Source organism: Odocoileus virginianus, chromosome 24 (assembly GCF_023699985.2).
Source record: "Odocoileus virginianus isolate 20LAN1187 ecotype Illinois chromosome 24, Ovbor_1.2, whole genome shotgun sequence".
Taxonomy (NCBI): Eukaryota; Metazoa; Chordata; class Mammalia; order Artiodactyla; family Cervidae; genus Odocoileus; species Odocoileus virginianus.
The window spans coordinates 8,373,002-8,661,359 of record NC_069697.1 but is presented as its reverse complement, the minus strand read 5'-3'; the positions used below and the strand labels follow the sequence as shown (position 1 = coordinate 8,661,359).

General features: G+C 37.5%; 1 protein-coding gene and 2 pseudogenes across 8 annotated transcripts; all 3 read left to right on the top strand.

The window, feature by feature from the left end:
• Positions 1-76,719: 76,719 nt before the first annotated feature.
• On the top strand, positions 76,720-77,986 carry LOC110141974 (26S proteasome regulatory subunit 10B pseudogene; annotated as a pseudogene).
• Positions 77,987-82,556: 4,570 nt separating this feature from the next.
• Positions 82,557-247,016, top strand: PPP1R12A (protein phosphatase 1 regulatory subunit 12A). Of its 8 annotated transcripts, none has more exons than XM_070454254.1 (26): positions 82,557-83,032; positions 144,798-144,928; positions 176,030-176,148; positions 183,652-183,811; positions 188,530-188,674; positions 189,738-189,812; positions 190,857-190,945; positions 191,108-191,265; positions 197,021-197,145; positions 203,894-204,109; positions 205,361-205,455; positions 207,906-208,010; positions 208,894-209,061; positions 209,463-209,639; positions 217,954-218,044; positions 219,109-219,303; positions 219,544-219,712; positions 221,479-221,600; positions 224,158-224,223; positions 229,646-229,662; positions 230,889-231,024; positions 233,297-233,401; positions 239,355-239,402; positions 241,519-241,549; positions 242,290-242,340; positions 244,825-244,915. In XM_070454254.1, the coding sequence occupies exons 1-25, from the start codon at positions 82,796-82,798 to the stop codon at positions 242,319-242,321; spliced, it is 3,012 nt and encodes a 1,003-aa protein (XP_070310355.1). In that variant the 5' UTR covers positions 82,557-82,795; the 3' UTR covers positions 242,322-242,340; positions 244,825-244,915. The 8 variants fall into 8 exon arrangements, with proteins under 8 accessions (XP_070310355.1, XP_070310353.1, XP_070310358.1 ...); XM_070454253.1 differs by having other exon boundaries at positions 82,558-83,032; positions 221,470-221,600; XM_070454252.1 differs by lacking the exon at positions 241,519-241,549 and having other exon boundaries at positions 244,825-247,016.
• LOC139030972 (U2 spliceosomal RNA) lies at positions 92,343-92,474 on the top strand (annotated as a pseudogene).
• Positions 247,017-288,358: the final 41,342 nt, after the last annotated feature.

Here is a 288,358-nt window from a genome sequence, read left to right as displayed (position 1 = left end):
AGCTAAAGACCATCTCTCCCTAAAAAGTCACATTCCTTTGCAGAATTCTGAAAACCTCAGAACTTTAAATTTTCAAACTTCACCTCCAAGGTTGTTATAAATTATATTTGTCAAGATAAGAAGGTAAAAATACCATATTAATTGTTTTTTTAATGTATGCCTTTCCAACATTTGGGCTTTCCTGGTAGCTCAGATGCCTGCAATGCGGGAGAACTGGGTTTGATCCCTGGGTTGGGCACATCTCCTAGAGAAGGAAATGGTAACCCACTCCAGTACTCTTGCCTGGAAAATTCCATGGATGGAGGAGCCTAGTGGGCTACAGTCCATGGGGTTGCAAAGAATCAGATATGACAGAGCAACTTCGCTTTCTTTCACTTTCTTTCTTTTCCAACATTTAAATATATGATATGAGGGCCATCATTTCTACTCTTGCTCCTGGCCCAATTAATGTTATGGATAAACCAGTTATTCTTTCCCAAAGACAGGTTGTATTCCAACTCCAAGGTTACAAGCAATGGGCCCAGGTGGAGAACAAACTCCAGTCTCTCAACTCTGATTCTAACTTCCTAAAAGACAGCCTGGTTGGCTCAGCTCAGGTTGGGGAGGAGAAGACAGCTGCAACCCCTGGGTCCAATCAATTGACTACTTTCATGCCCAAAATGGGCATCTTCATAGAAATGAGATTATTATAGGAAGGAAATATCCTGTGGCAGAATGAGCAGTTCCCAGAGAAATGTGACTGAGTAAATTCCCCACCGAGTATTCAACTTCACAGATAAAATAAACACATATTTTATTCCTTTTATAAAATAAATTACATTTAAAAAACAAATAGATTCCATTTATAAGATAAATGCAAATTTTATTCCTCTTATTTCAAATGGGTAGAAAATATGGAAAATCAACATATTCCAGTCACAAAACAAATTATACCATGATTTATTACTTTTTTGTGGTTGACTTTAATAGGAACAACTAATATGAACTCGGGTGGAGAGGAAATTTATGTTCAGAGAAAGTAAAGTTCTGTTAAAGTGAGGTTCAATCCCCATTCGTATACAGTATTTTTAAAAGGTGATCTGAATGTTAACACAAGCCTGACACTTTTTTCCTTATTAGAAAATTAAGCTAAAGTGTTTTTTTAAAACATTCCATTGACTTATTCTTCCCAATCTGATTTGTTAAAAAAAAAAAAAAAAGCAACAAACCTAATAAGGTATACTATGTTTCATTAGAACATACTTGCCAAGCCTTCTAGCTATAGCAGGATTAATACAGTTCATAATTGGGAATTCTTAATAGTTCTATTTGAAAAAATATAAAAGACTGGAAACTAGTATTTGCTTTGGATACAAGAAAAGCATGTACAATAACATTGTTTCAGCAAGATTATCTCCATGTAACAGTATCAAATATGGAAGGAATGAGAAAATATACTTTCAACCTTTTATGGGAAAAAGAAAAAAAGGGAAACCTCATGGAAAGAAGAAAAAAAGACAAGCATACATTATTAGTGTTTCCATGTAAGTTTCTTCACTTCAAATAACCTAATATTACTGTTCAGACTTAAACTGAAAGGCTCATCCATTCTACCCAAGTCTGAAGCTTAACCTCCTCTACACCTTACGCAGACAAAACTTCTACTGATTTCATTCGGCTCTCATAGAAAATATGAACCATTCGGAAATTTTCAGCAATTATAAACAAAGGCATTATTTTCTCTGAGCAACAATGGGTCCATACTTCTATATAGGAAGGGCTTATGGGGAGTAATCCAGTTACAATAGGGAATAGAAATGGGGTCCTCAAACATTTTTGCTTGAGTGTACAATTAAAGAATCCTTAAATACTATGAAGCCCCACCAACATTTGAAAACCTAAATATATAACCTCTATCCCATAAGTTTAAATAGTAGAAAAAGGTGCAATTCAGACATGTTGTACATATTGAGATTTTTTAATAAAATGGTTATTGTAACAACATCATGTGAAATGCCAGGCTGGATGAAGCTCAAGCTGGAATGGAGATTGCAGGGAGAAATATCGATAACCTCAGATATGTAGATGACACCACCCTAACGGCAGAAAGCTAAGAAGACTAAAGAGCCTCTTGATGAAGGTGAAAGAGGTTGGCTTAAAACTCAACATTCAGGACTTCCCTGGTGGTCCAGGGGCTAAGGATCCACGCTCGGAATGTAGTGGGCCCGAGTTCAATCCCTGGTCAGGGAACTATATCTCATATGTCTCAACTAAGACCCAATGCAGTCAAATAAGTAATAAACAAAAATTTAAACAAAACAACTCAACATTCAAAAACTCTGGTCCCATCACTTCAAGATGGGGAAACAATGGAAACAGTGACAGACTTTATTTTCTTGGGATCCAAAATCACTGCAAATGGTGACTGCAGCCATGATTAAAAGACACTTGCTCCTTGGAACAAAAGCTGCCACAAACCTAGACAGCATATTAAAAAGCAGAGACATCAGTTTGCCAACAAAGGTCCATGTAGTCAAAGCTACGGTTTTTCCAGTGGTCATGTATGGATGTGAGAGTTGGACCATAAAGAAGGCTGAGCACCAAAGTAATTGATGCTTTCAAATTGTGGTGCTGGGGAAGACTCCTGAGAGTCCCTTGGACTGCAAGAAGATCAAACCAGTCAATCCTAAAGGAAATCAACCCTAAATATTCACTGGAAGGACTGATGCTGAATCTGAAGCTCCAGTACAGTGGCACCTGATGTGAAAAACCGACTCATTGGAAAAAACCCTAATTCTGGGAAAGATTGAAGGCAAGAGGAGAACAGGATGACAGAGAATGAGATGGTTGGATGGCATGGTCAACTCAATGGACATGAGTTTGAGCAAACTCCAGAGATTGTGAAGGACTGGGAAACCTGGAGTCCTGTAGTCCATGCAGTCACAAAGAGTCACACACAACTGAACAACAAGAAAAACAACTCTTTTAAATGTGTCAAAAAGAATGTAAATAATAATATAAGCGACTTGACACCACCATCATTCATTTTAAAAACATGTGAACTAGTTCTTCTTTAACAGTTCCTTTTGTTCCTTGAATTTTTATTTCCTTTTCACTTCCCTCATAGAATTACATGATGTAATATATTTTGTGCTTTCTGTCTTACAGTAATCATTCCATAATATTTCTTTGCAATAAAACTATGCATAAAAGTTGAAATTAAATGGTTTTTCCCCTAAAACAACAATGGCTAAAATGTTTCATTAAAAGTCTTCTGGTTAGCATTAGTATTGTTGCTGTTTAGTCATTAAGTTGTATCCAACTCTTTCACAATCCCATGGACTGTAGCCCACCAGGCTTCTCTGTCCATGGGATTTCCCAGGCAAGAATACTAGAGTGGGTTGTCATTTTCTTCTCTAGGGGATCTTTCAGACCAAGGGATCAAATTCACATCTCTTGCACTGACAGGCAGATTTGCCAACAAAGGCCCACCAGGGAAGTGGACCTTTACTGCTGATCTACCAGGGAAGCTCCTCATCATTACTATTAGTCATCAATCATTGCAAACATCATAAAGGACTGCACATTTGCAGTATGCTAGAATGCAGATGAGCAAACAGTAGACCTTTTTTAGTCAAATGGGAGGACAATTTTAAAAGGAAAGGCAGCAAAACAGAAATATAATGACTCTCACCCATGGGAAAAATTCTTAGGTAGATCAATTTTTGGAAAGAATAGCATGAAAGTTTAATACCTATAAATGGGTCCTCTTAAAGTTATATGTGTCCAAGTACCCACTGGAATATCTCCTTTTACCCCAAGGATTACTTACAAAATATTTACAAAATATTTACAAAATATTACAAAAATATTTACAAAATATTTACAAAATATGTAAATATTTTGCTTTGAAGATCTTTGAGCTACATAAGTTTATATGAGATTTCTTTTACATAAAAAGCACAGTCTTTTTACATAGGTTGCTTGTGCCAATCAATAAACCATTAAAGTTTGCAATGATGCTCTTACAGAACACTGAAGGAAATACATTTGAAAATGCATTATTTTTTAATTTGGACTTGCTGTGAGAAGCAGTTGGTACAGACTAATAAGGAACCAAAACCATCTTCTTGCCACTCCTACCATTAACAAACACCTTTACCATTGCTAGTTTGGTCTGCAGAATCAGTTGGTTCTTTCAACTCTTCCTAAATTACTCAATGCTTAGTAAACTTAGATTTCTAGCCTAGGTAGAAAGAACTCCTTTTTGGAAAGCTGCATTCCTTTCCATCTCTGCTTGCAATTGACTCAATCCAGTCTGAATCTATATTCGCCTTGAAAATTTTGTTGAAAGAATTAAAGCAGCAGACAATAGATGCCCATATCCTGACTTTTTTGTTTGTTTGCTTGTTTTACCTTCTCTTGTAGAGCTGTGGTTTCCATGAGTGTTTGGTTCACTATCCAAGTTATTGCAGATGACAGTTTTTGAAATCTTACTCAATTGTATAATAATGATAGCATTCAGACTGCAATAACTGTGTTCCAGTACCACTACTACCTGATCATTTTAGGTACCAAATTCTGTACTTTTTAAGATACAGGTTCAATGACTATAATAAAACCCAGAATAGCAGTGATTTAAACAAAATAGTTTATGTCCACATAACAATCCAAGTTTATGCAGAACTGGCTGATATGGCAGCTCCATTGTATTAGGAACATAGGGCTTATGTTATCTTGTTTTTCTCCTGTCCTAAATAGTTGCAGTCATCAAAGAAATCTCAGTATCACATTCATATCTCAGAGAGCAGGAAGAGACTAGAGATGCAGGGAAAGATTAAGGACATGACCCCAGAAGCTGTATACATTACTTAAGGTTAAACACATTGACTAGATCATATGGCCACACCTAGTGGCAAGAAGGGCTGAGAAATACAATTATTGGGTGGGGTGGCCATGTGCTCAAGCTAAACATTCGACCACATAGAAAGAGAGAGGGGACTGGATATTGGGGGACAACAAGCAGACTCTGCTATAATACTTATTGGAAAAGCTAAGCATATTACCTATGCAATGCCTGAGGAGTCATATGGACAATTCCTCTCAGTTGTAATAATAGCAGTAACTGCCTCTTGATCAGGTCATGAAAGATGATCTGCTGAGTGAGCGAAAGTCGCTCAGTCGTGTCTGACTCTTTGCGACCCAATGGACTATACAGTCCATGGAATTCTCTAGGCCAGAATACTGGAGTAGGTAACCTTTCCTTTTTCCAGGGGATCTTCTCAACCGAGGAACTGATCGGACCCAGGTCTCCAGCATTGCAGACAGATTCTTTACCAGCTGAGCCACAAGGGAAGCTAAGAGGTACCCTTCAAATAAAAATTCCACCAAAATGTGTGGGATGGCTTTATATCTCACAAAAAAAACTGCTGAGAGCAAGTAGATTGATGTTTTCTCAAAAGAAATATGACTTGCTTAAAAAGACACTAAAGAAAACACAGACTTCCTTTACATAAGGTTTTCTTTTCATTAGAATGTTACATACAGAAAGCAATTTTTCTTTCCATTCCTCCTCCTTTTTCTGTTTTTCTCCTTCCTGGATTCATATTAAAATAATCAGACATAGAGTACTTATTTATGCCAGGAACTTTCACATATATATTATCCAACTTAAGCTGTACATCAATTACATGAAATAGACATTATCCTTAATATAAAAATGAGGAAGTTGAGACTCAGAGAAGTTGACTACCTAGCTCAGGATCACACGCCTAAGTCACAGTCACACTATGGTACGGGCTTGTTAGAAACTTCCAGGAAGCCACATACCTCTGCCCCAGCCTAAAACAGGTGATATGCTATGGCGCTTTCTGTGAGAGCATCAAACACTGCAATCCAATCAGTCAGTCAGTTCAGTCGCTCAGTCATGTCCGACTCTTTGCAACCCCATGGACTGCAGCACGCCAAGCCTCCTTGTCCATCACCAGCTCCCGGAGTTTACTCAGACTCATATCCATGGAGTCGGTGATGCCATCCAGTCATCTCATCCTTTGTCATCCCCTTCTCCTCCTGCCCTCAATCCCTCCCAGCATCAGGGTCTTTTCCAATGAGTCAGTTCTTCACATCATGTGGTTAAAGTATTAGAGTTGCTACTTCAACATCAGTCCTTCCAATGAATATTCAGGACTGACTTCTTTTAGGATGGACTGGTTGGATCTCCTTGCAGTCCAAGGGACTCTCAAGAGTCTTCTCCAACACCACAGTTCAAAAGCATCAATTCTTCAGAGCTCAGCTTTCTGTATAGTCCAACTCTCACATCCATACATGACCACTGGAAAAACCATAGCCTTGCCTAGATGGACCTTTGTTGACAAAGTAATGTCTCTGCTTTTTAATATGCTGTCTAGGTTGGTCAAAACTTTCCTTCCGAGGAGTTAGTGTCTTTTAATTTCATGGCTGCAATCACCATCTGCAGTGATTTTGGAGTCCAAAAAAATAGTCTGTCACTGTTTCCCCATCTATTTGCCATGAAGTGATTGGACCAGATGCCATGATCTTAGTTTTCTGAATGTTGAGTTTTAAGCCAACTTTTTCACTCTCCTCTTTCACTTTCATCAAGAGGCTTTTTAGTTCCTCTTCACTTTCTGCCATAAGGGTGGTGTCATCTGCATATCTGAGGTTATTGATATTTCTCCTGAAAATCTTGATTCCAGCTTGTGCTTCATCCAGCCCAGCGTTTTTCATGATGTACTCTGCATATGAGTTAAATAAGCAGGGTGACAATATACAGCCTTGATGTACTCCTTTTCCTACTTGGAACCAGTCTGTTGTTCCATGTCCAGTTCTAACTGTTGCTTCCTGACCTGCATACAGGTTTCTTAAGAGGCAGGTCAGGTGGTCTGGTATTCCCATCTCTTTCAGAATTTTCCACAGTTTATTGTGATCCACACAGTCAAAGGCTTTGGCATAGTCATTAAAGCAGAAATAGATGTTTTTCTGGAACTCTCTTGCTTTTTTGATGATCCAGCGGATATTGGCAATTTGATCTCTGGTTCCTCTGCCTTTTCTAAAACCAGCTTGCATAGAAATATGCAATCCAACAGAACAGAGAAACTGATTTGAAGAGCAATTTTAGGACTTTCTTGGTGGTCCAGTGGTTAGGAACCCACCTGCCAATGCAGGGAAAATGGATTTGCTCTCTGGTCCAGAAGATTTCCACGTGCCATGGGGTAACCAAGCCTGTGCACCAGGACTCCTGAGCCCGTGCTCTTAGAGTCCGTGCTCCACACGAGACCCCGCAGCAATGAGAAGTTCATGCACCACAACCAGAGAAAATTCACGCGTAGCGAGAAGACCCAGTACAGCCAAAATTCAATAAATAAAAATAGGTTGATGTCTCTCTCTTATCGGTCCCTCCCATTTTTAATTCTCCAGAAAAGCTATTGGTTCAGACCCATTCAAATAGATTATATGTTCTCTGAGAGCACAGCCCATGCCTTATATTTCTTTTAAGTATAATATTATATGAGGAACTGCTCAAATGGATTGATAATGTAAATGTTTCTCTTTGTAGTCCCATTTTCTTGTAAACTTGTTGCTATGCCTCCATTGTAAAATGCAATAAGCGTATTTCTGTATAGCTATTTGCTTAATACCATTAATAATGTTAATTAAAAGTCAGACTTCTCAAAATTAAAAAAACAAAGAGCAATTTTAGACCACATGGCAGAGGCTGCTTGCTGTCACTCAACATGAATTCATTTCTTCTCCCTTAGTAACAGAATCTCCAGTTTAGCTGGTCAACAATTGGTCAGCATTCTTTGCACCCAATTATGACCAGCGTAAGCAAAACTTTTGTCTACCATATAGAAAATGTCTTTAGAGGAAAGAATCATAGCTTTCTTCTTTATTACTTTTGCAGGTTGGAAGGTAAATATAGTGTTGGAATCTGTCATACCTCCTTCTAAAAAATAAGATACGGTGAATTCCTAACACTCAGTCCCTGTGGATGATACTTTATTTGGAAATAAGGTATTTGCAGATGTAAACAAGTTAAAATAAGGTTGTTACAGCAAGCCTGAAGCTAACACAACTTCTAAGAGGAAACTGAACACAGACATAGAGGAACAACACCATGCAGACACCATGACAGGCACAGAAGGAAGACAGCCCAGTGATGACAGAGGCAGAGATCAGACTAATACATCTACAAGCCAAGGAAACCCAAAGAATGCCAACAGGCAGCAGAAGCGAGAAGAAGCAAAGAAGGATTCTTCACCACCTGCTGTAGAGAGAGTACAGCCATACTCCTTAATTGCAGATTTTCAGCCTCCAGAACTGTTAGACAATAAACTTCCATAATTTTAAGACACCTGGCTCGTAGCCTTTGTTACAGCAGCCCTAGGAAATGAATACTGCACTTAAACAGTCATCTTGGGTCATGAAATGGCTTGCTACAGATGTCAGATAGGCGGGAAACAAGCCTAGAGTCTTGATGATTTCGCAGAATAGGGTCTAAGCTATCTGTCTCTGGAGTTTTACATGATAGAGAAACAACTTTCAATCTTGAAGCAACTATTGTTTTTGGAGTTCTTACTACTCACAGATGAACCTAATTCTGATATGAGCTACATACCTCTCCTTTAAAAAGATATTATAAATGGCTGTGGTGCCTAATACTAGCCTGCATGGAATATTCTGCTTCTCCATCGATTTTCTCAGTGGAAACAATTGGAAGTATGATAAATTATAGATTCCAGCTTTACCAAGGAAGACAGGAAAAATAAGGCAGTATTTTACGATTGCTTGGAACTGGAGGCAAATGACTCAGGGTTGAAATCGGGTTATTCAGGTCAAATATGATAGTAGCATAGTATGGTGAATAAAAGAACAGACTGTGGCATCAAACAGTCTTGGAATCCAATTTTACCCCCTACTAGACAGCTAAGTGATTTTGAATAAGTTATTTCACATCTCTACTCCTCAGGCATCTTATCTATTAATTAGATGATAAAAAGAGGTATGTTAATGTATTGCTTAACTGAGGACAGAGAGCATGAGTGAGAAGATAATGAGCTTACAGGATTGTTACAGGGAATAAGCGAAAAATACACAGGTTTCTTAAGGGGAATATGTGAAAATGCTGTATAATACAGCATGGCCACAGGACTGGAAAAGGTCAGTTTTCATTCCAATACCAAAGAAGGGCAGTGCCAAAGAACATTCAAACAACAATACAATTGCACTCATTTCACATGCTAGCAAGTTAATGCTCGAAATCCTTCAAGATAGGCTTCAACAGTATGTGAAACAAGAACTTCCAGATGTACAAGCTGGATTTAGAAAAGGCAGAGGAACCAGAGATTAAATTGCCAACATCCGCTTGATTATCAAAAAAGCAAGACAGTTCCAGAAAAACATCTATTTCTGCTTTATAGACTATGCCAAAGCCTTTGACTGTGTGGATCACAACAAACTGTGGAAAATTCTTTAAGAGATGGGAATACCCAACCACCTTCTTGTCTCCTGAGAAATCTGTATGCAGGTTAGGAAGAAACAGTTAGAACTGGACATGGCACAATGGACTGGTTCAAAATTGGGAAATGGGTACATCAAGATTGTATACTGTCACCCTGCTTATTTAACTTATATGCAGAGTACATCATGTGAAATCATGGGCTGGATGAAGCACAAGCTGGAATCAAGATTGCTGGGAGAAATATCGATAACCTCAGATATGCAGATGACACCACACTAATGGCAGAAAGGCCCTGATGCTGGGAAAGATTGAAGGCAAGAGGAGAAGGGGGCAACGGAGGATGGGATGGTTGGATGGCATCATCGACTCAATGGACATGAGTTGGAGCAAACTCCGGGAGAAAGTGAAGGACAGGGAAACCTGGCTTGCTGCGGCCCATGCAGTCACAGAGCGTCAGACACAACCGAGTGACTGAACAACAACACATAACGTGCTTAACACAGTTCCAAACACGTATTAATTTTCTTCCCACTACAAGGTTTTTGCACAAGTAATTCTATTTCCATAGATCCTGTCTTATTGTCATCAGATTCTGGAAAAAGTATACTCTGTATGATTAATTCACATTCATGCAGTAACCTCAGCTCAGATCTCTTATCTTCAGAAATTCCTGTTTTGATCTCCCCTGCAACTAGGTCACATATAATTTGGTGATTTTTAATCATAGCTGTTACTGAAATGTAATCTAGAGTAATTATCGGGGTTATTATTTGACTGATTTCCTTCTGTCCTTCAGAGTAGCGCTACTCAAAGTACCGTCTGCCAGCCAGCGCTGATCTGCAGATTATTTATTACTTACCCTCCGGGAGAGAGAGACAGAAACTAAAATTAAGTGTTTAGAAACTTTTATAGCAATATGATGCATAACTGTGGCTTGTATTTTCCATATTTGACTTTTTGTCTTTCTAGTAATTCATTTTTATTATAATGCACAAAAGCATCAGTCCACAAATGACTTTTTAAATTTTTTTAACTGATCTTAACAGAAACTACTAATAAAATGGTAACAGTAAAATTTTCCATAGCAATCATTAATTTAAATGCAAATGGACTGGATTCTTCAATCAAAAGACATAGCGTGAAGGAATGAATAAAAAAACAAGACCCAACTACATGCTATCTATAAGAAATTCACTTTAGATTTAAGGACACACATAAGCCGAAAATGAAAAGATGGAAAAAGATATTCCATGGAAACAGTAACCAAAAGAGAACACAGATTGAAAAGGATATTCCATTTAAAAATGATAACCGAAAGAGTCACAAGAGACAAAGGATATTATATACTGATAAAAGGATTGATCCACCAGGAAGATATAAGAATTACATATGCATCCAAGGTCACAGCACCTAAACAGTACATACAAATGTCGACATAACTGAAAAAGAAATAAACATCAGTATAACAAAAGTAGAAGAGTTCAATTTCCTACCTTCAATAATGGACTTGAACATCTGAACAGAAGATCAATAAAGAAAGAGAGGGCCTGGGGCTACCCTGGTGACACAGTGGATAAGAATCATCTGACAATGCAAGGGACATGGGTTTGATCCCTGGCCCAGGAAGATCCCACATGTCATGGAGCAACTGGGCCCATGCACCATGACTCCTGGGCCTAAGCTCTGAAGCCTGCAAGCCACACAACAAAGCCCACGCGCCCAGAACCCACACTCCACAACAAGAGCAGTGACCGCGTGAGAAGACCATGCGCTGCAACAGAGAGGAGCCCCCATTCGCTGCAAACCAGAGAAAGCCCACGCACAGCAAGAGACCCAGTGCAACCAAAAACAAATACGCAACTTTTTAATAAGAAAGAGAGGGCCTGAAGCACACCACAGAGCAACCATATGCTAACAGACAGATGTAGAACATTCTACCCGCAAGAGTAGAATGTACGTTCTCCTCAAGCACACACAGATCTTTCCCTTGGATAGCTCATATGTTAGGTCAAAAAACAAGCCTTAACAAACTTAAGATTGAAATCACACCACAAAATATTTCAAATAAACAACCTACCTTTACATGTCAAGGAACTGGAAAAAGGAGGAACAAGCTAACTAGCAGAAGGAAGGATACAACAAAGGCAAGAGTGAAAATAAATGAAACAGAAAATAAAGAAACAATAGCAAGTATATTTAAAATGGATAACCAACAAGGACCTACTGTATAGTACAGGGAACTCTGCTCAATGTTACATGGCAGTCTGGATGGGAGGGGAGTTTAGGGAAGAATAGATACATCTATTTGTATGGCTGAGTCATTTTGCTGTATATCTGAAACTATCACATTGTTAAGTAGCTATGCACCAACATAAAATAAAAAGCTTTTAAAAAAAAGAAAACCAACAGGAAAAAATGAGTGAAGCTAAGAGTTGTCTTTTTTTTTTTTTAAGAGTTGTCTTTTTGAAAAAAATAAAGTTAACAGCATTTGGCCAGTCTAAGAAAAAAAAAGAAGCTCTAAATATTAAAATTAGAAATGAAAGAACAGGGACTTCCCTGTGGTCTAGTGGTTGAGAATCCGCCATCCAATGTAGGGGGCACAGAACGCACTGCCGCTACCCAGCTGCACGCTCTAGAGTCCGTATTTCGCAACTAGAGAAGCCTCCGTGTGCCACAACAAAGATTCAGCCAATTTTTTTTAATTTTTTTAAGATATAAAAGAAGAGACACTGCAGCTGATGCCACAGAAACAAAGGATCATAAGAGACTGTGATGCACAATTGTATGCCAACAAATTGGGTAACCTAGAAGAAATGGGTAAATTCCTAAAAACATACTATAAATAAATCATGAAGGAATAAAAGGTATGAATAAACCTCTAACCAATAAAGAGGTTGAATCAATAATCCAAAAACTTCTCAAAAAAGAAAAGTTCAGGACCAGATGGCTTCACTAATGAATTCTACCAAACATTTAAAGACAATTAACATCGATCCTCCTCTTTCAAAAAGCTGAAAAGGAAGGAACACTTCCAAACTCATTTTAAGAGGCCAGCATTATTCTGATATGTAAGCCAGACAAAAACTTCCCAAGAAAACTCCATGCCAATAGCCCTGATGTATACAGGTGCAAAAATCCACAGCAAACTTCTAACAGACCAAATTCAACAGCATGGTAAAATGATTATAAAGCATGACAAAGTGAGATTTATTCCTGGGATACAAGGATGTTTCAATATACAAAAACCAATTGATGTGATACACAACATTAATAGAATAAAGAATGAAAATCATATGATCATCTCAAGAGATGCAGAAAAAGCATCTGAAAAAAATCCAACAACTTTTATGATAAAAACTCTTAATAAACTAGGTATAGAAAACAATGTACCTCATCATTATAAAGAATACATATGACAAGCCACACCAACATACTCAATGATGAAAAGCTGAAACCTTATCCTCTAAGATCACAAACAAGATAAGGATGTCTACTCTCACCCTTTTACTTAACACAGTATCAGAAGCCTTAGCCAGAGAAATCAGGCAAGAAATGGAAATGAAAGCCATTCTAATTAGAAAAGAAATAAATGTGTTCATGTTTGCAGAAAATATGATCTTATGATGTATGTGCATGTGTTTATTCTAAGTCACTTCAGTCATGTCCAACTCTTTGTAACCCTATGGACTATAGCCTGCCAGGCTCCTCTGTCCATGGGATTCTCCAGTCAAGAATACTGCAGTGGGTTGCTATACCCTCCTCCAGGGGATCTTCGTGACCCAAGGACCAAACCCATGTCTCCTGCATCTCCTGCATTTGCAGGCAGGTTCTTTACTACTAGCACCACATGGGAAGACAAATCTCATGTACAGAAAACCCTAAAAATTCCATTTTTTAAAAAGTTATTAGAAGGGGACATATGTATACTTATGGTTGATTCATGTTATAGGTCAGAAACCAACATAATATTGTAAAGCAATTATTTATTGCTCCAATTAAAAGTCAATTTTAAAAAAGTTTAGAAGAAAAAAGCTATTAGAACTAATAAAATCAGTAAAGTTGCAAGTTACAAAACCAGCATACAAAAATCAGTCACATTTCTATAGACTAACAATGAACTATCTGAAAAGGAATATAAGAAAACAATCCTATTTATAATAGCAAGAAATAGAATAACCTTAACTAAAGAGGTGAAACACCTGTATACTGAAAACTATCAATACAAATCACTGATGAAACAAATTAATAAGATACAGACACATGGAAGATATTCTGTGTTCACTGACTGGAAGAATTAATATTGTTAAAATGCCCATACTACCCAAAATAATCTATAGATTCAATGCACTATCAATATACCAGAGGCATTTTTTACAGAAATAGAAAAAGTAATCCTAAAATTTATATGAAACCACAAAAGACAGTGAATAGGCAAATCAATATTGAGAAAGAAGAACAAAGCTGCAGAATCACAGTTCCTAATTTCAAAATATAGTACAAAACTAGAACAATCAAAATAATATGGCACAATATCATTTTAATTCAAACATAAAATCAAAACAGAATGGAAAGCCCAGAAATATATCTATGAATTTGTGGTCAGTTAATATTTGACAAGGAATACACAATGGGAAAAAGACAGTGTAGGGAAACTGGATATCCACATTCAAAAGAATGAAACTGGATCCTTACTTTACATACACAAATATCAACTCAAAATGGATTAAAGATTTAAAAATAATACCCAAAACTGTAAAACACCTAGAAAAAAACATAGAGGGGGAAAGCCTCACGACATTGGCCTTCGAAATGATTTCATAGATATGACACCAAAAGCACAAGCAACAAAAGCAAAAATAAACAAGTGATACTACATCAAACGAAGAAGTTTCTACACAGTAAAGGCAATAATTTCTTTGCCTTCCCTGATATGATAGCTCAGGTGGTAAAGAGTTCACCTGCAGTGCAGGAGACCCCAGTTCGATTCCTGGGTCGGGAAGCTCCCCTGGAGAAGCAATAGGCCACCCGCTCCAGTGTTCTTGGGCTTCCCCTGTGGCTCAGCTGGTAAAGACTCCGCCTGCAGTGCAGGAGACCTGGGTTCCATCCCTGGGTTCGGAAGATCCCCTGGAGAAGGGAAAGGCTACATTCCAGAATTCTGGCCTGGAGAATTCCATGGACTGTACAGTCCATGAGGTTGCAAAGAGTTGGACACAACTGAGCGACTTTCACTTCACTTCACTTTCACTTCACAAAGGCAATAATGAACAGGCAACCTATGGAATGGGAGAAAATATTAGCAAATCACATATCTGAAAAGTGATTATTCTTTAAAATAACATGAGGAACTCCTACAACTCAATAGTTTAAAAAAAAAACTAATAACCCAATTTCCAAACACACTAAAGGGCTTCCCTGGTGGCTGAGTGGTCAAGAATGCACCTGCCAACGCAGGAGACTCAGGTCAGATCCCTGATGCAGGAAGATGCCACACGCCGCAGAGCAAGTAGGCCATGTGCCACAACTACTGAGCCTGCGCCCACGCCCGGGGGCCCTAAGCCCCTGCTCCACGAGAGAGGCCGCCTCAGTGAGGAGCCCTCACACCGCAGCTAGAGAGAGGCTCCTGCTCTCCACAACTGGAGAAAGGCCCCCGCTCTCCAAACTAGAACAAAACCCACATACAGCAGAAATAAACCACATTTTTAAAAAATGAACTGAAGACTTGAATAAACATTTCTCTAAAGAAGACATACAAAAGGCCAATGGTATATGAAAAAATGTTCAACATCACTAATCATCAGAGAAATTCAAATCAAAACCATAATGAGATATCACCTCACACTTGTCAAGTTGGCTATCATCAAAAACACACACACGCAAAGATAAGAAGTATTGGTGAGAATACAGAGAAACTGGAACCCTTGTATGTTGTTGGTGGGAATGCAAGATGGTGCCTCTGCTATGGAAAACAATATGGATTTTTTCCTAAAAATTAAAAATAGAGCTACCAATAACCCAGCAGTTCCACTTGTGGGTATTAATTCAAAAGAATTTAAATTGGGACCTCTGAAAGATACTAGTGCTTTTACATTTATTACAGCAATATTCAAAATAGCCAAAATGTGGAAATAACATAAATATCAACCAACAGAAGAATGGATAAAGAAAACGTGGTATATATGAACAATAGAGTATTCTTTGACATTAGAAAAAGGAAATTCTGCAATATGCAATAGCATAAGTGAACCTTGAAGACATTATACTAAGAAAAATAAGCCTAGCACAGAAAGGTAAATATTGAATATTTCCACTAATATAAGGTATCTAAAATAATCAGATTCATAGAATCAAAGAGTGGAATGATGGTTGCCAGGGGCTAGAGAGAGGGGGAAATGAGAAATTACTAATCAATTTCAGTCAAGGAAGATAAACAAGCTCTAGAGATCTGCTGCTCAACACTGCACCTGCAGTCAACAATAATACACAGTGAGAAACTGGTTAAAAGGGTAAATCTTATGTTAAGTGATCCTCTTACTACAAAACAAAATATGATCTATAGTAAAACTGGTCTTTGATAATAGATAGTTCAAGAGGCACTGTTCTGGCCAGGGATCAGCAAACTTTTCCTGTAAAGAGCGAAACAGTAAACGTGGGTTTTTCAGGCCTATCAGTCTCTGTTACAATTGCACAGCTTTGGAGTTATAGCATGAAAGCAGCCATAGACAATACATAAGCAGCGTGACTATGTTTCTAAACTTTTATATTCCAAAAAAGAAGATGGGCCAGATTTGATCCACAGGCTGTAGTCTGCCCACCCCTGTTACAGCCATGAACTTCCAGGGAACAGATGTCTCATTTGTTTTACTCTCCTTTTTCTCTTCAGTGTCTAAAACATCCCTTACATAATACATACTCAATAATGATAGTCTACTTTATGAAGCAGGTGCAAGCCTTGCTTGAACTGACATAGATGTCATATGTCCAGGGCTATCCATGCCATGGATGACAATGGTAAGAATGTTAGGTGACTTTGGTTAACCACGGATAAACAGATAAAACCTTCAGATACTCCAGGGATCAAATATAGTCTGGGAAGCAAAGGCAATCACCAGTTGCTTGAGAAAAGAAAGAAACAGGGTATTGGCACTTGGTAGGGTTTTAAGGAAGCTGTGAAAGTTTGGGAAGAGTGGTGCATGTGAGCCAGTCATGTCTGACTCTCTGTGACCCTATGGACTGTAGCCCACCAGGTTCCACTGTCCATGGCATTTTTCAGGCAAGAATACTGGGGTGTGTTGCCATTTCCTACTCCAGGACAAACCTTTCCAACCAAGGGATCAAACCTGCATCTGCTGCACTGGCAGGCAGATTCTTTACCACTGAGCCACCTGGGAAACTAAAAGTGGCGTGTGATGGATATATCACTTAGCTGAGACTGGAGAGCATGAGCGAGAGGTGCCAATGACCAAGAGGGCAGCAATGTCCTCTAATGAGGCTCTCAACTTAGTGTTCCAGGTAGACTGCCTAGAAGGAAGACTATTGAATCATCTCCTTGTCCTTTTCCTCTTTTTTTTTTTTTGCAAAAAAATTTTTTTTTCCATTTATTTTTATTAGTTGGAGGCTAATTACTTTACATCATTGAAGTGGTTTTTGTCATACATTGAAATGAATTAGCCATGGATTTACATGTATTCCCCATCCCGGTCCCCCCCCCCCCCACCTCCCTCTCCACCCGATCCCTCTGGGTCTTCCCAGTGCACCAGGCCCGAGCACTTGTCTCATGCACCCAGCCTGGGCTGGTGATCTGTTTCACCCTAGATAATATACATGTTTCAATGCTGTTCTCTTGAAACATCCCACCCTCGCCTTCTCCCAGAGTCCACAAGCCGGTTCTATACATCTGAGTCTCTTTTTCTGTTTTGCATATAGGGTTATCGTTATCATCTTTCTAAATTCCATATATATGTGTTAGTATACTGTAATGTTCTTTATCTTTCTGGCTTACTTCGCTCTGTATAATGGGCTCCAGTTTCATCCATCTCATTAGAACTGATTCAAATGAATTCTTTTTAATGGCTGAGTAATATTCCATGGTGTATATGTACCACAGCTTCCTCATCCATTCGTCTGCTGATGGGCATCTAGGTTGCTTCCATGTCCTGGCTATTATAAACAGTGCTGCGATGAACATTGGGGTGCACATGTCTCTTTCAGATCTGGTTTCCTTGGTGTGTATGCCCAGAAGTGGGATTGCTGGGTCATATGGCAGTAGATGCAGAAAAAGCCTTTGACAAAATTCAACATCCATTTATGATTAAAACTCTCCAGAAAGCAGGAATAGAAGGAACATACCTCAACATAATAAAAGCTACATATGACAAACCCACAGCAAGCATCACCCTCAATGGTGAAAAATTGAAAGCATTTCCCCTGAAATCAGGAACAAGACAAGGGTGCCCACTCTCACCACTCCTATTCAACATAGTTTTGGAAGTTTTGGCCACAGCAATCAGGGCAGAAAAAGAAGTAAAAGGAATCCAGATAGGAAAAGAAGAAGTGAAACTCTCTCTCTTTGCAGATGACATGATCCTCTACATAGAAAACCCTAAAGACTCTACCAGAAAATTACTAGAGCTAATCAACGAATACAGTAAAGTTGCAGGATATAAAATTAACACACAGAAATCTCTTGCATTCCTATACACTAACAATGAGAAAACAGAAAGAGAAATTAAGGAATCGATACCATTCACCATTGCAACAAAAAGAATAAAATACTTAGGAGTATATCTACCTAAAGAAACAAAAGACCTATACGTAGAAAACTATAAAACACTGATGAAAGAAATCAAAGAGGACACAAACAGATGGAGAAATATACCGTGTTCATGGACTGGAAGAATCAATATTGTCAAAATGGCTATACTACCCAAAGTAATCTATAGATTCAATGCAATCCCTATCAAACTACCAACAGTATTTTTCACAGAACTAGAACAAATAATTTCACAATTTGTATGGAAATACAAAAAACCTCGAATAGCCAAAGTAATCCTGAGAAAGAAGAATGGAACTGGAGGAATCAATCTGCCTGACTTCAGACTCTACTACAAAGCCACAGTCATCAAGACAGTATGGTACTGGCACAAAGACAGAAATATAGATCAATGGAACAGAATAGAAAGCCCAGAGATAAGTCCACGAACCTATGGTCACCTTATCTTCGACAAAGGAGGCAAGGATATACAATGGAAAAAAGATAACCTCTTTAACAAGTGGTGCTGGGAAAACTGGTCAACCACCTGTAAAAGAATGAAACTAGAACACTTTCTAACACCATACACAAAAATAAACTCAAAATGGATTAAAGATCTAAATGTAAGACCAGAAATTATCAAACTCCTAGAGGAGAACATAGGCAAAACACTCTCCGACATAAATCACAGCAGGATCCTCTATGACCCACATCCCAGAGTTTCAGAAATAAAAGCAAAAATAAACAAATGGGACCTAATGAAACTTAAAAGCTTTTGCACAACAAAGGAAACTATAAGCAAGGTGAAAAGACAGCCCTCAGATTGGGAGAAAATAATAGCAAACGAAGCAACAGACAAAGGATTAATCTCAAAAATATACAAGCAACTCCTCCAGCTCAACTCCAGAAAAATAAATGACCCAATCAAAAAGTGGGCCAAAGAACTCAACAGACATTTCTCCAAGGAAGACATACAGATGGCTAACAAACACATGAAAAGATGCTCAACATCACTCATTATCAGAGAAATGCAAATCAAAACCACAATGAGGTACCATTACACGCCAGTCAGGATGGCTGCTATCCAAAAGTCTACAAGCAATAAATGCTGGAGAGGGTGTGGAGAAAAGGGAACCCTCTTACACTGTTGGTGGGAATGCAAATTAGTACAGCCACTATGGAAAACAGTGTGGAGATTTCTTAAAAAGCTGGAAATAGAACTGCCATATGACCCAGCAATCCCACTTCTGGGCATACACACCAAGGAAACCAGATCTGAAAGAGACACATGCACCCCAATGTTCATCGCAGCACTGTTTATAATAGCCAGGACATGGAAGCAACCTAGATGCCCATCAGCAGACGAATGGATGAGGAAGCTGTGGTACATATACACCATGGAATATTACTCAGCCATCAAAAAGAATTCATTTGAATCAGTTCTAATGAGATGGATGAAACTGGAGCCCATTATACAGAGTGAAGTAAGCCAGAAAGATAAAGACCATTACAGTATACTAACACATATATATGGACTTTAGAAAGATGGTAACGATAACCCTATATGCAAAACAGAAAAAGAGACTCAGATGTATGGAACAGACTTGTGGACTCTGGGAGAAGGCGAGGGTGGGATGTTTCAGGAGAACAGCATTGAAACATGTATATTATCTAGGGTGAAACGGATAACCAGCTCAGGTTGGGTACATGAGACAAGTGCTCGGGCCTGGTGCACTGGGAAGACCCAGAGGGATCGGGTGGAGAGGGAGGTGGGAGGGGGGACTGGGATGGGGAGTACATGTAAATCCATGGCTAATTCATATCAATGTATAACAAAAACTACTGTAATGATGTAAAGTAATTAGTCTCCAACTAATAAAAATTAAAAAAAAAAAAAAAAAAAAGAATGAAACTAGAAGACTTTCTAACACCATACACAAAAATAAACTCAAAATGGATTAAAGATCTAAATGTAAGACCAGAAATTATCAAACTCCTAGAGGAGAACATAGGCAAAACACTCTCCGACATAAATCACAGCAGGATCTTCTATGACCCACATCCCAGAATTTTAGAAATAAAAGCAAAAATAAACAAATGGGACCTAATGAAACTTAAAAGCTTTTGCACAACAAAGGAAACTATAAGCAAGGTGAAAAGACAGCCCTCAGATTGGGAGAAAATAATAGCAAACGAAGCAACAGACAAAGGATTAATCTCAAAAATATACAAGCAACTCCTGCAGCTCAACTCCAGAAAAATAAATGACCCAATCAAAAAGTGGGCCAAAGAACTCAACAGACATTTCTCCAAGGAAGACATACAGATGGCTAACAAACACATGAAAAGATGCTCAATATCACTCATTATCAGAGAAATGCAAATCAAAACCACAATGAGGTACCATTATACGCCAGTCAGGATGGCTGCTATCCAAAAGTCTACAAGCAATAAATGCTGGAGAGGGTGTGGAGAAAAGGGAACCCTCTTACACTGTTGGTGGGAATGCAAATTAGTACAGCCACTATGGAAAACAGTGTGGAGACTTCTTAAAAAGCTGGAAATAGAACTGCCATATGACCCAGCAATCCCACTTTTCCTCTTTAAAAACCTCTGATGATACCACAAGAGTCTGAGGGAGGAGATAAACACTGCTTCAAGACAGCTCTAAGCACCTTGTGTAGACACCACAAGCAAGGCTTACCAACCCAAGGTGAAAAAATATAAGGACAAGAAGTTATCATTAAAATTAAACAGCAGCATCTGTGCCCAAGGAGCATGTGAAGATCACATCTGGGGCAAGAGAACAATACTGGAAAGGGAATAACAATGCAAGTAAATGGTATTATCCTGTTATTAATATAATCCTCAGAAGTATAGATCATGGCTGCATTCAGCAGAGGAACTGATTGCTTCCAAATGTCCCATCTCCAAGCGTTGTGTCAGTCGCTCAGTCATGTCCACTCTGTGACCTCATGAACTATAGCCTGTTAGGCTCCCCTGTCCCTGGAATTCTCCGGGCCAGAACACTGGAGTGGGTTGCCATTCCCTTCTCCAGGAGATCTGCCCAATCCAGGGATCGAACCCGGGTCTCCTGCATTGCAGGCAGATTCTTTACCATCTGAACCACCAGGGAAGCCCCTAAATTGCTAACGATCAGGTCCAAAATCCTCTAACTGACATCAAACATCCTCTATCATTTGGTTCCAATCTGCCTTTCTCATCACTTCATGCCAGAAACCCCTTCCCCAGTATATACTGTTCCTAGAGCCACACCAGACCATTTACGCTTTCCCTCAACATGCCTCTTGCTTGACACCTTTGCCTGACACCTTTGCTCTAACTATTCTCTTCCCTGCAAAGCCTTTCTCTTCCTCTTCATCCAACAAACTCTTAGCTTCCTTGGAGAACTAGACCGTGAAACCTTCATGGCTCACTTAACCAGACAGTTTGTTGTTCTTTGCACTGCTCTGCCATTACATTCTACCTCAATTATTTGTCTGCACATCTGCCTATGTACTGAGACAAGGAGCTCCTTGAAAACTAGTTTTAATATATTCTGTTGCTTAAGCAGAACTGGCAAAAGTCAAACAGTCCATGATCTGCATTTCAAACAATTATAGCTGTATTTTGTCCTGCAATCTCTCTTACTACATTGATTTTCTTTGCTGCATTCATCCCTTCCCAGCTGAATCTTCCCTTTTGCTCTTCTCAGACCCAGACACAGGAGAAAAATCTGTCTATGCAAGGTTGACAAGCTTATCTGTAAGAACAGCCAAATAAATATTTCAATTGTATTTTAAAATTATTGAATGTCCAAGCCTACAAAGACATTTTAGAGGACTTTTCAATCTCATGGGCATTTTCAGGGAGGAGTATCTAATATATTCATCTAATATGCTTTTATTAGTTAATTTATATATAACTTATCAACATAATGTACTCTCAGTCATTACACCCCAAATTTAACACATTTCCTTAAGAAGCATAACAATCTATTTTTTTCTCTTATTAACAGGGTATTGTTTTTGCCAACTGTAACTTGACACATAACAATATTAATTAAACTGAATCTGCTGTTTCTTCAGAATAAAATTTCCAAATGAACCAACGGAGTGCAAGATCTTAGTACCATCCATCAGGGGACTACAGTGGAATGCAATGTTTTCTCTCCTTCCTTCCATCTTTCCTTGCTCCCTCCCTCCCTCTTCTCTCCCTCCCTCCTGTTTTTTTCTTTTCCTTTCTTTCCTTCTTACTTTGCTGTGTCATGAAGCTATTTAATATCAAAACATTTTACTTTTATCTTGGTAAAAAAATGTATATTTTAAGGCTATCTGCGGTTACATGGAACACACTCAAAAGCTGTAGCACCAAAATGAAACAGTCTGGATTTTGCAGTTAATAAACATCCTTTTGACATTTTATTTCATAATAAGTCTTGAAAAGTAGATTCTTTCCAAATTTTTCTCATTTAAAACAGTTATCAAGGTACAAGTTTTTGTGACCCCTCAAAAAAAATGACAACTGTGACAAGCAAATTTTCAAATAGGCATGCTTGTTCAACAACTATTTCCTGAGCATAATACTGTACTGGACATAAAGAAAGGAAAAAAAAAGTTCCATGTATCTTGAGAATCTACCAGATGTAGTCCCATTAACAGCAGAGTAATGAAGGAGACGCTCGGCTCTGATAAGACACTCATACGTGGGAGGGGGACAGGCATTTGGAACTGACTCTGCCTCAGATGTTGGGAGGAGACCCAGGGAGAGAACACCACTCTGGGTCTGCAACACTGCAACAAACAATAGGGGTAGTAGCCTAGGAAAGAGTCCCTCAGGCGGCCTTTACAGGGAAACAGGAGCACTTCTCACCATGAGGGGCCAAATGCTGGAGGGCAGTCCTCCCCGAGTTCACAGAAAGGCTAGTAAGTCATGTCAGCAGCACCTGTGAGGTCAGACAGTTAGTGTATTCACAATCTGCATTTCTAGCAAGAATAAGGCAGAGCATCAGATTTTCAGGGGCAAGTTACATACAGTGGCACAGGCCCCACATATCAAGGGGGTGGCCCATTAACAGAACTCAGGCACAAAGTCAGAAACCAGTTTAAGAGGAAAAGCATGATGATGTATCACAGGACAGTTCAGATTACTGTTCCTCCTCAGTACTGGTCCTGGAGTTCAGGATGAGGCTGAATATATTTTGGGGTTCAAGTGCAATCAGCAGTGGGGAGGAAAGCACTTCAGAATCCAACAAACAGGCTGAGACTTGGTCCCTGATGTTATGACTTTCACTGTAGGAACTGATAGAGGGACAAGGGAAATGGTCTCCAAGAAAAAATGTGAGTTACTGTCCATGGAGGAAGAGTTCACGGATATCAAGTTGGCAAAAACAAAAACTGTCCTCTGCTGTGAGGTTTAACACAGTGTTGCTATCTAATGAATAAAGAGCAGGAAAATGATACAGTTATTCATGTGACTTTAAGTATTGAACAGAATTAAAGCTTTCAGTTTGTGGAAAGTTCTAAGTGCACTTTGGACTGACGATTGAGTCTCCTGTTGAATACACTAATGAACTTTGCTCTCTCTTGGTTTCTCTCTCTCTCTCTCCCTTCCCCTCTTCCACTCAAGCTACTGAAATCTGAAGTCCTAAAGCTATTAGCTTAGCATACATAGAGAATGTGCTTCAAGAACTTGTAGCCATTCTTTCCAGTACTGCAGGGTCAATAGAGCTAATTAGTGACATCAAGAAATTCTAGAAAGATAAATAGATAAATGCTATTTGAGATCAAACTCATGGCCACTGTCAATCTAGTTCAGGAATAGAGAATGGGTTGATTCTATGACAGCAACCACCAAAGCCTAGGAACTGATACCAAAATCATCCTCAGCTTCTTTTCACAGCAGATATGGATTTTCATCATGAGCCAATTGCATTTTTTAAAAAATAATGCCTTTACTAACTGTGACTTTAGACCCATAAGTGGGTTTGTAAACTCATTTCAGTGGATTGGAACTAGATTTTTAAGTAAGCAGAAAAGAAAATATAGCTGAAGCACAGAGAAAGCAAGAGAAAAAAGAAAACATATGCTTCAGTTGTGTGTGTGCATGTGTGTGTGGATCATCGAAAAAGCAAGAGAGTTCCAGAAAAACATCTATTTCTGCTTTATTGACTATGCCAAAGCCTTTGACTGTGTGGATCACAATAAACTGTGGAAAATTCTGAAAGAGATGGGAATACCAGACCACCTGACCTGCCTCTTGAGAAACCTGTATGCAGGTCAGGAAGCAATAGTTAGAACTGGACATGAAACAACAGACTGGTTCCAAATAGAAAAAGGAGTATGGCAAGGCTGTAAATTCTCACCCTGCTTATTTAACTTATATGCAGAGTACATCATGAGAAACGCTGGGCTGGAAGAAGCACAAGCTGGAATCAAGACTGCCAGGAGAAATATCAATCACCTCAGATATGCAGATGACACCACCCTTATAGCAGAAAGTGAAGAGGAATTAAAAAGCTCTTGATGAAGGTGAAAGAGGAGAGTGAAAAAGTTGGCTTAAAGCTCCACATTCAGAAAACTAAGATCATGGCATCCGGTCCCATCACTTCACGGCAAATAGATGGGGGAACAGTGGAAACAGTGGCTGACTTTATTTTGGGGGCTCCCAAATCACTGCAGATGGTGATCGCAGCCATAAAATTAAAAGACACTTACTCCTCAGAAGGAAAGTTATGACCAACCTAGGTAGCATATTAAAAAGCAGAGACATTACTTTGCCAACAAAGGTCTGTCTAGTCAAGGGTATGGTTTTTCCAGTGATCATGTATGGATGTGAGAGTTGGACTATAAAGAAAGCTGAGCACTGAAGAATTGATGCTTTTGAATTGTGGTATTGGAGAAGACTCTTGGGAGTCCTGTGGACTGCAAGGAGATCCAACCAGTCCATCCTAAAGGAGATCAGTCCTGGGTGTTCATTGGAAGCACTGATGTTGAAGCTGAAACTCCAATACTTTGGCCACCTGATGCAAAGAGCTGACTCATTTGAAAAGATCCTGATGCTGGGAAAGATTGAGGGCAGGAGGAGAAGGGGACAACAGAGGATAAGATGGTTGGATGGCATCACCGACTCAATGGACATGGGTTTGGGTGGACTCCGGAAGTTGACGATGGACAGCTAAGCCTGGCGTGCTATGGTTCATGAGGTCGCAAAGAGTCAGACACGACTGAGCAACTGAACTGAACTGATGTGTGTGTGCTGGGTCCCTACACAAAATACATTTTTTTCTATGGATTACATTTTAAAAATATAGACATAGCTAAACAGGGATATAAGTATATATAGCTATGTAAAAATATAGCTGACAAAGTCACCCAAAATACCACCACCAATCCCATGGAAGGCATTCTCCACCATAATATTCATGAGTATCTACAAAAATACAACTATAATAAAAAATTACTAACTTTGACAAGGTCAGGGATAACTAAAAGTTAAAATTTAAAACAAAGAACAACTTACTTAGTTTTGAAGACAAACTTCAAACTTAAGCTGAACTTCTCCAAACTTAATTTTCTCATGTTAAAAAAAACAAAATTGGAGATGATTTAAAGATTCTATTCTATTCTTCTGTTCTGCCAATCCCAAATCTGAGTACTGTCATTCACTTTCCTACAGTAGTAACATTAAACATTTTTCATACAAAATAAATATGACAACTTTCTTACTTTAAGGAAGTTTCTTTTTCCCTAAAGAATGAATTTTCATTCAACAAAGAAAATGTGGAAGAGAGAAAATCACTTTGAGGCCTAACATTTAAAACAAAGAGTGAAAATTTTTCTAAGCAGCATAAACTATGCAATTCTTTCAGAGAGATTTACTTTAAACTGTAAGATAAGAAGTTTACAGATTACATTATATGGGGTCTTCTCTTTTGACTTATACCTTTGAGTTATGCAAGCTATACAAATGTTTCCTCATAAAATAGAAAGCCAATCAGTATAACACTGCAGTGTCAGCCTGTGTGTTGGCAGAAATGCCCGTTGATATTTTGGAGTGGGGGTGAACACTGGAATTCCTTTTAAACACAGTATCAGCTGCATAATTCTCCTCTGATCTCACACCCACTTGCACCGATCTTCCTTTTTCTCTGCCCAGGCACAGAGTGGAAAGAGATCAGAACACAACTCTTACACTCCCATTCTGCTCAACTCCAGTTCAAAGACAGAAATGAAATCCACGCAGGGTGTGGTTACATTTGTGGGATGTGCATTTGGCCAGAGTCTGAGCATTGTTATCTCATCTGTTTTATCCACTCCCTGCGCTCTCAGAGTCCTACCTCTGATTCATTCCTTCTCAACCCTCTGAACCTTGAACAGAAAGAACTGCATTTTAGGACCAGAGCAGAGTGACAAGTATCATCTAAACCCCAAGTTCTTGCCATGGGCCATAACGTGCTCCATCATCAGGCGTCTGTCTGTCCCTGTGGCCTCCGCTTCTGCAAACCTCTCCTTCCTGCACTGCCCTTCTTGTGAGCCTCAGACCCTTCCAGCATCCTCCGGACACACATGCTGTTCCCTCTGCCTACAAGGTTTGTCCCTTAGCTTTCTGCATGGCCTAATTCAGATCTCTACTCTACCTCTGAATCTAGAGCTTTCCGGGGCCCATCACTCTGGATCCCATATACCTTGCTCTATTTTTCCTCACAGAACTTAAGTGCTTAGTTTGATAGCTTCTCCTACAAAAATGGGCTTCAGGGTCAGATGCACTTAATTCAGAACCCTGTCTCTGCCTTTGCTCTGATCTTAGACAAATTACATAACCATATAACTTTGAATCCACTTCCTTACTGGTAAAAAGAAATCATTGTATTGTTAAAATGGAATTACATGTTAAAGTTCTGAACTCAATGCCTTATTAATTTAGAACTCAAGTTTCATAAGAGCAAACACTTTGTACGTTTAAGGCTGCACTTTATCACCCAGAACACTACCAAGAAGTAGTTTAATGACCATTCCACTTAGAAGGAAGGAAAAAGAAGAGGGAGGGAAGGAGAGGGGGAAATACAGATGAAGGAAGGAGAAAGAAGGATTATGTAATCAATTTAAATTATGACTATTGTTATTCACTTTCTTTTACCAAAGTGGCTCTAAAATATTTCTCTGAAAGAAGACATGCATGGTAAATGAATACAAACCTAACTTTTCCTAATGGACAAGATGTCCTCATCTTTCTTCTCACCATCTGATTCCTACAGGCTATTCAATCCTTATTTCCAATGGACATATGAAAATAAACAAATAAAGTAAAACATGAGAAATAACATACTGAAGCTCAAATAGCAGTGGTATAGGTTAGACAGGCAATAGTTGAGACCCAGAGTCTAGAGAGACCTGCTAAAATGAGATGGTCCACATAGCTGATAACCCACAGCTATAAAGGTCTGCAGACAAGAGAATGAATTCTTTGCAAGTTTAGTGTTAGAGACTCTGAGGCAGGCCAGCAAGCAAAGCTCAGAATCATGGGTATCTGTCTACAGGTAATGGGAAGAAGTCCAGACAGGCATGAAATCAGCATCACGGAAATCGAACACTGGTCCTGCAGCTAAACGTGAGTTCCATGAGGTCAGGGACTTTCTCTTCCATATCCACAACACCTAACCAATTCTTGGGTATTGGGCATCCTCAGTGATTATTTATAGAGTGAATAAATTATGAATCAAATAAGATTATTTTTCAATTGAAGGCAACTGCTCTAACTTCTGAAACAAACAAACAAAAATAATATAACTAAGCAAGCCAGGTTTAGATTTGACTACAGAAGCAGGGCCCAAATATTAACATCAGATTGTAGTCTCTTCATTTTTTCCTTTGAATGACTTCATTCTTAGACTATCAACACTTCCTAGAGCTACATGTTTTGTAGACATGCAGCAGGAAAATTCACACATATGAATGGGGTGGGCAGGGGATACAGAAAGCTAAGGGACAAACTTTGTAGTCAGCGGCGGTGGCGATTTAGTCGCTAAGTCATGTCTGACTCTTGGGATCCCTTGGATTGCAGCCTGTCAGGCTCCTCTGTCCATGGGATTCTCCAGGCAAGATTACTGGAGTGGGTTGCCATTTCTTTCTTCAGGGGATCTTCCCGACCCAGGAATCGAACTTGGCAGATGATTTACCAACTGAGCCATGTGGCAGGAGCATGCTGGAACGGTCTGAGGCTCACAAGGAGGGTGGAGCATGTTACATTGCCTCTACCTGGGACATATGCTGTTTTTGAGCCATTCACTGGAGCACACAAGTTAAGAAAATGCAAAGCACTGATTGTCTGAAGCCTCTTAGAGGATAGCATACAGTGTTCACAGTAACTACCTGTGCTGACAAAAGAGATTAGAAGGTAGGATTCACCAAAGGGAAATCTGGTTATAGTTATTTCTGAGAAAAAGTGTGAATGAATCTGGGCTCCATAAACAATAAATGTAACATTGAGGCAGTGGGACCAGATGTGAGGGTGCCGCCCTGAATCAGGGCAGTTCTGCAGCAGGGACTCAAGAGAGAGGTCTAGAATAGGTTCCAGTATCTGGGAGCATTGACTGGAGTAAGGTAATGCTGGAGGTCTTGGAGTGTGACTTAGGTTACTCACAGAAGTATGACTCAGTCAGGAGCCAACTTGATTAAGAACCATTACTAAAACTAATGGGAAAGGCAAGACTGCAGGTATAGTTAAAGTGGGATTTGACGTTAAGCTCTCAAATGCTTCCTTTGAATATGGTTGGCTTTGGTGAAGTTGAAAAGATGGTAGCATTCACTGATAAATTAAAGTATGTGGGGTATTTCCATGCCAGTATTCTTGTATGGGGGCTTCCCTGGTAGCTCTGCTGGTAGAGTCCACCTGCAATGCAGGAGACCCCGGTGCAATTACTGGGTTGGGAAGTTCCCCTGGAGAAGGGATAGGCTACCCACGCCCGTATTCTTAGGCTTCCCTGGTAGCTCAGATGGTAAAGAATCTGCCTGCAATGCAGGAGACCCAGGTTTGATCCCTGGGTTGGGAAGATCTCCTGGAGGAGGGCATGGCAACCCACTCCAGTATTCTTGCCTGGAGAATCCCCATGAACAGAAGAGCCTGGCGGGCTACAGACATGGGGTTGCAAACAGCTGGACATGACTAAGCACAGCACATCTTTCTGAATTAGTGAACAAAGTTCTATTTTACTGGAATCTTCTGATTAGGCTACATGATTTAAATCAGAGATTTGCAGATGCAGAGGCCTGAGGTTCAGTACATGCAGATTATACATGTGACAATGAAAAAAAAAAAAAACATTCCAAACTTGGGCTGTCTCCCTTAATTATAATTATAGATAGCCTACTTTACACTGTCATTCTGAAGAAGACCCAGAATATCTTTCCATCAATTTGAAAACTCTATTATAATAGTGTGTTACATTCATTGTTTAATCAATGAAAAGCTCTGGGTAAACAGTGACACAACATTCTTACCATGAGTAGACAATGAACTTTCTTCTGAATTTATGGATTAATAGACTTGGTTAGATGTAATAATTTTGGCTCACCTACTTAAATGGTGCTTTGATTATGTAAGATAATAAAAATTTTAATCATGTTTCTAGGTTACCACATATGTTTATCTTTGTTTGGATTATGATATATGACCTGCTTTAACTATTCAGTCAAGAGACATTATGTTTATAAGTATATGTTTACAGTAAAAATTGCTTAGATGAATCTATAATAGGCTCTGATTCTAATACCAAGAATTTTTATTTAATGTACCTTCTTCCTACTCTTTGCAAAAACCTTAATTTAGGGGGAAAAAGTTCTCATTTTAAAAGGGTAAAATTACCTATTGATTTTTTACATTTTTATAACATAACCAAATGGTCACATTAAAATGGTTACATTTTAAAATGTAACCAAAACCTCTTTTTAAGGACTATTTTTGTCTTTCTTTTTTTTTTTAATGTATCATTTTAGAGAATATTTATCTTGTAATTCCAATGTATAATTCAGAAATAATATTGATGAATCTGCTCAAGACATAGCCTCAGTGCTGTATGATGAAAAGACTATAGGTAATGGATATTTTACAGAAACAAGTGATCTAAAGTTTAACCAAAAGCTCAAGGGTAAAAAAGAGGCACAAGTTAGGGATAATGTTATGTTCAGAAGCATACTGGTATATTTTAGAACTGACCAAATTTACAAAGTGAACTGTCAAATCATTCCAAAAGGTTTAGTTTCATTCTTTGAAAATAATACATTAAGCTATCTAATGATTTTTGTATTTTTCTGTATGTATGCATTATACTTTAATTTAAAAAGCTTACTTAATAATTTCACATCCTTTAACACATATAATTTGTTTTTGCAAGTTTGAGCAAGTCCCCTTGGACTGCAAGGAGACCAAACCAGTCAAGCCTAAAGGAAATCAGTCCTGAATATTCATTGGAAGGACTGATGATGAAGCTGAAACTCTAATACATTGGTCACCTGATGCAAAGAACTGACTCATTGGAAAAGACCCTGATGCTGGGAAAGATTGAAGGCAGGAGGAGAAGGGCACAACAGAGGATGAGATGGTTGGATGGCATCACCGACTCAATGGACATGAGTTTGAGCAAGCTCCAGGAGTTGGTGATGGAGAGGGAAGCCTGGCGTGCTGTAGTCCATGGGGTCGCAAAGAGTCGGACACGACTGAGAACTGAATTGAACTGAACACACATGATAGGCACCTTGATATGATGAATTCTAAACTATCAACACAAAAAAATAAAACTGTTATTTTATCTTTTTCTCAACACGCAGCTCTTAATTCATGGCAAGGACTGCCTGTTTCTACTAATGATTTATAATGTGCTAGCTTGTATTAAAAGTTAAATAAAGATAATAACTGTAAAGTCAAGATTTCTGTCACTTTCAAATGGCCTGATCTAATAAGTTCTGGAAACTCTAGTCATTCAATGCTTACATATGCTTACCGGACACCAGCACTGATATACTAGACTGAAGATTATTACAGCTTTATCTGTAGAGATATGGACCCTGGCCTTTCAGATTTTCAACTGCATAGTGACTTCCACCAAAGCATATATGTTACACAGTGCCTCTGTGTGTGTGTGTGTATGTGTGCATGTAATCAGAAAGAGAGAGACAGAAGGCAGTTTTTCCCCCCAGTGAGTCAGTGGTGTTGGGTCAGTAAAATTAACATTACTATCTCACCCACTGAGTGGAAACAAGTTCACACGCCCATGGGTATGTATGTGTGTGTTGATACCTGGTGAAGCCTTCGTCCAAATATACAAATTATATTAGTTTTCCTAAAAAATATTTACCAAATATTAAATAGTTGTGAGTCTTTTCCTTATTTATACAATAATACATGATCATCTACAGCTGGCATTCAATGTTTTATGCAGCAGAGAAAGATGAGAATGCCACTATTTAGGATGAAGGGTCATAAACTGGTGGTTCACAGGGAAAATCTATCCAGTAGATAGATTTGTTTAACAAACACTATTATTTTTAAAACTCCCAGTATTAAGTAATTTGGAGGTTTTGTAAAAAATCTACATTAGAAGTTTTTCTCAACAAACAAAAGCTCTGGAAATACTGGACACTCACTATTACATGGCTTGAGCTAAGTGCTGCCTGACGCTTCAGTTCGAGATGGTCTCCGTGCTATCCAAAGCCTGCTTCATCCATGTAACCCTGCCTGGCTTCTGGAAACATATGAGGTTGCAGTCTTTGGTTTCCAGGGAGAGTCTAATTTATTTCGGTAAATTGCTTAATCCAAAATTTATCTTCTCTATTTCCTTCCCACTATGGGATCCTCCAGCCAAGAATACGGGAATGGGTTGTCATGCCCTCCTCTAGGGGATCTTCCTTACCCAGGGATCAAACCCATGTCTCCCGTGTCTCCTGTATTAAAGGCAGATTCTTTACCCACTGAGCCACCTGGGAAGCCCGTAGTGGAGGATATTGATACCTTAACTAAAGTATTCTGTTTATTAGGTTTCAAAATGATCCTCTGCAAGTGTCTTACAACACTGTAAACAGAAACAAAACAAAATACTTTTCATTGGCTATTTTTCAACCAGTCAAGTATTTCTATTTAATCATATATAAATAAAAATAGGGTTATCATATTTTTAAAATATATTTTATAAGTTCAGATGTCCATATAATTATTTACCACTTTACTAGAAAAACATTGCTTATTTTCATATATAAAGTGTAGCGTATTTCCATGAAGGTAGCCCAAGATCAAAGCACCCAGCCATCAGCTCGTGGAAGTATCTAGGTGTATTCACATATTCTGCCTTTTATATTATTAAACATGATTTTAAAAAAATAAAAGCAATCTTTTGGATTTTTTCTTCAAGCGTGTAAGAGAAGTTCTCAGTATTGAATGATGATGGGAAAACATAAAGAAAATATTTTTGCTACTGACATCCAGTATTATTATTATTTCCACTATAAAATTTTATTTGTTTAAATGCCAGATGCAGGGGAAAACCAATCATATGAACATTTCACACACTGTCCATATTTATGGTAACTTTAAACTCAGAAACTTTATAAAACAGTCTACTGAAAGGCAAATGTAGTATTCAAGTTTTACCTTAAGGCATTTTCCTAAGGCTGAGTTAGAAACAAGTTCTGCTATGGAAACATTGATGCATCCTTAGCTAGTGTTGGTGGATGTAGCCTGCTATATTTAAAAATTAGGCAATTTTTGTCTCCTTATAAGGATGCAGGAGATTAACATCTAAATTTTTAAAAATAGCTTCAAGATCTATTTAATGTGCATAGAAAGAGAGCTACATGTTTACATGCTGATACAAATATTTTAATAAAGTAATTTCAGCAAATGAGACATTATAGAAGTTAACATATAAATTATAATAGCATTAAGTAAAACATTACCAACTTACCTTGAGACGTTATTATGATATTTCTCCATACAGGTAAATTTGCGTGAAAAGAAAAGAAAAAAACTCTGTACCAATTAAAGCTTTGGGAAAGAGTTTGAGAAATTTACCATTTATTGTCTACTACCTCTTACAAAGACGGTTCTACCACAAACGTTGAGTAGCCTTCAGCTGTTCATCCAGGAACAGTAATATACAATCCTCCCAATGCCCCATGCCACCTGTACTTGATGACTTAAATTGTGAGTAGGATGTTGATTGTGGCAAAAACAAGAATAATTTAGCAGGCTCTGTAGGGAACTGAACCTGTGACAGAACTCTAACCAGCTGAGTCCACAGGCTAAGGCTAGATAAAACTGCTTATCCAGATGGTATATAATTTAAATTTTCCCTTCAAATCAGATCATCCCAGTCCTACCATCTCTTCCACCATTCCACAAGATTTTTACTAGTAATTTTTTCTCAGTATAAAATAGAACAGGATCTTCTTTTTATACTCAGTCTGAAAACTCTGTCTTCAATCACATCAGAAGCTGTCTGCCCTTTGCTACAAATATATATGCCAGTTCTGTCTCTTCACCTTTGGTTAACACGGTTCACCCACTCATACCCACAGAGCCAAACGTGGCAACACCCAGAAGCTGGAAAGACAGGTAATAATAAATGTCTGTTAGAGCCTTTTGCATAAACTCTGTCCTCTCTATGTTCCACATTACCACCCTCTGAACAAAGATTGTTATACTATTTTTTGTGGATCATAGTACTCAGAAGGTATCTAAACAGATTTGCTGACTTAATAAAAGAAAATAGGGAATTTCATGGCTTAGAGTGGTTCCTAAATTTTAGTATGCCTAAGAAGTCACCTGGCCGGGGGGGTGGGGGGGGTGAGGGGGGGGAGGGGTTGCCAAAACACAGATTCTTAGGCTCGATCCTAAGAATTTCTGACTCAGGAAGTCTGGGCTGGGCCCCCAGATTTGTCATTTTACCCAGTCCCCAGGTGAGGCTCATGCTGCAAGTCTAAATATGACACAGTGAGAACTACTACCTTAGATCATGAGGATGTATTACTGCTAGACTCTATGCTGCTCCATCCCGGTACACATTAACCCCTTTCCTACTATGAGCCTAGTTCTTGTTCTCGCTATGAAAGAAATGCTACCTAGGATTTAACACACACGTGGCAAGAACATAAAATAAATTGATTTCTCCAAATCAGACAAGAAAATGTGTTATTTTACAGTAGTGATGATGTGTGCTAATCAGTGAATGGTGGTGGTGGGGGAGTGGGGGATGGCACAGTTTGAAAAGAGGGGAAACTGGAGGGTGTTTCTGGGAATAAACAGCCAGGGTGGAGTTGACAGTGGCAAAAATAGGGCAATTCTGCTCAGAAGCTATGCTGCCTGGCAGCTTTAAAAGAGGGAGCCTGAATTTTCTCCTCACCCAAAAACAGATGTAGCTGCTCTGCCATCTCCCCAATTCTCTGTCCACTGAACCAAGGAGGGTCCTTAGCCTAAGCTCTCTCCATTCTGTGGGGAAGGAAGGAATCATGTTCTTCTTTGCTATTTCATCTAAGCTTTAATATAATTTAATAAAAGTTGATTTTCAGTGCCATTCACTGAACCCAAAATGCCATAGTGTAACAGCATCAACGAAAAATGACCCAGTTAGAGGTCTAAAGAACATTTGAAAAATCGTGTTAGGGATTAATCTGTTTTCATTGCAAAGAAGGCAAATGCACATTCAATGAGAACTTAATGTAGCAAGCAGCAAAAAGGGCTCAGTGGAAGTGAGCAATCAAAATGCCCGTATTTAGACAGAAACAATTCCTTCTTTTATTTAGAAAAAGGTCTCCAATTCTAGGTAGAACTCAATGTTTCTCAAATTTTAATTGCTTTCTCATGTAAGAAATTGGAATTGTTCTTATGTATAACATTTTAAAAAATTCTTTTATATTGGATAAAATGCCTAGACCAGCAGCTTCAGCAAGTTATGCATATAAAGGAAAAGGGTTTTCATAAAATCTGAGGGAAACAATCCCTGCTTAATCTGTCTTGAAGACTAGAAGGTCTTTCAGGCTTCTCTGATCAAACCCTTTGGTAGCTACACATAAAAAAATGGCCTTTTCGCAATTTGACCTGCCTTCTGGTGTCATTAAATTTGTTCTTTCTTAATCCTCCTTTCTCCTGTAAAATGGATATCATATCTAAAAACGTAATACAGATCAAACATTTTTGACACAAACGCTTCATGATACTCAACACTACAACCCTGTGACCACACCTGGAACCATGTGACTCAGCTTATCTGTCAGTGACACCAGGTTCGACAGCTGGGTTAATAGGTGACAGCTATGTTAGCAGGTTAGCAGGTGATCAGGAGTCTCCACTGCAAGCATAAGGTTTTCACCCTGTGCAAATAATTCACTGGAAATAAGTTCTTATTCTCTGTGTCATTATGTTAGCAATTTGATACACAGTCAAGGTTTATTTGTTTCTGTTTCCAATTTTAGAATTTTTCTTTTTAAATTAATTGTGTGTTTCTAGAGTTGGTGATGGACAGGGAGGCCTGGCATGCTGCGATTCATGGGGTTGCAAAGAGCCAGACACAACTGAGCGACTGAAATGAACTGAACTGAATATATAAAATATTTATATGATTTAAAAAATAAGTTAAATTGAAAAGCATATTTAGATTTCTAAGTCTCATCTCTCCTTTTCCCCTTCATTCCATTTCAAAATCACACCATGAAAAACAACTATCATACTTCTTTGTTCATATTACTTGTATTTCATTTTGCAAAAATAAACAAAATATATGTACGTTGATTTTTTTCCCTTAACACAGACCTCTTTCTCATTCTCTTTTTAAAGCTGTATAATAATTAAAATGGTGATATCACCACTAGTTTACTAACCAACTAGTCACCAGTGCTGATTCCTAGAAAGATAATTTCTAGGTCAAAAGACAAATACAAATATAATTTTCCTGAGTAAGATTCTGTATTTTTTTAAGTTTTCCAGAAAACTCTAAGAATCAGTCAGGAACCAATAACCTACATGTCAATAGCTGTTTCAATCAAAGCAACAAGTTTTAACTTGAGCCACAACTCTGAGCTGAGCATTATGGGAGAACACAAAAAGTATTCTCTTGCCTTCAATGAGTTTTTAAAAAGTAGCTGTCCTGCTCTAATCCCCTCAGGGAGACAAAATTAATATGCAAGGGGAGCATTTAGATCATACCTCTCTCACTGGTATCTCTCATTGCCAGAATTTTCACAATAGAAATTGGATACAGAGTACTTGATAGTTTTTACATTTGACTTCACTCAGTGCTAAGAGTTGTATTATTCTGTTCTCTGTTGCAGAGATTTTTAACTTGGACATGACCTATTAGTGGGCTATGAAATCAATTCAGTATGTAGTAAACAATATGAAATAGAAAAGAACAGAAAGTATCAGAATGTATGAAAGGTATTAAGAATGAACATTGTTTCTTGCAAACATTTTATACGTAAGCACACATGTTTGTAAGAGTACATGTGATGTAAAATTAATATTTTTAAGGTGAACTGTAATTTTTAAAAATAGAAAAAAAAATAGAGAAACACAACTCAACAGAAAAGGAATACCTGCTTTCTCTGAATACAAGCTGCTCAATTTTCATGTTTCATATTGATCATCACACACTGCCACAACCTAGTCTTAAGGTCTAAAAATATGGGACTGGTGTTACATAATAGGATTTGTTCAGTGATTTTCAATTTTCATAAAACAATTTACTCTTTTTAGCTTATAAAAATAAAATATATCTAAAGAAATGACAAACTGTTGACAAAATTTGCTCAGAAGCTAATTCTAGTTTGATCAGTTGAGTGCTTTAAACTAGTTTTTAACACTCAAAAAATAGGAAACGTCACTTAAATTTTGGATTTCCAGCTTCTCAAGGAAAAAACAGACGATGTGGGAAGTCCGAGCCATCCAGAAAGTGCGTGAGAGAGGTTACCTGCTTCCCAGGTCCCTGGTCTCCCTGTTACATCCCAACTCTGAGGCTGTCACCTGCATTCACTATCTCACTCTTGGTCTGCCACCTTCATTATATTCCCTACATAATCTGACAGACACTTCAGTTTTCTACTCTGGACTTGCCTCAACTATAAAATGGAAATAACAACTGCTCTCACCCCATACAGTTGTGAGAAATAAATATTTTAATTCATCAAAGGACTTAGAAACTGCCTCATAGATGCTATCCAGTATTACTGGAATCAGGTTGTAGAGCATAGTGAAATCCCAAAACTGATAATTTAGGCAAAAAGTTCTTAGACTATAACTGTGATGTGAAGAAATTCTCAAGTTAGGGTAAACTGTTAGGCTCAATGCTACATAAATAAATTACTGAGAGGTTCTTTTCTAGATATAGACCAAAAATCATGGACAAAACCACCTGGAGTTCTCAGGTAGCACATTATTAATATCTGCTACTATATATTTTCAAAGTGATGTTTCTACTTGCTCATCATTTTTTACACCATTTATCCACCCAACTATTCCCTAACAGTCACATTTGCTCAAATCTTCGTTTGCTCAAAGGTCATGTTACTGCTTTCTCTTCTTCACACACTATCTCTGGGCCACCTGCCCCTATAGGACTGAAATATCTTCACTTGAGCTCTGAAAACCTTCAGAAAACAATTTATTCATCTCTACATTATCCAGCCCCAAAGTCTCCATCTGGGGATAGGAGATATCTACACACGATGCTTAAATTGAACTGAATTTACAGGGTAGGTGACCTAACCAATTGAAAAATTCCTTCTAGCTGCAGCTTCCACAGCACAGAATTTCTCATAATCTTTGTGTTCTTATATGAAATTAAATCACTATTCTATGGTGGCTAATTTTCCAGATTTACCAAGTAAAAATACAGAATGTCCAGTTTGATTCGATTGTCAAATAGAGAATGAAATAGAGACATACTAATGCCAAAGCATTCACTTACTCTTATTTGAAATTCAAATTTAATGAAGTCTCCTGTGTTTTATCTGGTAACCCTAACATGAAAGGCACTTTACCTTTGCTTACCCTTAACATTTACTAACATGCCATTTATGCATGTTCACTATTGTTTCAAGTATCTATCACAGGAAGTTTCAATAAATGCCTTTTATAGTGATAATCACTGGGCTTTCCTCTTGGATTCAGGTACTATCTAAACAAAACCAAATATGCTATAAAATGGAGATAATAAATACCTGAGTAATTTTTTTGTACTTATGGAAGATGTATATGCAAAGTTAGTCATTATTTCTATCTCAGCATTTCTAATAAAGCTTGTTGGTCGGCTGTGAGGTTTCTTGTTCTCAGAACATGTTCTGTAACTTTTTAATATGAGTTTTCATTCCCTAATGATATGGAGAAATAACTGTACTCTAAAACACACTGGGGGACTGAATGGGAAACAGGGCATCAAAGCTCTAGCTATATGAGAGTTTTGCAAGAATAAGGCCTGGCAAGAGACAGTGGTAAACATTCTCATCATCTGATATGGGAACATAATTCCAATTCTTTCACATGATTTGGCTCCTGGCTACTCTGTAAACAAGTGTAATGTACATGATCATGGATTCTCAGGCTTTTAGAAAAGAGATAAACTTATAGCTGTATCTGCAGAATCCATTTAATTAGACATTTTAAAATATTTTCTGAAAAAACAAACAAAAGTTAATGCACGCTCTATAAAACACAAGATACCACTTCACCCTACCATGACTTACATTCTTAGTATGCTGAATGTGAGTCACTAAAAGCCATTCAGATCATTTGGACCACAGCAAATTCAGTCATTCAAAACTCAGTATTCCAGTTACAAGTTAGGCTTCCATCAAGTCACACAAACAGTGAATCCCATGGTGGTCCAGGGGTTAGAACTTCGAGCTTTCACCGTCATGGGCTCTGATTCAATCCCCGGTCAGGGAACTAAGATCCTGATAAGACATGTGGGGTGGCAAGAAAGAAAATTGTGGAACAATTTTTTTTCAAGTTACACATACAGAGTTTGTTTACATTATGGAGTGGACATCTCTACTTTTATCAGTCCAATATTTTGTGTATCTTCTAGGAACAATACCCTGACTTTCCCTGGGAAGCCACCCTTCCTGTACTGTCGGTACACGTACCCCCCAGTCACAGCTCTCAGTTCCAAAGAAGGACAAATGCCATAGAACTGATCCATCAGTGTACACCATCCTCCTGTCCATCATGAACTATTTAGAGGTGAGCACGGAACCCAAGCTAGGCCAATGCGATTCAAGTGTCCACTAAGTTTTAAGTCCAATGGATGAAAACAGATGCCCCCAAGGAAAAACATTATAAAATTTCAGAAAACTAGGAAAAAGGTTCTGGGAGGAAATATCTGGTCAGAAACAAAGGATCAAGAAATAGAATGACTTTGGACTTCTCCACAGCTAACGTGGACACTCAGCAGTAAAGAATTTGCCTGCCAATGAAGGAGACACAGGTTTGATCTCTGAGTCGGGAAGATCCCCTGGAGGAGGAAATAGCAACCCACTCTAGTATTCTTGGCTAGGAAATCTCATGGACAGAGGAGCCTGGAGGGCTACAGTCCATGGGGTTGCACAGAGTCAGACATGATTTAGTGAATAAACAACAACAAAAGCTAACCTAGACTCTACAAGATGTTGGGGAAACACCTTCAAAATTCTTTTAAAAAATTATTTTCAAATGAAGAATGCTATAGCACACCAAACTAGTTGAGAGGGCAGAGTACAGATATTTTAAGCAGGCAAGATATGGAAACTTCACCCTTTGTGCACTCTTTCTCAAGGAGCTATCAGAAGATGTGATCCTCCAAAACAAGGAAGATTTAGATGAAAATTTAGTAATTATTTCTATCTCGGCATCTCTAATAAAGATTGTTGGTCGGCTGCAAGGTTTATTGTTCTCAGAACATGTTCTGTAACTTGTTAATATGAGTTTTCATTCCCTAATGATATGGAAAAATAATTATACTCTAAGACAATTTCTTGGGAATAAACCAAGAAACAGAAAGCCACAGCACATTAAGAACAGATTCAAGATTCCAGTGAAGAAAAGCCCTAGAATGATAGTTGTCTCCCTGGTAGAGCTAACAAGTCCAGATTAGGGCAAGTCAGAAGACTCCAGGAGAGATTACGTCAGGAGCACAGAAATGAAAAGGACACTTAATCCATCAGAAGGTATCAAGAAGCTGAAAATTACAGAATATTTCAGTTATCTAAAAGTACTGAGTTATTTGGATAACTGTTAGAGAACTTAACTTGAATTCATGAAAAGAACATTCTAGCTTGAATGACACAATGCCAATATTTAATAAAAGTGGCAATTTCATATACTTCAGCTTAGTAGAAAGCAAAGGGATCAAAAAGTCAAAAAGTATCTTCAGAGGAAAAGGCTGTGCAGAAGGGAAACGTAATACTAGCTATTTTAACAAACCTCAGTTATGACTAACATTTTCATAGTCATAATAATATAAACAACGAATAGGGGCTTAATTAGAATAAAAGTATAAGGATATTGCTAGACTCAGTATGCAGAAGGAAGTCCTGTGTGTATTTAAGTATGAAGAAGATAAAAAAAGAAATTAAATCTTCATCTTTTAAAGTGACCAGTAAATAAATAAAGCCTAAATCTGAAAAATCGGGAAGCAGCTATACAAGCTTATTATTATATAAAGTTTGATATCCAAGGAATAAGATGGAAGAATTAAAAGTAATAGACAGCAGGCTGGCAATTTCAAAGATTCAAGTAAGAGATAAAGAATAAGGATCCTAAGACAGGCTGAGAAAGTGGTGGGAAAGAGGGAATGAGAGAAATTAACAGGACTGTATAAATAGCTATTGGTGATTAATTAGAACCCCACATTTCTGGCTGGATCCATTAAACAGATGATGCAGTTACTCACTGAGTCAGGAAATAGGAGGAAGAGTAAGCACTGGCGTAAGGGGAGACAGTATTGGATATGTTACATTTGAGGAACATGGAGGACAAACAGATGGGAATATCATAAAAGCAATGAAAATATGAGTCTAGTAACTCAAGAGTCCATCACAGAACAGAGTAGCAGATATGACTCCATGCACTGTGACTGGCTTGGGCACAGAGGGAAACCTACCTTACTAACATATGAATCCCCAGCATCTAGCACAAATGTGCCTAACATATTTATTCATGCATTCACTCAACAACAACAACAAAGTGTCATTTGAAACACCAAGGCTGGGAAAAATGGAAATGAGAGTAGGAAGCTGAGGGAGTTTATGTGAGAGAAATCATTAATATTTACTCTGTGAACAAGGAAGGCCGGTGGTTTTTTGGAAGGGAAGAGGGCAAGGAGCAAAAGAAGATGAAACACAAGAAAAGGGCTGAATTACATAAAAGATTTTGAATGCTGGAATAATCAGCAAAAGGAATGGAAGAAGCTGCCGGATAAAGTCTAAAGTCAACATGTCAAGAAGCACTGTGGGAGAAGCTGAAACTGGATGCCTTATTGTAGTGGGAACCGTCCCCAAAGTTACTTTTCTCTAGCACTGCTCTCCCTTTCACCCAGGAAGAATTATGCCTCCATGTTCTGCCTTCTTTTAGGAATGTGCTCCTATAGCATTTATCAATATTTTATTATTATAATTGTCTGGTCTATCTACCAGGTGGCGCTAGTGGTAAAGAATCTGCCTACCAATGTAGGTCGATGCAGGAGCTGAGTTGGATCCCTGGATGGGGAAGATCCCCTGAAGGAAGTAATGGCAACCCACTCCAGTATTCTTGCCTGAGAAATTCCATGGACAGAGAAGCCTGGCGGGTTACAGTCCACAGGGCCGCGAAGAGTTGGACAAGACTGAGCAAACACACGATCTACCCTTACCCATCACTGTGTATTCCCAGCACCTGACAGATGCCTGCCAGGTAGCAGGCCCACAATCAACGAGTGTTCAATCGAATACCTAAATCGAGTGATTAACTCTCCTACATATTGTAAGCTGAAAAGCAAGCGCATTAAAAATGCTTGCTTTCACGGGAGTATAAAAATGTGGTCTGGGGGGAACCACTGAGGTTTGACACACAACAATTTATGAGACCGATGTAATTCCCAAGGGCTAATCTTCGTTTGGCCTCTCCAAGGAGCCCAGCAAACACGAGGAGCACCCGTGCAGGCGCAGCCCTTCCCCCACCGCTTGGCCAAGGACTTCGACAAGGGTGAGGGGTCTGCCCGCGGGGAGCTCAGGTCGCAGACCTCTACCGTGCCGGGCGGTACGAGTGAGGCGTGGCCGAGGCCCGAAGGATGCGCTTGGGGCCCGCAATGAGGGCGTCTCCCCTCACACGCCCCCGGGGGCGCACACTACCTGGAGGAGCTGAGGACGGCCGGGCCGACGGCCGGCAGGGGGCCCCGGCAGCAGCGCGGAGCGGCGACGTGCGTGCTGACGCCGCTCGGCCCGTCCGGAGCGTCGCTGCGGCCTCCACGCCGCCCGCGGGCCACCAGCCCCGCCCGTGCGGCACGTCTCCCGGCGGACTTCCGGCCTTTACCACAGGGGCTCGGTGGCGACGCCGGGGCCCCGCACCGCAAGCTGGGCCACCTTTTAGCGGAGCCCCAGGGGGCGGGAGCTTCCATGTTCGTCGCGAGGGCCCGTCAGCAAGGCTCCGACTTCGTCGCCGGCCTGAGCACCTCATGCCCGCTGCCGGGCCTCCCCTTTTCTAGCACCTTCGGACTGTGCCCGCCCACCCCTTGGACCACACGGGGCGCCTAAGCCGGGTCGCGGGGGACACGCGCAAGCACAAGGGCCCGAGGGAAGGCTTTCCAGCCCGCACAGTTTCCAAGCCGGGTTGTAGGTGACCTCCCCCAGCCCCCCTGCCCCAGCAGTTGGGGGCACAGCATCCGTGTCCAGCCTGAGAGCCACACGCCTGCAAGCCTGGCGGTCTCCTCATGACCCCACAGGAGACTCTCCAGGCCCGAGATGCTCCACCTGCCAGGTGTCTGGAGCCCCCTGCGCGCATTCACTCAGTATGAACACTCGACAGCATTTCTTTCCATATCTATTTCAAGACTTCGGAGCAACCCAAGGGCCCTCGCACCAGGGTTTATTTTGCTAGTGGATGTGGCCGAGGAAATGAAACACCGAACATTTTTTTTTCCCCCCAGAGGGAAACTTAAATATCACCCCCCCCCCCCCAACCTCCCTGTCAACCCCGCATTTTAAAATAAACGCATTAGGAGGTTTATTTGGGTTTTTTTAAGGGATAAACTTAAAAAAGCAAATACTCTTGTATTATGGGTTGCTTTGAACATGTTTATGGAAAAATGAGATTAAAAGCAAAGGTTTCTGGACCAAAGTTGCTCTGTTGTCGCTTTTTGTTGTATGTAGCTCTATACTTCCTCATGAGATAATCATCAGATTCTGTCACACTGTCCGTTTCTTGTGCAATGTCAACGTTAACTGGGCGAATGAGTTTCAAAAATAAAAATAGGTTTACAGCAGAATTGAAGTGCTGTAATCATTCAAAATGTTGGTGCCACTTCTCATGACCCATCTAAAAATATTTAAAGCTCTTATATGGATGGTCAGCTCCTCTGTCAAAATTTTCGAGTCTTCTGTTAATTCATAAGAGTATACTAAACATCTTAGGTGTTTATAAACATAATAGGAGATAGGGTCTAAAGAAACAGATTGATCCAAATCTGATAACATTTTTTTTTAAGTTTTGTAAATAAAATTCAAATTAAGTTTTTGATGAGATTATCTGATAAGAAGAAGGGAAAAGAACACTTGAAAATAATAACAAAGCAAGGGCACCAAATTGTCCAAGTAAAGAAGAAGGATCGATTCAATTTAAAGTCACTGATCAGGGACTTCCCTGGTGACCTAGTGATTAAGACCACATGCTTCCCCTTAAGGGAGGGCGAAGGTTCAATCCCTAGTCCAGGAATTAAGATTACGTTTGCCTCCGCCACCACCACCCGCGGCGGGGGGGGGGGGGGGGGTGCAGCGGGAAGGTACGGCCCTCTCTGATTCCCTTCCAGAGCTATCATTGTATTAAGCTGGGACTGTTTAGCAGGTCAGAGACTTAAACAGCTAGATTGCCTTCAATCTCACACTTACTTTTGTTACATGTGACCAGAATAAATGTGGGTGTAAGTGTTAGATAGTACTTTGGCCTAGGGCCATTTAAATCTAACTAGATTAGGAAAGTGGTTGCTCCCCTATAATAATAGGTCAGAATATCATATTCCTCTGCATTGAGGTTAGGAGTCACAGTGCTGACTCTGTTTACCTTGCCTTGGTTTCTTTTACCTATTTCTGCCACAAGAACTTTCTGGAGGGTGTTCAGTAGGATTTGGGTAATGGTATCCTGGCCAAACTACCTTAAAATTAACAAAATTTTTAAAAATAATAATTTCTAAATATTGGAATGCATTTTCCTAGGCATTGGTTTGGCTATGTAATGTCACTGAAATTCTTTCCTTATAGGTTTGTTTCCTCTGTAGTTTCAATTCAGTTCAGTTCAGTCGCTCAGCCGTGTCTGACTCTTTGTGACCCCATGAACCATAGCACGCCAGGCCTCCCTGTCCATCGCAAACTCCTGGAGTTCACCCAAACCCATGTCCATCGAGTTGGTGATGCCATCCAACCATCTCATCCTCTGTTGGCCCCTTCTGCTCCCACCTACAATCTTTCCCAGCATCAGGGTCTTTTCCAATGAGTAAGCTCTCCACATCAGGTGGCCAAAATACTGGAGTCTCAGCCTCAACATCAATCCTTCCAATTAACACCCAGGACTGATTGCCTTTAGGATGGACTGGTTGGATCTTCTTGCAGTCCAAGGGACTCTCAAGAGTCTTCTCCAACACCATAGTTCAGAAGCATCAATTCCTCTGTAGTTTAATAAACTACTAGTTTCTTTCAGAAAAAAAGACTGTTTCCAGCCTACTTTGTACTCCTAGGATATAACCCAGAATGAGGCACGTGGCAAGCAATCAGATATTTGTTGAGAGGGACTGTTTGTCCAGCACCACTTGGGTAATTAGAATTCCTTTCCTTCTTGCCGAATTAGGGACAAAGCTGCACTGACCTCCTCCTATTTTCAGGTGCTGACTATCATGGAGATTTTCCTGATCCACTTTGTTGGGATTTCCCAGCCATAAGAGCTCTAGTTGATGTAAAAACTGTATCAAATGTCTTTTGTAAAACCTTGAGGTAGGGATCATGAGGCTATGCAAGGAATACCAAACTTGAAATATTCTCATCTTGGCTCTATTACTTACCCATTGACTATGAGAAAGCTACTTAATCTCTCAGAGGCCTTAATTTCCTCCTGTCTGTTGAGAGGTTTATATTAAATTATCTCCAAACTACTTCTTGACATTAACATCCACATTAAATTAATCTTTGTATTCCTAAAACAATGCTGGATTCATAATATGAGCTTAATATTTATTCCTTAAATTACATAGAAGTTCCCCAGGGTTTCTAGTACATTGCTTAATATTACTTTCAATGTTAAGGTTTTGCAGTTTTTGTTTTGTTTTTTGGCGTGCAGCGTGTGGGATCTTAGTGCCTGACCAAGGATGGAACTGGCACCCGTGCCATGGAAGGATGGAGTGTCAATCACTGCACTGCCATGGAAGTCCCTCAATGTTGTTTTAAATTAACTAAAATCTCAGAGAAAAGATTATTTTCCCCACATTTTTCTTTACCCAGCTTATATAAAAAACACAGTGAAAAAAATCATAGTAAGTGAACCTGTACTTTAAAAAATCTGAGTTGACATATTTTGCCTTTAGTGAGGAAGGGATTCTCTTACAGCAGGGGTCGCCAGCCCCCAGGATCTAATGCCTGATGACCTGAGGTGGGACTGATGTAATAATAGAAATAGCGTGCACAAGAAATGTAATGTACCTGACAATTCATGCAGCTCAATACCAGAAAAACAAACAATCCAATCAAAAAATGGGTGGAAGACCTAAACAGACATATCTCCAAAGAAGATATACAGATGACCAATAAACAAATAAACAGATGCTCAACATCACTCATTATTAGAGAAATGAAAATAAAAACTATAATAAGGTATCACTTCACACCGATGAGAATGGCTGTCATCAAAATATCTACAAAAAATAAATGCTGGAGAGGATGTGGAGAAAAGGGAACCCTCTTGCACTGTTGGTGGGTATATAAATTGATACACCAACCATGGAGAACAATACAGACGTTCCTTAAAAAATTAGGAATGAAACTACCACATGATCCAGCAATCCCACTACTGGTCATATACCATGAGAAAACCATAATTTTAAAAGACACATGTACCTCAATGTTCACTGCAGCAGTATTTACAATAGCTATGACATGGAAGCAACCTAGATGTCCATCATCAGATGAATGGATAAAGTTTTGGTACATATACATGATGGAATATTACTCAGCCATAAAAAGGAATGCCACCCTGCTTATTTAACTTCTATGCAGAGTAAATGAGAAATGCTGAGCTGGAGGAAGAACAAGCTGGAATCAAGATTGCCGGAAGAAATATCAATAAACTCAGATATGCAGATGACACCACCCTTATGGCAGAAAGTGAAGAAGAACTAAAGAGCCTCTTGATGAAAGTGAAAGAGGAGAGTGAAAAAGTTGGCTTAAAGCTCAACATTCAGAAAACTAAGATCATGGCATCTGGTCCCATCACTTCATGGCAAATAGATGGGAAAACAGTGGAAACAGTGGCTGACTTTATTTTTCTGGGCTGAAAAATCACTGCAGATGGCGACTGCAGCCATGAAATTAAAAGACGCTTACTCCTTGGAAGGAAAGTTATGACCAACCTAGACAGCATATTAAAAAGCAGAGACATTACTCTGCCAACTAAAGTCCATCTAGTCAACGCTATGGTTTTTCCAGTAGTCATGTATGGATGTGAGAGTTGGACTACAAAGAAAGCTGAGCACTGAAGAATTGATGCTTTTGAACTGTGGTGTTGGAGAAGACTCTTGAGAGTCCCTTGGACTGCAAGGAGATCCAACCAGTCCATCCTAAAGGAGATCAGTCCTGGGTGTTCATTGGAAGGACTGATGTTGAAGCTCAAACTCCAATACTCTGGCCATCTGATGAGAAGAGCTGATTCATTGGAAAAGACCCTGATGCTGGGAAAGATTGAGGTCAGGAGGAGAAGGGGACGGCAGAGGATGAGATGGTTGGATGGCATCAGCAATTCGATGGACATGAGTTTGTGTGGACTCCGGGAGTTGGTGATGGACAGGGAGACCTGGCGTGCTGAGGTTCACGGGGTCGCAAAGAGCTGGACACAACTGAGCAACTGAACTGAAAAAGGAATGCATGTGAGTCAGTTCTAGTGAGGTGGAAGAACCTAGAGCCTGTTATACAGAATGAAGTAAGTCAGAAAGAGAAAAGCAAATATCATATATTAATGCATGGGGTTCAGGGGTGGTGCTATTGTTAAAGACCAGCCTGCCAATGCAGGAGACATGAGATGCAGGTTCCATTCCCAGATCTTCCCATTGAGAAGATCCTCTGGAGGATGGCCTGGCAACCGACTCCAGTATTCTTGTATGGAGAATCCCATTGGATAGAGGAGTCTGGTAGGCTACACTCCATAAGGTCACAAAGAGTCAGACAGGACAGAAGTGACTTAGCATGCATATTTATATAAATGTTGAGTCTAGAAAAATGGTACTGATGAACCTATTTGCAGGGCAGGAATAGAGACACAGACAGAGAGAATAGACTCACAGACAAAGCGGGGGAAGGGGGGACAATGAACAGAGTAGCATTGAAACACACACACTACCACATGTAAAACACATAGCTAATGGGAAGTTGCAGTATAACACAGGGAGATCAACGAGGTTCTCTGTGACAACCTAGAGGGATGGGATGGGGTGGGAAGTGGAGGGGAAGTTCAAGAGCAGTGGACTTATGTGCACTTATGACTGATTCATGTTGTTGTATGGCAGAAACCAACACAATATTGCAAAGCAATTATCCTCCAATTAAAAATAAATTTAAAAAATAAATGTAACACACTTGAATTATCCCCAAACCATCCCCTACCCCAGTTCTTGGAAAAACTGCCTTCCATGAAACCGGTCCCTGGTGCCAAAAATGTTGGGAACCGCTGCCTTAGACAACGAAATTTCACTGGGGGGAAATCTTTTAAATTACCTGTGCAGGTATTGCAAGAAGTTTCAATAGCACATAAAAATTTATCAACAATCTATAAGTGAAAAAGTGCTAATTTTGCATCTATAACAAAATGTATTCCCCAAAGGACTCACTGAAAACCCTTCTTATAGTTTAATTATTAAATAAATTTTAAAGTAATGTAACTATCTTTGTTGTTGTTTTTCAGTCACTAAGTTGTGTTTAATTCTTTGTGACCCTATGACTTGCAGCACACCAGGCTTCTCTGTCCATCACTATCTCTCTGAGTTTGCTCAAACTCATGTCCATTGAGTCAGTGATATCATCCAAGCATCTCATCCTCATGTTGCTCCCTTCCCCTCTTGCCCTCAATTTTTCCCAGCATCCGAGTCTTTTCCAATGAGTCAGCTCTTCACATCAGGGGGCCAAAGTATTGGAGCTTCAGCTTCAGGATCAGTCCTTCCAATGAATATTCAGGGTTGATTTCCTTTAGGATTGAATGGTTTGATCTCCTTGCTGTCCAAGGGACTTTCAAGAGTCTTCTCCAACACCACAGTTTGAAAGCATCAATTCTTCAGTGTTCAGGATTGGAGAGTTATGTCCAGCTCTCACATCCTTACATGACTACTGAAAAAACCGTAGCTTTCTATTATACGATCTTTGTCAGCAAAGTGATGTCTCTGTTTTTTAAAACATTGTCTAGGTTTGACATAGCTCTTCTTCCAAGGAGCAAGCATCTTTTTAATTTCATGACTGTAGTCACTGTCCACAATGATTTTGGAGCCCAAGAAAATGAAATCTAACACTGTTTCCACATTTTCCCCGTCTATTTGCCATGAAGTGATAGGACCAGATGCCATGATCTTAGTCTTTCACATGTTTAGTTTTAAACCAGCTTTTTCACTCTCCTCTTGCACCTTCATCAAGAGGTTCTTTAGTCCTCTTCACTTTCTGCCATTAGAGTGCTATCACCTGCATATATCAAGTTGTTGATATTTCTCCTAGCAATCTTAATTTCAGTTTGTGATTCATCTAGGCTGGCATTTCACATGATGTACTCTGCATAGAAGTTACATAAGCAGGGTGACAACATACAGCCTTGACGTACTCCTTTCTCAGTTTTTACCAGTCCGTTCCATGTCCGGTTCTAACTGTTGCTTCTTGTCCTGCAAACATACAGGTTTGTTAGGAGGCAGGTAAGGTGGTCTAATATCCTCATCTCTTTAGGAATATTCCACAGTTTGTTGTGGTGCACACCATCAAAGTCTTTAGCATAGTCAATGAAGCAGGAGATATTTTTCTGGATTTCTCTTGCTTTTTCTATGATACAATGGATGTTGGCAATTTAATCTCTGGTTCCTCTGCCTTTTCTAAATCCAGCTTATACATCTGGAAGTTCTCAGTTCACATACTGCTGAAGTCTAACTTAAGGATTTTGGGCAAAATCTTGCTGGAATGTGAAATGAATGCAATTGTACGGTAATTTGAACATTCTTTGGCATTGCTTTTCTTTGGGAGTGGAATGAAAACTGACCTTTTCCAATCCAGCGGCCACTGCTGAGTTTTCCAAATTTGCTTTACTGATTTATTCATTTTTATTGGCGTATAATTGCTTTACAATGTTGTGGTGGTTTCTACTGTACAGCAAAGTGAATTAGCTCTATGTGCACATATATCCCCTCTCTTTTGGATTTCCTTCCCATTTAAGTCACCACACAGCCCTGAGCAGAGTTCCCGTGCTATACAGTATGTTCTCATTAGTTATCTATCTTATACATAGTGCAAACACTTTTTAAAAAATCTGTAATTCATGCTTTTTTTCACTAATTCAGGTTTTTTTTCTAACAATAAAATCAGTGTGATTCTACATATTTGTATTACACAAAGTTATGCAGAATTCTACATGAATATGAAATTAAGTAGTCATTGTTAATATTTTGAGGTTAAACACTCCTCTCAACAGCATTCATGAGTATCTGCTGGATGTAAAGCATCATGATTATGAAGAAAAAGAACTGAGATTTTTTTTTTAGTAATTATCATATGACAGGCACCTTTCATTATCACATCTAACCCTCTCAACAACACTCAGATTATTATCATCTTCATATTTTTAATGTTTAATGAAGTTGTTATATGCCCCCAGAGAAAAGAGTGAAATTCAGTCTTAAGGTTGTCAAATATCAAAGCCCATATATTCCTAAACATTATGCTCTATCAGCTTAGTTAGATTAACTGTCTTACATAACATTTTCAAGAGGACTTCCAGGTGGGACTAGTGGTAGAGAACCCACCAACAATTCAGGAAACGTTAGGACACCTGGATTCGATCTCTGGGTCAGGAAAATCCCCTGGAGGAGGATATGGCAACCCACTCCAGGTATTCTTACCTAGAGAGTGCCATGGACAGAGGAGCCTGGCAAGCTACAGTCCATAAGGTTGCAAACAGTCAAACATAACTGAAGCAACTTAGCATGCATGCATGGAAGTATTAATACTATTCAAGAATTCATGAATTTGTCTAACCATAAGTTCATTGAAAAACTTTCTCTAGAATTCAGCTAACTAGGTAGTCCCTTAAGGGTAAAATGTCAATATTTGCCCAAGATCTTTGAGTTACCAAAGAAAGGCTTTAATTTCTAATATGAATTTACCACTTCTTCTGATACAAGATAACCAAACTATGAAGATAAAGAATCATTCTGTCACTGGTAGAGATATTACTAACGCTTAGCACAGCTGCTACCACAAAATCAACTTTGGTTTGGTATTTCACCTTGGCAGATATTGATATCACCACTTTGATAGTTAACAGTTGATTGAGTTTATCCAAAACTTTAGACCACAAAGATTATCAGAAGTTTCTTTACTAAGTAACAGTTTCAAAATACTTGTCAGTGGAGCTACTTAAAAGTACTTTGGAAATATACTTGTATATCCTCACTATGGCTAAAAGAGTAACAGTTCCAAATTAGCTAAACAATAGTTGTGTCCCCGTAGGCAGTAATATAGTATGATGATGAATAAATAGGTGTTCACTGATATGCTTGGAGCTCAAACTCCTGTTATGCAACCCATTTCCAGGAATTTTCTTTAAGAAAGATGAATGAAATATGCTCAACTGTGCATTTTTATGACTGAAAATTTATAAGACATGAAAATCATTAAAAGAAGGTTGACGAAATAAACTACACAGAATGATAGTCATGTATGGTAGACCTATATTTGTTGATGTGGGAACATACCCATGATATATCACTATGAAAAGATAGGTACTAGATTTATGTATAAAGCGACTTTGGGGGGTTATGTTTTAAAAAATAAATCTGCGTATGTATGCATGAGTATATTAAAAGAAAACAATCTGGAAGATATGCTGTATCTCAAATTGTTAATAGCTCTCTGAATAATGGAATTATGTGACATTATTTTCTTCTTTAGATTTAAATTTTTTTCTTGATAACTTTGCAATGAGAATAAATTAGCTTTATAATCAGAATGCAAAAACTTTTCAAAATAACTCTGATAAGCATTTGTGGGGAGTTTAATATATTATCCCTGAGAAATTATTTCAGTGTACATATATGTAAGATATTTGGAAATAAAAAAACTACCGTATTATGTTTGACACAATACTGTTGCAAACGACAGTATCAGCCAGTAGAGTGGTCTAAGCATTTGTTGCATGTGCATGCTCACTCATGTGTCTGACTGTTTGCAACCACAAGGACCGTAGCCTGCCAGGCTCTTGCATCCATGGAATTTATCAGGCAAGAATACTAGAGTAGGTTGCCATTCCCTTCTCCAGGGGACCTTCCCAACTCAGGGATCCAACCCATGTCTCCTGCATCTCCTGCTTGGCAGGCAGAGTTTTTACCACTGAGCCACCTGGGAAATATCTGTTAAACATGCATGATTGTGAGGGACATCATGCTTCACAACACAGGAGTCTAGAAGAGACTCAGTTTACCTTGGAGGATCTTAGAACTAGCTGAACAATGAAAACACGCTGATATGATCCATTCTTGCTGTTAACTAGCAAGGACTATATTAACTATTAAGAAAAATTTGCTAACTTAAGTTCAAAGGAAGAAGGAAGTTTGTCTTTTAACTGCTTGTTGAAACAATTTCATGCTTGTACCCAAGATGAGTCTGATACAGATCTCCAATGCTTTTTGTATCATTTAAAATTTTTAATTTTAAGGTTATTAGTACTTGGGATCTGTTGGTCTCTGCTGTACCAAAAGTTAAATTTATTAATTTTTGAATTTTTATCCTGCAATGGAAAAAACGAACAGACTGTAATATATTAACTTTTTACTAAAAGTCATCTAAAAGTGTGATATTCCTCATATCTAAATTTCCTTAATGTCCAAAGTTTACACTTTAAAGGGCATACTTTTTAATATTTTACTAAAATATTCACAAAGTATGTTCCTGCAGTCTTAAATATCTAAATAAAATTACTTTCACCATAATTTATTATAATGCATATCCATTATTAGACAGAGATTTGCTCCAGACTACTGAAGAATATAGGACTATCTGTTCTTTTGTTGACTAGATCCACACTCTTAAGTTCTCTCAGCTCTTGAGTCTGCTTTCTGTGGTCATTTTTAATCTGTGTACTATTTAGCTCTAGACATGTGCCACATGCCACCTATCACTTGGTACCAAGAATCTGACTTTAACAGCACCCCCTCCTCTAGCTCCCCCCCCACACACACACACACTAATTTACTGCAGGCTAGGAAAGAGAACTTGGATAAGAAAATGTAGGCACTCTCATATGTAAAGTACATGGACTCCTGGGACTTTGAGATATTAACATGAGTTACTCTGAGACCTTTGTTATCTTCCAGATTCTCAATACTACCAAAGATTGCTCAGGTTTTCATAACCTCCAAGTTTCTGAGACATTTTGTATTTTAGAAAACTTTAAATGGGATCCATTACATTGATTTTAGAATCTTCATAATATTTTAAGTTTGAAGGCAGGTAGAGAAGAGAAGGGTAAAGAAAATACATAGAATGAATGATGAGAGGTGATGCAAAAAAAAAAAAAAAAGAAAGATATACAGAAGGAAAGAGAGAAGGCAGCAGAGAGAAAAAAGAAGGGAAGAAAGAGGGAATGGCAAGAGGAGCAGGGAAAAATCTCTCTGCTATGTGGGCATCTCAGCAGGGCTGTGTGAGTGTCCTTGTGGCATAACAGCTTCTCTCAGAGTGAGTGATCCTGGAGGATCACAGAGGAAACACTCTGGGATATCCTCAATATGCTATTGATCACACAGGTCAGTCCTTTGGGTGGTGGGAGTAAACTACACAGAAATATGAACCCAGGCAGTGAGAACTGCTGAGGCCATTTTGGTGTCTGGCTCTCTACCCCACTTAGTTAAACAGTTTGACACTGTTAACTGAACTTTAAACTTCTGAAAAGCAAGTGATTGAATATAAGATGGCTTTTAAGAATAAACTTTTTCTTTCAAAGTTTTAAAGAGGAGAGTAACTAAGCTATATTGAAGGTTATCTTAGTAATATTCACTACCTTAAGAGGAATATTACCATCCGAATATGACTTTATCAGTATTTTTTCTTTTTTGGCTGTAACTTTGACAGTCTCAGAACTTAACTTGTTTCTTTCTTTCCAATTTTTTTTTTCACCAATAGTAAATCTCACTCTTTTTCATGTACAGTTCTATAATTTTTGACAAATGTATACTAAAGAAAGGCAATGCCAAAGAATGCTCAAACTGCCACACAATTGCACTCATCTCACACGCTAGTAAAGTAATGCACAAAATTCTCCAAGCCAGCCTTCAGCAATACATGAACTGTGAACTTCCAGATGTTCAAGCTGGTTTTAGAAAAGGCAGAGGAACCAGAGATCAAATTGCCAACATCTACTGGATCATCAAAAAAGCAAGGGAGTTCCAGAAAAACATCTATTTCTACTTTATTGACTATGCCAAAGCCTTTGACTGTGTGTATCACAATAAACTGTGGAAAATTCTGAAAGAGATGGGCATACCAGACCACCTGACCTGCCTCTTGAGAAACCTGTATGCAGGTCAGGAAGCAACAGTTAGAACTGGACATGGAACAACAGACTGGTTCCAAATAGGGAAAGTAGTACGTCAAGGCTGTATATTGTCACCCTGCTTATTTAACTTATATGCACAGTACATCATGAGAAATGCTGGGCTGAAAGAAGCACAAGCTGGAATCAAGATTTCCAGGAGAAATATCAATAAACTCAAATATGTAGATGACATCATCCTTATGGCAGAAAGTGAAGAAGAACTAAAGAGTCTCTTGATGAAAGTGAAAGAGGAGAGTGAAAAAGTTGGCTTAAAGCTTAACAATCAGAAAACTAAGATCATGGCATCTGGTCCCATCACTTCATGGCAAATAGATGGGGAAACAGTGGAAACAGCGGCTGACTTTATTTTTGGGGGGCTCCTGAATCACTGTAGATGGTGACTGCAGCCATGAAATTAAAAGATGCTTACTCCTTGGAAGGAAAGTTATGACCAACCTAGACAGCATATTAAAAAGCAGAGACATTACTCTGCCAACAAAGGTCCATCTAGTCAAGGCTATGGTTTTTCTAGGAGTCATGTATGGATGTGAGAGTTGGACTATAAAGAAAGCTGAGAGCCGAAGAATTGACGCTTTTGAACTGTGGTGTTGGAGAAGACTCTTGAGAGTCCCTTGGACTGCAAGGAGATCCAACCAGTCCATCCTAAAGGAGATCAGTCCTGGGTGTTCATTGGAAGGACTGATGTTGAAGCTCAAACTCCAATACTTTGGCCACCTGATGGGAGAACTGACTCATTGGAGACGACCCTGATGCTGGGAGAGATTGAAGGCAGGAGGAGAAGGGGACGACAGAGGATGAGATGGTTGGATGGCATCACCAACTCAATGGACATGGGTTTGAGTGGACCCTGGGAGTCGGTGACGGACAGGGAGGCCTGGCATGCTACGGTTCATGGGGTTGCAAAGAGTCGGACACGACTGAGCAACTGAACTGAGCTGAACTGATACTATTGTGTAACCACCAACATAATCCAAATAGAGAACAACTTCATCAATTCAAGGTAGTAATACTCCCTTTTTCTCTTTTCTTCCTTTACCTAGGAAAGAAGAAATGTTTGTCTTCAGAATTAAGTCAATAACATACCAGAAATCTTTACAATAGAGAAAACTATACTTTAATCTCTGGAAATGAGTTAAACAGGGTTGTACTATGATAGAATTCGTAGAGACACAGCCAAAGAGAGTGCCACAGTGAAAACACTGAGTGGTTATACATGTACAACGCCAATGCTAGAGGAACCAGTTTTCAATCTTGCATTTCATGTCTCAACTAATCTGATGGTGTACCTGTATTTCTTACACCTGAAGTATTAGAACATTGCAATGACTTTTATGCAAATAAGAAGAGGAATGGTTATTCCTTATTAATTACCTTTATTATCCATTCCAGGGTTTCTTTTTAACCTATGATAAAGTAAAGAGAAAATCAGCTACCTTCCCATATAGAAAAATCTTAGCAGATTTTCTACTTTGATTTAATTAAAAATAGATATTCTCATTCATAATTTCATGTATTTATCTTACATATCTATCTACCTATGTATGTGTGTGTATATACATATCTGGCAACTATAACCCTCACCCCTCTCAGTATATATTTCATATTTTCTTTTACAACCATTAAGTGTGAATGGAACACATATGAGCTTCTTTATCCTTAGCTACTCAGATAACGCTGTGTGTGTATTAGTTGCTTAGTAGTGTCAAACTCTTTGAAACCCTATGGATGACAGGCTGCTAGGCTCCTCTGTCCATGGAATTCTCCAGGCAAGAATACTGGAGTGCGTAGCCATTCACTTCTCCAGAGGATCTTCCCGACCTAGGGACTGAACCCAGGTCTCTCATATTGCAGGCAGATTCTCTACCATCTGAGCTGCCAGGGAAGCCCAATCATGTAGTAAGTATTAAATTGGTATGAAGAACATGTTATACAATTATACCTATAAAAGTTAAAAATAAGATATAAGAAGATTGAATTTACAAGGATGAATGTGAAATAGAATTAAATTAAAATGAAATAAAATAATTCAAAAAATGAGAGAAGTTACTTATAACTTACATATAATATATAATATACATATATATAGTATATGTGTATGTATGTATGAAAGTTTATGAATCAGAGGTTAAACATATGTATAAGGAGTGTAGTAACACTGGAGATTTACGTATAAGTCATATCATTTGGGAAATCTAGAAATATTGAAAATTCAAAAGACACAAGCAGAAAAATAAGTCACTATGTTGATAACAACAAACCAAAATGAACAGGAAAAAAAAATGGAAAAATAGAGACTAGGATAATGTGGAGTATACTAAAAGAAAATGGAAAGCTGATAGAGTTGGAGAAATTGTCAGGCTAAGAAATCCAGTGTCTATCATATAGCTGTCAAGGCAAAGCATCTAACAAAAACTTTGTATCTCTCAGTCTCTTTACATTGTTCTGACCTAGTTCCACATTTAAAAAAAATATTTATTCATTTGACTGCACCAGGTCTTAGTTGTGGCACACAGGATCTTCAATCTTTGATGCAGCATGTGAACCTTCAGTTGCAGCATGCAGGATCTAGTTCCTGGGTCAAGGATCGAACCCAGGCCCCCTGCATAGGAACCTCGGAGTCTTAGCCAGTAGACCAGCAGGTAAGTCCCACATTCTTAACTAAGTAAACAAACACAGAGACAAATAAACTGATGAGCTTAATTGAACATGGCTCATATTTCAAGAAACTTTAATTGTTCACTCACTTCATGTTCAATTTTCTTTCCTAGACTATTACTCAGAGATGGTGTGTAATTTACTGTGTGTAATTTACTAGGGATGTGTGAAAATACATCTAGTGAACTGATCACTCTTAAAAGCAAATCTATTTAATAATGCAAGAGACCTTATCTTTTCCTAGGAAGCGTGATAAAAAACTTTTAAGCAAAATTAGACTATCATTCATTACCTATTCAGAAAATCTCCTACACTCTTCCATGTTTTACACCTCCCCTACAATGGTTAAGTTTATTTCTGGTCCCTCCTTTCCATTGTACTGTCTCAGCCCTGGAGGAGGCTGTCTCCAATGTCAACCCAGTCCTGAAAAGCCCTTGCCTCCTCTGACCTACCCAGGTGTTTCAGAGGGTAAACAGTGTCTGGGCAAGGTAAGGAATCTGTTACCCACCTCTGCTCTAGAATGTATAGATTCATTTCTTTACAGCTCCCTTTCCTACGCTCCAGAATCTAACCTCTATTTTTCTTCCAGAATGATCTTTCTGACCCAATATCTGATGATACTACCCCCTGCTAACATTTCTTCAGTGGCTCCCCAGCATCTGAAGCAAAAGTAGCAGCTGCCAATGGCCACAGGGTCGAGGCAGGTCACATAAGTGACATCTGAATAAAGCAGATCAATAGGGACTGTTGGAAGGACTGATGGCAGCGCCTGTCAAATTCAAGGAAATGAGGCCAGAATTCCCAAATCTTCAGAACAGGCTAGAAGTCCAGGTTCATCCGTGAAACGTCTCAATTTTAAAATGTTGACAACTAATTCCACTTTTTAAAAACACAGTAGGAGCCATCCCTTGTATGGTCTGTGGGCAATCAATCTGCCAACTCCGACCTGAAAGGATAAAATCCAAACTCCTTAGCATGGCGTTTATGACTCTTCATGATCTATTTCCTTCCTACCTTTACAACTCTACCAATTCTTCCTGCCAAAAAAGCATCTAAGCTTCATGGTTGTGAATTACTTTCACTTCCAGGAGAAGTGTAGTTTTACTTGCCTTCGTGCTTCTTATGTTTCTGTTCTTATGGAGTCTACTCCCCAACTCACTGCATCTCCCCCTCGAATACTTCATTCAATTCCTCCATGATCAACTGCCACAGTGAAGTGTCATCTCCTTCTAGAAGCCCCCCCATGCTATCCCTCCCTTCCCTTACCACCTAGGGTAGATGTCCTTACAGTAGGTTCCCAAAGCATGACGTAGATCCAGGTCTATGTGGGAAACTGTTAGATTCCATTTTATAGTTGTTAGGCCCAGGTATTTCATGTCAGTAAGCAATTGTATGGGCTTCCTTGGCGGCTCAGTGGTAAAGAATCCACCTGCCAGTACAGGAGATGCAGGTTCCATCCCTGGATTGCCCCTGGAGAAGGAACTGGCAACTCACTCCAGAATTCTTGCCTGGGAAATTTCATGGACAGAGGACCGTGTGGGACTACAGTCCAGGGCATGACCTAGTGACTAAAGAGTTGGGTATGACTTGGCAACTAAAACAACAATAAGCAATTGTATAAACAGGTGTAGAACTTAGATGCAGTATCTGACCTTGAGGTGGGGATCTGAGGAAAGAACTTAGTCAGATGAAACAAAAGAAGGCTACGGATGAAATCCTGTGAAATTAAACATAGGCAGAGAAAAGGTAGTGTATGAGAGGAGTCTTAAAAGTAGTCAGAGAATTAAGAAGAAAGATGAGGGGAAATTTTCAAGAAGGAACAAGTATTAATCATGATCAAATACTGCAAAATGTTCACTGGACTTAGCAATGACATCAGTGGTCATTCTGAGAGATCAGCTTTTAAGGAATGGTGATTGTGAAATCAAAAAAAGTGAATTAACCAATGAAAAGAAAATGAGAAAGTTGAAACCATAAATAAATATTACTCTATCAAGTTTTTTTTTTTTTTTTTTTTTGCGGATGGAAGAAGATGCACTAGAATTGTAAGTGGGAGACTTTGGGATGAAGAGTTACTGATTGGTTTATTTTTAGTACTTCTCAACAGGGGAGAGAGATAGTGGCATTTTGAGAAGTGTAATTTATTGTTGAGTGAAAAATTCCCTCACATTGCAAGTTATTTAGCACCCCTGCCACCTCCCACCCCACAAAATCACAATGCTCCCCAGATATTTTGAAAACCAAAACTACCCTCATTGCATTTCCAGATACCTCTCGGACAGTGATGCTGGCCCCATTAGGGAAGCCCAGCACAGTCTCCCCACAAAAGGCTCTTTTTTTTCTCAACATTTTTTTTTTCTCAACATTTTAGTATGGGAAATTTCAAACAGAAAAGTTTAAAGAATAGTAAAATAAACACTTAAACACCCACTAGCTAGATTCAAAAATGGTTAACATCTTGCTAAATTTGCTTCATCTACTTATGTGTTTATTTTTTATTTTGTCAAACCATTTGAAAGGAAGTTGTCAACATCATGACATTTTATACATGCATTTCCTTAAATTAAGGACAGATTTTGTAATCACATTATTCCCACACATCTTAGAACACAACCAACAAAAAAATTAATATCAATCTAAAACCCAATCCATATTCAAATTTTCCCAACAATCAATTTCAACTTTTCCAAATTAGAAACTAGTCAAATTTTACATGTTTAATTTGGTTGTTATATTTTTCAGTCTCTTTTAATCTAAGCATTTTCACTTTTTAAATTTTTTACAACATTGATTTTTTTTTTTTTTTTATGATACCAAGCCAATTTTCCCATAGGCTATTCCACATTTGGGTTTTTCTGATTAAATTCTTATGGTTAATTTAATATGTTCTTATTGCCTCCCCTTTTTTTAATAAAATGATATCTGATTTAAAAGGCCTGATTAGACCCAAGCTATTCATTTTTGGCAAAGATATATCACGGATAATAGAAGGGCTGATTGTGAAGACTGTTCTATTATTTATGCTGCTATGTTTAATCACAGAATTGAGTTATTGATTGTTGTTGATTTAAGGGGATATATGTTTTACATTGTTGTAACTTTAGCACTAATACTAGGTTTGGCAAATGGCAAGTGATCATAAATATTTTCTGGATGAACAACTGAATAAATGAATGTTGTAAACTGATTTCTTTATAAATTGATTATAAGCGACAGCTAACAAACAAGAGGCAATAGAGTTCTGATACACAAATTCTAGAATAGCTAGTTATAGATCTAATTGAGGAAATAAATTATTGAGTATTCTTCATAGTTCTAAATCTTATTTCATAATAAGAATATAATATTCTACTCATTATTATTATCATCATGCCAGTGTTCAGAAACACATATTCTGATATCATTTGCTCATGAGAAGTGAATGTTTGAAATATTGAACTATGTCCTATGGGGAAAAGATATCACTTGGTGGAACAAAAGTCCTGGAGAAGTAAAATATTATTAACAAGTTTGGAATTCTTCTCTGATGACCTTCACACAATAGCAATAATGTTATTATTAGGCAGAGTTCTTTGTTTCAGCACAGAAACTGACTCTAGTTTTATGCAAAAAAAAAAATCAATTTGTTAGGATATGGGATAGTTCACAAAACTGAAAAAAAAAAAAAAAAGCTAAGAAAGCAAATAGTACAGGAACTGATGTAGGTGATGACAAGAATACTAGACAGTCGCTTTGGGTCATAATCATCTGGACACATCAGCTTTGTCTGCTAAGTGCAAGGAGAGCTAATCTGATTGGTTTCGATGGAGTTAAATCATTTTTCTATTGGTTACCTAGAATCTGAGCACTTTTTAACTGGGGACAATTCCCATTTTGTGAGTCTTGTTGAGAGAAAGGGCCATGCCACCCGCTAGAGAAGCTACATAGGGCTAGACGTTCTCTCTTCCAGTTTTTCAGCAGTTAGGTTTTGGGCACCTGAGCTAGATTTAACTGACTGAGCATTCAAACCAAGGACTTTGAATTTGGAGAAAATGTTGGGAAGTTTGTCTTCAGTAATGGTGGTAGGAGGATCAGCAGACCTCATCTGTGGAGGGCTAGATGGTAAATAGTTTAGACATTGCGTCTACATGTAATCTCTTTCCCATATTTGTCTTTGTTGGCTTAAAACCCTCAAAGATGTAAAGGTCCTTCTTAGGTTGCTGGCAGCCAGAGCTGCAGTCATTTATTTGCAGGCTTGATTGAGGCCAGGGGATCTGCTTACAAGGAGGCGCATTTATTTGGCTGGAGGCTTCAGTTCCTCACCAAGTGGACCTCTCCAAAATGCTGCCCGAGTGTATTTACACATGATAGCCCAAGTCCCACAGGATGAGTGATCCTAGAGAGTAATTAAGCAACCAAGATGAAACTACAGCGTCTTCTATTACCTAATCTTAAGAGTGACAGATCATTACTTGTGCTGAATGCTATTGGTCAGTCAGAGCAACCCAGGGATGTGAGAACACCGTAGAAGGTGTGAATACCACAAGGAGAGGATCATTGGGGCCCCCCCTGGAGGTTGTTTACCACAACTGTCATAACAATTACTATCTGGTGGTGGCACCAGCAAGGTCATTCTGTGAGTTTTCCTATAATGTGATCTTGACTACATTTGTTATTATTGCCTGGCTTACATTTGTTTTTCCTCATTTTAAGGGTTCATTCTTCAGCCTTCTTACTAATTCTGGAACCATTCAATATCCTTTCCATAAATGTCCTTTCTGCTTATGGAATTGTAGTGGGCAAAATTCTAAAATGCCCCCAAGGGTCTTGTCTCTGGTATAAACCATTAATCATGTGTAATCCCCTCATCTTGAGTATTGAGAGGAACTGTGAATACAGTGGATGTCACTCTTATGATTGTTATATGAAAAAGGTGAAGGAATTTTGCAGGTATAATTAATGACCCAAATCAGTTAATTTTGAGTTAATCAAAAGCAGATTATCCTTTTGGTGGGAATGTAAAATAGTACAGATGCTATGGAGAACAATATGGTGGTTGCTCAAAAATTTCAAAATAGAATTACCTTATCATCTAGTAATTCCACTTCTGACTATATACCCAAAGAATTTAAAACAGGTGCATGTGTACATCTATAATTTCAGCAATATTATTCACAATAGCCAAAAGGCAGAAGCAGCCCAAGTGTCCACAGATGAAAAAACAAAATGTATGAAATATCATTCGGCCCTAAAAAAAAGGGCTGGACACATGCTACAATGTGGATAAACCATGAGGATACTCAAGTGAAATAAGTCAGTCACAAAAAGACAAATACTGCATGATTCCTCTCAGATGAGATACTTAGAGTAGTAAAATGCATAAAGATGGAAAGTAGAAAAATTGTTTCCTGGGGCTTGGGGGTGGGGTGGATAGAGTTATTGTGTAAGGGGCACAGACTTTCAGTTTTAACTGTGGGTGAATGGTGGTGGTGGCTGCACTGCAGTGAGGATGTACTTAATGCTGCAATCCGTATACTTGGAAAATGGTTCAAATGGTAAATTTTACAGTATGTATATTTTAACACAAAGCATTCTAAAAAGAGTTTTGTTTATTTATTCATTTAGGCGGCCCTGGGTCTTCGTTGTTTCGCGGGGGCTTTACTCTTCCTGCCACGCACGGGCTTCTCATGGCTGTGGCTTCTCCTGATGTGGCGCACGGGCTCTGGCGCGTGGCACATGGAAACTTCCCAGACCAGATATTGAACCCATGTGCCCTGCATTAGCAGGTGCATTCCTATCCACTGTGCCACCAGGGAAGTCCACAAAACATTTTTTAATTTAAAATTTTAAAAACATGAAAAATATTTTTTTTAAATAAAGGAGATGGCCCTGAATGGGCTTGAGTTAATATGGAAAACTCTCTTTCAGAGAGGGACTGGGCCCTTCCTAGAGGGAGATTCTCCTGGTGGTGGCCTGGACACCATGTTGTGAGCTGTTTATGAAGGGGCCACACGGCAAGGACCTGAGGGTAGCCTTAGTTGCTGAGATCAGTTTCTGGCTGTCAGCAAGCAAGAAAATGAGGACCTCCCTTCTACAACAAAAGGAACTGAATGCTGCCAGTGAGTAGCAAGCTTGGAAGAGGACCCCAGGCCTCAGCAGAGGGTACAAATAGCAACGACTTGATTTCAGCCTCAAAAATCCCCGAAAAAAATGTTCCCACTCCTGACCCACAGAAACTATGATTTTAAAATCTGTGTTGTATTAAGCCACTGAATTTGTTGTAACTTGTTGCACAGCAATAAAAATCTAATACAAATAGGAAGTATCTTGTTTGTAATCAAGAGTTCTGACTGGTTCACATGTCTACTCTTGGACAAGGAAACAACAGATAATTCCAAGACTGTCCCATGAAATAAACAATTTCTTCTCTCTTCCAAGAAAACCTATGCATCACTATTAATAGAAGAGGAAAGGCATACCAGATAGGTAAAATTAAAAAACAGCTGTTCACTATACTAAGTGTGGTAACTTAGTATAACTTTAACTTAGAAGTTGCCTAGTTATCTATATATTCTTTTGTATCTAGTTTCTCCCAATTTTAGTAATAATTTTTAACCACAAGTCTCCATCACCTTAATAGTGGTATTCCAAGTCTTCATTCATTTTTTTAAATTTAAGTTATGATGGTAGAGTAGAAATAAATTTTCTCTGTAAATGCTGGGGAACTGTGAGGTCATTTAGTCTAGCCAAACACTTTCGACTAAAGCATAATTGAGGACAGCCCAGTAGGATATGCCTAATGCTCCAAGATGCAATCAGAATGGACAAATGAGCGGAGGAAGAAAATAGCAGGACACACAGTCCTCATTATCCCATTAGCTTCCCTTTACAACTCCAGCTGCCATTCAAACTAACCTTTCAAACAGAAAGAAAAGGCTATGCCCAGTCTGGCCTAGATATATGACGGCTTTGGTGGCTTCACTGCCCTGATGACTTTCAGGTATTTGAGAATTTTCTTTTAAAATGCAACAGATAGGTCACATTTTAAGCCTTATTAGCTAAGATCTTAATTCTCAGTTTATGCCAACAATTGATTACATCTCTAATAGCAAGAATGAGTCATAGGATAAATGCCTGGGGAGGAGAGAAAAGTTCCAAAGAGAAGCCTCCTTCACATTTTATCTCTGAATAACTGTGTGACCCTTTAAAAAATCTGTAATCATCCACATCATTTTAATGATAAATACGCCCCTCCTTCTTTGCATATAAGACTTGCTGTGACGAAACTGTTTCTCCAGTTTGTATCCTGCTATGACGTTAAGGATGCTTTTCGCTCTGATACTATGTAACTGTCCCTTTTTGCCTTTGTGCATACAAAACTCCCACTCCGTCGCTCCCTGCCCCTCCCCTTGACACGCACGTCTGTGTTTGTGCCTGACCAATTCCTACTCCTCCTTCCGGTGAGTTCAGGTATCACTGCCTTCTCGGATTTCCCTGACAGGCTGTGTCTGTTTGCTCCTCCCCTTCCTCCCCACCCCCAATCCAAAGTGCACTCTTCTGTGCTTCAGTAGTGCACACCACTTTATCTGTACCCCTTCCTTTGCCTTGTAAGGAGATATGCTCAAGCGGTGCTTTTAACAGGAATGGGCCTTTGTAAATTCCAAGTAGCAGCTCTTATCATTGTATTAAAATTACCTATTTCAGTATCAGTTTCCTCTACTAAAGGGTAAACTCCTTAACCTAAAGGGCAATGTCTTATTCACCTTAACTTAGTTCTTGGATTATAGTAGATGATGAAGGAATGTTCAGTGAAGTGGAAGATGGTAAGAAACTATTATTTATAGAGCCCTGTGTCAGGCAAGATTTCTAAAATAGTCCCTCAGAGATATTCCTGCTTTTATCCCTGGAACCTGTAGATTGGATATTATGACTAAATTCTATTATATGGTCAGTTAATCTTAAAACGAGAGATTATCTCAGAAACTCTTAAAAACAGACACCTCTCTCAGGCTGAGGACAGAGGGAAAGTCAGAGAGAGGAAGTGAATATGAGGAGGAGCTAACACACTGCAGTCGGCCCTGAAGATGGAGGGCGCTGTGTGAGAAACGGAAGCGGCCACTGGGAGCTGAGAGGCATTCCCGGTCCACCGCGAGCAAAGACGGGGGTCGTCAGTCCTGCAACCCCAACAGGACTGAGTTCCCAAGAGCCTCCAGCCAAGAGCCCAGCCCAGCTGATGCCTGGCTTTTGGTCTCCTGAGCATAGAACCCAGCTGAGCCCACCTGGACTTCTGACTTACACCTAGGGGTTGTTACGTTTGTGGTAATTTCTTATGGCACCAATAGAAAATGAACTATATGTCAGCTACATGCAAGACTCTCTATATATGTATCTGGAAAGAATCTCACTTAAAGACTCATTTTGCCTAAATTTCTATAAATAACGTAACTTCATCTCCTGGCCAGTAAGGAATTCTGTATCAGTCCTTCCCGGGGGTCCTTAACCTCCACAGGGTGTGTGCCAAATTTCTGAGATTATACTAAAAGTGCTACAGCCATGTTTACACACTAGTTCATGCGGGAACATCTATCTTAGCCTGAATGATCCCTTCAGGTGGCTCCTGACATTTAAGCTCCAGCTAGGGCAAGATGTACTGTTAAACTTAAGGGCCTCTCACTTGAATCAGTTCAGTTCAGTTGCTCCGTCGTGTCCGACTCTTTGCGACCCCATGGACTGCAGCACGCCAGGCCTCCCTGTCCGTCACCAGCTCCCGGAGTTTACTCAAACTCATGCTCATCGAGTCGGTGATGCCATCCAGCCATCTCATCCTCTGTGATTCCCTTCTCCTCCTGCCCCCAATCCCTCCCAGCATCAGGGTCTTTTCCAATGAGTCAACTCTTCCCATGAGGTGGCCAAAGTATTGGAGTTTCAGCTTCAGCATCAATCCTTCCAATGAACACCCAGGACTGATCTCCTTCAGGATGGACTGGTTGGATCTCCTTGCAGTCCAAGGGACTCTCAAGAGTCTTCTCCAACACCACAGTTCAAAAGCATCAATTTTATGGCGCTTAGCTTTCTTCATAGTCCAACTCTCACATCCATACATGACCACTGGAAAAACCATAGCTTTGACTAGATGGACCTTTGTTGGCAAAGTAATGTCTCTGCTTCTTAATGTGCTATCTAGTTTGGTCATAACTTTCCTTCCAAGGAGTAAGCGTCTTTTAATTTCATGGCTGCAATCACCAACTGCAGTGATTTTGGAGCCCCAAAAAATAAAGTCTGACACTGTATCCACTGTTTCCCCATCTATTTCTCACTTAAATAGGTCCCTTCTAAGGCGGAGGTTCATGACATTGTACAGGAGACAGGGATCAAGACCATCCCCAAGGAAAAGAAATGCAAAAACGCAAAATGGCTGTCTGAGGAGGCCTTACAAACAGCTGTGAAAAGAAGGGAAGTGAAAAGCAAAGGCCAAAAGGAAAGATACACCCATTTGAATGCAGAGTTCCAAAGAATAGCAAGGAGAGATAAGAAAGCCTTCCTCAGCAATCAATGCAAAGAAATAGAAGAAAACCATAGATTGGGAAAGACTAGAGATCTCTTCAAGTAAACCAAGGGAACATTTCATTCTAAAATGGGCTCAATAAAGAACAAAAATGGTAGGGACCTAACAGAAGCAGAAGATAATAAGAGGTGGCAAGAATACACAGAAGAATTACACAAAAAAGATCTTCATGACCCAGATAATCACGATGGTGTGATTACTCATCTAGAGCCAGACATCCTGGAATGTGAAGTCAAGTGGACCTTAGGAAACATCACTACAAACAAAGTTAGTGAAGGTGATGGAATTCCAGTTGAGCTATTTCAAATCCTGAAAGATGATGCTGTGAAAGTGCTGCACTCAGTATGCCAGCAAATTTGGAAAACTCAGCAGTGGCCACAGGACTGGAAATGGTCAGTTTTCTTTCCAATCCCAAAGGAAGGCAATGCCAAAGAATGCTCAAACTACTGCACAATGGCACTCATCTCACATGCTAGTAAACTGATGCTTAAAATCCTCCAAACAAGGCTTCAGCAATACGTGAACCATGAACTTCCAGATGTTCAAGCTGGATTTAGAAATGGCAGGGGAACCAGAGATCAAACTGACAACATCCGCTGGATCATCGAAAAAGCAAGAGAGTTCAAGAAAAACATCCATTTCTGCTTTACTGACCATGCCAAAAGCTTTGACTGTGTTCAGTTCAGTTCAATTCCTCAGTCTTGTCTGACTGTTTGAGACCCCATGAACCACAGCACACCAGGCCTCCCTGTCCATCACAAACTCCCGGAGTATACCCAAACCCATGTCCATCGAGTCGGTGATGCCATTCAACCATATTATCCTCTGTCATTCCCTTCTCCTCCTGCCCTCAATCTTTCCCAGCATCAGGGTCTTTTCAAATGAGTCGGCACTAAACTGTGGAAAATTCTGAAAGAGAGGGGAATACCAGACCACCTGATCTGCCTCTTGAGAAACCTGTATGCAGGTCAGAAGCAACAGTTAGAACTGGACATGGAACAAGAGACTGTTTCCAAATAAGAAAAGGAGTACGTCAAGGCTGTATATTGTCACCCTGCTTATTTAGCTTATGTGCAGAGTACATCATGAGAAACGCTGGGGTGGAGGAAGCACAAGCTGGAATCAAGATTGGCAGGAGAAATATCAATAACCTCAAATATGCAGATGACACCCTTATGTCAGAGAGTGAAGAAGGCCTAAAGAGCCTCTTGATGAAAATGAAAGAGGAGTTTGCTTAAAGCTCAACATTCAGAAAACTAAGATCATGGCATTTGGTCCCCTCACTTCATGGCAAATAGATGGGGAAACAGTGGAAACAGTGGCTGACTTTATTTTTTGGGGCTCCCAAATCACTGCAGATGATGACTGCAGCCATGAAATTAAAAGAAGCTTCTCCTTGGAAGGAAAATTATGACCAACCTAGACCGCATATTAAAAAGCAGAGACATTACTTTGTCAACGAAGGTCTGTCTAGTCAAGGCTATGGTTTTTCCCGTGGTCATGTATGGATGTGAGTTGGACTATAAAGAAAGCTGAGAGCCGAAGAATTGATGCTTTTGAACTGTGGTGTTGGAGAAGACTCTTGAGAGTCCCTTGGACTGCAAGGAGATCCAACCAGTCCATCCTAAAGGAGATCAGTCCTGGGTGTTCATTGGAAGGACTGATGTTGAAGCTCAAACTCCAATACTTTGGCCACCTGATGCGAAGAGCTGACTCATTTGAAAAGACCCTGATGCTGGGAAAGATTGAGGTCAGGAGGAGAAGGGGACGGCAGAGGATAAGATGGTTGAATGGCATCACTGACTCAATGGACATGTGCTTAGGTGGACTCTGGGAGTTGGTGACAGACAGGGAGGCCTGGCATGCTGCGGTTCATGGGGTCGCAAAGAGTCGATCCAACTGAGCGACTGAACTGAACTGAAGGCCCTGCACCTAATTTAAATGTTTGCAATTTTATAACCTTTTTCTTAAAGAGGAATCCCCAAGTTGCATAAATGTTGGGCACCACAAAACTGGACACCTTTTCAGGTTAGAACTTCCCTTGTTAACTAATTAAAGCTAATTTTTCTTCCCTACCTCACATCCCCCTAACTGCCAGTAACTTCAGACAATTTTTATTTTCTCTCGTTTTAATTTTTTAGTTCAAATACTTAGCAGTAGCTAAATTGATTTATTCACCTGAAATGTGTTCATTTTCCCCCTCCCTACTAGAATGCAAGTTAATCGAAGGCAGGCATATTGTTTTATTCCTTCCTATATGCATAGAATGTATAATGATGACAAATAATAAGTGTCAATATATATTAACTGATCAGCCTCTGGTCTATTAAACTGCATTTTGGCTGTCTTCATTTAGGCTGCTATAAGAAAAGAACAGCAAGGAGAGTTAGGAAAGGCTTCCTAGTGAACAATGAATGCAAAGAAATAGAGAAAAACAATAGAATTGGAAAGAGTAGAGATCTCGTAAAGAAAATTAGAGATACCAAGGGAAAATTTCATGCAAAGATGGGCTCAGTAAAGGACAGAAACGGTATGGACCTATCAGAAGCAGAAGATAGTAAGAAGTGGCAAGAATACACAGAAGAACTATACAAAAAAGATCTTCATGACCCAGATAACCATGATGGTGTGATCACTCACCTCGAGCCAAACATCCTGGAGTGAAGTTAAGTGGACCTTAGGAAGCATCACTACAAGCAAAGCTAGTGGAGGTGATGGAATTCCAGTTGAGCTATTTCAAATCCTAAAAGATGATGCTGTGAAAATGCTGCATTCAACATGCCAGCAAATTTGGAAAACTCAGGAGTGGCCACAGGACTGGAACACTTCAGTTTTCATCCCAATCCCAAAGAAAGGCAATGCCAAAGAATGCTCAAACTACCGCACAATTGTACTCATCTCACATGCTAGCAAAGTAATGCTCAGAATTTCCCAAGCTAGGCTTCAAGAGTACATGAACCAAGAACTTCTAGATGTTCAAGCTGGCTTTAGAAATGGCAGAAGAACTAGAGATCAAATTGCCAACATCCATTGGATCACAGAAAAAGCAAGAGAGTTCCAGAAAAACATCTACTTCTGCTTTGTTGACTATGCCAAAGCCTTTGACTGCGTGGATCACAATAAACTGTGGAAAATTCTGAAAGAGATGGGAATACCAGACCACCTGATCTGCCTCTGGGGAAATCTGTATGCAGGTCAGGAAGCAACAGTTAGAACTGGACATGGAACAACAGACTGGTTCCAAATAGGGAAAGGAGTACGTCAAGGCTGTATACTGTCACCCTGATTATTTGACTTATATGCAGAGTACATCATGAGAAATGCTGGGCTGGAAGAAGCTGGGCTGGAATCAAGACTGCTGGGAGAAATATCAATAACCTCAGATATGCAGATGACACCACACTCAGAGGATGAGATGGTTGGATGGTATCACCGACTCAATGGAGGTGAGTTTGAGCAAGCTCTGGGAGTTGGTGATGGACAGAGACTTATGGAGTGCTGCAGTCCATGTGGTGACAAGAGTCAGACACGACTGAATGACTGAAAAACAACAACAACAACATGACCTAAAGAACTTGGGATTTCATCCCTTGCATTCCTATATGCTAACAATGAGAAAACAGAAAGAGAAATTAAGGAAACAATACCATTCACCATTGCAAAAAATAAAATAAAATACTTAGGAGTATATCTACCTAAAGAAACGAAAGAACTATATACAGAAAACTATAAAACACTGATGAAAGAAATCAAAGAAGACACAAATAGATGGAGAAATATACCGTGTTCTTGGATTAGAAGACTCAATATTGTGAAAATGGCTATACTACCCAAAGCAATCTATAGATTCAATGCAATCCCTATCAAGCTATCAAAGGTATTCATCACAGAACTACAACAAATAATTTCACAATTTGTATGGAAATACAAAAAACCTCGAATAGCCAAAGCAATCTTGAGAAACAAGAATGGAACTGGAAGAATCAACCTGCCTGACTTCAGGCTCTACTACAAAGCCACAGTCACCAAGACAGTATGGTACTGGCACAAAGACAAAAATATAGATCAATGGAACAGAATAGAAAGCCCAGAGATAAATCCACGTATCTATGGACACCTTATCTTCTACAAAGGAGGCAAGGAGATACAATGGAAAAAAGACAACCTCTTTAACATGTGGTGCTGGGAAAACTGGTCAACCACTTGTAAAAGAATGAAACTAGAGCACTTTCTAACACCATACACAAAAATAAACTCAAAATGGATTAAAGATCTAAATGTAAGACCAGAAGCTATAAAACTCCTAGAGGAGAACATAGGCAAAACACTCTCTGACATAAATCACAGCAGGATCCTCTATGACCCACCTCACAGAATATTGGAAATAAAAGCAAACATAAACAAATGGGACCTAATTAAACTTAAAAGCTTGCACAACAAAGGAAGCTATAAGCAAGGTGAAAAGACAGCCATCAGATTGGGAGAAAATAATAGCAAACGAAGCAACAGACAAAGGATTAATCCCAAAAATATACAAGCAGCTCCTGCAGCTCAATTCCAGAAAAATAAATGACCCCAAAAAATGGGCCAAAGAACTAAACAGACATTTCTCCAAAGAAGACATACAGATGGCTAACAAACACATGAAAAGATGCTCAACATCACTCATTATCAGAGAAACGCAAATCAAAACCTCAATGAGGTACCATTACACGCCAGTCAGGATGGCTGCTATCCAAAAGTCTACAAGCAATAAATGCTGGAGAGGGTGTGGAGAAAAGGGAACCCTCTTACACTGTTGGTGGGAATGCAAACTAGTACAGCCACTATGGAGAACAGTGTGGAGATTTCTTAAAAAACTGGAAATAGAACTGCCATATGACCCAGCAATCCCACTCCTGGGCATACACACTGAGGAAACCAGATCTGAAAGAGATACGTGCACCCCAATGTTCATTGCAGCACTGTTTATAATTGCCAGGACATGGAAGCAACCTAGATGTCCATCAGCAGACGAATGGATAAGGAAGCTGTGGTACATATACACCATGGAATATTACTCAGCCATTAAAAAGAATTCATTTGAATCAGTTCTAATGAGATGGATAAAACTGAAGCCTATTATACAGAGTGAAGTAAGCCAGAAAGATAAAGACCAATACTGTATACTAATGCATATATATAGAATTTTAAAAGATGGTAAAAAAAAATGGTAACGATAACCCAATATGCAAAACAGAAAAAGAGACACAGATGTACAGAACAGACTTTGGGACTCTGTGGGAGAAGGCGAGGGTGGGATGTTCTGAGAGAATAGCATTGAAACGAGTATACTATCAAGGGTGAAAAAGATCATCAACCCAGGTTGGATGCATGAGACAAGTGCTTAGGGCTGGTGCACTGGGAAGACCCAGAGGGATGGGATGGGGAGGGAGGCGGGAAGGGGGATCGGGATGGGGAACACATGTAAATCCATGGCTGATTCATGTCAATGTATGGCAAAAACCACTACAATATAGTAAAGTAATTAGCCTCCAACTAATAAAAATAAATGCAAAATAAAAAAGAAATTGGGATTTCACAATATGAATTTTGAGGGGACATAAACATTCAGACCACAGCACAGAACAAGCCAAGCACACCTACGTTTGAGTAGTGGGAGTTCCAGGCTTAGGTTGACTGCAGCGTTCAGCCATTCACTCTGAAATCTTGTCACATTCTAGGGACACTTTCAGGGATCAGGGAGCATATCCCATTGCTCTAGAAGCTCGCTGACTTCTTTCCCATCCTTTTAGCTTAGGCATCATAGTTTATTCTCAATGAAATCTTTGTTTTTCACAGAAGCACCCAAAAGTGGTTTGGGAGAATCCCTTTGCTTGATTCCCCTTTCTCCACCTAAATAGAAATAAATTACATAATATTAGGAAATAATATTTTTTAGAAGTCAGAATAAAAGTAAATTTATAAATGTTCCTACTTGTATTGATCTATAATACTATGCAAATATAGCTTTAACAAATTCTTAGCCACCTAGTACACTACTTTAAACCAGATTCTTAATCCAGATTACTGGCCCTAAATGTTATTCAATAGACATTTGGGGTGGTCACTTCAAGCTAGGAAGGAAGGTGTTTTGAAAGCAACTTCTGCTTTCTTCCTTGCCACAAACATCCCGTGAGGCAAGGAAGTAGAGTTGCTATCAGCTTAAATGTAGGGATGGAAAAGAGGCAAATACAAGAAAACAAAATCTCAATTTTTTTCTAATATATATTATTCATTTAATCTTAAAATAACCACATGAAGCTGGTATCATTCCCACCTGACAAAATTGAGCAGTCTTTTTTTTTTCACTTATTTTTATTAGTTGGAGGCTAATTACAATATTGTAGTGGTTTTTGTCATACATTGACATGAATCAGCCATGGATTTACATGTATTCCCCATCCTCATCCCCCCTCCTACCTCCCTCTCTACCCAATTCCTCTGGGTCTTCCCAGCGCACCAGGCCCAAGCACTTGTCTCATGCATCCAACCTGGGCTGGTGATCTGTTTCACTATAGATAATATAAATGTTTCGATGCTGTTCTCTCGAAACATCCCACCCTCGCCTTCTCCCACTAAGCAGAGTCTTTACCGGTGATGTTATCTGTGATCTGTACATGTTTCTTCTTACTAATATTTTACTCTGTCCTTTTTTTTTTTTACATTCTGGGATCTGGAGGAATTTAGAAGATTTCCCCAAGATTTCAGTTGAAGGACATTTGAATAAATCCTTCAACTAAATGTTATTGTTCTAAGATGGAGCTCACACATGTAAACATTCTTCCCAGATGTTGGAGCAATCTACATTATCACATTTTTTTGTTATTTTGTTAATAGTAAACTTGACTGTGAGCATAATATATTATATGGACTCTTTATTTTATTTATATATTGGCCATGATTTGAAGCATGTGGTATCTTAGTTCCCTGATCAGGGATCAAACCTATGCCCTCTGTGCTGGAGGCAAGGAGTCTTTTTTTTTTTTTTTCCCATTTATTTTTATTAGTTGGAGGCTAATTACATCATTGCAGTGGTTTTTGTCATACATTGAAATGAATTAGCCATGGATTTACATGTATTCCCCATCCCGGTCCCCCCTCCCACCTCCCTCTCCACCCGATCCCTCTGGGTCTTCCCAGTGCACCAGGCCCAAGCACTTGTCTCATGCACCCAACCTGGGCTGGTGATCTGTTTCACCCTAGATAATATACATGTTTCGATGCTGTTTTCTTGAAACATCCCACCCTCGCCTTCTCCCAGAGTCCACAAGCCGGTTCTATACATCTGAGTCTCTTTTTCTGTTTTGCATATAGGGTTATCGTTACCATCTTTCTAAATTCCATATATATGTGTTAGTATACTGTAATGTTCTTTATCTTTCTGGCTTACTTCGCTCTGTATAATGGGCTCCAGTTTCATCCATCTCATTAGAACTGATTCAAATGAATTCTTTTTAATGGCTGAGTAATATTCCATGGTGTATATGTACCACAGCTTCCTCATCCATTCATCTGCTGATGGGCATCTAGGTTGCTTCCATGTCCTGGCTATTATAAACAGTGCTGCGATGAACATTGGGGTGCACGTATCTCTTTCAGATCTGGTTTCCTCAGTGTGTATGCCCAGAAGTGGGATTGTTGGGTCATATGGCAGTTCTATTTCCAGCTTTTTAAGAAATCTCCACACTGTTCTCCATAGTGGCTGTACTAGTTTGCATTCCCACCAACAGTGTAAGAGGGTTCCCTTTTCTCCACACCCTCTCCAGCATTTATTGCTTGCAGACTTTTGGATAGCAGCCATCCTGACTGGCGTGTAATGGTACCTCATTGTGGTTTTGATTTGCATTTCTCTGATAATGAGTGATGTTGAGCATCTTTTCATGTGTTTGTTAGCCATCTGTATGTCTTCCTTGGAGAAATGTCTGTTGAGTTCTTTGGCCCATTTTTTGATTGGGTCATTTATTTTTCTGGAGTTGAGCTGCAGGAGTTGCTTGTATATTTTTGGGATTAATCCTTTGTCTGTTGCTTCGTTTGCTATTATTTTCTCCCAATCTGATGGCTGTCTTTTCACCTTGCTTATAGTTTCCTTTGTTGTGCAAAAGCTTTTAAGTTTCATTAGGTCCCATTTGTTTATTTTTGCTTTTGTTTCTAAAATTCTGGGATGTGGGTCATAGAGGATCCTGCTGTGATATATGTCAGAGAGTGTTTTGCCTATGTTCTCCTCTAGGAGTTTTATAGCTTCTGGTCTTACATTTAGATCTTTAATCCATTTTGAGTTTATTTTTGTGTATGGTGTTAGAAAGTCTTCTAGTTTCATTCTTTTACAGGTGGTTGAACAGTTTTCCCAGCACCACTTGTTAAAGAAGTTGTCTTTTTTGAGGCAACGAGTCTTAACCACTACACTGTCAGGGAAGTTCCATGGACTCTTTAGATAATGGTACAGAGAGAGTTGTAGAGAGAGAAAACAGGAAAAAAAAAATTTAAGGTTTGCATGAGTGTGACTATTTAAATTTTATGATTTAATTAAAATCTCTTCAAGTTGATAATCAACAAGTAAATTCCAGAAAAACATCTACTTCTGCTTTATTGACTGTGCCAAAACCTTTGATTGTGTGGATCACAACAAACTGTGGAAAATTTTTAAAGAGATGGGAATACCAGACCACCTGAACCGCCTCTGGAGAAATCTGTATGTAGGTCAGGAAACAACAGGTAGAACTGGACATGGAACAACATACTGCTTCCAAATAGGAAAAGGAGTACATCAAGGCTGTATATTGTCACCCTGCTTATTTAGCTTATATGCAGAGTATATCATGAGAAACGCTGGGCTGGATGAAGCACAATCTGGAATCAAGATTGGCAGGAGAATTATCAATAACCTCAGATATTCAGATGACATCACACTGCAGAAAAAGTGAAGAACTAAAGAGCCTTTTGATGAAAGTGAACGAGGAGAGTGAAAAAGTTGGCTTAAAACTCAACATTCAGAACTAAGATCATGGCATCTGGTCCCATCACTTCATGGCAAACAGATGGGGAAACAGTGGAAACAGTGACAGACTTTATTTTTGGGGGCTCCAAAATCACTCCAGATGCTGACTGCAGCCATGAAATTAAAAGATGCTTGCTCCTTGGAAGGAAAGTTATGACCAACCTAGACCACATATTAAAAAGCAGAGACATTACTTTGCCAACAAAGGTCCATCTAGTCAAAGCTATGGTTTTTCCAGGAGTCATGTATGCATGTGACAGTTGGAGTAAAACAAAAGCTGAGCACTGAAGAATTGATGCTTTTGAACTGTGGTGTTGGAGAAGACTCTTGAGAGTCCCTTGGACTGCAAGGAGATCCAACCAGTCCATCCTAAAGGAGATCAGTCCTGATTATTCATTGGAAGGACTGATGAAGCTGAAACTCTAATACTTTGGCCACCTCATGTGAAGAACTGACTCACTGGAAAAGACCCTGATGCTGGGGAGGATTGAAGGCAGGAGGAGAAGGGGACGACAGAGGATGAGATGGTTGGGTGGCATCACTGACTCAATGGACATGAGTTTGCATAAACTCCGGGAATTGCTGACGGACAGGGCGGCCTGGCATGCTGCAGTCCATGGGGTTGCAAAGAGTGAGACATGACTGAGTGACTGAACTGAATTAAGGGGATATTGGTAGTGTACTTAAGTCTTGAAAAAGATAAGTACAGATCCTCTACTGAAACTATCCTCCATGTAATAACTAAAGACTCCAATATTATTAATGATCTGCAGCAACAAAGGAAAACATTCAGCAATTAATAAATACAGTGTAATTTGAACTTATATTTTAATGTCTAATTTGCTTTAAAAGAACTGAAGAGTATCTTCACAATCCAATCTACTTAAAGGCCATTAATAAATGAAAATATTTGCATTTCTTCAATTTCTTCTTCTGCTTAGATAAATTAAGCTCATTAAGCTATTAAGCTAATTTGAAGTGACTAGCTTTGTGTTGTTTTTTAAATAAAAAGTTTTGCCTTGATGGCCATTCCCAGCATCCCCTATGAGCGACGGCTTCTCTTCATGGCGCACCCTAGAGATAAGGCGCTTCAGGACTACCGCAAGAAACTGCTGGAGCACAAAGAGATTGACGGCTGTCTCAAGGAGTTAAGGGAACAATTAAAAGAACTTACCAAGCAGTCTGAAAAATCTGAAAATTATCTGAAGGCTCTACAAAGTGTTGGGCAGATTGTGGGTGAAGTACTTAAGCAGTTAACTGAAGAAAAGCTACAAATGGACCAAGATATGTTGTGGGTTGTCGTCGACAGCTTGACAAAAGTAAGCTGAAGCCAGGAACAAGAATTGCTTTGGATATGACTACACTAACTATCATGAGATATTTGCCAAGAGAAGTGGATCCATTGGTTTACAACATGTCTCATGAGGACCCTGGGAATGTCTCTTATTCTGAGATTGGAGGGCTCTCAGAACAGATTCAGGAATTAAGAGAGGTAACAGAATTACCTCTTACAAACCCAGAATTATTCCAGCATGTAGGAATAATTCCTCCAAAAGGCTGTTTGTTATATGGACCACCAGGTACAGGAGAAACACTCTTGGCACGAGCTGTGGCTAGCCAGCTGGATTGCAATTTCTTAAAGGTTGTATCTAATTCTATAGTAGACAAGTACATTAGTGAAAGTGCTCATTTGATCAGAGAAATGTTTAACTATTCCAGGGACCATCAGCCATGCATCATTTTTATGGATGAAATAGATGCTATTGGTGGTCGTCGGTTTTCTGAGGGTACTTCAGCTGATAGAGAGATTCAGAGGACTTTAATGGAGCTACTGAAACAAATGGATGGATTTGATACTCTGGAAAGAGTTAAAATGATCATGGCTACCAACAGACCAGATACAATGGATCCTGCTTTGCTTCGTCCGGGCAGATTAGATAGAAAAATACATATTGATTTACCAAACGAACAAGCAAGGTTAGATATATTGAAAATCCATGCAGGTCCCATTACAAAGCATGGTGAAATAGATTATGAAGTAATTGTGAAGCTTTCAGATGGCTTTAATGGAGCAGACCTAAGAAATGTTTGCACTGAAGCAGGTATGTTTGCAATTCTTGCTGATCATGATTCTGTAGTACAGGAAGACTTCATGAAAGCAGTCAGGAAAGTGGCTGATTCTAAGAAGCTAGAGTATAAATTGGACTACAAACCTGTGTAATTTACTGTAAGGTTTTTGATGGCTGCATGACATCTACTGGCTTAATTTTAAAAAAGTTAAGGAAAATAATGTATGTATTGGCAATGATCTCATTAATAGCATATGAATAAAAATGTGTATGAATAAAAAAAAGGTTTGCCTTTTCTTAAAAACAAAAATAAACAAATGGGGCGTAATTAAACGTAAAACCTTTTGCACAGCAAAGGAAACTATAAACAAGGTGAAAAGAAAACCCTCAGAATGGGAGAAAATAATTGCAAACAATGCAACTGACAAAGGATTAATCTCCAAAATACACAAGCAGCTCATGCAACTTAATATCGGAAATATAAACAATGCAATAAAAAATGAGTGGAAGACCTAAAGACATATTTCTCCAAAGAAGACATATAGAAGGCCAATAAACACATGAAAAGATGCTCAATGTCACTCATTATTAGAGAAATGCAAGTCAAAACTGCAATGACCTATTACCTCATACCAACCAGAATGGTTATCATGAAAAAAGTCTATAAACACAAACTGACACCATGGAGAACAGTATGGAGATTCCTTTATAAACTAGGAATAAAACTACCATATACCCTGAGAAAACCATAATTAAAAAAGATACATACATCCCAATGTTTATGGCAGCACCGCTTACCATAGCCAAGACAAGGAAGCAATCTAGATGTCCACTGACAGATGAATGGGTAAAGAAGTTGTAGTACATATATACAGTGGAATATTACTCAGCCATAAAAAGGAACAAATGTGAATCAGCTAAACTGAGGTGGGTGAACCTAGAGCTTGTTATACATAGTGAAGTCAGAAATAGAAAAACAAACATTATATATTAATGCATATATACGGAATCTAGATAAAAGGTACTGATGAGCCTATTAAACGTAGAGAATGGACTTCTGGACACAGTGGGCAAAGGAGAGGATGGGATGAATTTAGAAAGTAGCACTGACATATATACACTATCATGTGTAATATAGCTCATAGGAAGCTGTTATATAACACAGAGAGCCCAGCTTGGTGCTCAGTGATGATCTAGAGGGATGGAATGGGAGGTGGGGTAGGAAGGAGACTCCAGAGGGAGGATATGTGTGTGTGTGTGTGTATATATATATATATATATATATAATAGTTGTGACTGATTCAAAAATCCAATACAACACTGTAAAGCAATTATCCTCCGATTAAAAATAAAAAAATTTTTAAAGTTTTCTTTTTTCTGGAGTTAGTGGTGGATCTTCAGTCAATTTAGTCGCTCGGTCATGTCCGACTCTTTACAACCCATGAACAGCAGCATGCCAGGCCTCCCTGTCCATCACCAACTCCTGGAGTTTCCTCAAACTCATGTCCATTGAGTTGGTGATGCCATTCAACCATCTCATTATCTGTCATCCCCTTCTCCTCCTGCCTTCGATGTTTCCCAGCATCAGGGTCTTTTCAAATGAGTCAGTTCTCATCAGGTGGCCAGAGTATTGGAGTTTCAGCTTCAGCATCAAAATCCTTCCAATGGACATTCAGGACCAATTTCCTTTAGGATGAACTGGTTGGATCTCCTTGCAGTCCAAGGGACTCTCAAGAGTCTTCTCCAACACAACAGTTCAAAAGCATCAATTCTTTGGCTCTCAGCTTCTTTATAGTCCAACTCTCACATCCATACATGACTACTGGAAAACCATAGCTTTGATTGGACGGACCTTTGTTGGCAAACTAATGTCTCTGCTTTTTAATATGCTGTCTAGGTTGGTCATAGCTTTTATTCCAAGGAGCAAGCTACTCTATCATTAATTCAAAACATTAAAAAAAAAAAAAACTACCTAAAAAGGCAAACAGGTGACAGCTTGACAGCACTTCCAATGAGATTAATACAGAATTTCGTGACCCTTAAGAGCTGGAGAAGGAAAGCTAACTTCAGTGAATTTTTCATGTATTAATGGCCCAGGTGGGTTTTTATTTTGTTTTGTTTTTGACCGATAGCCTTTGGGAACTGATACTTAACTATTCAGTTTATTAATAAACTAGTTTCACATATTAATTTTACATTTTGAAGTTAAGCACCTGAATCAGAAATATCATACTTCCCACCAAACTCTTGCCCATATCAAAACTTGAGATACCAATCTATATTCCAGGGTACTTTTAAGAGCTACCAAATAGACCATAACATTCTTAGGAAATAGTAAAGATAAGCTGTCAATTTTTCTAGGTAGATAGAACATCTGACAAGGCAATCCTCGAATTCTTTTCTTTTATTCTAAGAACTGTATTCTGGAGTTTTTTAAGTGGATAGGAATTTCCTATTTTAGTGCTAGTCAAAGGTCTGATATTATCATTGGTGTATTTTAGGTCTGTTACACTCACTTTCTGTTTCTACAATACTTTTGGAATAAATAGTATTATCCTTGCTTGGGTTCTATTAGTATTGCCTAGTAATTGCTGTTCAGAAAATTTGGTCTTGTAGGCAGGTGGTTTCCTAATCGCCGTTTACTCATTTTTATTTCTGAAAATGATAACCTGTAAGGTAGTCTTCTTCCCTGGTAGCTCAGATGGTAAAGAATCTGCCCGCTATGCAGGAGACCCAGGTTTGATCCCTGGGTGGGGAAGAGCCCCTGGAGTAGGAAATGGCAACCCACTCCAGTATTCTTGCCTGGAGAATCCCATGGACAGAGGAGCCTGGCAGGCTACAGTCCATGGGATTGCAGAGTCGGGCACCACTGAGCAACTAATACACACAATAATACAATACAAGGTAGTCTTCTAGGGTCTTCCCTGGTGGCACAGTGGTAACAAATCTGCCTGCCAATACAGGCGATGCCTGTTCTATCCCTGGGAGAAGATCCTCTGGAGAAGGAAATGGCAAACCACTCTGGTATTTTTGGCTGAAAATCCCATGGACAGAGGAGCCTGGCAGGCTACAGTCCTTGGGGTCCCAAGAGTCGGACACCACAACTAAACAACAACAACAACAGCAACAGTCTACTGGAGAATAAATAGTCTACTCTGTAGACTACTACAACTACTACTGGATAAAAAGTAGTCCACTGTAGTCTACTGTAGAATAAGAGAAGTTTAATTGTTCATTTAAAAGTGGTGGTTCAGACCCTGAAGAATCCTCCTGCAATGCAGGAGACACAAGTTTCATCCTGTGAGATGAGGAGATCCTGGGAGAGAGGATCCAATGGAGAAGGAAATGCTACCCAGGACAGCGGAACCTGGTGGACTACAGTCATGGGGGGCAAACAGCGGGACACCATTGAGCAACTAAGTGCGCGCGTGCACACACAACACACACAGTTGTTCACAGTTGTATCTCCAGCATCTAGAACAATGCCTAATCCAGTAGAGGTACATAATATTTCCTGATGGACTCCTAATCCCGCTACTGAGGAAAATTTGGTAAGTCAATTAGTTCTTCAAGGACTCAGTCTAGATGTTCCCTCAACTTCCATTCAATGAAAAGCTTCTGTGACTTGTCTTATTTTGCTCTAAATGCTCTAGAAAATAATAAAAACACTGTATTGTTTAGAAAAGTATCGGTGATTACAAATATATGGCTCAAAAGACACTAGTATTTGTTACAAACCATGTGTGTGGGGGGAGGGTGTCATACAGGACAAAGTTTAAAAGCCTTTTTTATGATTGTGACAAACTATAAAGTATTTTGAACACGTGACCTCAAAAGGTGGTTTAAGTATGTTGTTATCGCCATTATATCGCCAGTGCCTAGAACAACGACTGGCTCATAGTAAGTATTCAATAAATACTGGTTAAATCAACTGCGTAATATTAATATTCCTTTTGAACTCTAGAAGCAGTTGGGTCTTTATCCATCCTTAGAAAGCAATGGAGCAGGAACCAGAAATCCCTTCAAAGGTCAGGACCAGTAACAAGGCTGCGCTAAACTCAAAGATAGGGGTATATAAGATTAATGAATTGAAGTGAAAGAGGACCCAAAATACGCGTCAGAGAATAAAGCAAATAAAAAAACCCTACCCCCCCAACACACATACATACACCCCAAAGCAAGAAAAAACAAGCATACGAAGAAAGACGTTTCTTTAGGTGGAGGCTGGCAGAAAGCCATTGCAATTACTGCAGGTCAACCCTTGTCACCAGGCGGTCACCTTGGGCTGAGATCTGGTATCTGGTGTAACTACTACCAAAGACCTCGACACACAGACTCTGCTTTTAAAAGTTCCTGTGAGTTCCTAAGGGAAATCACTAGCGCTTAACTCTCGACCTATCTATCTAGCCTCCATTCCATTCAAACAACGCAACCAATAGGAAAATCCTCCGCCCTGAGGAAACGACTCGGCCTAGCCAAGACAGCCCAGGAAGCAGGCCCGTCCCGCAGGGCCGCACTCCGGCCCGGCGGTTGGCCTCTGGAACCCCAGGAGCTCTCAGCGGGGAAGGACAACCTTCCTTCCCTGTCTCCGCCCTTCCAGGTCGGTCCCAGCCCCAGCCGCCCGGGCGGCCCGGACCACACCCGCTTCCCTCCGGTGGCCTGGCCGCCCCCGCTGCAGTTCGCGGGAGCGCTCTTCCTGGGGCGGGCACAGGCCCAGAGCGCATGCGCACTGGCCGAAGGGCGCCTCCCTGCCCGGATCTCGCGAAGTTACGTTAGATTGGCCGCCGGTGACGGGTGGCCGGGCCGGGGGCGGGAGGGCTTCTGAGGTAGGAAGGGAGGTCCGTTCGGCCGGGCGCGCCGCCCCAGTGCTCTGTGGGATACTGGAAGTCTCGAGCGTCTCCTCCTGGTTCCCAGCCCTCCTCTGGCCGCACTCATAGAAACAGTCACACACCCCGTGCCTCCCCTCTCTTCCCTCTCCGCCTCCCCCTTCCCCCCCTCGCGATAAGAAGACCCGGCGGCAGGAGAGGGGATGAAGATGGCGGACGCGAAGCAGAAGCGGAACGAGCAGCTGAAGCGCTGGATCGGCTCCGAGACGGACCTCGAGCCTCCTGTGGTGAAGCGCCAGAAGACCAAGGTGAAGTTCGATGATGGCGCCGTCTTCCTGGCTGCTTGCTCCAGCGGCGACACGGACGAGGTTCTCAAGCTGCTGCACCGCGGCGCCGACATCAATTACGCCAATGTGGACGGACTCACTGCCCTGCACCAGGTCTGTGCGCCCCGCCGCCGCTCTCCCGACCCTGCGAGTCCTCGTCGGCCTCCCGCTCGGGCCTCTCCTCCGCTCTTGGTCTCCAGAGGCTGGGGGCGGCGGGAGACTCCCTGCCGCGGGGTGAGGGGGCGGCTTCCCGCGAAGGAGGGAGGGAGCTGGTGGAGGGAGGGCTCTAGGCTTGAGGCCCCCTTCAGACCGGTTGGTGGTGGAGTGAGGGAACGGGCGATTTCCGGGGCCGAGGGGAAACGGGCCTGTGGTCAGATTGGGGCCCCAGGGCCATTTGTGGACGTGGGTCTGGGATTTGGGGTCGAGATGGGGAGCGGTGTAGTGGGGTTGTGCCTGGGTCCCCGACGTCGGTGATCGTCCAGGGGAACGGAGGATGCTGAAGGAAACGGCGAACAAGAGGCCCTGGGGACACTTGGGTAGAAGGACGTCTTTGGCTTGTTAGGTGGGCTTTGGATTTGTTGTAGTTTTTAGGACTTGATTACAAATGGTGATGATAATAATAGTAATCGAGCGCCCTAAGCCGAGTGCCCCGATCGGACGGTTTCCTGTTTTCTCCTTTATTACTCTTGGTCACCGGGGAGGGGGAAACGGTGTAATTAGCTGATCTGCACCGGCTGAAAGGGAGAGTATGAAAGTGGGTAGTGTAAGGAAGCGTTCTAAATGGGTTTGTCCACCGCGGGACCGGGACGTACGGAAGAGTCTTAACTCCTAGTCGAGTTTGCCGCAGTGTCAGAGATCCTTTGGCCCCAGTTCCTGGAGTGTGCGTTGGGGTTAGAAAGAGAAGAATAAATACGAGGCAGTCTTTTCAAAGCTGGTTTCCAAGCTCTGGTTTTTCTTTGGAAGTGGGGGTGGGAAAAAAGAAAGCTGGTCACGAAGTTTTCTCAAAATGGATGCTTTGTGCATGTTAAAGTTTTATAGTAGTCTGATTGGGATCTCTCAATGTTAGCCAAATAAGGAGAAACTATTGGCAATCCAGAGATAATGTTGCTTTGCCTTTAACAGGCCAAAAGCAACACAACCACGTAGAGTTCTGCATAAAAAGCAATTTTTCAGTGAGGGTAATAGGTGTCAAAACATAAACTCTTCACATTTTCTTAGTGGGCAACTTGGAATGACTGGAAAACAACTTTACAGCTATAGCTTCCCCTTACAATGAAAAAGACTTGTAAACTAAGTCAAAGTTGCCTTGCTAATAGGTGAAAAGATCCTAGTTTTATTTCGATGAATACTGTAACAAAAACTTGTTTGGGAGGGTGAAACTTAGGCTTGATATTTCATGCATATTACTTTGCTGCCTTTATAAAAGAGGTGTGTGGTGGCATTTTTCCTTTTTACTGCTTCCTGTTTAGTGAATGCTGACCGTTTTAAGTTTTATTTAATTGAATTCTCATATCAAACTTGGCTTATAGCCTTTGTTTACAAGTTGCCTGGATGAACTATAATGACTGACAAATTGCAGGACAAATCTGGAATTTAGCATGTGGCACCCAGTAAAAATATAGCATGGTCTTTAGCTCTCTATCTGTTCCATTAATTTAGCGTCTAATGTAAAACAAACTTTTTGTTTGACTGGTTTATTTTAAGCTATAGCATAACTCTAGATTCTAAAAACATGATGTTGAAAGAAACTTTTGGTATTAGAAATGATAATTATGTAAGATAAGTCTTTTCAAATTTCTTTCAAGTGTAATTTACATGGTTTAGTATGGAATTAATTCAGAAAGACAGATTAATAATAGTATGTTTTATTAAAATTGCTCTATAGAAATGTAAAATTACGACAGATGTTGAAGAACCCAGTTATATTGCCTTGGAGGAAGGGGAAAAATTTTAATACTATGTTACTATTGATTTTATGTAGAGAAAATATATCCAGCAGGATTCTTAAGAGTTTTTTTATTTTCTCCTCTAAATTTGGACATGTTGCAAGAATTATCGTACTTATCAGTATCTTCCTGATTAACTGAATTCAGTGGTTAGTTTGGCATTATATAGGTGTTGTCTTTATTAGATATTTTGTTTTAGCTGACAAAGGCTTAAGCAGAAGTTTCCAAGTTTACGCTATTTGCATAATATCTTTTTGTAATGTATGTATTTGCACATTCCTTAACTCAGTGAAGCCAAAGTCTTAAAATATCAAGCATTAAAATTTTCATTATGTTTTCTCCACCCTCATTTTTTTGATTAACTCTTGTACTTTTTTTGCCTTTCTGACAGAACAAGGAGTTCGCTTTGGACAAATTCAGAACAACAGATAGTGAAAGGTGATAAATAAAACTCTTTAAAAAAATAATCACAGGAAAATGTTAACCTTTAAAATCTCTTGAATATTGATTGCTTTAAATACTTAAATTGCAAAACCTAAAATTGACCCATTGATTTGTTAAATAACCCTTGAATAATTTTTTTTTTTAATTTAACCTCTTGAAAGTGCATAGAACAGCCAGAATGGTTGTTTAATAGATTGATTATTGGTTAGTCTTTTGGACTGTTCATTTACATTTTTGATTTTGATCAATTGTGTTAAATTTCACTGCCAGGAGAAAAGTTTTAGGAACTTTACAGCCCACAAATAAACTTCTTAATTTAATATTTTACTTCCATCTTAATGTGAATACCATATATTCAAAAATTTCTTTAATTGGTTGAATGTTCTTTCTCATTAGAAGTTACAAAAGATAATCAGTTTTCATCTTTTTAGGGAGTATAAAAATAGGTCATTTATTATAGCAGAAAAGACAGAGTTTTCTACAAATTTCCTACATTGGTCTCTGGAATAGCTCCCCTTTCCCTAACCCCTCCAGTAGCTAGAAAACAGTATTGAAGTTATGATATAAACTTCTGATATTCTAGAACTGAGGTCTACAGTAGATTTTCATTTTTACTAGCGGGCAGTACTAGGCTTTGATTTAAGACCTAACTGGTAGAGTTTTATACTATATGATCTGTATCTATATTTCAGTATGCTTTATAAAGGTTTTAGGAGAGTAATAATAGTTTTCTGTAGAATGCTTTATTGCTGAATCTTATTGATACTGTTGTGTATAAAATATAACACTGAGATTTCTTCTAACAGTTTGAGTTTAGCCTTTTGGTTTCTGCTTCCTCTGTATCTGTGACTTCCAAGTCAGTTTCCAGTTTAGACACTGCTTGCACAGCTCCAGTACTTCATTTCCATTTTTCGACTGATGACACAGTGTTAAAAGTAAAATATTATTTAATATATTGTGATTTTATATTTTAAAATAACATCTTCAAGTAGAGATATAGTCAATAGAGGTCTACCCCCTTTGCCATAAAATGGTAACTATTTATTTACATCAGTATCAGGAATTTCTTTATATTCAACCTGAAATGAAATTTTTTCTTTCTTTACCAAGCCTATTTTCATTGATGCATCTGTTGATAATCATGTCATTAATCTCTAGATTAAGCTTTAAACATTTTAATTATTATCTACTTATCCCCTTGCCTACATATATCCAATCAGTATTCATAACTGCCTTTTCATCAATTCTTGCCAGTCTTACTATCAATCTAGGTCATACCTTTATTACCTTTATACCTAGAATACAGTAACAGCCTCATTGCTTTCCCTGCCTCTTTTCCGTGGTCGATCCAGTCCAGCATTCATGCTGCTATCACGTTCATCTTTTAACAGTACCATTTCGATTGTGTCTCTCCTCTCCATAAATTCAGATTTAAAGTGTTTCACTATTTACTTATACCTGATGTATCTCCACTGTGTAACATCTTTTACTTTTTTTACTTCTGTATCTACAGTCTTGCCTTTTCCACCACTATACTCCCTCACTCTTTGCCAGTCAAAATCCTAGTCATTCTTCAAGGTGCAACCGAGTTGCCATCCAGAAATGCTCTTTCTGTCCTTTGAGTTTGTATGATACTGTTTCACTGGACAGACTCTCCTTTGGGATACTCATTTTACCTTATGTTTTGCTTTTTTGCTGCTATTAAAATGTTTCTTACTGAGTAGTGTGTGTTTTAAATTTTGTCTTCCCTGTGGGCAACTGTAAGGACCCAATCTTTCACATTTTTATATTTCCACATCCTGGCACATAGTAGGTGCTCACTAAAGAATGATTAATTTTCTCTTTTACCTCATGCCATAGATAGGAAGTTTTATAGTTAGTTGTGTGTCATAAAATCATTCAAACATTCACACCCAGATACTTAAGAGTATAATTCTAGCACATGGTTGAATTTGTCAGTCTTCTCAACAGATATTTTTAATATCTTGAGATTTAAAACTTTATAAAATATTAACCTTTTTCCTATTGAGATTTAAAACTTTATAAAATATTAACCTTTTTCCTATTAAAAAAGTACCCTAAACCAATTTACCTGTTGATTAAGAGATAGAAAAATACTCACTTTAGTTATTAATTAATTTGCTACCTTTTTTATAAAGACCTGAACTAGGTCCTATGGCAGAATACTACAGAATAGAATTAAATCCATGTTCTGTGCTATTATAATTTTAAAATATTTTACTTTTAAGTACAGACAGACTTGGAGATAAGTTTAATATTGCATCCCTTTGCTCTTAAAAATATGAATTTTATCTACTTTTAGAAGAGCCATTTGAAGCTTCTTTGAGAAATATGTGACCTCCCCTCTTGAAATCAATAAAAGAAATACTTTTGTGTGGTGTTTTCTGAAATGCTTAATCGTCTCAGCCAGGCCATTTTCACTGAATCATAATCTGAAATGTAACTCTCTTTTAAATAGTATTCTAATGGGGCTACTTAAAGGGTTTTCCAACCAAAAGGAAAAGAGACTGGAAGTAGCGGATAGAGTCTCTTGTTAGAGAATAGTATAATTGTAATATATGAGAAATCTCTTTAAAACTGAATGTAGAGTTTATAATTGTTTACTTACTATTTTTTGGTGAGGGATAGTAAGATCTTGGAAGAATCTGTTGGATCCCTTATAATCAATATTAAAATCTGTGTTTAAAAAAGTACAGTATACTTTTTCTACATAACTTAAGTTGCTTATTGCTCTTCAGACCTTTTATTGAAAACATCCTAACCATAAAAAATAAAACCTAAACAAAACTAACCCTGAACTGGCCCCTCACTTCCTGCAAATAAATGGAAAACCCTAGCCATATATGGGGTATGCTGGTAGATCACCAGTGCCCACAGTGCTGCTGTTACAGTGCCTTCTCTGCAGCTGATGATGCCTTTGCACTTCCTGGCAACAGTTTTGTGGTCTGACTTTGCAGTGTGTCATAACCAAGACCATCTTTCATGTGCTTTCAGCTACAGTGTGATTGCAAGCTGTGACTGAGCATTTTCTAGTGTAGCTAGGTAGAAACATTAGATGGAATAGAGGAAAAAAGTTTTTTTGATGATCTGTTTCTTACCACATCTTACAGTGCTGTTCACATAGGAGATGTACTTTAAAAACTGTTTAGTTAGGTAATTTAAAAAAACAGAAACCCTTAGAAACCCTTGGAGGGAGGTAAGATATAGAAACATTGTTTTGTTACTTCTATAACATGTTACTTCTTGACATTTCCCAGAGTCGCTATTTTCTTTACCTTTCTGCCTGCCGAAAGTTGTAGTTTTCACTCCACTTTTCTTTTGAAAGTTTGGAGGGATGGGGGCATGGGGGTGCTCCATAATCATGTTGGTAAATGCAGTATTGGCATATATCTTCTTGAAAAGTTTAAGATCTCCATCAGTCATTTTGAGTTTCTTCTAAGTTGCAGTTGACTGTGTAGTGTTACATTATCTCAGTGTTGCATTGAGAAGGGGGATTGGCTAGTGAACATTTGCTGAGGATTTGTTGCTTGTGAAATACTGTGATAGTTTTATAACCAGTATCTCACTTAATTCTCACAAGTCCTTCTCTTGTTCAAGGTTACCAAGTTAATAAATGGCAGAGCTTGGTTCTGACACAGGTATATAAGAGCCCAGACTTCTTTAACACTGTGCTGTGACTGCTTAGTGGCTAGGTCGTGTCCGACTCTGCAGCCCCAGGGGCAGTAGCCCGCCACTCTTCTCTGTCCATGGGGTTTCCCAGACACTAGTACTCGGGCGGTCACCCTTTCTTTCTCCAGGGGATCTTCCCAGCCCAGGGAGAGAACCCTGGTCTCCTGCTTGGCAAGTAGGTTCTTTATCATTGAACCATCAGGGAAGTGTTAACACTATGCTACATGGCCTTTAAGTCTGAAGAAGAAAGTATTCTTAAATCTTTCAGTCATTATGGTTGGTGATTAGTAGTTGGAAGTTTTTCAGTGGTAATTAGCAGAGAATCAAATGAAACATGTATACATAGAATTTTTCTTCATCTGGTTTTATTTTAGCTAGTCAAAACTTTAAGAGCTTTCTGTGGTAATTGAAGTGCAGTAATACTATATCTAAATTAATCTCAAAATCTATCCTAAATTTTAGGAACTGCCAAGATTGTTTTTCACTGACCATTATGTGCATAATACTTGATAAGTGCTTTGGGAAGGTACAAAGGAAGTTGCAACAGCAACAGAACTCTTTTTAAAGAACAGAGTTTACTTAGTCTTTAAACATCTCAATTTTTCTTTATCCTAATAGCAATTTATACTAATGCTCTAGGCATTTTTATATACTCATTTATAGTAAATGTTTCATACCTACACATACAACTTTTTCAATGAAAAGATATAAATTATAGGTAAACTCTTTATCAGTGATAATTAAAGAAGGAAAGCAAGCACCGGCTTGTCACCACCATTTAGCTTAATCTTCTGAAATTTTCTGTACAGTGATTACTGATATTTAAACTTAGGACTTAAGACTTTATATGAAATGCTAGTAAAACCTGAATTAACTTCTGAATTAGTAAAACTTTGAAATATTTATCATGTTTGATTTTAATCAGAAGCCTTTAGTTAGTAGAAATATCCAAGTCATAAGAATATTCTGTTCCTTAAATGATTTTGCAAAATTTAGCAAAATTACATTTCAGATCTTTCTTTGGAAAAGGCAATAGAATTTTCTTTTTTCTTGTTGATAATGAGTGAGAGCACCATTTGAAACATGATTTACTTGTTGCCTGTCAAGTCATTGGTTCCCAGAATTTTACATTTCATGACCAGTAAAATGGTTTTTGTTTTTTATTTTTATGACTGACAGAGGAGAACCTAATATTTCTGTTGTTGTGTTAGGGCATTAAAAACAAACAGCTTTGTCACCTACCGTCATCATTTCATAAGAGAAATACTTTAACAAAATAAGGATTAGTATCCGAATGAAGGACAGTAGGGACTCATATCAATCTGTAAGATTATTGCTATACTGAGAACAGATGTACTTGATACTCCTTCATGAAGTACGAGTAATTGAAGGTGAGCAGATTTCAAAACTATTCCTGACGTTCTCCATTTGGTAGATATGGGAGAGAGTACAGGTGGTAGCATGCAGTGTCACAGGATGCAAGTGCCTTGTTCCTGATCACCCAATAAGGAGCAAAAAAAAATTTATCTGAAGAGATTCAGGAGATGGGTGAAAGCTTTCTGTAGGAACCACTGGTTTCATATTTATATTTGCATAAGTCTCTGCATGTGTAATCGTTCTGTGGAATGTATTTCCCAGCTTATTTATATTAAGGCACAGCTCAAAGCATTGACCACTGGGGTGCACAGTAATTCTTTTCCCTTACTGTTTAAACTCTAAGTCTGGCACTTGCACACTACCTGCTATTGTTAGTGTATCTTATCTCCAGACAGAGTAGTGAATTCCTTCAATTGGGAACTTTGATTCATTTTTCTGTAAATCCCCTTCGGTTTCTGCATTTTATTGTAGCGGGTGCACAGTAAATGTTGATTTTTTTTAAAAAGTGAACACAGTAGACTCATCTTGTGAAGACCAGAGTTCGTAGAGAACAAAATGATGACAGTTGGTGTGAGTAAATATAACAGCTAGCAAACATTAAAAATATTCTAATGAAAAAGTGTGTGAAAGTCACTCAGTCATGTCCGACTCTGTGACCCCATGAACTGAAGACTATACAGTCCATGGAATTCTCCAGGCCAGAATACTGGAGTGGTTAGTTGGTTAGTTAGTTAGTTAGTTAAGTCGCTCAGTTGTGTCCGACTCTTTGTGACCCCGTGGACTGTGGCCCTCCAAGCTCCTCCATCCATGGGATTCTCCAGGCAAGAATACTGGAGTGGGTTGCCATTTCCTTCTCCAGGGGATCTTCCTGACCCAGGGATTGAAACCCGAATCCTGCATTGCAGGCAGATGCTTTAACCTCTGAGTCACCAGGAAAGCCCACTGGGGTGGTAGCCTTTCCCTTCTCCAGGGGATCTTCCCAACTCAGGGATTGAACCCAGGTCTCCCGCATTGCGGGCAGATTCTTTACCAACTGAGCCACACGAGAAACTCAAGAATCTTGGAGTGGGTAGCTTATCCCTTTTCCAGTGGATCTTCCTGACCCAGGAATTGAACCAGGGTCTCCTGCATTGCAGGTGGAATCTTTATACTGATGATTTACTTTATAATTACAGTATAAAGGTAACCATTATAACAATTAGAATTTAGCAGGATCTTAGATTTTTTCTTGCAACAGATGTGTTTCTGATTACCAATAAGTAGAATTTTGAGCAGTTTATGTAACATACTTTAAAAAATGAATTTCTTTAAACAACTCATTGAGTGTTGGTTTAGAAATGGAACCCCTAGCATACTGTCATTAGAAACTAATTCATATTTTCTAATGATTTTATTCACATTTTCCCCCTAAACAACACTTTTCACTTTGGATCCCTGTATGTCAGTATTTTTCTTACCCTTATTAGTATTTTGGTTGTTTATCTTTTCATTGTTGTTCTGGCTAACCATAAAAAGACAAAGTTGAGCTCCGTGTTACTGCCCTAAGTTTGCTTGCTTGACTTGAATGCTCTTTCATGGGTGGAGACATTCCACATTGTCATGTGTTATATAGGCATTTTTCAAATTACATTCAGTAGAAACCATGGAAGGAAATGAAGGCATTCCTCAGCTGTCACCTTTTGGGTAATCTATTTAAATGTATTATGTTCATTGAGGGAGATATTCCACAGGGAGAGAGTTTCACTGACTCAAGCGTTATTTTGACTTGATTATTAACTCATGTGAGCTGAAAATACATGTTTAACATGTTTCCTAACAAAAGAAAATGATAAGGTTGTAGAAAGTTTATATCATTTTCTTGAATACTTGAATAGTGCAAAGGAGAAATTTTGTGAATTGACACCTTTTTAGAAGTTAACCATATGGGAAAGTATAGTTTCCTGGAATAACTGTTAAATACACATATCATCGCTTCTCGGCCTTTTGGCTAAGATCAAATGTAGTATCTGTTCTTATCAGTTTAAATACACACATCAGTTACCTTTACTTTGTAGTGAACAAACTGAAGTGTATACATTTTATTAGCCTTCAAAATCATTTTAAATGGTTCTAAACTTAATTTAGTATTTCTCCTTTTTGCTTGGAATATTTCTGGAACTTTTCTATTGGAGCTTCAGCTCCAGAAGCTTCTTTTGAATATCCTGTGTGGTGTTTACTTTTTGGGGGAGAGTTTGTGAATTTTGAAAATGATAGACATTGGAGACATATCTGGTGAATAAAGTAGATCTGGGTAATCATGGTTAATAAATATTGTCAGTAATTGAATGGTGTTTTCTAAAAGGGTTATTCTTAATTGGAACATGGTCATTAAGAGTCCATCTTTGATTTTAGTCAATTCCTAATTGCATTGTTTGGACTTTAGTATGCTTCAGAATTTCTTTATGATTAACTTTGTGTACTCTTTGTTTCTGTTCTAAATTTTGCATGAAGTCAGTAGCTTATTGACCATGGTCTTTTTTTTTTTAATGAATGTGTTTTCCACAAAAGATTTTGATGCTGCTGTTGCTAAATCATGCCTCTGTATTTCATTATTGATTTTCTCAAAGGTATGTTCATTTGTACTGTTTTTCTTAAAAAATTAGAACAGATGAAATGTTCAACAGTTTATATCCTTTCTAATTGTGTGAAATGATCTGCATACAAATTTTGCCTCATATTCAAGTTTTTTCCCTTTCAGAATGTCTATTGCTATTTAACTCTTTCAGCCATCTTTTTTTTCTATAAACACTGAAATGTCTTTAAATTTCTGATTTTCTCCATGTGGTTGAGAAAAGCATTCTCATGAAAATGTCTCAAGTAATAAGCTTTCACTGCCTTCTACTCTTCTTTTTGTCTTCACCATCTTTTTTGTTCTTAAACATTGCTTACTTTCAAGTTTGTTGTTTTATATGTATTTTATCTGAAACAAAAATTGAAGAATAATAATTATTTAAGTAAAGATTCGTAGAAGAATATAAAAAGAGAACAATGTTATTCAAATTCTCAGGCATGGAGCTTAGCTAGCCCCCACTGAAAAGTGAACCCCCTTTATCCATCTCTATCCAATATGTACTTTTATAAAAATGAGGTTATAATTTATTTTCTGGTTTATAACCTGCTTCTAAATATGAATTTTTAGAAATAATTCTGTGGTAATGACTATTAGGTCCACTGTGTGAATACATGTGCACATTCCTTAAGTTTATTTTCCTAGTTGTCTGATGATGAATAGTATACTTTCAATTTCTCATGATAATGGTAGATATTATACTATGTATATCTTACTCATGAAATTATATTGTTCAGATTGTTTCTTAGAGGTTTTACTTGCAATTTTATATGTTTTGCCCAAGATAGCATGCTATTCTAATGCTTGTTTATTCAGAAGATATTTTTAGTAAAATCTCTAGTATATGCAGGCTTCCTCGGTGGCACAGTGGTAAAGAATCTACCTGCCAATGCAGCAGATGCAGATTTACTCCCTGAGTCCGGAAGATCCCTCAGAGTAGGAGATGGCAACCCCCTGTAGTATTCTTGTTTGGGAAATCCCGTGGAAGAGGAGCCTGGCTACCCACAGTCCTTGGGGTGGTAGAGCATTGACTATGACTTAGCGACTGAGCACTGACCCACTCACTAGTACATTTAACACAGGAGACTCACCCTGGGCATACTCTGCTGACACACATGCTTTCATAATGGGATGATGTCGTCTTCCTTCTCCGAGGTACCTATAGGGAAATCTATTTTATTACTCTGTGTGTTAACAAAGTTTGTAAGTTGTTTGAAATATTACACGGTATTTGTATTTACTGATAAATGATGCTGTTATTCATGTAGTGATTAACTCAGTCATAAATATATAAATCATTATTTATCATATGCCTAGCATAAGATCCCTGTCTGCATGTAGTGTATAATCAAGAGGAGGTGCCAGAAAATGTAGAATAGAGATCTAGGGTGAAATGAATTTTTTTACTGGGAGGACTTAACCTAGAATATCAGGAAAGACATCCCTGAGAAAGCTATGTTTAAGTTACAAGGAACTTAACAGGTGACTTGAATCTTTCTTGACCCGTTTCCAGCCTTGTTTTCTGAATGCTCCTATTTGGTTTCTTTTTCTGGTCTCTTTCTTTCCTCTTAAATTTTATGTGCTTTTTTATTTATTTTTGGCTGTGCTGGGTCTTCATGGTGCCGGTGGGCTTTCTCTAGTTGCAGGGGCGACTGTTCGTTGAGGTGCATGGGCCTCTTATTGTGGTGACTCCTCTTGTGGAGCACAGGCTCTAGACATGCTGGCTTCAGTAATTGTGGTAGCTCATGGGCTTACTTGCCCTGCAACATGTGGAGTTTTTGACCAAGAATTGAACCCGTCTCCCCTCCACTGGCAGACGGCTTCTTAACCATTGGACCACCAGTGGACCACGTTTTTTCCTTCTTGAAGAAAAATGTTCCAAAGTTCTTTTGCATTGTTTTGTTATTTAGTCACTAAGTCGTGTCCAACTCTTTGAGACCCCATGGACTGTAGCCCTCCAGGTTCCTCTGTTCATGGGATTTTCCAGGCAAGAATACTGGAGTGGGTTGCCATTTCCTTCTCCAAGGGATCTTCCTGACTCAGGGATTGAATCCCCATCTCCTGCATTGGCAGGCAGATTCTTTTACCATTGAACTACCTGGGAAACCCCAAAGTTCTCTGTGTGTCTCTATTTTTTCTTTTCCATATCATTCATTCTTATAGTTTCAGCTGTTCTGTTTATGTGCTCTGTTTTCCTTTTTATATAATATACATCTTATTTTTTACATCATCTGTCTTCCATTTACTAAACTAAATCTCAGGGTCTTGTGTTTTCTCCTTCCACTTTCAACATACAGTCAATATCTCTCATTATGCACACCTGAAAAAAAAAACTTATAAACTCATCCTATCTTTTAATATATTTAGTTAACATAATTAAAGGCCTATTCTGTGTCTCACACTATTAAGAACTGGGAGGATATACTTTAAACAAAAGAGATATCAACACTACCCTCACAGAGTTTAGCATAAAGTGAAATTGCTTAGCCATCAGGAACATGCAAATCAAAACCATGATGAGATACCACTTCACACCTAATAGAATGACTATAATAAAGACAATAGATAATAACAAGTATGACTGGAGTATGGAGAAATTACATTTCTCCTACACTGCTGGTGGTAATGTAAAATGGTGCAACCATTTTCGACTACTTGCAGAACTAGACTGTTCTAACAACAGAATAGTTGCCATATAACCTAGCAACAGAATAGTTGCCATATAACCTAGCAGTTCTCCTAAGTATATCATCAAAAGAATTGAAAACAAAATGTGTATGTTAATGTTTATGGCAGTGTTAACATAATAGTCAAAAAGTGGAACCAACACAAAATGTCTATCAGCTGATAAACAGATAAATAAAATGTGGTTGTTTTGTTATTGAAATCAGTGGAATGTTATTTGTCAATAAAAAGAAACTAAGTACTGAGACTTGCTACAACACAGACTTGCTATAACATAAAGACATTAAACAATGTAAAAGGCACCAGTCACAGAAGACCACATATCGTAGGTTTCCATTATATGAAATGTTGAGTATAGGTGAATACATAGAGACAGATGGTAGATTAGTGTTTGCCGAAGGCTGAAGGTATTGAGGGGAAATGGGGAAATATATGTCCTTTTCCCATATATCTGCTAATAGATATAGCATTTCTTTTTAGGGTGATAAAGATGTTCTAAAATTAGTTGTGATGGTTGCATAACTCTGAATATACCAAAACCTTTTAATTACACACTTGGAATCAGTTCAGTTCAGTTGCTCAGTGGTGTCCAACTCTTTGTGACCCCATGGACTGCAGCATGCCAGGCTTCCCTGTCCTTCAGTATCTCCCAGAGTTGGCTCGAACTCATGTCTGTTGAGTCGATGATGCCATCCAACCATCTCATCCTCTGTTGCCCCCTTCTACCCCTACCTTCAGTCTTTCCCAGCATCATTTCCAATAGTTCAGCTCTTCCCATCAGGTTGTCCAAAGTATTAGAGTTTCACCATCAGTCCTTCCAGTGACTGTTTAGGATTGATTTCCTTTAGGATTGACTGGTTTGATCACCTTACTGTCCAGAGGATTCTCAAGAGTCTTCTCCAACACTACAGTTCAAAAGCATCAATTCTTTGGTTCTCAGCCTTCTTTATGGTTCAGCTCTCACATCTGTACCTGACTACTGGAAAAACCACAGCTTCGACTATATGGACCTTTGTTGGCAAATTAATGTCTCTGCTTTTTAGTATGCTGTCTAGGTTTGTCGTAGCTTTTCTTACAAGGAGCAAGCATCTTTTAATTTCATGGGTGCAGTCACCGTCTGCAATGATTTTGGAGCCCAAGAAGATAAAGTCTGTCATTGACAATATAATTTCCCAATTTTGAACTAGCCCATTGTTCTATGTCCGGATCTAACTGTTGCTTTTTGACCTGAATATTGATTTCTCGCGAGGCAGGTAAGTGAAGTGAAAGTGAAAGTCACTCAGTCGTTTCCTACTCTTTGTGACCCCATGGGCTATACAGTCCATGGAATTCTCTCGGCCAGAACACTGGAGTGGTTAGCCTTTCCCTTCTCCTCCAGGGGATCTTCCCAACCCAAGGATCAAACCCAGGTCTCCCGTATAGCAGGCAGATTCTTTACCAGCTGAGCCACAAAGGAGGCAGGTAAGGTGGTCTGGTATTCCCATCTCTTTAGGAATTTTCCATAGTTTGTTGTGATCCACAGAGTCAAAGGCTTTAACATAGTCAATGAAGCAGAAGTAGATGTTTTTCTGGAATTCTCTTGCTTTTTCTGTGATCCATTGGATGTTAGCAATGATCTCTGGTTCCACTGCCTTTTCTAAATCCAACTTGAATATCTGGAAGTTCTCGGTTCATGCATTGTTGAAGCCTAGCTTGAAGGGTTTTGAGTATTACCTTGCTAGCATGTAAAATGAGCACAATTGTGTGGTAGTTTGAACATTCTTTGGCATTGCCCTTCTTTGGGATTGGAATGAAGACTGACCTTTTCCAGTCCTGTGGCCACGGCTGAGTTTTCCAAATTTGCTGGCATATTGAGTGGAGCACTTTAGCAGCAGCATCTTTTAGGATTTGAAATAGCTCAGCTGGAATTCCATCACCTCCACTCACTTTGTTCTTACATTTGAAATGAGTTGTTATATAATGTGTAAATAAATTTACAGTAAGCTGTTGTATTTTTTATGTATTTATCACTATTCACCACTAAAAATTGAGGCTGTAATTCTCTTCTACCAGTTCCCCAGCCCCAGTCTAGGCTTAGTATTCCTTATGATTACCTAGAAAATGGCCAGTTATTGTCCCTGCCCTAACACAGCTTGCAGTGCATTAGATATATGGATCCATAAAAGGGTATTATGGGACTTCCCTAGTGCTTCAAACGGTAAAGTATCAGCCTACAGTGCAGTGACCCGGTTTCAGTCCTTGGGTTGGGAAGATCCCCTGAAGAAGGGAATGGCAACCCACCCCAGTATTCTTGCCTGGAGAATTCCATGGACAGAGGAACCTGACAGGCTATACTCCGTGGGGTCACAAAGAGTCAGACACGACTGAGCAACTAATGCTTTCACTTTTCATACAAGGAAATTACATACTTAATGAAATTATACATTTATGTCAGTTGTGTGATGATATATAATGGTTGTAGTACTTAGTGGTATGGAAGTTGATGAAGACACATGTCACCTTGATTTGGGGAAAGGGAAAACTTCTTGAAGAAAGTTATTTTTTTTAGCTGTTGAGTGGTGAGTAAAAGTTAGCCACAGTTGTAAGAAAGAAGAGAGTCCAGCAAACTGTTTCAGAGAGAGGGACTAGTGTGTGCAAAGACCTGGAGGTATGTAGAGGTGTTGAAGCATTTTATCAGGTTAAATTAGAAAATCAGATTTTCTCTTTAAGAAGGATCATTTCGGCTGCAGCATGGAGAATGCAGCTGAAAAGAGGACAAGACTTGAGGCAGGGAAACTAGTTCAGAAACGTAAGTAGTCTAAGAGAGTTGAACTAGCTTAGTGGCATTCTAGTTGGAAAATAGTAGATGGACTCAGGACATACTCAAAAAATAGAATTGGTAGGAGTTGAAAGTGGTTTGACATGAGGGAATAGAAGCAAAGATGTGTGTGCACTTGGTTTCCAGTTTGGACAGCTAGGTGAATGGAGTGCTTTTCACAGAGTGTTTTCATTCAGTTAATGCTTGCTTTGTGCTTGCTCTGTAGGTCAGAAGCAGAGTACATTTGAGTGCTATTTGGGGCAGACAGGCAGTAAGCAAGAAATTAAAGTCAAGTGTGAAATATATGCTAAAGGATCTGTAGGATATTGAGAGGTGGCTTACTTACAAATAATACATAAAAATCGTTAAGAGGGTTTTTTGGTCTTTGTTTCCTTAGATGTGTCTATTTTCTTAGGTGTATTTGGTTAGCAAATAGAAGTGAATTTACAAAGCCACAGGGAAACCACAGGATAAGGATTCATGGTTAGATTTTTTTTTAGGCTTTTGGTGAACTATCCAGAAACACATGTAGAAGTGTGTGTGTGTGTGTGTGTGTGTGTTTTGTGTGCCTTTCCCTTCAGAAGAATTAAGAACTTTAAGGTCAAATTTATTTTTATGCTATTGTAGGAGAAGGTGGAGTGTGTATTTTTAGGCATATGGGGAGAGCTAGAGCACAGAACTGTTGGAAAGCAATAAAGGAGTGGTAGTAGTAACAATCCAGAAGTCTTTTATTGCCTTAAATAATGCACTGTGAAAATAAGGTCATAGGTTAAAATGAAAGATGAGAGTACTTTTTTCTCAAAGCATGTTTGTTTTTGCTAAAATTGCACAGTTAAAAAATCATTCAACACCTTCTGGGAATTCCCTGGCAATCTAGTGGTTTGGACTGCAGACTTCATTGCAGGGATCATGGATTCGATTCCTGGTTGGGGAACTAAGTAGCTGCAAACCTTGCAGAGCGGCCAGAAAAGAAAAAAATGCCTCTCAACTTCTTTCACTTTTTAGATTTGCAAAGTTGTGTTTTCTGGAAAAATAAAAGTAAAATACTGTTTTTAGGCAAGAAACTTTTACACTGATATATTTTTTCTTTTTTGCTGAAAATATTTGTAGAGTCCCTTTGAGTATTTGTGACTTTTTTTTGCATATTTTGCCTTTTTTGTTTTTTTTTAAGTTACACAGTTAATGAGAAAAGTAGCAGTTCTACAAAACGATTGTGTGGTTTATTTTGACCTTGAGCAGGCATCATTGGATTTGTTTTAGCTTAAATGAAATAGGAAATGGTTATTATATACTAAACCTCAACTCAAAATTATCATGGCATTTCCCCTCCCCCCCCCACAGCTTTTTTTCCCTGGCCGTAACAGGAGGCAGTTGGGACCTTAGTTCCCTGACCAAGTAGACCCTGCCCCCTGCAGTGGGAGCATGGAATCTTAACCACTAGACCGTCAGGGGAGTCCCTTTTCTGCCCTTTTTAACTTACCCTTGACATTTAAAGCCAGTCTTACTTAGTGATGGAGGAAGATTATGTACATGTTTGTTTTATGTGTGAGATTGATGATATGTAAATTGTTCCCTTTTAAATACACATAAGTGACAAAAAGTTGCAAGACAGTATGTATAATTCCATTTGGGGGAAAACATTTGCATAGAAAGTAAATCTGAGGATATTACCCCTATTCTTAATGGTTATCTCTGAGAGGGAATTATAGATATTTCAGATTATGCCATCTTTGAGTTGTTTACAACAAGCAGAAAAAAGTAATGAAGATGAATCTGGACTGGAGAAAAATGCCTAAATGGCCACTTACACTAATGTATTCAGGATTAAATATAGAGACATTGACATAATGAATATTAGTGTTTTAGTCTTTAGCCACTCAAGGAAGCTGGTATTGGTGGTTAAGTCTGTATTATATGAGTCTTTTTTCTGAACCTTTTATTTCATAAGGAAAGACTGATTATCATTAGGTTGGTCACCTTGGGAGAGTTTTACAAGTAAGAAAATGAATTAGGCGTTTAGTTGGATGTATTTTGAAGCTTTTGGCAAATAGACTACTGAGAAAATAATAAGCATAATTTCCAAAAAAGCAGATAGTTGGAGTTTTTGGTTTGTTTTAAAATATTTATTTGGCTGTGTTGGGTCTTAGTTGCAGCACAAGGGATCTTTAATTGCAGTGCACAGACTCTGTAGTTGTGGCGCTTGTGTTCAGAGGCTATGGCACAACCATAGTTGCTCCATGGCAAATGGGACCTTAGTTCGCCAACAAGAGATTGAAACCTAAGTCCCCTGCTTTGCAAGGTGGATCCTTAACTACTGGACCACCAGGGAGGTCCCATGGCAGATAGTCTTGAAGAATCAAGAGATTTTAAAAGCTGGAAAAGCAATTTTTACATGGTGAGCTCTTTTACCTTGTTTTATATGAATATGAAAACCACTTAATGATGAATATCTTTTAAGAATGAATTGCAAAAATGGCTACAAATCTCTAAGAATCAGGAATGTTGAAGCCTAGAGTTACGTGAATTTTATGAAAACATTTTTGAAGACAGTGAAAAGAGGGCTGTTAGAAGTTGTGAAATGGATCAAGACTAGGAAGAAGGAAATAACTGGTGGTACAGCATTTAATTTACCTGTGCATTTCTTAAAAATGTTCTACTACTCTGACTGGCAGAATTCTAATATCCATTATTAAGTGAGTAGTTTTAGAAGCGGTTATGTTGATCACTAGATGCCAGTTTGAGTTTTCTGAAAACAAGTTTTGTGTTGACCTATCTTCATTTCCTTTTTTTGGCAAGGTTAGCAAGTTCAAATGAGGGAAGTTTTGCAAATGTAGCTTGATTTTGCAGTACAGCACTTGGAGAGGCTCTTGTTAGATCTTTGTGGTCAACGTGACAGAAATCTGACATGAATATTAGCAGGCTTATATGGATGAACCGCTGGATGAACCACTGTATACTCATCACTACTCATCAACCTATTGATGAATCACTCAGTGTCAACCCAGAGGGAAGACTACAGTAGTGGTCCTTATGTTCTTGACCCTATCTCATTCAACATTGTAGTATTGGGTTGGCCAAAAAGTTTGAGTTTTTCTATAAGATGGTATGGAAACACTCAAATGAACTTTTCAGCTAACCCCAAATAGATAAAACTGTAGAAGCTGAGAGAGAACTCCAAACAGTGTGAAATAGTAGGTTTTAAAAAATAAAATGAAAAGATAATGGGTATTAATTGACATTTCTGCATTAAAATATTGATAACTAAGGTTGGTAGAGACCATCTTTGACAAACATGAGAAAAAAGTTGCTTGAAAGTTTAAAAGCAAACCTAGTGTCTGACCAGCGTATAATCATTTTAAAATGTACTAATTCAGTGTAAAGCTAAATTAGTATTTAGTACAGATTTTTTAAAAAATCTGTTTCTTTACATTGTGAAATCACATCTGTAGAACTGTGTCTAGTCCTACAGTTTTTATTTGTAGGCTGTTTCAGCAGATCCTACCAATGACAGCTTTTTTTCCATTGCTCACCAGTTGAATGGCTTTGTATAACAAAATTATTTCTATGGGAAAAAAAAAAACTGTATTTCAATCCTTTTGCTAAAATTGTTAACAAATGTATACATAGTTATAGACACACACTTGTAATTCTTCATATACCCTAAGACACCCCCCCCCCCAAAATCATCAGCTCAACTATTTTCTTTTGAGTCCCTTGAAAACACAAAGGGAGCAGTTTTCAAAACCACAAATCAATACTTAGCCTTGGTATTAGGAGAGCCACTAGTAGGAAAATGGTATAAGAACCTCTTGTACATACTAATTAGAATTCTTTGTTTTAAGTAGTTCATTGTAAGATTATAGAGATATCTTATAGAATTTGGGCTTCTGGAATGAATTAGAGCCAAGAAGTATATGCAACCCGGGAAGTCTTCTGTGTTTCTTATCATTGTTTCTAACAAATGTTTATTCTTTTTTACAGCAAGCTAGGTTTCTTGTTTTCTCAGTTCAGAAGGAAAAACAAAGGCTACCAACAGTTTCAGAGTTTATGTCTGGTCTGGGTATCTGGAGAGATTGATCACCTTCTGAGTTCTAATTCTGGGTTCCCAGGGAAAGGAATCAATTGATCCACCTTTTAGGTTACTCATGTATCATCCGAGAGCAGCAGCAGTAGCTGGTGGGGCTGATTCTTTCTGAACAAACAGACTTACTCTGTCATTCTGACTAATGTCTTATAAGAATATGAGGGAGACAAAGCTAGAATTGAGTTCATAAAGAAGCAAATATCGATTATTTAAATATAGTCTATAAAAATGAAAAGGCATAAAAAATTTTAAATCTTAGACCTGCAGTTCTTTTTTTTTTAGACCTGCAGTTCTTAAACCTTTCTGTTTCAAAGCCCTTTTATGCTCTTAAAATTTAAACAGACTACACCACACAGGCTACATAAAACTGGGGAAATCTCAATTAGATGGATTACATCGATGTCCGTGTTATGGATATATTACTGTATATAGCTTTCACAGAACTTTATCATTAAGGAAAACTGGGCCAAGTAATATCTATTTCTTAAAACTACCTGTAATAATCTATAATACTAATTTGTTGGTTACTATTATTTTTTACCTACTATTATTTTAATGGAAAAAAATAGGGGGAAGAACCCAAAGACCTTTTTGTTTATGTTGACTGTCTTCCAATATTTACTGAGTTAGAAAGTAAAACTCAAAGATCTTTAAAATGTTAATTTGTTTTAAAATAACTCATATATAACTGCAAATATACTGGGTTGTCCAGAAATTTTGTGAATAACATGTTATGGAAAATAAGCATTTTGCGAGTCAAAAAATTTAATGAAGAATGGCATTAGTTTACATTTTGCAATTTTTAATGTCTTGCTTAATAGAAGATAAATGGATTCTTACAACTATTTCTGCATGTAGTATGTTGTGATTTCACATATATAGCTTCTGGAAAATTCCACCATTGCATTTGTGAGAGAATGAGAATGTTAACCTTGCCAGACTTCCTGTAAGGGTTTCATAGAGCCTGTGAGCTAAATAAATGAAAAGATATACCAGGTTTATGGTTTGGAAGGTTGACTGTTATAAAGAAGTTAATTCTAAACCAATCACAGATTCAACACAAGCTGAACCAAAATCCCGGTTGTGTGCGTATATGAGAGAAAGAGAAATGACAGTCTGCTGATCAATGAAAAAGGCCAAATATAGCCTGGTTAATCTTTAAAACAGAAAGGTGCAGGGGAAGGGACGGATTGGGAATTTGGAATTGACATGTACGTGCTGCTATATTTAAAATAGATAATCAACAAGGACCTACTCAATAGCACAGGGAACTTTCAATACTCTAATAACCTAAATGGGAGAAGAATTTTTAAAAAATAGATACATGTATTATATATAACTGAATCATTTGCTGTATACCTGAAACTAACACAACACTGTTAATCAACTTTACTCCAATATAAAATAAAAATTAAAAAAGAACGAAAAAGGGGAAAAGAGTTATTTCCTCTGATGGAAAATAAATGGAACTCACTCAGCCTACCCATATGGAAAAATGGCTGACATCCTATACCTTACATCATACACAAAGATAAATTTGAAATAGATTGTAGATCTAAATATGAAATATGTAATAATAGATTATTGAAGAAGGTAACACAATAAGATGTCTTTATAAACCTGAGGTAGGGAAAATATGTTTAAACTGGACACAAAAATCATTAACCATAAAAGAAAAGACTGATTAATTGGAGTACATTACAGTGAAGAATCTCTGTCCCTCCGAAGATGACATTAAGAGAAGTAAGCTTCAGAATAGGAAGAGCTGACATAGAGCTTATATTCAAGGACGTGTATGTATGTGTGTATATATATGTGCTTAGTCGCTCAGCTGTGTCCGACTCTTTGTGACCCCGTGCACTGTAGCCCGCCAGGCTCCTCTGTCCATGGGGTTCTCCAGGAAGAATACTTGAGTGGGTTGCCCTCCCTCCTCCAGGGGATCTTCCAACTCAGGGATCAAACCCAGGTCTCCCACATTGCAGGCAGATTCTTTACCATCTGAGCACCAGGGAAGCCTGGTGTATATATGTATTAAACTACAAATCAGTAAGAAAAAATACACAAGCACATCACAAAAGAAAATATTCAAATGGTGATAAACGTACAAAAAATTATTCAATATTGTTCATCAGAGAAAGTAAATTGTTATATTTTCAATATATATATGAAAGTATATGTTAAAGTATATTCAGTATTGTTCATCATAGTAAGGTATTAGTGTATATCCACCAGAATGGCTAAATTTTAAGAGTGATAATATTAAATACTGGAAAGGATGTAGAGAAACCAGAATTCTTATATATTGCTGGTATAAGAAGTATATGAGATTTTAAATGAATTCAAATGTTTTGAGAAGTTATTAGACATATAAAATACCAGTGGAAGTATTTACTGTGGGTTAATATACTTTCTGGGCTTCTGAGGTGGTGCAGTGGTAAAGAATCCGCCTGCCAATAGCAGGTTTGATCCCTGGGTTGAAAAGATACCCTGGAATAGGATATGGCAACTCACTCCAGTATTCTTACCTGAGAAATCCCATGGACAGAGCCTGGCGGGCTAGTCCATGTCATCACAAAGAGTTGGAGGTGACTTAACGACTGAACACAGTATACTTTTTAAAGCTAAAATTTCACAAGAGACTGCTAAAGCTGCTTACTAAACTAATTCATTCCTAAAATTGGTAGAATATACGTTTATAGAGGGTAGAGATTCTCTTATCCTGATTAGCTGGTGATTGAACTATCAATATTTCATGAATTTAATAATGTTTGTTGAATGCCTTGTATGTGCCAAGCTTGGTACTAGGAGCTAAGGAATACAGACAAATCTTTGCTCTCATTAATCAGATAATCAGTGTTGAGTATTTTGAAGGAAAAGCATAGAATACTGTGTATATCCAGTATATTTCAATTAAAACTAAGTAATAAAGGGGATAAAAGGATCTGAGAGTTTAGGTGGGGTCTCTGAAAGTGATGGTTGAACTGGGAGCTGAAGGATTAATTGGTGTAACTTGGTAGAGTTGGTGAGGGGAGGAGAGGTAGAATCTTAGTGGTAAAATGTTGAGGAGTAGGACGAAGAAAACGACATATAAAGGCCCTTCATAGGAAGGAGGGAGGGAGCGTGGCCCAATGGAAGAATGGAAGAGTCCAGTGGAAGTATGTCCAGAGCGCATTAATGAGGAGAAGAGTGGTGCCACAAGATGTATAGAGAGGTGGGCAGAGGTCAGATCTAGTAGGACCCAGTGAGTGAAAGTCGCTCAGTCATGTGCAGGCTCTGTGACCCGTGGACTGTAGGCCACCAGGCTCTTCTGTCCATGGGATTTTCCAGGCAAAAATATTGGAATGGGTTGGCATTTCCTTCTCCAGGGGATTTTCCCGACCCAGGGATCAAATCCGAATCTCCTGCATAGCAGGCAAACTTTTTACCATTTGCGCCACCAGGGAAGCCCACACATTTCATACTGAGAGCTCTCGAAATGCACTGGAGGCTTAATTGTCTTAATGTAATCAGATATGCATGGGGGAAGAAAGAGGAAGTTCTACCAGGAGAACAATTCCAGAGGCTGTTGCAATAGTTCAGACAAGAGATCTTTCCTCAGGTGGCTCTTCAGCTGAACACTGGCATTTGTACGTGTTTAAAGGCGTACTAAGTGGGGGAGGGCATGACAGCTCTACGGCTTGTGTGTTTGAGACGCTTCATAAACAAGGACAAGCTAGAAGTTTTCGCTGTCTTTAAAATGTGCTGAAGGAGGCGAGTGAGGAAGGAGCTAAGCCCAAGTGATGGAGATGCAGTCAGGGTTTTGGGTCTGAAGGAGGTTCAGTTTTCGGAAATGGATAATAGTCTGTGAAGAAGGTTGCAAGAATGGGTGGTGGCAAGCCTAAAAGTATATACTTGGTGTATAAAATGGTAAAGTTTTGCAACACTGAAGTTAATAAATTAAAGTCTATTGGAGAATTAATTCGATAATTATGAAAAATAGCAGCTTGGAAGCCATTTCAGTAGTTCAGCTCAAAGTTTAAACTATTCTTTCTAGTCTCCCTTTAATTTTATTTGCTACTGTAGGTTTCCTATTTACTGAGAAAGACTTGGGTTTTGAATCAGTATTTTATAATTCTTATCTTCAGAATTTTGTGGTAAAGTTACAAAATGATTTTTATTAGACATCATAAGAAGTTAGGAATTGATACATTTTTTTCTGCTTTCCCTTTTCAAGTCAGTAACACTAACTTTCTTAGCTATAGCTACATTCTCTGTTTTAATAGAGTTGCATAAACTTAATACTAAATTGAGAAATACTTAAATAATTTGAACTGATAGTATTCATCTTTTACAATGACTAGCCCATGAACTGAAGGTTTGTGGGTTTTTTTTATTCATATTGTTCTATTAATGCATTAACTTTTTTCCCCCCTTAGGAGTGAAATTCATAGTGAACAGCATGAAGTATTTATGTTAATTGTGTGTAGTTCTTACAAAGATGAGGAAAATGTTTTTAAGGACGCAGTAATTAGTGGAGATGATGTTTTGAGATACACGTTGAAGATTCGTCTAGTTGTTACCGTAGTGGCCTCTCACAGCTCTTTCTCAGTTGGTCTTACTGGCTCTTTCACATGGACCCTTTCCTCTCTCCAGAAGCTCCTCTCTCCTCTCTTTAGTCCCACCCAAATGATAAATACGATTTGTTGTCAATTTACAAAATGGCTCCACCCCTTTTTATTTGAAAGCAGTATGGCATTAAGTAGAAACTATAGTTAGGGCATAGAATTTTTAGTTTGTAACAGGTTCTTATAAAAAGCATGAAAATTCATAGCTTTCCATCTTTACAAGGACCTGTCTCTGGGAATAATAGTAAACCCAAATAATTATGTTTACCTGTGACTTGCCTAGTAGCTCAGAGAGTAAAGCATCCACCTGCAATGCAGGAGATCCTGGATAAGGAAATGGCAACCCACTCTAGTGTTCTTGCCTGGAGAATTCTGTGGAAGAGGATCTTGGTGGGCTACAGTCCATGGGGTTGCAAAGAGTTGGATACGACTGAGCAACTAACACACACAGGTAATAGACACTGTTTATAGGCACATGTATTGTCTCAAAATAGTCATATGAAGTAAATATGTTTATTCTTATTTTTGTATTATACCATATGTTTATTCTTATTTTTGTATTATACCAGTGAAGAAAATGAGATACACTTGTGACTGCAAGGTCACAACAAAGCTTATACATTGCACAGCTGGGATTTGAACCTGGATGGTGGTGGTGGTGGTTTCAGTCGCTAAGTGAAAGTGAAGTCGCTCAGTCGTTTCCGACTCTTTGCGACCCCGTGGACTGTAGCCTACCAGGCTCCTCAGTCCATGGGATTATCCAGGCAAGAATACTGCAGTAGGTTGCCATTTCCTTCTCCAACTCTTTGTGACCCCATGAACTGCAGCACTCAAGGCTTCCCTGTCCTTCACTTATCTTCCAGAGTTTGTTCAAACTCATGTCCATTGAGTTGATGATGCCATTCAACCATCTCATCCTCTGTCACCCCGTTTGCCTCCAACCCTCAGTCTTTTCAAGCAGCATCAAGGTATTTTCCAGTGAGTCAGCTCTTCGCATCAGGTGGCCAAAGTATTGGAGCTTCAGCATCAGTCCTTCCAGTGAATATTCAGGGTTGATTTCGTTTACGATTGATTTGATCTCCTTGCTATCCAAAGGACTCTTGAAGAGTCTTCTCCAGCACCACAACTCAAAAGCATCAGTTCTTCAGCAGTCAGACTTTTTTATGATCCACTTCTCACATCTGTACATGATTGTTGGAAAAACCATAGGGTAATTTGACTCAACATTGTTCAAAGTGTTATAGTGCCTCTGGGCTACTTGAATGATTAGATTCTACCTCTTTTGGTATCCTAAAGAATACCTGGGGCTAATTATAGGTCAGTAGATGGGCTAGAGCCTGTCTGGTAGATCAGTTATCTCCTAAAGCTGTACCAATGGGATATTCCCAGAAGCTTCCTGTATATAGACAGGGAACACTAAGGTTTGCTTTTGCAGCTTATATGCATTACTGTCCTAGAGCTTGCTCTTTAGGTACTGTTAGACAAGAAATGTAGAACCCTGACTAATAGGGGTGTGGTTAGTTTTTGAATAATCAGTCTTTGGCTCTAAATACCTGAAATATGTTAACTCCTATAACGACTAAAGTATATTACAAAGCTAACAGGTCAGTCCTGGATATTCATTGGAAGGACTTATGCTGAAGCTGAACCTCCAATACTTTGGCCACCTGATGTGAAGAACTGACTCATTTGAAAAGACCCTGATGCTGGGAAAGATTGAAGGTGGGACGAGAAGGGGATGACAGGATGAGATGGCTGGATGGCATCACCGACAATGGGTATGGGTTTGGGTGGACTCCAGGAATTGGTGATGGACAGGGAGGCCTGGCGTGCTGCAGTCCGTGGGGTCGCAAAGAGTCGGACATGACTGAGCGACTGAACTGACTGAACAGGTCAGTAGTCTTATATTAGTATTTTACAATTCCATTATGTTCTTTTAGATGTTCTCTTGTCAGAACACATCATGTATAAAGCCTTATTAAATGCATTTGTGTCATTTTCAGTTTACATGTATGGGATCATATACCTGCTTTTCTGCTAGCTTCTGCTCTTAAGTCATTTTTTCCATTACTAAAAGCTTGTTTGTTTTCATTGGATAATCTGATTCCAAGTTTAGAACTTCTGAGTTTTATAGGACTGTGGATGACAGAAAGATAAAAAACGAAAAGACTACAAGTAAAGCAGTTACTAGTTTCAGTAGAAAATTCAAATCCATCTGTTTTTTTCTATTATTAACTGTTCTCTGCCTATTTTGGAATAAAAGTAAAACTAGCACCTAGTTTATGTATGGTGGTTATCACTGATACTTACAGTACCACAAGGATTGTACTCTCTGAAGATTTGAAATAATTAAATGCAATGCTTTGGATCATCATCCTGTTTTAAATAGAAGTAAATTTTAGGAATGATTCCACTTTTTACTCTGCAAGACTCTATAAGATTTAACATTGTTTAAAGAAATCTTTATATAGGGAAAATGAATTATGAGTTAGTATCCTGACTAAACATTTCCAGTCCCAGAGACCCATGTATATAAAGATGTCTTCTATTCTTTTGGAAGTTTATGGTACTAAGCAGTCTGATTGCTCCTTAGGTTAATGGTGGAGATCATTCCATTTAAAATGCTAAGAATCCCCATCCCTAATCTGGAAAATCCCACATTCCCCAGGGCAAATAAGCCTGTGCACCACAACTATTGAGCCTGTGCTCTGGAGCCTGCAAGCCTCAACTACGGAAGCCTATGAGCCCCAGAGCCTGTGCTCCGCAACAAGAGAAGCCCCAGCAGTGAGAAGCCCATGCACCACAGCTGGAAAGTAACCCTCACTCTCTGCAACTAGAGAGAGCCTGCTCACAGCAACAGAGACCCAGTGCAGCCAAAATACATAAACAACAACAGAGTATTAATTTAAAAACCTAAAATTCTAGAATAATACAGAGAAGAAAATACATTGAATTAGATAGAGATTTCCTAGCTACAGTACCAAAAGCACAATCCATAAAAGAACAAATTGATAAATTGAACCTCATGATAATTGAAAACCTTTGTTTTTCAAAAGTCACTGTTAAGAGAGTTAAAAGACAAGCCACAAACCAGGGGAAATTCTTTTTTTTTTTTTTTAATTTTTATTAGTTGGAGGCTAATTACTTTACATCATTACAGTAGTTTCTGTTATACATTGATATGAATTAGCCATGGATTTACATGTATTCCCCATCCCAGTCCCCCCTCCCACCTCCCTCTCCACCCGATCCCTCTGGGTCTTCCCAGTGCACCAGGCCCGAGCACTTGTCTCATGTACCCAACCTGAGCTGGTGATCTGTTTCACCCTAGATAATATACATGTTTCAATGCTGTTCTCCTGAATCATCCCACCCTCGCCTTCTCCCAGAGTCCACAAGTCTGTTCCATACATCTGAGTCTCTTTTTCTGTTTTGCATATAGGGTTATCGTTACCATCTTACTAAAGTCCATATATATGTGTTAGTATACTGTAATGGTCTTTATCTTTCTGGCTTACTTCGCTCTGTATAATGGGCTCCAGTTTCATCCATCTCATTAGAACTGATTCAAATGAATTCTTTTTAATGGCTGAGTAATATTCCATGGTGTATATGTACCACAGCTTCCTCATCCATTCGTCTGCTGATGGGCATCTGGGTTGCTTCCATGACCTGGCTATTATAAACAGTGCTGCGATGAACATTGGGGTGCATATGGCTCTTTCAGATCTGGTTTCCTTGGTGTGTATGCCCAGAAGTGGGATTGCTGGGTCATATGGCAGTTCTATTTCCAGCTTTTTAAGAAATCTCCACACTGTTTTCCATAGTGGCTGTACTAATTTGCATTCCCACCAACAGTGTAAGAGGGTTCCCTTTTCTCCACACCCTCTCCAGCATTTATTGCTTGTAGACTTTTGGATAGCAGCCATCCTGACTGGCGTGTAATGGTACCTCATTGTGGTTTTGATTTGCATTTCTCTGATAATGAGTGATGTTGAGCATCTTTTCATGTGTTTTTTAGCCATCTGTATGTCTTCCTTGGAGAAATGTCTGTTGAGTTCTTTGGCCCATTTTTTGATTGGGTCATTTATTTTTCTGGAGTTGAGCTGGAGGAGTTGCTTGTATATTTTTGAGATTAATCCTTTGTCTGTTGCTTCATTTGCTATTATTTTCTCCAGGGGAAATTCTTTACAAAGCATATATCTGATAAAAGCCTTGTTTCCAGAATATTTTTTTTAACTCTCAAACCTCAAAAATGTGAAACAACCAAATTTTTTTAAGTGGGCAAAAGATTTAAACAGACTTTATAGCATATATATATATATATACACACACACACACACACACACACATATATATATGAATACCTAAGAAGTATAAAAGATGCTCAATATCATTATTCATTAAGAAAATACAAATTAAAACCTCAATGAAACAGCACTACACACTTTAATGGCTTAAATTCAAAAGACGGACTATACCAAGTATTGGTGAAGATATAGAGGAACTAGACCTCTCAGACATTGCTGATGGGAATGAGAAATGGTAAAATTGCTTTGGAAAGCAGTTTGGTACCTTCTTAAAAAATTAAGGAGCTTCCTTACATCTACCTTTTGATCCAGCTGTTCTCCCCCTAGATAATTATTCAAGGAAAAAGAACTATATCCCTACAAAGACTTGTTAAAGAGTGTTCATAGCAGTTTTATTTGTGAAAGCCAAGACTGGGAATAATCCAAATATCCGTGCATGCATACTTCATCGTGTCTGACTCTTTGTGACCTTATGGACTATAGCCCGCCAGGCTTCTCTGTCCGTGAGATTTTCCCAGGAAGCATACTGGTGTGGGTTGCCATTTCCTTCTCCAGGGGATGTTCCCTACTCAGGGATTGAACCTACGTATCTTTTTTTTTTTTTTCATTTATTTTTATTAGTTGGAGGCTAATTACTTTACAATATTGTAGTGGTTTTTGTCATACATTGACATGAATCAGCCATGGACTTACATGTATTCTCCATCCCTATCCCCCCTCCCACCTCCCTCTCCATCCGATTCCTCTGGGTCTTCCCAGCACATATCTTGCGTCTCCTGCATTGCAGGTGGATTCTTTACCCCTGAGTCACCAGTGAAGCCCCATCCAAATGTCCATCAACAGGTAAATGGATACAACAGTTATGGTGTATTTATGCAACGGAATATACTTATCAGTAAAAAGGAGTGAACTATTAATATATATATAACATGTTGTCGTTCAGTTGCTAAGTCATGTTGACTCTTTGTGATGCCATGAACTGCAGCACAGCAGGCTTCCCTGTCCTCCACTATCTCCTGGAGTTTGCTAAAACTCATGTCCATTGAGTCAGTGATACCATCCAAGCATATCATTCCCTGTCACCCACTTTTGCCCTCAGTCTTTCCTGGTATCAGGGTCTTTTCCAGTGAGTCGGCTCTTCTATAAGGTGGCCAAAGTATTGGATCTTCAGCATCAGTCCTTCCAATGAATATTCAGGGTTGATTTCCATTATGATTGACTGGTTTGATCACCTTGCTGTCCAGGGAACTCTCAAGAGTCCTCTCCAGCACCACAGTTCGAAAGCATCAATTCTTTGGCTCTCAGCCTTCTTTATAGTCCAACTCTCACATCCATGACTACTGGAAAAACCATAGCTTTGACTTTATGGACCTTTGTTGGCAAAGTGATGTCTCTCCTTTTTAATACACTGTCCAGGTTTGTCATAGCTATTCTTAATTTCATGGCTGCAATCATGAATGACTCTCATAATAATCATGCCATTTAGGAACCCAGACTTTAAAAATTTTTTAATTATAGAAGCATACTGTGTTGTGGAATCTAAAAAGAAATGATACAAGTGAACTTACAAAACAGAAACAGACTCACAGACCTTGAGAACAAGCCTACCATTGTGAGGAGCAAGGTGTGGGGGCGATGATGGGGAAAGGGATAGTTAGAGAGCTTGGAATGGACATGTACACAGTGCTATATTTTAAATGGTGAACCCACTACTGTATAGCACATGGAACTCTGCTCAATGTTATGTGGCAGCTTCAATGGGAGGGGAGTTTGGGGCAGAATGAATACATGTATGTGTATGGCTGAGTCATTTTGCTGTTTATCTGAAACTTACAACATCATTTGTTAACCGGCTATATCCCAATACAAAGGTAAAAGTTTTAAAAGATAAATGCTATGAACTCTTATAGATCACTGTACCATAGAATATAGCAGTCTTCCAGTTGTTAAAAAAAAACAGATTTAGGATGTTTATAATTCTAAATTTTCATTATTCGTAGTTCACTCACTCATTCATTTGTTCATTCAGCCAGCAAGTATTTATTGTGTGCTTGCTTTGGCACTCATATTTTGATAAGCATCTTAAGGTATAAGAACTTTTTCACTCAAAGTGGAATGATTTCTTAAGCATAGATTTTCGGAACTGAATCTTCTGGATCAAGATGAAGGGATATTTTTTAAATTATTTACTGTAAGCCTAACCAAATTGCTCCCTAAGGGTTGCACCAGTCTGACTGCCCGCTTGAAATGGAAGTCTGTTTTACTCTAGCTTCACTTGCACTGTACACATTACCAGCCCCTTTCAGTTGAGTGTAGTGGTACAGATAGTTTTTAGCATCTAAATATATTACAGATAAATTTGTATAAATGTAAAAAATGTTTAGTGAAATCCTTTTCATAATTATTTTAGTGGTTTTTCAGTAGAAAATGCCTGATTCAAAAATCATCATTAAAAATACACAGGAGTTAGGAATGAAGCCAAAACTTAAACAGATGTTCAAACAAAATATGTTTAATTGGAAACATAGTTATAATACCAAGTAACAAATTGCTAGTTAAATCTATCACTGCAAGTAGAGGGAAGGTATTGATAGCTGTGAAGAACACTGCTACTGTCTTAGGGTTAAGTCTTTCCCGTGCCATTTTTCAGCTGTTCTTACATAGTCTCTCTGAGGTTGTTTCCCCTTTTGTAAATGTGGATAATGTAAGCTTGGAAAATGATTTCCCAGGAAGGCAAGGAAGATTTGGAATATACAGGTACTGTGATGCCTCCCCTTCAGGTAACAGGAAGATGAAAAGAAGAAAAACATTCTAGGAGTAGGATATTTGAGCAGTTTTTCTTTATGTACCTCCAGCACTCAACTGTTGTTACCATTAGTGGATAATATTAAGCTCTCGTGGTATGGTATTTAGATTAGTGGGCTTTTCAGTTTTACTTTTTATACAGATATTTACAAAGAAATTGGGAAGATGACCTGTAAACTTGTTTGATGGCTTTTAAGTATAGCAAGCAGGAATATAATAGCTATAGTAAAACACAAATAAGTGAAGAAAAGTTATTTTGATAACGTGGCAGCTGGAAGAAAGATTAACCAAGCCATCTGTGAATTGAATTACAGCATAACATGTTAAAGTGGATTTTCAGATATGAATTTTTCTATTTTAAGTTTGGGAAATGTTTTTGTACTTATATTAAAGCTTGTGTGGTCTTGGTAGTCACTTCTAGCGAAGTAAAGATGCTCCCATGTGTCTTGAAGAATTAAATAATAGCTCTTTTCTCACCTTGCTTTCTGGTTTACATCTCTACTACAGACTTTTATTTGTCCCTTGTAAGTACCTAGGGCTATTTGCTTTTCAAAAAGCTAAATATGAAGCCAGTGAAGTCTTCTTTAGACCAGTAAAGCTGAAGAAGCTGAAGTTGAATGGTTCTCTGAAGACCTACAAGATCTTCTAGAACTAATGCCCCCAAAAAATGTCATTTTCATCATAGGGGACTGGAATACAAAAGTAGGAAGTCAAGAGATACTTGGAGTAACAGATAAATTTGGCCTTGGAGTACAAAATGAAGCAGGACAAAGGCTAACAGAGTTTAGACAAGAGAACGAATTGGTCATAGAAAACACCCTCTTCAAACAACACAAGAGAAGATTCTACACACGGAGAACACCTGATGATCAATACCAAAATCAGATTGATTATATTCTTTGCAGCCAAAGATGCAGAAGCTCTATACAGTCAGCCAAAACAAGACCCGGAGCTGACTGTGGCTCAGATCATGAACTCCTTATTGCCAAATTCAGACTTAAACTGAAGAAAGTAGGGAAAACCACTAGACCATTCGGGTTTGACCTAAATCAAATCCGTTAGAATTATACAGTGGAAATGACAAATAGATTCAAGGGATTAGATCTGGTAGATAGAGTGCCTGAAGAACTATGGATGGAGGTTTGTGACATTGTACAGAAGGCAGTCAGTGATCCAGACCATCCAAAAGAAAAAGAAAGGCAAAATGGCTGTCTGAGGAGGCCTTACAAAGAGCTGTGAAGAGAAGAGAAAAGGAAAGATATACCCATGTGAATGCAGAGTTTCAAAGAATAGCAAGGAGAGATAAGAAAACCTTCCTCAGTGATCAATGCAAAGAAACAGAGGAAAACAATAGAATGGGAAAGACTAGAGATCTCTTCAAGAAAATTAGAGATACCAAGGGAACATTTCATGCAAAGATGGGCACAATAAAGGACAGAAATGGTATGGACCTAACAGAAGCTGAAGATACTAAGAAGAGGTGGCAAGAATACACAGAAGAACTGTACAAAAAAGATCTTCATGACCCAGATAATCACGATGGTGTGATCACTCACCTAGAGCCAGACATCCTGGCATGCGAAGTCAAGGGGACCTTAGGAAGCATCATTATGAGCAAAACTAGTGGAGGTGATGGAATTCCAGTTGAGCTATTTTAAATCCTAAAAGATGATGCTGTTAAAGTCTTGCACTCAATATGCCAGCAAATTTGGAAAACTCAGCAGTGGCCACAGGACTGGAAAAGGTCAGTTTTCATTCCAATCCCAAAGAAAGGCAATGCCAAAGAATGTTCAAACAACCACAAAATTGCACTCATCTCACACGCTAGCAAAGTAATGCTCAAAATTCTCCAAGCTAGACTTCAGCATTACGTGAACTGAGAATTTTCAGATGTTCAAGCTGGATTTAGAAAAGGCAGAGGAACCAGAGATCAAATTGCTAACATCCATTGGATCATCGAAAAAGCAAGAGAGAATTCCAGAAAAACATCTTCGGCTTTATTGATTACTCCAAAGCCTTTTCTGTGTAGATCACAACAAACTGGAAAATTCTGAAAGAGATGGGAATACCAGACCACCTTATCTGCCTCTTGAGAAATCTGTATGCAGGTCAAGAAGCAGCAGTTAGAACTGGACATGGAACAACAGACTGGTTCCACATTGGGAAAGGAGTATGTCAAGGCTGTATATTGTCACCCTGCTTATTTAACTTCTATGCAGAGTACATCATGCAAACTACCAGGCTGGAGGAAGCACAAGCTGGAATCAAGATTGCCGAGAAAAATATCAATAACCTCAAATATGCAGATGACACCGCCCTTATGGCAGAAAGTGAAGAAGAACTAAAGAGTATCTTGATGAAAGTGAGAGAGAAGAGTGAAAAATTCAGCATTCAAAAAATGAAGATCATGGCATCTGGTCCGTTCACTTCATGGCAGATAGATGGGGAAACATCCATTTCTGATTTATTGACTATTTCTACTTTATTGACTATGCCAAAGCCTTTGATTGTGTGGATCACAATAAACTGTGGAAAATTCTTAAAGAGATGGGAATACGAGACCACCTGACCTGCCTCTTGAGAAACCTGTATGCAGGTCAGGAAGCAACAATTAGAACTGGACATGGAAGAACAGGCTGGTTCCAAATCAGGAAAGGAGTATGTCAAGCCTGTATATTGTCACCCTGCTTATTTAACTTCTATGCAGAGTACATCATGAGAAACGCTGGGCTGGATGAAGCACAAGCTGGAATCAAGATTGCCAGGAGAAATATCAGTAACCTCAGATATGTAGATGACACCAACCTTATGGCAGAAAGTGAAAAAGGACTAAAGAGCCTCTTGATGAAAGTAGAAGAGGAGAGTGAAAAAGTTGGCTTAAAGCTCAGCATACAGAAAACTATGATCATGGCATCTGGTCCCATCACTTCATGGCAAATAGATGGGGAAACAGTGGCTGACTTTATTTTTTTGGCCTCCCAAATCACTGCAGATGGTGACTGCAGCCATGAAATTAAAAGATGCTTACTCCTTGGAAGGAAAGTTATGACCAACCTAGACAGCATGTTAAAAAGCAGACACATTACTTTGCCAGTAAAAGTCCATCTAGTCAAGGCTATGGTTTTTCCAGTGGTCATGTATGGATGTGAGAGTTGGACTCTAAAGAAAGCTGAGCACCAAAGAATTGATGCTTTTGAACTATTGTGTTGGAGAAGATCTTGCGAGTCCTTGGACTGCAAGGAGATCCAACCAGTCCATCCTAAAGGAGATCAGTCCTGGGTGTTCATTGGAAGGACTGATGCTGAAGCTGAAACTCCAATACTTTGGCCACCTGATGTGAAGAACTGACTCATTTGAAAAGACCCTGATGCTGGGAACGATTGGGGGCAGGAGGAGGAGGGGACGACAGAGGATGAGATGGTTGGATGGCATCACCTACTCAATGGACATTAGTTTGGTTAAGCTCCGAGAATTGGTGATGGACAGGGAGGCCTGGCGTGCTGTGGTCCATGGGGTCACAAAGAGTCGGACAGGACTGAACTTACTGACTAACTGACTCTTAGGGTGTAATTATTCATTCATTTGTTTGTTTATCTACCAGTGAAGCCCAAACATTTATCTTAGTGCCTAGTGAGTTCCTAGTAAATAATTATTGCATGATTTAATTTTAAAACTCAGTAGCTCCTCTTTGGATTTCAATCCAGTTTTTACTTTGCTTCTTTTTCTCTTTTTCACTTTCTTTTTGGCAAATTCATATAGTAAATAAATGTTATTACTATCTGGTAATATTTACCTTTGAGAGTGCTGTACAAATTGTTCAATGCTTTTTTTTTGGCAACAACTCCACAAAGTGAGCAGCGAGTTAAAACAAACTTTCTTTTTTGCCTCTGCAAGAAAAATGAAAACATATTGTCACATGAAAACTCATATGCAGATTTTATAGTGACTTTATTTATAATCATTAAGAACTGGGAACAAATCAAATGCCCTTCAATTGTCATATCAGAATCCAAATGTCTTTTAGTTGTTCTTCAATAACTGTAGGACCCCCTCCTGAAGAGGATCAGTTGCTCTAAAGAAAGGTGAGACTTATAAGAATGATTACTAGTGAATTTTTCCTTCAGAGATGACCTCTAGTTTTCTGGTTTATGTGATTAGGTATCTCAGGCAGTCACTTTTGCCAAGAAGCTTATCCTAACTTGTTCCTCATCGAGAGCCGTCTTGTGTGTCATCCTTGAACTCTTGCATATTTCTGTCACAATTTTGTAATTGTTTATTTACTTGAGTGCCTCTTCCACTGAAATATAAGTTCCTTAATTTTGTCTTTATAGCCTGAGCACCTAGCATATTACATACTGATTACTAGAGATTCAGGCAGTGTTTAATGGTATGAAGAATTCTCTTCACAATGACTCATTTCAAAGACTTCATCTTAGGACTTTGAATAGAAGTGGACATTTTGAAATTGCTCTCTTTGATTTATTTGGTGCATAGAGGTACAGGTTAAGTAGTTAAGATTTTTAGTCCTATACGGTGTCATTGATTGTCAGCTTGAGTTGGTACATCTGAGGAGGCTATTCAGAAGCCACCTTCTTTCTCTGAAGTTCAGAGTGTATGCTTCTCTAACTTGTATACTTAAGTTAAAGAGAATTACCATTCCAGATTGTGTGAAGATATACTTTGAAAAATATTTTAAAATCCTAGGCAGAAGCTATTTATAAAAGGGTATATTCATAGGTATTAGGATTTAAATTTGTTAAAGCTGTGACTGTAAGAAGCTTTGTTATTTTAAGCTCCTTGCCATTAATTTACAGGCAGATTTGTAGAAAGATGTATATGTATGTACTCAGCAAATATTTGTGTGCTTATTATCAGGTAGGCACTATTCTAGACCCTAAGATACATCAGTGAAAAAAGCAGAATAAGATTTCCTTACTTGTGAAGTTTACTTGGAGCTTATGTTCTGTTCTGTAAGTTTTTATATGTGTGTGTCTAGCTATCACACTGTTGTAGGAAAAAACAGCATACGAATGGTTTCAGAGTTGTTAACATTTTAGTGCAGGATTGTGATAAAATTGGAGGAAAGTTACCAATCTTTGATTGTCTGTAGCCTCAATTTCATTTACGTGTCTTCTGGATTTTTTTTCTTATTACTTATTCAGAATGGGAAGGACAAATAAATTTTAATAATAAACTAAATTAAACTGATATTTATTGTCCTAGTATATGCAAAGCACTCTGCTGTAAACATTGTAAGGGGAAGGAAGCTAAAACAACTTATAACTTCATGAAATGTGTATAGTCAAGGGGCAAGTCAAGTGTACATAATGACTAATGCACAGGACAGAGAAGAAAGGTACAAACGGTTATTTTCAAAAAAAGGGAATGTATGCTAATGAAAAAGAAAAATTCAAATCATCAGACGTTGGTGAGAGTGAAGAGCAGTAGAAACTCTCGTTATGGGTAGTACAGCAGCTTTGGGAAAATGTTCATCAGTTTCTTAAAGCTTAGGCCTGCCCAGAAATTCTGTTCCTAGTGTTTGCCCAAGAGAATTGAGAACATGTGTTCTGAAAAGACTTGTACCAGAATGTTCATAGCAACTTTATTCTTACCAGTTGCAAACTGGAAACAGCCTCGGCGCTCATCAGTAGAGGAATGGACAAATGACGATACGCCCAAACCGGGGAGCAGTCCCTCAGCAGAGAAAGGACAAGCTGCCAGTGCCCCCGTTCCATGGATGAGGGAGAAACCGTTTCACTTAGAAGGCTTTCACATAAGAGGATATACTCTCGGATTCTACTTACATGAAACTTTAAAATAGCTACATCTTACTTGTGGTGGTGGGAAAAAATACAGTAGTGGTTGCTTTTGTGGAGGGGGATGGGAGTTAACTAGAAAGGGACGTGAAGGAACTGTAGTCATGGCAGGTTCTAAATACTGATAGAGGTTTGGGTTACACAGATTTATGCGTTAGTTAAAACAGTAAATGTACATTTAAATTCCGTGCATTTCACAGTATGTAAATTTTGCATTGAAAGAAAACTAAACAAATATTAAACAAATGCTAAAGTATTTTGTTGTTGCTTAGTTGCTAAGTCATGTCCGACTTTTTGTGACCCCATGAACTGCAACATGCCAGGCTTCCCTGTCCTTCACTTTCTCTTGAACTTTGCTTAAAACTCATATCCATTGGGTCGGTGATGCCATCCAACCATCTTACCCTCTGTCGCCCGCTTCTCCTACCCTCAATTTTTCCCAGTATCGGGGTCTTTTCCAGTGAGTCGACTTTTCCCATCAGGTGGCCAAGTATTGGAGCTTCACCATCAGTCCTTCGATTGAATATTCAGAATTGATTTCCTTGAGAATTGACTGGCTTAATATCCTTGCTGTCCAAGGAACTTGCAGGAGTCTTCTCCAGCACCACAGTTCGAAAGCATCAATTCTTTGGCGCTCAGTCTTCTTTATGGTTCACCTCTCACATCTCTACATAACTGAGATATTTTAGGGAGGTAATTTACTGATTATACTAATTGCTACAGTTTTACTTTTTCGGTGCTTTTTAAAGTAACTAGGTTAATGGATGGATAAAAGGTAGTTAGCTATATGCCAAGCTAGTAGTAACATGTTAACAATATAATCTGTCTAATGTATACTTAGGTAATCACAGTAAGAGTCTTTCAACTTTGCTATATATTTGAACATTTTTATAATAAAATGTAAAGGGAAAGAGTGGAATATTATATATGTGGAAAGTAGAATAAAGAAATATTTTGTGTTTTATGTGGTTTTTAGGATGTAGAGGAATGGAAAGAAGCTGTGTTGGGGAGTGGGCACAGTCTAGGCAGATATGCAGATAGCATTACCACTCAGTGGACATGAGTTTGAGCAAACTCTGGGAGATAGTGAAGGACAGGGAAGCTTGGCGTTCTGCAGTCCATGGGGTTGCAAAGAGTCGGACATGACTTAGCAACTGAATAACAACTTACAGAAGGAGGGAGCAGCATTAGAAGAAATGCCAGGATGAGAATTGAACTAGTGAGTGGTTCAGTTTGGCTGATGCATAGGGTAAAATTTTGAGATACAAATATATTTGTGTAGTAAGTTATTAGGAATTAGTTTAGGAATGTTGGGACGTTTCTGCTTCTAAACCGAAGAGAAGGAAGAAGGGGAATGTGTAGATGAAAGAACTTTTAATGTGGAAAAGAGTGAGATCGTAGAAAATTGCCATTAACCATTTCATTTTGCTTCATAGTGTAAAAGTATAGCTCTTGGATGGCATTGCGGAGCAGTAAAATTTAATATCAGAGATCTTAAGGAGACTGGAGGAGATTTGAAATGGTAGATACAATGATAGGAATTTAGGAAAAAGAGAAGTATGTTATAGTGAACCAAATTAATATGGTTTCATAATTTTCCTAGCATTGCTTGACAGCATCTTTGTAAGATGGAAATGTATGCTGTTACTCAGCCCTAGAGATTGGCAGGAAATTCTGGGGTGGTGAGTGAATAATTGAAATGGAGCAGGCAAGTACAGCCTGTGAATGGTGAACTGGGAAGAACTGGAAGGGATCAGTAATCAGGAATTCATAGTGAGGACCGAAAAAGAAGAGATTCTGTCAGAAGAGAGGAAGGCTGTACAGTGGGGTACTGTATTTTTCTCTGGGAGTTTCAGAATTCTAAGATCTTAGAGGTGACACATTTTGAATATGGTGGCATCATCTTCCATCTAATCACATAAGCCAGAAATTTAGGAGACATTCTTTAGATACTTTTTCTCTTACTGTATCAGTAAGAATGTCTAAATTGTGAAGATAATCTAAACAATATGACCATGGGTAGCTAGGAACACAGGTAGATAGAATGACTATTTTATAAGTGAATACTGCTTCTTAGTTTCAGTTGAAGATATTTGCATTTGTGTTGCTGTTGTGCCAAATATAACAGATTTAACTGTGAGCAACAAATGAGGAAAGACCAAGATGAATTTAGTGAAAATGTCATGTTTGCAATTGGATGGGGAATTGTAATTTCCTGGTCATCACAAATCCCTTTTACAAACTGAAGAAAAAAGTAGCGAGAAAATTTATAAATTTATTTAGATTTATTTATATAGTGAGGCATGTATTAAGGCCTAGGTCTATGCTAGCAGCTATTTAAATGACATAAAAGTAATTTTAGTCAATTTTAGGCAAGATTGTGGGATTTTTTTTCCTTTTAGAGGGATACCTTTGTATTATTCATATTTGATAAATAATGTAGTACAGAATCAGTTAAGTCTCCTTAGCCTGGTTTGCAAGTTCAGCCACAGTCTCCCTCTCTTATCTCTACTTAATTCTCCCTAATCACTATCATTCCTTCTTGCTCTTTATAATCGTTTAGCAGTACCAAATGCTCTTTATCTGATATTCTGCTCCCTGACTTTTAAGAAAATAGTTTTACCCATCACTCTTTCTTTAAAGACATGTACTCATGGCTCTCTGACTCCTCCCTAGGCTGTTCCTATCTTCAGAACTCCTACACAGTAAGGTACTTGTGTTACTTACACGATTTCCTCTTTGGCTTCCAGTTAAAACTCTATTTATATCTCATTTGAATCTGTATCAATCATGATTTATCTTTATGTGCCCAGCATACTGTACCTAGTAAATGATAGATGCTCACTAGTTGCTGAAAAAGATCTGAACTGTGTAGTGGTGCTGGTAAAGGGTATTAAAGTCTAGAAGCTGTTTTTGGTCTTCCTAAAGATATTTTCTGGAAAAGGAAGTGTGTTATTATGATAAGACAGAACTTGGGGGGTGTACCTTATTTATATACTCTGTTATTTATATTATTTCTATAACCTGTTCTCTTATTAACATTAAATAGCTATCAGAAAAGATTTCATTTGTTATCAGACATGGCTAGTCCACTGAGCTTTACATACTGTTGCATGAAATGAACTTCTGTTTTCCCTTTTTTCTTGAATTCTTGAAAATTAAATCACACAGTAAGTTATCAGGATGTCTTATTATTCTGAACACGTGAGCATGCAGATGTAAGTAAAATATAGATAATGTAAAAGTAAACTATGATCTTAGGATCTGTGCTCATTTTCTTAGGGTCATCACTGGTTTTTTCAGGAGCTCTGGCATGATCAGCGCTAGCTGTATCCCATGTTTGTTCTTTTTAATCACCCCACATGCAAAGGGCTTCCCTGGTGGCTCAGTGGTAAAGAATCTGCCTACAATGCAGGAGACGCAGGTTCAATCTGGGTAGGGAAGAGCCCCTGCAGAAGGGAATGGCAATCCACTCCAGTATTCTTGCGTGGGAAATCCCATGGACAGAGGAGCCTGATGGGCTGCAGCCCGTGAGGTCAGAAAAAGAGTCGGACACGACTTGGCAACCAAACAGCAAACAGCAGTGCAAAGAAAACTTGGCCAGTAACATATATTAGCTTCTCTTTTTTCAGCAGATGTCAGTTTTGATATTACTTGAATAGCCTCCTATGTAATTTATCTAATCATTTTTCTCTTATTGGAAACTTTATGACTTAAATAATAGCTGGAATATAAGCGTGCTTCATGGAAGTGAAACAGATGCCGCAGAATCTACATGCTTAAGCACAAGTACTTTGTTTGCTTAGAAGTGCTCGCACAGTTTCTCCATACTCTTATTTTAGGCTCAGGTTTCTTTCTTTTTTTTTTTTTTAATGTTTGGCAAATTAAGAGCTACAAATTAAGATGAAGACAGGATACTATCAGGTAGTTTCAGGAGGTGACAGATGGAAGCAAAATAGAAAGTAGAAAGCCTAAAAGCAAATGACTCTCAGAAAGCACGTTAGGTATCATTTTAGCTGTATATACTATTGACTGGCTAAAAGGACAGTGTTATATAACATCAAGAATTTAATAGTGGACACCATAATGAGTTAATAGAGAAAAATGAAATTTCATTTTTTGGTACATTTTTTAAATAACAGACTTTAGGAGGATTTCCATCAAAAGTTGTTTGCTTTTTAAGGGATTTTCTGTGATTTATATGTACTTTTTATATATTTTAACTTTGTGGATTTGACCATAATGATTTACAGGAACACTTTTGGGATTATCTGTAAGAATATATTTAAATGAAACTAGAAGAAAAAAATAAGAACCCTCTCAACGATAGTTTAGTACCTGTGTTTCATGTATTTAAAGGTTTTGACTGGATTTGACCGTTGCCTAGGCATTTCTGTCCATGGGAATCCCAAAGCCTTATATGGTCAAGACTTAGCTTTTAGACTTTCAGTGAAATGCAAGGCACCACTCCAAAAAAGAAAAAAAAAAAACCTAGCTGGCCTTCACTTTGTCTTCAGTGCTCTCTTCTTGGCTGCCTTTATTACCACAGTAGCTAAATTACTAAGAACCTTATGTGCATTGGGACTCTGTCTTACACAAAAAAGGAATTCCTTTTGTGGCAGTAGTTTTAGGCTAGAATGCTAATGTTATTTTTAACAAAACATTACATGATATTGGTTATATAATTTGATTTTTCTAAAAGGAAAGTTAAAAGTAGTTTTGGTTTATTTTCTCTTAACTATAGAGGAGGGAAGGAGATCTTATCTGCATATGGAGCAGTTAAGAAGTGCAGGTCTCACTAAAGACGGGTATTAGCTAAGTGAAGTGAAGTGATTAATTACTTGGAGTCTTTCCTGCCTTGGAATCCCTGCTGACTGAGAAGGGCAGGCGGGTGAGAAAGGTGTAGCCAGTCAGAAGCAGCAGCGACAACGGCAGAGGGCTGCTGAGACAGAAACAGGCCTCTTGCCCTGGTGTGATCCTGGCTCGTCATCTTTCTGGCTTGAAGAATGTCACTTTTCTGAGTGATCTGTATCACTCATTTGTACATTTAGCTGCAAAATAGTGTAATACTTTGGATTAATAGATACTAAAATTTTTAGTTACATTTGTCATGTAGGAAAAAAAGGAAAGTATTATTCCCCCTAACATAAGAAGATTGCAACATGTTTTGTAACTTATCTACTGAGGTAAGTCAGATATGACATGGAAAAACTGATTTTTGATATAGTCACCAGTTTTTGTTTTTGTTTTTTTAATATAGTCATCTGTGGGCTTCCCTGCTGTCTCAGTGGTCAAGAATCTGCCTGCAATGCAGGAGACCTAGGTTTGATCCCTGGGTCAGGAAGATCCACTGCAGAAGGGGATGGCCATCCACTCTCATATTCTTTCCTGGGAAACCCCATGGACAGAGGAGCCTGGCAGGCTACAGTCTGTGGGGTCACAAAGAATTGGACACGACTGAGTGACTTAACACTTTTCCTAAAGAATGAGCAGTGTATTTTTGAGTACTATCACTGAAGCTAGATCATACTCAGTTTCCTCCATTCAACATTTGATAATGCCTAAGTAGTCTAGATACTATCCTATGAATACAAAATAGGGTCCTTGCTTTTAAGAGCTCCTAATAGTGAAAGCAGTAAGAGAGGAGAATGAACGCGGAGGAGAATGGGTAGATAATTATAACACGATGTTTTAAGCATATTAGGACTGGTGTGTTCACAGTACTACAGAAAATGGAAGAGAATAATTTAACTCTATCTGCATGAACGTAGGCTGGAAAAGTCAGAAATAAAAGATTAAAGTAGCTAAAAGAAGACTAAATTGAGGAGAGATCTATAAGGGTTTCCCTGGTAGTTCCGCTGGTAAAGAATCCGTCTGCAGTGTAGGAGACTTCTGGTTCTATTCCTAGGGTTGGGAAGATCCCCTGCAAGGGGATAGGCTACCCACTCTAGTATTCATGGGCTTTCCTGCTGGCTCAGGCAGTAAAGAATCTCTTTGCAATGCAGGAGACCTGGGTTCATCCCTGGATTGGAAAGATCCCCTGGAGGAGGGCATGGCAACCCCCTCCACTATTCTTGCCTAGAGAATCCACATGGACAGAAGAGCCTGATGGGCTACAGTCCACGGGGTCTCAGAGTCGGACACGACTGAGCAGCTAAGCACAGCACAGCACACTATGAGACCTAGCAGTGCCTCAGCCATTACTCCTGGGTTCCTTTTGTCTTCTGCACGAGAAGCCCCAAGCTGCCATAGTTAAGATCTGAAAGAATTGGATTTTTATCAGGTTACTTTTCTTGGTAACTGGCCTCAACCCGTTCTTCCTGTGAGCCTGCTTTTTTGTGATGGAGCATGAGAGTGTGCTTTGTTAGGGTTTTTTAGCACTGTGTTTTGTTTTATCTAAAGATCCTTTAGCAGAATTTCATAGCTTCTGTCTTTTTGATGGAGATGCCTGTGTGTGTCAAAGTCTTTTAGATAGCTGGAAAACCTTCAAAAGGTGAAAATCTCATTAGTAATGTGTTGTTAGCCAACTCAATTATTGATTGTCTAGTTTAGATAAATAACAACAACCAAAAACCTTCCAGAAATTTCTTGATTCCATGCAGTTATTGGTGCACAAAATCTGCATATAAAATTTTTCCCTTAAAGGTGAAAAGTAGTGTAAAATTGTGAATTTATTCATTATGGACTGTTAGAGACTTGGATTTCACAGTGCAGTGGTACACTTGTTTATTATGTTACAGATACATTGTATATGTGGTTCCCAGACTAGATGGGCTGCCTTAACTTGAACATAAAAATAGATTTTAGTGATAAAAATAGATATCAGTAGGAAAAAAGAGATTTGCTGACAAGTTCTGCTGTAAAGAAATCTGTTTAATCCATTGTTTCCTAAATTTAACTATTTTTAAGAACACTTTTACTATAGACCATTTATTAACCATTTCATGTTAGTAGTTTCATGGAAATAGTTTGGAAAATATTACAGTAAATTTTTGTGATGAATTGCTTTCAAAAAGGCTGCATAGTGACAGTTGTTTCAGAAGGCAAATTGAAAATTTAGGTGCTTTTATTTCTGCCTTTTTACTTTCTCTTTTGACTACTACATGTAAAGGAATGTCAAAACTCTAATCTGTAAATGTAAAATACTAACATTTTTGCAACAGTTTTGGGAAAGTGATCAAATGAATTAATTATGCAATGGAAAATTCAGTTCCCTGATAGCTCAGTTGGTAAAGAATTTGCCTGCAATGCAGGAGACCCTGGTTTGATTCCTGGGTTGGGAAGATCTGCTGGAGAAGGGATCAGTTACCCACCCCAGTATTCTTGGGCTTCCCTTGTGGCTCAGCTGGTAAAGAATCTGCCTGCAGTGTGGGAGACCTGGGTTCGATCCCTGGGTTGGGAAGATCCCCCGGAGAAGGGAAAGGCTACTCAGTCCAGTATTATGGCCTGGAGAATTCCATGGACTGTAGAGTCCATGGGGTCACAAAGGGTCAGACATTACTGAGTGACTTTCACTTTTACTCAGTTGTGTCCGACTCTTTGTGATCCCATGGACTGCAGCACACCAGGTTTCCCTGTCCATCACCAACTCCCAGAGCTTACTCAAACTCATTTCAATCAAGGCGGTGATGCCATCCAACCATCTCATCCTCTGTCTTCCCTTTCTACTCCTGCCTTCAATGTTTCCCAGCATCAGGGTCTTTTCCAATGAGTCAGTTCTTTGCATCAGGTGGCCACAGTATTGGAGCTTCGGCATCTGTCCTTCTTTGAATATTCACAACTGATTTTTTTTAGGGTTGACTGATTTAATAATCTTGCAGTCCAAGGAACTCTCAAGAGTCTTCTCCACCACCACAGTTCAAAAGCATCAATTTTTCGGTGTTCAGCCTTCTTTATAGTCCAGCTCTCACATCCATACATGACTACTGGAAAAACTATAGCTTTGATTAGACAGACCTTTGTTGGCAAAGTAATGTCTCTGCTTTTTAATATGCTGTCAAGGTTGGTTACAGCTTTTCTTTCAAGGAGTAAGCGCCTTTTAATTTCATGGCTGCAGTCGCCATCTGCAGTGATTTTTGGAGCCCCCCAAAATAAAGTTGGTTACTGTTTCCACTGTTTCTCCATCTATTTGCCATGAAGTGATGGGACCAGATGCCATGATCATAGTTTTCTGAATGTTGAGTTTTAAGCCAACGTTTTCACTCTCCTCTTTCACTTTCATCAAGAGGCTCTTTAGTTCTTCTTCACTTTCTGCCATAAGGGTGGTGTCATCTACATATCTGAGGTTATTGATATACTCCTGGCTATTTTGCTTCCAGCTTGTGCTTCATCCAGCCCAGCGTTTCACATGATGTACTCTGCATGTAAGTTAAATAAACAGGGTGACAATATACAGCCTTGTACTCCTTTCCCGATTTGGAACCAGTCTTTTATTCCATGTCCAGTTCTAACTGTTGCTTTTTTTTTTTTCCCTATCTATTTCTTTTTTTTTTTTTGATCATTTTTTTTTCCCATTTATTTTTATTAGTTGGAGGCTAATTACTTTACAACATTGCAGTGGTTTTTGTCATACATTGAAATGAATTAGCCATGGATTTACATGTATTCCCCATCCCGGTCCCCCCTCCCACCTCCCTCTCCACCCCATCCCTCTGGGTCTTCAGTGCACCAGGCCCGAGCATTTGTCTCATGTATCCAACCTGGGCTGGTGATCTGTTTCACCCTAGCTATACATGTTTCAATGCTGTTCTCTTGAAACATCCCACCCTCGCCTTCTCCCACAGAGTCCACAAGTCTGTTCTATACATCTGAGTCTCTTTTTCTTTTTTTGCATATAGGGTTATCGTTACCATCTTTCTAAATTCCATATATATGTGTTAGTATACTGTAATGGTCTTTATCCTTCTGGCTTACTTCGCTCTGTATAATGGGCTCCAGTTTCACCCATCTCATTAGAACTGATTCAAATGAATTCTTTTTAATGGCTGAGTAATATTCCATGGTGTATATGTACCACAGCTTCCTCATCCATTCATCTGCTGATGGGCATCTAGGTTGCTTCCATGTCCTGGCTATTATAAACAGTGCTGCGATGAACATTGGGGTGCACGTGTCTCTTTCGGATCTGGTTTCCTCAGTGTGTATGCCTAGAAGTGGTATTGCTGGGTCATATGGCAGATCTAATTCCAGCTTTTTAAGGAATCTCCACACTGTTTTCCATAGCGGCTGTACTAATTTGCATTCCCACCAACAGTGTAAGAGGGTTCCCTTTTCTCCACACCCTCTCCAGCATTTATTGCTTGTAGACTTTTGGATAGCAGCCATCCTGACTGGCGTGTAATGGTACCTCATTGTGGTTTTGATTTGCATTTCTCTGATAATGAGTGATGTTGAGCATCTTTTCATGTGTTTTTTTTGCCATCCGTATGTCTTCCTTGGAGAAATGTCTGTTTAGTTCTTTGGCCCATTTTTTGATTGGGTCATTTATTTTTCTGGAGTTGAGCTGCAGGAGCTGCTTGTATATTTTTGAGATTAATCCTTTGTCTGTTGCTTCGTTTGCTATTATTTTCTCCCAATCTGAGGGCTGTCTTTTCACCTTGCTTATAGTTTCCTTTGTTGTGCAAAAGCTTTTAAGTTTCATTAGGTCCCATTTGTTTATTTTTGCTTTTGTTTCTAAAAGTCTGGGATGTGGGTCATAGAGGATCCTGCTGTGATTTATGTCGGAGAGTGTTTTGCCTATGTTCTCCTCTAGGAGTTTTATTAACTGTTGCTTCTTGACTGGCATACAGATTTCTCAAGAGGCAGGTTAGGTGGTCTGATATTCCCATCTCTTTCAGAATTTTCCAAAGTTTATTGTAATCCACACAATCAAAGGCTTTGGCATAGTCAGTAAAGCAGAAGTAGATGTTTTTCTGGAACTCTCTTGCTTTTTCAGTGATCCAGCAGATGTTGGCAATTTGATCTCTGGTTCCTCTGCCTTTTCTAAATCCAGCTTGAACATCTGGAAGTTTGTGGTTCACATACTGTTGAAACCTGTCTTGGAGGATTTTGAGCATTTTGCTAGCAGGTGAGATGAGTGCATTTGTGGAGTAGTTTGAGTATTCTTTGGCAATGCCTTTCTTTGGGATTGGAATGAAAACTGACCTTTTTCAGTCCTGTAGCTACTGCCAAGTTTTCCAAATATGCTGGCATATTGAGTGCAGCACTGTTAAAGCAACATCTTTTAGGATTTGAAATAGCTCAACTGGAATTCCATCACCTGCACTAGCTTTGTTCATAGTGATGCTTCCTAAGGCCCACTTGACTTCATATTCCAGGATGTCTGGCTGTAGGTGAGTGATCACACCATCGCGGTTATCTGGGTCATGAAGATCTTTCTTGTATAGTTCTTCTGTGTATTCTTGCTACCTCTTCTTAATATCTTTGGCTTCTGTTAGGTCCATACCATTTCTGTCCTTTATTGTGCCCATCTTTGCATGAAATGTTCCCTTGGTATCTCTAGTTTTCTTGAAGAGATCGCTAGTCTTTCCCATTCTGTTGGTTTTTCTATTTCTTTGCATTGATCACTGCTTTCTTCTCTCTCCTTGCTATTCTTTGGAACTCTGCATTCAAATGGGAGTATTTTTCTTTTTCTCCTTTGCCTTTCGCTTCTCTTCTTTTCTCAGCTATTTGTAAGGCCTGCTCAGACAACCATTTTGCCTTTTTGCATTTCTTTTTCTGGGGGATGGTCTTGATCACTGCCTCTTGTACAATGTCACGAACCTCCATCCATAGTTCTTCAGGCACTCTTATCAGATCTAGTCCCTTGAATCTATATGTCACTTCCACTGTATAATCTTAAGGGATTTGATTTAGGTCATACCTGAATGGTCTGGCGGTTTTCTCTACTTTCTCCAATTTAAGTCTGAATTTGGCAATAAGGAGTTCATGGTCTGAGCTACAGTCAGCTCCCGGTCTTGTTTTTGCTGACCGTATAGAGTTTCTCCATCTCTGGCTGCAAAGAATATAATCAGTCTGATATTGGTATTGGCCATCTGGTGATCTCCTTGTGTAGAGTCTTCTCTTGTGTTGTTGGAAGAGGGTGTTTGCTTTGACCAGTTCGTTTTCTTGTCTAAACTCTGTTAGCCTTTGTCCTGCTTCATTTTGTACTCCAAGACCCAATTTGCCTGTTACTCGGGTATCTTGACTTCCTACTCTTACATTCCAGTTGCCTAAAATGAAAAGGACATCTTTTTTGGGTGTTAGTTCTCAAAGGTCTTTAGGTCTTCATAGAACCATTCAACTTCAGCTTCAACTGTTCTATAGAAAATTACAAATATTATTTTCCTTCAATTGAAAGGAATGTGTAAAAGCTGATTTTTTTTCCTTCTTGCTATTCATATGCCCTCCTTCATCAAAAATAAATATTGAAGGGCTATCAGGCATGAGAGTACTGGTACATTATCAGGTGATTGTTACTTTTTGAAATTGTAATTTCAAATTGTTTTGCATAGTCAAGAAATAGAGGGTGGTCCAGTGTGATTAGAGCTTTGATTTTGTGGAAATAAAGTGATAGGCCTAAATTTAAATAATAGTTTAAAGAGCAAGCTTATCACATTTAAGAGTTGAAATATAGGAGACTAGACAGAGATTAAGTAGAGAATGGAATATGCTGTTTGGATACACACAAACTGAAGCAATGAAAATGGATAAAAATGCCTTCTACGTTCATAAAAAGTCCAGCAATGTAACTGTTGCTTATCACTGCATCACAGATTACCTCTAAAGTTGAAATTCCAAACATTAGCAAATTTTCTACAGTTAAAGAATTTGGATGTATTTTGACTCCACACTGTTGGCTGGGATCGTGTCATCTGAAGGCTTCAATTAGGGTGGAGTGGAAGAGGGACCCACTTCAAAGCCAATTATTGGCAGATCTTGCTTCTTTGCCATATGGGCCTCTTAGTAAGAGTGCTTCTTGACACTGCAATTAAATTTTCCCAATTTTTAAGCAGTTTGGCAGAGGGCAAGAGAGAGTTCATGCCAAGATGGAAGCTGCAATCTTTTAATAACCTAACTTAAAAGTGACATCCTATTACTTCTACCACATTCCTTTTGTTAGAAGCAAGTCACTCAGTCCAGTCCACACTCAGGGGGAGAAGTTTACACATGGGTGTGATTTACGGGTGTGATTTACCGTGAGGCAGGAATCATTACCATCTTGGAGCTCTTTCGTTTCTGAAAAGGGTATAAAAATATGATTCCACGGCTTAGACTTGTCTTTCCCCTGCTTTTTTCCACCCATTTATGTCATGGCATAACAACTAATTTGCCTCTTTCCGAATTTCTCCCCTTTTCCTTAGTTTGATTTTTTTTTTAATATATAAAATTTTTTTTTAATTTGACATTAATTCTTGAGGTTTTAGAAAAGGTATACTGAGATAATCCATGTCTACTAGAATGAGTAGAATTTTAGATTAGAGAGGTTATCGTTTTGTAATTTTTACCTTATATATATGTTTGTTTCTGATTAGATTGAATTTATTACAGGAAGAGGTTAGCTCCTTTTTAACTTTGGGCTTGGAAATGTGCTGTATGCCCCCCTCCCCCCAAAAAAGTAATAATGGATGTTGATTATCCGTAAGTAATTATCATTCATTTAGGGAGATTTATTTTAGAATCTCTATGCAAATCCTGTGACATACTTTTAATTAAAAGGACATATTACATATTACATATACTGTTTTAATTAAAAAGTATAAAATTCAGTTTTGCTTTAATTTTTGTCAAAAGAAAAAACCTGATTACTGAAGTAATGGTTAAATTTTAGATAAATTTTCTTTGTAATTACAAAGTATTTGGCTCTCAATAATACATTGCAGTAGGATTTTTTTGAACCATGTTCGAGTTTTAGAAAGATTGTACTTACCATTTGGAAAGGTTAGGAATTCAGCACTCATCCATTTTTGCTCTTCTTTCCCCAGTCTTGTTTTGTTAGTTCTATTAATATTTCTACCTGGTTAGAATTTATAATAGTTGCGTTATTTTTTATTCACTTTTAAGAGTTTTGACCATTCTGTCTTGATTTCTGAATTTATTTTAATTGGCTGGATTTATTGTTAAATAGGGTTTATTATCTTTTTGATCTCGTGTGTTTTTTTTTTTTTTTTTCAATGTGTTGGTAAGTAGCATCAAAATATGGGGCATTTCCTTTATTTTATCAAGTTGCGTTTTCTTTCACACTGCTGTCTCTACCTGGATTTTTGCATACTTGCATACCTGTGTAGTTTTTTTTTTAAGTTTTTATTTTTTCTTCCCTTTCATTTGGTATCCCCTTTCTTAAATACTCATAGCTCTGCAGGTTTGATATAGTCTTTTCTTATTACATTTTACATATGCTGTTTGGTGCCTTGTTTATTTCTCTAGCTTCAGTTACCATGGATATCTGTGGTTCTTAATATAGTGTGTTTTTACAGATAGATGGGGAACCAGTTTAAAGTGGAAATTCCTGAGCACCATTCTCAGAGATTCTGATTTCTCCTCTCTTTCTCCTAAATCTAGGTTCAGTACTCTAGTTAAAGTCCATAGCATTTATCCTACCTATTGTTATTGTTTGTTTAGTTATCTTTCTTGCCTGCTGGACTTTATAAGCTCAATGAATGCAGAAATCTGGTTTATATCCTTCCCCAGTGTATTCCTAGCTGCTGGAATGGTGGTGTCTGGCTGTCGTGGGCTCTTACAATAAATATTTATTAAATTAATGAAGATTTCATGCTATTTATTGGCCATATATTTTACTGAGCACTGAAGAAAGTCATCAGTGAACAATTAGATAGCTAACTATGTGAATTCTTTGTTTTGTTTGGAAAACCATAAGAATTTTACAGCCTTACCGTAGAGTTTTTGGAAATTAGTGCAATAACTTTGACTTCTGATGATTAATATTTGACATATAGAGGTATACTGCAGGGAAATTGCAGATTCAGTTCCAGGCCGCTGCAGCAAAATGATAGCAAGTCACATGAATTCTTGGGTTTTGTAGTGCATATCATGGTTGTGTTTACATTATAGTGTAGTCTGTTAACTGTGAAATAGCATCATGTCTTTAAAAATTGTATATACATTAATTAAAAAATAAATTTATTCCTCAGCAATGCTGTCATGAGCCTTCAGTGAGTCATAGTATTTTTGCAATATTAACATCAAAGATAACTGATTATAGACTATCGTAACAAATAGTAATGGGAAATTTTTAAATATTGGGAGAACTACTGAAACGTGACGCAGAGACACAGGGTGAGAAAAACAGCACTAGCAGACTTGCTTGACACAGGGTTGCCATAGGCTTTCAGTTTGTTAAAAAAAATGTAGTATCTGCAATGTTAAAAAAAAAAAAAAATTAGTGTCTTTGAAGCACAATAAAATGAAGTATGTCTGTATTCTTCCAGAGTCTGAAATATCAATTGCAAGAGTTGAATCATATTATACATACTCCTTTGTAACCTATTGTTGTTGTTAATTTAATTGAGTAAAATAGTATGTAAGAGCTTTTATTACTTCCCCTGAAACTATTTTCTTACTGGTATATATCCATTGATTAAACACCTTTAGGTCAGTGTGTGATCATGTCTGATAAAGGTATTCAACAAAGAAAACAGATACTTGTAGCTGTGTTTTATCTCCAGAACTCAGACAGTAATGAAATCTGGCAAAAGATTTTCTATAAAAAGTTTTCTCCAACTCATCTCTACTCACATGCTGACTTTTCCTTTATTAATGCTGTCCTGCTTTTAAATTGCTTACTGTTTTCCTTTATCTGCTTATCTTACTTTCCTAAATATATTATAGACATCCTGAGAACAGTACTCCATGATCGTTTGTTTTAGTCCGTTAAGAAAAATTCATTAAGTAGCACTGTTAAGTATTGTGGGGTGTATAAGACAATTTCTGTTTGAAAGGATAATAATCCAGTTGTGAGAACACATGGAAAGTAATAAAGGCAGCATGTCTCATATAGTACTCATATAGTACAGATTTATGTACATGTACACACAGTAGGTCACAGACACCTGCTCATTAAGGAGAGATGAGCATTTTATTTTGATTCATTCTACATGTATTACATACTTGCTATATGACAGGCAGTATGCATAAAGGAATCGAAAAGAATATACTCTCTAGTGCTGGTCTTTGTAGCCATCAAAATGAATGGCTCAATGCTTTATGTGTAGTAGGCAGTCAGTGAAAGTCATGTGTCAAAGAATAATCCCATAGTTTAACATTTTTATATTCTTTCTTCCCATGTGGCACTAGTGGTGAAGAACTCACCTGCCTATGCAGGAGACATAAGAGACGCGGGTTCACTCCCTGTGTTGGGAAAATCCCCTGGAGAAGGAAATGGCAACCCACTCCAGTATTCTTGCCTGAAGAATCCCATGAACAGAGGAGTGTGGTGGGTTACAGTCCATAGGGTCCACAAAGAGTCTGGACATGACTCAAGTGATTTAGCACAGCACAGACAAGGATTCTAAACTCTAGAAGTAATTTTCTTCCCTTATGAAGTCCTCTAATGAAAGTCTTTGGCATCTAAAGATCTAAGTTTAACTTACTACTTTGTAGATCTTTATCAATAAAGGAAATAACACCTATGAAATAAGAGTACATACAGGGTGTGTTTAAATCTTTGAATAATTATCGTTCCAACTTTTGGCATTCTCATTCAGATACTTAGTGTAATACTTGTTGGGTGAAGTATGAATGAATGTTTAAGCAGTGCTTAGATTATAGTTAGCCCTCCTCTGCATCCAAAGATTCAACCAACCAGGGTTGAAAATAGTTCACAGAAAAATTACAGAAAGTTCCAAAAAATTGAAAGTTGAAATTGCTGCAAACTTTCACCTATTTATGTAGCATTTGCATTGTATTTACAGCCATTTACATTGTATTAGGTATTTTAAGTAGCCTAGAGATGATTTAAAGTATACAGGCGGATGTGCGCAGGTTATAATCAAATACTACCTTGATTTTATATAAGGGACTTGAGCATCTGCAGATTTTGGTACCTGCAGGGGGTCCTGGAACCAATCTCCCACAAATACCAGTGGGTGACTATACTTTTGCCCTCGAAACTTTTTTGTCTTGGGGGAGGAGAGGTCTCACAAAAAATTGTGCATTTTTGTTATAGTCCCTTTGCCTTGTCCAGTTCATTGAATCCACAAATATAAATTGAATCTTCTTGTCAGGCATTGTGTCTCCTGTGGCTATTGTATATACATAAGTCTGAATTTTTCTTAATTCAAATGAAAAATTTCCCATGGTTTACCCATTGTGTCTAATCTGTTTTGAATTTATTCTTTCATTTTATAATGAATGTTATTTATGATAAGACTACTTGGAGAAGGCAGTGGCATCCCACTCCATCCAGTACTCTTGCCTGGGAAATCCAATGAACGGAGGAGCTACAGTCCATGGGGTTGCGAAGAGTCAGACACGACTGAGCGACTTCACTTTGACTTTTCACTTTCATGCACGGGAGAAGGAAATGGCAATCCACTTCAGTGTTCTTGTCTGGACAATCCCAGGGACGGGAGCCTGGTGGGCTGCCATCTATGGGCCTGCACAGAGTCGGACACGACTGACGTGACTTAGCATCAGCAGGCCTTTACTTTTACACCTATGTCCTACCTGCTTATATAATAAGAAAGGCAAAAGAAAAGTCATTTAAATAAAATGCAGTGCTGAACTTATTTTCATAATTAAATATAATAATTGAACTACCCCAGTGTTCATTGCAGCAGTAGTTACAGTAGCCAGGACATGGAAGCAACTTAGATGTCCATTGATGGATGGATAAAGAGGATGTGGTACATATATACAATGGAAAATTACTCAGCCGTGAAGAGGAATGACTTTGAGTCAGTTGTAGTGAGGCAGATGAACCTAGAGCCTGTTACACAGAGTGAAGTGAGAAAGAGGAAAACAAGTATTATTTATTAATGCATAAATAATGTTTATTAATGCATGATGCATGAGTGCATTATGGAGTCTAGAAAAATGGTACTGATGCCCCTAGTAGAGAATGGACGGGGGAAGGAGGGAGGGGTGGACGAGTGGAGGAAACGGCGTTGGTGTGTGTGCTGCTGTGTGTGAGCGGTCAGCGGGGAGGTTTCCGAGTCGCGTCCGCAGCCAAGCCTGGCGCTCCGCGGTGCCCTTGAGGAGTGGGGTGGTGAGGGCAGGGGCTCGGGAGGAGGGGTATGTATAGCTATGACCGCTTGGTGTTGCATGGCAGAAACCAGCACAACAGTGTAAAGCAGTTTTCTACCAACTAAAAAAAAGTAAAGAATTAATCTCATTAGTTAAAAAATATGTAATAGGTGATCTCCTAAGATTGTATATGCTCATTTACTTGTCAGTCTCAATGCAAGACCAAGGTATTTATTTTTTATTGTTAAGGGAGTACTGCTTGGAGCTCTTCATTGTTTTTCTTGTATAAACTAGATCTGTAATTCCTCCTTTGATATGTCCAAATTCAGTTTCCTTTAAAATAGAACAAAAGATTGTTTGGATGTCTCCAGTTTACTTCCTCTTTATGAACACTCTCTGATTTCTATATCACCCTGAATGCTTAGGCCTTGGACTATTTCATGGTATATTTACAAATTTCTGTTACCACCAGTTGAACAGAACTAAGTTTTCCTTACTAAGAGCCATAAAGAGTTATTTCAAGGAAGTGGAAACTGTTTTAGAGGACTTCTGTATTCGGGTTAGTTTGTCTTTTGCCTATCAGTAATTATGTCACTAATGATTAGATGCAAACTATATTCACTTCATCTAATTATTATAATTATATATTTTTACCCAAGTTGTTGTAATTACATTTATACAACCAAATCATTTCCTTTATTTTACCCTCCTGCACTGTATGTAATTTGTTGGAAGGAGGTTTGAAATCCCTAAAATTTTCTTAGTGCATCTTTTAAAATTTAATTATCTTCATAGAAATCATTTTTGGATAGGACTTTTACCAAAAGTGGTACTACAAAGAATATTTGACAAGTGTCTATCATTTAACTTTGTTTTATAATTTATAAGGGATGAAATAGTAAGTTTTGGATTAGAATATAAAAAGAGAAAAATTTAAATGGTGATGATTTAGCTTTCCGATTATATTTTGATATAAACATAACGGCACCTACTATTTGAAAAGTACGGCTCTAAGCAATTTATGAATTAATTCATATACCTCTCATAGTAAACTTTTGAAGTAGGTACTATTATTGTCCTCATTTTCCAGAGGAATTTGTGGCATACAGGATGTTTTATACATATAATTGACTCAACAACAACCAGCCTACTGGCAGAACTGGATTAATCCCAGACAGTCTGGCTCTAGAGTCTGTACATTGAGCAAAACCACCTTCATGTAAAGGAATATAACATGTTAGAATTTATTTCAAATGCCTTTAATTTTGTAATTGTGATTTTACTTAATTGAATTACAGTTGCTAAATGCATTTGTTTTTATCTCTTCTAGAAATTAAATGCAATGATTTTCAACTCCTATGCCTAACCTATAATCTGTCTTTAAGGCATGGATTCTGTCTTCTTAGAGCCAATTTTGTGCAGCTGTTTATAATTCAATCCTTTGTTATTAGGTGTTTCAACTTTTTCCTAAAAATGAGTGGGAAACAAAGTTGTCCTTGTGCTAACTTGCTGAGAAAAATAAGTAGGCCCTCTTTTCAATAAAAACAGATGTTTTATGTACTTGAACTAGTTTCTTGAAATAGTTGATAGCTCAAGTTGATAAAGCTGCCTGTAACCTGGAATTAAATGACAAAAGTGTCTTCATACAATCATCTGTTACTGGTAATAGCTTGGGATATGTTGAAAAACTTCAGATAAATCATGTCAGATAAGATTTTAGAAGTACAGTTGAGTCACTCTCTTTCTTTCCATGTATGACTTAATATACTGACCATATTTAGTCAACTGTTTAAAGTCAGCAAGCCCTGTATCTCTTAATGTGCTGCATGTGTTAGCTTTTGATTTTCTTAGCAACAATATTTTTATGGGCATGCCTGCCAGTTTCTTGTGTATGCTTTGTAAATGTTCAGGAGAACACTGAACAATTTACACCACAAACTTGAGATTCATTTATAATATATGTCTTACTGACAGTGTTTTAGCTTTTAATTTATATTTAAACATTTCAAAAACAGGTAAAGAAAGGCACAAGCGGAGTTAATATTAACAGCTTTAGGTATTTTTGTTGATGTTTCTTACATTATACTGACCTTAAAACAAACATGTAAAATAAAAATCAGCAACATTTCATTTATTTAGAAATAACTTTTTATATTTTTTCAAAGAACTAGGGTAGTCACCTTCTTAAAATGGAGAAACTTTAAAAATTAGTCATTTGTTCTTAGACTCTTCTATCTTCAGTGTCAAAGAATTACTCATAAGATGGCAAATAAGACCCTGTTCTGGATCCTGCCTTTATCTTCCCCATATGTGACTTTGTATCTTCATAAATCAAAAAATCTTTGTTACTGGTTAATATGTTAAACTCATGTGTAGATCCTCCTTCGAGAAATATTCCATGATGACAGCCATTCTTCCTTTTCTTAGCTTTCATAACAAATATACAGCCATATGTTTATTATATCCCTTTTGATATTATTATTTACTTGTGTATTTGAACACCATACTACATGGTGAGCTTCTTGAGAATGCTCTTTGACTGAATAAAATAACACAAATATCTTTGTCTTCCAGGAAGAATATAGTGATTATAATTTAATCTTAACCTTTCTCTTAACTATTTTCATAGAAATCACTTCTCTACATTCTCTCCCTGAATGATTTCAAGTTCCATTATTTTAATTATTACCTTAATGCAGGTAATTCCCAAATTATATTTTCATCCCACATTTGTTTTTAAGCTCTAGATTTGCATATCCAGTTGGCCCCTGGAAATGCATGATTAGAAATTCAGCATATCCAAAGCTAAAAATCATCTTTCTTCCTCCAACTTGTTTTTCATACCTGTGGTGTTTATTTTCATGAGTGCCCTCCTCCTGTTGCTCACCCTTCATGTCCAATCTTTAATTAAGCCTTGTATGTTTACTCCTAAACTTCTCTTGTAATATATATTTATTCTGAATAACTGTTGCTCAGGTCAGGCTCTTCCCGCTTCACACTGTTTCCAGTCATCTTCCTGAAATACTAATCTGATCATGTTAACCCTCTGCTTATAAACTCTGAGTAGCTTTTTCAAACATCATCTTCCTGAAACTCTGCAGTGTTTTCTCCTACTTGCCCCTACTACTGAATTGAGCCACTATTACTGATATAAATGTTGCGGGTTTTCTTGATGAGTAGAGTAGAAAGTAGATCAAAAGCTACCTCTAGTGTCAAATCCTGTCATCTTTGCCTTATGTTCAGATCTTTTACCTGCAGTATGTTCAGCCCTTTTAGCACCTAGCCCTACTCTGTCCTGTAGTGTGCAGAGACCACATACCGTGCGCATGACTTGCTCTTCGCTTGTTCCATGCATTTCTAAAAACCATAGTGCATCTGCTCAGTGACATTCCAGTTGAATTGAACAACTCCTATGCAGTCTTCAGAATCTTGCTCAAATGTATATTCTTATGAGACCTATATGGACCATCTTAATCACACGATCTCTTTATGTTCCCAAGGATATTTTAGTACTTCCCACCCACTGCTATTATGCCCTTATGTAATCATTGTTGTTTATGAACTAGCATTCTATACTAATGTGATTTTTTTCTATTCTTTTGGCATTGGCATATGTACTTTTTAGCATATATAATGTGAAGAGTAGCCAGAGGAATTAAGGATAGTTAAAAAAAAAAATGTGAGAATTTGGGCGGCAGGGAAAACTCATAATATTTAAGGGTTACCAGTTAAAAGAGATTCTCTTTGATACTTGGAACCTCAGGAGGCAGGAGTTTTTTTATATTATTTACTTATTTTTTAAATTTGTTAATTTTTTAATTGAAGGATAATTGCTTTACAGAATTTTGTTGTTTTCTGTCAGACATCAACTTGATAGCATGTACAATTTAGGAAAAGATAAATGTTTTATACTGAAGATAATGCACAGTAAGTTTTTAATACATGCTGGTTCTTTTTTGATTTTCTTAACTTTTAAAATCAAAGTAAAATTTATGTATAATAAAGTATGTAGCATATAATTCAGTGAATTTTCACATTTGTACATGCCTTTATAAAAATCAGAAAGCTGGGGAACATTTTCAGTCTTCCCAAAAGCTCCCTCATGCTCCTCCCATTATTTCCCCGCAGAGTTAACTGTGATTCTGAGCTTTATAACTGGAGATTAGTTTTGCCTGGAAATTCACAGTCTGTATCCTTTGTGTCTGCCCTTTTTCACTCAGTCATATGTCTGAGAGGATTATATATGTTGTTGAAGGTAGCATTAGTTTGTTCTTTTTGTTTGTTCTTTTTGCATTGATCTATAGGATTCTGTTACATGAATAGAATCTCCCCATATACACATACATCCCACCCCATTTATTTAACAATACTATAACTTGAGTAGATACTGTCAAATGGTTTTCTAAAGGGGTTATACGAATTTTACACTTTTACCAGCAGTTTGGTATTTCTCCATATTACAACACAATAGATTTAATATTTTTCATTTAAGAACCAAGGCTTAGATTTTCTTTTTATGTAAGCATTGCCTATTATACGCATTTTGAAAATAAATAAAAATTTAAAGAATAAAAATTATTCATAGTCTCACAACCAGTGATAAGGACTATTTTATTATATATTCTTCTAATCCTTTGTGTACTGTTTAAAGTAAAATTATAATCAGGCAAACTATTTTACATCTTTTTAAAGAAACTTTTATGTTGTGAGCATTTCTCATACCTCTTACTATAATGTCTTATTTGAAATTTTCTCCATTTAAAAAAAAATCATATTTGTATTAAATGCATTTATCAGGTAGGGTTTTATATTTTTATAGCAGTGATAAACATCAGAAGACTGTTTTGGTGCCTATAGGAATTGAGAGGTTGAAAGAGAGAATAGAATTTAGTATCTTTTCCCAAGGAAAATTAATGATTAAACTTATAAATAGGTCTAATATTATTTAAGTCACTGTGAGTCGTTAGCTATCTCAAATAACATTTTATAAACTACTTCCTAATGCAGTAAAATTTGGATGTTTCTTCTCTTGTTATCAGACAGCTGCAGTCCTCACATTTCTCCTACCCTTTAACCACTGCTCCTTGAAAAACACAGTTCTTTTCCCAAGCAGTGTATGCTCAAAGTTTATGTGAATGTTGCTTATATACTCATTTACCATTTGCTATATGTACTATTTGGGCACTTTCGGATCTTGCCAACTTGTTCCAAACGGAAGAATCATGAATATATAAGAATGTAAATATGTCAGGGAATTTTAAAGATATATAACCCACCGACTTCTTTCCTCCACCTGAAAGACAAAGCCCTAAAAGATTAAATTACTTGTTCCCAGCTACAGTATTTGTGGCAGAGCTAGAACTGGAGCCCACATCCAACACCTGTCAGAATTTTCCCGCTTCAGGTGTGAAGTACTTTGTACTTAGTGCTTTTCTTGACACTAACTTTGTCTTTTTCCCCCAAGGAAGAAGTACTAAAAGTATTTTTCTTTATGTCTGTGATAGGTAAAGGAAAATTGTTTTACTTACACAGCAAGCACTTATTAAGTGTCTGTGGTATGTTGTGGTTAGTTGCTCAGTGGTGTCTGACTCCGTGTAACCCCATGCACTGTAGCCCACCAGGCTGCTCTGTCCATGGGGATTCTCCAGGACCAGAATACTGGAGTGGATTACCATGCCCTCCTCCTGGGGATCTTCCCAACCCAGGAATTGAACCTAGGTCTCCTGGATTGCAGGTGGATTCTTTACTAGCTAAGCTACCAGGGAAGCCCTGTTTAGTGCCTAGAACGTATGATATCCTGTTTCAGAAACTGCAAATAGATGAGAAATAGTTGATAAAATAGGAACATCTGTCAACATGGTGTTAAGCGTGGAAGGAGCTTATTTTTGGGAATCTGAACATCTGTGATAGAATTTCAGCTCTATCATTTCCCATCTCTGTGGCTTATTCAGCCTACTTAATTAATCTCTTTGAATCTTAGCTTTCTTGTTCATTTATTCATTTATGGAGCCCTTACCACATGCAAAGAATAATATAAAGTGCTGGGGATACAGCATTATGAAGGACTTCAAAAGAAACTTGTTTCTGTGTATATATTACTATTTACAATTTGTTGTTGTTTAGTCACTGAGTCATGTCTGACTCTTTTGTGACCCCATGGACTGTAGCCCACCAGGCCCCTCTGTCCGTGGAATTCTCCAGGCAAGAATACTGGAGTGGGTTGCCTTTCTTTCTCTAGGGGCTCTTCCCGACCCAGGGATTGAACCCATGTCTGCTACATTGACAGGCAGATTCTTTACTGCTGAGCCACCAGGGAAGGTTAAAATGGAGGACTTTATGTATTTATTGATTCATTTTAAATGAGTTAAAGCAGTGCTTTACCTCTGTTAAGTAAATGACATTTTTAAAGTAACTAATTCGTTTACTCCTGAAAACTTCAATTTATCATTAGTAATAAATATTGTTAGTTGTTTTGACAGACTTACTTTGCTCATTTTCAAGAAAGTTTCTGCCACAGCCCAAGCTAGACTAACTATAATTTGTCATTTAAGTAAAAATCATATTCCATTGTAGCCTGTATGGGAAAAAAATCTAAAAATGAGTGGCTGTATGTAGAACAGTGGCTGCATGTAAAGCAGTGGCTGTATGTGGAACAGCGGCCGTGTGAATAACTTTGCTGTACACCTGAAATGAATACAACCTTGTAAATATACTCCAATAAAATTATTTTAGAAAATGATATTCCATGGAAAAAGTGACTAGATCAGCTTGCAAATTACACAGGTATTTTTCTTCAGGGCAGTCATTATACTTGGAAGAAATCTTGATGCATGCTTCGTGTCTTGTTTCATAAAATATTTAAAAGATGTATATTTGAGTCAAAATTTAATATGATTTATAGTTTTTACTGCATTGTCAAGGAGATTCATAAGTAAAAATGGCTTGGGGGAAAAAATAAACCTGTGAATGTATAGTTGTGAATACAATGACAATAGAGTGCTATATAGAGTGCTATATTTTCTTTTTTCTTCCACTACCTTGGTTTGTGCTTCGACACAAGCATGTTTACAACCAGCGCTTTTTCACCATCAAGTGCACGTGTCAACAGAGTATAAAGGGGAAATGCCATCTTAATATTATTATGAAAATAGTTTTGATCTTGTCAGCTCTCTGAAAGGATCCCTCTTCCCTCATCAGATGACGTTTTGGGAACCACTGCTGTAGAGTATATTATTGGTCCTTAATTATAACGCTTTGACTGTTTCCGTGTGGGCATGTACTTGTTTTTGTCATGGGATTGGCATAAGGAGTCTGGTCCCATACAGTATTGTTATGTGTGTCTGAGCAAGTACTGTTAAAATTTAGCTAGTGCCATTTACCTGCTTGACAGCAATACAGTCAAGATAGCAGCAGACTGCCTTTTAGAACGTATTTGTTATAAAAGCTCCAGAATAGGAATTTTATTCTGTTGATGTGTTATTGGGAGTATTGATTCAAGGTTTTTCTGATCCTGCTTTCTGTTTTGTTTTTAGGCTTGCATTGATGACAATGTTGATATGGTGAAGTTTCTGGTAGAAAATGGAGCAAATATTAACCAACCTGATAATGAAGGCTGGATACCTCTGCATGCAGCTGCTTCCTGTGGATATCTTGATATTGCAGAGTAAGCTAGTGCTGTGTTTATTTTTATCCAAATACTATTGTAGAGACTTGAGATTTTATAGAAATTATTATAGATAAATGAGAAAACTGTTATATTACTTTAATTGATAAAAATTATTCTTCCTAGGAAAGAGAATAAGTGGATTGTGGGAATCCAGATATTGTCTCTCGGTGTGAGGTCATCTTCTTGTCATCTTCTTGTCTCCCTCCTGTCTTTGACTTTAATACTTTGAACTAATATGAGTAATTCTCTTGAGTACATGTAGAGTGTTGTCAGATGACTTGGTTAATATTAGGTTGGTGCAAAAGTAATTGCAGGTTTGCATTATTGAATTTTGCTCTTTAATATTGGAATACATTTCTAAATAAATGTGGTCATGTTATACATTTTAATGCTTATTTCTTGCTATTTGTTTTTTTGCTAGTGACTTATTACTTGCTGTTTATTTTATATTTATTTTAGACTAGGGAAATTATGTTAGACAAAAAGCAAATTTGAGCAATTTCTCTTACTCAAGTTCCAAATACGTCGTAGAACAGCAGAGACAACTCACAGCATCAGCAGCACATTTGGCCCAGGAATTGCTAACCAATGTACAATGCAGCAGTGGCTCAAGAACTTTTCAAAGGAGATGATAGCCTTGAAGACAGAGCTCAGTGGCTAGTTGTTGGAAGTTGACGACAGCCAATTTGAGAGCAGTCACCAAAGCTGATCCTCTTACAACTACACAAAAAGTTGCCGAAGAACTCAGCATCAACCATTCTACAGTAATTTGGCATTTGAAGCAAATTCAGTTCAGCTCAGTCGTGTCTGACTGTTTGTGACCCTACGGACTGTAGCACGCCAGGCTTCTCTGTCCATCACCAACTCCTGGAGCTTGCTCAAACTCATGTCCGTCGAGTCAATGATGCCATCCAACCATGTCATCCTCTGCCATCTCCTTCTCCTCCTGCCTTCAATTTTCCCCAGCATCAGGGTCTTTTCCAATGAGTCAGTTCTTCACATCAGGTGGCCAAAGTATTAGAACTTCAGCTGAAAGCAAATTGGAAAGGCAAAAAAGCTCAGTAAGTGGGTACCTCATGAGCTGACTGCATATCAAAAAAATCATCGTAATCCCCTACCATTGCAACAAAAAAGAATAAAATACTTAGGAATAAACCTACCTAAGGAGACAAAAGAGCTGTGTACAGAAAACTTTAAGACACTGGTGAAAGAAATCAAAGACAGTATAAACAGATAGAGAGATATTCCATGCTCCTGTGTTGGAAGAATCAATATTGTGAAAATCATTATACTATCAAATTCTATCTGCAGATTCATTGTTATCCCTATCAAATTACCAATGGCATTTTTCACAGAACTAGAACAAAAAAATCTCACAATTTGTATGGAAACACGGAAGATCCCAAATAGCCAAAGCAATCTTGAGAAAGAAGAATGGAGCTGGAGGAATCAACCTTTCTGATTCTAGACTGTACTACACAGCTACAGTCATCAAGACACTATGGTGCTGGCACAAAAACAGAAATACAGACCAGTGGAACAAGCTAGAAAGCCCAGAGATAAACCCACACCACTATGGGTACCTTATCTTTTGGCAAAAGAGGCGAGAATATACAATGGGGCAAAGATAAACTCTTCAGTAAGTGGTACTGGGAAAACTGGACAGCTACATGTAAAAGAATGCCATACACAAAGATAAACTCAAGATGGAACAAAGACCTAAATGTAAGACCAGAAACTGTAAAACTCTTAGAGGAAAACTTAGAACACTCTATGACATAAATCACAGCAAGATCTATGACCCACTTCAAGAGTAATGGAAATAAAAACAAAAATAAATAAGTATAACCTAATTAAATCTGAAAGCTTTTGTACAACAAAGGAAACTACAAAGAAGGTGAAAAGACAACCCCCAAGAATGGCAGAAAATAATGGCAAATGAAAAAAACTGACAAAGGATTAATTTCCAAAATATACAAGCAGCTCATACAATTCAATACCAGAAAAAACAAACAATCAGTCAAAAAGTGGACAAAAGATTTAAACAGACATTTCTCCAAAGAAGTGATGCAGATGGCTAATAAACATGTGAAAAGTTGCTCGACATTGCTTATTATTCAGTTCAGTTGCTCAGTCGTGTCCAACTCTTTGCGACCCCATGAATCGCAGCACGCCAGGCCTCCCTGTCCATCACAAACTCCCACAGTTCACTCAAACTCATGTCCATCGAGTTGGTCATCCAGCCATCTCATCCTCTGTCGTCCCCTTCTCCTGCCCCCAACCCCTCCCAGCATCAGGGTCTTTTCCAGTGAGTCAACTCTTCTCATTAGGTGGCCAAAGTACTGGAGTTTCAGCTTCAGTATCAGTCCTTCCAATGAACACCCAGGACTGATCTCCTTTAGGATGGACTGGTTGGATCTCCTTGCAGTCCAAGGTACTCTCAAGAGTCTTCTCCAGCACCACAGTTCAAAAGCATCAAGTTTTCAGCACTCAGCTTTCCTCACAGTCCCAACTCTCACATTCATACATGACCACTGGAAAAACCATAGCCTTGACTAGACGAACCTTTGTTGGCATCGCTCACTATTAGAGAAATGCAAATCAAAACTACAGTGACATACCACCTCATATCAGTCAGAATGGCCATCATCAAAAAAATCTACAAACTGTAAATGCTGGAGAGGGTATGGAGAAAAGGGAATACTCTTGCACTGTTGGTGGGAATGTAAATTGATACAGCCACTGTGGAGATCAGTATGGAGATTCCTTAAATAAAAGGAATAAAATTACCATATGTCATAACAATCCCAGTGTTGTTGTTCAGTCGCTCAGTCATGTCTGAATCTCTGGAACTCCATGGACTGCAGCACGCCAGGCTTCCCTGTCCCTCAATCATCTCCTGGAGTTTGCTCAAGGTCATGTTCATTGAATTGGTGCTGCCATCCAACCATCTCATCCTCCGTCACCCTCTTCTCCTTCTGCCTTCAGTCTTTCCTGGCATCAGGGTCTTTCCCAGTAAGTTGGCTCTTTGCATCAGCTCAACAAAGTATTGGGGCTTCAGCTTCCACTTCAGTCCTTCCAGTGAATATTCAGGGTTGATTTCCTTTAGGAATGACTGGTTTGATCTCCTTGCTGTACAAGGGACCCTCAAGAGTCTGTGGATACATATATACAATGGAATATTATGCAGCCACAAAAAGGAACACATCTGAGTCCATGCTGATGAGGTGGATGAAGCTAGAGCCTATTACGCAGGGTGAGGTAAGTCAGAAAGAGAAAAGCAAATATTGTTTATTAACCCATCTATCTGGAATCTAGAAAGATGGTATTAATAAACTTATTTGCCGGGCAGCAGTGGAGGTGAAGACATAGAGAACAGACTTATGGACATGGGGTAGGGAGGAGGTAAAAAAGAGCGGGATGAATGGAGAGACTAGTATGGAAACACTGACACATGTAAAATAGGTAGCCAGTGGGGAATCTGCTGTATGACTCAGGAAACTCCAGCCAGGACTCTGTGCTGCCTGTGGGCTGGGATGGGCTAGGAGGTGAGAGTGAGCTTCAAGAGGGAGGAAACATTTGTGTACCTATGGCTGATTCAGGTTGATGTATGGCAGAAACCAATACAGTGTTGTAATTACCCTTCAGTTAAAAATAAATAATGTTTTTAAAAGTCGTTATTTTGAAGTGTTGTCTTCTCTCACTCAATAACAATGAACCATTTCTCAATCAGATTGTGCTGTATGATGAAAAGTGGATTTTATACAACAACCAGCTCAGTGGTTGTACTGAGAAGAAGCTACAAAGCATTTCCCAAAGTCAAACTTGCACCCAAAAAAGGTCACGGTCACTGTTCGGTGGTCTGCTGCCCCTCTAATCCACTACAGCTTTCTGAATCCTGGCAAAACCATTACATCTGAGAAATATGCTCAGCAAATTGATGAGATGCACTGAAAACTGCAGTGCCTGCAGCCAGCACTAATCAATAAAATGGGCACAATTCTTCTCCAGGACAACACCCGACCACACTTTTCACACCAGTGCTTCAGAAGTTGAAGGAATTGGGCTATGAAGTTTGCCTCATCTGCCATATTCACCTGACCTCTTGCCACTTCTTCAAGCATCTTCACAACTTTTTGCAGGGAAAATGCTTCCACAACCAGCAGGAAGCAAAAAGTGCTTTCCAAGAGTTTGTCGAATTGCAAAGCATGCAATTTTATGCTAAAGGAATAAATTTGTTTCTCATTGGCAAAAAATATGTTGATTGTAGTGGTTCCTATTTTGATTAATAAAGATGTGTTTGAGTCTAGGTATAATGATTTAAAATTCAAAGTCCAAAACCACAATTATTTTTCACTAATCTTAATATTTAACAATCTAGTCTATTCCTGTGTAATCATTAATTGTTAGGGGAAATTAACAATAGTTCTGAATTATGTTGCTTTGCTAAAAAGAGAATATGATACATAGTTCTCCAGTTATTCAGTGTATTTATGCTTATTTTTTATTATTTTCTAAAAATATCAAAAATAGTCACTGTATTCTTCTGTTCAGTTCAGTCGCTCAGTTATGTCCAACTCTTTGCAACCTCTTAGATTGCAGCACACCAGGCCTCCTTGTCCATCACCAACTCCTGGAACTTGCTCAAACTCATGTCCTTCAAGTTGGTGATGCCATCCAACCATGTCATCCTCTGTCGTCCCCTTTTCCTGCCTTTAATCTTTCCCAGCATCAGACTCATTTCCAGTGAGTCATTTCTTCACATCAGATGGCCAGAGTATTAGAGTTTCAGCTTCAGCATCAGTCCTTCCAGTGAATATCCTAAAAGTTGATTTCCTTTAGGATTGACTAGTTTGATCTCCTTGCAATCCAAGGGACTCTCAAGAGTCTTCTCCAACACCACGGTTCAAAAGCATCAATTCTTTGGCATTCAGCTTTCTTCATAGTCCTACTCTCACATCCATACGTGACTCCTAGAAAAACCATAGCTTTGACTAGATGGATGTTTGTCAGCAAAGTAATGTCTCTGCTTTCTAATATGGTGTCTAGATTGGTCATAGCTTTTCTTCCAAGGAGCAGGCATCTTTTACTTTTAGTTTATTCTTAACTGCCTCTAACGGGGAAGTACTTTCTGAGCGAATTTGATTCTTCAAACATTTAACAAGGAAGTATAGATATTCTGACAAAGTAAATTTGTCATTAAGTTATCTTATTTTTTCTTGTTACTATGTATTCAGCACCATAAACATTTTTTATTGTCTTATCTGCTCACATCAAAGCTTATCAACTAATAAGTATTGAATATGATAGTACTACTCTGAGAGTCCAACTCTCACATCCATACATGACTACTGGAGAAACCATTGCCTTGACTAGACTGACCTTTGTTGGCAAAGTAATGTGTCTGCTTTTTCCAGTATGGACTATAAAGAAAGCTGAGCACCGACGAAGTGACGCTTTTGAACTGTGGTATTGGAGAAGACTCTTGAGAGTCCCTTGAACTGCAAGGAGATCCAACCAGTCCATGCTAAAGGAAATCAGTCCTGAATGTTCATTGGAAGCACTGATGTTGAAGCTGAAACTCCAATACTTTGGCCACCTGTTGCCAAAAGCTGACTCATTTGAAAAGACCCTGATGCTGGGAAAGATTAAAGGCGAGAGGAGAAGGGACTGAAAGAGGATGAGATGGTTGGATGGCATCACTGACTCGATGGACACGAGTTTGAGTAAACTCCAGGAGTTGGTGATGGACAGGGAGGCCTGGAGTTCTGTAGTCCATGGGGTCTCAAGGAGTTAGACACGACTGAGCGACTGAACTGACTGACTCTGGGAGTCTCTTAGTAATTCTACATATTTTTCTTTCTTTGTTCATTTCATGCACGTGTATACCCCACCCCATCCTTCCACCCTCCATTCCCTCAGCCATGTGTTTTGGAGATACATTATAGCGGTTAAAGGGGAAGGTAGTGTTTGGTGAAATGAAAAGTGCTTTAGGAATTAGAAGAGCTGAGCTATTTGAGTTTTATTACTGACTCTAATACTGACTGCACTACATCTTTTGACAATTTGTTTCCTCTTTCTGGGCTTTGATTTCTTCCTGTGTAAAATGAAGGAGTCTCCCTGCCATTGTAAAACAATAGTGGTTATTCATAATTTTAATCATGATTTTCAACTTCTTTACTCCTTTCTATTCTTTTCATGCTCAAGAAAGGGCTTGGATTTCATCTTGATGAAGAAAAATAGCTAATGTGTATTTATCTTCAGCTGTCCTTAAATATTTGGTATGTAGGCTCTGGAGTCAACTAAAGTGAATTATGAAGGCTTCCTCAACCACACTCTAAGGGTATGACCTTGAGCAAGTTGCTTAGTGTTTATAAACTTCCATCTTCTCTATAGTAAGGGATTAGTATTTTCTAGGTTTGTTGTGAGGGTTAACTGATGTAACCCACCAAGCAGAGTTCCTGGCACATGGTTCCTGAATACTCCATATGTATTAATTTTTGACCATTATCTTGTTTATCTTTTCTGGGAAAATGAGAATTCAACTTCTTTCTTCATATGTTCAATCCTTGTGTTTCATTTTTTAATTCATGTTTCTGAGTTTGAACAGACAATAATTTTTCTGAATAATTTCCACTTGTTCAGTTCAGTTCAGTCACTCAGTCGTGTCCGACTCTTTGCGACCCTATGAATCGCAGCACACCAGGCCTCCCTGTCCATCACAAACTCCCAGAGTTGACTCAAACTCATGCCCATCAAGTCAGTGATGCCATCCAGCCAAATCATCCTCTGTCGTCCCCTTCTCCTCTTGCTCCCAATCCCTCCCAGCATCAGGGTCTTTTCCAACGAGTCAACTCTTTGCATGAGGTGGCCAAAGTATTGGAGTTTCAGCTTCAGCATCAGTCCTTCCATGAACACCCAGGACTGATCTCCTTCAGGATGGACTGGTTGGATCTCCTTGCAGTCCAAGGGACTCTCAAGAGTCTTCTCCAACACCACAGTTCAAAAGCATCAATTTTTCGGGGCTCAGCTTTCTTCACAGTCCAGCTCTCACATCCATACATGACCACTGGAAAAACCATAGCCTTGACTAGATGGACCTTTGTTGGCAAAGTAATGTCTCTGCTTTTTAATATGCTATGTAGGTTGGTCATAACTTTCCTTCCAAGGAGTAAGCGTCTTTTAATTTCATGGCTGCAGTCACCATCTGCAGTGATTTGGGAGCCCAAAAATATAAACTCTGACACTGTTTCTACTGTCTCCCCATCTATTTCCCATGAGGTGATGGGACCAGATGCCATGTTCTTAGTTTTCTGAATGTTGAGCTTTAAGCCAACTTGTTCACTCTCCTCTTTGACTTTCATCAAGAAGATTTTTAGTTCTTCTTCACTTTCTGCTATAAGGGTGGTGTCATCTGCACATCTGAGGTTATTGAAATTTCTCCCGGCAATCTTGATTCCAGCTTGTGCTTCTTCCAGCCCAGCTTTTCACATGATGTACTCTGCATATAAGTTAAATAAGCAGGATGACAATATACAGTCTTGACGTACTCCTTTTCCTATTTGGAACCAGTCTGTTGTTCCACGTCCAGTTCTAACTCTTGCTTCCTGACCTGCATACAGGTTTCTCAAGGGGCAGATGAGGTGGTCTGGTATTCCCATCTCTTTCAGAATTTTCCACAGGTTATTGTGATCCACACAGTCAGAGGCTTTGGTGTAGTCACTAAAGCAGAAATAGATGTTTTTCTGGAACTCTCTTGCTTTTTCGATGATCCAGCGGATATTGGCAATTTGACCTCTGGTTCCTCTGCCTTTTCTAAAACCAACTTGAACATCTGAAAGTTCTCGATTCACTTATTGCTGAAGCCTGGCTTGGAGAATTTTGAGCATTACTTTACTAGCGTGTGAGATGAGTGCAATTGTGCGGTAGTTTGAGCATTCTTTGGGATTGCCTTTCTTAGGGATTGGGATGAAAACTGACCTTTTCCAGTCCTGTGGCCACTGCTGAGTTTTCCAAATTTGCTGGCATATTGATTACAGCACTTTCACAGTATCATCTTTCAGGATTTGAAATAGCTCAACTGGAATTCCATCACCTCCACTAGCTTTGTTCATAGTGATGCTTTCTAAGGCCCACTTGACTTCATATTCCAGGGTGTCTGGCTCTAGGTGAGTGATCACGCCATTGTGATTATCTGGGTCGTGAAGATCTTTTTTGTACAGTTCTTCTGTGTATTCTTGCCACCTTTTCTTAATATCTTCTGCCTCTGTTAGGCCCATACCATTTCTGTCCTTTACTGAGCCCATTTTTGCATGAAATGTTCCCTTGGTGTCTCTAATTTTCTTGAAGAGATCTCTAGTCTTTCCCATTCTGTTGTTTTCCTCTATTTCTTTGCATTGATCGCTGAGGAAGGCTTTCTTACCTCTCCTGGCTATTCTTTGGAACTCTGCATTCAAATGGGAATATCTTTCCTTTTCTCCTTTGCTTTTCGCTTCCTCTTGTATACTTGGCTGATATCCCATTGTGTCAGTTGGGATGATTTTAGATCCAGGTAATCCTCAGACACGACTGAGTGACTGCACAATAATAAATCATATCAAACTTAAACTGACCTAAAGAGAAAGGGCAGTAGTTGTACATTATTATACATTAGAGATGGTAGAACAAAGAATGTGAGGTCACAGTTTAGTTTCTAAACAATTAAGAATTTCACATCTGGTCTCTAGCCTGGCAGGAACCTAGTGAGTAGATGAGTGATAGCTCTTCATATTCTGACTCTTCAGTTAGCTCACCTTTTCACCAGAGTATTACTTTCAGCTTCTCCCTGCTTTGAGTGAGGTGGAAATCTTAGGGGAAATGAAAAACAGATAGTATAATAATGCCTCTTCTCCAGAGTGGATTAGAGGAAGAATTAATGTAGTGAATTTGGGGAATATAATGTTAATGGCCAGCTTATGCCTTGTTTTACTATATACTCATGGGTCATGATTTGAAATGTATGCATTAACATCATTCTTTCTTGAGGGGTACTGAATTGGCTGAGTATTCTTGCCACCTCTTCTTAGTATCTTCTGCTTCTGTTAGGTTCATACCATTTCTGTCCTTCATTGAGCCCATCTTTGCATGAAATATTCCCTTGATATCTCTGATTTTCTTCAAGAGATCTCTAGTCTTTCTCATTCTGTTGTTTGCCTCTATTTCTTTGCACTGATCACTAAGGAAGGCTTTCTTAATCTATTCCTGGAATGTGAAGTCAAGTGTGCCTTAGGAAGCATCACTATGAACAAACCTAGTGGAGGTGATCGAGTTCTAGTTGAGCTATTTCAAATCCTAAAAGATGATGCTGTGAAAGTCTTGCACTCATTATGCCAGCAAATTTTGAAAATTCTACAGTGGCCACAGGACTGGAAAAGGTCAATTTTCATTCCAATCCCAAAGAAAGGCAATACCAAAGAGTGCTCAGACTACCACACAATTGCAGTCATCTCACACGCTAGTAAACTAATGCTCAAAATTCTCCAAGCCAAGCTTTAGCAATACATGAACTGTGAACTTCCAGATGTTCAAGCTGGTTTTAGAAAGGCAGAGGAGCCAGAGATCAAATTGCCAACACTCACTGGATCATTGAAAAGCAAGAGAGTTCCAGAAAAACATCTGTTTCTGCTTCATTGACTATGCCAAAGCCTTTGACTGTGTGGATCACAACAAACTGGAAAGTTCTGAAAGAGATGGGAATACCAGACCACCTGACCTGCCTCTTGAGAAACCATACATGCAGGTCAGGAATCAACAATTAGAACTGGACATGGAGCAACAGAGTGGTTCCAAATAGGAAAAGGAGTATGTCAAGGCTGTATATTGTCACCCTGCTTATTTAACTTATATGCAGAGTACATCATGAGAAATGCTGGGCCGGATGAAGCACAAGCTGGAATCAAGATTGCTGGGAGAAATATCTATAACCTCAGATGACAGATGCAGATGACACCACCTTTATGGCATAAAATGAAGAAGGACTAAAGAGCCTCTTGGTGAAAATAAAACAGGACAGTGAAAACATTGGCTTAAACTCAGCTTTCAGAAAACTAAGATCATGGCATTTGGTCCCATTACTTCATGGGAAATAGATGAGGAAACAGTGGAAACAGTGACAGACTTTTATTGGGGGGGGGGGCCTCCAAAATCACTGCAGATGGTTACTGCAGCCATGAAATTAAAAGATGCTTACTCCTTGGCAGAAAAGCTGTAACCAGCCTTGACAGTATATTAAAAAGCAGAGACATTACTTTGCCAACAAAGGTCTGTCTAGTCAAAGCTGTGGTTTTTCCAGTAGTCATGTATGGATGCGAGAATTGAACTATAAAGAAGGCTGAGCACCGAAGAATTGATGCTTTTGAACTGTGGTGTTTGAACTGTTGGTGTTGAGAGTCCTTTGAATTGCACGGAGAGCCAATCAGTCCATCCTAAAGGAAATCAGTCCTGAGTATTCATTGGAAGGACTGATGCTGTGAAGCTGAAGCTCCAATACTTTGGTCACCTGATGAGAAGAACTGATTCATTTGAAAAGACCCTGATGCTGGGAAAGATTGAAGGTGGGAAGAGATCGGGACAAAAAATGATGAGGTGGTTGGATGGCATCACTGACTCAATGGACATGAGTTTGAGTAAACTCTGGAAGCAAGTCATGGACAGGGAGGCCTGGAGTGCTGCAGTCCATGATGTCGCAAGAGTCGGACACAACTGATCGACTGAACGGAACTGAAATGAATTGGCAGTGTTATGCTCTGAATCATGTTCCCACAAGATTCATATGTTGACGGCCTAATCTCAGAACATAGGAATGTTACTGTATATATGGAGTCTTTTAAGAGATGATGAGGCCTTTATCATCTCTTAACCCGAGGCCCTTAGGGTGGTTCTTAATCCAATCTTACTGCATCTTTTTGAGATTAAATTTGGACACAAAAAATGACATCAAGGGCTTGCACACAGAAGAGCAAGCAAAGAAGATACCACTGCTAGAAGGTGGCCATCTGTAAGCTTAGGAGAGATACCTCAATAGAAGCCAAACCTGCCCACACCTTGATCTTGACCTTCTCACCTCTAGAACTATGAGAAAATGAATTTCTATTGTTTGATCCAGTTTGTCTATGGTATTTTGTTATGGTTATACTAGCAATCTAATCGTAGAAGGCAATGGCACCCCACTCCAGTTCTCTTGCCTGTATAATCCCATGGACAGAGGAGCCTGGTGGACTGCAGTCCATGGGGTCGCTGGGAGTCAGACCCAACTGAGTGACTTCACTTTCACTTTTCACTTTCACACATTGGAGAATGAAATGGCAACCCACTCTAGTGTTCTTACCTGGAGAATCCCAGGGATGGGGGAGCCTGGTGGGCTGCCATCTATGGGGTCACACAGAGTCGGACACGACTGAAGCGACTTAGCAGCAGCAGAAGCAGCAGCAGTCTCTTATAAGCAGTATAAAATTCTCACTGTTGCATCAAGGTGTTCTTCCCAAAAAGTTATAGTTCGATGTCGTTAGACTGTAGAGTAAAAACAAAATTATATATAATGACTTTTGTACATAGTTGAACAATTATGGAGTCCGAGAAAATGTATTCAATTTAGTGTTCCAGTCTAAGATGATCAGTTAATTATAACTAGCCAATAACTATAACTGGATTATACATTTAAGTTATTGTGTACAAAGCATTGAAAATCAAATCCTGTAACTTGGCTTTCAATAACCACAAAATAGTAATGAATGAAAGAATAGATGAAAGAATAATTATATGAAAACGTAGTTCTTTTTTATAGCTGAAACGTTTTTGTAAAGGAAACTTGGATTCATGTCTACTATTTGGTTACCCCTAATACAAGTTTTATATGAAATCAGGATATATTCTTTATTCTTTCCCTTTATACTACTGGTTTTTAAAATAGTCAGTTGGTTTACTTACCTTCAGAAAGAAGTAGTTGATTTTGTGTGTGTATGTGTGTGTGTGCTTTAAGTAACTTGAGGAGTGCGTGCATTTAAGCATACTTGATGTATTTCAGTGTATTGCAGTTATTATCCTTATTGATTAGCAAATTGTTCCATCTTTGGTCAACAAGAGTCTCTGCATGTTGGTTTCTAAGACCTTGAGATATGACCCAGTAAAGTGATTTTTAACAGCTTCGTTGCTCTTTAGTAGTATAAAAATGTTCCAGACACATCTTTTATATTTCTGGAATTGCCATTTCTCTGAGGAAACCTGTCCCTTTTATACTGGATTGGTCATTCTTTCAAATTCAGCACCCACAGGGTATCTTTCCTTAAACTCTTCTGTCTTTTATCTGTATTTTCTTTCTCCCTTCATTGCTAGGAACTATAGAATTAAAATAATACATAAATACTAATTTGCTTCATTATATATTGCACATACATTAGACTGCTTGCAACTGTACCACCACCAATAATAAGTACTGAAAGCAGCTTGACGTTTGGGATTTGTTTTTGGTTTTGTTTTCTGACAGGAGTGAGGGGGGTGACATATCTTTTTGTCCTTATGGTATCCCAGTTGGAGTATACCATCGAATTACTGTGTGTGTTGCAGTCCCTTGGAATAGTACTTTTCTGTGTGGCTATGATACTAACTATATATACCATTATGTTAAGTTTCTTTTTTAGAGTTTGTTTTTTGTTTAATTTCGTTTGACAATTTACATAAAACACCAGGTTCTTTTTTTTTTTTTTTTAAGTCATCTGTATTTGTTACAACTTTTTAAAGCAGAATGTGACTTGAGCACTACATTTCCATTCACAAAACTTGCTCCAAGTTACTTTTCCAGCGGCTTTACAACATGCCTGAGCAGGCTTATAAGTTTGCTACTCTAAACAATATTTTTCTTTGGAAAACAAGCCCTATGTATGGACAGCGACTCCAATCAAGTTGGTTCAGCTTAACACACTAACTTCTAGAGGCCTGGCACATGCAGTCATAACTACAGGGGATGGAAGTTTTAAAAAGTATATCCCAGAAGATGAAAACTTGCTTTAACAAGTGTTTCTTTTAAACATCACGGTATATACTTCAGAACACTTCAGTGACAGAAAATTTTGGTCTACTAAAGAATCCGCTTGATAGCTAATTTACATAAAACACCAGGTTCTAATGGCAGTTACCACTCTATTTCCTATAGGTAACATTTTTAAATTTTATATTTTATCCCAGTTTATGTTTTATTTATTTATTTTTTTCCAGTTTGTGTTTTAATGTGAGCATTATTCCACCTTTGTAGATAAATGAAAAATTATTACACACTATTTCTCCACTTTGCTCTTTTCACTTAACAGTCTCTCCTGGAGACTGCTATATAGTGGGATATAGAGATATTTCTCATTGCTCTCTTTAGATTTAGTATTCATACTCCATTGTACAGTGTCATTGTGGTTAATTCAGCTTGTCCTTCTTGATTGACTGATGAATGTTATTTATTTGAATGACTATAACCTTTTCCTTGGCATTGTCTTTATTTTTCTTCTTGCAAATTTTAAGAATTTTTGTTTATGTGAAAAACATTTCATAGTTGAATAATAAAACTTAAATGATTTGTTTTATTAACATCTTGGTTATTAATATGATTATAATCTTTTAAATTTCATCACTGCATTTTTTAGACTTCCACCACAGATATTTAAGGAATGCTTTTATCTCAAGCAGCTCTAGTGTTTGCATTGAAATTTTTCAGTAATAGAGAAAATTAGCCCTGTGTTAGGTTAGTATTATGTTGTTTCATAGTATATAGAATGAAATGTTGATTAATTAGTGCATTTAATATATTTTCCTTCATGTTTGAAGTAGCTTTGAAGACATTGCTGTTGAAGATTTCATATCATCATAAAATACTGATGATGACATTCAGTGACATTTTCATGGTCTTATTTACAGCATGGAAAAAGTTTCATTAGTTTTGTCATTTGATCATTAAAGAATCAACTATTTAAGGATATAACTTTTTAATATATTGTAGTGGCTTATTTATATCATGTCTTTTCTTCTTCACTATAACCTTTATCATAAATATCCAACAGAATCCTCAAAACTTCTCTTGGCTTATCTTTCAAGATATATTCAGTATCTAACTACTTCATCACCTCTTTCCTTTCTCCCTGATCCTGGACACTGTTCTTCACTGGAATTATTGCAGTTGGAATCATTCTAGCCATCACCATCTTCTTTCCCCCATCTATTTTCTGTACAGTAGCTAAAATGATCCTTGTAAGATATTATAAATGAAATAGCATCCCATTTTATTCAAAGCCCTTCACCCTCTAGTGGGTTTATAATGCTTTCAAAAAATAGGGTTCTGGTGGCCTGCGAGGCTATGGGTGGCCCCTAGTTACATCCATGATGTCATTTTCTCTACTCTTCAGGCTCTCTTGTAGCCAAGCTAGTCTTCTTGCTGAGCCTTTAAACAAACTAGGCATCTTGCTTCATAGTCTGCACCTGCTGATTCCTCTGTCTGGAATTCAATAATGTTATTTTTGGTGAAAGAATCAGAAATTCTTACCAATTTAAGAACTATATGAACTACATCACCACACCTATGAAAAACATTATAATATTCCTGAGTTCAAGGTCAGGAATGGGACAAATCTTTTTAACTGCTAAGTAATTGCTGTTAACTTTAGACAAATTACCAACTTTTCTGAACCTGTTTCCTTATCTATAAAGTGGAAATGTAGCACTTATCCCTACTTTATAACATTATTGTGAAGATTAGATGAGATCATATTTATAAAACACTTGGCACAATGAATAGCTCATATTTAATATCAGTACAGTTAGCTAAATTAATTGTTATTACTTGTATTACTATTTTTGGTTACTACTTTAAGTGAAAAATAGCTAAACTCTTGGTTCTCCTGGATTATTTAATAAAACTATAATCTGATTATTTGCTCTTAGGGCAGACCTAGCTGAAACAGGGGAAGAAACAGGGGAGAGGGAAGTAGTCATTTGTCATATTTACTTTGATATATGGTTATTTGAACTCCAAGAAGAGTTGGCAAATCCATGCATTTCGGTTTACACATTTCTTATAAGAATGATACATTGCTAGTGTAAACAGACCATGTATTTTGATTAAAAGTCTCAGAAGGTGAAATTGAATCTAAGATCCTTTGAAAACACTAAAATTTTATTTGTAGGATATTTATATCTTGCTATAATAATAATGAGTATATTTGCCCTAAACTAATATTTTCATATATGCTTCCCTGGTGGCTTAGCAGTAAAGAATAGTGCTTGAGACACAGGGTTCAGTCCTTGGATCAGGAAGATCCCCTGGAGAAGGAAATGGCAACCCATTCCAATATTCTTGCCTGGGCTATCTCATGGACAGAGGAGCGTGGCAGGCTACAGTCCAAGGGGTCGCAAAAGAGTCATATACGACTTAGTGACTAAACACCAACAACAGTATTCTGATATATATTCTTATTGTGTTTTTTTTTTAACAACTCTATGAACATGTTCAGTTATTTCCATTTCACAATCAGAACTGGACCCTCATTCTCAAGACTCAAATTCTCATGTTCTTTCTGTTATATTATTACTGTCTCCTATAGTAGTTTAGGCATGTTGAAAGGTAAAGATGAGTGCAACTGCTCCTCATCTTCAAGCTTACAGATACAGATGAAGTCAGTACGAATACTTGATAGAAGAAATGGACCAAGAGATGTGGAAGGAACACTGAGAAAGAAGTGATCAGTTCTGTTTAGACCATTCAGAGAAAGACTCCAGGGGAGGTGACATTATTAGATTAAACAATGGGCAGGTTTTTTTTTAATGGAGTATAATTGCTTTATAGCGTTGAATTTGTTTCTGCTGTACAACACGTGAATCAGCTCTATGAATATATAATCAGATTGTGTCTGTGTATGTGCCCCCTCCCTGTGAGCCTTCCTCCTGCCCCACCACCCGCCGCACCCCCTAGGTCCTCACCGGGCACTGAGCTGGGCTCCCTGTGCACACAGCAGCTTCCCCCTGCCCAGAGAGTAGCGGAGTGTTTGCCGCTAGAACTTGAGAGCTATTTGAGAGAAGTCATATTCATAAATGGGAAATAATACATGTTTAAAGCTCTTTTAACTAACATCCACTCTATTACTAACATTTGACTTTTTTTTGTTCTGACATATTGAATGACTGCCATAAAGTTAATATTGACCATTGTAACGTAGACTACCTCTACTAAGCTCACTTACTTCTGTTTCCACTAGTTGAATTGCAGGCCTCCTAAAAAGTTAGTTGTGTGTGTTCTGGCCTGTTAATGTCTATTTCCCTTGTTAGTGATAATATAATTTAATTAGAGCACTCAAAACTGATGTAATGTGTACAAAAAAGAAAATTATTGCTAATGATTAACTTAACTATTTTGAAAAGCCTCAATAAAGGGAAACCTGAAAATATAATTGCTCTTTAATTGCATGTGGGTGCAACAACTGAAAAATTAAAAGAAAAAAATATCTAGGATTATATACTCAGATTGCACTTGTGTTGACTGCAAATGTTAGTTTCACTTTAAGACATTTTGATGTCTTAGTACATTAGGAGTATCATTTATGCAAGAATGGGATTGTGGATTTAAGTCATTGGAGACATTCTCCATTATCGTCTATGTTGAAATAAATGTCTTGCATTTATTTATTTTCACATATGTGATATGTTTTACTATTCCCTATTTTAATCATTTCTGATTAACCAAATCAGTGCTTGTCATGATTGCATTGGATAACAGGCTTCTTTGGAGCCGTGGTGTTTTCAGGAGAGGAACATTAGTGTTATATGGCGAGAGTAGCTGATAAGACAGGAAGACGGAACTGGGGCTGTAGCATGGAGGAATTTGTGTGCCTTGCTAACTTTGACCTTTAATGGTGAGACATTTTTGGGAGCATGGTGGTCCTTTCCCCGTACTTTCAGAAAACAATCCTTGACAGATTAGAGAGTGGCCAAGAGAGCCAGGGCAGTGGCAGTGAGCTTGGAAGTTGGGCAGATCTAAAAGAAATTTGGAAGATAAAATTAATAAGGTTTGGTGTGATTGACTGGATCTAGGTAGTAAGATTGGAAGAAAAATCAACAGTAGTGATAATGCTGATAATAACCTAACATTTGCTGAGCACTTTGAGTCACTGCTCAGAGTCTTTTTAACTGTATGTAATTTTGGTCATCCTTACAGTTACGTGAAAATATATTGCTACCACTACCCTACAGCCTAGATGCACAATTCTAAAACCCCAAAACTCTGAAAAATGACAAGTTGCAAGATTGGTGTAGACTCACTTGGCAGCAAACCATGACTAGACCTGATACAAGGCTACTTATAGTCTTTGTTTCTCCCCACTTAAGCGTTAATTTATCTTTGCAAAAATATCAGTATGTTTGGTTATGGAGGACTGACTCAGACTCAGTAGGAGTGAGTTTGGAAAACTCGGTAGTTTTCCAAAATATGCCAAGTTTTGAAATTCGTGCTTAGGTGAGTGAGTGGCGCATATTGTAATTCTTATTTTATGGGTGAGGAAACAATCAGAAAGAGAAATCACACACAGTAATTGGCAGAGCTAGGATTTAAACCTAGACTGTCTTGTCAAGTCTCCACTACACTGTTCTGCCTCCCCTTCTAGCCTTTGTAATTGGAAAAGGACAACATTAAACTAAAATAAGTAATTGAAGAGGAAGATTGAAAGAAGCAGAGGAAAATGTATAGTGGAATGTGGATTTAAATAGGCCTAGTTTGAGATGCCAATTGAAAAGATGCAATAAGAAGCCAGGACTTTTTGGGGTATGTTTATAATGCATATACTAAATTTCATCAAATCTGATTTCATCATTGTAACAGGGTATCATTTTAGGTACCGACTTAAAAGGTTAAAAAAAAAAATGTAACACAGCGTGTATGGTTTCTTGTTTTTAAGCACCTTGAGATGTTTGTTTTTTTTTCCCCACACAGTATCATTCTTTATGCAGTTGCAGTGTCATGGATGCAGCATTGCTAAAGAATATTTTCTTGTAATATAATAAGGAATATTTCTTGTAATTTCTTGTTGTTGCCTTTGGGATTTTCTTCTAAGCCACTGATATTAACAGCATCCTGCAGGTTTTGTTGGTGGTGCTTTCTTGACCTTACTACAAGGTATCAATAAAAAATTTCAAACACCATCCAGGAAGGTATTTTTTAAGTTAACAGTTAAGCTCAATAAATAAGGTATTAAAGGTATGAAATGAAGTGAAGTGAAGTCGCTCAGTCGTGTCCGACTCTTTGCGACCCCATGGACTGTAGCCTACCAGGCTCCTTGGTTCATGGGATTTTCCAGGCAAGAGCACTGGAGTGGGTTGCCATTTCCTTCTCCAATTAAAGGTATAGGTGCACATAAATTAGTTGAAGTGAAAACAGTAGGAATAGCTATGACTGGGTTACATAAAGACAGTTAAAGACAACCATGTTGTGTTCATTATCCATTGTATGTATGATTGTAAGGTCAATTGCTTGTAGATTTTTGCAGTATTAAAATCTGGGGGAATTTGCACCTTAGAATTGTTACACAATAAGTAGGATTTTTGCCTCTGGGAATTGGGAGATGCAATAATAAAGTAGGACAGCAGTGCATGTAATTGATTTTAATAAAGAAGTATGCATTTTTTTCTTTCATTTATTTTTATTAGTTGGAGGCTAATTATTTTACAGTATTGTAGTGGTTTTTGTCATACATTGATATGAATCAGCCATGGATTTACATGTATTCCCCATCCTGATCCCAGCTCCCACCTCCCTCTCCACCCGATCCCTTTGGGTCTTCCCAGTGCACCGGGCCCGAGCACTTGTCTCATGCATCCAGCCTGGGCTGGTGATCTGTTTCACCCTAGATAATATACATGTTTTGATGCTGTTCTCTCGAAACATCCCACCCTCATCTTCTCCCACAGAGTCCAAGTCTGTTCTGTACATCTCTGTCTCTTTCTGTTTTGCATATAGGGTATCATTACCATCTTTCTAAATTCCATATATATGTGTTAGTATGCTGTAATGTTCTTTATGTTTCTGGCTTACTTCACTCTGTATAATGGGCTCCAGTTTCATCCATCTCATTAGAACTGATTCAAATGAATTCTTTTTAATGGCTGAGTAATATTCCATGGTGTATATGTACCACAGCTTCCTTATCCATTCGTCTGCTGTTGGGCATCTAGGTTGCTTCCATGTCCTGGCAATTATAAACAGTGCTGCGATGAACATTGGGGTGCACACGTCTCTTTTCAGATCTGGTTTCCTCAGTGTGTATGCCCAGGAGTGAGTTTGCTGGGTCATATGGCAGTTCTATTTCCAGTTTTTTAAGGAATCTCCACACTGTTCTCCATAGCGGCTGTACTAGTTTGCATTCCCACTAACAGTTCCCTTTTCTCCACACCCTCTCCAGCATTTATTGCTTGTAGACTTTTGGATAGCAGCCATCCTGACTGGCGTGTAATGGTACCTCATTGTGGTTTTGATTTGCATTTCTCTGATAATGAGTGATGTTGAGCATCTTTTCATGTGTTTTTTTTTTGCCATCCGTATGTCTTCCTTGGAGAAATGTCTGTTTAGTTCTTTGGCCCATTTTTTGATTGGGTCATTTATTTTTCTGGAGTTGAGCTGCAGGAGCTGCTTGTATATTTTTGAGATTAATCCTTTGTCTGTTGCTTCATTTGCTATTATTTTCTCCCAATCTGAGGGCTGTCTTTTCACCTTGCTTATAGTTTCCTTTGTTGTGCAAAAGCTTTTAAGTTTCATTAGGTCCCATTTGTTTATTTTTGCTTTTGTTTCTAAAAGTCTGGGATGTGGGTCATAGAGGATCCTGCTGTGATTTATGTCGGAGAGTGTTTTGCCTATGTTCTCCTCTAGGAGTTTTATAGTTTCTGGTCTTACATTTAGATCTTTAATCCATTTTGAGATTATTTTTGTGTATGGTGTTAGAAAGTGTTCTAGTTTCATTCTTCTACAAGTGGTTGACCAGTTTTCCCAGCACCACTTGTTAAAGAGGTTGTCTTTTTTCCATTGTATCTCCTTGCCTCCTTTGTAGAAGATAAGGTGTCCATAGGTTCATGGATTTATCTCTGGGCTTTCTATTCTGTTCCATTGATCTATATTTCTGTCTTTGTGCCAGTACCATACTGTCTTGAGAAGTATGCATCTTTAGTAGGAGTTAGCACACAGTCAAAGAAGTATCATCACTGCTCTGGGGAGTAATTAAAAGAAATAAATACTGAAGTCAGAACCTTCTGAATTTCCTTTATTTAAAGGTACTCTGCAAAAAGAAGAGAGGAATGTAAATATTTCCACACATTTTGAATTTGTTTTTATGTCTTGTTTTGACAATCCAGGTGCCTAGACAGTTGGAAAACAGAGCCCACTTTCACAATAAATTCATTTCTGTCACATGTATTAGCCTGGTCTTTGCTATTGTATCTAGAGCATAACTATGAAACCATGATGTCAGAAATTCAGCCAGGTATTTGGCAAGGTATCAGGACCACATTAATCCATGTTATTGGACTGATAACGTGATTTACTATAAAAATAATGCTTCCACCTATGGGATTTTGACAAATTGATTTTTTTTTTTAAAGATTGAAATTGGTAATGTTACAAACATTATAATTTCCTGACAATTAAAAATGAGAATTTCTGTTTATGGGAAATTTAGAATATATATGCTTTTCCCTATTCTTCCTGCTAAGTACAACTAAAAACCTTACACATTATCTATAAGATAACAAAGACTCTGAAGAGGGGAAACAGAACAGCTTGGGATCTCAGGACTCGAGCAGTGACACAGGAGTGAGTGAGTGGCTTTTCTCTTTGCTTCAGCGTGCCACAGAGGAAGCTGACAACCCAGGAGCAGCGGTGGCCGCACACTGCCCTCAGGAAAGCCCCAACAGAGCCTCCCCCTTTTAGCCCAGTACTGGGAGAGAGACACCCTGAAGCCTTTAAAAAACAAAAAAAAACAAACCTACTCTTGACTCCACCAAATCCTGCAGAAGAAAACCCAGTTCCCACCCAGACCCTCACTAGCACAGGCCAAGTAGGGAACGTAGACTTCCAACATTACTAGGCTATCACGAGCTGCCATCGCACCCCCTATTGTCATGGTGTGAGATTAGGCGAGATACAGAGCCAGCTGAGATTTTCATCCTCGTCAGATGGTTAACTAGCCCTCCCATAATTTGCACTGGAGACCATGTGGGAAGCCTGGACTTATACCCCAACCTGGTAGTAAAAAGGAGTCCCTCCACCTCCCCACTTAGGTGAAGTCAGAAGAGGCGTAGTAGAGAGGTTATACTTCCACCATTGCCCATCAGTAAAGATGCCTAACTCTCCCCTTGTGGTATCAGTGGAAGCCACATAGGGCATCATAGTGAGACACCTGTACCTTCTCAGCCAGGAAGGTATCAGTGAAGGCTTGGTGGGGAACCAGAGGTAACAGGGAGCTGCTCCATCTCTAGCATCAGTGGAGGCTGAGTGGGGAACCCGAACTTCTACCACTACCTTGTAATAATGAGATAGCCCCTTCCCATCTTTTCTGCTAGAGCAGGGCGAAAAACATCCATCAGCAAACATAGAAGATTAAGCATGATTTGGAGTCTCATGGACAGAGGAGCCTGGTAGGCTACAGTCCATGGGGTCGCTAAGAGTCGGACACGCCTAAACGACTTCACTTTCACTTTTCACTTTCATGCATTGGAGAAGGAAATGACAACCCACTCCAGTGTTCTTGCCTGGAGAATCCCAGGGATAGGGGAGCCTGTTGGGCTGCCGTCTATGGGGTCGCACAGAGTCGGACATGACTGAAGTGACTTAGCAGCATCAGTGTTCAAAGTGTCCAGATTTTAAATGAAAATCAGTTGTCATACTAAGGAAAATCTCAAATTGAATGAAAAAGACAGTGGAGACCAGCCTTGAGGTTACAGAGATAACTAATCTTAAAATTATTTGACAAAGATAAGAGCATCTATCACAAAAATACTTCAACAAGCAATTACAAGTGTGCTTGAAACAAGTGGAAAAAAAAAAGTTGCAGCCAAAAAAAGTCTTCAAAGAAATGTACGATATGAAGAATCAAATGGAAATTTTGGAACTGAAAAAAATCTAATAACCAAAATAAATAACAGATAGGCTTAACAGCAGAATGGAGGGGATAGAAGAAAGAATTGGTGAACTGAAAAACAGAACAATAGAAATGACCAAATCTGGGCAACAGAGAGAAACTAGACTAAAATTAATGACCAGCCTCAGGGGCCAGTGGGCCTGTACCAGAGAGCTCACATTTGTGCCTCTGCAGTCCCAGAAGAGGAAGGGCATGACTGAAGAAGTGTTTAAAGAAGTAAGAAATTAAAGAAATAATAAATAATAGCTAAAAACTTACTTAAACTTGTCAAAACTATAAACCTACAGATTCAAGAAGTTTAACAAATTTGAAACAGGATAAACCTTTCAGTTCTGAAAGCTAAAGACAAAGTAAAAATTTGAAGCAATGAGAAAGAAATTACTATAAGATTGGAGCGGGGGGTGGGGATTGAACTAAAACAGACGTCTGTTCAGAAACATGGAGACCAGAAAGAGGTGGCACAACATTTGTCAAGTGCTGAAGGAAAGAACTTAATTTAAAAAAAAATTTCAAAAGTCCCAGGTCATAACTTTTGTTTGGATTCTTATTGTTACAATTATTTTCAGCTATTTTTTATTATGATAAAGAACTTTAAATATGAGATATAGCAGAGTACATTCCCACTGAAGATGCGTAAGGTTATTTATACTTATTTTATGATGTTGCTCAGAGACTTCAAAAGTAAATACCATTTATTTTTGTAGTTAATGTTCTTTCTACTTAACCACCTTTGAAAAGTTCAGGTGGCTTAATTTTCATAATTTCTGTCTCATTGGATGGTTTTGAGTAATTCATTTGAATTTTCAAGAAACAATTATTTAAGTGGTTTTCTGACTTTTGTGTTTTTTTAATTGTGATAGAAATATATTCAATTTTAATAATGTTAAGTATATTCATATTTTTTTTTTACTACAAATCTCGGTAGACTTTTTCATCTTACAGTACTAAAACTCTACCTGATAAACACTAATTTCCCCTCCTGACTCCCCTAGTTCCTTGATAACTACCTTCCTCTCTGCTATTTTTATGATTTTGACAACTTTAGACATTTCATATGAGTGGAATCATATAGCATTTGGCTTTTTGTGACTAGTTTATTTTGCTTACCATAATGACCTTGAATTCATCTATGTAACAACTTTTTTCTTAAGGCTACACTGACATTTCGATTTTTAAAAAATTTATGGATTTGAATACATGAAATGGTTTGTATTGGTTTAAACAACCTCTTGATACTAGTTTTTCTCCAGTAAATGACAGTGTACTTTATTCAGTTCTTGCTGATGAAATTTCTGTCTCTAATCACTGTGTTTTCATTAGCTTCTAATTTAAAGACAGAATTTTAAAATGAACTATTTCCCTTTCTCAAGCAGTCTCTTCTGTAGTTTGGCTTTTGACAAATCTCAGAATCCTAGATAATTAATAGAATCCATGAAATTCGTCATTCAAATTCAGTTGACACTGAATCGTTCTATTCTAACCAAGATAGAATCCTACCCATCTAATATACCACATCCAAGTTGCATACAAGTAACTTGGTTAACAGTTTTATACCTTTTATTAGATTTTTAGATTAACACATATGCAGTTAATTTTGTATAAATTCTTTGGATCATGTCTGGATTTTGAGGTTTATTAATTATTCAAAATTATTTATTGACTTAAAACTGTTAGATTATCATAAATCTCAGTAAACCTAGCAGTGTAATCCGCCGTTTTTCACTCCAATAATATATAATGATTTTAATCATTCAGTAGGTGGCATTTCCTGGGCTTCCCTGGTGGCTCAGGCAGTAAAGAATCCGCCCGTAATGTGGGAAATGTGGGTTCCATCCCTGGTTTGGGAAGATCCCCTGGAGGAGGGCATGGCAATCCACTCCAATATTCTTTCCTGGAGAATCCCCATGGACAGAGGAGCCTGGCAGGCTACAGTCCATGGGGTTGCAGAGTCAAACATGACTGAGCAAGCCAGCCCCCTCCCTCTTTTTTAAACCCTGAAATGTTAATATTCTCACTTCCACTTTGGGACTCCTATGTGAAATCTTTGTGTTTTTTTATTTTTCCCTCAAGAAATCTTAAAATAAATATAGTGTGTTTTTCCTAATCAGGAGTCCCATGAGCTGCTTATAATACCCATCCTTTTTTGTTGAGAAGGAAATCTAGCCGTCTCTTTTCAGTATCTCCAAGCATCCCACAGAGTGAATTTCTGATATTCCAGATCGCCGTTATTTTGTTTCACATTATCTTAAACATTGCTTTCTGAATGTGGTGATTTTTCATGATGTGATAAAGATAGAATTTTAACTTTATTTTTAGACATCAATTCATTTAAACTTAACACAACCCTGTAAGTTATCTATAAACTAGGTTTCAAATGTTTTAAGTTAATGAATATCACACAGCTGTCAAGAAACTGAAGTGGGAACCAAACCCAAAGTCTGCAGAATTTAAATGTTTATGCTTTTTTTTCCCTCACCAAACCAATCCTTGAATGATTTTTTTTTCAGATTATTCATGGTAATAAATTAAAATGTCATGAGGTTTATTGATTGATTGATATCTCTTTTAAAATTTACATTTACAAATAGTAGTTTGTGAATTGTATGCATACATATTTATACCTAAACTTTTGGCTCAGGGATTGCTCCAGGCCCTACTTTCTGCTAGCAGTTTTCAGAACTTTACTCTTGTTAGTTTCTCTTCGGATCCTTCCTGTTTATGTAAATTTTAGATTGACTCTTTTTTGGCTTTGACCTGGTATTTCCTTGAGACTCTGCTTCCCTCTGCTGCAAGCACTGCAGCCACTCTGAGATCTTCCTTTTGTTCTGTCTTTACATCTTGTGAATGATTTTTAATACCTAGGCAAAATATAGATGACTCAACTGTAAAGAATCCACCTGCAATGCAGGAGTCACAGGAGACACAGGTTTGATCTCCGGGTCCAGAAGATCCCCTGGAGTAAGAAATGGCAACCCATTCCAGTATTCGTGCCTGGAGAATCCCATGGACAGAGGAGCCTGGCAGGCTACAGTCCATAGGGTCACAAAGAGTCGGACACAGCTGAAGTGACTTAGCACACATACAAGCAAAATATAAGTGGTTTTATTTAAATATCTGATTGTTTGATTGAGATTTTGCCTAGTGGAATGCTTACATATTCTCCTGGAGCATAGTAGTTACTATTTCACTAATATCTTTTTTTTTTCCCTCCAGATTTATTCATTTATAGTACATAAATATTCTTCATTACTTTTCTCTTTTTATTGGAGGATAATTGCTTTACATTGTTATGATTTCTGCCATACAGCAACATGAATCAGTCATAATTTTATATATATATATATATATATATATATATGGACTTCCCCTGGTGGCTCAGACGTAAAGCCTCTGTCTGCAATGTGGGATACCCAGGTTTGATCCCTGGGTCAGGAAGATCCCCTGGAGAAGGAAATGGCAACCCACTCCAGTACACTTGCCTGAAAAATTCTGTGGGTTACAGTCCCTGGGGTAGCAAAGCGTTGGACACGACTGAGCGACTTCACTTTCACCTGTATTTACATCCCTTCCCTCTTAAGCCTCCCTCCCTCTCCCCGCAGCCCACCCCTCTAGATCATCAGGAGCACCAGGCTGCGCTCCCTGTGTTACAGAGCAGTTTCCTGCTTGATATCTGTTTTACACACGATAGTATATGTATGTTATTCATTACTTTTGTAGTACAACTTTAAAGACTGCAACAGAAAAAGTTGCTTCAATTCACATATGACTTCTGTTTGTAGACATACTGTGAACACCATAAAAATGAAACATTGCTTCATATAAGGAGAAATGCTTATAACATACTATTAAGTCTAAAAATACCAGGCTACAAAATGGCATGGTAGCCATTTTTGTGGTCTGATATACATACACAAATTGAACTTGCTGCAGAAAACTAGGATAACAAATGCCACTTCCTCCCTCCCCCGACCCCCACCGCCCGAAAAATCCTCCCTAATACAAATCTCTCCTAATTCGAGATTTCCCTGGTTGTCCAGTGGTTAAGACTCCGTGTTTCCAGTGCGGAGGGTGTGGGTTCAATCCCTGGTTGGGGATTAAAAAAAGCAAAACCCTCGTAATGTTACCTCTGTTAACTTCATGGTATATATTCTTTCCTTATTCTATCTCTTTCTGTCTGTGTGTCTTGTAAAAGTTGTATCTCCACATAGATATTCATAGCTAATTGGGAAAATCCTTCTTAAAGCAAAAGGTTGACAGACCTGACTTCATATAACCTTTAAACTTCACTCATATACAGAATACTGTCAGAAAAGATTTTTGTTTAATGTAGTGACAATGTAGTAAAAAAAATACTTGCAACACGTCTATTAGAAGTAGGGAATAACTTAGTTTTTTGTGAATCATTCATTAGTATAGCCATCCATCCATTACATACAAATTAAAAACTTCAGTTTATCGTAAATATCTTCCTCACCTTTGCTTGCATCCCGCTGATATCTAGGATCTCCTAGATATCTCTGGAATTTACCCATTTCCTCCATCAAATTCAAACTTCCAACATAATTTTTCTCAACTGCTGCAGTAGCTCATTAGCTGGTGTGCCTACTTTCTTTCTCCATTGTATTTGTTTTCCGTAGTGCACAAAGTGATCTTGAAACACATAAATGATCATTTAAGGATCTTACAAAATAAACACTAACTTTGGAGTGTACATGACAGAAACTATGTAGAGATTGATTAATTCTATTTCAGTTACTCCCAGGAAAATGAAGCAGGCCCTTGTCTAGCCATAGTCCATAGGGTTGCGGAGTCAAACACTGCTGAAGCCACTTGCATGCACACAAGCACTTGTCTAGCCGTACCCATTTCCCATCACAGGGGTTTGGTGCCTTTTGTTCCAGCACACACACTCCTTCCGTTACGGTTGCTGCTAGTACCTATGTGTTCTTCAGGGAATCCTTTCCTGACCTTACTGAATCAAAATTCTCTTAATTCACTTATAGAGGTAAAAGCCTCTGTCATAAGGCATCAAAGTTTTACATTAATTTAGGTAAATATTCTAGCTCTCTTTCTAGATTATCAAATGGCTGAGGGGAAGCCCTGCGTTTGTTTCTGTTTGCTCTTAACGTTCCTGACATGTGACAGAGTGCTCGATACGTAGCAGGCACTTGTCTCAGCTTTGACTGCTGTAGGGAAAGTGATGTGAACTGGGAAGCTGACACAGCAGGCGTTTGTTCCTCACAGCTCTGGAGACTGGAGAGTCCAAGACACACCTCTGTGTCTTGGGAGGGCTCCTTTCCTGGCTTGGAGGTGGCCACCGTCTTGCTGTGTACTCAATGCAGAGAAACGGTGAGCTCTGTTATTTTCTTCTTTCTTTCTTTATTTATTTATTTTGCTTTTTTTTTTTTTTCCATTTATTTTTATTAGTTGGAGGCTAATTACTTTACATCATTACAGTAGTTTTTGTTATACATTGAAATGAATTAGCCATGGATTTACATGTATTCCCCATCCCAGTCCCCCCTCCCACCTCCCTCTCCACCCGATCCCTCTGGGTCTTCCCAGTGCACCAGGCCTGAGCACTTGTCTCATGTACCCAACCTGGGCTGGTTATCTGTTTCACCCTAGATAATATACATGTTTCAATGCTGTTCTCTTGAAACATCCCACCCTCGCCTTCTCCCAGAGTCCACAAGTCTGTTCTATACATCTGAGTCTCTTTTTCTGTTTTGCATATAGGGTTATCGTTACCATCTTTCTAAAGTCCATATATATGTGTTAGTATACTGTAATGGTCTTTATCTTTCTGGCTTACTTCGCTCTGTATAATGGGCTCCAGTTTCATCCATCTCATTAGAACTGATTCAAATGAATTCTTTTTAATGGCTGAGTAATATTCCATGGTGTATATGTACCACAGCTTCCTCATCCATTTGTCTGCTGATGGGCATCTAGGTTGCTTCCATGTCCTGGCTATTATAAACAGTGCTGCGATGAACATTGGGGTGCACGTGTCTCTTTCAGATCTGGTTTCCTCAGTGTGTATGCCCAGAAGTGGGATTGCTGGGTCATATGGCAGTTCTATTTCCAGGTTTTTAAGAAATCTCCACACTGTTTTCCATAGTGGCTGTACTAATTTGCATTCCCACCAACAGTGTAAGAGGGTTCCCTTTTCTCCATACCCTCTCCAGCATTTATTGCTTGTAGACTTTTGGATAGCAGCCATCCTGACTGGCGTATAATGGTACCTCATTGTGGTTTTGATTTGCATTTCTCTGATAATGAGTGATGTTGAGCATCTTTTCATGTGTTTGTTAGCCATCTGTATGTCTTCCTTGGAGAAATGTCTGTTGAGTTCTTTGGCCCATTTTTTGATTGGGTCATTAACTAGAACAAATAATTTCACAATTTGTATGGAAATACAAAAAACCTCGAATAGCCAAAGTAATCCTGAGAAAGAAGAATGGAACTGGAGGAATCAATCTGCCTGACTTCAGACTCTACTACAAAGCCACAGTCATCAAGACAGTATGGTACTGGCACAAAGACAGAAATATAGATCAATGGAACAGAATAGAAAGCCCAGAGATAAATCCACGAACCTATGGTCACCTTATCTTCGACAAAGGAGGCAAGGAGATACAATGGAAAAAAGATAACCTCTTTAACAAGTGGTGCTGGGAAAACTGGTCAACCACCTGTAAAAGAATGAAACTAGAACACTTTCTAACACCATACACAAAAATAAACTCAAAATGGATTAAAGATCTCAATGTAAGACCAGAAACTGTCAAACTCCTAGAGGAAAACATAGGCAAAACACTCTCCGACATAAATCACAGCAGGATCCTCTATGACCCACATCCCAGAATTTCAGAAATAAAAGCAAAAATAAACAAATGGGACCTAATGAAACTTAAAAGCTTTTGCACAACAAAGGAAACTATAAGCAAGGTGAAAAGACAGCCCTCAGATTGGGAGAAAATAATAGCAAACGAAGCAACAGACAAAGGATTAATCTCAAAAATATACAAGCAACTCCTCCAGCTCAACTCCAGAAAAATATTTTCTTCTTTAAAAACATTCATCCCATCATGGATTCTCCACCCTCATGATCTGATCTATACCTAGATTACCTTCCCCAAATCCTGCCTCCTAATACCATCACGTTGGTAGTTTGGGGTTTCAAGATGAATTTTGGAGGAATACAAAGTCATTCAGTCTATAACATCCCATAAGTGTTTGTTGAATTAATGCAGACTTTAAAAATAAAAGTGAAAGATGTAAATGGGAAGTTCACAAAAGGAGAAAATACAAATACTAGTAAACACATCCAGATATTTTCAACCTCCTGTGTAGTCAGGAAATAAAATGATAAGGTGCTTTATTCTCATCACATTGAGAAAAATTTTAGAGACTGATAATGTCAAATCTCCATTTAAGAACACATCCATTAGCAAGATAGTATTAAAAAAAATTGATCCAGGGAGGTGGGAGGGGGGATTGGGATGGGGAATACATGTATATCCATGGCTGATTCATGTCAATGTATGACAAAAACCACTACAATATTGTAAAGTAATTAGCCTCCAATTAATAAAAAAAAAAATTTTTTTTTAAATTGATCCAATCATATTGTGAAATATTTTTCAGCTACTGGAAGGCAAGTGTTGCATTCAAGTGCATTTAAAGTAATCCTAAAGAACCTCAAAAGTAACTATATTTGTTTATATACAAACATATAAATTTATAGCAAAGGTACTAGAAAGATCCTTGCCATACTATTGATAGTGTTTATCTCTGAGAGGGAACATGACAATAAAAGAGGTATAGAGTTTTTTCTTTTTTAAAAACTCTGTGGGCTTTTTTTTCTTATTCACTGTTTTTATAATGCATATATTGTCATGTAGCCTATAAAAATAAACAAATAAGGGTAGATTGATTTAGGAATATGAGAAAAAAAAGGACCATTCTTTATGTAAAGAAAAGTAAAATCACGGATGCCAAAAGAACATGGTTTAGTCTGGAACTACAAACCGTTCTATACTGTTGGAGTCTAAAATGTGGAAAGAAGAATGAGGCTGAAAAGAAGGTAAAACCAGATCAATGAGGGCCATGTGTGTCTTCTCCTAGCATGGACAACCACTCAGAGAATCTCAAATTGAGAACTGACTCCAGTCGTGTCAAATAGATGATTCTGGAAGATGTGCAGTTGGTTTAGTGAAAGAGATTCATAACCATTTTGTATCTGGATCCCTTGATCCCTTTGGCAGGTGTGATGAAGCCTGTGAATCTGTTCTTAGTATTGTATTTCAGATGCATAAAATAAAATAGTGCAAAGTATGTGTATTCTTCAGTAACACATTAAAAAGACCTAGTAGTTTGTCTGCTAATTACCTTAATTTCAAAATAGTGATGAGCATTAACAGTATTTTAAGATATCTGTACCAGCTGAATGACTTGCTGAATTATGTCCATGAATCTCAGGTTAGGAACTTTTGCTTATGACATCAGACTGGGAATTTGAAGACCAGTTAGGGAACTAGTCAATGTGGAGATAATGAAAAATCTTAATGGAGACAGTCTGAAATAATCCTATGAAAGATTTCATAATTGTTTTAAAATATTTGTAATATTTTAAATGACATTTTTGTATTAGTATTTTGCAATATTAGTATAGTATTAGTGTTCGTTATTAGTATTGTATTAGTGTATTCCTTACAGAAAAGTTAGGAAATACGAAATTTTAAAAAGAAAGCATGCCTTAAGATAGTTTCTTAAAGCGTACATAGTGCCTGTGCTTTCCTTTGTTTTTATTGCTGCTCTTGCATAGAAGCTTACCTCATTAACTATTCGTTTAGTCTTGTTTCAATGATACCATCATTGCTTAACTCTCTTCCCTTTAATTCTACAGGTTTTTGATTGGTCAGGGAGCACATGTAGGAGCTGTCAACAGTGAAGGAGACACGCCTTTAGATATTGCTGAGGAGGAGGCAATGGAAGAGCTACTTCAGAATGAAGTTAATCGGCAAGGTAATGTAAACCACCCTAAATGGAAAATACGTGTAAAACTGTCTTGTGAAAAGTATGATACTTGACTTTTTCAATAAATAATTGTTGGCATTGAAGGACAATTATAATTTGTGTGTGAAAAAATGAGTTTACTTAATAATATGTGCAGTAAGGTTCTACTTGAATAACTGTATGATTCTTAACTCTACGCCTTTTTAATATTTTTCAAGTTGAAAGAAGTATTGTAAGTGGTAGGATCAGGCACAAAATTACCTGTCAGTAAAAGCTTTGGAGATAAGTAAAACAGACAAGTGTATGGGGTGAATAGGACCCATTTAAATAGAACAGTTAAGACGTCCTCACTGACAAGGATGTATTTAAGCTAAGATCTTATCCAGGCGATGGAGTGAATCATACAGGTCTGGGGAAAGAACACTGCGTCCAGTGGGAGCAGTGAATTCGCGTATGGTGGGGGGGTGCCTGGTGTTTTCAGAGGAGCAGCGAATGAGACCAGTGTGACTGCAGCAGACAGAACCTGGAAGAGGCTGGGAGGAGAGGAGGTTGCAGAGCATCAGTGGACCATCTCACCCCAGCCCGTGGGGGCTGTTGGGAGGACTTTAGCTTTTAATCTGAGTGAAACTGGGGGTCAGTGGAGAGACAGATAGGGGAATGACATGATCTGACTTGTAGAAAGGATCTCGGGGGCTGCTGTGTTGAGAATGGATTGTAGCAAAGCAAAGGCAGAAGTAGGAGAACGGCAAGGGGAGAAGTAGGCTGGTAGTAGACAAAGTGAGGAGAAGTTTGGGTGTTAGGTATGTTGTGAAGATACGACCAAGCAGATCATTGCATGATTAAAAGTAGGGTGTGTAAGAAGGCAGGGAAGATTCTAAGATTTTTGGTTTGAGCAACTAGACAGGTGAAGTTTTTATGAGAGATGTGAATATTGTGGGAAAAGTAAGTTTTATAGGGAAAGGTTCAGGGGTTCATTTTTCAGACATGTTAAACTTGTTTTGCCTGCTAAGATATCCAGGCAGTTGAATAGGTTAGTAGAGAGAGGTACAGCTCGAGATATGAATTTGGGAGATGTGAATTTGTAGTGATAGATGATTGCTTATGGACAGAATTTCTTTTAGGAGTGATGAGTGTTCTAAAACTGATTGTGGTAATGGTTGCACAACTCCGAAAATTTACTAAAAACCACTAAATTGTTTACTTTAAATTGTGTGAATTACATCTCAATAAATATAAAGCAATTCGTCTTCTGGGCACATAACCAAAGAATTAAAAGGAAGGTTTCAGAGACTTTTATACACCCATGTTTATAGCATTATTCATAATAACTGAAAGATGGAAGAAAACCAAATGTTCATCAATGGGTGGATGAATAAACAATATATAGTATATACTTACAATGAAATAGTGTTCAGCATTAAGAAGGAAATTCTGACATATGCTGTAGCCTGGTTGAACCTTGAGAGCATTATACTATGTGAAATAAGGCAGTCACAAAAAGACAATTACTTTCTGATTCCACTTACATGAGGTACCTCAAGTACGCAAAATCATAGAGAAGGTGGAATGATGGTTGTCAGGAGTTGGGAGGAGGTGGGAATGGGGATTTGTTGTTTAATTAGCATAGCATTTCAATTTTGCAAGATAAAAAGTGTTTCTGAAGACTGAGCAACAATGTAAATGTACTTAACATTGCTGAACTGTCTACTTAAAATGATTATTAAGATAGTAAATTTTATTATGTGTATTTTACTTCAGTTTTTAAAAAGCGTACATATATAAATTACTGTGATTTCCATTGTATTCTTATGTCTAGGCAGTGATTAAATGAGTATTATCAGAAGAGAGCTATGTTGTATAAGATATGGAGTATTGGTTTAGAGAGGGTTGAGTCTTGCTGAAGTGTGGTTCATTAAAAGCAAAGAAATAAAAGCTAAGTGAAAAGAAATTTTTATTTCTTGGGATTGGGATAATTCATAAGGACTGCCTGGTGGCTTTGGGGCTTCCCAGGTGACACAGGGTAAAGAACCCGCCTGTCAGTGCACGAGACATGAGAGACTCAGGTTCACTCTTGTGGTAGAGAATCCCCTGGAGTAGGAAATGGAGTAGGAAATAGTATTCTTGCCTGGAAAATTCCATGGACAGAAGAGCCTAGTGGGCTACCATCCATGGGGTCGCAAAGAGTTGGACATGACTGAACACACATACACTCCTGGTTGTTTAAAAAACAAATCTTGGGCACTAAAACTGAGGAAGTATTTAAATGCTTAAATAGAGTTGAAGTAACAGCTGAAGGTACCTGGAGTCCAGAAGAAACAAGGCCCATGTTATAACAGCAGTCATAAACTAGAGCTTGGAGCAATCCACAGAAGAGCTTTTTAACAGTTCTGTCCTAAGCAGGCAATTTTGGAGTAATGGGATAGTCAAGACTTAAAGAAACTGGAAGAATGTATATAAAGCATCACAACCTAGAAAGAAAGAGTCCCTTATCTGTCCATCTTGCCCTGATTAGTGCCCAGGTAGATAGCAGCTGGGAAAGGCGTGGAGATGTACTGAAAACTTTTTGTCTTTAATTTATTTCTATATAAAGGAAACTGTTAGCAAAGCTGATTTTAGTTGTAATGATTCATTTGATTTTGATTAATGTGCCAGCATATTTGTTCTGAGTGCTGGGTATTTAAAAAAAAAAACAACAGAAACAAACTTTGCTCTTGAGGATTTCACAGGGTAGTAGAAGTGACAGATACATAAACTGAGCTTTACAGTGCTGTGTGCTAAAATATAGATAGGAACAGAATGATGTGGGAGAACAGAAAAGACTATGACTAACTGCTTTCAGTAGTCAGGAAGGGTTTGAGAAAGATGACATTTGAGAGGGAGTTTGCTTGGCAAAGAGGAGGGGTGGTGGACAAAAAAGGCATGTCAGATGGGGATATCAACAAGTGCAAAGAAAAGGGATCAGAAACATAGCAAATGCAGAGAATTCACTAGAATTGGAATGGAGTAAGAAAATCAAGATGGAATTAGTATGAGATTGAGACTTGAAAAGATTAGTCTAGAGCCAGATGGTGGACATCTATTTTATAGGCATTAGACAGATGCAACAAAGATCCCCAAGCAGGAAATTAACCTGATTGGATTTAGTGTTTAGTAATAAAACTGATGGTAATCTGGAGGATAAATTCAAATGGGGAATACATGGTGTTATCCCTTCCCTGAGGAAGACTCTTCAATTAATCCAGAAGAAAGACCAGTAGGGCCAAAATAATTATATTTAATAGGGAAAAGAGCAAAGAGCCAGGGTTGTTTTCAGAAAATGTTAAGGTAAAATTAAAACAGCTTGGTGAGTAATTGAATATGGAGTTGAAGGAAGAATTGAGGCCACCTAATTTGCCTCCAGTTTAAGAAGTGATTTTTGGGTGAATTCACATGGAAAAATGTGGAACAAAGCAGGAAAAGATTGAGAAAGTGCATGAGTTTGTTTTGATATGTATTGAACTTGTGGTTGCTAGAGCACATCTAAATGGCAGTGTTCATCTAAATGACATGTTGGAATCTAGGAGGTGTCAGGATGGAAAACGTAAATCTGGAAAAATAATGAGAAATTCTGGGAAATAATATATAATATGACCCTGAAACTGAAAGTGAAGCACTGATACTAAAAATAAAAGCTAACTCTTTTTAAAATAATCTAAATACTAGTTATTTGCCAGGCGTTGAGCAGAAGACTTTACGTACATTATTTCATTTCACCCTTTTAGCAATTCTGCAAGGTTAATGGTGCTGTCACTGCGTTCTACAGATGAGAAAAGGAGGCTCAGCGATTTGCCCACGGTCAAACAGGGAGGGAGTGGTGCTGTATGTGGTTCCGTCCCAGCCAGCTCAACGGATACCTTGAGCCCTACACTCTTCCTCAGAGTACCATACTGCATTCTATTAGGGATGTCTCCTAGAAATATTTCCTAATGTTCATTTATTCATGGGAATACATGATTTATATAACATAGCTTTATTCCATAGAAAAAAAGATAGGCGCTTCTCTCTCATCTATCAGTAGAGTTGAACAATTATAAAAGGAGCCTCCTAAATATATCATTAGTAATGACAAAATTTCTCAAATTATTTATCCTGGTATGAAAGATACTATTTAATATTTTAAAATTCTTTGATCATTCTTTTGGCTCTTGTTTCTTATTCTAATATACTTGATTATCAACAACTAGTCATGCTTAAGTAAATTTCCTTTGAAAGTAGTAATAATTGAATAGATGAAAGTATTTCTGATTTATGTTTTAAAGTAATTTTCTTTATTTAGCTTGGAATACAAGTCAATTTTTGCATCTCTTATCTAACCAAATTCCAATTCAGTTTTATGTTTTCTTACCTAAGAAAATTGACTAACATTTTCTTATAAGTCAACATTTACTATTTTTTAATAGTAGTGACAGATGGTAAATAGTTTAGTCACTTTATTATATCATACCCCATTTAGTTCAGTATACATTGTTTTCATTGTTTAAAAGTTTTGCAATTATAGGTAATTGCAAATTTAGGTAAACTAAAGACCGGTAGGTAAATTAAAGACCAGTAAAACGCTTTATAGGGTCTTTTTCCTCTTAGTCCACAAGGCAATAAAAGAGAAGCGGAATCATAGACTTTTAGAACTGATTGTGATAATTAACACCTTAGTGCTTATTCCTCTTCTAAATACTTCACATTTGTTAATTAATTTAATCTTCACAACAACATTGTGGATAGGTACTTTGTATATTCCTAACTTAAATATAAAAAAATTGAATGCTAGTGTGGATTGTGTCTTGCTCAAGATGATAGAACTAGTAAGTGGCAGATCAGGGATTGAAACCAAGCAGTGTAGATTCAGATCTGTGTTCTTAACTCATTATATTAATATTGAAAGAAGTTATGGCTGTCTGAAGGTTACTAGCCTAGTTAAAACACTGGAATTAGAAAACAAGTATTGTTCTCTCTATATACATATTCTATTTATATATGTATATATATATATATATATATATACACTCTATATATATTATATTGTCTGATGAGGTTTAAAAAAATGTAATTGTCCATCGTTCTAATCATTGGTATTTTTAAAAAGATTTTAAAAGCAAGAAAATTGTTGTTGTTAGGTTTTTTGGTAACTGAATTTACTTAAACATAAGAAATTTCCCTTCACATATACTTAAATTTTAGACTTGAGTTGTTTTTATATATAATTTATATAAAGGCACAATTTGGTGGCAGCAGAGGGTAATTGCTTTGTAATAAGATAAAGAAAGCATGAAATTAGATAAATCCAGAAGTAAGAAGCAGATATTTTATTTATTTCAAGTCCAGAGGAAATTTAGAATAATATAAAAGACAGTAACAGTCAGGCTGTTTAAGATGGTAAAGAGAAAAGGGATAAAGATAATAAATACGTTCATGTTTTAAAATACATAGTAAAAAAATAAAGCATAAGAAAATAAATCAGTCTGAGAAAAGTCATTTTGTAGAAAGGTTATTCTTATGTATTACAGTTGCAGCCTTATAATTACTTTTATGAATAACATTAGAAGACATCTTCAATAAGTTGGGCTGTTTATCTTTTGATAGGAAATTTATAATGTATAAAATTGCTTTTTTATAGAAATGGTGATGCTTTGTAAATAAGGATAATGGGTTTTATTTGTTATATATTGTATATATAATTGTTTTATCAAGTCAGTTTGGAAAGTCTTATTGTGAGTTTCTTTCATGTGTAGTAATAAGATCTCTAGTTTTAAGATGACTTTAGCTGGTACTTCTGTAATCTTGGGGTTTTAAAAATACTTTTCTGTTTTTGCCTGCTTTTTTAAGATTGAGCTTCAGTTCAACAGTTGAGTTGTGTCTTGAATAAATAAAGCAAGCAAGATAAGGCTACATCCCAGGTGGAGGATAACGGCTTGCACAATAGCACGGCGTACTTGACCTGTGTGAAGACCCTAGATGGTTAGAACACTGGGTGGTGGTAGGGGAGGAAGACTAGAGACTAAAGGTGCCTTGAGATCAATTCATAAACGGCTTCGTACGCTACACTCGGGCTTGAGCTTTGTCTTATAGGAGCTTAGCAGTCATTGACGGGTTTTTACAGAAAAGTGGGATGATCATATTTTGATATAGAAAAACCAGTCTTGTGATCATATGGGGAATGACTCAGAAGGGACTGGGGTAAATGAATTAAGGGCCAGCTGTAGTCATCAAAGTGTGAGACATAAGACATGAATTAAAATAGTATAAGGAGCCATTAAAAGACATTCTAGGAGGTGGCAGCTCAAAATCTGCCGACTAATTGGATGAGGGCTGGAAATAAGGTAAGGGGAGGGATTAAGGATGACCTCCGGGTTTCTGGGCAAGTGTTGGAACCTGAGGCTTCCCTGGTGGCTCAGCGTAAAGAAATACCCTCCTGCCAATGCAGGCGACTCCGATTCAAAACCTGGGTCAGGAAGATCCCCGGGAGAAGGAACTGGCAACCTACTCCATTATTCTTGCCCGGAGAATCCCATGGACAGAGGAGCCTGGTAGACTGCAATCCTTGGGGTTGCAAAGGAATCGGACACGACTTAGCAACTAAACAGTATTCATTTAGTAAACATTTACTGATCCTTTTTACTTTATATCAAGTACCCATCCAGATGATTGGGATAGAAGATAAAAAGGCAGTATCTTCACCATTTTAAAAAAATCTTAAAACTTAACGATCTTCTAGAGTGTAAATGATGTGGTGTGTGCTGTTTTTTAAATAGCATTTGAAAACATAAGATAACATGAGATTACTGAAGAATTTCAGGATTAGCTTTTCTCTTTTAGTTTTTTTCTTAGAATGTTGAGCTCTTTGAAGGTTCTATTCCATTCTGAATTCCCCTCCTCTTATCACCTCAACCTAGCACAGTGCTTCAGGCTTTTAAATGAATAAACATCTGTATAACTTATTATTAAAATTATAAAACTGATACTAATGATATGAACAGTGTACTGTGTTGGTAAAAAACAATAATCTGTCTTAAGGCCTGTTAAATTTTACATGAAGACAGGACCTCCAAGTTGGTGTTCAATAAACATTTATACCTACTAGGCTAGAGTTCAGAGAACTAGTCAAAGCAGGTGGATAGAAAATTGAGACTTAAATATATATGAGTGTGCTTAAAAAAAAAAAATCTGTTCTTTAGACCAAAGGAAGATATACCTTGAGGAATGTTCAAATATTCAAAAACAAAAGGAATAAGCAGAAAAGGTTTTTTAAAAAAAGCCAAAAAAATATTGTAAGGACAAAAATTAAATAGTTAACAAAAAATGCTAATAAAATATCTACAGTATTCCCTCATTTCTTTAACCAGCATGTTCTAAGCAGCCCAGTTTTCAAAAATATAATATCACTTTTAATTTTCACTTAAAATAATTTAGATAATTTTATTTCCGAGCAAAAACATTTTCTATAGAGAAAAAAATAAAAAGTTATTTTTATCATATCAGGGGTTGATATAGAAGCAGCTCGAAAAGAAGAGGAACGAATAATGCTTAGAGATGCCAGACAGTGGTTAAATAGTGGTCATATAAATGATGTCCGGCATGCAAAATCTGGAGGTACAGCACTTCACGTTGCAGCCGCCAAGGGCTATACAGAAGTTTTAAAGTAAGTATTGCTTCTCACAGTTGTTTTTCTGCTTTGTTTTCTTTATTTCATTTTTCCTTTTTTAAGATACCTGCTAACATTATTTTGAAACAGTTTTTGAAAATTACTTAAATGTTGAATGTTATTGTTTTATTTCTGAAGTTCTTTCATTCTCCAATTTTTATTATTCTCCTGTTGTTTTTTTCCATTGCAGTTTTCTGATCAGTAAAATTTAAGTGTCAGACAACCATTACCTTCTGGTCTGGTAAATTATTAGAGTCACTTTGAGGTTCCCAGATAGGTGAGCTCTGGATACAGAAACTAAGAATAATGTTGTGTATAATACATACTATCAAATTCTGAGAGCGTGATTTGTACTGATTATTTACTTACATAAAATTTGTCTGATTTTTTTTTTCTTTTTTTCTTTTTAATATTTTCACTATGTGAGCACTGGAATTCAGAGTGCTATTAGCATAATATTAAACCATAAGCAACTTAGACTATACAGTAAGTCCCCTATATATGACCAAGTTCTGTTCCAGGAGTGCATTCATAACGCCAATTTGTAAGTCCAACAGAGTTAGCCCAGGTACCCAACTAACACAATCTAGTACTGTACTTAATAGATTTATGATACTTTCCACAAAAATAATACATAAAGATGACCAAGAAATAAAATGTGTTTAATCTTACAGTACAATACCTTGAAAAGTATAGTACTGCAGCACACTGCCTGGCATACAGGGCGGGCACTGAGTGAGCAGACAGGAAGTTGCTGACCTGCGGAGGGAGCGGTGGTAGGAGATGGTAGAGCTGAAGGAGCAGCAGCAGCAGGAGCAGAGGACAGGCTGCAGCGTCACTCGTGTGTGACGTTGACGGCCCAGGTTCTGCTTGCTGGATTCAGTTCTATCTACCCTCTTGGAAAAATGACCCAGTGTTGTCTGGGTAGTAGCTCTTTTTCTCTTCTTGTAGATCACACGGTAGCACTGGATGCCGTTCTGGACAGCTGCTGCAACCTTCCTGTCCTGTTAACATTCGGGGCCTGTGACTCAAAAGCTACCCGTGCCTCCTCAGATGAAGAAACTCCCCTTGCCATTTCCCGTGTTGTGAATCGCTTTTGTGCTTCCGTTAACTTGTTCCTCTTGTCTCTCTTCGTCCTTTCTCTGGGCCTCCAGTTCCATCTTTTCACGTCATTCCACTCTAATCACTGTCACTTTGGTTCCATTGTTATTGCTTGGTACTTCTTAGCAGTACCAGGTACATCAATGCTGGTTTTACACTTGCTTCTGGAACCCTGGGCTTGAAATGAAGGTACTGTACTGCTGTATTATATACAGTATTGTATGGTAAAGTACTCAGAAGCACAGCCACTTTTAGTGGATGCACACACATGGTAGTCTATGCCAGACACATGAACTAACTTCTATGATTGGGCATGTGAATACATGTTCACATCTTTGAAAGTTCGAAACTTAAAGATTCGTATGTAGGGGACTGACTTATTGACCAGCAAATATCCTTAGGAAAAGCTCCTTTATGTCACAATAAATTTGTGTTTTGGTTTTTTCTTATGCAATGCAAAGGTGTTGGCAACTATATAAAAAAAAGAATTCATTGCATAACTTTTGTTGTATGTATGTGAAAGCTAATAAGACTGGCCCTGAGCAAAATCTCCTGCATCCTTTATGTTACATTTGTTCCACCTGGGCCTCTAATATAAATCCATCCTCCTTATTCCCCCTCTTCAGTAAAAACAGTGAAGAAGTTTAAGTGGGTCCGTTATTCCAGATTTCCTCCTATTTCAGTCTCTACTCACTTGAGGAACTTAAGCCTTCTCCTAGAATGGTACATTTAACTCTTAATTAGTTTCCTTGTCTCATCTGTTTCTCTCTAGTACAAAACTTTTCCAAACTTTCAAGGCCCATTAGTGTGGGTCATGAAGTGAACTTAGTGAATTGCAAATAGCATTTAAAAGAAAAGAATTCAAAATATCAAAGAGTATTACATATGGTGAAGATAATTTTGTTTCTTAAAATCTTGTTTCTGTGAATGAGTACTGGATTGCCCTGTTAAATGGATTTCTAGACTGCTTCCAAGTGGTGTTTGTAATTCAGTTATCCAGGCTCTTAATGTCCTTCGTTAAGATTCTTAGCAGAAATTGTGATGAATTTTAAACTCTTCAGCCTAGCACATAAGACCATTAGTCATCTGGCCATTGGTTTCTCTTTCAAGGTAAGCTGCTACCACTGATCCTCAGGCATGCGTGAGTCCAACTATATATATCCTCTTTAAGTTCTGTCATGCTGTCTTAAAGCATACTCTTATTTCTATCTAGATACCTTCATTCACCATCTCTTCAATTTGGAATTAAATTCCTTTTGATCCTTTGACTCAGTTCAAGGCTCTTCAGTCTATGGGAAACAAAGCTCAGCCTCATTCATGATAATTGCAGATAAAGCTGCAATGAATCATCATTTTCCATCTACTGTGCTGGCAAAGATCAAAATGCCTGGCACAGTGTCGGCAAAGTTGGGAAAAGTCACTCTTATGTTATTGGTAGAACTAAAAAGGACTATTGAGCAAATTTTATCAAAGTGACAGTTATCCTTTGGTTTAGCAGCATTACCTCTGGGAATTTTTTTTACAGATATTCTTACTCTCCCTTAGGAAATAAGGTATGTGCTAGCAACATTGTTTACGGTTGGAGTAGGATAATGATTGCTTAGATTATGATACATCCTTTCACTAGAATACTCTATAATGATTAAAACACTACTTAATATATGAAAGCAGCAATAGGATGTGTTAAGTGTCAGGCCACGAATAGAACTATGCCTCATTTGTGTTTATTTTTTTAATTTAAGTTTTATCTGTTTATATATGCCTAAAATCTCTCTATAAGGATCTAATAAAAAATAGTAGTATGATTATCTATGGGGAGGGGAAGCTGGTTGGCTAAAGGTCAGCAATGGGAAAGTGACTTTCCTGTATAGTCATTTGTTCTTTTTTATTTTTGAAACTTGGGCGTATATTACTTAGGAAAGAAAATATGAAATCAAAAATAAATAGAAGAGATCCATTTCAGATCTTGCTATCTCCCCCTTTATCCCCTTCCTGCAAACACACACAGCCCCTTTAGGCTGACTTTTAGCATTTTCAGCCCTGTACTTCTAAGGCAGCTTCACCATAGAACCTGTCTGTGAGGCTTGATTGTCGTTTTACTTGACTTTTGTCCTCCATTAGAAGTTCCTTGAGTATAATAAGTACCATCTTCTATCTTTGGAGTATCCTTGCATGGCCTGGCATATAGAGAGCCTTATGTTTGGAAGCGGGGAGAGGGGAATGTTTCTTCCTTTCTCTCCACACAGACTGCCCAGTACTTAGAATACCACTCAGGATATTTAACATTATTATAGTTCATATTTCCTAATGGTGGATATATTTTTATTTTTCCCTGTTAAAATCTGATGATGTATGTGTTAGTACCCATATTTTTTTAACTTAAAGCTTCAGACTTACATCTTCTACCCTGTTTTTTAGATCAGTGGCTCTTAAATGTTGATCTGCAATCAGAAACAGTCAGTGATGTGAGGTCATATGGAGGACTTATTAAAAATACAGATTGACAGGGCCCATCTCCCAAAATACTGATTAATTCAGTGGAACTGGGGTGGAGCTGGGGAATCCTTTTTTTTTTTTTTTTTTAAACAAGTTCTTAAGATGGTTCCACTATGGAGCCATAAATAGAAACATCTTCTTTAGATATTGTTAGGAAATAGGGAAATCAGTTCTTAAACATAAATAAATGATTATATGTTAGCTATCACTACCACCTCCTGTAGGTAAAAAGAAGCCCTTCTCAAGGTCAACATCTTGGAAAGTAAGGTAAAGGTTAACCAGATTTGAGTTATGAGGTATTTAGTGTTCGCCTTTGTGTGTGGGGCTGTGCTGTGTGCAATTTATAGACCCATTCTTTGATCTCTTATGAGCTTAATTTCTAAATAAAGGTTGATGTCGATATATAGTTAGAAGGGCATACTAACATTTATGCAACTTCTTGCATTGTATTAAAATGTATTCCTGTTTTCTAGCTTTGTTGATGATTAGAATATTTGCTTTCTACTGCTACAGAAAGTAGACTCAACCCCTCAGAATATTTGTTCCGCTTTGTTTTGTTTCTAACAGATTGTCATTTTCCTGTGAAAATTTCCAGTGGTAGATCATAAAGGTTCATGAAAACTTGCACAAACCAGTTCCTTAACTGCAAAGCAACAATAACACTACAAATTTGTTTGATCCCGTATTTTGAGAACGTGTTCAGCCTGAGATGATATATCATATGGAAGCCATTTCCTACGATAAATCAGTTTAACATACAAATTGATCTAGTAGTTTTGAAAAATTATAGACTTCCCTGTGAAAATTTCAGTTAGAAACATCTTAATAAGAATCAGTGTCATACCAAACCGTAAGACACAGTCAGTAAGAGGAATAATTATGAGGAATTAATTAAAACTGAATTCATTATTATGGCAGTAACTCAAGATTCTCTATTCCAGTGTTTTCTGAGAATTACTTTCTTTTGCCCTAGTTAATTTGTTGAGGGGAAGAGAAATTTCGAACTATGAAAAGAAATATATTGCAAATTTTTGTTTAAGTGCATGGTATATAGCTGTTGATTATGTTCACTTATTTCTAGATTTTAATGATTATCTAATTCACTGTAATTTGTTTAGACTTTTAATACAGGCAGGCTATGATGTTAATATTAAAGATTATGATGGCTGGACACCTCTTCATGCTGCAGCTCATTGGGGTAAAGAAGAAGCATGTCGGATTTTAGTGGACAATCTGTGTGATATGGAGATGGTCAACAAAGTGGTAAGCCTTTTAAATGTACCTTAAATAATTTAACTTTTAAAAATACAGTTTTAGTCTTTAAAATATTATGAGACTATTTTTGGCCACCAGCTCTTTAAAATTGTCTTTTCCACTGTGAATAAAAACAGATTGACAGATGTTCACCTGTACTGATTTTTGAAACTAAGTCATACCTGTGACTAGCTGAACTTTTAAATATATTTGAAATGCATAATTTTATTACTCTAGTAAGAATTTAATTAATTTTTATGGCGGTAAAATAGAAATAAGATTTCAAAAAGGCAAACTTGGAGTTACTACATGACCCAGTAATTCTGCTTGTAGCTGTTATACCCCAAAAAATTAAAAGATGTCCATACAAAAACTTGTATACAAATGTTCATAGCAGTGTTATTCATTATATATCAGAAAAGCAAAGGCAGATGCAGAAGTCCATCAGCCAGTGAATAAATTATCAAACTGTGGTGTATCATACAATGAAATATTATTCAGCAATTAAAAAAGGAATGAAATAGATACTTGCTGCAACATGGAAGAACCTTGAAAACAGTATGTAAAATAAAGGAAGCCAATCGCAAAGGACTATATGCTGTAGGATTCCTTTGGTTTGAAGTGTCCAGAATAAGTACAGTAACAAGAATCTACAATAACAGCAAGTACGTTAGTGGTTGTCTTAGACTGGGAGAGCAAGGAGGAATGGTGAGGAGATGGCAGTGGGTATGTCATTTATTTTGAGGATGATGAAAATGTTCTAAAACTGGATGTGGTGATGGTTGTAAAACTTGTGGATATACTAAAAACCATTGGATTGCATACTTTAAATAGTTGACTTGTATGTGAACTATAGATCAATAAAGCTGTTACCAAAATAAGTAAGGATGTATATCAGTTGCTTCTTGCTCACATGGATTTTTCATTTATCTACTTCAAGTCATTTGTACCATGTTTTGTACCTACTATAAAAAAAAATTACCTAATTCTTTCTGTAGAATTATGGAGAATCACTGAGGGCATAATTTATTGACAACTTTTTATCATCATCAACCCTTTGTTTTCTATGTAGGGCCAGACAGCCTTTGATGTAGCAGATGAAGACATTTTAGGGTATCTAGAGGATCTGCAAAAGAAACAAAATCTGGTACGTTTGATGACTTATCTAAAAATTGTCTCTCTTGGTGAATTCCCATATAACTTTGATTTCAGACAGTTGAAAAGGTGTTCTTATAATATTTTGTACTGTTTGGTTTTAAGTTATTCTCAGCAAACAAATTAAATGACAGTAAATGAGAATAAAGGAGTAGTGATGGTATTTTTTTAGCCTTTTGTGTTGTTTTCCCCATTTCTCTAGCCTCCCCTTCCCAAAGGAATACTTAGATAATGTATGTGCATGTGTGCTCAGTTGCTAATTTGTGTCCAATTCTGAGACCCCATGGACTGTGTGTAGCCTGTCAGGATCCTCTGTCCATGGGGATTCTCCAGGCAAGAATACTGGAGTGGGTTGCCATGCCCTCCTCCAGGGGAACTTCCCAACCTAGGGATCGAACCCCCTTCTCCTGCATTGTAGGTGGATTTTTTTACCTACTAAGCCACCGGGGAAGCCCTGTATAATGTGTATGTTCTCAGTAATGATTTTTTGATTTCATAAGGAAGTTTGCTTAGAAGGTGGAGACTATAAAATCTCAGATTTCAAAAATAGCATACCCTAGAAAAGCAAGCAGTTACATAACTAGGAAGCAGTTGTTTAAGTATTATCAGACATCCTAAATGATTAATGGACTCTGGCTTTTTCAGTAAACTAAAGTTGGAGGGATCTTTAAAAAAAAAAAAATCCAACTTAATCCTTTGTGGAGCATTCCCCCCCCCCCCCTTTTTTTTTTGGCTGCATAGCATATCTTAGTTCCTTAACCAGGAACTGAACCTATGCCTTCTGTACAGAAGGGTAGAATCTTAGCCATGGGACCACCAGAGAAGTTTGCTTTGTGGAGATTTTTAACTGTCTAGTTCTTTTTTATTCTTTATCCAAGCCCTTTTCTTCTTAGGTAAAATTTAAATCTTTGTTCTATCTGTTTTGTTTTCATTTAGTGTTTGGGAACCTACTTTGTTGCTATTTTAAATTCTGTATTTTGCTGATTAATATTATTTTAATAGTGTTCTTAGTTTTCTTTGCATAACTTTTATAAAGCTCCATAGTGAAAAACGGGAAAAGAAATCTCCACTAATTGAATCAACAGCTAATATGGATAATAATCAGTCACAGAAGACCTTTAAAAAGTAAGTAAAATATTTAAGTAGATTTTGTTATTTTTTAAAATGAGTTAGCAAGATAACCACAGATATGATTATTAGATTTTGTGGTTCTGAGAAAAATTAATACATTTATATTATATTTTGACCTTTTTTATAATTATTTTAAGGCTTTTTTTCCTTTTACAGCAAAGAGACATTGATTATTGAGCCTGAGAAAAATGCATCACGTATTGAATCTCTGGAACAAGAAAAGGTTGATGATGAAGAAGAAGGAAAGAAAGATGAATCTAGTTGCTCTAGTGAAGAAGATGAGGAAGATGACTCAGAATCAGAAGCTGAAACAGGTAAAATGTGAAGGATAAAAGGATTTTCAGTGAAATTTTGAGAGAGTGTAAAGTAAGATGAGGTCACAATTTAATTTTGAAACCTTTCAGACTGACATGCTATTTAAGATACCTGCCAAGCCAGCAACAAGCCTGTAAATTACCTTTCAGGAGTGTTGGGATTTTAAGTGTAGTTGTGATTTTATCATTCTCTAATTACCTGGATGCTGTTGATCACCTCTGTGTTTTACTGACCTATTTTGAAGAAGATGAAGAGGTTTCTAAGACTCCTTTTGGGTGGTACAGATAGGGTTAGGTGGGTTCCCAGCAATTCAAGAATGTTCCTGCTGCTTTCTGAGACCCAAATACAGGAAGCTGGCTCCCAAATATTTCCTGAGTAATACTAAAGTTTTAGAAAGTTGGGACTGAGTCCCAAGACTTTTTCCTGTAGACGTGTGGGGAAATTTATTTTGTGTTGAGAAATTTTAAAGATACAGGAAAATATAATAAACATTCATACTCAGACTACCAAAACGAAATAGCTATTGACTTTTAACTTATTTGTTTTTAATTTTCTTTTAATAAAATTAAAACTGTTGTCTTCTTTAATCATCACCCTAGTCTACTTCTCTTTCATTTCTTTCCCAAATCACTATCATGAGTTTTTTCCTGAATCTCCTAATCCATTGTCATACTCTTATCTTGCATTCAAAAATAATATATAGTAATTATAAGGTTGTTTTGTGTTTTTATTTTGTACCCTAGAATCGTTATGCAGCTTGCTTTTTTTACTTAAAAGTTTTGTTTCTATCTGTATCTTTTCATAGGTAATCTATCCCTTCAGTTGCTGTATAATATTCATTAAATGTTGATTTCCTTTTTGATAAAAAATTAGCCTAATTCCCAATGTTTTATTGTAAACAGTCCTGGAGCAGTCATTTTATAATTATCTCCCTGTATATATGTCCAAGAGGTTCTCTAACAGATATACTGAAAAGTTGGATCATTGAGTCATATTTTCATTCTTCACAGATGCTGTCAGATTGTTTTACTATAACAATTTAAATCCTCTTTATTATCAAGGTGCAATTTCTGCATTTTTTTCCTCTGGCTCACATTTTTATAAATTTTGTTCACTGAATTGCTTTTATTCTTTACCGCCTAATCACTCAAAACTTCTGAAGAGTTTGAGATTCCAGTATTGCCATCTTTGAGTTGTGTAACCTGGAATTTTGGCATTTTAATATATTTACCAGAAATAGTATTTCATTTCCATTAAGATTTTTATCAATGCAAAACTGTCATCATCATCTCAGGACTAGTTTGGTGATCAAGTGATAAACACAAAGGAACCCTAGAATCCCTTAAGCTCCCCCTATTTCCTGTGGACTCAACAACAGCAGTTTTGAATCAGACTATTTTTACTCACTCAGCAAAATATTTTCTCTAAGAAAATGTGAGAAGTTAAAGTTACTAAATAAATATGTCAAGGAACATATTGTTAATTCTCTTTCCCATTAAAAACAAGATACTGCCAACTAGGTACAGGCTAGCTTTGTTGCCAGGTGATACGTTATGAATTTCTTTATTTTCTTGAACTTACTAGTACTACAAGTAAATTATTTTTTGGAAATACACGAGTTTTTGAGGTTTATAAAATGACTAGGTTTTAGTGTCTAGGGATTTATTGATAATTTTTTATTTATTGCTGTCACATTGCTGGTCAGGTAAGTCAGCATATCTTTTGCCTTGATGACACAGTAGTATAAGTAAAATTGGAAGTAGAACAACAGGTAGTCATTGACTATTAAAATTTATTTGTATAACATGCTAATTAAAATATTTCTAATTATGAAAGCAAATTATATGAAAATCAGCATGTACAGTGTTCAAGAACATGAACTGATTCATGCATGTAATTGTGGATGTAAGTTATTTAATCTGATTTCTCTGTGAAATCAGGGTAATAATACCTGCTTTACATGGATACTATATAATAATTACTCTAATAAATATTAATTTTCATATATTGTATAAAATTAAAGTTACTCTTTTAAATATGATTAATGTACATGTTTATCTAATAATACTTCAGTTAAATTTGTTCAGTTCATTTGAAAGGTAAAATGACACCATTGAAATTTAAACTGACTCAAATACAAGTATTTGAATTACTTTTACGTAGTTAATCTCCTCTCTGAGATAGGCTTTGGCCCCTGGTCTCTAGTGAGATGTTGTTGTTGTTCAGCCTGAGTCATGTCTGACTCGTTTGACCTCGAGGAGTGCAACACAGTAGGCTCTTTTGTCCTCTAGTGAAACACATCATTACAAATCAAGCTACGTGCACATGCACACCACGACTGGCACACAGCTCTCCCAGCTCATGCAGAAGAGTTCAAGAACTGAAAGTCCAGATGTCTCAGAGGTTTTGTTACCTAATTTTTTCTTAATTGATCCCTTCTGCACAACTCACTGGGCTTCCCTGGTGACTCATGGTAAAGAATCCATCTGCCAACTCATTCCTCCACAGCTTCAGGTTCGGATGCACTTCAGATGCTCACGGATCACAAAGAGCTCTCATGAGAATGTGGTTTGACTCAAAGGAGCTTCCAGGTTGGAGGACAGGACAGGACCTATCCCAGCGTGGATTATGGTGATGCTGCAGCGTCTCATCACCAATCCCCAGGGATTCACCTGCCTCCCAGGGTGAATGCAAGTTGTCCCGATGGCAGTAGATTAATGTGTCTTACAGTGCCTTTCCATCTGCTTAGGGTCTGACTCCTGGAAAGAGCTGAGAGAGGAGCAGCTTGTTCCTTGTTCTTATATACTCCTGAAAAGCCTCCAGAGTTAAAAACTTCCACTGCCACTTAAAATTTCTCAGAGGTCCAGCTCCTTGTCTGGAGCCTGAGAATGATTTGAGGGAAAAGGACTAAGCCATGTTTCTGCTCAACTCCAGTCTGAAGTTAAAGAGGTCTGAAGAAAGAAAAAAGCATACACAATGGAATCCAACTTGGAGGATATAAAAAATGATAGGAAATTTTCTTGTACAGCTTACCTGTTCAAATTAGCATACAGTCTTCTCAGCCTTTCTAAATAGCAATTTTTTTTTTTTTTTTTTTAACAATTTGCCTGCCAAGCAGGAAACACAGGTTCGATCCCTGGGTCAGGAAGATCCCTGGAAGAAGGAAATGGCAACCCACTCCAGTATTCTTGCCAGAAGAATCCCTTGGATGTAGGAGTCTGGAGGACTATAGTCCACAGGGTCGCAGAGTCGGATGCGACTAAACAGCAACAACATACAAACTCTCAGTATTAGGCACTGCTAACTAGCAAATCTCCTGACCTTTTGGTTGAAATTTCCTTGGGAAAGAATTAGACTAGGTTATCTGGATAGTTTAGAACTAATTACCATCAAATTGTATTATGTTAGTTCCCAATTTGAAGGTTTTTTTTTTTTTAAACAGGTCAGATGTCCTTTATTCAAGGGGAAACAATCCGTGAATTGGGAAAGTACAGTGCCTCACAAGCAGTGGAGCACTGTTCCCAATAGATCTGGGGGCAAGAATGAGGTTTTTTTTTGTTTTTGTTTTTTTCCATTTATTTTTATTAGTTGGAGGCTAATTACTTTACAGTATTGTAGTGGTTTTTGCCATACACTGACATGAATCAACAATGGCTTTACACGTGTTCCCCATCCAATTTGAAGTTTAAGCGTACCAGTCACTGCTGAGTTTCTCAGCAAGCTAACTTTAAATGTTTCTCTGAAGCATTGTACTTGATAATTGTGTTCTTCCTGTTGCTAGTAGCTAGTTGTGCCAGGAAAATTTGACTCTATCTCAAGAATTAACCCATGTAAATGCTGTGTGGTTCCTTCTCTCTCACTCTTTTAATATCAACAAGGCTTTATCATACTTTATTTGGCAAGCTTGAGAAAGCAGTCATTTCCCTGTAGAGCTGCAGCTTGACCTGACAATTTCTAAACTGTTTCTTTTTTCTTTTTGCAGTGTTGTTTCCTTGGGAAACTATTTTATGTTAAATAACTATTTTGCTGGATTTTCTTTAGTTAAATATTTACAAAACCAGTTTTAAATCAGTTTCATATAAATCAGATTGAAAATAGGTACTCAACCAAAAGTTTAATTTCCTTCCAAATGATTTATAAACTTTTGAGAGGTAGTTGAGGGAATGAGGAAAGGGAAGCATAGTTTTGCTTTTAGTTTTTTTTTTTTTCCCTTTAGGACATGAAGTTTTTATTCTTCATTGAAGTTAAATGAATATAAAGGGCTTCAATAACATTGATAATGTTTACTTAAGTTGAATGATGGATACCTGGGGTTTGTTTCATTATTACTAGTAAACAACCATAAATGTTTGCATATGTGCATATACATTCTTTGATATATTTATTTCAATAATACAAAACAAATTTTTAAACTTAGAGAAAATAGAAAAAAAGGAGAACATGCAAAAAAATACGCTGAACTTTATTTCTCCTTCCAGACTATAAGCTTTATGCAGTTATTTTGTCTTTTCATTGACTGATATATCCCCAGTGCCTAGGACCAGTGCTTGAGGTATTAGGCACTTAATAAATATTCATTGAATTAATCTCTCCAGTTAAATGGATTGTTTCCCAGGAGGATGGTTTAATTAAGAGTATACATGAATTGTACTTAATTATGCTGAGTAGGCTTAGCTTCTGTTGAATGAAAAGAGATTTAACAATGAGAAAAAAAAACTTATTAGACTGAGTTTAGCTCATTCAGTTTATATGAAAAGCTATGGTAATAGTGATTTTTAAATGTGTCAGTTTGGCCTTGTCCTTTGATATAGTTTGAAACTATGCTTTCAGCCCTATTAACATAGGGAAAAAAGGTAGTATAGTAAAAATGAATATCTCATAGAACTTTAAAAGCAGTATATTTCTTCCCAAAAGTATAGAAAGATACCTGTTCTATCCCATTTGAAACTAAAGGAATACTTTAAAGCTCAGTTAAATGACTTGACCATTTGAAAAGTAAATTTTTCTAGCCCATTTATAAATTATAGTTACCTTAAAGGTTTAAGTTTATATGTGACTTGTGCTAAAGGCTAGTTTGATTTCTGTGTTCAAATAGTCTTTGAATTTTTGCTAGCATCATATTGATTTTTTCCTAATATTTCGAAAATCTTTTTCTAAGTGATCAGTTATTAGTTGGAAATTGTCTTGATACATTGTGGGAAGAGATTTAACCTAATTCAACTGATGTACCCATTTAACTTTAGACCTTTTAGGGGTGAGAAGGAAGGCTCTTTGTGACATTTAAATGTAACTGTTTGACAGGAATTTAATTACTGAAAGAACAATTTTAGATGTCCTACAGCAAAGAAGAGGTATAAGTTGTAGAAAAGCAATATAAGTTGTTTTACTCATTAGAAAATACATAGCTCTTGAATTTTTTGAAGTTGTGTTGTATTCAAGTGTTCAGGTTTTGAAAATTAATAATTTTTAAAAGATTTCCATAGTGTTAGAAGTACGAAAGTCAGCTTTTATTTGTGCTTTTTATCCTTAAAAGTCTGGTTATGTGACATGTTCTTATTTAGGTCTCATACATATTGAGACATTTCTAGAAACTCCTTGAAAAATTCTCTTGTTAAAAGGGATGATAGTGGGAAAAGACTAAATTAACAAAACCTTAAACAAAAATACAGTATTAAATACTATTTTCAATACCTCTGAAACTGAACTCATCTAGAATCATGACTCTTAATTTTTTTTTCTTTTTTCCTCCTTAAGATAAGACAAAACCCATGGCTTCTATAACTAATGCCAATACTTCTAGTACACAAGCAGCTCCTGTAGCTGTTACAACACCTACTGTGTCATCTGGTCAGCCAACACCTACATCACCTATTAAAAAGGTAAGACAAAATAGTGTTTGTTAAAAAATAAATGTATTCTGTGTAAGTACCATTTGGTTAAAGCATGAAGACAGTTCTAAGTTTAAGATTTTAGAGTAAAAATATTTTTTCTTTATTTTACTGAGATTTCTGCTGAACCTTTTACATTCTTTTTGCAAGTACTTTTTGCAGTTGATACTAGTTAATCATTAAAAAAATAAAGAGCAGAAAAATAAGATTTTTCTTATGAAAAACTACTGAGCATGGTAGTTTTTTATTTCTTTTGACTTTTGAGAAACAAGAGTTTGGTATCTTTTATTTTTTTGGTAATTTCACATGTGTATAAGTTAAGCATAAAAAAACCTGCCACAAGTCACTAAGAGAACTGGAATCTTTGATTTTCTAGTTCATTTACAGAGCACCAGGTATGTCTGAGCACACCAAAGGTCAGCTGCTGACCCCACCTCTTGTCAGTGGTTACGACTGTAGGCGAGTTGCTATCTTCCTTATGTGTTCTCCCTAAAAAAGGACAAGACAAAAACGGTAACACAGAGAGAAAATAAGCTATCCTTGTTAAGCAGTAATTGAAAGAGCTTGGCTGGTGGCTTAAGTGCTCCCAGAATGTTAGTTTCATTTCTTCCTCTTCCTTACTTTGTTCCCCATTTATTTATTATCCTTCTTACTTTCCTTTCTCCACCAAACAGTGCTTTCCAGCTAGTGTCTTGATGTTCAGGACTTCTTCTCCCTGATGTTTCAGAACCCATACTTTTTTAAACCCAAATTAAAGATTAAGGGTTTTTCTGAGGGTTGTTTTTTTTTTCCCTTTCTTTAACCTGCTGGTCCCTTTTTAAAGGCTTCTCCTACCAGCCCTTACCTGTCTTTTATGAGCAAACTCATTTCCCTCTCTATGTAACACATGCTCACATACACGTTTGTGCACGCGCACACACATATGCACTCAATGCTTTTTTTTCCTTTTCTCAGAACTGTTTTAAGAATTGACTACTTTCACTGTAACACAGTATTCCTGAGTAATATATTTAAGTACAAATGCATTATCCCTTATTACCACAGTGAAATCAACATACTTAGAAAATTTAACATTGATATAGAACATTATTTATGCTAATATACAAACCATACTCAGAATTTTCCCAGTTGTCCTCCTAGTAGCACCTTTCTAGATTTTTCAAATCTAGGTTTTTTTGACTTTTCAGATTTTTGTTTTATTTTTAAAAATTTTTTGATTTTTCAAATTAAGGGTCCATTCACAAATTACACATTGTATTCATTTATCGTGTCTTTGCCTTTGAACTTCTTGTTTTGTTGCTTATCTGACATCGTTTGGTTTGCATTGGTTTGGGGACTGATTTTAAATCCCCACAGCAGTTCTATCATATTGTCAGTTTTGCTAGTCTTTGGATTTGATACCAAGTGGCCACAATTTGAGCCTTTTAAAATCATAAGCTAGAGAAAGATCCGTACTATTATTAATAATCCTCCCCTGAAACTCTTCCAAAGGAAAGCAGTAGTGTGAATTTTTAGCGGTAGAAATAACATGAATTTCACTTGTACAGTTTGAATATCAGGAGACTCTGACTAAATCCTCTCACTCTCTACATTCTAGAACTGAGGTCTTCTTAAATGCAATTAGAAATTATCCTCAAATGGCCATAATTTTTATATGCTTTAAAATGAAATTCTCTAGAAGCAGTCTATCTGCAAAATTTTCAAGATAGTTATCATAACTGGAGTTACCATGAGCTGCTTTAACTAAAGGTTTATTTAATTATAGAATCCCATTTTACTTCTTCAGTGAATACTGAACTTTAACTCTTTTGATTTATTTTCTGTTAGAACTACAAATTTATCAAAAAGTTCCCAAAAGCTCCATTCCCTTGGCATAGCTAGCCAAGAAGTCAGCTGTTAGTCTTTTGTACTGTAGTCAAGTCATTACAGTAGGCTTCTTATCAATTATATTTTTCTCAAGCATAACCCTAGATTTATGGCAGTTTACTTCTCAGTTTATGCCAGCTACCCTCACTGAAAGCAAATACTTAATAGCTCTGTTAGATTAGTGAGCCAATTATCTCTTTGCTATAAAAGTTCTTATTTTATTCTTATTAGTTATTAATCAGAATTGATTCTAATTCTTAATTAAGTTGACCTAATGACAGTTGTTTGTCTAATTTGTATATTTGGAAACTGCATTTTATTCTCAAGTTGAAGATTACTTTAAAGATTATTTTGTCTCAGTATTTGTTCTTAATGTTTTATGGCCAAATTTTATTCAAAATAATAAAGTCTTGTACAAAAGAATGAAGTATTTTAAAATTTAATCAGTACTATATATGACTTTTAAAGCCTGTTATATTCAGTAATACTGTATTTACTTTAGCATTTTAGGTTTTTGTTTTTAACGTTTTAAGATTTTCCCTGTAACTTAGAGAGCTAACAAATTTCCTTAAATGAATTCTTAATTTATAAATGTATCATAGAAGATTTTGTAATTAAGAGTTCTGTGTTTAGGTTGCCTCTCACTCCTCAGCTTCTGTTTTTTAGACAAAGCTATCTTAAGTTCTCTAGCTTCTTCTACCAATGCATTAGCCTTACATAAATAGACACACATACACATGAACATTCATGGCAAGGAATAGATCACAACCCTGAAAGCTCTAAAACAGTATTAAATATCATTTATATTCTGTCATAACTGCTGATAACTGCAGAGAAACAGAGGTGTTCACTTTAAAAAGTTCTTCTCTTCAGTTGTTAACTTGTCAGCTACAATTGCAAAACAATTCCTGTAGCAATGAGATCAAGCCTATAATTTGTGGATATATTAACTGTAAAACCATTAGTTTGATCTTAGTAAGTTTATTTCATTATTTAACTTAATAAGTTAAATAATGTATATTTTATATTATATTAAAATTTTATCTTAACAGTTGGTTTATTGTTAGTTAATGTTTTAACTAACAATAAGTTTAACTAACACTGTTTATATATATAACTCTGTAGTCAAAGTAAATATTGTTGGAATCTCTAAAAAAGATTAGCTATTCTGTTATCTACACATACATTCCAGTACTTGTAAACTATATTTTCTTCACTAGATGATGAAAATTTAGAGTTTTCTTGATTACATGTTCTTGCTAATTGAATCTAATTATCAAACATAATAAAATCCAATAAAAGACTATGTGCTATGGGTATATGAAGTATACCAGTAAAAGTTTATAATTGTAAAACAGTGGTTTTAAAATGGAAGAAATCATTTTTGATTTGAGATAGTGGAGTTAGAACATTTATGATAGATTTTAAAGAATGTGTAGGTAGTATTTCAGCCTAACAGAGAGGAGAGTTTGTACAGTTTGTTGAAAGAGAAGAGAAACGATGTGATCCAAGTAGGGATAATATGGAGTATTTTTGCAGGAAAAATGAGTTGTCAAGTTTGATTAATTTACAGGATACATACATGAAGTGAAATGGGAAAAGTAGAGCCAAACTGTGAAATGTTTTCATTCCAATGGTAACGTTTTTGTGATTTGATAGATATAGAGAATCATAGATATTTGAACAAGGCCATAAGAGAATTATTCTTTACAGAATATTATTCTGACACCAGTGTACAGGTGTATTTGAAGGTGAGAGACTGAGTGAAAGGTTTATTAGAAAGTCATTGAAGTTTCCCAACATGATAAAGAATATAAATCAGAAAAGTGGCAGTGGTCTTATATAAAGGAGAGGAGGAGGTTTAGAAACTTGTCACTTAATTTATAATTGCAGGAAGATGACAAAGAAGAGGTCTAACATGACTTTCAAGTTGCAAATTCAGGGGATTGGGGCTTGCTCCACAGTCCAGTGGTTAATAATCCCTGCTTTCACTGCAGGGACCATGGATTTGATCCCTGATCAGGGAACTAAAATCCCACATCCTACATGCCTGCACAACGTGGCCAAAAAAAATTTTTTAGGGATTGAATAGATTATTGATGCCAGTAACAGAAATAGGGAACCAAGGATGAGTTGGTTTGGAAATAAAGGTGTTATACTTTAAACATTGTTTCAGTTTCAGGTTCCAGTTTCCTTATATATAGTCTATTCTACAGGTAAATAGAAATTCAGGACTAGGAAATTAGGAGTGAGATTGAGTTGCAGAATAGCAAGTTTGAGAATAAGCTGAATACAGTGCTTGAGGATATAAAGAAGACCCTACTCCCAACACACAGAAGAAAATATAAGGAGAAGATAGGATATATAAGAACAGACTGTTGGAGTGCTTATGTTACAGGACGATGACAAGGAAAGTTGCTACAACAAAAAGACCAAGAATGGGGATAGTCAGAAGAATAGGAAAGTCAAAATAGGAAAGTCAAAATATTGTCCTGGTTATAAAAACAAAAAGAAGAATTTCAGGGAATGAGTAAACTTGAGTTTCTCAAAGAGGTTCATTTATACACCAGAAACAGAAAGATGCCTTTAAACGGATAACCAGTTCTTAAATTGAAATTTATGTTAGATAGAGAGGAAGTATATCATTTTTAACAGTACAACAAAATCTCTAACTTGATAATACTGCCTCATTTTTCTCAACTCTAAAATGATAGTAAAGTTCTATTTCATTGGGTGGTTGCAGGACTAAAGGAGATAACCAGTATGAAGCACTTAGTTTAGGCCTGACACAAGTGAACATTTGTTAAATGTTCACTTCTGCTGTAACATTCAGCAAATACTATTTACTGTTTCATCACGGAAGAGTAAGATTTGTTTCCAGTTTGGGGAAGGTTCTAGGGGCAGAGAAGGATTAGCAAACCATAGTCTGTGGGCCAAACCTGGCCCACTACCTGCTTTTTATACAGTCTGCAAATAAGAATGCTTTTAATATTTTTAAATGGTTGGCAGAGGCAGGGGAAGATTAAAAGAAAAAGAGTATTTCGTGACACAAATTCTAACTTCACTGCCCCTAAATAAAGTTTTATTGTAACACACCCACATTCTTTCACTTGTGTGTTACCTATGGATGGGTTTGTACTGTAACAGCATAGATGAGTAGTTAAAGCCTAAAGTTTACAACCTGACCTTTCATAGAAAAAGTTTGCCAACCTGTGTTCAACCTGAGTAGCGTGACATTAAACTCTGAAATCAGTAAGGAATCATCCCTGTGCCTATCATACTGAGTAAAATATTACAGAGCTTCCTGGACTTTCTCAGCCAAGGGAGACTTGAGTGTTTTACTGATTTTTTTTTTCACAGTGCCATTTGACCCAAAGGAATACCTGTTTATTTCATTTATTAAGTAGCTACTACAAAAAGTAATGGCAGTTTGCACTGTGTCCAACAGATGTCACTGTACTTCACTTAAAATTTTAAAACATTCCATAGCACTCCTGTGATTTTGTTCTTGCATCTTGAATGCCTCAGTTCACATTTTGGGAACTGAGAAATGCCGCATGTCTTGAGTCTCTTTTTAACCCTATTGATAGGAATTAATTACTGGAAACACTAGAGGTTTTTTTGTCTAAAAAGTAGACCTCCAACACTATGGTGCTTTTAACAAGTTCCTTTAAACTTCTGTTACAGTAAACCTGGGCTATAAATGTGAAAGAAAGATTGTTTTGGGTTATTTATTTTTAAATTACACATATCCTATGCTTGTAGTAACTAGTTAGTTGCTGTGTTAACCATCTATATTTAGCTGTGGTTGAATATTTAAACTCTTTAAGTGTAGTTGATGGAGTAAACTAGTTAAAGATTATGGGTGTTTCGTTTTTAGGGCTGTTGGAAAACTGAAATGAAATAAATATTTGTACAAAAATAGTTTTTAGTTGACATGTTTAATGTTTGGTAGAAAAATCCAGTGGTAAATTTAAGACTATGATATTTAAAATATTAATGAATTAAATATATATTGATGATTACTTTTGTTGATGATGATGGATTTAAAATTTCTTAACCCAAGTACAAAGTGAATAAAAACAAAATTCAAGTGCAGTAGTTTGTTCACTCCATACTAGAATATTACCAGCTCTCTGTGCTTTTAACTGCCTTAGAAGTTTCTCAGTTAGATTTTTTTCAGATGCTCTTATGTTAAAACTGAAACTTATTCCCAGTGATTCTTAAAGATTAGATAGCTACCCAGTATTGGGGTTTTACTTTATTATAAAATTCTTTTAAAAAAGGAGAAAAGTTTGTTTTGCTCATAACTTCCTTTTATATTTTCAAACTTTCAATCTGTGTCTCTTTACCTGTTTTATTTTAATTGGCTTTAGTATGATTTCATTGCTCCTATCATGCCTGTGGTGGAATCAGTAGATCCCGCATCGTGGAGGCAGGGCTTGCGCAAAACTGGCATTGTTCTTGTGCCCAGTAAGGGTGAAAAATCTATGGTGAGGCTTTTCCATGTGCAAGGATTTATGTTAGGTTACAACATAACAAGTTTAATGTGAATATTGGTTTCAACGATGCATGGTTTTAAGTCATTATGGTGTGCTCATTTCTCTTCTCTATTTGCATCATAATTTTTCTGTGTGATACAAAGTGTGGAGTGTGTGTTCTTAAACCTAACATCTCAACAGGTAATATTTCTTTTTTCAGTTTTAGATCTTTACATTTTGACTAAGACATTAACCTGCTTAGTAAGTGTTTCTCCTGAAACTATTAACTGTAATTTTAAAGTGTTTAATCTGTAAACTTCTCCTTTCCAGTTTAAGGACTGATTGGTCTTGATAATTTTTTTTCCTTTTCCTGAAAAATTAAATAAAAACAGTTTCCAACTTCAGCTACAAAAATTTCTCCCAAAGAAGAAGAGAGAAAAGATGAGTCTCCTGCATCTTGGAGGTTAGGACTTAGAAAGACGGGCAGTTATGGTGCACTTGCAGAAATCACAGCATCTAAAGAGGCTCAGAAGGAAAAAGACACTGCAGGTGTCATGCGCTCAGCTTCAAGTCCCAGACTTTCCTCCTCTTTGGATAATAAAGAAAAGGTAATCTGTTTCACAATTTGGTTTCTGTAAGAACTATAACAATTGGTTCTCCACTGTGTATCATTATAATATCTACATATCAATTTAATTCAATTGATTTAAAGAATGACATGAAAATACAAATGTACCTACCTTCAGCCAATATCTATATGGAATATAATTATTGGGGAAATCAGATGTATTTACCCAAAACATAAATTATGAGACTGTACTCAATTATAGGAATCCTTTACTCTGTAAAGGAATTCTTTACTCAGTAAAATCTATCAAGTAACAAGCTAATTTTATTTATTAAGAAAGATTTTCAAACTTTAGGAATGCATTTGTTCTAGACTGTGATGATACTCATAGGTTGCATTTATTCAGTATCTACAATTTCTTTACCTACTTTTTCATATGATACATCACAGCTTTGTCCTAGTGAGCAATTTTAATAGCTGTATTTTGAAAGGCATTATTTAAAATTGCATTAAATACAATGCACCACAGTTCTTTCAGTGCTATTTTATGTAATTGGATTGTTTATTTTCCATTGCATTTTTAGTACTCAGATATTTTTCCATATAGCTTTCTTGCTCTATATAAGAATGTTTATTTGTATGTATTGAAATTCAGAAATGAATTATTCATAAAGTAATCTTAGGATTTTTATTTTGTATAAATTTATTGTCCTATTGTCTTCCAAGTACTTGATGGATACCATATAATGAGAATATAACAGATTCCATTACATGGCATCTACACTCTTAGATTTGGATAAATATAATTGAAATAATTTTTTGTTTTGTATAATGTTATTTTTTAAAGCATAGAATATCAAAGTAGTAAATAGCTTATATAATGTAAATAATTGAGACTTACCAATGAATCATATTTGAGAACTCTTTTCTCTGAAAGAAATAAGGATGTTTTGTCTTATAATGCTATGTTACAGTAAATAATATGTTACAGAAGTTTTAGAAATAGTCATTAAAATGTGGAGGAATTTTTCTTATGTTAAAATGATCTAATTCTAGATTAAAGGAGAAAGAAAAGAAAATTAATTTTAGCAGGCTGTCATTTAGTGCTTATAGTACTTGAGTATTGATAAACATCAGTTTTAGAGTTTAGCTAGGAATGATGGAAATATTATCAAGTAAACTGTGATGATGGTGTAATTATATGTAGTTGCATACTTTTTCCATACTTTTAGCAGCACCTGTAATCATCTCAGTGGTTTATTTTCACTCTCTGTTTCTCGCCATTGTGTAGGAGAAAGATAGTAAAGGAGCTAGGCTTGCATATGTTGCGCCTACAATACCAAGACGACTCGGCAGTACATCTGACATTGAAGAGAAAGAAAACAGGTGAGTGCATTATGATTTGCTTTATTTATTTATTTTTTTACTATGAAATCTTTACTTTCTAGCATGAGAGTTAAAATATGCGGGTTGGGTGGTTGTGATTATATGGGATATGGATTTCAGGAAGGAATGGAGGGTATCCCTAACAGTAGCAGCATCAGGTACGCAGGTCTGGGGGGGCACAGAATTGGTATGTTCATGAAATAACAGTATAAATAAAGGCTTTATGGTTGTATCAGAGGGAGAGGACGGTTGTCTGAATAGCGTATGTATGCTTCTAAATATTTGGAATGTAATACCAAAGGAGAAGGAAGGGAGAAAAAGCCATTACTTGACCACTGACAACATTTTAGTTTGTTTCTTCACTTTTCAATACATATAGAGTATGACAACTTTTTAATTGTAGTCATGTTATAGTATTCAGTTTGTGTCTTTTTCTTTCACCTGAGATCTCATAAGCAGTCTTATATGTTAGCATGTTGACTATGAGGGATCCATATTTTCTAAGGGATTCTTGCCCACACTAGTAGACAAAGTGGTCATCTAAATTAAATTCTCCCATCCAGTCCATTTTGGTTCACTGATTACTAAAATGTCAATATTCACTCCTGGAGTCTGAAGTCAAGTGGGCCTTAGGAAGCATCGCTACGAACAGACCTAGTAGAGATGATGAAATCCCAGATGAGCTGTTTCAGGTCCTAAAAGACGATGCTGTGAAAGTGCTGCACTCATTATGTCAGAAAATTTGGAAAACTCAGCAGTGGCTACAGGACTGTAAGGATCAGTTTTGATTCCAATCCCAAAGAAAGACAATGCCAAAGAATGCTCAAACTGCTGCACAATTGCACTCATCTCACACGCTAGCAAAGAAATGCTCAAAATTCTCCAAACCAGGCTTCAGCAGTACATGAATCGTGAACGTCCAGATGTTCAAGCTGGATTTAGAAAAGGCAGAGGAACCAGAGATCAAATTGCCAGCATCCGAAAAAGTAAGAGTTGCAGAGTAACAACTACTTCTGCTTTGCCAAAGCCTTTGACTGTGTGGACCACAACAAACTGTGGAAAATTCTTAAAGAGATGGGAATGCCAGAACCTCCTGACCTGCCTCTTGAGAAATCTGTATTCGGGTCAAGAAGCAACAGTTAGAACCGGGCATGAAACAACAGACTGGTTCCAAATCGGGAAAGGAGTATGACAAAGCTGTGTATTGTCACCCTGCTTATTTAACTTATGTGCATAGTACATGATGAGAAACGCTGGGCTGGAGGAAGCACAAGCTGGAAGCAGGATTGAGAAATATCAGTAACCTCAGATATGCAGATGACACCACCCTTATGGCCAAAAGTGAAGAGGAACTAAAGAGCCTCTTGTTGAAAGTGAAAGAGAGTGAAAAAGTTGGCTTAAAGCTCAGCGTTCAAAAACTAAGATCATGGCATCTGGTCCCATCACTTCATGGGAAATAGATGGGGAAACAGTGGAAACAGTGACAGACTTTATTTCTTGGGCTCCAAAATCACTGCAGATGGTGACTACAGCCATGAAATTAAAAGACGCTTGCTTCTTGGAAGAAAAGCTATGACCAACCTAGACAGCATATTAAAAAGCAGAGACATCACTCTGCCAACAAAGGTCCATACAGTCAAAGCTATGGTTTCTCCAGTAGTCATGTATGGATGTGTGAGTTGGACAATAAAAAAGGCTGCATGCTGAAAATTGATGCTTTCAAATTGTGGTGCTAGAGAAGATGCTTGAGAGTCCTTTGGACTGCACGAAGATCAAACCAGTCAATAATCCTAAAGGAAATCAGTCCTGAATGTTCATTGGAAGGACTGATGCTAAAGCGAAAGTTCCAATACTTTGGCCACCTGATGCAAAGAACTGATTCTTTAGACTAGATCCTGATGCTGGGAAAGATAGAAGGCAGGAGGAGAAGGGGATACAAAGAATGAGATGGTTGGATGACAATACTGATTCATGGACATGAGTTTGAGCAAAGGAGTTGGTGCTGGATAGGGAAGCCTGGTGTGCTGCAATCTTTGGGGTCACCAAGAGTTGGACACAACTAAGCAGCTGAACTGAACTGACGTTAGTGTGTGTTTTCAACAAACATTGTTTTTCATCAGTACATAGTATTTGTAGAGTAGATCTGCTGATATTAAAGTAACCATTCCCCCTGCCCAAACTATGGACATTGAAATTATATAATATTTTGTCATCATAAATAAAACTCCCATAGACATTTCTATTTCCCCTCACAGGTACAATTATTCCTTAGGTATAGAATCTTAGAACTGGAATCTTAGTGAATTGCTTTCATTTCTTAACAAATATTCCAAAGTGTTTTTCTAAGGGAGTTTACCAGTTTCTACTTCTGCTATGTTTATTAATGTGCAACTTCTTTAACTCTATTTTAAAATTATCTGCCAGAATCTGAAGGATTTTTTTTTTCACAGAGATTCTTCAAGTTTGCGAACAAGTAGTTCATATACAAGAAGAAAATGGGAAGATGATCTTAAAAAGAATAGCTCCATTAATGAAGGCTCAACTTATCATAAAAGGTAATAATATAATTCTTAAGTAACGTTCATGTATTCTTTTATTAAAATATGAGGCAGTTTTGTTTGGGGCTCTCAGGTTAATATTAAAAATGTGCTTTTATATATTTTTTGTTGTTTAAATAAAACTTTCATTTAAAGACACAGAGTATATATTTAACAACAGGTTGAAAGTTTGCTCCTACTTATGCCTTCCTATTATGTATTTTTAAATTAAATATTTTGAAGTATCTTTTAGATTATATTGAAAAGGAACTCTGTATATAATTACATATAAGTCAATTAAGTAATTGACTGGAGCATTTGAAATAGTAACCTGATTTATCTCATTTGGTGACTTGAAAAGTTTTTATTTGTGTTAGAACTCAGAGTAGTAGAAATGCCTTGAATTGGAATGTTGGTAATATCATATTGGAGAGGGAGTGGAAGATCTGTGCATTATTTTTTCTGCTGAGAGCAATCAAAATGACTAAAAGATCGACAGATATAATATAGGCATGGGTCACTCCTAAGGCTTTGATCCATTGCCAAAACATTTTTTTTTTTTCAAAAGTGTTAGTCTTAACTTCCCCTGAGTAAAACCAAAGTGTTTTTCCAGGCACGTCCATATGACATAGAACTGTTCCAGAAACGTAAGCTGTCAGATCATATTTAAATCTTGTTGGTGGGTGGGGGTTTAGTAAAAGGATACACTACCAAATTAGTGAAATCATTTAGACTCTAGCAAGTTGTAGGTGCAACTCTTGGTGCTGGAGCCGGTGGTGTATTTAGGAACACAGCTTTTAAGATTTTTTTTCCTAGCCTTGTGAATCTGTGTAATGTATAGGCATTGACTATAGAATACACCTACAGACACATCCTATATAGATATGACTCTTTCCTTTAGTTGCTCCTTTGGTAGAAGACAAGATGATTTGATTAGTTCTAGTGTTCCAAGCACCACATCAACACCAACAGTTACCTCTGCAGCTGGGCTTCAGAAAAGCCTGCTTTCCAGCACAAGCACTACTACAAAGATTGCACCGGGTTCTTCCTCAGCAGGCACACAGAGCAGGTGAGTCTCAGATGCGCTTTGTGTTCAGGCCTCCTGTGTGCTTCTGTTTGTGCATGCATTTTGTGTAGAAGGTTGTGGGGCTCTGGAGTTTTCATTGACCTGGTTAAAATTATTTACAACCAAAAATTGATTCCAAAAGAGGAAACTATATGTCTGGGGAAAAAAATTAAGTTCCTGACTTAAGAACTTTTCCTTGAATTAAGCTTCTTAAAATGTAAATTTCTCTCTGACAGCTCTGGGTGAACTTTTTGGTTCATGGTTGAACGATGTCTCACGTTGTGTGTTTTGTTTTTTTTTTTAAATCCATCCCTGTAGTCACATGTTTTCAGCTGCTAGAAAGTGCTTTCATTGTTTAGCTGTTTTCCTTTTCTCTTTTTGTGTTGCTGCTTATGATGCTATAGTACCTCAAATCGTTTGTGGGCTGAGGATAGTACTGAAAAGGAAAAGGACAGTGTTCCTACGGCAGTGACCATTCCTGTTGCTCCAACTGTTGTTAATGCTGCAGCCTCTACCACAACCGTGACCACAACCACTGCTGGCACTGTCTCCTCCACTTCGGAGGTCAGGGAGAGACGCAGGTGTGTACAGGTCCTAACAGCACTGCTGATATATCTTGCCCAATGATGTAAATTGTCTGTTTTGTTCTGGTTTTTAATCTTGGGAAGTTGGTGTCCATCTCTTCAGCAGGTTAATACAATGAGATAACCTATGTCAGCTCAGAACTCTGTAAATTGATATAATTAGCAATTAGCATTTAGGCTTGGAACCCACCTCTGACAGTTCTTGTTTAAAGGCACTGAGCCAGACAGTTATCTTACTTAGCCTTCTTAGTATTAATGGTTGTGAGAATTCAAAAAATTTTTGTAGTGAACATCTAAACACATATCAAGCAAATCATACTCATGGAAAATTAGATGTAACATGAAAAAGAAAAGTTTTTTATTCTTTCATTGTTTCCCCCTTCTGCCTCATTGTTAAGAAATTTGATGCTTAACAGGTTCCCTTTTGTTGTTAATATTTGAGAATTTCATTTTAAAATTCCCTTGTTGAAGAAAATTAAAAACTTAAAAAAATAAAATTCCCTTGTTGAAGAATGGCTTCTTAGGCATCTGTGTAAGTCAAATAATTTTACATATGTTTAATACATTCACTTAGTTTAAATTCTGGTATTTAAAAATAGAAGACACCTGTTAAATTTCTTAGAGTCTGTGAATTTATTTCGTGTGCTGAAACAGACTTAGAGCACTGCTCTCTTCTTCCTGTTGTAGCCAGTTGGTATGGAATCATAGATGTGGAAAGGAACTTACTATTATCTTTTATGATATCCTTTACAGAAGAAAACTGAGTCCCAGCAATATTAAGTGACTTTTCCACTTTGATATGATTAGTGTGAGAGCTAAGGCTAGGCCCAAGATTACAGGAGAATCAGTGCAGGGGTTTCTTTCTGTCCGCTATATTGCTCATTGTCCCTAGCTTTGAATTTGGTTTTACCTCTTGGGAAAGCATATTTTAGGAAACTAAATGTAACCTTTTTAAATATTTTATTCTTTCAGAATTAGCCACATAACTGATATTTTCTGTAACTAAAATACCAACCAGATTAATCTGGTTTTCTTTCTGGCACATAGTATTCATATATAGACAGTCTGATATATCTTTTGTCTCTGATGCCTAGCAGAATGCATGGCTTGCTGTAAAAGCGGTAGCATCTTTACAGTAAATTTGTGGTGATTATATGGAAAGTAACAAAATGTTAAATGTTAAAAAAATGTTTAAAAATGTTTAAAAAATGAAAATATTTTTAGATTAAAAATTTTTTCTTTTCTGTCATTGCATCTTTAGTTTCTGTCAATATATTTATATTTCATTTCTATTTTTATGGTGAAATTTAGTGATACTTCGGGGCTTCCCTGGTGGCTCAGGCGGTAAAGTATCTGCCTGCAATGCAGGAGACCTGGGTTCAATCCCTGGGTCTGGAAGATGCCCTGGAGAAGGAAATGGCAACCCACTCCAGTATTCTTGCCTGGAGAGCCCTACAAGCACTTAGCACTTTGTGATTTGAATACCAGTACAGGTCATATCACATTTTAATTATGCTTGCTTGATTTTTCTCTGAGTTTAGTAAGTTTTAGGTTTGGGAGTGTTTTTAGTGAGAGCACATAGTCACAGAAATTAGAGGATCATAGGCATTCATTCTCTTCTAGTGAAAATAAATTTAAAGGCTTTGCTTTTTTGGAAGATAGTTAAAGGGGAAAAGGCTTAAGAATTCTTGATTTTTTTACTCCTTGTCTGCCTTAATCCTAAAATAAGAGTTCTCTGTGGGTCAGAATTTCTTCTTCTGTAAAATCAGGTATTTAATTTACAATTTTTAACTTCTAGAATCCTTTCTATTTCTAGCATTCCATACTTTAAAATTTTTTTCCAGTGACAATTAAAGCCAATGACTATCTCCCAAAAATCATCAGTTGTTTCAGAACTAGTAAATTATGATTCTTAATCCCAGATTTCTTTATTATTTTATGTTGTTGAAAGTATTAAGTTTCAGCCTTTTAGAATTAATCCTGTAAGATTTTAAAGATTGAGAATTAAATATTTGGCAATATTGTTAAGACACAGCAGGTCCTAATAGTGTAAGGAAAAAAATGTCTGTTGACATTTTTCCTAGTCTATATTATAGAAAATTTGTCTTGTTTCAGTGATGTTTGCAGTAATATTAATGTTTGTGTTTTGTTTGATGTCAAATACTTGTTTGCAATTTTGGCCTTGCTGTTTGTCTTCTTTTTTTTTTTTTTTTTTTTTTTGGCCATTCATCTTGTGGGATCTTAGTTCCCTGATCAGGGATTGAACCCTCAGCCCTTAGCAGTGAAAGCTCAGAGTCCTCACCACTGGACTTCCAGGGAATTCCCCTGTTTTATCTTTTAAGTAAATTTTATTAATCATTTTAAAATGTATGTGGTTGAAAATTTTCCCCTGTATCGTATATATGGTGATTTGGGGTTGCCATTCCCTTCTCCAGTGGATCTTCCCAACAGGAATTGAGCTCCAGTCTTCTGCATTGCAGGCAGATTCGTTACTGTCTGAGCCACCTGGGAAGCCCTGAATACTCTGCGGCTTAAAAAGATGTTAATACATTTATGCCATTTTATATATCCTCACACATGCACTTTTCAATACTACATGAAGTTACCGTGTACACTATTAAGTTCCACAGTATTCTTGAGTTTTCCTGGTTTTATTGATCAGGTTTAGGTGAGAATTTTCTGTTTTTATAAAATTAATTAATTGGAGTTGATTAATTGGAGGAAGGAGGCATCAGGGAGAAGAGCAGAGAAGCTTGCTTTAAATAGATGAGTTCCCTATTGGCCTAGAGGTTAGGATTCCTGACTTTCACTACCATGGCCTGGGTTCAGTCTCTGACGGAGGAACTGAGATCCCGCAAGCCTCGGGGAATAGCAAGATAGAGAGACAGGTGGGGCATGATGAAAAATTCTTTCATTGTTCAAGTATTTCTAATTCTCCATAGCCTTTTCAAACTGCAAAATACTACCTTACTAATAACTTCATATGTGTAGTATGAATTCCCATGGTTTCGTATAAGTACTCATTTTTACCATTTTCCCTTGACTCAGCCAGCTCCCATTTGACCACTTATCTTCCCTCTGGAAGGAAAAATGCTGAGTGAGAAGCAAGGGTTGGTATTGCTTTTTAGAGATGTAACTTGGTTGACTAACCAAAATATAAATTTTATTGAAACAAACCAAAAAAAGGTGTTAGTTGCTCTGTCATGTCTGACTCTCTGCAACCCCATGATCCCTCTGTCCATGGAATTCTCCAGGCAAGAATACTGGAGTGGATAGTCATTACCTTCTCCAGGGGAGCTTCCCATTATAAATAAATATAAATGTTTCAGCCAGTAAATGTTAGGGAAAGAAATAATATACAGAATAATTGCTTTTACTGGGGGAAAAGTCCTTAATTTAGAAATAACCTTTGGCTTCTTCAGAAAATAGTGGGCAGTCTAAGACTAGGAAGTAAAATTACACATCCTATGTAGTTAGAAGGAAGAAATCTAGCATGACAGTATGATACAGTAATGTTTAAGGCAGCAATGAAATTTGGTATATTGGGCCACCTTTTTTGATGACTAGCTCTTTGGAATTAAAAACATACTAAAAACATGAATTTTCTGTCTTCTCTATGTTCTATTCTTAGAGGTCTGCTCTGTATAGACAGCTCAAGAAAGGAGAAAGGAACTAAACATTAGATGGGGACTATCAAATGTATAGGAAATATGCATTACAAATTGATAGGCTAGGTTTTTATGCTATTTTAGGACAAATGTTTTTATGAAAATTTTAACTGAACAGAGCTTACAATTTTTCAGCTAGTAATTTTTATGCTCCTAACCTGCATATGATAAATAGTTTTATTAATTTTCATAGCAGTTTGAAAGTATTGAAAAAGATTCTAGGCTTCTTGGGAGAGAGTGTGATAGTTGATAGTACTGTTTTCAGTGCGGGTAAAAGGGCATGCAAATTTCACTGTTTTAAACTAAATCTGAAAAACTTTGACCATATATAGTAGAAATCAGAATTTAGCCTTTTATGTTCATTTGACTTTTCAGAGCAGCTCATGAAATGCTGAAGTAATACAAGCACCTGTGTAGGCTGCTATAAACTTCTGTTTAACTAGATGTGGTATCACATTTAGGTTTCATCTCTTTCTCTTATTTTTTCTCCTCCTCTGGTGGAAGTACAAAAGCAATAAATTGCATAAGACCAATAGGTCCATAAATAAATTGGATGGATGAAAAAATAACCATTGAACCATGTTTTACAGGCTAATATTTCACAGAGAACTTTTATACATTTAATAGATGTCAGTCATTCAGTTCAGTTGCTCAGTTGTGTCCAACTCTGTGTGACCCAATGGACTGCAGCATGCCAGGCCTCCCTGTCCATCACCAACTCCCAGAGCTTACTCACACTCATGTCCATTGAGTCGGTGATGCCATCCAACCATCTCATCCTCTGTCGTCCCCTTCTCCTACCGCCTTCAATCTTGCCCAGCATTACAGTCTTTTCCAGTGAGTCAGTTCTTCGCATCAGGTGGCCAAAGTATTGGAGTTTCAGCTTCAGCATCAGTCCTTCCAATGAATATTCAGGACTGTTCTCCTTTAGGATGGACTGGTTCAATCTCCTTTCAGTCCAAGGAACTCTCAAGAGTCTTCTCCAACACCACAGTTCAAAAGCATCAATTTGTTGATGCTCAGTTTTCTTCATAATTCAGCTCTTACATCCATCTATGACTACTGGGAAAACCATAGCTTTGCCTAGATGGACCTTTGTTAGCAATAATGTCTCTGCTTTTTAATATGTTGTCAAGGTTGGTCATAACTTTTCTTCCAAGGTGCAAGTGTCTTTTAATTTCATGGTTGCAGTCACCTTCTGCAGTGATTTTTTTGTAAGACCCCCAAAATAAAGTCTGTCACTGTTTCCACGGTTTCCCCATCTATTTGCCACGAAGTAATAGGACCAAATGCCACGATCTTAGTTTTCTGAATGTTGAGTTTTAAGCCAATGTTTTCACTCTCCTCTCACTTTCATCAAGAGGCTCTTTAGTTCTTCTTCACTTTCTGCCATAAGGGTGCTGTCATCTGCGTATCTGAGGTTGTTGATATTACTCCCGGCAATCTTGATTCCAGCTTGTGCTTCATCCAGCCCAGCATGTCTCATGATGTACTCTGCATATAAGTTAAATAAGCATGGTGAAAATATATAGCCTTGTCATACTCCTTTCCTGATTTGGAACCAGTCTGTTGTTCCATGTCCAGTTCTAACTGTTGCTTCCTGACCTGCATACAGTTTTCTTCCGAGGCAGGTAAGGTGGTCTGGTATTCCCATCTCTTTCAGAATTTTCCACAGTTTATTGTGATCTGCACAGTCAAATGCTGTGCTAGTCAATAAAGCAGAAGTAGATGTTTTTCTGGAGCTCTCTTGCTTTTTTGATGATCCAGCGGATGTTGGCAATTTGATCTCTGGTTCCTCTACCTTTTCTAAAACCAGCTTGAACATCTGGCGGTTCACGGTTTATGTGCTGTTGAATCCTGGCTTGGAGGATTGTGAGCATTTCTTTGCTAGCGTGTGAGATGAGTGCAGTTGTGCAGCCGTTTGAGCATTCTTTGAATTGCCTTTCTGTGAGCTTGAAGTGAAAACTGACCTTTTTCAGTCCTATGGCCACTGCTAAGTTTTCCAAATTGGTTGGCATATTGAGTGCAGCACTTTCACAGCATCACCTTTCAGGATTTGAAAAAGCTCAACTAGAATTCCATCACCTCCACTAGCTTTGTTTGTAGTGATGCTTCCTAAGGCCCACTTGACTTCACATTCCAGGATATCTGGCTCTAGGTGAGTGATCACACCTTCGTGATTATCTAGGTCTTGAAGGTCTTTTTTTGCATAGTTCTGTGTATTCTTGCCACCTCTCTTAATATCTTTGGCTTCTGTTAGGTCCATGCCATTTCTGTCCTTTATTGGGCCCATCTTCGCATTAAATGTTCCTTGGTATCTTTAATTTTCTTGAAGAGATCTCTGGTCTTTCCCATTCTATTGTTTTCCTCTGTTTCTTTGCATTGATCGCTGAGGAAGGCTTTCTTATCTCCTTGCTATTCTTTGGAATTCTGCATTCAAATGGGTATATCTTTCCTTTTCTCCTTTGCTTTTCGCTTCTCTTCTTTTCACAGCTATTTGTAAGCCCTCCTCAGACAGCCATTTTGCTTTTTTGCACTTCTTTTTCTTGGGGATGGTCTTGATCCCTGTCTCCTGTACAGTGTTACTGACCTCTGTCCATAGTTCATCAGTCACTCTGTCTATCAGATCTAACCCCTTAAATCTATTTCTCACTCCACTGTATAATCATAAGGGATTCGATTTTGGTCATACCTGAATGGTCTAGTGATTTTCCCCACTTTCTTCAATTTAAGTCTGAATTTGGCAATAAGGAGTTCATGATCTGAGCCACAGTCAGTGTCGGGTCTTGTTTTGGCTGACTGTATAGAGCTTCTCCATCTTTGGCTGCAAAGGATATAATCAGTCTGATTTCGGTGTTGACCATCTGGTGATGTCCATGTGTAGAGTCTTCTCCTTGTGTTGTTGGAAGAGGGTGTTTGCTATGACCAGTGCGTTCTCTTGGCAAAACTCTATTAGCCTTTGCCCTACTTCATTCTGTACTCCAAGGCCAAATTTCCCCGTTACTCCAGGTATTTCTTGGCTTCCTACTTCTGCATTCCAGTCCCCTATAATGAAAGGACATCTTTTTTGGGTGTTAGTTCTAAAAGGTCTTGTAGGTCTTCATAGAACCGTTCAACTTCAGCTTCTGCAGTGTTACTTGTCAGGGCACAGGCTTGGATTACTGAACTCTGGGAAACAAACAGAGATCATTCTGTCATTTTTGAGATTGCATCCAAGTACTGCATTTCAGACTCTTTTGTTGACTATGACGACTACTCCCATTTCTTCTAAGGGATTCCTGCCCAGAGTAGTAAATATAATATTCATCTGAGTTAAATTCACCCTTTCCAGTCCATCTTAGTTCACTGATTCCTAAAATGTCGACGTTCACTCTTGACATCTCCTGTTTGACCACTTCCAATTTGCCTTGATTCATGGACCTAACATTCCAGGTTCCTATGCAATATTGCTCTTTACAGCATCAGATCTTGCTTCTGTCACCAGTCACATCCACAGCTGGGTGTTGTTTTTGCTTTGGCTCCATGCCTTCTTTCTTTCTGGAGTTATTTCTCCACTGATCTCCAGTAGCATATTGGGCACCTACCGAGCTGGGGAGTTCATCTTTCAGTGTCCTATCTTTTTGCCTTTTCATACTGTTCATGGGGTTCTCAAGGCAAGAATACTGAAGTGGTTTGCCATTCCCTTCTCCAGTGGACCACATTCTGTCAGACCTCTCCACCATGTCCCGTCCGTCTTGGGGGTCCCCACACGGCATGGCTTAGTTTCATTGAGTTAGACAAGCTGTGTTCTGTCTGATCAGATTGGCTAGTTGTCTGTGGTTGTGGTTTCAGTGTATCTGCCCTTCAACGCCCTCTCTCAGCACGTGCCGTCTTACTTGGGTTTCTCTTAGCTTGGACGTGGGGTGTCTCTTCACGATTGCTTCAGCATAGCGCAGCTGCTGCTCCTTGCTTTCGACATGGGGTAGCTCCTCTTGGAGACCTTGGATGAGGGTCAGGTTCTCTTGGCCATGCATCCGCCACTCCTAGGCTTAGATTTTAAATATAAAATCTAGGGAAGATAATACCAAAAGCTGTATTCTGTATCAGAAAATCAGTGACTCGAGTAATATGCTGATTTTAAAGGAGTTCATGTATAACAACACTTGAATTTTTAGAGGACTTTAAGTATGAGCAAAGTGTGATGACTGCCAAAAATATTTTTAGTAAATGCAGGATGACAGGAGTGCAGGGAGTCATGCTTCTTCACTAGTCATCTCATATCCTAAAAACTGTATTCAGTCCTAAAGATTTTACCATAAAAAGACATTGACAGTCTAGAGTTTAGCCATATAACTTCACATATTATCTAGGATGATGTTGCAGGGACTCAAGAAAGGAGCTAAGAGAAATGATACTACACGTGTGGAGAAACAAAACCATGGACAGTAAAAACTTTTAAAAATATATGTTAATATGAATAGTCCAGTTTAAAAAACCATCAAACTGCATTGTTGAATTTCAGAATGGGTCTAACCATTTTCTGATGACTCTTTCTTAAAATCCATTAAAATGCTGAACTTAAATGTTTCATTTATGTACATTCATGTATGGTTACATTCATAGGTAATGTATTTCCCACTGATGATTTTTATTTATTACTGTAGATCATACCTCACTCCTGTTAGAGATGAAGAGTCTGAATCCCAAAGAAAAGCAAGATCTAGACAAGCAAGACAGTCTAGAAGATCAACACAGGTATATTTAATGTGTGTGATATATAAAAGTTCAGAATTATGTTTCCCCTTTTCGCATTTCTGTGAAAATATTGATCTCAGTAAATAGTATGAATGAATCTTAAAATATAAAAGTTGCTTTAGTAATCCTACTGTAGCCTTTTAAATATGGCTATAGTGTTAATACTACATTTTGTCTAATTACATTTCATCTCATATTACATATAGCTATTACTGTTAAGGCATGTTTTATATGCCTTTGTATATTTCTTTGAATATTTATGTTTCTATTCCTAATATAGTGTCTGATTCAGAGTATTTGATTAGTGTTAAAAATGAATCACATATGATGACTCATAATTATTAAATAATTCTGAGTATTTGGAAGGGGTGGGAAATAAGCATTTTATGTTAGTTATTTCAAAAAGCTAATGTGCAAGTATGAGGAAAATGTCAACTACAGCTAATTATCATCTTCTTACCTCCTTGCCATTCTGATTCTGTCTCTTATATCTCTTTCTGTCTTCCCTTTCCCTCAGTTCAGGGGCTCCAAAGTCCAGATTAAACTATTAGATCCTTACCATTACTTACATTTCAAGTTACACTGTGTATTTGGTAGGATCTTAACATTTTTTTTTTAACATGTTTTTTCTGTCTGTGTACCTTTACATCTTGAAATTCAATCTATCCTTTTGGGGACTTAACCTTCAAAAATTACCGCTTTACTGAAATCTTCTCTTTGTGCATCTGCATATATAAAAACTCATAAATACATGTAACTTTAATGTATAAATAGTGTATATATTGGCTTTTCCTTCTTTCTTTGAACTTCTTACGAATATTTATATTCATACGGTCAGTTCCTGTGCTGTTTTGTTAATTTCTTTAATATAGAGACAATTTCTTGCATTATATTTTATTTCTTTACCAGTACATATTATTGTGCTTGCTCATGATGATTCTTCATAGAATGAATATGACTTGCTAAGTAGAAATTCTGTTTAAATTTGCAGACCAGTTCTAAACATGCATATTTGACTTCTAATACATTCATATTTAATTTAATTCACCTTTTTTTGTGTGTAGGGGGTAACACTGACTGATCTTCAGGAAGCTGAAAAAACAATAGGGAGGAGTCGTTCCACCCGAACCAGAGAACAAGAAAATGAAGACAAAGAGGAAAAAGAGAAACAGGATAAAGAGAAGCAGGAAGAAAAGAAGGAGTCAGAAACATCTAGAGAAGATGAGTACAAACAAAAGTACTCCAGAACATATGATGAGGTAATAATATGCCAGCAGCACAGCAGGTCACATGGCATGGTTGGTTCTTGTGATTCTCAGAATGCAAGAGATTTATTTACTAACAAACCACATACAAATTACTCATAAGGATTTTAACTGGAAGTCTTAATTATTTTGACATGAGTAGAACATTACTTTTCCTTTAAAATGAACTTAAATATTTTATGTTTTTATCTGTGTTTAATATTACAAATGGGTGTTAATTTTCACGTTTCACAGACTTATCAACGCTACAGACCAGTATCAACTTCAAGTTCAACCACTCCCTCCTCTTTACTTTCTACAATGAGCAGTTCACTTTATGCTTCAAGTCAGTTAAACAGGCCAAATAGTCTTGTAGGTATAACTTCTGCCTACTCCAGAGGATTAACAAAGGAAAATGAAAGAGGTAAGAACGAAAATTTGAAAGCACTTTGTTTCCTTCAGATGATTCTTTGAGTTGGTTTTTCCTAATTAATATAGTTTAACAGAAAAGAACCAACATCCTAAAGTGGGACTCAGTTCTACCTAACCAGAGAGAATATGATGGTTGAGAATGAGAAAAGTAGAAAATAAAAACAGAAAATTGTATGATCTGGCATTGATACATGTATCTTTATTGCCTAAGACTTCAAAAATCTTTATGTAGATCAACATAGAAAACCTGGTGGGGTGATTATTTCTAAGAACAGTTTAGTGATGTTTCAAGTCATTTCTTGCATATTATGTAGATCACATCTTTTAACTATTTATTGTGAAATTGTTTTAAAAATAATTTAACATATAAATATAAACTCCTTGCCAAAATTATTTCTATGTTTATTTCTTGAAAAATAGTTTTCTTTTTCAGCTGTATATTGGCATGTTGATGCTAACTATTAAGATTTCCTATTATTGCATATAAACTTCCTATATAAACACTGATTAACTCCTACTTTAAGAAATGGGTGCTAAATAAAAGTATTCCAATTGTAGGTATTTTATATTTTAAAAGCAAAATCAGATAGTATTAGTCATGATAATATCAGTAGTCCTATAGGAGTAAGCTTCAGAAAATTAAAATTTTTTCAATTGCAAGCTGACTCTTCCTTTTGTTGGTCATTGAAATATTTCAGTTCTTTAAACCTCTGAGTGTGAGGCCTGTATAATAATTATAAAAATTTTGAGCCAACATTTAAATTATGGATATTTGCATAAAAGTTCAAATTTTTGTCTTCTATTAAAAAATTGGAAGATATGGCAACACTGGATCTGAATTCTCACATCAACAATTGATTAGAGCTGAGAAATAGCAGGCCCTTTGGAGTTGTGCCCCCCTGGTTTGACCCGTTGGTTTTACCCATTTCTATAACCTGGATGACCACTGTTGGTTTTGGAGTTTGAGGCCTTTGCACTAAACTAATTCTAAAAACATTAAACCCCTCTTAATACTAGAATTTTGGAGTTTCTTTTGCTGCCTTTTCTTCACAGGAGACAAGGAGCCTGCTGATGACACAGGAGCCTTTTGACAATCATTTCTAGCATTACTTTGCTCCATATGTCTCCTTTTTAAAGCATATCCAGAGGTTCTAATAGTCTTCTAGTATGTGAGTCTGAGGATATTTTAACTATCCCAGGAAGGGAACAAATTTGAAGACTTTACATTGATTTGTTTTTATAAAAGATAATTTTTTTCCCAGGGGGGATAAAAAGGTTTGCTCTGAAATACTAAAAGACTATTCTATTTATTCTACTGCCCAGTGAGGACTGGGAATGGTAGAGGTAGAAGCTGATAAATTTGTATGCCTACTAGCTGTTCCATTGTTACAAACTGTTTGGGTATGATAACTATTTTCCTGTCAGACATTAATAACTAGGGCCCCATTCTCTTGATAGGATTCATTTATTTTCTCTTCAGTAAATATTATGAAATGTGTCTTTTAAGCAAAATTTTTGTTTTAAGCACTAGAAAAATGAAGTAATTAAAATTAGTTCTTGATTTCAAGAGTGTATCAAATGGGAGATACAGACATGTTTAAACCAAGTGTTACAGGAGCAATGAGGGGACAAAAATTATTTCTGATTAGAGAACTTCAGAAACTTTCACAGAGGTTGACTTAGAATTGTTTTCATACTTACTTTGCAAATACTCTCAAGATGCATTGCTGCCATATGATTAATTTTCAGCCTTAACAGAGGGAGAAAAGAAAGAAGAAGAAAAAGAGGGGGAAGATAAATCACAACCTAAATCAATCAGAGAACGACGGCGACCAAGAGAAAAAAGAAGATCTACAGGAGTTTCATTTTGGACACAAGATGTGAGAGCCTGTTAAAATATAACTAATTGATGTATTCTTAATATTTCTAGGAGTGTACACTAATAATTTCTTGTATGTCTCAGATTATGTATTCTTTAGGTCATCACTATGTGTTTGAGCTAGTTATTTAAATCAGAAGAGTTTTTCTTTTTAAGAATAAACAACTCAGATTTCCGACATTACTTACAAGCAAGAGTACTGTCCCAGTATTGGAATAAAGAAATAATGGCTGCAATCTTATAAATTTTAATTTTTTCTTCTTCATCTCTATTTGCCTGACATTGCTGTTCATTTGCAGGAGAAAGAAGAACTATGGGATAACACAGTTAATGTGAAATTTATCCTATTTCAATACAACATATATCTCAGAAAGGCGAAACTAATCTTGTTTTGGGGGATTATTTTTTTAGCCTTTTCTTTTTTTCCAGAAAAAAAAATGCAGAAACGTTTAAACATAAAGAAGTATATCATCCTACCCCAGATATTCATTGTTAAGTTAAATCTCTACCACTTTTCCAACTCCCAATTATTTTGAAGAAAATTTTAGTAATACTATATACATAAAATTTCAGTATGAATTTTCAAGAGATGAGGACTCCTTTTTAAAATATTAAAATTTTATTTTTTAAAAGTAAACATAAATATTATCTTTTAATGAGTGATCATAATACCATGATCATGTTTATTTTAAATAAATTGACAATAAATCCTTACTGTTGAATAGACAGTCAGTTTTAATGTCCTCCAGACTCATATTGCCATAAATGGTCTGTTGTATTTTTATTTTTTGCTGATTTGATTAGCATCCAAATAAGGACCGTAAATTATTAGTTTTTTCTTTCAAGTCTCTTAAAAAATCAGTTACTCCTTCCATCTCGTTTTTTTCTTACAATTATTTTTTAATGAATTGGGTTATATTCCTGAAGTATAGTTGAACACATACATGTAGTTTTTTGTGTTTCCTATAAATTGGTAATTTGAGGTGTAGAAATGATCAGATTCTGGTTCAGTATTCTCTTGGCAGGGTGTTTTTTTCCTTTGTCAGGATGTACGTGATGTCTGGTTGATTTTAATTGATTGCCCAGTAATATTTTAATAATAATAATAAAGCCTGTCAGTCTTAGCATCTTAGTAACTCTTACTACTTAAAAATTCTTACATTTTTAATAACTTATATGTATTAGGTGTTTAGTAAGCAAAGCTTTTTTATACAGTATTTATTTTTCCCCAGTTTTATTTGGACCAGCTCTCCCTTCAAAACTCTACTTTCTAGAGTCATACACGTAACCAGCATTATAATGATTGTTCCTGAGATCTGTATAGGCAATAGTCATCTTTTTAATTTGACCTTGCATTGAATTGTGTTCTAATCAGCCATCAGCACAAATGTCCTTTCATTTCCATAGCCACATGATTGAACCTGTATCAAACAGTTTAAGGGCTCTGTCAAAGAAAGGGTGGTGTATGGTTAGGCAAGCTATTATTTAGGTTTCCTTTTTTTTCTTTCTTAGTTACTTACCACTTTTCAAGAACTCTGAGCCTCCCCATTTTTTAAATTTTCAGTTCCTGTATTCTTCTGTGAAACAGTAATGCGTAAAGACAACCAGTTCATATTGTGGAGTTAATACATTTATATTAATAAATAATGCTAGTAGTAGCAGCATTGATTTCTCCTGTTTGCTTAGTAACTTCAAATACCATTTTTGCTAGATACCACGCAATAGGTTGTATAAAGATCCTCTATAATCCTTAGGACAATTCTGTAATGTTTTTATCCCCACTTTATGGATGAGGTAACTATGACTCAGAATTTTCTTTATTAAATTTACCCTAACTCACAGAGCTGAAAATAGCTGTACCAGCCTGAAATAGGATGATTTAGTCTTAAAGTCTGTTGTATTTTTATATTGAGCCTGAGCCAGATGGGTTGATTGTGTATTTCCCTTTTCTTTTAACCCTTTAAGGTTTATTGAGTTTTTAAGCCTTCTGATAGAATATTCCCATTGGCTGAATCTAGGCTTTTAGCCTACCAAGCCCTGTGTTTTCTATTTGGTGTGCTATAAATTCCCAAGAAATTGCTAGATAGCTAAACTACCTAAACATAATAGGATTGCTATATAAATCTTACCAAGCTTATAGAATAGAGCTTTTCTTTTTAATGTTTCCTATTTTTGCTGCCTCATTATATTTGGGCAGCTAAATAGTATCTGTTTTGACTATTAAAGTACATGCAATAACGTCACAATATAAAATTGAGTATCGTATTTTCACATTAAACCTCCAGCATCCTCATCCCCAGTATGAATGTGTTTCTTAAATCAGAATGTTAGGTAAATGGTCTTTCTTCACTATATATGCTAACCTAATGAGATTGTACTATGCAGATAAAACAGGCTTCCTGTAAAGAGGGTAGAAAAATTCCCACTTAGAAACCAGTTTTCCTTTCCTGTTACGTTTTCCCAAGTCATTTTAAATTAGAAAAGCCTTAATATATTTAAATATTAACTGTTTCAAAATTATCTTTACTTTTCTAAAATAAATTGATTATCTATTTTAGAGTGATGAAAATGAACAAGAACAACAATCAGATACAGAGGAGGGATCCAATAAGAAAGAAGTTCAGGTAATTAGCATTATTTTTTTTATTTAGAAATATTTGTATTTTTGTATTTTTAAGGATTGCTTTTTACTTTTGTTTATATCTATTCATATAAGGCAGTTACTGTACACTGTACCTGCATGCTGGGGTTAGACCATCAGTGGTTTTCTGGAATCAGGTGTGGAGGGACTGGAAAGGGTCACAAAGAGTATTTGAGAGACACTGGGAATGCTCTAGATCCTGATTGAGAGGGTTTTTTTGGGTATACACAACTGTCAAAACTCATCAAACTGTATACTTTAAGTGGATCTAGTTTATTGTATGTATGTTAGCCTTCAAAGTTGAAAAGAGAAAACAAGAAAACAGGTTTCCACTGCTCTCCAAAAGTAGACTGTTCAGTAATCTTTTGTAAGCCACATAAAGCAAAGAGGGAATTACCTTACAACACATCTTGCTAACGGTTGCATGGCGTAAATTGAGATAAATTGCAGTGCACACAGTCAAAAGCTATGGCAACTTAAACTGAGTGTAGTTCCCAGGAAGGAGCTTGGAGAGGCCTCTGTTACTCCTTAACAAGTTCTGCCTCTATAATGGCTTGCTGCAAAACACATTGAATGCTATTGTCACTTTTTGCCTTTAAGCAGGGACTACCTGTTAAACCTTTGACCAAAGAAAAGTATCTAAAGGCTATCCAGAAGTAGCGCATACCTTACCAGACCCAGATTTTAGTTTTGTTAACAGTGGAGTTATATTCTGGAGAAGATAATAGGTCATTTTAACTTTCTTTACATTTGTTGAGAAATTTCGTGTCTCTAAACGACTTTTACATTCTTTATCACTGCTGATCTTTCCAGTAATCTTCAGGAAAAGTTTCCCTGCCCTTCAACCCCAGTACTGATTAAAGAAATTGAGGCAAGTTTGATTGACAAGTTTGCATAGCTGTCAAATGACCAAGGTTTCTTCCCACTTGTTTTTTCCCCTTCTGTTTCTATTGTTTGGCTCTGCACAAAGCTGACATACATGGAAGAACTTTGTTACATGGGAATAGATTGTACAATATGAGTTAGTCTTAATGTTTTAAATTGAACAGTGTCCAGCCTGAAACGGCATTCTGGTCATATTTTCTTCATTTTGGTTTGACATTCCTATGTAGAGCTGTTAAGATTACTTTTAGTTGTTGGGATTGACAATAATGTGAAGTGACCAGAAGTTGGTTCCCTGTACTAGGTGACTGTGGACATTACTCTTAGGACCAAGTTTGTGTATTTTGACCCAAAAGGTACTTTTTGTTTTATCTTTAGGTAGCCAGACAAGTTGAAGAATCAGTTACTTCCAAGGGTGAATTTTTTAAAGGACAAGTTTTGTAATTTTAAAACCCTTTGCCTGTCAGTTGTCAGCACTTCCCCATTCACCTATGTCTCTTGTTTATTATTTTCTGTAAACTTGTCCATCATCTTCCTTGCCCAGTGACACCCTATGAATTCTCATCTCTCAAGGAGAAACAGTGGACAGATAAACAAGAGTGAGGGAATTAGTAAACCATTTCCAGCTGACACTTCTCACCACCATATCACACAGATCCCCGGTCCCACCAGGCTGGGGTAGGAGGGGAAAGATTTTCTGGCTTCCAAACTTGTGGTTTTGAAGCATATTGATATATGTTATATTTAAGTTTTACTGTTAAAATTATATATGATATACATTGAGTAGAATATTGTTTTTATGAAAAAAAAATTTTCTTAGTTCCAAACAATTTAAGTAGTTTTTGTTCATTTTAAATAGAGCATTATTTAGAGCTTGCTTTGTGCTAGCATTTTTTAATTTACAAGCAGCACAACACTCAGCTTGAACTGGATTAAGCAAAGATAATTTACTGTATGTCAATTATATTATACAACCATCTGTGTCAACTTCATCCTCAGGCTGCTTTACAACATAGGACTGGAATTAGGTAATTAGTTTAGGCCAGATGAGGCCCTCCACTGAGATAGTTCAGCTGTTTTGCTGTGAATATGGGCTGCATACCACCTCACCTAAACTTAGTGACTGCTGTACCTTGAGAGAAAGGGAGAGTGGAGGTTAAGACACTGACTTGTAGTGTCTTCCTCAATAGACTGGAACAGTGCTTCCACCAAGTGAGAGTTGCTCTCTTATGAAAATTTGTAGTGTCAGCCCTTGCTTTTCTGTGAAAAAGTATGATCAACCCAATTCTGTGCATTTTTGAAATAGTGTTATCACTACCTCAGAAGTGTGTTTTATAACAAAACTTTTACTCAGTTATAGAATCCAAGTTCACCAAATTGTAAAAATGACTGTGGCATATACTTTTTTGCTTCAAAGAAAAGTAAATCTTAAGTTAACCAGAAAGTTGTTAAATTTTTTGAACTGCCTTTGAAACTACCTTCAGGATATAAATTTTTTTTTTTAGGATATAAATTTTTTAAAAATTAAAATAAAATTTGATCCAGAAAACCTGAATTACTTTATCATAGTGTGGTTCATTATTCCATAAATGGGCCTTATGTTGCTTAGGCTGTTACGATTTGCTTTCATTAAACTATTGGATGGTAAAACTTCTACCATGTGAAGAACATTAGTAATAAATCAAAAATTTAAATAAGGAAGCATGGCAAGAAACTGTGAAGAAAGGATTAATAGATTTGATTATTTAAACATGAAAAGCTAGGAAATTACAAAAAAGACATCTTTATTAAAATTGAGACACATTTGCTCACTTAAAAGTAAATAGTGTAGCCCTCTTTTATAGCATTTAAAAGATCAATATTTGTATTATTTAAAAGACACAGTTTAAAAAAAATTGGAAGCAGAATCCATGAAATTTATAAACATAACAAAAGAAGAAATACAAATGGCCAATAAGCTTAAAATACATTTACTCTCTTTAATAACCAAAGACATAATAATACCAAAGTGAAATCGACAAAGGTTTGGCATGATTAGTTTTGAAATAGGCATTCTCATATAACAATTTGGGGCTATAATAAATTTATTTTCTTGAGAGATCAGTTGAGCAACACAAAGCTGAAGCCTTCAGAAAAAGTTCATGCCTCTTCGCTTTTCAGTTCCACTTCAAGAAATTTATTTCCAGTGAAATGACTTACGTATGCAAAGATAAGTCTAAAGTGTTAATAGCAGCATGGCTTTTGAAGCAAAATATTAAAAACTTTCAAAATGTCTATTAGTTGGGAATAGTGGAAATGTATTTGTATGGATAGATACTTTATGTGTTCACATAGATATGTATACAGAAAAGATTAACAGTAGTTATCTAGGGCATTTGAGAGATGGGGAATTATAGAGGAACTTTGTTGTAGTATGGTATATGATCTTATGGTATTGTAGTCAGAAGAACTTAAAGGATATTTTTACCTCAGAAAAACATTTTAAAAACACACGGGGGGGAAAAACACAGGGATCATGCTAAGTGAAATAAAACAGGTCACCAGAAAACACCTGTGTGATTCCACGGGCTTCCCTGTTGCTCGGACAGTAAAGAATCTGCCTGCGATGCTGGAGGCCCAGGTTCCATTTCCCAGGGTAGGGAAGATCCCCTGGAAAGGGGAATGGCAACCCACTCCAGCTTTCTTGCCTGGAGAATTCCACGTACAGAGGAGTCTGGTGGGCTGTGGCTGATGGGGTCTAAAAGAGTCCAATACAACTGACACGCTTGCGCTCTCACCAACGTATTCAAACTCTTGTGTAACAGAGAGTAGAATTGTGGTTTCCAGGAGCTGAGAGTAGGAGGGTATGGAGATTTGTCTAGTGGGTATAAAATTAGTTTTGCAACATGAAAAAAGTTGTAGAGAGCTGTTACACAGCAGTGTGAATATAGTTAGCGTTACTGAACTATACTCTTAATTAAAAGTGACTTGGATGATTTTTTGTTTTATGTGCTTTTTACTAAAATTTTTAAAAAATATAACCAAGAATTCCCTGGCAGTCTAGTGGTTAGGACTCCAAACTACCACTGCGGGAGGCATGTGTTCCATCCCTGCTTGGGGAACTCAGATCCTGCATGCCACACAGCATGGCCAAAAACAAATATATATGTAACATAATAATAGCACCATGACTTTTAAAGACAAAGAAATAGAATTTGAGTGATTTCTGTGACTACTAGAAGTTTTTATTTATTCTTTAAGTTAAACCAGTGAACCAGAGTTCAAACTGAGGTGAGAAGTGATGTTTTCATTCGATATGTATACATTTTATTTCACATGTGGATATTTTCCAGAATTTGAATAAATAACATCTTTTTGTTAGCTTCTGCTTTCTTTAATTGAGATATAATTGATAAATAAAATATTCCACATTATTATTCAATATTTGTGTATTGTGAAATGTTTAGTACAGTAAACATCCATCACCACGCATAGACACATAGATATAATTATTTTCTTGTGATAGGAACTTTCAAAATCTATTCTTTCAGCAGCTTATGGATTTGAATTACATTGCGAAAATTGAAATTTAATTTGATAATTATTATAAAACTAAAGAATAAATCAATAAGGTAAAGCATTACATTAAAAAAAAATGGGCAGCAAGTATAAAATTGGTTTTGCAAAGGAAACCTAAATAGACTTTAGTAAGACAGTTTTAATCTGAATGAGACAAAAACAGTTCCAAAGGAACCCAGTGATTTCACAAGACATTTAAAAGTAAATATAATGGGAAAATTCAGATATCTAAAATTCAGAAATTAAGCCATTTCTGAATAGTTACTTTATAGAAAATTATGTTTCAATAGAAAGAGCTAAAGATGCTAATCCCCAAAAAAGTCTTTAACTCCATTGAGACTATTTTATCCTATTAATCATTTCACCATTTACATTAAGAAGAGCTTTGAAACTTCAGTATAGCATACCACTTGCTTGAGAAAATTATATGCCCTCATTGCTAAAGTTTGAAGGATTGTATAGCTGGATTTCCAGAAAATAAATTGTAAGCAAAATATGTATATACTGTTGTACATTAAATACTTTAGTATTCATTTGTTGGTCTCTCCTGTTATTACCTCAAAAACAGAAAAATGGGAAAGATAGTTGCTTTGAGATGTCACATAATAAACGTGCATTTCTTAATGTAAATATGTTACTTTCTCCTGCTAAGTAAATTGTAAGTTATGGGTATGTGTCTTAGTCTTTCTTTTTTTCCCTCCTAATTATAGTGTCATTTGTAGAAATTCACAAAATATGAATTTAAATTGAGAAATGTAATTGTATAGTATTGGACGAGTAGAAATATATGGTGACTTTTTTCTAGAATTTCTTTACAAAACAACCACATTGATGTTAAAGTGCATAGATTAGATATGTATTAGTTTATTAGTGTGAAAATAGTATTGAAGTTAAATTTTCTTGATTAATCAGTGAGTTATTTAAAGCATAAAAATTTAGCTACCCTTATGTTTTTCTCTTTTTAGACGGATTCCATTTCTAGGTACGTTTTACTTTTTTTTTTTAATTGATCTTTTTCTCATTTTATACTTTCTAAAAATATGTTGCTAGATATTGATAAATTTTTTAAGTTGATAGAATTATTTTAGTAATAAAAAAATCTATAGATATTTAGATGACCTGATAGGTGTTAATAACTTTCTTCATCAAAGGCTTTACTTCTAGTTCAGTTGTTGTAGTAAGTTGCTAAGAAAGATTTTCTTTGCAACAGTGATAGTTTTCTTAAGCTTCCTAAGTTACTTCAACATTAACTATCTCATTATTCACATTAGAAGCCAATGAAATCCACCAAAAATTTATTTCATCAGGTACTCAGACTCTTCTCCCTTATCCCTGCTTCAGATTAAAAAAGAAAAAGCCAATGAAGACACTTTTAAAAAGTGTCATCTAGCTCAGATTGTTCAGTTTTTCAGAGAACCTCCACCAATATATTAATACTTGAGTCTAATTTCTATTCCTCTTCTCTTGCCAATAATTGTTAACCAAAGCCTTATAAAACCAAGGACAAATTTTTATATTCTCATGATTCTTTTGAATTGAAATGTGGAGGCATTAGCATTTATCAGAAAAAAACCAAATTCAGAACCAGATAATAAGAAGATCCTCATCTTCAAATGAGATACGTTCTTCTTCCTTAGGACAAACCTATTTCTGTTATCTCTCAGTATCTCCAAGGATTTGGTTCCAAGAACTTATCCCACCCACCCAACCCAGTGGGTTTCAAAATCCACAGATGTGCAAATCCCCTATATAAAATGGCATAGTACTGTCTGTTTATTACTCTGGATAGACTCTAATTAATTCATCATCTACGGTGTTACTAATTTTAAAATACATTCATATGCCACTTAAAGGAAAAGTGCTACCAATTAAACTGTAATACACATCAGTTGTAAGCCATGTTCTGATTTCAGAGATGTTAAAATGTGAAAAAAATATATGATTTTAAATTGTTGAAATAATTTATCATGATGTAAAACCAGTTTTGACTTTCAGATATAGAGAATTTTGAACCACCTCCTCAAACAACGGAAGTTAGTATTAAAAATAACTTCCCGTTTATTTATTACATATCATGAAAGTTGATTAGATAACTGATAAAGGAGAATATTATCTACTATTTTGGAATATCTAGTTAAATATACTAGGATGCATGTTAATATGTGAAAGCCTATAATAAAGATTTTGACTTAAACTCATCTTTTGAAGATATGAACTCAGTTCTACATCAGCTAGTGATCGGTATGATTCCTTGCTGGGTCGCTCTGGATCATACGGTTACTCAGAAGAAAGAAAACCTTACAGTAGCAGGCTAGAAAAGGATGATTCAACTGACTTTAAAAAGGTACTTGGGTTATTCAGTTATATTTAATTAAAAATAATCTCTGTTGAGATTTTTATGTTTGGATATTACTCCTGGAAACTCAAAGCACTTTCTTAAAATGACTTAACTTTAATTTTTCAGTTTTTGGCAGTTAATGGTAAGTAGAATATGAATAGCTATTTGCTTGCCTTTTTAAAGGAAAGGGGAAGGTAACCAGGACCACCTGCACATTGACGTTTCTTAGGCCAGTCCTATGGTTGAGCTGAAAGGGACATTGAGTAGATTTGGAGCAGAGTGGGTAGTGTGCGTGTGTGTGTGAGAGAGCGAGCCATCTTTTCTTTATTTGTTACCAGGAAGCAGCCAAACAAAGAATATGACTTTTCCCAAGAGAATATAATATTTTCTAGGTAACTGAAAACTTAATGATAGTTCAGGTGCTATCAAGGATGAAACTAATTAAGAAATAAGTCCTGGAAACAAAGCAATCTAGAATTTTGAAGATCAAGATTCTTCATATTTATAAACTTTGAATAAATATAATGAAGTTGATTGAAGGAAAAGGAAGGTTTGTAGTAATTGTACATGTCAAGAGAAATTTGGCAGCTATCTTAAATTGCCCATTAAGAAAGTAAAATCAACAGAAGGAAGATAGGGGTCAGTTTATGTTAGGAATAAGATTCAGTCATTTGTTCAGTAAAGAACTGAACACTGAAGTGAACTCAGTAGTGAAGTTCTACTTGTGGCCAGTGGAGATGGAGATACTTTTCCTGCTCTGATGAGTATCTTCCATGGAGTAGGCAGACAGACTTGATCATATAATCATACAAATCAGTGGATAATTTCTAAATTTGAAACCATTATGCTGAAGTAAAGACACAGTTTTATAAAAGTATATAGCAAAAGGAAGTGACAGGGTCTGAGGGTAGATTTCCTGTGGTACATACATATAGTGGAATATTACTCAGCCATAAAAAGGGATGCATGTGAGTTTTAATGAGGTGGATGAACCTCGAGCTAATTATACAGAGTGAAATAAGTCAGAAAGAGAAAAACAATTATTCATATTAAGCATTTATATATGTGGGGTCTAGAAAGACGGTGCTGATGAACTTATTTGCAGAACAGCAGTGGAGACACAGACATAGAGAACAGACTTACGGTTTTGGAGAGCGGGGTAGGGGAGGAGAAGGACAGGGTGGGGTGTATAGAGAGAGAAACATGGATGCGTACATGACCATGTGTAAAATAGACAGCCCATGGGAATCTGCTGTGTGACTCAGGGAACTCAATCAGGGCTCTGTAACAGCCTAGAGGGTGGGATGGGAGGGAGCTGGGAGGGCAATTCAAGAGGGAGGGGACATATTTATAACTATGGCTGATTCATGTTGATATTTGGCAGAAACTAAGACAATTTTGTAAAGAAGCTATCCTTCAGTTTTTTTAAAAATTAATTTTTAACAAAAGAAGTAAAAATTCAGCCAAGAACAGAAAGACAATTAGTAATCAACTGGCAAAATGGGAGAAAAAGATGTTTCAGATGGAATTACAAGCACATGGACCAGCCTGATGGTGGGAAGGTACATGATGTATTGAAGTAATTAAATTTTTGGTATGGCTGGTAGAGATTGTCATTTTGAAAATTTAACTCTTGATGCTTTGTATACAGTAGATTAGAAGGAGGTCAAGAGAGCAATTCTAATAATGGAAATATCTAGGTAAGAGATAAATGTAGCCATGTGTGGTTGTAATATTAGAGATGAGGGAAAAAGAAGTAGTAGATTCAAGTGTTAAAAATATTTAAGAAATCAGTCACTTTCCTTTTAACTTTAGTAAAAATAATACAAGTATAGTGATAAATGCCACTGATGTTCCATCTCAGTGTCAGGAATTAAAGAGGGCATGATAGGCAGAAAAGCTCACAGACCCCAAATAAAGATCACAACGGCTGTTTATAACCTCAGCTGTGGTCGCTGCACAGGTATGTGGTCCCTCTTTATCAGATAACTGAGTTTTTTAAATGGAAACTGAAAAGTCATGGTTTTCAGTTTAGTCATAAGTTTTAAATCCTGGAACTAGTTTTTGAAGAATTTATGTGGGACAGAGACGCCTGCATAACCAAAAGTTTCTGCCTTGAGACCACAAAGCATTTAAATACAATATATTTAATGTATTTATTGAATAGCTCATGTGTTACATGAATCTTCCTGTTTTAATATTACAAAGTGATCACTGGGAAATCTTCTTAAAATAGAAAGCAGGAAAGTAATTTGTCCTTCTCCACTAATCCGTATAGCTTTACGAACAAATTCTAGCTGAGAATGAAAAGCTGAAGGCACAGCTGCATGACACGAACATGGAGCTGACGGATCTTAAGTTGCAGCTGGAGAAAGCCACCCAGGTTTGTGCCTTCTTTCCTCTTTGTTACTCTAGAGGTAATGTCATTTGTTTCATCTAAAAATTGCATTGTAATTTTCTCTTGTGTTCTGGATGTAAGTTTGGTTATTGATAATAGCTTATTTATTAATAAGGAATCAAGATAATACAGCTTACTAGTAACTTTATGTTTTTCTAATATAGAAGTATAGCCTTATGGTGGAAAGTCGAAGTATTTTTAAGCCTTTTAATCTATATTTTAGTACATGAAGGATTTTAAATGTTTTATTTCCAACATACCAAATGTAGGAAAGCAATAAAGGCATCTATACAGAATCTTGGGCTTCCCTGGGAGCTCAGTGGTAAAGAATCCACCTATCAGTGCAGGAGATGCAGGTTCAATTCCTGGGTCAGGAAGATCCCCTGGAGAAGAAAATGGCAACCCACTCCAGTATTCTTGCCTGGGAAATCCTGTGGGCAGGGGAGCTACAGGACTGGCAGGCTATAGTCCATGGGATCACAAAAACAGTCAGACACAACTTAGCAAATAACAGCAATAATTACAGAGTCTTCTTAAAGCCATAAAAATTTTTTATAATAGTTTTTATTCATTTAGAATGTTTACTGTTAAAAAAAAAACTGATTTAATAATAATTCTGAAAGAAAATAACTACCTGGCAGAGATAATTTTAGAAAAGAAACTTGGATAGCCAAGCAGAACTAGGCCTTAGATCATATACATCCTAGCCTTGTATATAGGATTTAGGATGTGTATGATCTAAGAATTGTTTTCCAAGCTCTTTTTTCGTAAAGCACTAGTTCTGGGAGATAATAAGTGCTGTCTCCTCTTCCTCCTCGTTCTTCTCCTGCTCCACTTCAAAACAAAAAAAGAAAAGAGCTTTGTGACCCATGTAACTGAGAAATACTGTATATTCTGTATCTTGGAGATTTAGCAGGGCTGATTTATATGTTAAAGGCTCTAAGGAGTCCTATAAATTATAAGGAAATCAACTTGTTTAATGTTAAACATAAGACTTTGTAGCATAAACACATTTCTACGGTAAACTTTTAGAATCTAGTTTGAAAGTAGTCATCTAGAATGGCATCTTCAGTTCTATAAATGAGACATTACTTTGACTAAAGACTCAAGTAATGAAAGTTTACTCTGAAGATACACAGAGAAATACTGTAGAACAAGAACACATTTCCTAGTGAGGTGTCATAAAAACTTGGAATGTCACACAAGTTTAAACTTGCTGGCTTACACTTAAGTCTCATGGTAAACTGGAATGTCCTCATTCTTTAGGTTGCATTAATAGCTTAGTGAGCCGCTGCAAAATATCATAACTAGTTCCCTGAAAATAGCTTTAGTTCTAGACATTTGGTCATCATACTTTCTAAATAAAAACAACCGTTGCCCCTACTGCAGTATTGTGTCACTGTGGTGACCCTGCTCACTGCCTTCTCTGTACGTTTCTCTGCTTTTCTGCCTGCTCTGTTGTCGTCTAATGCTTCCTGTAACTTTCTCATTCAGACTCTACAAGAGAGGAGAACTGATAGAATTAGCCAGTTATCATCAGCGTGAAGCAGTCTCGTTAGTGCCCATGGTTCTATTTGTATCCATTTCACAGGACACTGGACAATTATTGCAAGCTGTCTTTGGGTCAAGTACCAATTTCTGTTCCCATTGACTGTGGTCAGAAAAATAAGTCACTGAATTAGAGTATGAGATACCGAGTAAATATTCAAAACTAATATCTTAGTTGGAAACACTGCATAAATTTCATTTCAAAAATTTAGGGGTACATGTAAAAATAAAAGTGACAGAATGTTAAACTTTTTTTCAACTTTATTGAGTTATTTACCCTGAGTATTTAAGTCTACTGTGAATCTGTGTATTTTTTTAAACATTTCTTTGATGACTATTTATGAATACACATATAGTGGAAGTTTTGATTGCACTGAAAAATTCCAGTAGTTGCATGGAATTTTTCCAAGGAAAACAATCATCTTACTAAGAATTAATCTTGAAATAGTAGATTGTGGACAAAATTTTTTTATAAAATTCAACAATCATTGGCTGATATGTTTAGCAAGCTAGGAAAAAACAGAATTGGAAATTCCTTAGTGGTCCAGTGGTTGAGCCTCCACACTTTCACTGCTTTGGGCCCAGGAAGCTGAGATCCTATAAGCTGCACACATGACCAAAAAAGAAGAAACAAATTAAGCTTGACGTTTAGGTCTGTTTCATAGTTTTCTGCCAAGGACTACAGAATCGTTGAATCCTGCCTTAGTCCAGCCACCCTGCTCCCTATACAGTCCCCAAGGGAGCGAAATAGGCTAATTTGCCAGAAACCAGTTGATGAATAATTATTTTGTCAAATATCAATTCACCAGGTTTCCTCAATGTGATTTTAACAGCTTTAACTGGAATATTTACCAAAAAAATTAAAGTTGTTTTTTTTTAACCTAAAATATTAGCACATGAATCATAAAATTGCTGAACTGTCCCTATATGAAAAAAAAAAAAAACAATAAAATGCTAATTTTCCATTTAACATTTTAGTAATTTATGTGTATTTGACACTGTTCCAGCAATTTTTAATTTCTTTCAGTTGTTGTTTAATGTCTTTTTAACATTTTACAATCTTTTTAGCATTTTACTATTCATTTGCACTTGCTTAAGTGGCATATTTAGCCTTTGTTTTTCTAGCAAAGACATCATAAGTATATCAGAATTGTTAGAAACAGTCTCATCTCATTTGTAATTCTGAATTTGATTTTTAATAATAAGCAACTGGAATACCTAACTTTTCTTTTTCCAGAAAGAGTAAGCACACAAAAAAAAACAGAAAACATGTAAATAACAGACTAAGAATTCCCTGGAGGTCCAGTGGTTAGAACTCTGCACTTGTATTACCAAGGGCCTGCGTTTGATCCCTGGTTGAGGAACTTAAGATCCCATAGGCTGGGTGGTGTTGGTTCCTCCCCCCTAAAAATCAGTTGTATGAGGACTCCCTGGCAATCCAGTGGTTAGGACTGTGCTCTTCCACTGCAGTGGACACAGGTCCGGTCCCTGGTCAGAGTGCTAAGATACCACATGCTGCATGGTGTAGCCAAAAGTCTTTTTAGTTAAAATTTAAAATATATAAAAATAACTAAAACAACAGATTGGATCGCCATGATTGTTGTTGTTGAGTCTTTAAGTCATGACCTTTATGACCCCATGGGCTGCAGCACGCCAGGCTCCCCTGTCCTTCACTGTCTCCCAGAGTTTGCTCAGATGTATGTCCGTTGAGTTGGTGACACCATCTAACTATCTTGTCCTGTGCTGCCCTCTTCGCCTTTGCCTTCAGTCTTTCTCGTGTATGTATCTTCACCAGTGAGTTGGCTCTTGAGGTCAGGTGCCCGAAGTGTTGGCGCTTCAACATCAGTCCTTCCAGTGATTATGCAGGATTGGTTTTCTTTATGATTGACTGGTTTGATCTCCTTGCTGTCCAGGGGACTCTGAGGAGTCTTCTCCAACACAAAGTTCAAAAGCATCAATTCTTTGGCACTTAGCCTTCTTTCTGGTCCAACTCTCACATCCATACGTGAGTACTATAAAAACCGTAGCTTTGACTGTACGGACTTTGTGGGCAAAGTGATGTCTCTGCTTTTTAATACGCTGTCTAGATTTGTCATAGCTTTCCTTCCAAGGAGCAACTGTCTTTTGATTTCATGGCTGCAATCACTGCCCTCAGTGATGTTGGAGCCCAAGAAAATAAAATCTGTCACTGTCCAACTTTCCTCATCTATTTGCCATGAAGTGATGAGACCAAATGCCATGGTCTTAGTTTTTTGAATGTTGCATTTTAAGCTGTTTTTCACTCTTTTCTTTCACCCTCTTCAAGGGGCTTTTTAGTTCCTCTTAACTTTCTGCCATTAGAGTACTATCATCTGCATATCTAACATTGTTGATATTTCTTCTGGCAGTCTTAATTCCAGCTTGTTACTCATCCAGCACAGCATTTTGCTTGATGTACTCTGCATATAAGTTAAATAAGCACAGTGACCATTTAAATTCCCAATTTATAGCCAGTCCATTGTTCCATGTCTGGTTCTAACTATTGCTTGACTGGCTTCCCGGTTTCTCAGGAGACAGATACAACAGTTTGGTATCCCCATTTTTTTAATGAATTTTCCACAGCTGCTTGTGATCTACACAGAGGCTTTTGCATAGTCAATTAAACTATTAGTAATTGCCCTCTGCTCTTCCCTAGTAGCATATTGGACATCTTGTGACCTGTGTGCATACGTAAGTGCTCAGTCGTGTCCAGCTCTTTGCGACCACACAGATTGTAGCCCACCAGGCTCCTCTGTTGATGCGATTCTCCAGGCAAGAATATCAGAGTGGGTTACCGTTTCATTCTCCAGATCTTCCCGACCCAGGGATCAAACCCATGTCTCCAGCATCTCCTGCACTGGCAAGTGGATTCTTTACCACTGAGCCACCTGGGAATCACTCTTCCAACCTGTGGAGGCTTATCTTCCAGTGTCATGTCTTTTTTGTCTTTTCATACTGTTCGTGAGGTTCTCACGACAAGAATACTGGAGTGGTTTGCCATTCCTTCTTCCAGTGAACCACATTTTATCAGACCTCTTCACTGTGACCGGTCTGTCTTGAGTGGCCCTGCACAGCATGTTTCATCGCTTCATTGAGTTACACAAGTCCCTTCACAACGACAAGGCTGTGATCTGTGAAGGGGAGACAGCCATGATTAGATCTTTATTTATATACTAAAACTATAAAAAAAATTTCGCAAGAAGGATCAAAGAGTAACTGCTTTACAAACCCTGATGGTACAAAAATATGAATGTTGAAAGAATTGACAGAAGAGAAAACTATATTAAATGTTTTTGAATTGCCAGATTAATGAAGTTGTGCTTAATCACAAGGAACTGTTTGTGTGTGTGTATGTAGATAGTTTTTTAAAGGATATTTTGTAGTTAATGACCATAAAAGAGGATTCTTGTTAAGTAGTTAGCAAAAACTGTTCTTGGTAAATTTTTAAAATTGGTTATTCAGCACATCTGGGGGATGAACCTTTTGATGAATTCATTTTCAGTAAATCGAACAGGAATCCCAAGGGAAATGTATGAACAGAGGTCATTGTAAATAAAAACTAAGCACTTGCTTTTTTCCCACCCTGTGCTCAGCACCCGCATGCACAGCTCCCTGGTTTTGAACGCAGCGTGCGGCTTAAAGCCCCGAGGGTCCCTTTCATCTCGAGATCGCTGTAGTTGACTGTACAGTGCAGGAAGCAGGAGAGAGAAACATGAGACCTGAGCTTGCCAGGAAGAGAAAAGCTATATAGCTGGGATTTCTTATAAGTGACAAGAGATGTGATCCTTCTTACCAATTTTGGAGCATGGATGGTTAGAAAAGAAAAGTTTAGAGAAAGAGCTAGCAAGACTAAGAGAGCCATGAGAGAGGGGAAGAGGCCAATTTGCAGGTCAGACTGCATGGGTACAGAGGCACACCATCTTGTCCAAACTGCATTTCAGTCAGGGTCCTGGAATCTGAGCGTTCGGGTTAGCCTCTCTTCACTGTGATGTAGACAGAGAGCTTGAGCACGGGAGGGAAGACTGGGGCTGTTTTGGCTTTGTGCCCAGTAGTCACCCATCCTTGCTCCCGGCTTAACTGTGAAGACTTGAGGCAAAATGATACATAGAGAATGGCCAAGCATTCCTCTAATAAATCTTGGTTTTAATTTCGGTACAAATTCTGTTTTCTCTTTTCTTTACTCACACTGTATCATTACTCCTCCTGAATAGCATTACAAGAACAGAGGAGCATGGCAGGCTACAGTCCACCGGGGCATAGGAGTCAGACGCATGTGCGCGCACACACAGCACAGACACACGTTGCTGTGGTCCTCTCCCCTCCCCCATCCTTATTGCACTTACATCTCCTTGTGTTTCTTATCTCCTTACAGAGACAAGAAAGATTCGCTGATAGGTCCCTATTAGAAATGGAAAAAAGGGTAAGTGTTGATCTTAGTGAATAAATAATCATTTTCCCCCTTTATTTTTTGCATAAGCAATAGGTTTTCTTTTAGTTTTGTTTTTATGGACTGTAGTTTTAATTAGTTTAAATTGATATTTATTAATTTGATTATGAATGTCTTCTAGCTTATCTTCTTAATAAAGTCTTACAGGATAAAATTACCTTGTTAAATAAAATTTAATTTACTGTGTTATTCTTTTAATGTACCAAAAAACATATCTTCATTCTGAAACATACACATTGTGGTAGGGAATCTGATATTTTTTAAATGCCATTTATCTCTCTGATTATCTGTGGTGAAACACTTAAAACACATTAATCATATATATATTTGGTTTAATTCTTTGCAAAAATAAAATACTTCCATTATTAAAGTTTTTAAAGGTATGGAGACCAAATTTTTGAATTCTTTTTAAAGTTAATTTAATAATATTTAATTTTGAGCTTAAATATTTAACTTAAGTAGGCTCTATTAAACCAAAAAATTAGTATAAGAAAATCCTTTTACCATTTTATGTCTTTCTCCGGTTTCTTGTCTGGCTATGATATATTCACTTGTATTTTTCTCCCTTTATTATTACTGTTACTGCTCAGGGATCTGGCAGTGGGCATAGGAATAACTGCACAAGTTTAGTCTGAACAGTTGAAGATGTATATAAATGATCAAAAGTAAATGGAAAAATGCTTAAAGAGTACCTGTAATACTACTGAGCAGTGGCTAGATTTTCAAGGTTTCAGCCACAGAAGAAGTTACATACTGTGGAGCTGTGATCTCTCGATCAAAGAGAGTCAAGAGTACTTGGTATATTTTCTTCCATTCCATTTCAAAAATAGCCAATTTACCTTTTTAATCCCCCCAAAAAGGAGAAAAGTGATATAAATGCAGAATAATAGACAAAAAATTATCTATGTCATTTACTAAATTGTAATGTGTAATAACTACTAGTTTTATTATGATTTCATCAGGTTTTAGAAATCATTGTTCTAGGCTTTTTAAAAACCTATTGATCTAACTTGTAATTGCTAAATTTTAGAATCAATTATTATATTAAATGTAATGTTATTACATCACAGTATAACGTATGGAATTTTATATCCAAGATATGTAGAAATAGTAAAGAAATGTTTTCAGTTCTCCATACTAATAGTTGGGGTGAAAGACATTTACTTAAAATATCACTTGTTTTTGAGATAGTCACATTTTAAAAGAATATTTCATTTTTTGTGAAAATGTGTTTATTACAAAAATTTTAGCAAAAGATGAAAGTAAAATCTCCCTATCATGCAGAGATAAGTAATGTTTTTCATCTAGGCTTATGCACTCAAATAATATACCCATGTTCATATTCTGACATTCCCACCTGACCTTCTTTTTCTGCCTGTCAAATGCAGATAAATTACAAAGCAGTTAATCTACTCTCAGTTTAACAGATGTTGTAGTCACAGTACTAATAATAACTGCTAGCTTTTATTTAGCACTGTCTTACATACCAGGCAGGCACTGAGTTAAGCACTTATATCTGCAGTTTTTTCTCTTAACCCTATTTTTAAATGGTAGTTAAGTTTCTCAGATATAAGAAATTGCCTGCAACTTTACAGTTTGCAGTTTGACAATTCAGTACAGTGTTCTTGTCTTGCTTTGCCACTAATTAGTTAAAATCTTGAAGACACATAATAAAATTAAGGCTGATGAGGGTGTTCCCCATCAGCTGGAGGAAATATTCTATTGCTGATATTGCACAAAGTTATGAGGATCAAATATTACATGTCCTGGTATTCTGAGAAGTGCAGTGGTTTTTATGAATGGGTTGTGGCTGTATTGTTAACTAGGAGAAAGTTCTTTTTATCAAAAATAACATTTTTGTCTACCTAATAATGTTTAAACATGCTAATATAATAGAAAAACATGATACTTATAAGCCTATGAATAGGATTCCATCTGTTTTTTAAAATCACATACTCTAAAAATCTTAACATTTACAGTAAATGTACTGCTTTACTAAGTATCAGCATTAATTATTAATCTGGGAAAGAATGTCTTGGAAATAGTGTCAATGTGATTAAACTAAATTTAAATGGTTTGTATCTGAAAGGTGACCGGCAAGAGTCAGTATCTTCGCGGCGGTATGACCTAACCAAAGTTTTAAGCACATTAATTACTGCTGCTTGCTTCTTGCATAACACCCTAGAATGCTTATTATTTAAGGGAGAATAAAAGTGCACACTGCAGTAATATACTGTATGTTGCCTTTGCCTGTCACTCTTTGAAACGAAGTGGCTTAAAATAAATGCTACAGTTGCTTCTTTATTAGATTCACTGCATTAATGCTGCACAGAGTATAAAACTAAATACAAAGCTCTAAAGTCGACTGGACAAATGATGACTGGTATACATTGTGGGTGGAGGAATAACCATCTTTTAGACCGTTTTGAAATTTTAAAATACACATACTTTATTCACGTTTGCTTCTTGCTTCTTATCACTGTAGAGTAATTGCATCTGTGTGAGTTTTTGCTTTTTTTTTTTGCTTTTTTCTTTTCTGTGCAGTCTTCAGTCTTGAGTATCAGTTTCCTCTATCCCTAGTTTTATGTAAACTAAAAACAGTTTGAACGTGTTATGTGGCATTTTACCAGAAGGTCAAAGCTTTAAAGAAAGAGCTTATAGGAAGTAGTAAAGTAATGATCTTCATATTTATTTCTCTCAAATTTTGGAAAGCTCTTTACATATCACCGGCATCACATCTTTTTCTACACTGCTCCTGATTTGATTTTTTATTCTAAATTGTCACTGTTTCACAATTTAGAAGAAAATTTAAGAGTATAATTAATTATATCAGTAACATTAATACCTTAAATTCATCTAGGAACGAAGAGCTCTAGAAAGAAGAATATCTGAAATGGAAGAAGAGCTCAAAGTAAGTAAACAGTGCTGTGGTATAAACTCAAATTTCACAATACTAGTATAGATACTATGTTTATTCATTGTTCTTAAAGTTGCTTATGCAGTTTGTGAGTTATCTATGTCTTGTGCTTCTATTTCTTCCTAAAGTCAGGTTTTAGGTGAGCTAGAAAAGTATTTAAAACTCAAATTCTTTTGATAATCTGTTTTTATGGCACTTTTGATGTTCAGGTATAGAATAAATAAGATGATATTGACTAAGACTTGGGATGTATCATTTATTCTTTACATTTCAAATATTTTGTTCCCTGGGGAGAAAATGGTGAACGGGGATCATGCAAAAATGTTCTTTGAAAATGAAGGACATTAGATTTGTGGACAGAGGTACAGCTTATTGAACTCTGCATCACCTGTGAAAATAGATTGGTTTTGAATATTGGAAGGAATATTGAGTATTTGAATATTTGAATATTGCAGGAAGAAAAGCATAATATAATTAATTGATTACCTCTTATTACATTGGCTTGTATAAAATAATCATATTATAAATTAATGAACTAACACATAGGATATTATGCCCATAGAATTAGAATTTTAAGATTTAAATGTTTTTCTATTGAATTATTTGGTTTCTTATTGGAACATTATTGAATAACTTTGGAGAAAATTTTTTTGGATTTTGTTTGTGTATTTTGTTTGCTAAGGAATTTTAGAACTGCACTGTTTACTTATATAAATTTCATGGGATATTCTCTTAAGACTCTTAATTTTTTCTTCTTATATTTGTTGCCTATGATTCTTTATATTTCCATTGTACTCTTCCACTTTCTTATTTTTATTTTCTATTTCTTTATGTTCTGATTCCTGCAGAATCTGCACCAAATAAAGCAAATTCAAACTCTGAGAGAGTTAAATGAGCGACTGCTGACTGAGAATAGGGCCTTGACAAGAGTGGTAGCCAAGCGCTCAGGGTTCTGTAGGCAACTGCAGTCTGTGAATCTATAATTTGTAGTTTCATCATTTCTTCTTAGTAGAGCCAGGCAGGTGTTTTTGTATTAGTAAGCGTGTCTTGAGCTCACTTTTACGAATTAATGCCATTGTGTCTGGAACTTGTCGTGTAACTGTTTAATTGTGCATGGCTTCTCAGAATGTTAGAAAGTGTTACTAATTGTGTATTGTGACTGATAAACTGCAGTAAACTAAGGGAATGATCTCAGCATTTAGGTAAAAGACTTACCTGCACTTTTACAAAGCTTGTGCACATTTTTGGCTCTACAAATTTTTTAGCACTTAAAAATATGACTTTAAAATTCTTTACTAGAAAATGGAACACAAACAGTGTAACATGTATTTTATATATAATTAATATATGTGGAAGCTGAAGATTAAACATGAATTATCTGCTTTTCAAAATAATGTCATTTCAGTCAGAACCATCTTAATTAATATTACTCAGTTCTCTATTCTAGAGGTATCCTAATAGATAAACTTCAGATTACTATATTTTATATCCATACATTCTGAGCACAGGTTAAGAATTGATTGGTTCCACATAAAATTTAAGATAGTTTTGCAAGTAGTTTTACTTTTATCTAAATACATAACCTAGTACATTTTGAAAGCTGAGGAAAGAGACCTAATTATCTTGGAAAATATGTTTTAATGTCCAAAATAGAAGCTATTCCATTTCCTATCAAATCTGGCGGAGCACATGTCACTTGAATCATTTTTAGTAGAGAACCCAGTTGACTTACAGTATTTCCACCCCCTCCTTCACTTTGTCTATAAAAAAAACTTATTGGTTTTCTGGTGTAAGGGTGTGTGTTTCTGTTTACTCCAAACACTAGTAGTATTTTTTATGCTTGGATATTTTAAGACATTCAGGCTTATTACTTTGGCTTGTAAATTATTTTAGTCTAATGATAGTAGTAATTGCTTTATTATTTAATTGAGCACCTATCTTGGGTCAAACATTATGTACTAGGCATTTAAACTTAATACAAGGTAAATCATTTAAGTAATTTTAATCATTTAAAAGAAGTCTGATTCCCTCAAAACTTCCCTAAATAGTTGGGTTTTCTTGTGGAGTAACAGTGTGCTTTTGAGGTCTGACATAAACAAAGCAAAAGGCCTTAATTTAGGCTAACAGAAACTCTTAAAGGAATTCCCTTTAAGAGCCTATTCTAACATAAAAAGAGTCTTCCTTTCCTTGGCTGCTCTAATATGGTATGCTTGTGAGTCATGATGTCAAGTGATTTAGTACATTTCAGTTGATAACTTTGGGAGAATAAACCTTTCATTTCATCATTTATTAAACTAATTAGCTTCACAAATTGTGGGGAGGGACCTCTTTTTTCCTGATATATGTTTTAGTCATTAGAAGTATATATAACTGACAAAGCTTGTTCATGTGTCTTGTGGTAAAAACATAACATTTAAAGAGGAACACTTTAATCTCACTATTGAATTCAAACTTTTTCTTCTATTTTTCCTCTCACAGATGTTACCAGACCTGAAAGCAGACAACCAGAGGCTAAAAGATGAAAATGGGGCCTTGATCAGAGTTATAAGCAAACTTTCCAAATAAAAAAAGCAGCAAGTAATGGAATTGCACATATTAGTAACCCAGTGGACCATAATTGACCGTCACTGGAAGCCTGGGAAGAATCCTTGGAGACTGTCATTTTTGGATATCCTGCCAAATGCCCTCTTATCTAGGAGTTTTGTTTAATTTTCTGGTTTTTTTTTTTTTCTTGTATCAAGACCATTGTTTCATGTTAATGCAGCTGCTGAGAAGAATTTTTTTTATGACTGAGAAAACTTGTTTACAGCTCCAGCATATAAGGAAAGTGTTCAAGGCCAGATATGCCTCAGATATTTAACCAGTAAGCCTTAGTTGTACATAAATACTTTTGTGTCAACAAAAACTCAGCTCTCACAGAAGACAGTTATTCAGCATTTTTTGATGTGCCACAGTTTCCAGTTTTTCAATATTTAATTTTATTTTATTTTTGTGGTTTTTTTTTTTGTTTTTTTTTTTTGCTTTACATCTAAGTTTGGGTTTGTATCTTTTCCTTCTAACTCTTCATGTGGCAGACTTTCTGTTGTCTCACAGCTTTCTCATTTACAGAAAAGAACACTTGCTCCTCTGAAATCATTGTCATATATTAGGCTAATGCTGTTGTCCCCACCTGGAACTGAATTGCTTGGTGGAACATTTGCTTTCACTGTTTGTGCAATATGCATTTATTCCTTTTATGAATGCTTTAAAGTCCATTGAGATTAGATTCTTTAAGTCCTATTTTCTGCCTTCATTGGTCACTTTTTGTTTTTGTTTGTTTTCTATTATTGTAGTATAAGATGTTAGGTTCTGTAATCTTCACATTCATTTTAGCAGGTACTGAGTGATGCTGTATATATAAATAAGTGTACTGTTTGATTTTTAGACCACCACATGGCATGCTTGACTATTATTTCAAATGTCTGTTAATGCAAAGTAGGCTACTCCATAATAGTGTTAAGAACAAAATTTACTAACAAAGTGATATAAAGACTTAAATTAACACATTATGTGGAGCCCTATCTTTACAAAAGTTTTCTACTGTAAAATGCTTTTACTTTTATTTGCAGTTTTCATTTGATAGTATTCAACCATAATTAAAGTTGCATAAGATAATTGCTTCACATTTCACATACCTATATTTATCTGAGTGCTGTCTAAAACTGTTGTGCTAGCCAAAGTAATGCTATAAAATCATTTGCAGACTTAACCCGTGAGTTCGTGTTAAATGCACTGTTATTGCCATGTGAAGAGGCATTGACTTTGATACCACCATCATGTTCAGACCATTTTATACATTTCAGTGGCCTTTTTTAAAAAAAAAGAAAGAAAGAAAGAAAAGCAAAACCAAGTAAATAGTGAAGATGGCATTTATTTGGACAAATAGCTTTTATATTTTCATTAAACCATGCAAAAAGTACTATATCTTTCTGGCACATAACTGTCTCCTTAACCACTGAACAGTTCAGCCATTTGAATAAATTGTACATTGTAAAGCTTATAGTAGCTAATTGTATTATTGATTGTATTGTATACTATATTAAATGTGAATTTGTACCCCTTCATTTTAAAAGGTCATTGTGTTCTACTGCCTATTTTAGATTACTTTGGGGTTGGGAAAGGGTGTTTTGGTAAGCAGGATTTTAAGTCCTCTCTTGATTGGTTTTATGAAGATATAAGGTTATGCTCTTACTACCAAGCTCAGGATTCTTGAATTTAAAGGTACAAGGATAGTTGTGGGAATTTTATTTTTGGTTACATTTGAACTGTATGAATGGTGGGTCTGAATATAGAGAATTTCCATGGTCTTACGTGGACGTAAAACATACAGATAATTGATCAGTTTGAGTGACTGCAACATATTCTGGTTGCACAACAGTTAGGCATGCTAAGGATTATATTTGTGAAGTTTGGATGCCTGTGAAGAATGATTAAATACGTGTTTCTAATATTTTAGTGTTTTGTATTTAGGTTATTTATTCTTTGTATCTAAAACTGAACAGCTACTGTGCTATATTGATTTTATTGGTAGTATTGAGCAGACCTTGTTTCTGCATGAAACTAGTTGCAAAACCCACTATTTTGGAAATAAAAATGTATTTTGACATATACAAATAAAATGAATAAAACTATTTTAAATGTGTGAACTTTTACTGAAGACATTTAAAAACTTTGTTCTGAGATATTTAAATTCTGCATGGGTATCTTCACTAACTGCTTTACTTGGATTCCATTGGAATACTTTTTGAAATTGTAATATTGTGATAACTTGCACAACATTGTACATGCACATCTGTAAATTTAAGCTTAATTGCCATATTTATGCAATCTGTGTATCAATTTGAACAAATGTTTATATATTTTACATAAAGCTATCTGTGTGCAGAATCTGAGAACTAGTTTTTTTATGATAAGTGGGTAAAGAATAATGATGAAAGTGAGTTTCAAGATAGTAGCTTTGTAAGCGTAAGACTTCTTTTACCTAAGTATTTCGTGGCTTCTAAATTAAACCTGTGCTTTTTCTTAATTGTAGACGTAGACTTGGGAATACATATAAAGATAATATTCCATTGAAACGTAAAGTAGTAGATCATTCTGCAACCTAGAACTGTCCTAAATTTCAACCCCAATCTAACTATACATCTGCACGTAGATAAGAGACATTTCTGGTTTGGGAACTTTGGTAGAGGACTTGCAGTGGTAAAGCCTGTGTTTAACAAATTAATACAGCAAGACTTGAATTCTCTTGTTTCCACTTCCAGTACATGCTTACAGAATGATAGATATTCCTGTTGTTTTTCCTGCATACAGAAAAGAATTTCACGTGCAAATACGTCAAACCAAATGCAAAATGGCTATAGAACTATCTAGGAGAGTATTCATATCAAAAGTAAAGTAGATATTCACTAATTCATTAGGCTGCTTTATTCATTTGCTTAAGAGTTTATTAGTTCAGTTGCTCAGTCGTGTCCAACTCTGCGATCCCGTGGGCTGCAGCACACCAGGCTTCCCTGTCCATCACCAACTCCCAAAGCTTGCTCAAACCCATGTCCATCAAGTCAGTGATGCCATCCAACCATCTCCTCCTCTCTCATCCCCTTTTCCTCCTAAGGGTTTATTACCACTTAGTCTTTCCTGGCAAATCTGAGACAGTCAGGACTCCCAGTGTCAGCACTGAGTGAGTGGTATAAAAATCAAACATCCAGAAGTCAAATTGTTTCCAAACTAGTACACTGTATTTCCCGTAAGAAATAACAGCCTTGTAGGTTGTCCTCCACTTTGTCATTATAAGCAGAATACAGAACTAACTCTCTGACCAGTTTTTAACAATCCATTAGTTGTTATATCTTGCTAGAGAAAACCTTTGGTTGCAGAGATGAAAGCTGACTGATAAGCAGTCTTTTCTGTGATGTTCCATGTTTTACACTGTGTGTGGTCTCTGTCAGAGTGTGCATATGAGAGTTGTCCAAAAAGGGTTGGGTGTAGAATGAAGTACTTATTTTCCTATTAAATATCTTTAAGTAGCTAAGTACGTTTCTTGACTTTCATTTTAGAAAGGTTCTCGGGTTATGTGCTGTGAAACAACAGTGCTTTCTCTGGTGTCATGTTGCTGCTCCAAGCCCACCAGATGATCAGATTACAAAGTGATGAATTTAAAAACATAGGAGCCAGAAGTTTAAAATTCTATAATAAAATGACATAAATAATTCTTACTACTGTAGCTTAAAACTTTACAAAAGTTTTCTAAAGTTTATTAGAAGTAGGCATTTTTGAGCCAGGTTGTCCTAACTTGTCATTGCTTAAATTTCAGTAAACATACAGGTTACAGAAATTAACTGTCTTTTAATTAATTTTAAAAAGCTGAAGAGGAAAAGAAAGGGAACTGTGAGAAGAAGTGAGCAATCTTAGATTTTGTCCTGGATAACATTGAGTTTGTCAAGCCTGTAGTTTGTCTTGCAGGTCTAATGAGAATGGAAGTGAAAAAGAGAAGGAGTTACCTTCTCTCCCCTTCCCCACACTCAGATTACGCATAGATTTGTTTTGATACAGGTCTGTTTCAATAGGCTATCTAGTTTGATCTTTAAACAACAGGCTGGGTGGCTATCGGTGAGAAAGCTGAGATGCACAGATTACTAACTGGGTCAACATTCCAAGCCTAGTACAAAGCTAATCTCTTACCTAAATTTAGTGGTGGTTATCATTGTTTTTCCCAAATCCTCATCTAGGACTTTCCCCTCTGTATTGCTTAGTTTTATAGTTTTACATGTTGAGATGGTGTTTCTTGGGTTTTTTGTTTTTTTTTTTTTCCTTCTCTTCTACATTCTTTCTCTAATCCCACATTCTTGCTCTCACACCCACTAAATTTTTTTCTCCTTAGGACTTTACTAAACTGTTTGCCCTATACTGAGATTCTTAAAAGATTTAATGCTTTTAATGCTTAAGCAACTAGTTGATTTCCTGGTGCAAATTCCAACTATGCCTAGTAGACCATCATAAATTTGTAAAAAGATTTTCATATATGTGCAAAAGATCTTTTGTATCCTTAAAAAAAATAGATTTTTTAATTGATGATGAGAGCTTAAATTTGAAATCTTTCTTATTCCCAAGTAAGATAGGCAGCATTGGTAGTGCTATGGTTTTAGCAGCAAATTTTTCTCCCCCATTGTAAACATGTGGAATACCAATATGTACACTGGGTAAAATTTGTATTCACATTAACTCATAGAAATGACCCCACCCGAAAAGAAAACACAGTTGGCCCTCTGCATCTGTAAGATGTACTGTACTATGTGCTATTTGAGGAACTTGAGTATCCACAGATTTTGGTATCCATGGCAATCCTGGAGCCAATCCCCCACAGACACGGAAGGACACTTGTACTCAAAACATACAATAGATCTCTCTAAGATACGCATGGCAGCAGCATGACTCTAACTGGTTACTGTATAATAGATGGACCTTGCCTGCTCTTGCTTTTATAACAAATGGGCTAAATGTGTTCTAGCGATACATTAGTGTATGTGAATATGTTCTCAGCTAAAGAAAATCAAGACCAAGCACAGAGCAGAAGCAGCTCCACACAAAAGTGGGATAACTTTACAGCATAACTTAGTATGTTAGTTCTCTCCAGTGTTTTACAATTCCCTGTGTGTCTAAGTGTATTTTTTTTTAATTTGATGAAAGCATTTTTAGCAAATGGTTTGAATCAAAATTTTGTGGGATCCGTAGAATGCCTTTGCAGAGCCTATAGAGTGCTGATTTTTTAAACACTTGACAGTGTGGAAGGAGCTTTGGATTTGGTCAGATCTAGATTAAAACCTCAGCTACACCACTTTATAATTGTCTGACATTGGCCAGATTAACATTTCAGGCCCACTTTTTCAGGTAAATGACATATCTGTATAAAGTGCCTTGAACAATTCATGGAGCTTAGTGGATTGATGTGGAACAAATATATTATTACATTGAAGAAATTGCATTTATCACTGTGACTTTTAAAACTACTAATCTACTTTAGAATGTTTCTGCTAGGATCGTTTGATAAATGTTGATAAATAGCATTGCCAAAGAATCTCTTCATGATAAAAAAAATTAATAGGATTGTTTCTTCTTAGAATATATTAAAGCAAAATTTTAGATTAATTTACCCAGTTAACCATAAACACCTATTTTTATTCTGGGATCAGTAAGGGAGAAATAAATGAGGTGGATTTTGGAGGACCTCCTACAACCATTGGAAAGAAGGAAAAAATACCATACACCTCTGTAACCATGCCACATCTGTCCTAACAGATTCCAGGAATACTGACTTTTGTGTGAATCTAATCCATCTGTGGACCCCGTTCCTATTATCAAAAAAGGAGAAAGTGTCAAGAATTTATAGACGTGCTATACAAAATGTATTTGCCATGGAAGAGGCGGAGTTGGTAAGTATGGGCTAGTAAGTGTTTTAATGAGTATGTAATGTTATTTGTTACTCTAAAATTTTAATTTTTCATTAAAAGTCATAGTTATTGAAATGTCAGAATTATCAGTACTTTTGGATGCTTCTAAAGTTTGCATAATGCTTCTCAGAAGATATCATGAGGTCATCTGGGCCATTTATCAGCCTACAGATCAAGGCCGACCTTGTTGCATAATCTTCTGTGTAAGAGTTGTATAATCTCGCCTATGTCTGAAATTTAAGAGTCCTGCCCATCTCAGTTTTAGACTGTACCTCTGACGTCTAGTACTTCCTTTACTGTAACTAGTAAAAAGCCAGAGGAGGGGAGCTAGATCTTAGTATTTTCAGTGTTCCAGATCCTATACATACTGTGTTTTTCTGGTTTTAAGTGATTTTTAATCTGTTTATTTTATTTTATTCTACTATGAGCTTTGTGAAAGGACACAGTCTTTTTCATCTTTGTTCTCAGCCATTAATAATAGTGCCTGGCACATAATGTGTATTTACTTGATGTTTTTAAAAGGAATGAGTAAATATGAATAATTGTGATACATATATATTGTGGAGGAAAAAATATTGACTGTCATCTAGACTTCAAAGAAAACTTTGTAAGATGTTGAGTCCTGCAGACTTTGTTTCAGTCATTCAACCCATGGCGGATTCAACTCAGTGTATGGCAAAACCAATACAATGTTGTAAAGTAAAATAAATAAATTAAATAAACAAAACAAAACATTCTTAGTAGCACTTCCATACCAAGCAGCCCTGTGGGGTAGGAATACTCCCAGAAGCCAACAAGCAAAGACAAGAGCTGCCTTGTGGAGTTTCGTTTCAGGGAAGAGGAAAATGGAAAATAAGCAGTTACACTATTTTAGGAGATAGTAGCTACTGTGGGAAAAATAGAGCAAGGAAGGGGGGTGAGCTAGTCAGAGAAGGCTTCACTGAGAAGGTAACATCTGAGCCAAAACTGAAAGAAAGGGAAGACAAAAACTGCAGGTGTTTGAGAGAAGAGCATGTCTAGGCAGGCGGAGCCACGTAAGCAAAGGCCTTGAGGTGCAGATGCGCTTGAGTGTTTTGACGAACAGTAAGGCTAGTGTGGTTACATAGCCAAGTGAGCAAGAAGCAGAGCAGTAGAAGAAGTTGGAGAAGCATCTGAGAGCTGGATGAAGGGCGTGTTCAGATGGCTTTTGACCATATGCTGTGCACCGGCCTTGCTGCTTCAAGAACTTGACTGCATCTCTCTCTATACCGATATCCCAAGGATATTTTGTAACTCTTTATAATAAAAGTCACACACTTTTGTAAAATTAGTTTTTATAAGAGATAATAAGAATTTGATTATAAATTGGGGAGAATAATTATACTAGAAAATCTAGGCTAATTTTCCTAAGGGGAAACTTACTCATATGATGTAAAACATTTGCTAAAACTCCTTGACAACCAAATTAGAAATGGAAAAAATGGACTATTACAAATATCATTACTATGTAAAAAAGTACATCAGTTCAGTGGGCAAAATAAACATTTTGGATCACTTCTCAGTAATGAATTTTCTCATTGGTTTTATAGTTGGTCTGTATACCCAATGTACATTGTCATCTATCTCTGCTTTTCGGGATAGCATTTCTCTTCAAATGACCATTTCTTTTTTATACTTTCAAAAGCACAATCTATATTTGTGGAAGGTGTGCTTCCACAAATACTAAAGTGTAATTTCAAGAGATGTAATTTCATCCAAGTGTGAAGTATTCACTTATCTTTCTTGTCCCAGGAATGTCTCAGGACTAGTTAGCTTAGTCATTTCACCACAGCAGTGTGTTTCTCACACTGGAATCATCTAGAGAGCTCGTTCAGATGTAGCTGAGGCTCCACTTCTGTTTTCTAATTCAGTATTTGGTGTCTGGGATGGGACAAGTGAATGAGCATTTCCATCACGTTTGTAGGTAGGGCTGAGACTGCTGGTCCAGGGATCATATTGAGATCTGCTGTGTTATAATATCAGGCCTTTATCTTCTGAATGGAAATGGAGAATTCAAAAGTAAAATCCCCTGTGAGAAGATAAAATGTAGATCTCCTATGTTAACAGTTAAAAGAAAGTTCAAATATGCCAAACCTTGAGTAACACCAATGATAGTCTAAAAATAGAAGATTGTGTGTCCAGTCATACCATGTACACCTGTTTGGGGAGGACACGTGCAGACAAATTGAGTCCAGTTTACCAGGAAATCAACTGGAAATGTACAAGGATTTATACATATATTTATATGAAACAAGCACCTAGGTAACAAGCCCATACCTTTGATCAGAAGAGGGGTAGCAAATCCCCTTTGCCTTTTCTCTTCTTGCTAGAGAGAGAGAAAATGCCTTCAATTCCAGTTATGGAGAGGCAAATGTCCTAAAATCTCAGTCTCTTACAAGGTTAAGTTAGGAAAACAACACAACCGCCTTCTCACCACTGAGGCCTGTGCTGCTTACATTCCATATAACCACCATAGATATATAACCACCTACTGCAGGGCTTGCTGTAGGGCCTCAGCTAGTCTAAAACTGTGCACCCGTGTTTACTGCAGTCTTCAGTGACTAGATACACCAAGGCTGCTACTTCCTATAGCTAAACTTTGGATTAGGGAAGCTGGACGTAATCAGTTCATATATGTGTGTACACATTTTATCTGTATCGGTAGATCATCATGAAATCAGCACAAGACCAGCAGTGTCAGCATCACCTGGGAATTGATTAGAAATGCAAATTCTTTGGCTTCACCCCAAACTTACTGAATTGGAAACAAGATAGAGCCCACCAAGACCTCAAGGGAATATCATGCAAGATAAAATTTAAGAACTACTAGCCTGTAGGTCTATAGGTTTCAAATCTAGATCACCTGGGCTGAAATGGAACTGAATGTTAAAAAGAATTCTCTACCACTAGTAGAGAAGAAAAGGATTATCGGGGAGAGAAATCTCTAGCTACGTTAGAAGCATAATACTACTGTTTCCACTCAATGTGAAAAATAAAAAGGAAAAGTTTACTTTTACTCTTGAAACTTGAATGAGGAGGTTCATAATCGTAAAATTAACCTGAGGCTGAGCAGACTGACCTCACAGGAAGAGTGCATCACCTTTAATATGTGCCTGTGTGCTAAGTCATTTCAGTCAAGTCTGACTCTTTGCAACCCCATGGACTGTAGCCCGCTAGGCTCCTCTGTTCATGGGATTCTCCAGGCAGGAATACTGGACTGGGTTGCCATGCCTCTCTTCCAGGGGATCTTCCCAACCCAGGAATCATACTTACATCTGTCTTCTGCATTGGCAAGCAGGTTCTTTACTGCTAGTGCCACCTGGGAAGCCCATCACCTTTAAAGGATGCCTACAAAAAGAATCCAACAGGAGATTTTTGTTTGAGGGAAGATAAGGTTATACTATAAAAATGACTTTATTATTCAGTGCTTAAGTAAAAGTGACATTTCTATCCATTAGAGGACTGCTGCATCTGGGTGAGGTACAAGATCATTGAAGAAACTCCATTTCTGAGACCAGAGATACAGGGCTTGGCTGCGTCTGAGGCTGAAGCAGGACCACAGCTCTCCCAGCCTCTCATTGCCCACCCCACTGCCAAGCAAGCACCAAATAATAAGAACCAGGCAACCGGACCAGGCAACAGGAGTGTGTGGTGGGGGAAGGAGCAAGAGCAAAGAAACACCCCTGTGAGGAAGAAACTAATAGAGGAGACTTAAGGTAGAAGCAGAATGTTGAGGTAAAGTCTCTAGTAAGCCACGTCCAGTGAAATTTAAAACCAGTGGTAAATATAGCACAACCAAAGACAAACCCAGCTCAACTCCACTATATTGACTCAGCCTTCCACTGACCTAGTGAAAATGTCATACCTCATAATAAATACTGTGTCTCAACCTCTGTGGCTCTACATATTATGTGCAGCAAGCAATCAGTACTTACTGATAGACAGAAAAAAGCAAAAACGGAGAGGGTGTGGAGAGAAGAGAACCCTTGTGCACTGTTGGTGGGAATGTAAATTGGTACAGCCATTATTGAGAACAGTATGGAGGTTCCTTAAAAAGCTAAAAATAGAGCTACTGTATGACTCTGCAATCCCACTCCTGGGCATATATCTCCGAGAAAAACATGCTCTGAAAGGATACATGCACCCCACTGTTCATTCTTCATCCTTTTTCTCTCTGATCTTCAGTTTGGGTATTTTCTCCTGAGCTTTCTTCTAGTTGATGGACCCTTTTGGCATCTTCAGACTGGTGTTATGCTCATCCAGTGAATTTTTTATTTTAGATATTGTACTTTTCAGTTCTAGAATTTCATTTTAGTCTTTTTTTTTTTTTTTTTAACAGCGTGTTAGCTGCTCAATCATGTGCAATTCTTTGCAACCCCATGTACTGTAATATACCATGACAAGAATGCTTGCCATGGGATTCTCCAGGCAAGAATACTGGGGTGGGTAGCCATTCCCTTCTCCAGGGGATCTTCCCGACCCAGGTATCAAACCCAGGTCTCCCTCATTGCAGTAGATGCTTTACCGTTGAGTCAATAACTTATTTTTTTCCTGAAATTCCACTTTCTGTTTATTCGTTATGACTTTCTTTTTCTATTAACTTTTTGAAAATATCTATAATAAAGTCCTTGTCTGCTAATTCTAACATAGAGGTCACCCAGGGTCTGTTTCTGTTGACTACTTTTTTCTTGATCCTGGGTCACATTTTCCTGAGTCCTTACATGTCTAATATATATATTTTTAATTCTAGACATTATAGATAATACACAAGTTCATCTTCCTCTGAAAAGTTCTGATTTCCATTCTAGCAGCTGAGTCACCAGCTGATGACTTTAAACTTGTGTGTGTGTGTGTGTGTGTGTGTGTGTGTGTGTGTTAGTTGCTCAGTCACATCTGACTCTTGGCAACCCCATGAATTATAGCCTCCCAGGCTCCTCTGTCCATTGGGTTCTCCAGGCAAGAATACTAAAGTGGGTTTTTGTTCCCTTCTCTAGGAGATATTCCTGACCTAGGGATCAAACCTGGGTCTTCCACATTGCAGGTGGATTTTTTTACCATCTGAGCTACCAGGTAAGCCTTTTAAACTTGTGTAAGTTTACTTTATATATATATGTGTGTGTGCTGGTCGCTCAGTAGTGTCTCACTCTTTGTGACCCTATAGACTAGCCCACCAGGCTTCTCTGTCCATGTGATTTTCCAGGCAAGAATACTGGAGTGGGTTGCCATTCCCTTCTCCAGGGGATCTTCCTGACCCAGGGATCAAACCCAGGTCTCCTGCATTGCAGGCAGGTTCTTTACCATTTGAGCTACCAGGCAAGCCAGGAGTCAGCTACTGGTGGCTTTTTGAGGTGGACATATTGTGTAAAAAATACTGTAGGAGAGAGGCTCATTCATTCATTCACTTGAATGTCTATTTAATGCAGTAATGCTCAACACATTGGAGGAATAGTGAAGAAGTTTGAAATAATTTACTATTAAAATAACTATTTCAATTTTACTCTTAGTCTTAGAATGAATCTTCAGTTCTAGGAAATAGTCTTTAGTTCAAAGGTGTGGCATCGAGTTTTGATTACAAACTTGAAGTGTTTACCAAGCCCCTCAGACTTGGTAGGAGCTATGGTCTGAATGTGTCACCTTCAAATTCACATGTTGAAATCCTAATACCCAATGAAGGATTAGGTCCTTGGGGGAGATGATTAGGTCATGAGGGTAAAGCTCTCATGAATAGGGTAGGTACTTTTATAAAAGAGATCCCACAGAGCTCCCTGCCTCTTTCTGCCAGGTGAGGGTATAGCAAGCCTATGACCTGGAAGACCACCCTCACTCAACTGTGCAGGAACACTGATCTTAGACTACCAGCCTCTACAACTGTGAGAAATAAATTTCTATTGTTTATAAGCCACCTAGCCTGTGATATTTTATTATGGTCAGTTCAGTTCAGTTGCTCAATCTTGTCTGACTCTTGCGACCCCATGGACTGCAGCATGCCAAGCTTCCCTGTCCATCACCAAATCCTGGAGCTTACTCAAACTCATGTCCGTCAAGTCAGTGATGCCACCCAACCATCTCATCCTCTGTCGTCCCCTTCTCCTCTCACTTCAGTCCTTCCCAGCATCAGGTCTTTTGCAATGAGTCGGTTCTTTGCTTCAGGTGGCCAAAGTATTGGAGCTTCAGCTTCAGCATCAGTCCTTCCAATGAATATTCAGGACTGATTTCCTTTAGGATGGACTGGTTGGATCTCCTTGCAGTCCAAGGGACTCTCAAGAGTCTTCTCCAACACCACGGTTCAAAGGCATCGATTCTTCAGCACTCAGCTTTCTTTATAGTCCAACTCTCACATGCATACATGACTACTGGAAAGTCCATAGCTTTGACTAGACGGACCTTTGTTGGCAGAGTAATGTCTCTGCTTTTTAATATGCTGTCTAGGTTGGTCATAAGCCAAGGAGCAAGCATCTTTTAATTTCATGACTGCAGTCACCATCTGCAGTGATTTTGGAGCCCCCAAAAAATAAAAGTCTGTCACTGTTTCCACTGTTTCCCTATCTGCCATGAAGTGATGGGACTGTTTGCCATGATCTTAGTTTTCTGAAAGCTGAGTTTTAAGCCAACTTTTTCACTCTCTTTCACTTTCATCAAGAGGCTCTCTAGTTCTTCTTCACTTTCTGCCATAAAGGTGCTGTCATCTGCATATCTGAGGTTACTGATATTTCTCCAATCAATCTTGATTCCAGCTTGTGCTTCATCCAGCCCAGCATTTCTCATGATGTACTCTGCATATAAGTTAAATAAGCAGGGTGACAATATACAGCCTTGACATACTCCTTTCCCTATTTGGAACTAGTCTGTTGTTCCATGTCCAGATCTAACTGTTGTTTCTTGACCTGCATACATATTTCTCAGGAGGCAGGTAAGGTGGTCTGGTATTCCTATCTCTTTCAGAATTTTCCACAGTTTCTTGTGATCCACACAGTCAAAGGCTTTGGCATAGTCAATAAAGCAAAAGTAGCTATTTTTCTAGAACTCTCTTGCTTTTTTGATGATCCAGCAGATGTTGGCAATATGATCTCTGGTTCCTCTGCCTTTTCTAAGTCGAGCTTGAACATCTGGAATTTCGCAATTCAGGTATTGTTAAAGCCTGGTTTGGGAGATTTTGAGCGTTACTTTGCTAGCATGTGAGATGAGTGCAATTGTACAGTAGTTTGAACATTCTTTGGCATTGCCTTTCTTCAGGATTGGAATGACAACTGTCCTTTTCCAGCCCTGTGACCACTGCTGAGTTTTCCAAATTTGCTGGCATATTAAGTGCAGCACTTTCATAGCATCATCTTTTAGGATTTGAAATCCTAAAATGGAATTCTAGAATTTGGAATTCCATTACCTCCACTAGTTTGGTTCGCAGTGATGCTTCCTAAGGCCCACTTGACTTCACTCTCCAGGATGTCTGGCTGTAGGTGAGTGATCACACCATCGTGATTATCTGGGTCATGAAGATATTTTTTGTATAGTTCTTCTGTGTGTTCTTGCCACCTGTTCTTAATATCTTCTGCTTCTGTTAGGTCCATACCATTTCTGTCCTTAATTGAGCCCATCTTTGCATGAAATGATATAATGGTCATCTGAGTTAAATTAGCCCACTCCAGTCCATTTTAGTTCACTGATTCCTAAAATGTCGTCATTCATTCTTGCCATCTCCTGTTTGACCACTGCCAGTTTACCTTGATTCATGGATCTAACACACCAGGTTCCTATGCGGTATTGTTCTTTACAGCATCGGACTTTACTTCCGTTACCAGTCACATCTGCAACTGGGTGTTGTTTTTACTTTGGTCTGTCTCTTCATTCTTCCTGGGGTTATTTCTTCACCGATACCCAGTAGCATACTGGGCACCTACCGACTGGGGAGTTCAACTTTAAGTGTCCTATCTTTTTGCCTTTTCATACTGTTCATGGGGTTCTCAAGGCAAGAATTCTGAAGTGGTTTGCCATTCCCTTTGCCTTCCCTTTATTATGGTAGCCCATGTAAACTAAGAGAGTAGGATTCGGACTCCAAACTCTGTCTGTTTATAGGGGGTGACAATTGAAACTCTACTCAGCATTTTCTAGCTGTTGCTTTCCTGGACTTTTTTGAGACCATGTTATGTGCAACTCAGAGGTCATCCAAGAATTTGAAAGAAGTTTGTGCACCGATTTTGATAGTCCCATCTTAATGGCTTTCATTTCTAAAATTTTCCCCCTGAATTTCCAACTGGTCTGGCAGCCCCAAATGCTGTCCTCTGATACCTCAAGCCAATAAGGCTGCAGCTAAATTTTTAGTTACTCTCTACTCACTGGGGAAGTAATGTCCTTAGGAGTCAATCTGTTGAAACGTGGATGTCACCAAGAGTAGTTCCCTTTTCTCTAGGGCTAAGTCCTCTCCAGTTTGTAACTGCTTTTGGTCATTTCAGTTCTTTTATATATTTTATCCAAAGTCCATAATTATTGGGGCTTCCCTAGGGATCCAGTGTCTAAGACTCCAAGCTCCCAGTGCAGGGGGCTGAGTTCCATTCCCTGATCACAGAACTAGCTCCCACATGTGGAAATTAAGACCTGACTCAACCAAATAAATAATTTTTTAAGTTCAAAATTATTAGCTGTAGGAAAGCTTCACCCAATATAAGCTACTCTGTCATGACTAGAAACAAAATCTTTATTACTTTTATAATTTAAAACTAAAAAAGGCTTGGGAAAAAAAATGTCTTGAACAAGGGGACCAAAATACATTTTATTTTAGGGAATAGCTGTATAAGTAATATTTTTCCTTCTGTTTTCAAATTTTTCTGTAATATTATATTTTTAATTAAACTTATTAAAAGTAAAATTTTCATGGAGTGAGAAGCATCCCAGATAGTAGGAAGTATATAAACTAAAGTAAAAGGTGTGTTTATGTGAAGAACATGAGTCATTCTTTGGTCAGCTGTTGGGTGGGGATGGATTGGTTTTCCAAAGGTGTATTGGAGAAGCTTAAAGAAACCAGGAAACTCTACCATATTCAAAGGCAATTAGCCTCAATTCATTGTTAAATGCCTGAGTTATAAACCTGTTGGATTACCTTATATAGTAGAAGAATAACTGAACTGAATCTGCCATAGAAAACCTATTTTTTTTTAAAATGTCCAAATTAATATTATTTAAAATAATGAATGGGGCTTCTCTGGTGGTTCAGTGATAAAGAATCAGTGCAGGAAACACAGGAAATGTGAGTTTGATCCCTGGGTTCGGAAGATCCCCTGGAGAAGGAAATGGCAACCCACTCTAGTATTTTTGCCTGGGAAATCTCGTGGACAGGGGAGCTTGATGGGCTCCAGTCCATGGGGTTGCAGAAGAGTCTGACATAATTTAGGGGCTGCACAACAACAACAAAATAATGAATAAAGTATACATATATAACTCATATGTATACATTTGGATACAAATCAGCAAGGGATATGGAAAATGGAGAAAATAATTTGTAGAGTGATAAATTTGGAGATGATGATGTTTAAAGGAGTGGATCTTACTGTTCCCACCATGACATACTTAATGGGTGACTGTCACATTCAGGGAATTCCTCGATGGTGGCCCCTGGCGTGGATAAAACACCCTGATGACCATCAGAAATTTCCTTTCAGTCTTCAGTAAGATACTGCCTCTCCTTTTCTCTCCCACTCTGGGTAGTATATTAGAATTCAAGTAACTGAGAACATTATTTTCAAAGGAACTCTGATTCTACTCTAACTTATTAAATAGAAAACATTAATTCGTCATTTAATAGATATTTACTGAATGCCTGCCACATGCAATATACCAGTTCTATTTCAACTATTACTTAAAATTATTGATTACACAAATCATGACTGGTTTAGAGAAGGCACCTCTGTAAGGCAACAGACTGAGAGAAACTCTATTTTAAATAATTTAAGATTCCGTGGTGACTCAGATGGTAAAGAATCTGCCTGCAAAAAAAAAAAAGAATCTGCCTGCAATGCAAGAAACCCAGGTTCGATCCCTGGGTCGGGAAGATCCCCTGGCAAAGGGAATGGCCACCCACTCCAGTATCTTGCCTGGAGAATTCCATGGACAGAACAGCCTTGTGGGGTTGCAGAGTCAGACAAAACTGAGCAACTGATGCTTTCTCATTCACTTTCAATCTCTGCTCAAGCCCTTTTCCCCTATTTTAAATAGCACATTTCATTTGCATCACTTTCTCCTGGCTCTTAGTAGTAACCTTCCTGCCTGGTATAACCTGTACTCCAATCTTAGTTATGGCATGCAGGATCTTTTCTTGCAGTATGTGGGATCTAGTTCCCTGATCGGGGATTGAACCCATGACCCCTGCATGGTAGCACAGAGTCTTAGCCACTGGACTACCAGAGAAGTCCCCAGGCTCATGCTTTAAAGGAGCTAATGTGATACATGTATTCACTGGAAGGACTGATGCTGAAGTTGAAGCTCCAGTACTTTTGCCACCTAATGAATGCAAAGAGCTGACTCACTGGAAAAGACAGGAAAAGATGTATTGGAAAATGCTAGGCAAGATTGAGGGCAGAAGGAGAAGGGGACGAAGGAGGTTGAGATGGTTGTATGTCCACTGACTCAATGGATATGAGGTTGAGCAAACTCCCAAGAGATAGTGAAGGACAGGGAAGCCTGGTGTGCTGCAGTTCATGGGGTCGCAAAGAGTTACCACGACCTAGCAACTGAACAATAACATAGTAATGAACTCATTGACGGGGATTTCTAGGGGAAAGAAATTGCACGAATCCTTAACTTTCTTCATTATCTCTTTCCACCATGCTTGTATTTGTATCATGAATGTGTGTTTCTTTGTCATCAGGAAGGTAGAAGATAACACACCTCTATAGTGTGTCCCAATGAGGCAGCTTCCTCCCTAATTCAGCAGAGGAAACAATGTGTGACTGGCATCAAGCACTGTGCCAGGTTTAATTCTTTGATCCTACTTTGATTTACCCTCTTTACACTCCATCCATGAAAACAAAGTTGCATTCTTAGAACAGGCTTTGGACTTTGTGGGCCTTTGCCCACCGCCTACCTTGTTTCCTAGGCAGCTGTCTCAATGCAGCTAAAATGCACCCTTCTCAAGAAGCCTGGTGTCCTTTGGGTTCTCGTGGCACCACTTTCTGCCTCTGCCACAGTAGTTACAATTGACCATGAGTACATCAGTTCCTTCCACCAGACCGTAAGTCAGTAACACATCTTATTTTTGTCTAAGGCCCTGAAATGAGTCATTCCTTCCCTTTACAGTTGTACAAGTTGAATCCATTCTAGAGGCTATTTTAAGCACGAAAGAACAATGTGTATGATATGCTAGGAGATAAAACCAGCTCAGTGACATATAATAAACATTTTGTTTATTATAACAAAAAGAAGATATTCATTATTTTAACAAGAGTATTATAGTATTATCTGTTTAGTGAAGCATTTTGTCACTGATGAGATTTAATAAAAAGAAAGATGTATTGAACACTAGAATCACAGAGTTGGGACTGGTCTTTTGGTCAGTCTCTCCTAATCGGGCAAAAGAATCCTTGGGCAAATAGGCTGGGATGTTAGAGAGGTGTAAGTGAAGAGCAAGGGAGGTGGGGGCTGGCAGCTCACATCGCAGGTGTGAAAGGCCCTCCCTGTCCTCATGCCTTCAGGGCTTCTGAGCACACGCCGGTGGGCCGCACTGTGTGGCTCACCGCATCTTTCCTTTCCGTCGGGATCTGGGGACTGGGACGTTTGGAAGCCCCGCTCCTCATTTGCACAGATACCTCTTGCCCTGAGATAGAAGCAAGGAGGCTAAGAGGTGAACTGTAACCACGCCGATGGCAAGTTCAGTAAGTGCTCAGATTGAAGAAATGTACTCCTGTGTGTCTCCTGCAGCCCTGGCTAGAATGCGTGCACAAGGAACAACACTGCACACCACACCTCCCCGGATTGTCAGACACACCCCGCTCTGAGAGAACAAATGAACAGCTGAATGACCAGCCAAACAGAATGATATTAGATGCAAATAAAGAGACAGTACAATGAATCTGAGAAAGCAAAGAACAATGTTGAAGGACTTTTATGTTTTAAATTAGAGAAAACAGACATATTTAGTGACTTAACAGAAATATTAAGCAAGATTTCAAATGGCAAAGCTATATAAGTAGTCGTACTTAGATACTATTTCTTACATATAACTAGTACTCAAAGTTTTTAAAAGTTTATTTAAATTTTATATTTCCAGATTTTTTAAAAAAGGGCTGAACTTGTCCTTTATCAATATGCCAACCATCTTTTTCCTTTTGCTTCATTCATTAGTAAACTACTGCATTAAGACTGGATGCCTATAGGCACAACTTATTAACGTGATGAGAGTGTGTGAGTTTTAAATTGTTGAGGAGCCCTCATGTAGACACTGCATCTCAGTAGTGACATTTTACCAGTTATGGCATGTTTATGTTTTGGATTTTGAACAGTAATAACATTGGAAGGGATAGTGAGTCTTAAATAGAATCCTTTAAGTTTATGGTCTGTGTTTATTTATACATCTTTGCAAATGTTAGTAAGAGCAAGAGTATTTTCTCAAATCTTAGTACAGTAATCTCTTTGGATGCCACTGGCTTTTCACGTTTGGTTGATTAAACTCAGTCTCCCACTTTGCAGGCAGATTCTTTACCATCTGAGCCACCAAGGAATTCCGTTTGGTTGACACTAATCCTAAAAAGGGACTTCCCAGGTGGCACTAGTGGTAAAGAACTGCCAATGCAAGAGACTTAAGAGACTCTGGTTCTGCTTTGATCCCTGGGTTGGGAAGATCCCCTGGAGGAGGGCACGTCAACTCACTCCAGTATTCTTGCTTGGAGAATCCCTATGGACAGAGGAGCCTGGCAGGCTACAGTCCATAGCATCACAGAGTCGGACACAACTGAAGCAACTTAAGCACACTTGCAATCCTAAAAGTAGAAATACTCTTTTTGTAGCCTACATACTTATTATTCCCTTATTCTTTGAAAAGTTTCATGTGGGCTCTAAAGTAAAAAAATTGTGACCTCAAGTTAAAAGGGAACAAGTGAATTTCCCTATCTTGTAATTATTAGAAGATTTAAAAATATGTATCCCTAGGCACAAAATCTACTTGTTATAATTATGTGTAATAATAGATTCTTAGGGCATTAAGAATTTTATGTGAGACTTATTAAAAACAGCTCGTGACTTCTTTGCCAGTTCAAGTCTGTGCTGCCAGTGAAACCAAAAGACCATGGGAAAGAATGCTTTGCTGACTGCTTTACTAAATATTGTCTGGTATGTTTAGTCCCAAAGAAAAAAGAAATTAACATTTCTTAATCACCCACTGTATGCCAAGCATTATAAGCACCTTAATGTGTGTGTGTGTGTGTGTGTGTGTGTATGATTTAATCCTCTTAACCATAAGAGGCTGTATGATTCCCACTTTACAGAGGAAGAAAGTGAAGTCGTGAGCTCACGGCATAAGCAACAAAGCCAGGATCTGACCGGCATCTGACTCTATGTCCATTCCATTTCCTGTGACTTCAGAAGTCTGCGCAAAAGACCTCACGTACTTTCCTTTCAAAATCTATTTTGTTCCCACCTGTCTTCAACATTCAGTCTGAACTGTCTTTACTGCAAAAATCTGAAGGTATTCCAATAGAGTTCAGATATTTTTTAAGGAGGAAAGAGCTTCGGTTAGTCAGTAGGTAACTTGCATAAAGAACTTAATATTACCTGACGTGACTAATGAGTACTACCCATAAACTTCATCTCTGATCCCAGCCCTTGGAAAGGGGCTACATTTACATGTTTTCTTAATCTCTTTTTAAATTGGTGGTGTTAAAATGTACCTCCACTCAATAGTTAAAAACATTCAATTACTAAAATAAATCAGAAACAACAGCATACATTGTCCAGGTTGAAATTTTTGTTCAGCTTTGCACAGGTTGAAATTTTTAAGTGAGCATGTAACTAAGTTTTCTAAAGTTCTCCTGTAGTTAAACTTTTTTCAGCATTTTCTCAGGACTTTTTCACTTTTGCCCATGATGGTACCTCACCTCAGTTCCTTAACTGTTTTTCTCTTCTTTTTCTGTCACTGGTTCCATTTTTCTCAATGTCTGCTTTTGCGTCCTGCTCTTCTTGAATTTATTCAGATTCCCTCCACTGGCTGGTTAACAATTTCCCTTATACTTGTCTGCCAAGGATCTTTTACGTACTTGAGTATTTAGTCATCATTGTCATAATTGTTCTGAAAATAGCTTTGGTAAGTGGGCCAGCCCAGAGGACCAGCAATTTCTAAAGTTAATAACATCTTTAGCAAACAAATTATTTTATGATTCACTCCTTCCATGACCCTTCATAAAAGAAGGAAAATTGTTATATGGTGAGAATATAGAAGTAATTAAGCATTTTAAGTTTTCAATAGTTGTTGCAAGGGATTGGTTTGCTCAAATAATTGCTTTGATGTTAGGAAAGAATTATATCTCTTAACGTATAAGTTTTCATTGTAAGAAATATAGGCACGTTAGAAAACTTAAAAGAGTTAAAACCTTTCTAATAGATTATGCACTTAATTCTAATTGCAATCCTTATGTCTTTAACATGGTCATAAATTTTTTTTACACAGAGTAATATTTGATTTAGTAAAAGGTCTGAGTTGCAGATTTTGTAAAAAAAAAAAAAAATGTTAGTACTTTTAAACCTGGCTGTTAGTTTCACAGGAAATACTAAGGATCTGTACTAAGTAAAGATTCACTATTCTTAAAAATTAGTTCTAATTAACAAATAGTCTGGGTTTGAAAATAAATAATTTTGTCTATAAAAAGAAAGTTTTTAATTAGCAGAAATAAACTTTATAGCTAAACCAAATGTGTCTTTTATTTTATATGTAGAAAAGCGTTTTCACCTAAAACATCATAGAAGTAAAGTGGCTGAGGTAGCTGGCAATGACTTTTAGCACATTAATTAAAATAGCATTAATAAAAGTGGGGACATAAAATGTCTTCTGAAGTACTAGTAATATCTGTCTCTTGAACCACTAGGTGGCACCAACAAGCTTTTTCCAAATATGTACACTAGCTGAAGTCTGAATACTCCTTGAATTCCACCCACCTATAAACAATATCCAGTAGTACCATTACCAACATGTCTGAATTCAACCCATCTGTTTAAAGAAAGCTGTGTAAAGTTACGTCTCTAGACAACAATAAATGTTACTACTTTAGCAAATTGATTACCTGCTTAAGCTATTTACACCATGATTGGGGGGTGGGGGCTGGAGGGGGGCTGGACTAAGGGTCCACAGTCCTCGTTCTATTCTCAGCTCCACCACCAACCATCTTAATGTCCTGAATAAGTCACCAAACCTCTAAACCTCTCTGGTTACCAGTCTTCTAGTCCATAAAATGAAAGATTAGGACTAGAAGAATTGTTTTTGAAATGCCTTAAGTAAGAAACACTTCTACAAGATCCTTCAGAATTCTAATATGGAAAATAAATGAAAACAAGCTTGAGTGGGGAGGGAACAGGGGTGGAATGGTTAGAAGGAGAAGGCTGTATAAGAAGCACTTTCTACTCCGCTCCTCAAAGTTTTCCATAATGCCCAAACTGCAGTCCCTATGGTCCAGAAAAAAAGATACTTTGGATACCAATGACTTAAGAAATTACTAATATCCCTCCTGTTCTAGAAGCTGATTCCAGGTATGCAGCTCTGTGAAAATTCTTAACATTTTTTTCTCTTTATTTGCCACTTCCAGGATATAGGGCTTCCCCTGTGGCTCAGCTGGTAAAGAGTCCGCCTGCAATGTGGGAGACCGGGGTTCCATCCCTGGGTTCGGAAGACCCCCTGAGAAGGGAAAGGCTACCCACTCCAGTATCCAGGCCTGGAGAATTCCATGGACTGTATAGTCCATGGGGTTGCAAAGAGTTGGACACACCTGAGAGACTTTTATTTCACTTCACTTCAGGATATAGTGCAGATATCATTTCTTCCATTTTACAGATGAGTAAACTAAAGCGGAGTAATTTAATGTCTTCTTAAAAATCACCTACACATAGGACCAGAATCCAGGACTTCTGATCCTTTTTTTTTTTTTTTAATTAAATTTTTTACTTTCAGAAAATTACATATTCACATGCAGTTATAAAGACAACATAGAAATTCTATGTACCATTTACCCAGTTTCCCCCAATGGTAATATTTTATATAATTATAGTACCATTTCACAACCGGGATACTGATATTAATAAAGTTAAGATACAGATCAATTACAACAACACAAGAATCCCTCAATTGAGTAACATGGAAACTTACATTACCATATGTAAAATAGATAGCCAATGGAAATTCTCCACTGACTCAAGGAACTCAAACTGGGGCTCTGTAACAACCTAGAGGGGTGGGATGGGGAGGAAGGTGGGCAGGAGGCTCAAGGGGGGAGGGACATACGTATACCTATGGGTGATTGATGTTAATGTTTAACAGAAACTAACACAATTCTGTAAAGCAATTATCCTTTAATTAAAAAAATTAAAAAAAGAATCCCTCTGTTGTGCTACGCACACTTCCCTCCTATGCCTACCCCCTACTTAGCCCCTGGAACTACAATTTTATCAACTCAAAAATTATAGATGGAATCGTATAGTATATAAACTTTTATGGTTTACATTTACTCTCTTCATACTTCTCTGGAGATTTATCTAGATTGTTCATGTATCAAGAGTTCATAAGTTTTTATTGCTGAAGAGTATTCCATGATGAGTGTACCAGCGACATATAACTGTTGATCCACTGAAGGACATCTAGATGGTTTTCAGTTCTGGGCTCTTATAAATAAAGCTGCTATGAGCGTTTGTATACAGGTTTTGTGAGAACATAAGTTTTTATTTCTCTGGGATAAATGCCCAGAAGCACAATTATTGGGCCGTTATGTAGTTGCATGTTTATTTTTTAAAGAAATTGCTAAACTATTTTCCAGAGAATGTGCCATTGTACATTTCTACCAGCAATGTAGGAATGATCCAACTTTCCCCTGTCCTCACCAGGATTTTCACTACTACTTTTTATTTCAGCCTTTCTGATAGGTATTGTAGTGATTTATCACTGTTTTCTTAATTCGTATTTCCCTATTGGTGCTAATTTTGTTAAACATCTTTTCGTGTGCTTATTTACTATTATTCTTTTCAACGAAATGTTGCCATGTCTTTTGCTGATTTTCTAACTGGATTTTTTTTAGCTGTTAAGTTTTGAGAATTCTTTATGTCTTTTAAACACTAGTCTTTGTCTTTTCATCCTCTTAACAAGATCTTTTGTACAGTAAATTTTAAAATTTTGATGAAGTTCAATTTATCAGTTTTTCCTTTGATAGATCAGGGTTTTGGTGTCAGGTCTAAGAATGCTTTGTTTCTAGATCTCAAAGATTTTCTCTTATGTTTCTGTCTAAAATTTTTATTTATTTATTTTTTAATTGAAGGATAATTGCTTTACAGAATTGTGTTGGTTTCTTGCCTAATATTTTACATTTATGTTCATGATCCAGTTTGATTTAACTTTTTGGGTAAGATCTGAGATTAGGTTGAAATTCTTTTTAAATGAATGTCCAGTTGCTCTAGCACCGTTTTTTTAAAAGGCTACCTTTCTTCCATTGAATAAGACTTGTACCTTTGTCAAAAATCTGTTGTACATATTTATGTGGGTCTTTTTCTGGGCTCTCTAATCCATCCCACTGATCTATGTATCTAACTTTCCATCAATACCAGACTGTCTTGCTTAAAGAAGCTATATAATAAATTTTGAAATTGAAAATATTGATTCCTCTCATTTCAATCTTTTCTTTTCCAAAATTGTCTTAACTATTTTACTTCCTTTATATATATATTTCTATATACATTTTAGAGTCATTTTGTTTATATCTACAAAAGTCATACTGGAATTTGGATAACAGTTACGTTAGCTTTTTTTTTTTTTTTTTAGTTCTACCACTTTATTGCTACCAACCCATCTCCCTCCAGCCTCGTGCACACATGCTCAGTCATGTAATCCCATGGACTGCAGCCCGCCAGGCTCCTCTGTCCATGGACTTTTCCAGGCAAGAATACTGGAGTGGGTTGCCATTTCCTTCTCCATACATTAATTTAGTATGTCAAATCAGGGAGTATTGTTATCTTTACCATGTTGATTCTTCCAACCCACAAAAACAGTATATTTCTCCATTTATTTAGATCTTTATTCCTATTTCCACTGGTGTTTTGTCGTTTTCAGCATAGAAAGCCTACACATGTTTTGTGATATTTACACCTAAGTATTTCATTTTTTTGTTATTTTTGTTGTTCAGTTGCTAAGTCATATGCAATTCTTTGTGACCCCCTGGGCTGCAGCACACTAGGCTTCCCTGCCCTTCACTATCTCCCAGAGTTTGCTCAAACTCATGTCCATTGAGTCAATGATGCCATCTCATCTTCTGTCACCCCTTTCTCTTCTTGCCCTCAATATTTCCCAGCATCAGGGTCTTTTTCAGTGAGTCAGCTCTTCGTATCAGGTGGTCAAAGTATTGGAGCTTCAGCTTCAGCATAAGTCCTTCCAATGAATATTCAGGGTTGGTTTCCTTTAGGATTGACTGGTTTGATTTCCTTGATGTCTAATGGACTCCCAAGTCTTCTCCAGCACCACAGTTCAAAAGCATCGATTCTTCAGTGCTCAGCCTCCCCCTTTATGGTTGAACTCACATCCGTATATGCCTCCTGGAAAAACCATAGCTTTGACTAGACGAGTCTTTGTTAGCAAAGTGCTGTCTGCTTTTTAATATGCTGTCTAGGTTTGTCATAGCTTTTCTTCCAAGGAGTGAGCATCTTTTAATTTTGTGGCTGCAGTCACCACCCACAGTGATTTTGGAGCCCAAGTCTCTGTTTCTGTTTCCGTTTTTTCCCCTTCTATTTGCCATGGAATCTGTTTCCGTTTTTTCCCCTTCTATTTGCCATGGAGTGATTGTAGGGTTATTGTAGCGTAATATTATATTTTAATGTTAGTGTCCACATGTTAATTGCTGGTATATAGAAACAGAATCAGCTTTAATATGCTTACTTTGTATTACATGACCTTGATGAGCTCACTGATTTTAAGTTTTTTGTAGATTCTCTAGGATTTTCTATAGACAATTATGTCATTTGCAAATAGAAACAGTTTTATCTCTACCTTTCTGATCAGTATGCCTTTTATTTCCTTTTCTTGCTATACTGCACTGGCTAGAACCTTCTAGAGCTATGTTGAAGAACAGTGGTGAGAGCAGACATCCTTTCCTTATTCCTGATCTTAGGAGGAAAGCATTATCATTCACCGTCAATTTCTGTTTTCTCTTTCCTGTCTTTCTATGGGTTACTTAAACATTTTTTTAAGAATTCCGTTTTTAGCTATGGGTCTTTTTTAATCAAAGAATTTTAAGATTCTTTTTAAATTCTTTATCACTAAGCCACAAGGGAAGCCCCCAGTCCAGGATGCATGAGGCAGAGAGAAAACTCAGGGAATTTATCGTCATGTCTTTCCTTGGGTTCCAAATTCCTAGCTGGTCTGCCTTCTTTTCTCCACCTTTCAGAGTCTCTTTGTGTTTGTTTTACAGAGAATGTGTGGACTGTTTAAGTATACTTAGTGAGAGAAGTAGGGAAAAGTATATCTCCTCCCTCTTGCCAGAAGTAGAAGTCTATTTTCTGATCTTTTTATCTAATGCTTTGAGGCAATAATCTCTACCCTGCCATGGAAAATAATAATAGAGGTATCTTAAGTGTGCAATTAGTGTCAAATGCAGAAGAGATTGTTATAACTTAAGGACACTTCATGAATCAAGAAGGACTTGACTTCCCATCCTAATAAGTAAATGCTATTCCTACAATTTTTGAAACATTATCTAATGAAGAGCTCTAAAATGATTTACTGTGCCTTTAGTTTTTACCATGTGCCAGGCACTCTGTTGGTTGTCTTATATGCGATTAATACTCTCAATAATCAAGTGCAGTAAGAATTATTACAGCTACCTATTTTACAGTTAAGGAAAGTGAGACTTAAAGACTTGAAGTAAATAAGCCAGGTCTTGCATTTAAACTGGGCTTGTCTGAAACCAAATACTGAACTTCAACCACTCTGTCATACTGACTCATTCCTTTGAAAGTCAAAACAAATGCCTGTAGAAGGGACCTTCAGGCACCATCTTTCTAGTTCAAACCAAAACTAAACTGTAGCAGACTGATAGATATTGAAAAATATATGAGTACAAAGTCATATTGGAAGCACCAAGTTCAAAATAAGGTGTGGAGATACAAAACAAGAAATGAACAGAAATGTTTAATATAAAAGTGACGATTTTACTCCTGACTATGTCACTGGCTTTCGTGTTCCTGTTTCTCTGTGCAAAGATGATGTGGGGAAAACAGGCCCTGTTCTTTAATTGAGTGTGATGTAAGATGTCCTAGCACCATGAATCACAAAACAATGAAATATTTTATGTGGCTTTAAAGCTTCTGAGCCTCAGGGGAAAATACATTCCTGGCCAATGAAGTCTTACGAAGTTGTGTATCAATTCTATCTCTTCAAGTTCTATAAAAGCCCTTTTTCTATAACCATTAGTGTTATCCTTTACATTAATCAAATACATCTCAATGATATCATCTTTCAGTCCATTCTTTTTCTCTTTGCACAGATGGATTCTGATTAGTGTCTTTCTAAACAAATGCCTCTCACAGCAACTTGAAGATTCAGTCTGAGCTGATCTTTTCTCATTTATGTTCTATCTGCTTGTCTCCAAATCTTCTGAGTTGATTTTAGCAAATACGCTTGCTTTTTCTTCCCCACCTTTTAAATTACATCACTTTTAGGAACATTCTGTTTGGAAGAACATTTCCTTAGAATTGAAGCTTATGAATGGCAGCACCACTGTGTCAGAGCTAAATGGAGATTTAAGGAAGGTCCCTTGAGATGGATGGCACCACTCTCGCTAGGCCCTGTCAGTCCTGTTGTTGCCTCCTTGCCTCCTGTATTGTAATAAACAACCAAACATACTTTGTCTGGGCTTCCCTGGGGGCTCAGTGGTAAAGAATCCTCCTGCAAATGCCTGGGTTGGGATGGTCCCCTCGAGAAGGAAATAGCAACTACTCCAGCATTCTTGCCTGGGAAATCCCATGAACAGAGGAGCCTGGCGGGCTACAGTCCATGGGGCCGCAGAATCGAAGCTGAACCTGACTGAGTGACTATGCAACATCAACAACAGCAAGCCTTTGTTTACCGGGAGACCTGAGAAAATTTTTGTTTCATTGTTTTTTTTTTCATGTTTTGTCATATAGAACTCTACAACTAGACACTGTAATTTTTAAGATATATTAAACAGTATTTTTAGTGTTTCTATGTGGTACTCATTTTGAAATTACAACATTGTTTACACATACAAATTATATGAAACTGAATGCATCTACAGAATTTATATTTTTAAAAATTCTAGCTCACTTTTAAAAAAATTAACCAATGACTATTACAGAAAATTCAAGGATAACTTTGTAAAATAAATTACATTTTAACCTTTTTTTTTGAATTGGTTAATTTTAGGAAACTGTAATAATATATGCAGGTCAGTGATACATTCAGGTCAATGTAGTTAGTTATTAATAGTAATAGCTAAATTGATTAAGTGCTTCATGAGTTTTCCTTTGAGGATTTTACATACATAATTTCATTTACTTTTCACAACCACCATGTGAATTAGCTACATCTTTTGCTCATTTTTCAATTGAAAAAGATGATACTTAAATAAATTCCAGCAAAGACAAATCCAGATGTTTGACCCCAAAGCCTGATCTTCTCTAGTAAATACACAAAGATACTTAGGAACTCCAAATTCTTATTTGCTCTCACAGAAATGAATGCTAACATTATGGTTTCCTTTCTGGTTGATAGAAGTAACATCAGGCATGTAGTAAAAAATTGGTTGCTATGAAAGCACATTTCTAAGCTCATTACACTTTCATTTTATTTAATCTACTCAAAACACCAATGAGGTATAATTATTTTCCCCTTTTACAGGCAAAGAAACTAAGGCAGAAGACAAGACCACACAGTAAGTGGCATATACAGAATTCAATTAAATGAAGTCTGACTTTGAAACTCATATCTTAACAATATGCTATTCAGCCCCTGATGGTTCTAATACAGAAGGGCCATCTTCATTTTGTGGAGTCCTTCAAAGCATTAACATGGCATGTACATATCTTTTATTTTAGAAATACTTGCCCTCAATTTTCCTTTTCTTTTTGCTATTAGGTTGAACCATATGAAATTGGTGATATTCAACTATTTACAAAATGGCCAAATATCCCATACTTTCTCAATATAACTCTTTCCCCTCCCTTGACTTCTTGATAGCTTATACTGTGTCTTAGTATTCAAACTTTTAACTCTGTAGACCATACAAGTAGAATAAGAAATTTGGGACTTGCTTCCCTGTGGTACAGGCCTATTTCTTTCTGACTTGCTACCTTTTGAACACAGCTTTGTACATTTATTGTGATAATTATATTATACCCATCATGATGTTAGTGGTTTAGAAACTAATATCAGTTTTGGAGAAGGACTGGAGAAGGAAATGGGACCTGACTGCAGTATTCTTGGAAAATCCCGTGGACAAAGGAGCTGATTTGGGCTACAGTCCATGGGATTGCAAAGAGTTGGACACAACTGAGCACCCACGCATGCACCACTCATACTGTTAGTGGTTTAAAAAATAACGAGCATGTTTTTCCTTGTTATTTGCCTGGATTTGAAAGATAAAAATAAAGTTGGAAAAAAATTTCAAAGTAAGAGTCTCCTTTCAACACTTTTCAATCAACATGAGCTAAGTACCCACACTTAGTACACATAGGTGCTGGCACTCTATGAGGCACTAGGGTGTAGAAAAATAAAACATGGGGGAAAAATACTCAACTTGGCCTACAAGAATTTAAAGGACTGCTTAAATATTTAACTCTCAAGTTTTCTTTGGAATTTTCTGGTTTCCAACATCTGTGCTTAGGTGAGAGTTACATATACATAAAAATCTGCAGGAGCTATTGATCTCTTCCTTTATTGTTACTAACATTGCAAATTACCAATGATGACTTTTTTTTGTGAAACTGTGGTTGAGAGTTAAAATAATTTGGTTGTAAATCTGGATTCCTTTTCTTGTGTATGGAGGTGGCTGTCCATAAGGCACTTCCAGTTCTGTGATTGGTTGGTCAGGAGGTTAACAATCCTCCCACCAACGCAGAGGACATGGGTTCAACCCTTGGTCCGGGAAGATCCCACCTGGCGCCGAGCAGCTAAGCTGGGGCGCCACGGCTACCGAGCCCACAGTCTAGAGCCCGTGATCTGCAGGAAGGGGAGCCCGAGAGCAGAGGTGAAGGCCTGGGGCAGCCTTCAACAAACAAACGTTCTTAAAGGTTTGACAAATGAAGAGAGGCTTCTGAGGAGCCAAATAGACACACACACACAAGGTTGTGTGGGCCTCCAGGTTACTCGGCCTCATAGACACGGGTTCAGGGAACCCTGTAGACACAAGCGGTCCCGAGGTTCCCCGGGACCCTGGGACCCTAGACAATACCAGTGGGCTTCACAGTGCAGGCGGAGGAGGGACCACGCCTTCCCTTTCACCTGCTCCCCTCTTCCGAGCCAGAGTGATGGATGTTTCGCAACATCGGCGTCTCATGTTATTTTTGCTTAAATGGTGATTATTTATTCTGGGCTGTGCTGGGCCTTCACTGCTGGGTGGGCCATCCCCTAGTTGTGGTGTGCGGCTTCTCCCCGCAGTGGCTGCTCTCGCTGCAGAACAGGCTCTGTGGCGCCCGCGTGTCTGTCGTCGCGGCTCCCAGGCTTAGGCGCACAGGCTCAGTATATGTGGCACACAGGCTTCGCTGCTCCACGGTCTGTGAGATCCTCCCGGACCAGGGATTGAACCCATGTCTCTTGCATCTCCTGCACCGGCAGGCGGATTCTTTACCACTGAGCCACCAGGGAAGCCCTCTTGTTATTTATTAAGGGTGGCTCTTTTTCAGTTGTGTATCATTTACTTATTCATTTGGCAAATATTTGCTAAGAGCCTGCTTGTGTGCCAGGACCAATACTATGTTTTGAGGACGTAAAATGACTGGAATATGGTTGTTGACCTTGAAGGGCTCACAGTCCCAAAGTACAAATAATTATAAAATAGGATGAAGGCTAAAGCAAGGGACTGGGAGCCGACTGCTACAGAGGAATAAGCACCTAGGTCCTCTGAGAGTGGGCTTTCAAGTTGGAGGAGGTGACATCTGAACTAATTTATGAAGAATAAGTAGGTGTTTCCAAGACAGAAAAGGGGACAGAGGAAGCTACTACAGGAGAGAATAAAATTTTTATATGCTACTTTTGTTTTTGTGTATCTGAACCTACTTTAAAAGGAATCAGAGACAAGATTCCATAGTGTGTTAGGTTATGCTAAGATTTAACTTTATCCTGAAGCAAACTAGAAAACAATGAAGGATTTTAATCTAATAGTATAATCATCAGATATATATTTCGGAATACCATTTCTGTTCAACCTTAATGGTTAAGGAAGTCATTCAGGCTAGAATAGATAAGTTTCTAAAATGGAAAACAGGGCAAGAATTTAAGAGATTTGGGAAGTAGAAACTCTAGCTGTTCTAGAAAATAGATGGACACAATTCTATCTTTAGAAAGAAGTCAACACGATCTACTTCTCTAATGTCATAACCAGTCTCCATACTTCTGCTGTAATTCTTCTATAGTATATTTGCCACGTATCCACAGATCATTTAAAACTGAAATCTCATGTCATTTCCCTGCTCAAAACTCTGCGGCATTTCCCATCACCCTTAGAATAAACTCTGACTTTAACTCAGCTTACCAGGTCCTGTTTGATCAGGGCTGCTTAGCTAGTGACCTGATCTCTTTCTTCTTACTCGCCTGAAGTCAGATCTGCCCTTACACTGTACCCTACAACAACATCCATTATTTTCCCACCTCAGGACCTGTCCTTTTTGTTCTCTCTGCCTGGACTGTCCATCCTCCAGATTGCATAGTTTTCTCCCCTCAGTCAAGTCTTTGTCAACTGTCACTGATCCAGTTAGGTGTTGCCTAAACACCTGACCTGAAATATTCAATGGCCTTTGCTGACCCCATCTTTCCCTTCAGCCTGCACTTATTAATACTACAACCTGAAATTATAGATTAAATTGTTGATCTCAGTAAAACTGTAAAGTAACAAAAGAAGGATTTAATCAGATTCTAAGATCCTTGCCTCAGCAGAATAAATCAGAAGTTGGGCCTCAAGAATCAAATAAGTTCAGGCTTTCTTCTCCAAAGTGTGCCCTACAAACTCAGCATCTGTGAGTTTGTTAGAAATGCAGGATCTCAGACCAACCTACCCAATTAGAATCTGCACTTTTATCAAGATCCCTAAGTGATTAAAATCTGAGAAGCACTGATCTATAGCATTATTTTTCAAACTGCAGAGTTACAAGTTACAACTAGCAATATTTTAAATGACCAGAGCAGAAGGACAGGGGACAGGTTAGATTACGAACAAAAAATAGGAGAGTATACATTGAAATGAATTAGCCATGGATTTACAAAAAACTACTGCAATGATGTAAATTATTATTGTAATTAGCCTCCAACTAATAAAAATAAAGGGGAAAAAAAAAAAGAAAGGAGATGTGATTATAGGGCCTATTTATCAAAAAGATTAAGGAAATCGAGGAAGGGGAATTGGTTTGCAAGAGTTCTGGAAGAAAAAAAAAAAAATAGGAGAGTATAAAACATCTAGATCAATTAAGTGTCATCTTAAGAAACTATGTGACGTTAACAAACCAAAACAGTTTCTAGATGGGGAGAGTTCAGGTTAACATTTACTAAGAAGGCAAGAAGAATTGAACTTTGTACTTCAAAAGGAGGTTTTGGTTTTATGAGGTGCTAGTCGTATAAGCTGTTTATTTTTATTTCATCAAAGCCTGCAGGTGTTTGCATTCCAATTTACCATTGATAAAGGCTTACAGGGTAGCTTCTTTTTAAAAAATTAATTTTAAAGGGGGTTATGAATTAATTCTGTGGGAAAATGAGAATTATAAATAATAGTTTTCCTTTGAGATAATATAAGCCAAACTTTCAAAAGTTAAGGATGATCCATAATATTACAATCTGTTGTATGTTGTGTTTGTAAGCATTCCCTAAAATATTAAAATTCAGTTAATTTGTGTAAATTGCAAAAGCAGAAACTGTGATGCTTGATGAGTAGTATATTGTATTAGAATTCTTTTTGAGGTATATGTTATATGCATAGTAAACTATTATTCAGAAAAAAACTATATACTTGCATGCATAATTTCACAATGTAAAATATATTTATTACTATAGATTGTGGTCAAAATGCTTAGAAGCTGCTGATCCACAGGTTAGGTAGGAAGTTGAGGTAAGACTAAATCCATGCTGGAAAGTGATACTATATTGTGACAATTCAATCAATCAGACCTTCTAAAGAGAGTTTGGAGAATGAAACCAAAGTGGTTGTTTTGACAAACCTTTTCCAGGCTATTAAAATTGTCCTAGTTTCATCTTATCACATGTAGAGCAGTGCTTAAATTATTCAACTCTTTCCTCCCACCACTGCAAACTTGAAAAAAATCAAAGAGACTAAAACCTCTTAAAGTCAGCAATTTGGGACTTTAGAAATGTCCTTACCTCAACATGCATGCTGTTAATGAATAACAGATTTAGAGGGTTACAGTGCCTTTTGGGCATTTTAAAAGGAAAATGAAAAATAGAATAGCAAAAGATAGAATTAATTTTAGCCATAATAATTATAAAGACTCAGTACAAATCCAATTGTTAGTAATCCATAAATATAGTTTTCTAGTAATATGACATTTTGAAACTATTCATCATTAGCTTTTTGAAAAGCTAATGCATATTTAGGCTAACTAAAGCCTTTGTTTTGTTCCATAGACATTGCGACATATTGCTAATCTAAAACCACACAAGGTGCACTAACTAACACATATTCAACAGATCTTTTTAAACATCTGTTGTATTTAAGGCATCGTGGAAAATAGAGGTGAAAGCCTTTGCACAATCTCAAGGCAGTTTTTCTAGACCGGAAAAGTTGAGTGTTGATATAAGACAAGCAGGGGCAAAATTTCTGTACATCTGGGAAAAAAATAGCCTCTAAATTAAAGCCAAGTTTTGACTAATTAGGGGTTAATGAGTTACTATACTACCAGGTTATTTGGATCTCATACTCCCTATTCTTTTGTTTGGCAATTTCTTTCTCCTCTGGTATATCCCTTAAAGAGTGAGCAATTTAAGAGCAAGACTCTGAAACTTCAATCAGTTACATTTTCTTCCAGGACATTTTGCTTCTGGATAGAGCCTGTAATCCTTGAAGAGATTCATTTCATATAGTCCTGTATGTATAAAATTGTTAGAATAGTGTTGGGGTAACAAAAAAAGCGTGAAACAGTGACAGTGACCACACTGCCTATGGTAGGTAATCCATAAAGACTTGTCAAATGAATGAATAAAAGGATAAATAAAAGTGGAAAAATCTCCAAAATCTATTTTAAAGCCAAGAAAGCAAGATGCAGTAGTAGTTTATTCTTTAGTATTAGTTTACACACACACACACACACACACACACACACACGCATTTGTGTATGTGTGCTGAGTCACTCAGTCATGTCTGACTTTTTGCAACCCCATGGACTGTAGCCCGTCAGGTTCCTCTGTTCATGGAATTCTCCAGGCAGGAATACTGGAGTGGATAGCCATTCCCTTCTCTAGAGGGTCTTCCAGACCCAGGGTTCGAACCTGGGTCTCCTGCATTGCAGGCGGATTCTTTACCATCTGAGCCACTAGGTGCATACACTCATCTCTGCAGAGATGTTCTAGAAGGATATGCAGGAAGCTGTTACCAGAGGTAGTCCCTACGAGCAGAAGGCAGAACTTTGTGGCTGGCCATGGTAATTCAAAGGGAACTTGATTTGTCACACATTGCCTTTACAGTTTTTGGATATTACCACACACATGTATTATGTAGTAAAAAAAAGTTTATTTTTAAAAATTGCTGATTTAAAGAACCGCCTGAGGAAAGCAGATGCTTCTGAAGGTAACAGAGAATTAACAGGCAGAGGCTCAAGAAGCAAACAGAGAGAGGTGAGAATTCCAGAGGGAAAGTGGGAAAGGCCTCCTGTGCCTTTGGCCCTGTAGATTCAAGTAGCCCCAGTCCTGGGCCTGTGTCCCCTCTAGCCCACATTTGTCTCCACTCCTGACCTTCCAGGAGCAGCACCTTCTCCATTGCTTGGAGGCACTGACATTTCTGTACCTTTGCATAAGTGGTCCCATCTACTGGAGAGCACAATTCCTCTCTTGTCTACTTAAAACATTTCCCATTCAGTCTTGTTGAAGCCATTTTTCCTCAGTCTGTGCTTGAACAACTTGGCTGTTTTTAATTTTAAAATTTCTGTCTGAGTATAGCTGATTTCCAACGTTGTGTTAGTCTCTGCTGTACAGCAAAGTGACACATAGACATATATCCACTCTCTTAGAGTCTTTTCTCATACAGGGCTTCCCCGGTGGCTCAGATGGTAAAGAATCCGCCTGCAAGGCAGGAGGCCCAGGTTCGATCCCTGGGTCGGGAAGAGCCCCTGCAGAAGGGAATGGCTGCCCACTCCAGTACTCTTGCCTGGAGAACCCCATGGCCAGAGGAGCCTGGCGGGCTGCAGTCCACGGGGTCGCTAAGAGTCGGACAGGACTGAGCGACTACCAATACAGGTTATGCAGAGTACTGAGTAGAGTTCCCTGTGTATCCACCGGGTCCATATTAGTTTCGTTTGTTTCATTTTTAAATTTATTTGGCTGCACCAGGTCCTAGTTGCAGCATGTGTGATCTAGTTCCTTCAAAGTGAAAGAGTTTGTTGCTCAGTCATGTCCCATTCTTTATCATCCAAGAATAATGAAGTAGCCATTCCCTTCTCCAAGGGATCTTCCAGACCCAGGTATCCAACCTGGGTCTCCTGCATTGGGAACATAGAGTCTTAACCACTGGACCACCAGGGAAGTCCCAGTAGGTTATTATTAGTTTTATAACAACCCATTCTTATTTCTGTTTAGAACTAAACATCATCATTTTGTTCACAAGTCTTTTTTATTTGGTCTTTTTTGGGGATCTCTTTTTGTTTACATGTGTTTGCACACCTGCAGGCTGCTGGAAGGCAGGAGGAGTCACTGCCTGTGTCCTCTATTGCTTAGACAGTAACTTGTGTGGAACAAGCCTGATGCATAGTAGTAACCTTCAAATACTCACTGCGTGAATGACTGAATATAATCTTCTTCATACAGCTTATATACTGACATTAAAATTAGGAGAAGCAGTTTCTACTGGAAGATCTATTGAGTGGCCTTAGAAAATACTCATAATGAGTACACTAAAGTTATAGTAGAATGCCCACCAATAAAATTGCCTTAGGGGAATTAAGCTTTTAAAAAAAGTCATCAAATGGATTCTGCAATGATATGCAAATTCACCTGAAAGAGGTCTGACCAATAAAATAGGACCGTAACCAGATTAAAGTCATTAGCATATGCAAAGGAAGAATGTGTCCCTCAGACGCAGGGTTAGCAGCCCCCTTAGCAAACAAGAGTAGGAATGCAAAGGTCCTGTGGAGAGCCATTCCGTGGTCTTCAGTCTGGCAGGACTCTCCCTATTTGTGAAGATAAATGTCTCAGGCTCTCTTAGCAGAGGCCGGTAAACACCCGGATTCCTCTAATTAACCCCTCCAGTTCATTTTTCCATACTTATCAAGTAAGCTTCCAGGCCGGCTTTCACTCCCATGTAGGTCTGCCTTCTTGAATACACACTGTTCACAGTGACCTTAACATTCCTGGATTTCTGACCTTCACATTTTTCATTATAAATTGAGTTATTTGGCTCTTAGAAAATATAGTCCAGGCAAGTGAGCTACGTTAATGTGACTGTGTGTCCCTGAGACATTAATAAGCTCTTTAAATGCTGGCAAAATCAGGGTTCTGAATCTGCAAAGCTGGAGGATCAAAGGCTATGGCACAAACATCAAGGAATACGTCCCCACCCCAAACTGTGCCCACCTCCCAAGTACAGCTCTGGGAGACAGGCAGCTGACTTCCAGGGCAACCTCAGGACAGCCAGCCTGCCAGCGCGCCGTCTGACAAATATTCGTACGGAGAGTACGCTGTTTGCCAGGCCCATGGATGCAAGGACAGGGAGGAGAGGCGCTGTGCAGGGGACCCCACACGTTATGTGGTTCGTCAGGTCCACTTGTTCTCAGCCCTAAAATTCACTGAGCATGAAGCCCTAACATTTTAATAAAATCAAAAGAAATCTTTCATAGGAAAATGTCCAGAAACCGAGCTGGTCAAGTTGTTTATTTCATTGAAATTTAATTCCTTTGACATGTAAGGATGGACTGTGGAGTCAGACAGATCCATGCTGAATATTTGGTTTTATTATGTATTAGCTGTGTGACACTGGTAAGTTACTTAATCTCTAATGCCTCAATTCTCTGATCTATGAAAGGGATGTAATATTTAATATTGAAAGGGTTAGACACTGTATATGAATTAATAGCCTGGTGCTCAGCTTGTAGTAAGCAATAAATAACTGCTATAAGCATTATAATGCAAAATGTTATCTTTATTAATTTAAGTTAAACCTAGGCATCTGCAAAATAAAAGGCAATCTTAGCTTTACTCAATAGTAAATTCCAGTGAAAGCCTCCTTTGATCTGAATAAGAAGTCATGTAATGTCATCTATGTCATCCATTTAATTTCTATTTCTTTTAATGGCAAAAAGCTCTGAAAATAGTGGCTTAATATAGGTTAAAGTACATACTCCAAGGCTGATTTAAATTCATGTCTCCTTGTCACCACTGTGAATCAATGGAACCATCTTGGGTGAGGTATACATTATTGAAGCTTTCTGTGAGCCAAAAAGGATGATGAATTCGTGTTTTAATTTTAAAGTGATCTAAGTACAAGTAACGTTCAAAAGAATTTTATGGTATTTTGGGGTACTGAAGATTTCTGCTTGCAGAGACACTAACAAGACTTTGAGCTTCAAACCACAGGAAGTCCTTCCTCTTCAATGGAAAGTTTACACTGTTGTTTGCTTTCTGTCCTTACTTCCTTACATGACAGCTGAGCTGTAAGAGCTGATGGGGTTTCTTTTAGCAGCATTCATAATGCCCTATGTAGGACCTCGGATCAAAAGATTTATTTAGTGTCATGGTCAAATACACCTATGACATAACAAAACTAGGAATGCACACCTCTCAGTTGTTTCTCTCTCTTCTTCTCTATCTCTATTGAGCACATCTACAACTTATGCATGAAGTTCAATCACATACTTTACAATTTGTTTTTTGGAAAGTCAGTGGACTAAGTATAATAGAGAAGAGTTTCCTCTTCTGATCTCTTTTCTAGTTAAAATTTCTTGAAAAGGCTGCTATCAGGACCAGCAAAGTCTCTGCAGCAAAGTCTCATTTAGGAACTGGGGGCACAGCCCAATTCCTGCTGATGCTGAAAGCAATGAGTCATGCCAGTGCATGGAGTGTCCTTAGCGAAGAAGACCAACCAGGAGTGTTACTGAGTTCAGGTGCTCCCTCTGTACCCAGAAACCAAAATATTCCAGTCACATAAAGTTTTCCAGGACAAAGACATTTTTTCACCATTTGGAAAATGACAAGGGCTTGCCAAGTCTCCGAAAGGGGGTCAGAAAAACTGGAATACTTGTTCACTGGCACCAGTGTATGAAAAAAAAGAACAATAATGGAAGATCTGGTGAAAATGAGAGGCATCAGTGCTTTCATCTGGTTGTTTGCCTGTTCAAGGTAAGTGGTTTAGGAATCAGTTGAAGAATCTGTTTCCAGATATTAGATCCATGATTTATTAGATCTTTATTTCCAGATAAGGATCCATGATTCTAAAGGGAAACATGACTTTTGATACTGGCATGACTTCGGTTTTCTTCCTTTGCCTCAAGCCATAGACCATTTCAAATATTTATAGGGTGCACGGCTTCATTAAAGTTTCTAGAATTTGATGTCTTCTTTCGCTTGGCAAAAAAAGGGGACATTTTAAGTTCATCCTAAGACATGTCACGCGACATGTCAGGCAAGTTCAATTTTGTTAAAGTTTCAGACTTTTAAAACCACAACTTTTTGCATGAAACTATTTATACTATACAAATTCAAGCATTTTTTCCTTTAAAAATTACTTTAAATTCCAGCATATTTCAAATATACAAAAGTCCAGAAAATGATATAACAAATAATCTAAGTAGCCCCTACACGGAGATTTAACAAATGTTAACGCACATTTTTCTTAGATCTGTTTCCTTTTTAAAGAAATAAAACATAAGTAACAGTAACATTATAGCTCCTATACCTTTTCCTTCCATCTGTCGTCAGAAGTATTAATAACAATAAGCTGAATATTTGCATTTATATTACAAAAGTATGCATCTGTCAACAGTATTGTACTATTGTACCTTTTGGAAATTTACGTGACTAGTGTCATGCTTTATGTATCCTTCTTCTTCTTCTTTTTTTCTGCACTTCACTGCTTGGGGGATCTTAGTTTTCTGACCAGGCACTGGGCAGTGAAAGTGGAATTCTAACCACTGGACCCACTGGACTGCCAGGGAATTCCCTACATATCCATTTGAAACTCATTTGAGATGATGGTTCTGAAATGATATAAATGTTCCACTGTACTACTAAACTATAATTTATATATCCACTCTCCTGCTAACTACAAGTAACTTTTCCATTTTCTCACTATTTAATTAGTGCTGCAGTGAACACGTATGTCCACGTGTCCCTCTGCTCATGTCTTAGTTTCTATAGGGTACATTCCTAAGAGTGCAACTGCTAGGCTGTCAGGAAATCACATTTTCATCTTGACCAGGTAAGACAGGAAACGCTGTGTTCCTTTCTTTGAACACATCTGACTCCGAATGTGTGCAGGGGTTTCCCACACTAACCAGTTCCCCCACTCTCTGGACACCAACTGGATGCCCTGCAATTCAGGTATAACACTAACTGTCCAGTTTGCACAGAACCCACGGGTTAATGGCTCAGTCCTACAAGAGTGCAACAGGGAAAGAAGATAGCTCTTCCAAGACTTTTGACTGTGAACATGGACAGAGAGAAAGGACATTGACCAGATTAGATTCTAGAGTCACTGAAATATTTTTCTTTAAGAGCGACAGTAGGAAAAACAATGACCCCTAAGAATTCCAGGCCCTAATCCCCAGAACTTGTGAATATATTAAAAAATTATATGGCAAAAAGAGACTCAGTGTAAGATGGAGTTAAGATTGCTAGTCAACTGATTTTAAAACAGATTATCTAGGTGGTCCCAATATAGTCTCAAGGATCCTTACAGGTGGAAGAGGGAGGCAGAAGAGAGTCACAGAGAGATGTGACGATGGAAGCAAGGCACAGAGAGAAGGGTCATTGCTTGCTTTGAAGACGACCAAGCGCCAAGGAATGTGGGCGGCCTCTAGAGGCTGGAAGGGGCAAGGAAATGGATTCTTCCAGAGAGTGTCCAGAAAGGAATGCAGCACTGCTGGTTCCTTCATTTTAACTCAGTAAGATCCATTCCCTGTAAGACATCTACAGAACTGTAAGATGATAAAATCATGTTGTTGAAGATGTCAAGTCTGAGGAAGCTTGTTAGAGCAGTAAGTAGAAAACAAATACAGAGGGGATTAATATAGAGCGCATCTGTATGTTGAAGGGAATTACTTAAAAGAAGAAATTATGCATGAAAGAAGAGTTTAATTGTAGGAGTGAAGCCCTCGAAAGGGGAAAGATACAGGTGGCAGGACTGCCTTTGAAAGGAGCTGTGAACGTCATCTAAAAGTAAGGAGGCATGCGGTAGATCCAGATGGTGGGTAGAGGTGTCTTCTTAGCAAGAGGAGAAGCCACACTCAGGTAGACCCTACTTTAGTCAATGAATGGGAAGGCAAGTTCATCAACGGAGAGCCAAGGGTGGGATAAGGAGATTTTGGAGGCTTAATGGACTGATGTGAACTTCTCACTCTGCAGCACAGGAGAGCAAACTTATAAGACTATAGGACTGCCAGACAACATGTGCTGCCTGGTCACCGGGTTGAGGCTATGATCATGCAACGCTTCCCAGGTGGCCCGGTGGTAAAGAATCCACCTGCCATTGCAAGAGACGTGGATCCGATCCGTGGGTCGGGAAGATCCCCTGGAGGAGGAAATGGCAACCCACTCGTTTTCTTGCCTGGAGAATCCCACGGACAGAGGAGCCTGGCGGATTACGGTCCACAGGATTGCAAAAGAGTCGGACACCGCTTAGTGACTGAGCAGCACGCATAGGAAGGATGCCTCGGTGTTTTTAACTAACCTTATTTTGGCTGAGCAGCTGTAGGCACAGAAGAGGCGAATAATGACCAGCTTTAAAATCTAAGCTGAAAAAGAAAATAAAAGAAAAGAAATAAAATCTAAGCTGAGTAAGGAAGTTAGGACAAGAAAAAGGCATGTCAGATAACAAAAAACTGGCAGGATCAATAGATTATAAATTGGCTGGAGTGGGGGTACCAGAGTAAGTGTACTAAAGGGGAGGAAGAATGGTTGAAAAATGGATGTTTAAACTGACAATTTGGAGGCAATGACATAACTGTGGGAATGGCTAGCCACAGAAGGGCAAAGAGAAAATGATATCAGAAGTGAGGAGCTCAAGCATCTGAGAGGCCCGGATACTGGATAATCTCTGCACACGTTATCACTAAGAGCTGACATAAGCAGGAGAAACAGATAGTCAGCCAGGAGCAGAGGTCCTTAGTAAGTCAGAGTGACTGGGAAGTTGGTTGGTGAAAGCAGCAAGGAGGTTGCTCTTTGTAGGAGGCGGCAAGTCTGATGGCACTAAATTCAGTCTGTGGGAAATAGCTCTAATCATCAGAAGTGTAAAATTAGCAGAAGATTCTGCTTTCATTGACATCCAGTCAAAACAGAAGTTCTCTTCTATCAGTTATATATTCCATAATTCAAGGTGTAAAATGAAACATCATTTTATTTCTTGATTCAAATAGTACAAATAGAATTTATCAGAGGTCCAGCGCTTATGGTGCACAAATCTATGTATTTGTGTACTACAAATAGAGGATACATGTATGAAGCCAGATATTTTATGCATCAACTCATAATAATAAAATCAATCATTAAAATGCAGATAAACAGGATTATAGAAATATGTTGAAGAGTAAACTAGTGAATAGTTTAGGTTGTTTTTCTGGATTTTTGTGATGTTTATGGCACTTTTCAATTTGTTAAAAATTTATAATTTTAAAAGTTGTTCATTCTAAACATTTATTTTTTTAATCTATTTTTTCTTAAAGAAGGTGCCCTAAGTTTTATAAGCTTCAGACACAACAAAACCTAAATCTTCCCCAAATAGGCCACAAATCTTGCCTAAGGTTTAACAGCAGTCAATGGAAAAAGGGAATATTTTCTAGCTATAAAACACATAGTTTTACTATGGTTAAAAAAGTAACAAAGGGAAATTCAATTATTCTTAGTATTAATGTCAGACATTTTTTCCTGGGAACATTATGTGATGTAATTTTCATAAACAGCCTCCAGAAAACAGTACATTTCATAGAGCTCTTCCCAATACTGTCACTCAATAGGGACTTAAGATGTACTTCAATCAGGGTGAGAATAAGAGGCAGAGGTCTCTACTTGTCTAGCCTCATCACAGATCAGATGTGAAAGTATCTAGAAATCTGCAAAATGGATACATTAGACCTCCTGTTAAACATAACAGACTGAACACACTTATCACTACTACTCCCTCAAGTAACTTCACTAAAATGAAAGTAAAGTGATAAACCAGTAACAACCAAGAAGATGGGAAATGAGAGCAAAATTTTGGAAGATGGAAGATGAAAAACATACATTAGCAGAGAAGAAAAAGGTGAATTCTAACCACCTTCAAGAGACAAAGTCAGCAAGAAGGATTCCTTTATGTCCTAAAGAAGAAAGCTCAGAAATTAGAGGCAACAGCATATACTTCAGAAAGGGAAGAAAGAATGGGAATAAAAAAAAGGATTGACTAAAAATCTACATAAAGGACAATTAGATTCTCGAGTCCTCGCTCTAAGGCCTAATAACAGGGAGGCTGTCTCTCCTGGTTGCTGTCTCTCCTTATATTGGTAGAGGATTGGGAAGTTCATGCGCTGGAGCTGTCCGAATTACAAATGTACTGAACTTGAACACAACAGGCATTCAAGCATAGGGACTGAGTGAAATCTGCATATTGAGTTTGGAGACTCCCCCAGTCCCTTCCTTCTCTTTACATGGCACTTGAAACAGTTGACAACTAGCATCACAGACAGAAACAGTTTCTTTCTGGGAAACTGATGTGGCCAGGAGAAAACCCCAAAGATGCTGACAATTGACACATGTCTCCACAAAACACCTGGGTCCAAATACCAGCTCCCTAAATTGGGACCATCAGTCAACAAATTCTGCCTTTTGAGAGAAGAGCATCCAGTCAACTTTTCAATGCTTCAGTCTAAAATATGAATGAACAGGGACTTTCCTGGTGGTCCAGTGGTTAAGACTCTGCCCTTCCACTGCAGGGGGCACAGGTTTGATCCCTGGTCAGGGAACTAAGGTCCTGCAGGCCACACAGAGTGGCCAGTAAATAAATAAATAAAATATGAATGAATAGCAGACTGATAAGATACAAACAGGAAAATGAAAAATGAAGACTGAAATAATCAAGAGGATGAAAGGGAACATATAGATAAGAGACGCAGTGTAGGACCAGCAGAAGAAAAGTTAAAGGAATTTCCTTAGAAAGAGAAAAGATAATGAATGTGATACAAGAACAGGGAAATATGGAAGAACACTTAGAGACTAAGAAACAGATCTCAGAAAAAATGGTGGCAGAAACAGAAAATTCGATAGAAAGTCTGGCAAATAAGAGACAAAATATCCCTGAAAACAGAATAATATGCCAAACAGACAGAAACTAGAAAAGACAAATAGTTACTAGGGAACACTTAGAAATTCAACTACTTAGCAGGGGTTCCAGAAAGAGAATAGAGGAAATGGAAGTGAAGAATTACCAAAGACAATTTCCCAGCTGAAGGCCAGAGGGCAGATTTAGAGGGCCCACTGAGTGCCTAACATATAATGAAAAAAGATAAACCATGGCAAACCTTTAAGATAATTAAGAAGATGGGTTATAAGTTCCAAAACTTTAAGAGAGAAAAGACAAAGGAATCTGAATGCCACTGGTTTTCTGGCAACTGTAACTCTGGAAACTAGAAGACAATATAGTGATGCCCTCAAAATTATAAAGGAAAATGATTTCCAACCTAGAGTTCTAAGCCCCGCCAAACTATTAACCAAGTGTGAAGAC

What these genes read in the sequence shown, in the direction of transcription:
- PPP1R12A (XM_070454251.1), top strand. Translation starts at nt 82,796, where the DNA reads ATGAAGATGGCGGACGCGAAGCAGAAGCGGAACGAGCAGCTGAAGCGC. An exon ending in GACTCACTGCCCTGCACCAG is followed by an intron (nt 83,033 to 144,797) that starts GTCTGTGCGCCC and finishes TTTTGTTTTTAG; the next exon opens with GCTTGCATTGATGACAATGT. An exon ending in TGCAAAAGAAACAAAATCTG is followed by an intron (nt 189,813 to 190,856) that starts GTACGTTTGATG and finishes ACTTTTATAAAG; the next exon opens with CTCCATAGTGAAAAACGGGA.